Source organism: Nelumbo nucifera, chromosome 2 (assembly GCF_055504915.1).
Source record: "Nelumbo nucifera cultivar China Antique chromosome 2, China Antique-T2T, whole genome shotgun sequence".
In the NCBI taxonomy this organism is placed as follows: Eukaryota; Viridiplantae; Streptophyta; class Magnoliopsida; order Proteales; family Nelumbonaceae; genus Nelumbo; species Nelumbo nucifera.
The window spans coordinates 9,975,227-10,263,584 of NC_142650.1; the positions used below are offsets into that span (position 1 = coordinate 9,975,227).

At 38.4% G+C, this 288,358-nt stretch overlaps 9 protein-coding genes, 2 long non-coding RNA genes and 2 other non-coding genes across 24 annotated transcripts; 9 read left to right on the forward strand and 4 right to left on the reverse strand.

Moving 5' to 3' along the window:
* Positions 1-314: 314 nt before the first annotated feature.
* On the reverse strand, positions 315-1,484 carry LOC148801914 (uncharacterized). The gene is made up of 2 exons (XR_016082964.1): positions 621-1,484; positions 315-547 (listed from the first exon to the last, which is right to left on the reverse strand). It is a non-coding gene; the product is annotated as an uncharacterized LOC148801914 (long non-coding RNA).
* A 15,133-nt stretch (positions 1,485-16,617) lies between these two features.
* Positions 16,618-20,135, forward strand: LOC104594927 (xylan O-acetyltransferase 1-like). Its single transcript, XM_010255482.3, has 5 exons — positions 16,618-17,434; positions 17,548-17,719; positions 17,859-18,058; positions 18,178-18,336; positions 19,446-20,135. The coding sequence occupies exons 1-5, from the start codon at positions 16,836-16,838 to the stop codon at positions 19,801-19,803; spliced, it is 1,488 nt and encodes a 495-aa protein (XP_010253784.2). The 5' UTR covers positions 16,618-16,835; the 3' UTR covers positions 19,804-20,135.
* Positions 20,136-35,274: 15,139 nt separating this feature from the next.
* On the forward strand, positions 35,275-37,287 carry LOC104594928 (uncharacterized). The gene is made up of 2 exons (XR_734805.3): positions 35,275-35,677; positions 35,786-37,287. It is a non-coding gene; the product is annotated as an uncharacterized LOC104594928 (long non-coding RNA).
* Positions 36,319-36,400, forward strand: LOC148801915 (small nucleolar RNA SNORD25). The gene has a single exon (XR_016083200.1). It is a non-coding gene; the product is annotated as a small nucleolar RNA SNORD25 (small nucleolar RNA).
* LOC148801916 (small nucleolar RNA snoR136) lies at positions 36,615-36,760 on the forward strand. The gene has a single exon (XR_016083331.1). It is a non-coding gene; the product is annotated as a small nucleolar RNA snoR136 (small nucleolar RNA).
* A 10,048-nt stretch (positions 37,288-47,335) lies between the features above and the next one.
* EMB2771 (E3 ubiquitin ligase) lies at positions 47,336-120,531 on the reverse strand. Of its 3 annotated transcripts, none has more exons than XM_010255483.3 (37): positions 120,127-120,531; positions 118,504-118,567; positions 115,565-115,649; positions 114,955-115,241; positions 113,989-114,094; positions 113,740-113,900; positions 109,897-110,084; positions 109,738-109,807; positions 104,893-105,063; positions 100,183-100,673; positions 95,753-96,212; positions 94,663-95,001; positions 85,259-85,342; positions 83,238-83,330; positions 83,073-83,132; positions 81,207-81,305; positions 80,905-81,045; positions 79,915-79,995; positions 78,366-78,437; positions 77,273-77,344; positions 72,990-73,083; positions 72,827-72,909; positions 72,533-72,589; positions 72,354-72,431; positions 72,056-72,177; positions 71,805-71,965; positions 63,064-63,140; positions 62,879-62,992; positions 62,681-62,782; positions 55,377-55,517; positions 54,230-54,403; positions 53,546-53,609; positions 53,307-53,446; positions 53,069-53,226; positions 50,798-50,876; positions 49,790-49,888; positions 47,336-48,136 (listed from the first exon to the last, which is right to left on the reverse strand). In XM_010255483.3, the coding sequence occupies exons 1-37, from the start codon at positions 120,351-120,353 to the stop codon at positions 47,741-47,743; spliced, it is 5,490 nt and encodes a 1,829-aa protein (XP_010253785.1). In that variant the 5' UTR covers positions 120,354-120,531; the 3' UTR covers positions 47,336-47,740. The 3 variants fall into 3 exon arrangements, 2 of the variants coding, with proteins under 2 accessions (XP_010253785.1, XP_088753905.1); XM_088897779.1 differs by having other exon boundaries at positions 113,989-114,115; positions 120,127-120,527; XR_016082431.1 differs by lacking the exons at positions 47,336-48,136; positions 49,790-49,888; positions 50,798-50,876; ... (1 more) ...; positions 53,307-53,446; positions 53,546-53,609 and adding an exon at positions 54,722-54,973 and having other exon boundaries at positions 54,353-54,403; positions 113,989-114,115; positions 120,127-120,527.
* A 3,263-nt stretch (positions 120,532-123,794) lies between these two features.
* On the reverse strand, positions 123,795-180,004 carry LOC104594931 (AMP deaminase). 2 transcript variants are annotated; one of them, XR_016082344.1, is made up of 20 exons: positions 179,375-180,004; positions 176,936-177,117; positions 176,389-176,596; positions 168,921-169,105; positions 168,726-168,777; positions 168,479-168,606; positions 168,196-168,375; positions 167,683-167,750; positions 167,449-167,591; positions 163,681-163,742; positions 150,722-150,835; positions 129,670-129,810; positions 128,555-128,707; positions 127,167-127,220; positions 126,969-127,079; positions 126,705-126,878; positions 126,484-126,564; positions 124,785-124,883; positions 124,533-124,656; positions 123,795-124,321 (listed from the first exon to the last, which is right to left on the reverse strand). XR_016082344.1 is itself a non-coding variant. In XM_019197319.2 (19 exons), the coding sequence occupies exons 1-19, from the start codon at positions 179,763-179,765 to the stop codon at positions 124,588-124,590; spliced, it is 2,595 nt and encodes an 864-aa protein (XP_019052864.1). In that variant the 5' UTR covers positions 179,766-180,001; the 3' UTR covers positions 124,344-124,587. The 2 variants fall into 2 exon arrangements, 1 of the variants encoding a protein (XP_019052864.1); XM_019197319.2 differs by lacking the exon at positions 123,795-124,321 and having other exon boundaries at positions 124,344-124,656; positions 179,375-180,001.
* An 8,937-nt stretch (positions 180,005-188,941) lies between these two features.
* On the forward strand, positions 188,942-204,779 carry LOC104594932 (chlorophyll synthase, chloroplastic). 5 transcript variants are annotated; one of them, XR_016082751.1, is made up of 17 exons: positions 188,942-189,097; positions 189,206-189,260; positions 189,376-189,498; positions 189,577-189,621; positions 189,775-189,863; positions 190,920-191,007; positions 195,715-195,800; positions 195,919-196,005; positions 199,801-199,866; positions 199,947-200,030; positions 200,132-200,193; positions 200,667-200,742; positions 200,829-200,891; positions 200,994-201,075; positions 201,843-201,919; positions 203,743-203,816; positions 204,245-204,306. XR_016082751.1 is itself a non-coding variant. In XM_010255485.3 (17 exons), exons 1-17 carry the CDS (start codon positions 189,044-189,046, stop codon positions 204,305-204,307), a joined length of 1,188 nt encoding a protein of 395 aa, XP_010253787.1. In that variant the 5' UTR covers positions 188,958-189,043; the 3' UTR covers positions 204,308-204,779. The 5 variants fall into 5 exon arrangements, 4 of the variants coding, with proteins under 4 accessions (XP_010253787.1, XP_010253788.1, XP_088754870.1 ...); XM_010255485.3 differs by having other exon boundaries at positions 188,958-189,097; positions 189,376-189,438; positions 203,769-203,816; positions 204,245-204,779; XM_088898744.1 differs by lacking the exon at positions 188,942-189,097 and having other exon boundaries at positions 189,144-189,260; positions 203,769-203,816; positions 204,245-204,779.
* Positions 204,780-210,887: 6,108 nt separating this feature from the next.
* On the reverse strand, positions 210,888-211,528 carry LOC104594933 (protein EMB-1-like). The gene is made up of 2 exons (XM_010255488.3): positions 211,283-211,528; positions 210,888-211,175 (listed from the first exon to the last, which is right to left on the reverse strand). The coding sequence occupies exons 1-2, from the start codon at positions 211,497-211,499 to the stop codon at positions 211,012-211,014; spliced, it is 381 nt and encodes a 126-aa protein (XP_010253790.1). The 5' UTR covers positions 211,500-211,528; the 3' UTR covers positions 210,888-211,011.
* A 9,497-nt stretch (positions 211,529-221,025) lies between these two features.
* Positions 221,026-221,544, forward strand: LOC148801917 (uncharacterized). Its single transcript, XM_088897300.1, has 2 exons — positions 221,026-221,392; positions 221,504-221,544. Exons 1-2 carry the CDS (start codon positions 221,026-221,028, stop codon positions 221,542-221,544), a joined length of 408 nt encoding a protein of 135 aa, XP_088753426.1.
* Positions 221,545-224,392: 2,848 nt separating this feature from the next.
* On the forward strand, positions 224,393-226,306 carry LOC104594934 (putative protein phosphatase 2C 25). Its single transcript, XM_010255489.3, has 4 exons — positions 224,393-225,025; positions 225,152-225,490; positions 225,650-225,829; positions 225,939-226,306. Exons 1-4 carry the CDS (start codon positions 224,546-224,548, stop codon positions 226,098-226,100), a joined length of 1,161 nt encoding a protein of 386 aa, XP_010253791.1. The 5' UTR covers positions 224,393-224,545; the 3' UTR covers positions 226,101-226,306.
* A 13,504-nt stretch (positions 226,307-239,810) lies between these two features.
* Positions 239,811-270,944, forward strand: LOC104594935 (mitochondrial succinate-fumarate transporter 1-like). 5 transcript variants are annotated; one of them, XR_016082857.1, is made up of 4 exons: positions 239,811-240,612; positions 258,156-258,692; positions 260,642-261,058; positions 270,412-270,944. XR_016082857.1 is itself a non-coding variant. In XM_010255491.3 (3 exons), the coding sequence occupies exons 1-2, from the start codon at positions 240,211-240,213 to the stop codon at positions 258,690-258,692; spliced, it is 939 nt and encodes a 312-aa protein (XP_010253793.1). In that variant the 5' UTR covers positions 239,811-240,210; the 3' UTR covers positions 270,412-270,944. The 5 variants fall into 5 exon arrangements, 4 of the variants coding, with proteins under 4 accessions (XP_010253793.1, XP_088755035.1, XP_088755036.1 ...); XM_010255491.3 differs by lacking the exon at positions 260,642-261,058; XM_088898909.1 differs by lacking the exons at positions 239,811-240,612; positions 258,156-258,692; positions 270,412-270,944 and adding an exon at positions 261,136-268,337.
* A 12,843-nt stretch (positions 270,945-283,787) lies between these two features.
* Positions 283,788-286,520, forward strand: LOC104595008 (mitogen-activated protein kinase kinase kinase 17-like). Its single transcript, XM_019197260.2, has one exon. It carries the CDS (start codon positions 284,463-284,465, stop codon positions 286,143-286,145), a length of 1,683 nt encoding a protein of 560 aa, XP_019052805.1. The 5' UTR covers positions 283,788-284,462; the 3' UTR covers positions 286,146-286,520.
* Positions 286,521-288,358: the final 1,838 nt, after the last annotated feature.

Below are 288,358 nucleotides of genomic sequence, written 5' to 3' on the forward strand. Positions count from 1 at the left end.
AAGACATCAGATCGTCGCCATGTTTCACAGTATTTGGAAGGGAAAAGTTGCCGCCCAAAATAGATTCGGGAAACACCGCAGTAGATAGAGGCCAAATTCTCTCTGGGTTTTCTTCTACTTTTCCCTTGTTTCGGCATGTATTTGGAAAAAATAATCTATTGATAATAATGTTTTTGTGATTTTTTTTTTTTTGTATTTTGCATGCAACAGGCTCGACAGAGGCTAGATCTCACTCGTTCGTTCTTCTACCCAGTAAACAGTTGATTCTTAATACTCGAAGGTACATAGCCTGACTCTTACATGTTCTCCATATGTTGGTTTCATCTGTTCTTCTATTATGTGATTTAAAAGGAATGTAGCCTCTAACTCTGAATTTGCAATGTAAAAAACTTCTAAACACTTTCTTACAACCAAACAACCATGGATGCAAATGACCATAAAACTAGCCCAATTTTTACATTTACCTGAATCATGATTATTTACATTTACCCTCTTCCCTAACGGAGCCTTAATGGATGTACGTTTTGCAGCATCTGAACTATGAATACTGAAGAGAGAAAAGTAAACATTAATAGTGATGAATCAATTTTTGGTCATGTATCAATCTTTTGGCTAAATACCTCATCATTTGGTTTGCTTCCAAGTGGCCGATGATTCAGGCCGAAGTGGAGAACTTTGCCTGCAATGTGCCGAGCTGCCTATGAGGTGTCGAGCTGCTTGTGAGGTGTTGGGCTGACCAGGTGCCAAGCTGCCTGATGGCGAGCTGAATTGATGAACTTCGTTTTTCTTTAGAGACCTGCAAGGAACCAAATGTCAGAGGACCTGCGGTGGCTAACCCGGCGAGGTCGCTCCGATACTTAAGTCAGTACTCTCATAATAGACTATGAGCTAAAAATCACATAGTCTGAGAGCTAGAACTTGCTTACCCGCTTGCTTCTGGGTTGGTGCCTTTATATAGGCATTGTTTGGTGTGGGCTTCACGCACCATATCCGAGATTTCTGCGAAATCATTTAAGTGGTTCGAGATTCCTGGAAGTAACCGCCATGCACGTTGACCACTTCCGGATCGTTCGGCACGTAGGCCAACTTTCAAGGATCGTGAGAGTGTTAGGATATACATGCCAAATTTGTCGATGAACATGTCTTGTAAATCACTAGATCATGCCAGTGCCAGGCTGCCAGCTCGCTTTAAGGCCAAATTATTGAATCGGTGCCATGTGTCACAAGGAGGGCCAAATCCGCCCTCATCGAGGGGAATTAATAATACCCATCGTTAAGGGAGATAAGCAATACTCTATGTTCCCTTTTGCCCTTTTGGGTTCACCCTTATCCACCACCCCACACTTTTCACTCCATCCGACACATGTATTATGTCAGACCTGTCTTCTTGGCAGATGCTGCACATTGACAAAACAGTCCTGGCCAATCACGTACATGTACTGTGCTTTCAGTTGTCATCCTCTTCACATAAAACCATACTTCTTTCTTACTACCACGTGTCCCCAAATTAAAATTAAAAAAAAAAACAACTTTTTCAGTCAATCCTCATCCTCTGGACCTCTTCTACCAGCACTTAATAGTTTTTACTTCAATTTGGGTTTTGGGTTGGGTCAAACCCGAAAAAAATAGTAGGGTTCGTTTGGATTAAATTGTGCAATCGTGTATGTATGTTTATGATGATGAAGGGTGGGTTGTTGTTACATATTACATTATTACTATAATATCATATCTATGTATCATTATCGGAAGTTTCTGATCCCAACCCAATAACCAGAATCACTTGATTTTATGATTGAGTTAGGTTAGGGTTAATTGAGAGCCTTAGGTTGAAGATATATAGGGTTGGATTATAATCAGGACTGAAGTTTTAATACATGGGGTTGAGCCAACCTAGCTCGAGCGCCTTTTTGGGAGGTCTTCCATGCAGTAATTTTTAACATTTATGTGAGGTTCTGAGCAGAAAAAATCCGAATGATGTTTCATAAAAATCTGGAAAGCCTAAAAATAGATTTACATATATTAAATCAATTGACTTTTCAATGAAATTATGTTAAGTAGCTTCTCTGAAATGGATTTATTGATCAATGCAGTTCAATCAAGGTACATAGAAGCCCTCCCAAATGGACTGTGAGTTAATTAGGTGGCAGAGATAATAAAGAGTCATCCATCTTGTAGTGCACAATTACTTACAAGTAGGGCCTTTGACTGCGTGACATTTTGCATTTTGTTCAAGCTGAACAAAAGGAAGTTAGCTTTTCAATATATTGAAAATTTGCCCTTATATATCTAAAATCATCTCTTATATCTTATAATTCATTTAAAGCTCCATTAAATGAATAATTTTGTAGTTTTTTACTTATTTTATTTGCTCTAACCCTTTTTTTTTGTTGAAATACAGCAAATTTTCAGGCTGAAATTTGCTGATTTCAATTTCAAATTTCTGAACATGAAATCTTGTCAGAATTAGAAACCATGGCTACAAGACTAATCACATCAGATCAAAATTTTTTTAGGAAATTAATTTTTTAGGGCATTTGTACCAATGGAAGGAAGAGGAAATGTCCACATTAACAACCATCCCATCACTTTATAAAGATGTTGATTGATGGGCAAGTGTTTGGTCGCCCTTCAAAATCCAAAAACTAACAAAATAACACCAATAATTGACTATGTATTTTAATCATACACGCTGTTAATAAAACACAATGCTTTAGGAAAGGCTGATGCAAGGACAATTGGCATTTATAAAGCATCCACTTATGATTCACAGTAAAATTACAGCAAAACAAAAGAATCCAAAGTAAAAGATTAGAGAGAGAGAAGATTAAAACGGAAAAGAAAACACTTTGGGGGTAAAAAATATGAGTTTTTTATGCACTTTTTTCATGTAATTTTTCTTTTCAGAATAAGAAGAGAAAGAAAGGAAAAGAGAAGTTTTGAAAAGTGAATGCCTTTAAAGTGAAGGTTTGATCCAACGCCAGGGATGCTGAATGAGTATCTCAGCTATTGCTATTGGGTCATCGACCTAATAAGGTCACTTTCTTTTTCTTTATTTTTTTTTTTGTTTTTTTTTTCCCTCTTGAGAGAAACAATAAGGTTGCTTTCATTTGTAAGTATCGTATTTCATTTGGTAGCCATTGAGTGGTTGGTCAGAAGGTTCAAAATATCGATATGATCGAGTTGGCGTATTGGGCGAATCAATACAGGTTTTTAGTGTTTTTTATTTTTTTATTTTTTTTCGTAATTGGTTCAGGGGAGTCAATTTAGGCCTCCTCTACACCCTGAACCAGTCAGACCTCCGATACATCCACTGTAGGGGTGTATTGGGAGAATTGATACAGCTTTTTAGTGCTTTTTTTCATAACTGGTTTAGGGGAGCCGGTTTAGGCCTCCTCCACACCCTGAACCGGTCAGACCCCGATACACCCATTGTAGGGGCGTATCGGAGGGGTCCCAGAAAGATATGCATCACGGGCCGATACGTGTTGATACTTTGAACCTTGGTTGGTCATAGTTCCTTTGATGATCATTTTCCGCAGGCCCAGCCTAGAAAATTCAAGATTGGGCCTTAGTTTTGTATTATACATAAGGCTGTCGCTTGGGCTGGGTTGGCCCGAACCCAACCCAAAAAGGTCGGGTTGGGTCGTGTTGAAATTTATTAACCCAACTTTACTTCAGATTGGGTTAGGATTGACCCTCGAGCAACCCGAACCCGACTCTATAGTACATATTATATATAAATATATGTTATATATATGATACCATACATTGATTTGTTTATATGCACGATAGTTGTATAGTCCCTACTACATACTATCACTTATTTCTTTTAAGATAATCATTTCACTTAATCCTAATTAGAAATACCAAAACCTTAATAACATTTTTTATATTTTTTGAATATTTTATTCTTTATCTCCTCTTTATTGTTTGCCACCCATAACTTATTGCCCATAAAAGATCTATTATAAGTTATAACTCATAATAAGCTATAATCATTTCAAACATTGTTTTTTGAATTTTGTACTTAAAGAACCAATAAAAACATCAACAAATAAATACTAATAAAACACAAGATTAACATATGTAGTAAAAGTTGAGTTAAGGTCTGAAATTAAGAAGTTCTATGAGATTTTAAGGGATGGAAAAAATGTTGGATTGGGTTAGGGTTCAAGGAATTTAGTTAGGGTTAGGGTTGGGGTTTGGAACTTAAGGTTGGGTTAGGGTTTGCCTTAACCCGACCTAACCCAAACCAACTTACAGCCCTAATTATATATAACTCATTGGCCTGAAATCCAGGCCAGGATGGGCTTGGCACAGGCTATAGCTTTTATTATAGTTTCTATACCTGGCCCTGGCCCGGGCCCGGGCCATCATCACCTCTACTTCGATCAGTTTCAGGCGTGCACCGAGGTATTTCATATTTGATATTTGGGTTACTTATAGTGCTAAAAAGAAAGAGGGTTAATAAAATACTTGTATTATATATAGTTGAAATTCGAACTTGATGCAGTGTGGGTTTGATACTAAGTGGCTCTATTTATTTGGTGTTAATTAGCAGACTGAACTATCATGGATCCAAAATTCTTTGTAACAACTATTAGTGTTCTGAAACCAGAAGCAACCTTTGGAAAGCAACTGAGTAGCCGATTTCATGGCGTCATTCTGCGATGCATAGAGTTTGTCTTCTTCTGAGTTTACCCACACCCAGCTCTCTTTTCATTTGCGTCTTGGAAGAGAATGCTGCTGGTGTTTGCCTGGTTGAGTGGTGGATGTAAATTATTTCTTCCTTTGGCGCTTGCTTGCGGTTGCAGACCGCAGCAGTTAACAACCTCGGCTCTAGTATCTGGCTTCAAATGAAAAGGCTGTTGATTGGCTGTTAGGATTGTTTGGCCGAGAGCCTTCGGAATTGAGCTTTAGCCAAGAGGCAACTTAGAGAGAGAGAGAGAGAGGTAGCGTCAAAAGAAAGCCTTCACCATCAGACCTCTTTGGCTCTGGGACCCTTTTTTCTATATTCTATGTATGACATCAATGGTTTGCTTCAGGAACGGAATTAGAATTTAGAAATGAAAGCCTGAGATTGAACGTCTGCAGATGGGTTAATGAGCTTGGTACGACTTTTCTCATACTAGAGACGTGTTGGCAGAATATTAGAAAGTTGGCAAATGTATTCTCCATTGTTTTCAACTTTTCATAGACAGATTAAAATTCTCAGTAACGATCCTTCCTTCAAAACATCGTACGTACTGAGACATCAACATTGATGTAACCATTTTGATTTGGGCAAAATTATCTCAAAAGGATTTTCACTCTTCACAAATGAACCTAAGAAGGAATCTAGTGCTGGGGTCTGGCCCTATGGGTCGGGTTGTATGAATGGTAAGAGTGTTTTGGGGTTCACAAATTGCCATGTTTAGATGGGATCAGTTGGACCAAAATCAGCTTTGGGATAAGATCATGTAGTTATCAACTCTTTTTTCTCAGTCAGTCACGATGGATATTGGATAGGGAACTTTTTTTTTTCTTTTACAATCTCTGAAAATGTTGAAAATAATGCATCCATAAATCAAATGGATAATGTCTATTGAATTATATATGGATATGGTGTGGCCACTCTCTTACGTGTGGTCCTCAGGCCTGACCAAGACAGCCACACTCCGACAAGCCACATATATAGACTTCGATATATTCTGCATAAAAACCAGTTTTATCATCCCCTTTAAATACATGCATGTACTGAGATTACTTTGACCAAATCAACATTTTATGAATGTTTTGACTGTGGTCCAACCACCGAAGGATCAAATCGAAGTATGACCACACTGTCATCATATATACAAAATTACAATAATGCGGAATTTGGGCCATTTTAATCCTACATCTCAAGTCTATATATGTGGATGCATGGAACCCAGTTTGATTTCCTTGGGGGAACTAAACCATTAGTGGGTCTGTGGATATCTATGATTTGAGTTTAGAGCTGCTAATCCAAGTTGTTATTCATGAGGATGAGGAGATATTCCTGATGTGTGGTTGTCTTTGTGGGTAATAGATCCAAGCTGGTATGATATTGCAAATTTTGTTCTTTTCAAATAAAAATTAACTAGTATGTCAGCAAAACCAATATAAATTTGCTGATGTAGGTGTAGTTTCTAGCTAGTCGTTTTCTTTTATCTTCCTTCCCTTGCCTGTATTTGTCTGTGAGATGGTAAGCACTAGCAACTTGAAATCTTTTGTTGCAAGTTGCAAAGTGCAAATAACCAAAGAAAATTAGTCATTATAATGGGAAACCTTGACCTGATTATTGTAATGTAATGGTCCTTATTAATTAACTGTGCTTACCTTTCTAATCTCTTTAAATATTTTTTATTAAAACAAAATATATTTTTTATTTAAGAAATCATAATTATTAATAAACATTTTAAAATTAAAAAATTACAATGATTAAAAGTAAGAGCAATGGTTGTTATAATATGAGTAACCCTAAAAGGATAATAATTTACTTAAGTGATTTAAATACCTTTATTGGATGGAGAAAACATTGGCGTGCTGCAGAGAACAATACAGTGAGAGTGAGTTGCTGATGAAGCATGAAAACAATGGCTGTTGTGAGAGAACCAAATCCCTCTCATAACGGCATCAGTAGTGCATGGAAGCTTGAACCTATATATTATCCAACCATGTCATTGTCAAGACCTACATTGTGCTTTTGTTTTTGTTTTTTTTTTTTTTTTTTTTTTATAATCCGGGTTTCAATTAACCATTCGAAATCGTTGTGAAGTCATAATTTAGTCAATTATAACAGCTTGGGATTGAGTCGGATCTACGTGGATTCAGATATGAAACCAAGATGGGAAAATGGATCAATACCAAGAAAGATTTGAGGGAATTGGGCATGGTTTTCAAAACTGAACCGGAATGAAAAAACGGGAACCGATCAGGTGACCAATTCTATTTTACCCCAAAACCGTTATTTCTCCAAAAAATCATTGATTTGGTCAGTAAACCGTTGATTCAGACGGTCAAACCAGTTGAACCGGCAATGAGCAGCTCGTTTTTAATTTGTTCAATCCAGCAGGTGAACCACCCAGTCGATGGGTGGGTTCAGTTTTACTATATTTTGGCCCATAGAGTAGTCCTAGGATGTCAAAGGTCCAAACCCGACCCTAACCCCCCCCCCCCCCCCCCCCCATACATGATTGCCAAAGTAGGCCTTGTTTATAGAGTTAACATAGTAGGCATTTTGTTTTCTTCGTTGCTTTTCCTTTGATAATCCGCATTCATATGCACACTAATGAGACTAATGGTCGAAGGAATGATTATTTTATCTGATCCTTGAGCAAGGTGAATGGTGATTCTAATTTTCAATACTATTGGACCCTTTAGAGCTCATGTATGGGCCCAATATCCTGAGTTATGTTTGGGCCCATAATTATTATATTGGGGTGGGTCTTAATAACTTTATATCTGACCTCAGTATGTACTATACACCCTAATGAAGATTTTTTTCCTTTTCAATGAATTGTGTGATCACAAACTAATTTTTACGAAATATGCTCAATTTGTTTTGATCAAGGTTTAAAATGTCGATATTGATGGAAATGTCGTTCATCAAAATATAAGACATATATCGAAAATGTTAGAAATGTCGAGAGGAAATATTGTAAAAATTAGGGACATTGTGGAAATATTATGAAATATATGGAAATATGCAATGATATTTTGTAAAATGATAAAAGAAACATTAATACATATTTCTAAACTATTATCTTATTCACAACCATTATATAAAGCTAAGAAATTAAGATCAATAACAAATTAGTAAATGACGATTTACTGATTTATTATGCATTTTGATGTTTTTACAAGGTTATCTGATATTTTCTTTTCTTATTTTTAATTCTGATTTATTATAAATTCTAATATATTTATTTCACACTAGTAAATAGAAATACATTTATTCTAAATTTTAAATATTAAAGTTATAATACATTATGTTTTATTATAAATTTAATAAACTGATTCTCCTTTTTGTAGTATTAAGATTATGATAAATTCTGATTTCTTATAAAACTTAATGAATTTATTATGATTTTTAATATTATATTTATAATAAATTATGATTTAGTATAAAATTGAATAAATTTATTCTGATTTTTTATATTAAATGTAGAATATGATTTATTATAAAATTTAATAAACATTTTTTGATTTTAATAAATATTTTAAAAAATACTAACTAGTTAATATTTTATTACTTGAAAAATATTTTATGTTTTATATTATAAAGTAATTAATTTATTCTTTTGTTTTTATATTTTGTTAATTCTTTTTAATAAATACTTTATTTGAAAGATTAAATAGAAATTATTAATGGATATTAATATACTATATTATATTAATATAATATACTAATATATTATATTATTAATGTACATTAGTTGACATCCTGTCGACATAATAGGAAAAACTATCTTTTATTTGGTTATTAGGACCAATTTGGTCAACATTTCCAAAATATAGGAAATGTCGACCGAAATAATGTAATTTCTATATTACCATTCATTTTCATGTCGGTGAGCCTCGACATCGACTTATGCCAGGGGACATTAACCACATTTTGCGACATTTGAAACCATGGTTTTGACATTGTTAATTTGAATAAAAATCCAATCATCGAAAATGGATATAAGATATAATTCTCCACAACATTATCATCTTTACATTGTATTCTCATTTCTACAATCGTTGGATATCCATGGACTATGGCCCTATCGTTGGTTACCATCCTCTAATTTAGGTCCAAGGCCAGTCCACGGATAACGGATTACTTGCTTAGGGCCCATTTGGGAGGACTGAATTGAAGATTCAATTAAGTGCTCGTTTGAAAGGACTTCAGCTTTGATTGAACTGCTTCCACTGAACTTGTTTGAAGAAGCTATTAAAAATAGTTTCACCCGAGAGCCACTTTCTTGGTATATGGGTTTGCCATATTTTTCACCAAACATAACTTCTGTGCTTTCTGTGTGGGGCCGACATTGAAAGTCAGGAGATGTTGCATTAAAATTCTCCCTAATGGTTACTAAGCTGGTTTGGCTGTTTTGGAGTGCCTTGGATAAGCTATTAAAAGAGGCTGAAGTGGACAACTCTTCAAATGACTATTGACTTGCAGCCGATCGATTTAGGTTCTCCGAATTTTTTTTTACCAAACATAACTTACAGAAAGGCCACCTGACTTAAGTCAAAGCCTAACTAACTCACTTTGACCTATCAGATTGAATGGTTTAGACTGTGCCATGTCATCATATATATATGTATTAAGTATATATATTTATATACATATATTTGTGTATATGTGTGTGTAAATATATATTTTAGTAATAAATAATGTATAAATATGTTTTAGATATCTTACATGTATTATTTTATATTTTTAATTCAGTTTTTAAATTTTTTAATTTATAAAAATATAAAAAATTGTAATTTGAGACTAAAAATGGGGTTTTTTCGTGAAAATAGTGGGGCAAGACGCCTAATCGCCTATGGCCCCTTGGGATGCATAGATCTCGAAAAATTATCCAAAATAAAAAATAAATAAATAAATAAGTTACGGCCTCCGAAAGTTTGCATACATTGAATATGCAACCCACAACCTGATGAGCGGCTCGAATGGGTCAAAGGTTGAACTGTCTGGGTTAAGTGATTCTTAACCAAATCAACGATTTTTTACCATCTAACAGGTCTTAACTGAACCAAACATGGAATCTTGGCCAGATGAAAGTTCAACCAGCTGGGTCAACGGTGGGTTAAAAACATAGCTTTGATATATTCAGAATTAGTGGTCTGGCCCATTAAACATACCAAGATGAATTGGGGTACATAACTTACAGAAACGCCACCTGACTGAAGTCCAACTAACTCACTTTGACATATTCAAAATTAGTGGCCTGGCCCATTAAACATACCAAGATGAATTGGGGTACCAACTAAGAATTGGTAGTGGTTCAAGGAAAAATCTATGATGCCAGAAAGACATAATACCGGAAAGGCTTCGAAACACCCTGAATTTAGATAAATACCGCTCGATTAGTTACCATTGATTGATTACAAGTATTCTCGGTATCATAGTTGAACCCTTCATTCGAATTTACCTAGATTTCTCAATGGTTAAAGTTTTTCAGGTATCATACAAATTACTTATAACTGTAAAGGAGTAGGGGTGGCCACGAGTTGAGCCTTTCACGAGCTATTAGAGCTTGGCTCAGCTCGGCTTAAGCTGAGCTTTAAGCCTAATATTTAGGCTCGTTTGCTAACCTAGCCGAGCTCGAACTCAAACTTTTATAAATATTTTTCTTGTGTGTAAAATAAAAAAAAAATTATAATTATTTTTTGTATATATAATATTAAATCATTTTTATAATTCTTAATTTAAAAAAAATAATTTTATACATAATTTGTTTTTCCAAAAAAAAAAATGGTTTATAGTCGAACTCAAACTTAAGAGCTATGAACTGAGCCAAGCTTGAGCTTAAGTCTCTAGCTCGAATCGAGCTCGAGCCTGATACTATCCCTGTGAGCCAAGCTCAAATATCTAAGTATTTGGCTCAGCTTGGTTTGAATCCAAGTATTTAACGTCAGAAGCACGAAAGGACTTTTGAATTCGCTATAACCATGGTTAAACGCATCTCATGTAACCACACATCACAAGAAACAACTTGACAGGACTTTGGCTCCGTTTGTTTGTGATGTGGTAGGTGTTTGGCATTAATGTTGTTTTCTTAGAAAACAGTGTCACATCAGAAATTCATATTTTGGAAAAACGTCTGCTATTTGGTTAGTCGGTTTTTTCGAGAAACGTTTTATCAAATCATGTCTTGAAAATTGGGAAAGGTGTGGTCCGAGAAAACATCATTTTTTGTGTTTTTCCATTTTGTGCTGACATGGCATTGAAAAAATGCCTATGTGACAGCAACAGCAATGCTACCAAATAGAAAACTTGAGAAAACAGCATGCTAATGCAACACCATTTTCTGAAAAAAATGGCATTGGTTCCAAACACCGCTTGAAAGTGCAAGTGGACAGAGTGTAAATTCTAATTCAACTATGCTTAATATTTGATTTTGTTTTATTTACTTATATGAAAGGTAAAATGATGTCTTTTTTGTAAAAGAAATTGGGATGATATAGTCTCCACTTCATATATAGGAGAATGGAAGCAGGAACGAGGAGAAAATTAGGATGGTAATACATACACTTGGCAAATTAGGATGGTAGAAAATTAGTAAGGCTCAGTTTAGAAGGAGTACAAATACATACAAAGTAATATAAAATGTAAGGTTTTGTACTCTACAAATTAGGCTAAGTTTGGAAGGAGTACAAATACAAATATATACAGTACAAATGCATACAAAATAATATAAAATATAAGATTTTGCACTCTGCATATTTGTATTTGTACTCCTTCCAAATGGAGCCTAAGGCTCAATTTGGAAGGAGTACAAATACAAATATGCAGAGTGCAAAACCTTGTATTTTTTGTATTATTTTTTATATATTTATATTATATAAATTTTATTTATATTCCTTCCAAACTAAGCCTAAGGCTCCATTTGGAAGGAGTACAAATATAAATATGTAGAGTGCAAAACCTTGTATTTTGTATGAATTTGCACTATACATGTTTGTATTCGTACTCCTTCCAAACTAAGCCTAAGGAAAAACTAGGATGAAGCAAATTCTGCACCGGATAGTAATATATTATAGACTTGGCAATTGGGTTGGGCTGTCAGGACGAGGCATTTTTGGGTCATTTCAGGTTGGGTTAACAAAGGCTGGACTCTAACCTTAAATATTCAGGTTAGGTGTTAAACTATGGGCTGTGTGGGTCAATGGTTAAACCACCTGGGTTAATTTGTCTTTGGCCCAAGTTAATGATTTTTTACGAAAAATACGGGTTCAACTGCCTGGTTTGAATGGTTCCATCATCCAAGTCAACATCGATTTGAAAATAAGTGATATAGTGGTGGCCCATGACCCGAGGTCAGGTTGGAACATTTTCCGGTTCGAGTCACTGGATGGGGGACCCTAACCCTCTGTCGGGTTGGGTTGCCTTTTGCCTAGTATAGCAATACAAATCATAATTACAAATAAATGGATTCAATTCAGTTTTACACCTCAAACAGACCCTTTCGGGATTAAAAAGAAATGGACATGAGTCCGGATCTAAAACCAAGCATTTAGACACATTGTCGTGGCTGGAGAGGACATGGGCTGATTATTTATTTATTTATTTTGATAGAACAGGAAAGGGTGCTACATAAGACCAGGGGGATAGCACTTCCCCACAAATCCAAACAGCAAATAATACCTAAAGCTCTCGGGATAGAAGAACCAGAAACAACATTACAATGCGCAAAATTAACCAACCAATCTGCAGCTCTATTGCCCTCCGGAAGGTGTGACGATATTCCACTTGCTCCTCAATTCTCTCTCGCAATACCCTGCAATCCTCATCTCAATGATCTGTATAGAGACTCCACCTTTTTGTTTAAGCTGTCAACGACCAACTTCGAATCTTCCTCAATAATGATCTTCCTGCTTCAATCTCCATGTATGCTTCTAGTTGGATAAAGGAATCAGGCTGCTCACCAAGAGTTTTGGACCAAGCGGGTGGTGGGCCTTCTAAAAGCTAGAAAAACATTGGCCTAGGCCCATAATTGCGATCTACAAGGGGACACATGTCTGGGAGTCGAGGAATTTCTTTTCTTTTTTTCTTTTATTATTCTAAGAAGCTAGATAAAGGAGCGTCATTTCGTATTGGTATCATCACTTGCTTCGTCAGTAGGTCTATGGTTAGTTTATTTATAAAAGTAAGGTTATGTTTGATAAATTCTAGGATTTGTAAAAACATAATGCCCTAATTTGCTTCGTGCTTTGGGGCTTGAGTGCCCATTTGGGAGGATTTTCATGTAGTGGTTTTTGGCTTTGCAAGATGGACTCAATACAGAAGATCTAGAAACTATATTTAGTAAAAAGTCCGAATACATTTTACTTGAACTATTAAATAAATATTTTGGTGAAGCTATTTTCAGTAGCTTCTTTAATGTGACTAACTTAGTCAACACCAGAATACGCTTTAATTAAGCTATTAAATCAATTTTTGGAGAAGCTAGTTTCAATAACTTCTTTACTGTGACTCGGTCAATGCAGCACAATCAAAGCTGAAGCCCCTCCCAAAAAAGCTGTAAAAGTGTAGTGTTTTGGTTTTAGATTGTTATATAGCAATGGGTCAGGTCTGGGTTGTAATTAACTGGAATCGAAACAGACAACATATGAAATGTTAAGGATCCGGACCCGGACCTGTATGCGATAGGGTTTATAATTTCTAGACCCGGAATCGAATTGATCGGTTCTCGAGACAATCGAACCTGATTTGACATACCCGATTATAATAAATAAAAAATAAACATTTATGTTTAATATATATATATATTAAATATTCTATCTATCTATCTATCTAAATTATATTATATATATAATTTATTTATTTAATATATTATACATTATCTATATATATTGGGTTGAGTCTGAATCAGTTCAAGAATATATAGAACTGGTTCTAAACCAATAGTAATCAGGATCCAATATCAGAATCCAAAACCGGCCTGTCAATTCCAGCTCCCATAACCAAAACTGGCCCCAATCGGTTCGAATCCATTAGATCGGACCCAACCCACTAACAGCCCTTTATGTTTCCAAAAAATAAATCTTAGCAAATTCTCAAAACACTTCTCCACTCATTTTTTGTTTCCAACAGCCCAAAGCTCAAAGGTAGAAGCTTCTCTAAACAGAAGCTCAACTTATTACATAAATTATTTATCATAGGTCATACGTAAGTTGCATTTTCACTTGGTTTGAGTCAATTAAGCTTACTAATCCCACCTCCTTCTAAAGACTGTTGACACCTAGAATTAACTTGTACATTAGTAGATAAAATGTATTTTCTAGGTTGGTTAACATGTAACATAGTTATAACAGTGGATGCGGTAGATGTCTGTTGTAGCTTTTGCCAACATATGATACATCATTATATACCACCCTTCAGTTCCGCACCCTCGGTCCTACCATCACTCACCTCGTTTTTCACTTCTAAGAATTGGATTTCCTTCTTTATCAATAATAAAAAATATTAAGGAGGTGTGATTATGAAGCTAGAGAAAAAGAGAAAGAAACGGATGGATCCACCAACAAAATAAGCATAAAATCTAGGGAGAAAAAATGAAATATGATGAATGGGACATGGGTGCAATAAGGACATTGGATGGGTTTCAGAGGATTCACCAGCCTTGCCAACATGTCATTGCTTTAACTTGGAAACTAAGCGACGTTTCAACCTTTCTCTACTAACTCCGACTAAGTACACAAACAAAAGGGTGGTACTCTATACTGACTACCGACTACAAATGAAAGTTGCTTTGTCTTTACTTTTTTCTCAAATATTAAGTTTGGTAAGTTTTTAACATTGTTCTCTAACTACCACTGATAAACGTCACCAGAAAAATAAAATAATAAATAAATAAATAAAAACCTACTACTAATAAAGATGCACCAACAACTAAGCTAGGGTTGCCACCCTGAGCCATGACTTTAGTTTAATTATCTATAAAGTACCTCACCAGGTCAGTCCCACCATGAACTAATGAGCTTGTTGTGGTTAGCAAGCCCAAGCTCCACAAAGACTACAATTGCTACAATCTCCACAAAGACTACCATTGCTACAATCATGGTGTTACAGCATTTAGGGGTGTCAATTGGACTTGATTTACTTGGATCTAATTCGGTTTAATATGAGTCCATTATAGATGAATCCGGTCCAATTCAATCTAATGAATATTTTTGGACCATTTTGGATTGTCCCAATTTAATGCTTGGACTGTTCAATCTGTTCAAATTGATTTTAATTTAGATTGGTTCCAACCCAAACCTGGTCCATGGACACCAGCATTCTTACCTTCTATTAGTATGTAGAGGATATTAGTTCAATCCGACACAATCCAAAATAAATCCATTATGAATGAACCAGGGCCAATCCAATTCAATTAATACTTTGGACCATTAAATTTAGACTAGTCCAATTCAATATGTTTATTGCTCCGCCCAATCTATCCAAATTGATTTTGATTTGGATGGGGTTCAACCCAAAACCAGTCTATTGAAACCCTAGCAGCATTCCCTTGCTACCCCTCCCGAACAGAACAATAAAACTAAACAAATGAATGCATTAGGAAAAATTATAAAAATTACACTAATATAATGCTAAAACTGAATTTCTGGTTCAACTGACTATTTAAATGCATAAGAAACACATGTTTTAATTAACAAGTGCTCAACTATGATGCCATTAAAACTTATAATCAATCAACTAGCATCATAAAAATGATAATCAATTACGTGGATTTTCAAAATTCACAAGGGGTTTTGATTGGTCAAATCCTTCCGGTATCATGTCATGTTTTTTGGGAATGAATTTTCTTGTTAATAATTTATGCCATTTGTGGACTATGGGAATGCAATTGAGAATTAAGATATGCATAGATATGCTTGCAATTAGAAATGCTATTGATGTCTTAAACATTTTTTTTAAATGCAATTTATTTTAAACAATAAGAAAACAAATACCCTTCTTCACCATGAGAAGGTAGAAATAGGTGGATAAGTGCTTCAATCACCACTTTATTATATCATCATCATCATTTATTAATTAAATGAGACATGTAGATCAGATCCACATAGAATAAATGCGAACATTTATAGTGTAAATATAAGGTTTAAAAATATTATTTTTTGATAAAAAATTAAAAATATCATATAAAATGTCTTGCACCCAACATTTATATTTGCACGTACTCTTTTCCAAACTGAAACTAATGCTCTGTCCATCTGGGTTGGCAATGGATATGGAATAAGCTTCTGACCACTTCATGTAGAGGCTAGGAGAAGTTGTATGATTAATTGTGTCCTTTGACCTCCAATTTTTAAGGTGGGTAAGACATCGGGACAAATGGTTGATAACTTGATATTCGGTGTTTCAGGGGAGTTCACATCTCCGTCCCACAATGTCTCGCCCCACAGCACATTCTCGCCGTGTATTGAGAGCATCTCCGGATGATATCATCGATTCTGATACATCATCCAAAAATGTTCCAAATACAGGACGAGAGTGTGATGTAGGGCGCAGATGTGGTCTCGTTTCTCAGTACCCATCATATCATCCCTATTTCCTAATCAGTTCAGTCCCACCTCAAATGTCGACGTGATCAAATATTCAAATTCAAATGCTTTTCATAGCCTCTTGCTTCGTCTTTTCACGAAGTATATTCTTTCTATTGACGACCTCACAAGTTTTCTCTATCTAGATTCTAGTCCTAATCCTTCCATCTATAGGCAGTAATTTCCATCTGTAAACGGTGGAGCTTGCAGATGGGTCTATCATAGTAATATAGAACTGTTCCGAAAAGGACCCCTCGGAAAAGCTAGCTAGCTTTGATTTCACTCTTCTCTCTCTCTCTCTAACTAAAAGTATGAAGGGTTAAAGAACCTTCTTCATGGCTTGGAATTGGAATCAAGAGGTAGTTACCCAATTAGAATTTAGAAGAAAAGGTGAAAAAGACGATTCTCCCTTCAAAACCCAAACCAGTTTCTTAAAGAAAACCCATCCCACCAAACCCCATTAAACCTAATACATATTTCCAGCTCCTTTCCTTTCTCCTTCTCTCTCTCTCTGTCTCTATATCACCACTGCTATCTTCCCTCACTATTCACGCTTTCGTCATATCATGTGGCAACCTCGCCGGAAAACGCCTTCCTTTCTCTCAGACTCTGCACCGATGAAGTACAGCGGGAGTGGCCGGAAAAGCAACAACCTCTCCATCTTTGTCGTTGTCTTCTCCATCTTTCTCTTCGCGGGTTTCATGTACAATGAGGACGTCAAATCGATCGCAGAGTTTCCGTTCTCGAGGCCCAAAACCCAGGAACTCGAGCAAAACCACCCGCACTTAGACAAAACGGTCAAAGAAACCGGCAAGAGCCACAACCAGAGGTCAATTTCTATGACTTCAAGGACTAGTAAGCAAGCGGTGGTGGATAATCCTGAAGAATCTGCAGAAGCCATTAACCTGAAGATGATCATAACGAAGGAAAACGATCAAGAAACAGAATTGCCTGATGCTAAAGAAGAAGAAGAGGTGATTGATGTGCCTCCAGAAGACTGCGATCTCTTTACGGGTGAGTGGGTTTTCGACAACGTCTCTCATCCCCTCTACAAAGAAGATGAATGTGAGTTCCTCACTGCACAGGTAACGTGCATGAGGAATGGTAGAGAGGATTCTCTATACCAGAATTGGAGATGGCAACCCAGAGATTGTTCTTTGCCCAAGTAAGAGAGAATGACTTCTTCTCTGTTGATGTCCAAATTAACCAATTTCAGCTCTTCTTTAATTGTAAAAGAACCTCGCTGATCGTTGATTATTTGTTATTCGATCTGTTCAGATTTAGTGCAAGATTGTTGCTTGAGAAGCTCAGAGGAAAGCGACTTATGTTCGTTGGCGACTCGTTGAATCGAAACCAGTGGGAATCCATGGTTTGTCTGGTTCAATCCGTCATCCCTCCTGGCAAGAAGAGCTTGAACAAGTTTGGTTCGCTTTCTGTTTTCAGAGCTGAGGTCTCTCTCTCTCTCAAAGGAATAATGAACCGCCCGACTTGATTCGTGTCAAACGGATATTCGGGTTGTACATAGATTCAGTGGCTCTCTGCTTTCTTTGTTTCTTTAACCTGATCATCGTGTCATTTGTTACGTGAAGGAATATGGAACTACTGTGGAGTTCTACTGGGCCCCATTTTTGGTCCAATCGAACTCGGATGATCCAACCATGCACAGCATTTTGGACCGGATCATCATGCCCGAGTCAATCTCCAAGCACGGAGAGAATTGGAAAGAGGTAGATTATTTGATTTTCAATACATACATATGGTGGATGAACACCCTCCAGATGAAAGTTCTGTAAGTATTGACACCATTGCTAAACTCTTAGTCCTTACTGCTTTTATATTTAACTGTTGTATATATATATATGATCATGACTTCTCATTTTTTCCCCTCTTTAATATGCTGATTGAAAGGCGAGGGTCATTCGACGAGGGGGACACGGAATATGATGAGATCGAACGGCCAATAGCCTACGAGAGGGTCTTAAGAACATGGGCCAAGTGGGTAGATGAAAATGTGGATCCGAGACGTACCGCAGTTTTCTTCAGCAGCATGTCTCCTCTTCATATCAAGTAAAACTCAAAACCCAAGTTTATCTAATTTTTAACACTCCGCTTGCTTCTTATTTTCATTTTTTTTTTCAATTTGTGTTAATTACTCCCACCGTCCCACGCTGCCATCATTGGGCTGACTCCATTACAAAGCTGGATAGCCTGGATCATCAAAAATCACCATGCTCACCTAAAATAATAAGAATCGGTTGAGGGACCCAAACACTCCATTATGCTACTTATGCTTTACGTTTGATCATTAGCCAATTGCCAGCCCTCTTGTGTTGTTCGATCATCGAAGCTGAATCACGCTTAGGTAGAGATAGAGCGGTCCACTGAATGACTGAAATAATCCATCAAACAGATGGTTCACCCAATTTGGTTTGACTAGGGAATCGAGTCCAACCTTCCTTTTTTATAAGAGCAATGGTAGTTCCAACTTCCAACAACAAAATTGGGCCTAATAAAACTAAACCAGCCCACCAGGACTATGGGAATTAGGAGATATTTTAGAAATGTGATTATGGGATCTTAAGTTTTTTGGAATTTAGGCTGTGTTTGGTTGTAAAGCAAATAAATTTGTAGTGATACAAAACCATGTCAGTGCAAATGATCTGAATGTAAATTTTGACCAATTTTTATTTCAAAATTTAGCTTATTTTGTTTTATTATAATACCAACAAAGTAAATTAAGGACAAGAAACAGAATAAAGTAAAATCCAAAACAAAATTAAATAAGAATTTTCATTTTTTACAAATACAAATATTGTATTTATTTGAAAGGAATAAATATGTAGAGTGTAAAACATTGTATTTTGTATTAGTTTTTATGTATTTGTAGTATATGTATTCTTTTCAAACGGAGCCTTTTAAGAAATATTCAAGGGTATTTTAAAATTAATATTGAACATATGAATATTTTAATAATTTATCAACGGGTTTAGAATTAATTTGAGAATTATATTCAAATCCCATCTCTTATTCAGAGCAAAAATATTTTTCCATTCCCGTTTAATATCAGGAAAACCCACCCCATTCTGTTTTGTCTGTTTTTTTTTTCTTGCCTTTTTTGTAATGCATGAATGAATATTGAATAATTAATTGGTGTTTGGGGTGCATGAATGGAGTAGGAGCACGGACTGGGACAATCCGAATGGGATCAAGTGTGCAAAAGAGACCACCCCGGTGTTGAACAGAACGAGTCGTTTGGAAGTGGGGACGGATCGGCGGCTCTTTGGGGCGGGGAGGAACGTGTTTGAATCGATGAAGGTGCCAGTCTACTTTCTCAACATAACAACCCTATCCGAGTACCGGAAGGACGCACACACCTCAGTCTACACCATTCGTCAAGGCAAGATGCTTACACCGGAGCAAAAGGCCGACCCCGCCACATTCGCTGATTGTATCCACTGGTGCCTACCGGGCTTGCCCGACACATGGAACGAGTTCCTCTACACTCGTATCATCTCTCGCTCCTCCTCATCCTGAGTCCTGACGCACCACATGATTCACCCATCATCGATCCCTAGCTCTATTTGTAATTCAAATCGATCCTCCCTCATTTTTCTTCTTCTTTCTTTCCTTGTTTCTTTGAATTCTTGATCACTAGGTTTCAGAAGCTTTTGTTTAATTTCTCTAGTCAGCCTGATTGGCTGAAATATGATAGGCAGCCAAGAAGGTGTGCTATGTTTCAGGCAAGTCGCGAATCATGGACCCCTTGAAACTGGTCATCGCAATTTGCCTGCCTCAAAAAATGTATAATGGACATTCCACAGAAAAGAAATAAAAAAAAAATCAAGAACATACAAGAAAATCTCCAATTAATGATCTTACAAAAGTCATAATTTCTAATGATATGAATTGATGATTCTTCTCAGCATGGGTGATGAATGAGACCATGCACCTTTGATCGACTGAGTACGAGTGCCTACGTTGCAGTTGTAACAAAACCGCAAAGGCTTGCTTCAGTTGCTTGTGTAGTGAGAAAAATGTTCCGATTCAGAAAAAGAGAAGAAGCAGGTCAAACGTTGGGCCTACGTCAGTGTTGGGTGTTAAGAGATTCGTGTCAATGTTTTGGTATTAGGTCAAAAGTCTTTGTCGGGATCAGATTCACTGATTCAGGTGCACTGTAGAGGGTCCCAACTCCTGCTTTGATCTTTCAAGCCAACCGTGCTTAATTAATTAATTAATAAGAGTTTTTACTGTTCAATTCACTTCTAGAAATCTTACCTCCACCCTAGGGGTGGAATGAATCCTGACCGTGGGTTGGGCTTATCATTGGATTAGGTTAAACAAAATGATAATCCTAAGTTAAATTCAGGCTTAGGATTTGCCTTCAGGCTTAAAGAAAGATCAATTAGTATACCTATACATGTTGCTTATCCAGAAAATATATAAAATTAATAAAAATAATAAAATGTTGTATATGATTGTATTTCACCATTCTGTTTAAGGAAAAATATTTTTTGTAATTTTACCCTTTTAAGGAAAAAAAAAACTATATTGCTGAAAAGGCTCTTGTAAATTATTTATCTAACGAGTAAGTTGAATGAAATTTGCCGCTTAGGCTATGTTTGGTTTGAAACAAAAGGTAGAAAAAGGAAGGGAAAGACAAGAAAATCAATACAAGGGTTGTAAAGGTTTTCTTACCTTTCCCTACAATTTCCTTCAAACCAAACATAACCTTAAAGAAAAATCAATTAGTATACATAATACATGTTGCTTGTCCGAAAACATAAAAAACAATAATGATGAAGGGAAATTTGGCCCGACCTCGCGATCGCCCGACACGTGGCAAAGGCAAGCAGCTCGGGACAGTAGAGCGCCCAAAGCAAATATCGGAAGCAAGTCCAAACTCACTACCGAGCCCGAACTCCAGACCGCTGTACTTAGTCCGAGCTCCTTGTCAAGAGCGAGCTCCCTGTCAAAGGCCCGAGCTCCCTAAAAACCCGAGCTCCCTAAGTCCGAGCTCCCTACTAGGAGCCCGAGCTCCCTAAGAACCCGAGCTCCCTAAGCCTGAGCTCCCTACTAAGAGCCCGAGCTCCCTGTTAAGGGTCCGAGCTCCCCAAGAACCCGAGCTCCCTAAGTCCGAGCTCCCTACTAGGAGCCCGAGCTCCCTAAGAACCCAAGCTCCCTAAGTCCAAACTCCCTACTGGGAGTCCAAGCTCCTTGTTAAGAGCGAGCTCCCTACAGAGAACCCGAGCTCCCTACAAGGAGCACGAACTATACTGGGCCCCAAGCCTCACAAAGCTGACCCGAGCTGACCCGTGGCAGCTCGGAACACTCCAAACCGAACTCAAGGCACCTCGCTCGCCACTCCAACACTTCACTCCCAAAGCACCAAGCCAGCCAAACGTACCCGACACCAAGGACGTCCGTACCCAAGGGCGACGCACCTGACTGATTTGGGATCTGACGCCTGACAGCCGCATTTCAAACGGCTTCCTGCCACCGCCACCTGCAATCGTCGTCGCTTGCCGCAGAGACGGCTCCGACAAAAGGAACAGTGGCGGTTCTGTCCGACCAGAGGAAATGACACCCGAACTGGCAGGAGTTCAAAAGTAATCATGCCCGACCTGACGGAGGCCTGGAAGTGAGTGCGCGAGGTGGTTATAAAAGGCTTCTACCCCCCCAGGGACGAGGTATGCTAACTTTCGCGCTATCTGGTTATTCTTGCCTTTGAAGGATTCTAACTTGAGCTTCGGAGCCCTTACGCCGGGTTCTCCCCGGAGCTTCTCTTCTCCTTCCGTTTCAGGTTCCTATTACTCAGTTCAGAGGCAAGATCATCGACAGCTAAGACCGGCCAGATTGTGCATCATCAATTGGCGCCGTCTGTGGGATATGCTTCAAAAAACCTCCCTCCAAAACTTTCATACCCTTTCCTTCTTCTCTGAAAAACTCATTACTCATGGCCTCATCCAGCAACGCCGAACGCGGCACAGAGACAAACACCACCGGGGAACAGCTCCAAGTTCCCGTGGTGTGTGTTGGGCAGTTCACCATCCCCCTCACGGTGGATGGAATCCCCAATCTGACTACGTCACAAGCAGTGACACCTGTAAGCCTACCTTCCGCAAACATCCCCTTCCCTCTTCCCATCGAGACTACCTTCACTGAACCAACCGCCGTCCCCCTGGCAGCTAGCCAAAATCGGTTGGACGACTTAATGCAATGCATGCGGGCAATGCAAGCCCAGATGCAGCAGTTCCAGCAGCACCAGCTTCACCAGCACCAAGTGTTGCACAACCTCTCCCAATACCACTATTAGCAGCAGTTCCCCCAACTGACACCGAACCAACCACTACTTCCACCTCACCACCCTGCCCCGAAGCCAGTAAAGGCCTCTCTGCAGGATGGACGCCTCCACCAAGGAAAGGCCTCCAGGCCCCAGAATCCCCTAAACAGCCAGGCCTCGTCCCCAGGCCGGAGAGAAAGAAAAGTCATCCCCGCTTCTCGGCTCGCAGGCGGATCAGGAACCTCGCCCGCGAGGTCAGCACCTCGGGTCTCCAAACCGGAGTCCCCACTGGTGGGAAACCGATTCGGCGCACTGGCAGCAGCGGACTACCAGCACTCCGAGCCCATCGAGCTCGGCAACACGGAGGCCAGCAACGCCAGCACAAGGCCCACTCAGCAGCGAAGACGCCGTCGAAGTCGACGAACCGCCACCCGCGTCTTATCCGAGCTCAGAGGCAAAGGCGAGACGAGCTCGGACGAGGTAGGAGTCGCCCCGATTCTCTCAGTTCCTTCCCCCCTCGCCTCAGAACTCCTGGCAGTCCCCTTGCCTAGAGATTTCAAGCTCCCGCCCCTAGACAAGTACGACGGATCCTTCGACCCCAATGACCACGTGGACGCTTTCCAGTCCCAAATGCACCTCGCCAAGGCCAGCGAATCATGCATGTGCGTGGCCTTCACCACCACCCTCAAGGGGGTAGCCCGCACTTGGTACAGGAACCTGACCCCCGGATCGATAAAGTGTTGGGCTCAGTTTGTGCAGGTCTTCACTGCACACTTTGTCACCAGCAAACGGTGCCCCAGAGCAGAGGAAAGCATCTTCGGAGTAGTCCAAAGGGAAGGAGAACCCATACGGGGCTACATCAAACGATTCAACGAGGCATGCTTACAAATACCTCGGTTAGACCCCGCGATACAGCTCGCCGCAGCAAAAAGAGGGGTGACGCACAAGGAATTCAAGTGGCACATGGTAGCTAACTAGCCCGCGACCGTGGCCGAGTTCCTCAAGCTCGCAGACAAGTTCATGAGAACGGAGGAGGAAATCAACCAAAGAACCGAGGGCGGAAACGAGAAAAGAAAGAGGGACGGCGAGCCCTCTAGCTCGGCCGACCGAAAAAACCCGGCCTGGGACCCAAAACCGAACCAGTCGTTCCGAGCTCCCCTGCCAGCTCGGACGGATTACACGCCATTGAACACGAGGCGGACCGAGATCCTAATGACGATCAAGGACGCCCCCTTCGTGAAATGGCCACCTCGCCTAAAGGGAAATCCGAACGAAAGAAACAAGAATTTGTATTGTAGTTTCCATAGGGACCACGGTCACAATACCGAGCAATGTAATAACCTCCGAGACGAGATAGAGGGGCTCATCCGTATCGGATACTTAAGAAACTTTGTACAGCACAACAATAATAGCAATAAAGCGGATCAGCCGGGCGAACACTTAAAAGACGCCCCGGAGACTAGCAGCAGGCCTGCCGAACCGATGCAGCGACAGCCTCCGGCAGAAAGGCCAGTTCGGGGAACCATCCATGTAATTGTGGGAGGTTCAGTGGTGGCAGGGTGCACATCAGCGGCAGCTCGGACCTCAGTTCGCGAAGCGGTCCTCGAGGAGCGGAACCCCCCGAAGAGGCCGAAGACCGAGGAGCCGATCCTCTTCACAGAAGACGACGCGCGGGGAGTTCGCTACCCTCACGACGACACACTTGTCATTAAACTCAGGATCAGCGACTTCGAGGTTAGGCGCGTGCTCGTAGATTCAGGCAGCTCGGCGGACATCCTCTTCAAGTCGGCGTTTGATCAGCTACAGCTGCCAAGGAGTGAACTAAAACCTGCAAGCACTCCCCTGGTGGGCTTGAGCAGGGAGGAAGTCAGGCCCCTTGGAAAGATAACGGTGCCCGTGGAAGTCGGCACGTGGCCTTGTGCGGTCAGACTCAACCACGATTTTCTGGTGGTCGCGACCCCCTCCCCATACAACGCTATAATAGGACGGCCAATCACGCATATCCTGCGGGCGGTGGTCTCTACCTACTATTTGGCAATGAAGTTCCCTACGGACTTCGGTGTGGGGGTAGTGCGGGGCGACCAGCTCGAGTCCCGCAAGTGCTACGTCGCCGCCCTAAAGGGCAAGTCCAAGCCGGCCGGCGACCTCGATCTGGAGCGGCCTACGGAGCAAGGCGAAGAACGAGCCTCGCCAACAGAAGAAACAGTCGCGATCCCGACCTCACCTACGGACCCAGCTCGCGCACTCCAGATTGGTGCTTCTGTCAATGAACCCCTACGGACCGAACTGGTAAGTTTTTTACTCCAAAATTTAGATATTTTTGCATGGTCCACGGCCGATATGCCCGGTATTGACCCTAGTCTTATAACTCACAAACTTAACACTGACCCTTTAGTCAGACCCGTTAGACAAAAGAAACGGAACTTAGCCCCGGAGTGCTGGAAAGCGGTCGACGAGGAAGTTGAAAAGCTCCTCGCGGCAGACTTCATAAGGGAAGTCCATTACCTAAGCTGGGTGGCCAACCCTATGCTGGTGAAAAAGGCGAACGGCAAGTGGCGCATGTGCGTCGACTACACCGACCTGAACCGAGCTTGCCCGAAAGACTGCTTCCCCCTTCCTAGGATCGACCGCCTAGTGGATGCGACCTCGGGACATGAATTGCTAAGCTTCTTGGATGCCTACTCAGGCTACAACCAAATCCGGATGGACCAGTCCGACGAGGAAAAAACCAGCTTCATAACCGAGTTCGGTCTATATTGTTACAAGGTCATGCCCTTCGGGTTAAAAAACGCCGGGGCGACCTTCCAAAGACTTGTAAATAGGCTGTTTCGGCCCCTGATCGGCACAAAGATAGAGTGCTATGTAGACGACATGGTCGTCAAAACACAGTTTTCGCAAGAATTAATACAAGACTTAGATTCTGTCTTCCAAATCCTGCGTCAGTATAACATGAAATTAAACCCCAACAAATGTGTCTTTGGCGTCACCTCGGGCAAGTTCCTGGGCTACGTTGTCAATCGACGTGGCATCGAGGCCAACCCAGACAAAATACAAGCCATCCTAGATATGAGACCACCTCGGAAAATAAAAGAAGTCCAAAGGCTAAACGGCCGCATAGCCGCCCTAAGCCGCTTCATGTCCAAGTCGGCAGATCGCTGCCTACCCTTCTTCAAAGCGATCAAAGGCAAAGGGTTCGAATGGACCCAAGACTGTCAGCTCGCGTTTGACGAGCTAAAAGGCTACCTCGCCAATGTGCCAACCTTAGCTCGGCCCGAGGAAGGCGAAGTCTTAGAGCTGTACCTCTCGGCTAGCGACGAGGTTGTCAGTTCGGTACTAGTAAAGGAGGCAGACTGGGTCCAATGACCCATATATTATGTTAGTAAAATCTTGCAGGGAGCGGAGACAAGGTACCCGCAGATAGAAAAGCTAGCGTATGCCCTGGTGGTAGCAGCACGAAAACTCCGCCCGTACTTCCAGGCCCACACCGTCATCGTCCTGACCGACAAACCTCTGAGACAAGTTTTACTCAAACCCGAGGTTTTCGGCCGGCTGACGAAGTGGTCCATCGAACTCAGCGAGTACGATCTCCAGTACAAGCCAAGAACTGCCATCAAGGCCCAAGCCTTGGCAGATTTTAACGCAGAGTGCACGTTCAACCCCGAAGCCCCTGAGCTGGTCGAGCCCGAGGTCCCCAGTTCGGGCGAACTTGGAGCTCCCAAGCCAAACGAGTCCGAACCCCGTGAAGTAGCAGCCAGTGTGGCCTCCCTCCTGGTTAGACCAAGCGCGAACTGGGATGAGGAGCCCTGGATCCTTCACGTAGATGGCTCCTCGAACCAACAAGGCAGCAGGGCTAGAATAGTGCTACGCGGCCCGGGCGGAACAAAACTGGAATACGCACTACGCTTTGAGTTCGCGGCATCCAACAACGAGGCGGAGTACGAGGCACTGATAGCCGGGCTAAACCTAGCGCGCAAGGTCGGAGCAAAGCACATGGTTATCAGTAGTGATTCCCAGCTCGTGGTCAACCAAGTTACAGGCGAGTACGAAGCACGCGAACTCACTATGATTGCGTACTTAGCAAAAGTAAAGGAAGCTCTGCTCAACTTCCAATCACACTTCATCAAGCAAATCCCGAGGTCTGAGAACGCTGAGGCTGACGCCCTGTCCCGACTGGCTAGCACGAGCCACAACGCCAGGAGAACCGTGTACGTAGAGGACTTGCCTCGGCCCAGCATTCTCGGTGGGGCAGAAGAGGTCGCTCCCGTCACCGAAGCAGAGCCGAGCTGGATCGACCCACTCGCGAGCTTCCTGTTAGACGAAACCCTCCCCGCGGACCGCAACACAGCCAAGAGGGTGCAGCGCCAGGCAGCCAAATACATCATGATAGACGAACGGTTGTACCGACGATCCTACACGCTCCCCTATCTGTGATGCTTGCGCCCAGCCGAAGCCGAGCTGGTACTCCGCGACATCCATGAAGGCTTGTGTGGCGGACACCTGGGGGGCAGAGCCCTCGCCCAAAAGGCACTTCAACAAGGATACTACTGGCCAACGATGAAGACAGAGGCAATCGAGCTCGTCAGAAATTGCGGCAAGTGTCAGAAGCATGCCAGCATCCACCATCAGCCCGCTGCCGACCTCAAATACGTCACCAGTCCATGGCCCTTCGCCCAATGGGGCATCGACCTCCTGGGGCCATTCCCACCAGCGACAGGCGGGAGAAAATTCCTAGTGGTGGCAGTAGATTATTTCACAAAGTGGATAGAAGCCGAACCCCTGGCAATAGTTACAGCCCGAAACATTCAAAACTTCTTTTGGAAGAACATCGTATGTCGCTTCGGGCTACCTCGGGTACTGATCTCCGACAACGGCAAACAGTTCGAAGACATCAAGTTCCAAGAATGGTACCGAAGTATGGGAATTAGTCAGAACTTCACATCGGTCGCACACCCGCAGGCAAATGGCCAAACAGAAGTAATGAACAGAGCCATCCTCCACGGACTGAAATCGCAATTGGACCGAGCCAAAGGTTTGTGGGTAGACGAACTACCAAGTGTTTTATGGGCACACCGAACCACGGAAAAGACCGCCACGGGTGAGACCCCCTTTAACCTCACCTATGGCACCGAAGCAGTGATCCCGGCAGAAATCGAAGTGCCTACGTTGCGACTAGAAGCGTACGACGAACGGACAAACGAGGGCGAGTTACGCACCAACCTCGACCTACTGGACAAAGTGAGAGACCTCGCGCACATCCGAACTGCGGCTTACCAACAAAAGGTAGCTCGGTACTACAACGCGCGAGTAAAAAAGAGGAACTTCCGCGTCGGCGACCTGGTTCTCCGTAAGGTCATGGTGCCCGAACCCGGCGTAGGGAAACTTGGACCAAACTGGGAAGGACCCTACAGAGTAATGAAAACACTCGGTGGGGGAGCGTACGAGCTCGGAACCCTAGAAGGGAAACAAGTACCCCGAGCATGGAACGTTGTCAACTTGAGAAGGTACTATCTATAGGCCACCAAGGCAAGTACGCCGAAGTCATTTCATAAAACGAACTAAAGGACCGAAATGGTCAGTTCGGCAAAAAATATAGCTCGAAGACACCAGTACATGAACAAAAAAACATTTCATTTCAAAACAGATGTGTACATTTAAAAAAAAAAGGGTGTACATTCACAAGCCCGGGGCTACTTCATCGTTATCAGAAGCCTCTTCGACAACGCCCGAAGGACCTGCCTCCCCCTCGGAGTCTGGTTCGGCATCCGCAGCATTAGCCATCTCCGGAGTGATGCGCGAAGTGGATATGGCGCTGGTATCGAGGTCGGGTACGTATTCCGGATCATCCACCGACTTAGCTTGAAACCCCTCATGTAGGAGTCTACCATCAGGTCATCGAAATCCGGCGAAGCAATGTAATCGCTGACAGCCTTCTTCTTCGCATCTTCGATGCCTTGAGAGAAGATCTGAGTCCTCTCCCTGATATCCTCCTGAGGATACTCGACCTGGTGCTCCAGGTCCAGCTTCATTTCCGCCATACGCTGCACCACCACTCCCATGGCCTCGGCATCCCTCTGAGACCTTGCCTGCCTTGACCGCGCATGGCGAGCAGCAGCATCAGCAGCACGAGCATACTCCTCAGCAGCTCACGCCTGCCTCGAGCATTTCTCCACCTGGTTCGCTAAGGCGTGAATGGAGGAGTTCACCTATCAAAGGAAATAGGGATCAGTGAAACGAATAAAAGAATAAAAGCCGAGCTCTAAAGAAGGGATCACTTACCACCATGGCATGAGTAATGGCACGGCAGGCCACTTGGTGCAGAGGGAGCTCGGTCCACGCCGCAACTTCCTCGGGAAACATTGCCTCCTTACTCCATTGAAGAGCATGAATAGGCGACAGCACGCTCCTGAAGTCCCCCGGGGCCTCCGAGCCCGACAGCCCAGCTCGCATATGAGCGGACTTGGAATAGACGGGAGCCCCCGTGTGTGTGGTTTCGGCATAAGGAGCCCCCGTCGGCCCCTGCATAGGAGGAACCATCTCGGGCTCCTCTGCCGGATAATCTGGCACCTCGGGCTCCGCAGCTCGGGATGGCTCGGCGCGAGCTCGCTTGTACCTGCGAAAAGGAGTTCGGCTCGGGTCCCTCAAGAATCCATTGTACCTACGAAAAGGAGTTCGGCATCAGTAAGACGTAAAAGAAGAGCAAGACAAGATCACTAGGGAAAAAACCTACCCGAACTCAGGTCCGCAACAATAAGCTTGGCCTCCGTCAGATACCATTGGCAATCCAGCCCAAGCCGCGCCCATTGCCGGAGGCCCTTCGCCGTCTCCTCATCAAGTGTGATGCCGGAATTAGGAGCGGCCACCCCCCAGTCGGTCTGAAACGGCCACCCCATCGCACTTCGCACCCCGAAATAGTCCCGCTTCCACGCCGGGACCTTATTGGGGAGTCCGTGTAAGAGCTTGAAGCCCGGGCGAGGGGACAGGTAGTATGCCCGCCTACGCCCAGGAAGGGGACCCACTTGCTTTTTCAACATTAAGATAGAAGAAAAAATCTCCAGATCCAGAGGGAAGTTCTCGTCGCAAAATAAAGAGATCGTTCCCACTAAGTTCCTAATAGAGTTCGGGTGAAGCTGGCCAACCGTCACACCGAAGTGGTTTAGGACCTCGACAAGAAGAGGGTGAAAGGGCAGTCGCAGCCCCGCGGCGAGCTGTTCCCGGAAAATCACCATCTCATCAGGACAGTGTTCCCAAGGAAAGCTGCCCGTAGGGATAAAGTAACCGTACTCACTGGGCAAATTGTAGTAGTCTACGAGGGTTTGAAGTTCCTCAAGCGTCATAGTTGAAGGGCCGAACTGATCTACATCTGGCCACGACGGGAGGTGGATGCCGACCTACCCGAAGCACCTCGGGTGGTAGGCCCGACCCCTTCCTCAGGACCTACATCGGGCTCACTTGAACTACCGTGGGACGCAAACTGGTTCGTAGAACCCACATCAGACCCGCTTGAACAGTCTGAACCCTCCAAACCAGACATCGTGAAACCGAATGGGATTCCAAAAACACTCACCCGGGAAGAAGACTGAAGCAGACCGCGAGAACTCGAACAAGCAAGAAAACCTGGGACGCGAGCTGAAACTTAAGGCGCGAGCTCAAGGTGTACAACGGTAGCAAGGACGCCCCCCCCCCCCGCGCACTATTTATATCCACAGCGTACGGAAAGCGACGGCCCAGATCGAAGCCAATCCATTGGCCCACAGCCGCGCTATGCCGCACGTCTTCCAAGACCAATCAGCGCACGTCTTTCCGAAACTGGCGGAACGTCACGCACGTCTTGTCAGAGGATAGGTGTCGGCACGCGTCTTCCCGAAATTGACGGGGTAACGGCACACGTCTCCTCGCAATAAAAGCGTCTGCAGCGCAACTCCAGAACAACTGCCGTCACGACTCCCAAACGCGCTTCCTTTTTTGAAAATCAAATTAGAGCAAGCGCGCTCAGCACGACCAAAACCCTTCTGCTACCTTGCAAACTCCCCGCGCCAAGACGGGACCGTTGTCGCAGGGAGTGGGGGGCAATTGATGAAGGGAAATTTGGCCCGACCTCGTGATCGCCCGAGACGTGGCAAAGGCAAGCAGCTCAGGACAGTAGAGCGCCCAAAGCGAACATCGGAAGCAAGTCCAAACTCACTACCAAGCCCGAACTCCAGACCGCTGTACTTAGTCCGAGCTCCCTGTCAAAGGCCCGAGCTCCCTAAAAACCCGAGCTCCCTAAGTCCGAGACTCCTGTCAAAGGCCCGAGCTCCCTAAAAACCCGAGCTCACTAAGTCCGACTCCCTACTAGGAGCCCGAGCTCCCTAAGAACCTGAGCTCCCTAAGCCCGAGCTCCCTGTTAAGAGCGAGCTCCCTGTTAAGGGTCCGAGCTCCCCAAGAACCCGAGCTCCCTACTAGGAGCCCGAGCTCCCCAAGAACTCGAGCTCCCTAAGTCCGAGCTCCCTACTAGGAGCCCGAGCTCCCTAAGAACCCGAGCTCCCTAAGTCCAAACTCCCTACTGGGAGTCCGATCTCCCTAAGTCCAAACTCCCTACTGGGAGTCCGAGCTCCTTGTTAAGAGCGAGCTCCCTACTGAGAACCCGAGCTCCCTGCAAGGAGCACGAACTATACTGGGCCCCAAGCCTCACAAAGCTGACCCGAGCTGACCCGTGGCAGCTCGGAACACTCCAAACCGAACTCAAGGCACCTCGCTCGCCACTCCAACACTTCACTCCCAAAGAACCAGGCCAGCCAAACGTACCCGACACCAAGGACGTCCGTACCCAAGGGCGACGCACCTGAATGATTTGGGATCTGACGCCTGACAGCCGCATTTCAAACGGCTTCCTGCCACCGCCACCTACAATCGTCGTCGCTTGCCGCAGAGATGGCTCCGACAAAAGGAACAGTGGTGGTTCTATCCGACCAGAGGAAATGACACCCGAACTGGCAGGAGTTCAGAAGTAATCATGCCCGACCTGACGGAGGCCTAGAAGTGAGTGCGCGAGGTGATTATAAAAGGCTTCTACCCCCCCAGGGACGAGGTATGCTAACTTTCGCGCTATCTGGTTATTCTTGCCTTTGAAGGATTCTAACTTGAGCTTCGGAGCCCTTACGCCGGGTTCTCCCCGAAGCTTCTCTTCTCCTTCCGTTTCAGGTCCCTGTTACTCAGTTCAGAGGCAAGATCATCGACAGCTAAGACCGGCCAGATTGTGCATCATCAAATAAAAAAACAAAATGTTGTATATGCTTGTATTTCACCATATTGTTTAAGGAAATATATTTTTGCAATTTTACCCTTTTTATATTGCTGGAAAGGCATGATGTCATAAGAGTTTTGTGACCAATCAATTGGTTGATTGGAATGATGTGATATCTGAAAAATATCCTAAACAATTCAGCTTCAATCAGTGCAAGGCCCATTCCAAAAGCCTTTATGGCCTTGCATTGTGAATATCTCCCAATGAAATAAAGTACATAGGTACGGAGATATTCTCAATGCAAGGTTGTAAAGACTGTTCGAACAGTTTGAATGGGCCTTGCACTTGTTGATGCCAGTCTCATCATAAATTGTTAACCAATCAAGTGGAATTTATCAAAATTCATGGATGGGGTTTGATAGTGTATTATGTACACAGTACAGGGGAATCATAGGTGGGGCAGAGCAGGGTGCATGAAAGGCCAACTAAACATAGGAAGGAGAGCCTTCAGTTATGTGAATTTGATCCCATCCTATTTTATGTATGGTTAGGACTGGCAATCTTGACCCCAACCCATTTGGCCCACCCACCCATACCCAGCCATTATATTGGTGGGTCAATATGAGTCAAGTAATTCATTAGGGTTAGTGGAAAAGGGTCAAGGTGGGTTGGGTCGCGTGGGTCATGATGGGTTGAGTCAAAGTTAAGCTCTATCTATACTCGTCAATCTAAAAAAAACAACAATAGTTAATGTGACTCGAACTCAATACTCCTAACGAGTCTACATCTCATTACAAATCCAAACCACCATGCCACATTTCATTTTATAATGAAAAGTGAAATAAAATAGATTGTATTAACTTTCATGTTTACATGCAATTTTACATGAAAGCACTTTAATAAAAGCAATTTTATAAAATAATTTTATGAAAAGCATTCTTATGAAAGTAGTTTACAAAAGTACTTTTAAACAAAGGCACTTTTATAAAAGTACTTTTACGAAAGCACTTTTACAAAAGTACTTCATGAAAGTACTTTTATGAAAGCACAAAAGCACATTTATAAAAGTTCTTTTATGAAAGCACTTTTACAAGAGTACTTTTACACAAAAACACTTTTATAAAAGTATTTTTATGAAAGCATAAAATCACTTTTATAAAAGTACTTTTATGAAAGAACTTTTATAAAAGTTATGCATTTTGTTTGCATTTTCTGCTATTTTCTACATTTTCTAAAAAAATGTACTATTTTCTGCATTATTTGCAATTTTCTGGTATTTTTCTACATTTTTGAAAATTTTTGGTATTTTCTATATTTTCTACAATTTTTGGTGCTTTTTTTGCATAATTTCTGCACTTTTTTATGTTTTTCATGCATTTCCTGCAATTTTCTTTGCATTTTTATGATTTTTCTACAAAAGTTCTACATTTTTTGTAATTTTTGGTATTTTTCTATATTTTTCATAATTTTCTGTTATTTTTTTGTATTTTTATGAAATTTCTACAATTTTTTGGTATTTTTTGCATTTCCTACATTTATTTTTGCTATTGTCTACATTTATCTACAATTTTTGCATTTTTGGGTATACGGGTTGAAATGTTTTTTTTTTTCTCGGATATACAGGTTAACCCAACTTGTTTATGTCACGCGACAGTCTTAAGATAGATGATTTTCTCAAAAATGCTTTTTTTCTAGGTATACGGGTCGACTCGGCTCGATTCTTTCACGTGGCATCCTTGAGAGAGATTATTCTCTCAAAAATTGTTATTTTGGGGCATACGGGTTGCCCTAACCCATTTCTACCACGTGGTAGTCTTGAGAGATGTTCCTCTCAAAATTTTGTTATTTTGGGGTATATAGGTCGACCCAACCTGTTTTTGTCACGTGACAACCTTGAGAGAGAGAGATGTTCCTCTTAAAAATTATTATGTTGGGTATACAGGCCATCCCAACCCATTTTTGTATTTATAGGTGAGGATAAGTGGGTCAGTATGGGTGGAGGTGGTTAAGGATTAATATGGGTGGGTTATGACCCTTTAACAAGAATTGACAATGGGTTATGGTGGGTTGGTATTCAACCCTTACCCAACCCACCCATTTACCACCCTAGTCACATGGTCCCACTTGGTAGATGTTTGCGTTTTGTTGTTTTTTCTATTGCTGCTAACAACAATATGGTAATAAAACGTGGCATTGAAAAACACCTATGTGGCAGTAACAATAATGGTATCAAATAGAAAACCTAATAAAACGTTTTATGAAAAAACAACATACTTATGCAACACCGTTTTCTAAGAAAATATGAGCTGATTGGATTGATTATATCGATTATTGTTTGTCTTTATTGTTAGTTCTTGTTGTTATAAACTGATTATACAATTAAGTAATTAATAACATATAAAGGTCTCTTGGTTTTTTTAATAAATTTTATTATATTTTATGTCTAAAAGATAAACTATATAAATAGTATACAAGATAATTTGATTAAAAATTACTTGTTTTATTAACATATAAAAAATTACTATCTTAAGAGGTTATATTATCAAGAATGAAATTTTTAAAATTATAAGTAATTATAAATGTCTGGTATAATTAGTTTAAACCCGATTAATTCAGTTTTATCAGGTAGAATCAATTAATAATCAATTTGAGACTGGTACACCCTATCTCGAATCCCTTCCCATTGAGGGTGCAACTTGGGAGATCACATCAACACTCCATAGGACGCACCCCACTTTGCACATCTCAGCGTGTATTGGGAACATCACTGTGGGGCATCGATGTGAACTTGCAACTTGGACAAGTTTAGTTTGAAAACTTATAGGAATCTTGGGTTGATTAATGAAAATTTCTGGCATGTACTATCAAATTTGCATGCACATCCCATAGAGTGTGCCCCATAATACATCTTAACCATGAATTGAGAATATCTTCCAATGACAAGCATAGAAGATATTTTCAATACACATGCATTTAGGGCCTATGTAGAGTGCACTCTGTGAATTTGTATCTCCTACTCACAAAGATCTACTCACATCTACCCATAACCATTTGTCTGCAATGCAAACACAAATATGTATATTACATATTTATCCATTTTTCGGTTCATGAATGCAAATAAGATTCACATTTTAAACTATTTTTGCATTCATCTTGTTTGTTCCAAATCAATGAAAAATGTGGGCCCATCATTAAATGCTCCAATTATCTTATACTCCAATACTTTAACTTTAGTCAAAAAGTTAATTATCAAATGAATACAAAATTATATCCAAAAACATATGTACATTAAATAAATCGGAGTATCGCAAACAAAAGGAGCCTTTGTAACATTATTCCCCATTTACATGTTACTATTCATGGGAGTTGTTTGTTCCAAATGTATTTACAGGTCTGCCGTCTGTATACTATGTGAATTCTGCACTGCCTGTCAAGTGCCAACTATAACAAACGATATTATGCTTCCAAACCTACGATAAAAATTTGCTCTGTCATCCTGATGCCTGCATCACCATCGTCGGATCAAGCCAACCCTCGTATTCCAAACCTACGATAAAAATTTGCTCTGTCATCCTGATGCCTGCATCACCATCGTCGGATCAAGCCAACCCTCGTAAACTTCTTTGTATTAGGGTTTGTGTCTGAATGGCTGAATCCAAGACCTGGTAATAACATCTAACCCGTTAAATTTCTAAAACTGTTAGGTAACCGTTCGATCTGATTATTGTTCGCTTATAAAAGGTGACGCCACGGACAATCGACTTACCTCTGTGCACGTCGAGGCTTTTAGGGTTTTCTTTCTGGCCATTTTGCTAGGCGGTCTTCGGCTATCGTCTCGTCTCTGGATTAGGGTTTCTTTACTCTTTTCAATATACTTTTGCGTTCTTCCTTAGAGGGTTTTCCTTGTATGGCTTCTTCTAATCTCTTATTGTCTCATCGATCTCTGTTCCGAGGATCAATCCAACTTTTACCATTGTTTCTTCTAATCTTTCATTGGTTCTTCTTCTCACCAGGAGAGTAGAAATCGAGGTCATGGCGGGGGGAAATTTCATGCACAGAGATATCTCTTACGTCGTTAATGAGTTGCTCGTCGACAGTCTAGCGAACAGGTGCCGTCTTTTTTTTTTCAATTTCCAAGGTTTTTATTCTCTATTTTAAGCTTCTTTATCTGGTCGGCGCGATTAATCTGTTCCCGCCCGATTCGTTCCCTTGAAGCGATATGAAACTCAAATTTTCAATTTGTGATATCTTGTCCTGCTGTGTCATATCAATGGCGCTGCAATCTATGAAATTTGAGATATTGTTTATAGGAAAATTTACTATGTTTCTTCCTTTTTCATAAGAACTTGCTTCATTATCTGGTCATTGGGATCTCTATTCCCATTTGGCTCGTTCCCTTGAAGCGACAAGGAGTTGTTGTTCATTAAGCAATTTGCTTTTCTCCTTTGCACCATTGTTGATTTGGGGAACACTGGAGCAACTACATCCTCTCTTCTCTTATTTATTTTTTCTACGGATATTTCGTTTCCGATTTTAGTGTTTTTCGAGCAACAATGACGAGTATACAGACCTGTAATGATTTGCGAATATGATCGCAACTCTAAGAACATCTAAGGGACTGAGTTGTTCGACATTTGTTTCTTGTTTGAACGTGCCCTTATTTTCGCTGTTTTTTTATTGTCTAAATTTCTGAACATAGTCCATGATGACTCCATAGACCTGTACTGAAATGCGGACATGACCGCAACCTCTGAACATCTAAGGGGCTGAGGCACTTCCTTTTATTTTCTTCCCTTCCCAAAAGTAGAAATTTTACCGATATGCAATTTAATTTTTGGAATCATAGCTTCACTTTCTTGAGCTACTCAAGATAGTCTACTTGATACTTTGAGCCTTTAGTGGAACTATTTAAGTGAAGCCAGAAAGATGTTCCTCTCGCTATCCAGTGGGACGATTGTATTTCATTTGGACGTTGGGGAACGATATTTGACTTCTACTTGCATTCCTGAATGTTAAAACTTAATTTAAAATTCATAGTTCGATTAAACGCATTTAGGTTTTCACTCTTGATGTTTCTTTGGGTGGTCTTGCTTGATTCTTACCCCTGCATTCCAGAGGTTTGCTGTCAATCTGAGGACATCCAAGAGAATGGAGGACATTCCGTTAACGAATATGTACTTTTTCTGGTTCTCTATTGAATTCCATTAGCCTTTAATAGTGTTAACTGTTAACAATCATGCTTGATCGATTCATCTCTATGTTGTGTTTAGTGAAATGGGAGTGCCATGTTTGTATGCTTAAAAGAGCAGTTACAGGATTTGTCAAAGAATCTTGAGGTGATGATTATCTGCTTATAATTTGTTCTCTAAGTAGTGGTGTATCTGGGAAATGCTGTTAACAGGTTAATCTTAATGGTTTTGCAGTCTAAGAAAAACCATTTATGTGTAATGTGGATGGACATGCATTAATTATCTGGAAAATTATGTACAGACCCAAATCAGAATTCTGAATTCCAGTCCACATATAGCAGAATCTAAAAACACATATAATTTCACTTTGTGAAAAGTTGGGACAAATTCCCACACCATGTCAGGCTAACATTGCCTCAATGTCACTCTCATTTTCTTTTGAAAAGACATTCAAATACCCTTGTTACAAAATATGACTCGTTCAAAGAAAATGCAATATCAATATCATCCTGGTAAATGTTATCGCTGTCCTTAAATTAATTGGGATAAAACAATACTATATATTTGTGATAGATTTACTAAGTTGAGATGGTGCACACGATAACCAATGCTATTATGTCACTGACTTTGACTTGATTGCGATAATAAAAATACAACACTTCCAGACCTAATATGTCTTTTTTTCATTATCAAACAATATTTCATATTTATAATCGTTTTTGCATGTATTTAGATTTAAAATTAATATATGCTAATTCTATCTTGGTAAACTTTTACAAGTTGGTTAATATGGCATTTTATTGCCAAATGGTCATTAAGGAGAAGTGAACACGCAATAATTAATATTTTATGTCATTGTCTTTCAATTAATTGTAATTAAATGTATTATCCAAGTGATGATGATCATATCTTTCGCAATGAATTTAGCCAACATTTTGAATTCATATTAGTAAATTTTTACTAAGATAATATTGAATTCATATACAATTGTTTTGGGAGAGCACCACATGTCCGTTCACTTCTAATTAGTCCCATAGTTGCAACTTTGTAAAGTTTGATTAAGTAGGCAAATATAGTCTCATTTGAGGCTAATGTGAATAGACATAACAATCAATATTATAAAAACAAACTATTATGTTATAAATAGAAATTAAAATGAAAAAAAGAATTACTAATACCAATGGGCTTAGCTAATATCTTAGATTCATCTTTGTAAATGTCCATTTGGTTGGCAATTTGGGCATTCAATACTTCAATACTAATGTTATGAAGTAATCAATATGCAACATATAACATGAAAGTCATCCTATAATAAAAATCAAGTAAATCTCTTCTATTTTGCTAAATTTGGTAAATTCGTATTAAGAAAGAATACCGGGTTTGAGATAGCGGTGCAATTTTGGTGGGTTGGGCCAGGTTTATTGTCAACCTGGGCCTGGCCCTAAAATTTGGGCCTAAGGCTTGAACCTGATAGGGCTATAATCGGAATCTACATCTGATCCGATTACAGATAACATACATTTGAATCTGATCAGATTTAAAAGCTTGGATTTGAATCCTAATGGGCTTGGATTGGATTTGGATTTAATCTGACTTTGTTATAAATTTTATAAAATTTCAAAAAATGTAAAAAAATTATTTATCTTTGAACCATTATATATAATTTATTAATATAAATATAACACACTAAATTTATCTTATATATATATATATATAATATAATATATAGAACACATTTTTTATTTAAATATAATTATATAAAACTTAATACATTAAAATTAATAAATATTATATTACAAGTGAATTTAGTTTTTATTCGGATTAGGTGAGGTAAAATGTAACATCTGAGTCCAACCTGAGTACATATATACACCATTGGATCAGATGTTGGATTGGGCCTCCGGTTTTTGGGTATCGTTGATAGGCCTAGAACTTGAGGTCAAGCCCGATCTTTCCAACCCATGCCTAGCTTGCATGGGTTATACATAAACCCACTCTAACCCGATCTTTCTAATCCAGGTTGGGGTCGAGTTCGTCAATGAACCCACTTTAAAATTGTACATGTATATATGTATTTATAAAAATATGTATGTATATGTATATGTGTATGTATATATATATATGTATTTATGAAAATATGTATGTATGTATGCAAAATTGTATAGTTGAGTTGGGCTTAGGCTGCATTCAAGCTACCTTAAGGGCTAGGCCCGGGCCTGATCAGAAAAATAAATAAAAAAGTGACTTCTTGGGCCTGAACCCAGCCTGAGGATCGAAAATCCATACCTAACCCAGGTAAAATTTTTGGCTGGGCCCGCCTAAGTTGCACCCCTAGTTTGAGATAGCTTATGAGCTCATGTTGTAGAAACACAAGAGGGAGAGAATACAATGATTGGGAAAAAAGGGTGGAAGAGAGTGGAAAAGAGGGAGAGAGATTTGAATGAGTCATGTTTTGTACCAAGGGAATTTTAGCCTTTTGTCTTTTAAAGGGGAAATGGGGTTTTGAAAATTTTATTTTGAAGAATTCAAAATTTTTAATGGCCATTTGGCATATATGGACTATATGTGCCAACCTTGTAAACATTTACCCGAATGAGATTTCATTTTCATCAAACATTTTCTTCGAATGAATTATGTTTTGTAATAAGGGCATTTAGTCTTTGTCTTTTCAAAGAAAAATGCGAGAATTACTGAAGATTTTTTTATGTACTTTTCCCTTAATTATTTGACCTCTCTGTACTTTTCCCTTAATTATTTGCTTCCGAATGCAGGGATGCGGTATTTGCGAGCCGTATAAAGAATTACTGAAGATTTTTCTAAGAAAAAAGAGTTGGGTTGTCGAAGTATGAATCTGGGTCCGAAGATTTTATGACCTTCAGACCAACAAGTGAACATATTGAATCATTGTAAATTACTAATCCGCTTCTTTTTCTTGTAAATTGTGTTATAGTAGCGAAGTTCCCTGTTAATTTGTGTAGATATATTTTGGTTATAATTACAATCTCAGTGTATTTTAATTGGGTCCTTTCTTGATTTTATAACCCATTTAATTCAGTTATGACTTGTGATAACTTGAGGATTCTGGGTGAAGAGAAATTCGACATTTTTGCAGTGATTGGCTTTGCAATAATGATGCAAAAAGTGGAGAGCGCTATAGGATGGATCTATTTTATTCATTTAACACTTGTAAAAGAGCTTGCGTTCACTCTATCGGAGTGAACCCGACCAGAAATTTGAGTAGTGACCCGGTAGTGGCGTCAATTGGACCCGATTTGGTCCAATTCTATCCGGTCAAAGAATTTTTCAGATGCAACAGGTCCAATCCAATCCGTTAAATTCCTTTCTTTTTCCTTCGCACCTGTATTTTTATCTTTATCAATGGACTGGGTATTGTTTCAATATCCAATTCAATATAAATTCATTATAAATGGGTATCCGTTGACACTTTTATTCTTATCTTTATCAATGTAACAGATGAAAGAAACCCAATATTAAGAATAGAGCAAATTTCTTAAATTGTCCTTATAGTGTAGCTAATTGACCAAGTCTCTCTACTGCTTACATGTTTTAGAGTACCCTTGGCTTCTTTTGACAATTGTCTACCTCCTTGTTAACACTAATACGAAAAAACAATTTTACCCATTACTTTTTCAAATTTTTATAATGAAACAGGAAAATGGAGGAAGAGAGAACAGGTCGAGAGAGGGAGCGATTGTGCCGGTGGTGGATGGTGGAATAGGAGAGGGCAGAGGCAGAGAGATTATACTCGTCGCTGGTGGACGATGAACATGGGACGGCGCAACCGGCAAAACATTATCAGTCGAGTCCTTGCTCCGTGGCCAGGTTAAGGCCCTCCTCGACTCCTACAGAAGTGCAAGATGAAGTCGATCTCTCGAAACTTGCAGATTCTGGCAGAGCTAGGGCTAATGCAACAAACTTTGAAGGTTTCAGACAGGAAGCTACAAGAGTCCCAGACCAGGTCCAGTTGGGGATCCCTTCAAGAAATTTCTCAGTTTGTTCGATTAAATTTTGGGTTCCAGACATCTTTAGCCATTTTCATGAAATGGGCAATACTGTTTAATAGGACCAAGTTAGACGTAACAAGATTCAGTCAGAGTAAAGTCCATTCAAACAGCTATCATAACCTTGCATCGGGGAATATCTCCCCAATATAAAGGCTGTCACTGTTCGAACAGACTTTGCTCCGATTGAAGCCGATCTCAAGTTAGACAGAATTACCTCTATTCTGCTATTATCGTAGCAGAACCTAACCATGAGCTCAAAACCCTCTGCTCCTCCTGGAAAGTCATGGACTATGACCTTGTCATTCCTGCTCTTGCTCACAGATTTATCAAATAATTTGCTTAATCTACCCGAAAATGATGAAATAATTTTCTGCAATTTCCTGGTGAACGAATGGGCACTTAGTCACTTCAGCGGCAATTGTTCTCATCCATGGCGCGGACTCCTCCTATTCTCCTTCTCCAGGAGCAAAGACAGAACAGACGATTGCTGGTTGGGTATACTGATAATAACCGAATATTACCACTGTTACTGTCCTATCAACGACAAAATCGGGATGGGGCCTTGTAGATTGTTGTCGGAGAGCTCGAATCGGAAGAGACGTTTGAGGGAACCGATCTCAGCCGGGACCACGCTGGAGAAGGGAACTTATATGCTACTCCACACCTTAAAAGAAAGACAACTTGAAAACCTATCTATAACAATTGTTTGACCTGAATTTCAGAAGGAAGTTTGACTACGGAGAAAGAAATTTCTCCTTTGGCGTGAGGATGCTGAGAGGCGGAGTTTCTCCTAGGGGTGTTCACGGGTCGGTTTATTGAGATTTTTCCAATCGATCCGACCTAGTCGGGTTACTGAGTTGGAAATCGAAACCGACCCACTGATAGGCCAAACCGATTTGGTCGGTTTGAGTCGGGTTGGGTCGGTTTCTGTTTTGCTCCTATACAAAAGGACACCTAATTGAATTCTAATTGTAATTGTCTAATGGGTTGTCTATCTGACGTAAAAGATTATAGAAAGTTAGAAACTAGGATAAATTGCTTATTCTAATTGTAATTGTCTAATGGACCTTCTAGTTCTAGTAGAAGACTAGTTATAATTAAGTAGGAAACTACTCAAACTAGGAACTATTGAACTAGTAGATCTTCTACTAGTTCAGTTCGGGTCGGGTTGGTTTTGGTTTTCACACAAGAAAACCGAAACCGATCCGATATATTGGTTTATATATTTTTCCAACCCGAAACCGATCGATACTGATGAAAACCTGGCCGACTCGGGTTGGGTCGGTCTGGATTGGTCGGTTTGGTTGGGTTGGGCATTCTTATGAACAACCCTAGTTTCTCCCATTTGAAACTAAACCTCGGCCCTATTCTTAGACGGTGGAAAGGTGCATGTGAGGCCGGAATTTCTCCTTTGGAAGCTCAGGTTCAGTTCAGCTGTCACATGTGTGCAAATTGTACGGGTGCTAACAGAAAGGGATAAAACTAGTTGATTGTTAGAAAACTTAGAGGTACTAAATATATAATAAAGAGTAAGGGTAGAGTTAATCAATTAGTTAAATCATAAGGGTTGTTTAAGAAATTTGTCCTTAAAAATAGGGAAAATTTCCGATTAATACCACTTTGGCTCGAGTGATAATTTGGTCCCCAAACTTTAATATGTGACAAACTAGTACCTGAACTTTTAAAATGTGACAATCTAGTATCAAAACTTTCAAATGTGACAATCTAGTACTTGCTGTTAATTAGTCCGTTAATCAGCTGTTAAGTGACATTTGAAAAGTCAAAAATGCCCTTTGAATGGCATCTAATTCTCTTTATGAACCATCCAAATATTAACAAAAAACTAAACAGTCCTAAATCTTAGCCTCTTCTATTCAAAAAAGTTGGTGATTGTTCAGAAGAATCTAGAATTTGGGATTATTCATTTTATAGTCAATGTTTGGATGCTTGATAAAGAGAATTAGATTGCATTATTAGGGCATTTTTGACTTTTCAAATGTCACTTAACGACTGATTAATGGACTAATTAACGACAGTTATTGGATTGTCACATTTTGAAAGTTCGGGTACTGGATTGTTGCATTTTAAAGTTTGGGGACCAAATTATTACTCGAGCCAAAATACAAGGTACTGATCAGAAATTTTCCCTTAAAAATATCACCACCATTATCTAGGAATATTATTTTTTGTCATAAAAACATTTAATAAATATTGGTAGTTTGGCCATTATAAATTATTTGAATGAATATGTGAACAACTTCTTTCAAATGCTCAAGGGGTTTTAATGAAATGTGAGTTTTCTACGATAAAAACTCACCAACTTTGAAGGTAGTGATCAGTGATGAATTTTAAGAGATGCAAAAAAGTTATGATGAATTCTAAAATAATATCCCTAAAAAAGTTTATATTAACAAACTGATTTCTCTATTTATAATGGGATTTAAAAATTCACATGAATTTAAAAGAACTTCAGTTGATTGGTTTGTCTTTTTCTATGGATTGTTGTTTTTTTAAACTAAGTATCCTAGTGCAAGGTGCCAACCAGCTGGTTGGTAAGGTCTCTTGCTGGTCATAGCAGAGACTTGGGATAAAATCCCACCTGTACTAGGGTTGGGGGATGGGCTACATTAAAAAATAGGGTTCAATGCTTAAATTACCCTTATGGTTTAGCAAATGGACCCAAATATGCCCTACAAATTACTTAAAGTACTTCAGACATTTCTAACAATAGACAAAAAGATTACTTTAAGAGAAGAGACATTTCTAACAACGTTAGAAACCCATAACAGACAGATCAAAAAGATTACTTTACCCTTGGTTTTTCTTCAAATTTTCAAAATGTAACATTTCTTCTCCACCCAGATCTGCCCTAACAACTCTAGATCTGAAGTCCCAAAACCAGATAATATCTCTTGGACGCTCTCTCATCTCCTCTATTAAGAGAAGAGAAGGCTTGGGTGTCTTCGGCCGTCTCTTTATTTGAAGACGTCAGCCATAACTGATTAAACAGTGGGTCCAAAGGTGGAGTGTCCTGATTACACTGTTGGTTGGGCTCGATTGGTGGAAGATGTTAGCCATGCCATGATAAGTAACAAGGTTGTACTGACATGATTGGTTAGGCTCGAATTCTGCATTCTGTAGACAAGATATAAGAAACACCGTAGCACAATTTGATACCGTGTCTGTGGAGCCAATTTCTGAGTTCATGAATCGTTTTGGATACAATTTTTGAGTTCACTCCAAAGTGTAACATTCTGTATGAATGATTTGAGAGTAACAGGTTCATCCTAATCACTTTCATTCTCTTTTTCTTTACATCATTAAATTCGACCTCCTCAACTACTTTAGAAGCCTTCACCTTTGATCTTCTAAAGTCAACCATTGGAAGAATACAGAGAAACTTTTGTGAGGTGAACCAAAACACTCCACTCTCAATGAACAAACTTTTGTGAGGTGACACCAAAACACTCCACTCTCAATGAACAAACATTGAAGCTTTTCTGTTTTTCTTGGGAAAACCGGAAGAAGACCAGAAGATGCAGAAGCCTTGAAAATGCTGTCCTCTCTTACAATAGACAGAAAGCGCTGAAATCCCATTAAATCTTGCAGGGGCATAACTGAAATTCTGTCCAGTTGAGAAATCTTTTTTTTCTTCTTCGTTGTTTAAACCTTAGCTAAACTCCAGAGAGAGTACTACGCTCATTCCCCATCTTCTTTTTATCTTTCTTTCAAAACCTTAGATAAACAACTGAAAACCTTAGTCATGTGTGAAAGAAACTCCTGTTTGATTTTATTTTGAAAATTTGATTCAAGTAAAATTTTAAGATCAATTTGATTCTCAGGTTGATGAAAATTTAAAGAATAATAAAGGGCAAAATTGATCACAGAAGGGTAATTTTGGAATTAAAAAAATTATATATGTCAGGTAAGGGTGTCAATGGACCAGTTTTGGAAAATCAATTTGGATGGACCAACAAGACATATTGGATTAGACCAATCCAGTCCAAAATATTTATTAGATTGGATTGGACCTGGTCCGTCTATAATAAATTTATATTAGATTGGGTTGGATTAAGCCAATATCTAGTCTATTAATATAAGAATATAGGTGTCAATGGACCGGATTTGGGTTGAAACCAATCTAAATTAAAACGAATTTGAACAGATTAGATGGTCCAAACATTGAGCCAGTCCAAAATGTTCCAAAACATTCATTGGATTGGATTGGACTTGGTCCATTTGTAATGGACTTACATTGGACTGGATCGGATTGGACCAAATCCAGTTCAATTGACACCTCTAATGTCATGTGACATCACATGCGAACGGATTGTCACACTAACGGTAGGGGAGGATTTTGTCCATTATGAGAAATGTTCGAGATACTTTAAACAATTTCTTAAACAATAGGGTAAATTTGTGTTCATTTACTAAACCATAAGGGTAGTTTAAATATTTAAGCCCCCAAAAAATCAAATATCCTAGTTTTTCTGTATTATCCATAGATTTGGTGTAGCTCGACCTAGTAGGGCTGTAGGAGCACCTCCTAAGATTTGCCGCATTCACATCAGCGCCCCACAAGGGTAAAAACTTTGCTGTTTTGAAAAAACAGCCTGGGGCTGTCTTGGTTGCCCGTTGTGAATGACATCTAATCATGAGTGTGGATAAAACAGTATTTACACTCAACAAAGACCAATGAGGATGTGAATTAGTTAAGGTGTCATGTGCAAGAGCTCCCAAATCAGCCCAGGCTGTTTTTTCTAAACAGCCAAAGTGATCTCCCCACAAGGTGGCACCCCCCTGCACATCCCAACCATGTATTGGGAACATCTCCCAATGAGTACGGGATCATAATACTGCAACAGCCAGCAGCCTTAAAAGACTGGGCAGGTCCCTATTGTTCCAAAGAATGGCCTGTCTGTCACTGCTTAATTTCCAGCCTCCGCACAAGGCTCTAGTTCTGTCGGAGACTGGGGATCTGAATGTACGCTTTCTACCTGCAAGGCATTACAGGCTTACAACCATATATTGAGAACATCTCCCATTCAGATTAGCTGAATGCTTTGGCTATTCATCAGGCTGTGGAACCAATGATGAGGTTCTACGCCAGTAATAAATTCATGGGCACCACTGTAAAAGGTGCAGGCCCTATACATTTTATTACTGGCGTGAAACCTTATCATTGGTTGCACAGACCGCTGAATAGCCACAGCATTCAGCTAAACCATACTCATGCGGATGAATCTGAATTGGCACCAGCCACCACAGCACATTTTAGTGTGCATTGAGAACATCTTCCATGCTTGTCATGGGAAATCTTCCCAATACACAGTTGGGATGTGCTGTGGCGCAGGTGAGGTGTGCTGTAGGGAGCCAAGGCCAATGTTATCTAGCCTCCATCTGTTTTGTAATCTAGTTCACACAATCCAATCCACCTGTAAATTGAAGCACGGAAAGATATTCTCAATGCACGGGTGGATTGGATTGTGGGGAACCAATCCAATTTGATCTAACACCACACAACTCACCATGAGACTTGGGGCCATCATAAAATGGGACCAGCCATGTATAAGATGTGCGGTGCAAGATCAAGTTGGTATGAATTTGTTGGCAGGTGATCCGGACTCTTTCATATGAGGCACAACGTTAATCCAGAAGTCTAGCTAGAACCGTCCCGTTATGTCCCGACTCCTGAGCAGGGGTGATCATGGCCCGGGTTTGGCACCTGTATTGGTTCCTATTATTATAGCTGCCATTATAATACTTAAATTAAAATAAACATAAAAATAATCAGAATTTCTTAAGAGTCTGATCACTTACTCCTGAGCATTACAGGAATAACCTTTTTATTGTGAAGCAGGATAATGACATGGGAGCGTGAGAATGATACTCTAGATTTTCTTAAGAGTCTTGTATTAGCATTATGTAGACACTTTAGCGGAATCATGCTAATATTGCTCTAGATTTTCATGAATATCTTCTCCCTTCGATACCGAACCAAGATACTAGCTAGGAATCAGTACAAATATGTACAATGCAAAAATAGAATCATCATTGGTACCAAGCTTCATTAACAGATATACCCATGCAAATTATTCTCTTGGATCTAATACTTGATTTTCTAATTCAACAACATTAAAAATTTAAAACCCACATGGTAAGAATGAAACGAAGAATTTAATGACACAGCAGCCAGCTGCACCCTACTCTTGGAGGATTCTTGCTGTGCTTAAAACTAAAGAATAAACATGATCATTAATGTTAGCTGGTGTTTCACAAAAGGCATAATACTTCTTGGTGATGTGCTAAGATCTAAATGTACAATATCCATTGAAACAGCAGATAGAAGTGAGCATAGAAATTAGGATAACATTATCACAAAAAAATGCTAGGGATTGAATTCCATACTGTTTTGCTACCAAGAAAAAAATACGAAAAACAAAAAAGAATTCCATACTGTTTTTTGGCAAAAATTTCTGCGCTGTTTTTACATTCTTAAATTTTGGTAAGGTGCTTATCATTCATGTGGCAGAATACCCCATCTTTTGTAGGCTTAGAGTCCCAAAAGTTTCTCTTGGAATATGCTGTTTTATAATATAAACCTTGCTTCTACTAGAAGTAGAGTGGGTCAGATGATGATACAAAGGCAAGCACATTGTATTTCCTCCTAGCTAATCTCCTCAAAGCCATCTAACATCTTTGCCCTGAATTGTTAAGAAAGGAGACGCTGTTCCCTCATGAAGCTATTTGGAAATCAGTTATGAATACTGGAGGACAACCAAGACTTGTCTATTTCAACAATTGCATTTATGTGAGTTCTTGGAAATAATAACCGCAACAGAGGGACTAAAGAAGATGTATATTTGTGCTTGATCTTCTCCATAGCAGACTTTATGACAAAAGGAGGTGGCACCTCAAACCACCGAAGAAACCATGCAAGCAGCATAACATCCATCTCTCCTTGAGATTGCTTATGGGGCCACTTACCCAAAATCAAATAGGTAGAGAGTTCACTTTGCATTCTTTGTGAATAATTCAGAATGTCTTCTACACGTTTTCTGAGAGACGCAATAAAGGTCGACTGTACAATGCTTCCCCTTGAAGTTTTTAATCTTCCATTAATCAGGGCCTCACTGTAGGCTAATGCAAGCTGAAAGAAGAAAAGGATGGCTAGTTAATAGCATATAAAATAAGGGTCATAAATATTTTGGAGGTTCTTTGTTCCTTGGCAATGACAAAATAGTAAGCATATTATCATTGGCGTTAGGAACTTAATCAAGGCAAAGACACCAAGGTAGATTTGGATACTTAATGCAATTATGCAAACAGTAAGAAAAGGATGCTTTAAAGTGTACAGCTTAGGGAAATATGCTCCAAGGGGCCACTACTTGGTGTAACAGTACAATCTTGGGCTGGCATCCTAGATCCCAAATAGCTGGGACTGACATTGGGTAATGGCCTTTTTTAAGGAAGGTGCTCAAAAAAGGTAAGTTGATTAGATTTTTATCTGATATTACTTTTTCAGGAACTCCTATGTTCTCTCTATGATTATATTGAAAGATGTAATGTATCAGGTGGCAAAAAAATCAAAAGATATCAGTTTGTAACATATGCCATACTGTTGGCAGAAACCTTGCAATGATTGATACCTAATATTTCCTTCAAGAGCTAATGGAAAGAAAGACAAACACATAATTCCCATTTTTGAAAGTGGATAGCTTCAGCCTGTTAATCCATAGTGCTACTGTTACTTGGCAATGTTGTAAAAATTTGACTTGATTTCATCATTCTACATAATTTATAGTTCTATACTACTAGTAAAAGCTGCAGAGCTAAAATCTAAACAAAATAGAAAGAAGATTATAGAAAATAACACTGGATTTTCTGCCATCTTTCATTAACACAATCCGTGAAGAGTGAATAAGAATTGTAAACTAGGGATGATCAAATGTATTGGAAAAGGAAAAAGAAGCAATGTCAAGTATGCTTCCTAACATATGAATAGTAACATGCAGATTATTCAAAATAAAATAGGCATAAGTTTCTTGGCTCAAAGTGCAACTATGACCAGCACTGAACACAGTACCATGAATTACATCTACCATAGAATAATGAAACTATTTTGCACATCAATGAGTAAAGTTGGTACTATATAAAGTTTTACATAACTTTCAAGAACTCACATTGCCCATAAATTTTTACAATGTTCATATGAATGAATGAGCAAGGTAAAAGCATGGTAATGCATGTATCATCATGATGAGATAAACCAAAGTACAAGCTACTAGTCAGCAAGGATGAAATGTAGCACATAAAGCGGAAACTAATTTGCCTACTACTAACAGCCATTCTAGCGGAAACCATTTAGATACATCTCAGGAAAGCATTCTAACAAAACTAGGAGTTAAACAAGAAAAAATGAAAAAAAAGAAACATCTGCCTACTAATAACAGCCATTCTAGGGGAAACTAATTTTCTTAAGTATGTTGAATAGTTTTTTTTTTTTGGAGGGATAAATAATATAACTTCATTAACTGAAAGCAAATAAAGAATACAAAATCCACCACCACATTGCCCAAACTGGCAACACCAAACTAACAAATACAAGAACAGAGAAAGAAGACAGATTACAAATTAACCCTGGCCTACAACAACCCCAAATAAAATTGGGGAATATCCAGTGCTTATACTTTTAGTTTGTCTGAGTTCAAAGTGCCACAATAAGCAGTAGTGAGATGGAGACAACTTGTTGACTTTGAAAAGTTATTGTGAGATTGGAATGTATGGGGCAAAAGGAGATCACCTTTAAACTAGAGACAAAGAGTGTGTCATCAGGAACATAAATGCCATTAGTCACCTGTTCAGCCATTGCCCCTATCATTGTGAATAATGATATATAAACCTGCAAACATTCAGTCCAACCACATACTGGTGAAATATTCATAAATAAACCACATTGGTGAATGATGCAGGTGAAGAAATATCAAGATGGAAAAGTACAGCATATAACATAATTGTCATTTTAGTTAGCATGAATACTCCGGTGGCTGATAATGTAATTTCTAACACAGCTCAGAGTTCAGGTACTTTCAAAATAGGTTTTAATTTACACTTACATCTACTATTGTAAATGTAGTTAGAGCAGAATGGGGAAAATGGAGGGATACATCCATAGTCTTATATAATAGGTGAATACCACCAAGTAAAAGGAGAATTCTATAAAATGATTGTAAGGTCAGCAATGTTGTATGGAGCAGAGTGTTGGTCAGTCAAAGACCATGTCCAGGAAATGAGTATGGCAGAAATGTGAATGTTGAGATGAATGAGTAGAAAAAACTAGAAAGAACAGAGTTAGAAATGAAGTCATTCAAGAGGAACCTAGGAGTAGCTCAAATAGGTGATAAAATGAAAGAAAGTAAACTAATATGGTTTGGTCACATGCAGAGGAGACAATCTAGAGCACATGTAATAAGTGACCTGTTATGAGTTGATGGGGCTAGAAGAGATGGGGGCAGAAAGAAAGGGACATGGGTTGAATTAGTAAGAGATGACTTAAAAATGCTCATAATTTAACAATGAAAATGGCACTGAACAGAAAATAATGGTGAAACAGGATTCCTGTAGCTAGTCGTTGGGAACTGCTCTTGCTAATTCTTACACATGGTGCATATAAGTTAGGTAAACTCCCTATATGGAGAATACCAATTGGGCAACAGGAGAGATAAGTAGCAGGCTACATTAGATGCTACTCAACAGAGATTTCTTTGTACATGCTTCACTAATCAATATGATTCATAATTGATTAAATTACCTGTAAGAGAGCTGGTCTATCCTTGCTCACACACTCAAATAGCACTTGCAAGCAAAATTCTTGGAAGTCAACATCAGATCTGGAAAAAAGATACTTAACTAATCATCAATAGAGAACCATTACAATGATGGAACAAAAGAAAAGATGTGTTTCAAAACGCTTTCTCAATATAGCTGATGTTGCAGTATCTTCTCATATAAATTATCAATTATAACTAAACTGCATTCTGTGATTAATCATATATTCCCTTGGGATAAGGCTTAGATGATGATGCCCAACCCAAAAGGTGATTACTCTCTTTGCATGTCCCTATCCTAGAAAGGGACCTTCTATAGGTAAGAACAAATCCAGTCTTTGGAGAATCTATGACAAGGTGAGGTGTAACACCTTTAGCTCATAGAGACTTGTACTCGAGCTAGAATTAAATAAAAAAAAGCCATCGTATTTCATAATTTCAGCCATGTTTTGGCTAATCTCTGTTATCAATTAAGAGATTTAATAAATTCAAATTGATGGCTTAAGCATTCTAGAAAATATACAACTCAGCCACAATTAGAGAAGTCTGAAGATGAAGTTAAGAATGATGATGGGAATCAGGGAACCAAGGATGAATCAAAATTGGCTCAAAGAAGCTGAAAGTGACATACCTATAGATAAAGTTCATCTAGTTGACAAAAAGATGGGCATTTTTTTTTCAGAAAAGGTAAGTATTAATTAACGTGATATAAAGGGGCTCAAACAATCTGAGCATCCCCAAAAATCTATACAGTGATTGACTGTACACTCAATGATACCGAGTCTGAAGAAACAACAAAAAATGGACCCAAATGTGCTAGTAGATAAGAGGTTCGAATTGGTAGAAAACTGGAATTATTCCTTCTAGGAGAAGAATTTGGAAGAGTAGTGTTTATGGAATTAGAAGAAAGATAGAGGTATAGCTTAATCAATATAAAATGTTGGGAATGGTAAAAACTAAGTTTTGATTAGGGGCATAGGGAGTTCAGAGTTTCAATAAGATTTGTTGTTTGCTAGACAATAAATCTTTGAGATAGGGAGTTCGGAGTTCGGAGTTTCACTATCAAAGGCATATTGGTAAAATGAAGGGGTGCATCCAGAGTATTATGTGAAAGGCAAATATCATTCCGCTAAAAGGAAACTTCTATAAGACAGTTGCAAGGCCAGCTACATTGTATGAAACAGAGCGCTGGGCAATTAAGAAACAATATGTCTGAAACATTAGCGTGGCAGAAATGCATATGTACAGATGGATGAGTGGTAAAACTAGAAAGGATAGCGTCAGAAATGAAATCATATGAAGGAACCCAGGAGTAGCTCCGATATGTGATAAAATGAAAGAAAGTACACTGAGGTGGTTTAGTCATGCTCATTAGAAGATCATCTACAGCGCACACTAGAAGAAGTGATCCATTACAACTTGAAGGGTCTAGAAGAGCTAGGGTCAGACCTAAAACAACTTAGGTGGAAGTAGTAAGAAATGATTTAAGTGCTCATAATTGACAATGGATATGGTACTGAACAGAATGGAATGGCGAAATAGGATTTATGTAGCCAACCCCATATAGTTGGGACATGGCTTAGATGATGATGATTTGTTTCTGTACTAATTTTGTCTATTCAGTAAATAAACCTTAAACCATATTATTTTGTGGTCAAACAAGGTACAAGTTAATAAGTAAACTTGATGAGAGGTCTTAGTATTGGGGGGGGGGGCATAAATAACTTACCTAAAAAAATGATGGCTAGCATATGATCAAATCCAGCCACTGGTTACCTTGCTTCAGCTATGTTTGCTTGGTAAGGCATATCTGATCATATGGCTGTCATACATGGTGCTAAATATCTCACTTCCCATGAATATTGACAACATTGAGTTTTTTTTTGGTTGCCAACAAAATCGGATGTTTTTCTTTCATCAATTAGGAAAAAAAATGTTTAGTTGCTAACTTGTTATTGTTTTCCTTAAAGATTTCTTGAATCGGTAATTCCAAAAGCATGGATTTATTTAACCACTAGATAGCTAATAAGATTTTTTTCCAGGAGTCGAGCACTATTGTTGTAAAGCTCAGCTAGATTCCTATTATCCTGAGTGTTTAACTTCATGTATGTCCCCCTTTATTTTCTTTTCCCATTCCATCTTCTAAGTTTATCTTCTGACAACATCTTGATCATAAAACACAAAATGGTAGTAAAAAAAGTTAAAGATGTTCTCAGTAAGAACATAACATGAAAGTCAACAATGTCATACTTTACCTGCTATTCCATGAAGGGTCACAACAAAGTTGTGCAAATGCTATTAAGCTTGGATCAGATGAGAAAGTACTGACCAACTGATCAACCTTAAATGAACCAGGTTCATTGTTCCCATTGATACCAGCACTGCAAGCTCTCAGACTTGTCAGATCACACACCTGCCATCATAAAAAGGCATTAGAAGAGCGCTTTATTTGTGGGGGGGGGGGCTTGTAGTAAACGGCAACAGGATCACAACCTTGTGCATCGCTCTTGAAAGCAATGACTGACACCCAATTGGGTCATCCACATAGGAACAAGCTCCAACTTTTCTCTTGATATAGATAATACCACAATTAAATGGGTCATTCTTATCCCCAGAACTCCACCAAGGTTTATCTGTAAAAGTATGAAACATGTTTGTTTGTCTCCAAAGTGCAAAATTTTGGATTGAAATGTATCAATAATATGCAAAATCAGTTAAGTACATTTCAATACCTTCAGGAACAAGCTCTATGACTTGAGGCCAATATCTGGGTCCACAAACCCGTACAGTCTTCAGCTGCAAGCAGGATGGTTGTGTTTTTACCAGTTATTTATGTGTAAGAAATTGCACACAGCCCATCTTACTGTTTTACTGTTGCTCATATGGAGTGTTTCTGCAATTCTACATATCTTATGTGTGTGTGGCAAAATAAATAAAATTTTACATGTGTCAGAGATAAAGCTCTTTGGTGTGGGATATCTATCCTACACACCTCTTTAGCTTTTACCCACTTCTCTAGTTTCACATGTGTCAGAGAGTTTCAAATGTGGGTTCATAAGGAGTCTCAGTAAGTTAACTAGAAGCAAGTAAGCTTGCTTATGCTATTGACATGAAACTACAAAAGGACCCCCTCTTCTCTGAGATAACTCAGTCCCTTTAAGCATTTCTTTCACTGAGGTTTGGAAGATATTTCAGATCCAGGAGAACAAATTTTTTTGAACTTGGGTTACAATGAAACTTACACAAAAGAGCTTGACCATATGTTCCAAATCTTCATCATTGATTCCAGAATTAATGAAAGGTTTATATCATCTCATCCTCATGGCTTAGCCCATTTACTCAAGCTTATAGAGATTGGGAAGAAGGAATCCTAAAGAATACAACATCTTCTATATTGTAATGCAACTTAAACTTACAACAGCACGTTCTGGCAGAATGCATGGGGTGACTTCAAAAAAGCTTGTTTCTGCATAATGTTCTGTTTCTATGGTGGTCACCTCTAGAGGAGCATAAACCGGTAAACCTGTGTCAACATCAACTGTCTGAACCCAGCGAGCTTCTGTGGCAAGGACATACAAGTGCCTGAATGCCTGAAAATATGCATTTTGTGGAAAATTAGGTATTAACAAAATAGATGCTTTAGACAGTACAGGATAACTGATATACATTTTCCACAGATACCAGCTAGCTAGCTGGTAAAGTAGGGGCTAAATTCCCAAATCTGGGTTCAGCCTTTAACATCTGATTACTGACCAGTGCTGCATGGGCATGGACACAGGAATCAGAATCCGACGATTATCCAAGAGTTTTGACTCGGCAAGATGAGAACAAATGGATTCATGGACACATCTATGGAAAATTATATACTAGTAAAATAGTTTATATTTTTGAATTCTAACATTACATACCTGCAAATAGGGTCTAAAATGTTGCCTCTGTTACTAAGCAGTTTGATACAAAAAATGGCATTCATCTTGTACATTAGCTCTTCATTTATGTCAAATAAGCTAGGAGATATAACGGAAACATAAAATGAAGTGCCCTCAAGGTTCAAGAATCCATGGAGTGTCAGATTCTGATGTCTGTTCATCATGAAAACATCATCCACTTAGGAGAGTCCATGCAACACTGTCACTAATCCACTCATTGCTATCCCCCATCTAAAATCAAAACAACAAAAAAAAAAGTACATTGAATCCGCTGACACACTTGCAGAAAGCTTGGAGCCTACATTGATTACCTTCTAGCAAGATGCTGATATACATTAAGAGTCAACTAAATCAGATAATCCCAACCATCCATTTGCACATGTTCAAATGCCATTCAGGCTTCACACTATCCAAAATATTTAGCAGCATTAACGGTAAGGCCCATAATGGTATCCAACCAAACCAATTCAACCCTAGGAGACCTAAGTTGGAACATTTTAAAACTTGATAGCATATACACTGATTGTATGGAACAGGCAGCAAGAAAGACTTCATACTGCATCCCAGTGGACAAAGATTTCTCAGCAAAAAACTTTTGGATGAATTACCAGTTGGTATTTATATTATTAAATACCTGAAGATGGCAGCGGTTATCATTTGGTCCAGTAGGCAAGCGTGGATAAAGAGTAATTAGCAAAGCAGCAATAGCACTGTTGCTGGTTGAAAAAGTCCTCATACCTCCACCAAGAAATAAGAAACCAATAGCTAAGCTCACCTAAGGACAACATATAAAACTTGCTCAACATATTGAACAAATAAGACCAGCAAAGTAATATGAATGAGAACATTTATCTATTAATCCTTTTCCTTGTTCTCCATTTGTTCCATTTTACATGAGGACCATTAGCAATTAAAACCATTCAATGTAGTTCATGTTTCACTTTTGTGTGCATCTTGATATTGAAGGTAAATTTCGTTAAAAGGAAAAAAAGGGATTACAAGTATACAGTGACAATGTATCACCTTCAGCCATACAACTCACTTTATTAAAATAGTGGAAGCACTTGCAGAACATTGAATACATCTGATGCAAGATTGTCTCAATTGCATAAACAACACAAAAGCAGAATCTAAAGCCAGTGAGAAAGAGTGAATTGGTGCAAGAAGAATCTTCTAAAAGAGCAAAGGAAAAGCCAAAGAAAATGTGGTCTGAAGTGGTTAAGAAAGATCTATAAACTTCGTTTGACAGAAAACATGGCTCTTGATAAAGCACAGTGGCAGCAGAGGATCATGCAGCCAACCCCAAACAGCTGGGATTAAAGCTGAGTTGAGTTGATGAAATTTGAATATTTGTCAAGTTAAAATTCAAAAATACTGCCATATAATACTTTCTCCACCCAACTCAAAGCTGACAGCTGGTAAATTGTGCACTGACATGGAGAAGATTTTACCAAATGTAGCTAGCTTCTTGAAACACATTATTACTGAGAAAAATGGGTTGTGGATTTGGAAATTACAGTCATGGCAGTAACCAAAGTAAGGATCAGGCTCAAGTACCAGTGAATGGACCTTTGTGGTGTACCAACAAAACCTTATGATCTAATGGTCTGAAAAAATCTGCATGCTTGAGGACCCAAGCTATTGACATGAATTATTTTTGCATAAGACCATATAATTGCTGAATATCTGGTAAGAATATCCACAAAAATATTTCTAATGGACACAGAAACTTGCATTGTATCATTGATCTTGTAGAGAAGATGGGCCGAATGGCCCATAGGCTGTTTATCCTTTTTTTATCTTTTATGTTCTTTCTGTAATAGGCCTTATTCTGGGCCTATTCTTTCTATGTTATGTTCTTTTAATTTCTTGCCCAACTAAGGGCCTCTTTGTAAATTATCAAAGTTTAACTTAATAAAATAGTGTTAGGAGTGTAAGAGTAGAGATTAAGGTTCGAAACTCTCTTACTCTGAACCCTTATTGCCACCATCTTCTTCTTCATCTTCTCTTCCTTAGAAGAATGATTTCTATTATTTTATTTTGATTTCTGCATCTGTTCTAAACAGTCCTTTATTCTCAAAAGACTGTTTTTCTTCTTGGTATCAGAGTAGGCTCTCTTTTTCCCTTTTTTCACCCCCTTTTCCCATACACGGTGTGTATGGAGAACTGAATCGTACAGACTGTTAAAGAGACTCTGTTTAGCCCAGTTGTTAGTGGTTTCTAGAGAGAGGAGGACTGACTGTGTTGCCTCCTTGGCTGATTCAAGTGTATTGCCCGAAACCCTAATTTTTTGGAGAAATCTGTTTGCGGGCTCCGCAGGGTGTTTGGACTGGGTTCTCAGTGTTTGGAGCCTTCTGATTTTCTTTCTTGAAGACCGAACCAAGTTGGTTGGTGTTTTGTGTAGTCTACAAGGTGCGGCTCCTTTTTCTGTTTCTCCCAGCTTCCGGGTGTGACTCAGATTTTTGGTACTACTGCATAGAGGTAGGCTGAACACAGTCCTTGTTCCATCTTCATTCGGTGTTTTTTGAAGTTGGTTGAAATCTTTTTTGAAGTGTTTAAAGAGATGAACTCCTCAGAGATTGAAAACAAGAATGCTGCTGAATCTGGGCAGGTTCCAGGAGCCTTTGTTGACTCTTTACTGACTATGACCACAGTCAAGTTGGATGGAACTAATTATCTGGCATGGTCACAATCGATAAAGATTCATATCTGTAGTAGAGGAAAGTGGGGTTTTATCTCCGGAAGCAAAAAGGCTCCCTCAGAAGATGATCCATCTTATGAGAAGTGGATGCAAGAAAATTATACTGTTATTGGGTGGCTTGTAAACTCAATGCAGCCACAAATTAGTCAGCAATATTTGTGGATGAATTCAGCAAAGGAAATATGGGATAGTGTTGCTGAAACCTATTCCCAAAAATTAAATGTGGCTAGAGCTTACAAATTGAGAAGTGATGTGAAGAATTTAAGACAGGGGGAGAAACCTTTAGCTGTATACTTCTCAACACTGAAGTCTTTGTGGCATGAAATAGATTTGATAGAAGCTGTAACCTGGGACACCACTAATGATGCAGAGACCTACAGAAAACTGGTTAAGAGAAACAGGGTGTTTGAGTTCTTAACTGAACTAAACCCAGAGTATGATATTACAAAACAAAATATTTTATCCAAGGATAGTGTTTCACTGTCACAAGCATATGCCTTGGTAAGTAGTGAAGGGTTGTCCAGGTTCAAGGGGCTGGTCTAAATGATCACTTTGCTAATATGGGAGTGAAACCCAAAGGGGTTGCAGGGACTCCAAGTGGCTCAGGGAAGAAAGAGGTTGTCTGTGAGTATTGTAAAAGGCCAAAACACACTAAAGACAAGTGCTGGAAATTACATCCTGAGCTTCTACCTCTTCGGTTTCAGAAGAAGCATGATAATAAAAGGGCAGGGAATGCTAATGTTGTTGCTGGTCCAGATAGTGACAAGTACCAAACTGAAGAGATGACAACTAGTGCGCAGTTAGCAGCCATGAAAGCAGAATATGAGAAGTTTGGGAGGATGATCAGTCACCTAGAGGGTGTGACTTCTTCTTCCAACCCTTCAGAAAATTCAACCTCTTCTGCATTTGCTCATTTAGGTATACGAGCTTCTGCCAATCATGCAACCATTTCAGGTAATTGTAGGATCCCTTGGATTATTGATTCAGGTGCTTCTGATCATATGACCAACCTTTCTACCTTGTTTGTTTCATATGATTTACTTCCTAGACGTGACAAAATCACCCTAGCCGATGGTTCTCTTTCCTCTATCTCCGGCAAGGGAACCATCAAGGCTACAAATTCCTTGATCCTTCCTTCTGCTCTTCATGTACCTAGACTAAATACAAACTTGTTATCTGTAAGTAGTCTAACTAAGTCATTAAACTGTTGTGTAACCTTCTTCCCTTCCTACTATGTTTTTCAGGATCTGGAGTCTCAGAAGGTGATTGGGAGTGGCCGTGAGGCAAATGGAATATACCTGCTTGATACTCCGGGACAGTGCCCTGAACAACTTGGAAAAGCTGCTTTTGGGTCTATATCTATAGAGTCTATCAATCGAGTCATGTTATGTCATTTTCGTTTGGGTCATCTTTCTTTTTCTGCATTGAGTCATTTATTCCCTGAACTGTTTAAGGGAATTAGTTTGTCCAGTCTTCATTGTGAGTCTTGCGAGCTGTCAAAGCATTGTAGAAACAGTTATCTCTTGAGTAATAAAAGATCTTCTCCTTTTAATATTGTGCACTCTGATGTGTGGGGGCCTTACCACTTACCCTCTATGGGTGGCTACAAATATTTTATCTTGTTCATTGATGACTTTTCTCGGTTTACTTGGATATTCCTGATGAAATCTCGTGATGAAGTTCTCAGACTTGTGAGGCAATTCCATGAATTTGTCCTAACCCAGTTTGATACTAGGATTAAAATTTTCATATCTGACAATGCAAAAGAATATTTTGAGAAGAACTTGTCCTGCTATCTCACTTGGGGGTTATTCATCAAAGCACCTGTGTTAGGACCCCAGAACAGAATGGAGTTGCTGAAAGAAAAAATAGACATATTGTTGAAGTTGCAAGAAGTATCCTGTTTGCCTCACATGTTCCTACAAAGTTTTGAGGTGATGCTGTTCTCACTCCTTTCAGTCTCCTTCATCCGAACAATGAGCTTTTTTCTATTCCTCTTCGTGTCTTTGGCTGCACCTGTTATGTACATATCCCTAGTGTCCAAAGACATAAATTTGAACCAAAAGCCCACAAGTGTATCTTCCTTGGTTATTCCCCCACACAGAAGGGTTATTGTTGCTTTGATCCAAAGACTGGTACTCGATATGTCACAATGGATGTCACCTTTGATGAGCTTTCTTCCTTTTATGGTTCCTCTATGGAGGGACATTGTCCAAAGGGGGAGGGTTTGTCACAGGTCTTTGCTCTTCCTCTTCCTGTCCTAGTGTTCCTCCCCCTTTACCTCCTCGTCCTCTTTTTAATCCCAGGATGTATCAAAGGCAAAGATCCAGAAATGAGCAGGTTGTTTCCCCTACAACACATGAGCCTCATGCACTTCCAACTACAAATGAGACAACAGGTACTGTTTCAGCCCCTTTGGAGCCATCCTTCCCAAACCTTGATATTCCCATTGCTATTATAAAAGGAAAAAGGAAGTGTACTGCACATTACATTTCCAAACACCTTTCTTATAGTTTGCTTTCTCCTTCATATTTTGCCTACCTCTCTTCTATTGCCTCTAACCCAATTCCCAGGTCTGTGTCAGAAGCTCTTAATATTCCAGAATGGAGGGATGCTATGAGATCCAAAATTGATGCCCTAAACAAGAATGACACTTGGGAAGTGGTTGATTTGCCTGAAGGGAAGGATCCAGTTGGCTGTAAGTGGGTCTTTACTATCAAATATCATGCTGATGGCACCATTGAGAGGTACAAGGCTAGGCTGGTTGCAAAAGGTTATACACAGACATATGGGATTGATTATCTGGAGACATTTGCCCCTGTTGCCAAGATGACTTCTGTGAGAGCTTCTATCTTTTGCTGCTCACTCTAACTGGCCACTTTATCAACTGGATGTAAAGAATGCATTTCTGAATGGAGAATTACATGAGGTTTATATGTCTCTTCCTCCAGGGATGTATGAAACAAATATGAAAGGAAAGGTATGCAAGCTGAAGAGATCTCTTTATGGACTCAAACAGTCCCCTAGAGCATGGTTTGAGAGGTTTAGGGCTGCCCTTGTTAACTTTGACTATGTACAGACACAGTCTGATCATACTCTCTTTGTGAAGAGGAGAAGATTCCTGACAATTTACCTGATTGTGTATGTTGATGATATTGTTGTGACTGGTAATGATGTTTCAGGAATTAATGATCTCAAATCTTTTCTTCATACAGAGTTTGAGATCAAAGATATGAGGGAATTGAGATACTTCCTTGGCATAGAAGTTGCTAGATCCAAGGATGGGATTCTTATCTCTCAGAGGAAGTATGTTCTTGATTTTCTCTCTGAAACAGGGAAGATGGGTGCTAGACTAGTTGCTACTCCTATTGATATGAGTCATAAACTCTCTGCTTCAAATGGAATATTGTTAGAAGACAAAGGAGTCTTCCAGAGACTCCTTGGAAAACTTCTTTATCTATACATGACTCGGCCAGACATTGCATATGCTGTCAGTTGCATCAGCCAATTCATGCATGCTCCCCGAGATACTCATATGGCAACAGCAAAGCGAATTCTGTTATTTGAAGGGCTCCCCTGGAAAGGGAATTCTGTTTGCCAAGCATGACCATATGAAACTTGAAGCCTATACAGATGCTGACTGGGTTGGAAACATTTATGACAGAAGATCTACTTCTGGGTACTGCAGCTTGGTGGAGGTTAATATTGTCTCTTGGAGAAGCAAGAAACAATCTGGTGTTGCTCGATCTTCAGTAGAAGCAGAATACAGAGCCATGGCACATGGAGTTTCTGAACTATTGTGGTTAAAATCATTGATGGAGGAACTGGGATTGAGCATGATAAGCCAATGATGTTATACTGTGATAATCAGGCCACCATCAACATTGCTCACAACCCAGTACAACATGACAGAACTAAGCATATTGAAGTTGACAGACACTTCATTCGAGAAAAGGTGACTTTTGGTGAAGTATGTCTATCTTTCATCACCTCTGAAGAACATTTAGCAGATTTCCTCACCAAGGGCATTCCCAAGGCTAAACTTCAGCATGATACTGGCAAGCTTGGCATGATTGACATCTATGCTCAGCTTGAGGGGGAGTGTAGAGAAAATGGGCCGAATGGCCCATAGGCTGTTTATCCTTTTTTTTATCTTTTATGTTCTTTGCTGTAATGGGCCTTATTCTGGGCCTATTCTTTCTATGTTATGTTCTTTTAATTTCTTGCCCAACTATGGGCCTCTTTGTAAATTATCAAAGTTTAACTTAATAAAATAGTGTTAGGGGTGTAAGAGTAGAGATTAAGGTTCGAAACTCTCTTACTCTGAACCCTTATTGCCGCCATCTTCTTCATCTTCTCTTCCTTAGAAGAATGATTTCTGTTATTTTATTTTGATTTCAGCATCTGTTCTAAACAATCCTTTATTCTCAAAAGACTGTTTTTCTTCTGATCTCAACCATAAACTTAAAATAACCTAATAAAACTTACTTAACTAATTGTTTGTAACAGAACCACCTTTAATTTATGTATATTAGATCATGGTTCTAAGTATTGGAATCATGGTTTGCCATTTGCCATATTCTATAGTAACCTAGTTTAGTTCACATTGAGGTTAAGAGTTTTTAGAATTCCTAACCCTATATAGATGTATCAGCCAGTCAATTTCACTCTTCTAACCAAAGACAGACTTTCCCACCTCCACATCAAAACTTCCCCACAATTCTTTTATCTACTTTTCACAGTAAATGGAACTAAAGGTTACATTTCTATACCACCTCCTATTCCCACATCACCCTCTCTTCCTTTAGCACATGTACATTTACCCTTGTCCGTCCTTCCCCTCTCAAATGATCCCAGTCTCTCTCTCTAATCAATTGTTACATGCAAAGCTTTTAGTATGTTGAATTTCTTAAATATTTTAATGGTATTATTGTCTTTTTATAAGTATCCTGGTTGTAGCATACAAGTAGTGTCCTAATTTTTTTCTCCCAAACCTCTCTACAAATTCCTTTATTTATCATGTATTTATACATGCTAGGAATGATAGAATACACCACATTAAGTTGGGCTTGGAATGGGATGGCATGTCCTATTACAGTTCTGTTCAGAAATTTTATTCAAACAAAGGTTTTCAGTTTAATTAGGTATTTCTGGAAATGAATATATGAAAGTTCCTAAGCATGGATGGCTACAATTTAGTACATTTCATTTTCCTGAAAAGGGCATGCCAAACTTACAGCCATTTGGATACCATAACTAGCATTCCCATCAGCAGAGTTTCTACTGCGAAGATACCGCAACAACCGAAATGTTGGCAGATGCCCGGAGCCTGACATAACCTGGTCTTACAAAATATTAGCATCAGATAAATGATTGTAAACTGATAAGTCTTATTTGCAACTGGAATAGAACCAAAAATAATAAAGCCTCCTTACCACTGAAAGAGAAAGAACAATTAGGTGTAGACATAACTCCAGGGTCCCTCGATCTACATACTGGGACACTCCCTTTGGTAAGACGCACCCACTTGTAACAGATACAGGCTTGATCTGCAAGTGTTGAATGGGAACTACTTAGATTTCCAATCATCAGAGATATGCAAAGCAGCATCATGACATACCTCATTCAAAAAGTAGATAGCATAATCATATAGCAGTTCCTGTGCATTGCCATTTCTTGTGCCAGCATATCTCAGCCCTGCAAACATTTAATTACAGCTAACTAAATTATTTGTGAGTCATTTGGGCCTCAAATAGAAACTGGAGGGGAAACACACTATCAAGTCTATCACTCAACTTGTGTCTTAAATTTGAGAGGCCAAAACTTGCTTGTTTGGTTTGATAACTTATTGAATTACCTATCCAGCAGGCCCAGGATTATGATTTGGATATCAAATGAATGTGTTATAGTAGATTTACAAGCATCCAACAAATTTTAGATGGGATTTTTTTTGTCTTTGGGATATTTGAGGTTTAAATAAGAATTGTATTATTTTAGAACTTATTTTGGTATGTATTGTTTCAGCTAGCTAAGGAACAAGCTTATAGAAGCCCCACGTACCAAGCATCTTCACATTCTTACAACTCTCTGCCCCCTATAGCAGAACCCCAGTACAATTCATCTCTATTTGCCCCCTCTCTTGCTATGAATCAGTTTCTGTACCCATCTGAACTGAACAAAGTTTTCAAATTAAATGCTAGCTGCCAAGCATCTAGCCTCTTTTGGTGTTTGGTCAAGCATCTGTATATAGTCCTGCCATCCACTCAAGAACAAGGTGTTGAAATATATCTTGGTAGGTATTGGTTTTAGAAGCTATTTTTGTTCACAAAGTTGTTTCAAACCTGTAATTGGTCAAAACTTCTGATTTAGAAAGTAGTGTTTAAGGTTATTTAGAAAGTAATTCTTGTAGTGAGAATGGGCCAAATGGGCCTTAGTGTTTTTTATTTCTTTTAAGTAGTGTTTAAGGTTATGTTTGTTGGTTATGGGCCTTAGTTATGAGCTTTCTTTTGTTTTCTTTAATTATTTCTTTAGTGCTGGCTGCCCCATTAAGGCCATCCAAGTAATTGTACTTAATTTTAGAATTAAGTTAATAAAAGAGATCAAGGGGGCTAGAGAGAGAGGTTCGAACTCTTCGTTTCTCTCTTCCCTTCTCTTCTTCTTCCACAACTTACTGCTGAAGCCTCTTTCTTCTTCTTTCTCTTTCTTTCTTTCTTTTCCTATATTTTCTGAATTACTGCAGGTGTATTTCTCAACTTGGTATTAGAGCGGGTTCTCACTTTTGACTTCTTTCTCTTTTCTTTGCCCATACGTAATGTGTGTGGAGAACTGATCAGTTGATCAATCAGCAACTTATGCAGCCCAGTTAGGAGGGTTTTTGGAGAGCTTTTGTGGAGGTTTTCATCCTTAGTTGAAGCCCAAGGCAGGTTCTTGGAGATTTTTCCTAAAAACCCTAAATAAATGGCGAAATCCTGTTACAAGTCGTAGAGACAGTTTGAACCAAGCGCTTGGGGATCAGAGTTAAGCCTTTTGATTTCTATTGAGGGCAGTTTTGGTTGGACCGAGTTCTGAAACCTCTGGTAGGAGCGGTAAGTTTCTCTCTTTCTCCCCATCTCGTTAGGTCCTGTGAAACCCTATTTTTGGGAGGTTGAAGGGTTGTTCTTTGCTTAGAACAGTAAATCTAGCCTAGTAAAACCCTAATTTGATTTTCGTTTGCATCCGTTCGCTCAATGGAGTGAACTAGAGGAAAAACCAAATATTCCACGGATTCCGGATTTGGACATGGAGTGGAGAATCATTTTGGGGTTGTGACTACTGTGAAGTTAGATGGGACCAATTATTTAGCATGGTCTCAATCTATTACGATACATGTGTGTAGTAGAGGAAAATGGGGTTACATCACTAGGAGCAAGAAGAAATCGGAGGAGGATGATCCTACCTATGAAAGGTGGATGCAGGAAAACTACATAGTAGTGGGTTTGTTAGTGGATTCTATGCAACCACACATTAGTCAGCATCACCTGTGGATGGAAACTACAAAAGTGTGGGATAGTGTCACGAAGACCTATTACTAAAAGCTTAATGTTGCTAGGGCCTACAAATTGAAGCATGATGTCTAAGACAGGGGGAGAAGCCCTTAGCCATCTACTTCTCTATGCTGAAATCTCTTTGGCAAGAGATTGATCTGATGGAGACTGTTGTTTGGGGTTGCACAAAGGATGTAGAAACACATAGGAAGTTGGTGGAGAGAAATCAAGTCTTTGAGTTCCTCACTAAACTCAACTCGGAGTATGATATTGTGAGGTAGAATGTTTTAGCAAAGGATGAGGTGACTTTGTCTCAGGCGTATGCTATGGTGAGCAATGAGAAGAGCTGAAGACAAGTTCAGACTGTTGAGCCGCAGGTTGGTCACTATGCCAATGCCGAGATAAAGCCAAAGGTTAACACTGGGAAGACAAATGTCATCTGTGAATATTGCAAGAAGCCTAAACACACTAAAGACGCCAACTGGCTGCATCCAAAGCTCATTCCTGCTAGACTCAAGAAAGAAAATGGTGGAAAAAGGTTTGATACTGGAAAAGGTGAAAATGCAAATGTAGCCACCTCCTCACAAGGTGAACAAGGACAAGGTGGAGAGAAGTTAGTGGGAGAACAGCTTGCAGCTGCCAGGGCTGAGTATGGGAAGTATGGCCGAATAATCAGTCATTTGGAGTCCACTGCTACAACTCCTTCAAAGACCGTTCCTTCCTCTACATATGCTCACTCAGGTATTCGTGCCACTACACATCATGCTTCTGTCTCAGGTACACATAAAACCCCTTGGATAATTAATTCTAGTGCTTCTGACCATATGACCAGTGTTTCATAGTTATTCATCTCTTACCAACTCCTTTTTGGTTGGGATAAGATATCCCTTGCTGATGGCTCTCTTGCCCCTATCACAAGAAAGGGAGACATTAAGACCTCTAATGCTATTGATCAAAAAAAGACCTCTAATGCCCTGACCTTAGTCATCTGTTCTTCAAGTACCTAAACTTAATACCAATTTGCTTTCAACTAGTAATTTAACTAAATCCCTGAATTGTAGTGTGACCTTTTTTCCTTCATATTGTGTTTTTCAGGACATGAAATCTCAGAAGGTGATTGGGAGTGGCCATAAGGCGAATGGGATCTATCTGTTAGACATGCTTGGGCAAAGCCAAGTACAACCTAAGAGAACTAGTATTATGTTATGTCATAGACGCAGTGATTTAAAAGGCATGCTTGAGGCGCGCCTAGGCACATAGGTCCTAGGCACAACACTTTCAAAAGGCGCACGCTTGGTGCACACTCCCTATTTGCTAATGTTGTCCATTCATTCATCTTTATAAAACATCTTTTTAAAAGGCAATTAAAATTATAAAATCATTACTTTCCTGTGTGAGAATTAAGAATTTAAGACCTGAACATGGACTTGTTTGGACTTGCCTTGAGGGGCATGGCACAAAGGCGACTCACAAAATCAAGAATGCAATATGTTTTACATCACATTAGCTACTTGAAGTAATGCAATTGAGGAAAAAAGAGATTGTGGTCTTTACATGCTTGAAAATGTTTTATATGTTTGATTTTATTGTTAAATTTTCATTTGAATATGCTTTACATGTTATGTTTATGTATTTTAATTTTAGATAATAGTTTTTTTTAAACCATTAATTTTTAAAATTAAGTTTATATTTCTTATTAATATTTTGTTTAATATTTTTTTTATTTTTTGGCTTTTTTTTAATTTTCTAACATTTCTTTTTATATCTTAGCAATTTTTTTTTTGTATTTTTGCGCCTTGGTTCAAAAAGGCGCATGCATTGCCTTGCGCCTCTCACCTCAGGCGCAAATTGGCTCTTGCGCTTTGCGCTTTTAAAACATTGCATAGTCGTTTGGGTCATTTGTCTTTTTATTCATTGAGTCAATTGTTTCCAGAGTTATTTAAAGGAATTAGTCTATTGAGTCTACATTGTGAGTCTTGTGAGTTCTCATTGCTTGTAAGAACGCTTATCCTTCAAGTAATAAAAGATCAACTATTCCTTTTAATATTGTTCACTCTGATGTGTGGGGGCCTTACCATTTACCATGGGTGGCTATAAATATTTCATCATGTTTACTGATGATTTTTCACGATATACTTGGATTTACCTTATGCGCTCTCATGTTGAAGTGCCTAAACTTGTGCAACATTTCCATAAACACATACTCAATTTAACACCCGCATCAATGCTAAGGAATATTTTGAGAAGGACCTTACCTCCTATCTTGAGAAGTTTGAGGTTGTTCATTAGAGTTCTTGTGCCCGCACTCCACAACAAAATGGAGTAGCGGAGAGGAAAAACAGACATATTATGGAAGTTGCAAGGAGCACCCTTTTTGCTACCCACGTTCCTATAAAGTTTTGGGGTGATGCAGTTTTAACAGCTACTTACCTTATTAACTGCATGCCTTCTCAAGCCTTGGGGTTACAATCTCCTTTTGGAGTCACCGCATACCTTCTCAAGCCTTGGGGTTAAAATCTCCTTTTGGAGTCCTCTTTCTTGGTGTTGAGATTTTCTCCATTCCTCTGTGGGTCTTTGGTTGTGCTTGTTATGTCCACATTCCCAATTCTAAGAGACATAAGTTTGACCCCAAGGCTCAGAAGTGTATCTTCCTTGGTTATGCCTCCACACAAAAAGAGTATTGCTGTTTTGATCCCATTAGTGGCACTCGGTTTGTTTCCATGGATGTCACCTTTGCAGAGTCAGTTCCTTTTTATAATCGTCCTTCTGAGGGGGAGAGATCTCTTGCATTGTTTTCTTCATCCCTTCCCTTGCCAGCTCTAGTTGAGTCTCATGTCAAGCCCTCCATAGTTACCCCCATTCCATGGAGGAATCCTCTCCTTTGAGGTCTTCCATTCCTGCTCCTCCCCCTCCTCCTACTAGTCCTCCAATTTTTACCATTCATCCTATTCTCCAAAGGTGGTACTAGCAAAAAAGGCTAAGGCAAACACAAGTTGATCTCACACCTCCAATTGAGTCTTAGGCGCTTTCAATTACTGAAGAGAGGACATGTCCGTCACCTCCTCCACTAGCAACCTCGTTTCCCAACCTTGACCTACCCATTGCCTTGAGAAAAGGTAAGAGGAAATGTACAACTCATTATATTTCCAAACACCTTTCCTATAGCTTGTTGTCCCCATCCTACTATGCCTTTCTAGCCTCCATTTCCTCTCAACCCATCCCAAAGTCTGTTTCAAAAGCCTTAGCCACACCAAAATGGAGGAATGCTATGAGGACTGAGATAGAAGCCCTTGATAAAAACAATACCTGAGATATTGTTGACTTGCCAATGGGGAAAGAACCTGTTGGGTGCAAGTGGGTTTTCATTATCAAGTATCATGTAGATGGGTCAATTGAGAGGTATAAGGCCCGTCTTGTTGCTAAGAGATATACCCAGTTATATGGGATAGATTACATTGAAACCTTTTCTCCAGTTGCTAAAATGACTTCGGTGAGAGTCCTTTTATCCTTAGGAGTGAGCTATGATTGGCCTCTGTATCAATTTGATGTTAAGAATGCATTCCTGAATGGTGATCTCACTGAAGAGGTATACATGTCCCTTCCTCCTGGTATATATGGCAAGGAGATGCAAGGTAAGGTGAGCAGATTGAAGAAATCACTTTATGGCTTGAAACAATCTCCACGTGCTTAGTTTGACAGGTTTAGGGATGCTCTTGTTCAGTTTGGCTACACTCAGACTCAATCAAATCATACCCTCTTTGTTAAGAGAAGAAGCACATTGGTGACATTCCTTATTGTTTATGTAGATGATATTGTGGTTACTGGCAGTGATAAAGAAGAAGTTAGTGCTCTTAAGAAGTTTCTTAGTTCTGAATTTGAGATCAAAGACTTAGGGGAGTTACGGTATTTTCTTGGCATTGAACTTGCTAGGTCCAAGGAAGGAATCTTAATTTCTCAACCGAAGTATGTGCTGAATGCCTGAATCTTCTTACTGAGACTAGAAAACTTGGTGCTAAAACTGCCCCTGCCCTATTGATGTGAATCATAAATTCTCAGCTAATGATGGGGAACTTTTAGCTGACAATGGAGTATTTCAGAGATTACTAGGGAAATTTCTTTATCTATGTATGACTCGTCTAGACATTTCATATGTTGTAAGTGTCATCAGCCAGTTCATGCATGCTCCCAGAGACACACATACAATTGCTGCAGAAAGGGTGTTATGCTATCTAAGGGAACCCTCGAGAAGGGTATATTGTTTGCTAAACATGGCCACATGAAGGTAGAAGCATATACAGATGCTAATTGGGCAGGAAATGTAGATGACATGAGATCCACATCAGGTTATTGTGCTATGGTAGCCAGAAATATTATTTCCTAGAGAAGTAAATAGTCAGTGGTTGTTAGGTCTTCAGCTGAGGCAAAGTATAGGGCTATGGCCCATGGGGTTTTTGAGTTGTTATGGCTTAGATCTCTGCTTGATGAGATGGGTGTTTCATGTGACGAGCCATTGGTATTGTATTGTGATAACCAGGCTGCTATTTACATTGCTCACAACCCGGTTCAGCATGATAGAACTAAGCACATTGAGGTAGACAGACACTTTATACGGGAAAGAGTGGCTTCAAAGTGCCTTCCTTTCATTGCATTAGAAGAGCACCTAGAAGATTTTCTAACTAAGGGAGTTCCAAAGGCAAAGCTTCAACATTATGTAAGAAAGCTGGGCATGATTGACATCTATGCTTAGTTTGAGGGGGAGTGTAGTGAGAATGGGCTGAATGGGCCTTAGTGTTTTTTATTTCTTTTAAGTAGTGTTTAAGGTTATGTTTGTTGGTCATGGGTTTTCTTTTGTTTCTTTAATTATTTCTTTAGTGCTGGCCGCCCCATTAAGGGCATCCAAGTAATTGTACTTAATTTTAGAATTAAGTTAATAAAAGAGATCAAGGGGGCTAGAGAGAGAGGTTCAAACTCTTCTTTTCTCTCTTCCCTTCTCTTCTTCTTCCACAACCTATTGCTGAAGCCTCTTTCTTCTCATTTCTCTTCCTTTCTTTCTTTCTTTCTTTTCCTATATTTTCTGAATTACTGCAGGTGTTCAAATATATCTTGATAGGTATTGGTTTTATAAGCTATTTTTGTTCACAGAGCTGTTTCAAACCTGTAATTGGTCAAAACTTCTGGTTTAGAAAGTTGCTTAGGTGTTTTGAATTAGTTAAGAAATAATTCTATTTAGAGGTATGAGTTGGAGAGCATCTAGGAGTCTTTGGATTAGGAGAATAAGTCTACGTAAGGTACATAATATTGCTACAAAGGAAAACGAATACATTGAGAACAAAAGTTTGCCACTAGATTGGAGAGCATCTAGGAGTTTTAGCATTTTAACTTGGGAGTGATGCTTCAGAATTTTTCTTCTGTGGTGCAACTCCCTACCCAATTTGGGAAGAGAGGTCTGACTCCTCCAAAGAATCTCTCCCAACCCACCCCAAAAACATTTACAACTGTGCCCAGAACAAAGAATCTCTCCCCACCCCTTGTTTAGCTAATGCATCATCTATAGAATTTGCATCTCTCTTAACCCATCCAATTCTTAGACCCACGCCTCTGGTTAGCCACTAGATTCTTTTCTTTTCATTGTGAAGAGCCACATTTTCATCTCCTCTTCTTGTAACCAATTGATGACCAACTTTGAGTCACCCTCCACAATTAATTAGTAATTCCCATTGCCCTTGCCTTTGTTAAGCCTTCAACCACAGCCATCACCTCTGCTCTCAAAGAGTCCCCCTCCCCAACTGACCCAGAGTATAATGCAATGAATTTGCCCTCCCCCATCCCTAAATACACCTCCTATGCCTGAGCGTCCTGGATTACCCAAGCTGCTATCATCAAAATTTAATTTTACAAAACCTCTATCTGGTGGAGTCCATTGATGGCTAACAGATGTTTTATAAACAGAGGAGTCCGCCACTTCCTTCCAATTCCTCAGCAGGTCATTTGTTGATATACTTGAGAAGCTTTCCATGCACTTCAACCAATGTACTGCTCTTATTTTAATTGTTTCAATGACATCTTCTTTACTTCTTTCTTTTTCTAAGAATATCCTCGCATTTCTCTCCTCCCATACTGCCCAAAGGATGGCAACCCTTATACAACTCCACATCAGCCTCCCTCTCTTCTTTGGCCAACTCAAGGTATTTTTTGTGGTCAAAATGCTTTGTACATCCACTGGGGGATTCCACCTACACCAAACAAAGAAAAGCACCAATCCCAAATAGAAGTAGTGAAAGAGCAAGAAACAAAAAGGTGGAAGCAACTCTCACCATCAGCCTTGCAGAGCATACACAATAAGGGGATAAACACCAACTGAGAAATTGTAATCTCTTGTAACTATTTCTAATAATTCTCAAGGTAAAAGAGTAATAAATACATTAGAACAGCCATTACACAATGATGGTTCCAGCTATCTGGAAACTTGGAAGGATACGGACCTAAACTTAATCCCTTTTTCTTGCACAAAATCACTGTTCTCACACTTGAATGTTCATGCTTGTCACCCCAAGATTTTACTATGACACCAAGAAATGACCCCCAATAGTATAAATGCATTAGCATATGAAAATATCTAGCAGTCTTTAGTCAGACATCATAGTACTAGGAAAATAGTTCATCTTAATTGCTTCATAATCATACACATTTAGCAACCATTCACTTGAAAACAAAGACCATTAGTGTACATTATCCATGCACCAAAAAGTGGATCTGGTGACATATAAATACCTCCCATACTATTATAATCTACAAAATGCTGAAATTGATGGAGCTCAAAATAGTAATTAAAAATTACCAACAGATATGCATGCTCCAGCTACTATATTCACATAGGCCTGAACCAGTGCTTCTGCATCCATTTCATCATAGTCATCAGTTTCACTGCCCAGGCTCGTGATGCCTATTTTCACAATTTCAGGAATCTGGGACTGAATCCAATCTCTGGATGGCTCAACCCTGTATCACCAAAAAAAAGTAAAAATGTGAGAAGTCTAGTTCTTGGAATGTAGATTGACTAGACAGATAAGTTTATATTAATGCTTTTACCTGCTCCACATTATCAAATTCCGTGCAATGACACGAAGCATTATAAAATCAGGCCTTACGTATTGCAATTCAAAATGGGTATGAGGGATAGAAAGCCTAGATGCTGTAGCTTCTGATTCTGTCTGTAATACAGAGCTGGTTAAAACAGAAAATCTGGAAAATATCAAAAGCATGGCTCTTTTGGAAAATTATGGTGGATGGAGATGAGCATTTATGAAACAGAACATTGAGATATCAAGCATATAATGAAATTATTGTTGGAAACATACAATACAGTATTTCTTTAGAGAAAAAATACCTTTAAAAACATTAGAGCTAAAGCAATTATGGCACCAGGAGCAGTAACATCAATATTGACAGTTGTCCCATCCATCATCTAGGACCATAATACAGTGGAATGCATCCATCAGAAATGGTACCGACAGAAAAGCATTTCTTATGAAGGGAGTAAAAACAATTAAGCAAAAAGCTTAGTACCTGACCAGAACAGCGATTATGCTCATCTATTGATGGTGTCACAACAAGGGATCTTTCCTGATAAATGCAAAAAATCATATATTTTAAAAAATATATGAAAACCTATCTAAATGTACCATAAAATGGATAGATTAAGTTACAGAAAGTCATATTTCCTGCCACTGAAAACTTGCAACAGATTAATGGATTCAAAATTCATACCACATTAACCAGCATAGAAAGAGGAGAAAAGGAAAAGAAAAGAAACAAGGAAATTTTTTTCTGTCGGGGTGGAATGAGTCATGAAGAGCATACATTATGAAATTCTTTGACACCGGCATATTGGGAAAGCCTATCCACCATAGTCTCCATGAAGCCAAGTGCATCTTCGCCTCGACCTTCAATTAAAATTTAACTTAGCTGGTTATAGTTGTATATTTCAAATTCAAATAACTCAGTCACACATAGACCTTTGTACCTAAAGCTACAAGCCCCAATGCAGATCCTGCTGAAACAGCATAACCTTCTCTTTCCAGTACATTATCACCACCACTTCTTCGACCCATTTCACCCTGTAAAGAAATTTAAATATAATTTTCCAGCCAATATTTTCTGGATAAAAGGTAACTGTGGAAAGATCAAAGGTCAAAATACTAAGCCAAATAGAGCAATATCCTTTGTTAGAAAAATAGTAGATACCGAATTATGTAAATTTTACAAACAATTGGTTTATATTATCACTAGAATCCACTTACAATACTTCTTTAAGAACATACCAGTGTAATTAAGAACATAGATAAGTAAAAAAGAATTTAAAGTGATGAAAGAATTACCAATCAAAGATTGACTCCCTTTACTTATACCACATTATTCAGCCAAAGGAAATACCAAACTCAATTTCTTTTAATACATTAAAGATGGTAAAAAACCCTGTTTAAACATGCTATATATTGAATTAATTGGAAAGATTAGTAGAAATTTGCTGAAATAAAAAACTGTAGAAGAGGAAGAAAAGAAGAAGTTTTGTGAGAGGAGAAAAACAGAAAGAGTGAAGAAAGGAAGAGAAGACAATCAGATCTGGCCACCCTCTTCCATTAGTATTTATACTTAAAATAAAAACTGTGTACAATGACTGATAAGCCCTTATAGGGCGGCTGATACAAAAACACTCAATAAAACATAAAAAACACTACTCTAAAAGCTTCCAAATAGTGTGCTGTGGTCTCCACTTACTAATAAAACAAACAACAAATAAAATCAAGTAACAAAAACTGTAAAATCCTCAACAAGATTAAAGAAGATAAACAATGCAGAAAAACTCCACCAATTTAAGACAAGTTGAGATGAATTTAAATTTTAAAACTATGATTGATGGGAACGACTCACCATACAATACCAAGGACCATAGTGAAGTAACCTCCTGAAACTGACCACTGCAGTCCAGTCATTAACTATTAAGAGCAGGGTAAAAAGGTCTAAAGATACATAGTTAATCCCAACAGAGCCTTCTAGGTCTGTCAAGAGGTCAGACTTGGATATATCTAGGCATATCCAAATTCGATCCTATTATACAAATAGATGTCAAGATTCAATTCAGATAAAGTTCAGATATGATCCATTCTTAAATAAATAAAGTAAAATATCTTTGCTTGGGTTCAAAAGTCAAACCCACAGCTTTTTTTAGTCAAATAAAATTTTCAAACCAGATGCTAACAAATAATGGCTATTATGTGTATATGATTCAGATTGAATATTGATTGGAACAAACTGGGGGCAGGTCTGAATTAATCATACTATTATAATAAGATCTTGAAAGAATTCCTAGAGAAAGGGGGTGAAAACTGCTTTTCAAAATTGTTTCAAAGAAGGATGTCATTTACTCTTCCTGAGAATAAATCTCCTTACCCTAGAAATATCTTCTTTCGGACTAAAACATCTTTATGCAGTGAAATCCCTAATTACCCCGTTGAAATTCAATTGCAAGTTAGAAAGAATATCTCTTGTGAATCTCCACGGGTTTAGTGATCTTCAATGGTGTTTACACCCATTCTAGCTTCAAGAAATCACCTGAAAACATTGGTTGATGGTGTCTCAACACACAAGAAGGTCACCAAGCATCCTCCCTTCCTTCCTAAGCTTTAGAAGAATAAGACTTGTAAGAAGTCTTTATTACAGTGTTATACCCTTCCCTACAGTTACAGTGTCCACCTCTTGTCTAAATTGATACATCAATCTCAACCTAGAGAACAATTCTCTATATTTGAAGACTTGTACTAATCCAAAATTGAGATAGAGGATTACGAGGTTTCCTAAGTAGAATCAAATTTTTTTAAGAGAAATTTAGGAAAAACAAAAAAAATCCATGAAAAACTTCAAAGAAAATCATTCTTTGAGGTTGTTTGATTTGTGTAGGACACATAAGGCTCCCTAGTTGTGTTAGGGCTGCCTAACACAGGGTCCTTTTGAGGAACCACCCTCCTGAAACAGAGTAAGGGAAAGGGAAGAAAGAAGATGGGGAAGAAATGAGAAGAGAGAGAGTTTTCAGATCTGATTTTCCACAGTATCCCCTTACAACAGCCCACCCTTATAAAGATTTTATTACATTGAATCAATACAGTTTAAGCTGGCCTTGGGCCTCACCTCTGATGTCTTCTGGGCCTGACAAGTTGATTGCCAAAGAGGTTGTTTTGAACCATGGATCAAATTCATGGGATCCAAGGGATCTCTTTTCAACCAAGATTTGATAATGCTGTATGGGAGCATAATTTGACATAAAATTGTATTGTACAACCATACAGTTAAGGTGTCATACAGTTTTATGGATAACCATGCGATACTTGGACATATCCTAGTTTTAGAGGATTGTGATGTAGTTCAGATATGGGAGAGAAGTTAACACTTGGCACTCCAACTGTGGAAACATAATCAGGGCCTCAAAGGACACATGATCTTCACTTGGACCACTAGTGGCAGGGAGAAAGCCAAAGGACAAAGAGAAGACGTTACAAGGGAGAATGTGATGATGTAGGCTAAATATACTTTGTCAAACCTTTGGAAATCCTTGACTTATTTGGTATTCATTTCAGAACTGAGGGCCATGCTGGTATGTTAGCATAAACTTCAAGTTTGAAAGTTAATAAAATAGTGCTCGTATGGTTTTCTGGAAATATTTAAAGCATCTCAACTGCAGCTGACTTGAAAGCAGACGACAGATCAGCTGAGGTGGACCATTTGAGGATTGGAACCTTGGTTGGATGAAATAGGCAGGAGGTGAATGATGAGCTTGAGCCCCTATATGCTTCAAGAGGGCTAGTTCCCATTAACCTGGCATGGAGGCATTTGTTGGCTATCATTCGCCCAAAGGTATTAAAACCCCATAAGTTTAACTTGCAATTGCTTCAATGGTTGAGAGAAATACTAAAATTACCAATTTTGATAATTTACAGGAGACACATGAAGAAAAAGGATATCCTTCTCATTTCAGCTTTTAGAAAAGGATATCTTTCTCTTTTTAGCTTTTAGAAAAGGATATCTTTCTCATTCTTGTTGAATGGTGCGAGCAATATCTCTCCTGTTGATCCAACAGTTGCATTGACTGATTATTCTAATAACACTAAAGACAGGATTTACCCAGTGCTCAAGCTTGAAGATAGAGAGATGGTAGAGAGAGGCAATGCCAGTGCATTTCTCACTGAAATCTTCATACTCTTTGTCAAGTTGTGGAGGTAAACAGAATAACAGATCAGACTTAAGAAGAGGATGGCTCATTGTCAGGGTGGTTCAGTTGACCCTAGCTCTCCCCCTGGCATGGTGCACAGGACACAGCCAATGCCAATGTTGGAGGGCTAGGAGGTCGAGAGTGATGAGGTGGATCATGGTTAATGTGAGGGATTGGCAATTCTTGGTAGGAAGAAGGTTAGGGGAGAGAGTGAGCAGTTTCAATTAAATGAGGTTCATATGATAAAAATATTTATATGAAGATGGAATTGCCACATGAGACATAGGTGTCTTAAGGCACTTGGTTATTTTTCTTGGGCAGGGAAGGGAGGAATTCACTAAAGCCACCTTTAGGCATATAGAAGAAGGCAAGAGAAATAAGAACCCATTTAAATAGCACCAACCAAGATGGATTTTTCTTTATTATAAAAACAACCAAAAGAAACACTTATCAAAAAAAAAAAAAAAAACAACCAAAAGAAAGCCAACAACAAGATGCTTATAAAGTATAAACAAGACCTGGACAAGAGGCTAACTAAATGGAAATAAAAACATAAATAGAAACACCAACAGCAACTAAAATAACATAATTAGCAATTTAGCATGAAAACAACAACATGGTGAGAATTAAACAACTCCACCAGACTGCAGAAAGAAAATGTAATTCAGTTTGTCTGCATAAAAGCAGAATATTACAAGGCACATCAAAGAATTCAAATTGAAAGAAGGGATTTTTATTTTTACTTGATTGATTGTTTTCAGTGTAGAGAATGGTACATTGTAAAGCTGCTTGGACACTGTTGTCATTACCTTCTTTTCTAGTTTACATTTGTTTGTATAGATATACTTCAATAATTTTTTTGTTTACTGTAGAAAAAGTATGTTCAATTTTCATAAGACAAATAAATACCTTTAATAGATTCTTCAGAATTCTAATGATGATGGCATTAATTATATACAAGAACAAGATCTCTGATTTCATACAAAGGCATAAAAAATCTAACTCAATTAAAACAATGGTTAATGGTAAATGTGAAACAATACCAGAAGAATTTGCATGGTTAAGGGGTGTGCTGATCCTTCATAAAGAAGCCCGATGGACATGAGAGCTGCTGACTGGAAATCAACCAAAATATAAATTAAAGTAAAAAATCTTCTTTTTCCTGGCATCAGCAGATACACAAAATAGTATTTTTAGACCTGCCTAACTGGTAATTAATTTCTTTAACTTGAACTACTGCAGATGATATGGCAAACCATTTATAAAAAGCCAATAAAACATTGAAAGAAATGCTTTCACATTTACTAGTCTTGTGCTTGTACAAAGGCTGGCAGGAAGTTTCCAAAAGTTGAGTAACTACCCTAGTAAGTTAATTTTCCAGGAACAGAAAAAGAAAGACATCAGTTTGTGTTTCTATTTGAGAAAAAACAGAAATTGAGGACAAAAGAAATGTAATCTGCTAAATTCTGAATTAGTTAATTGGATTCATTATAGAGCCTTGCAGAAACCAGAAAGCAGAAAACCTTGCTATATTTTGTCCACCATTTTAGTGGACTTCCAAATCCACAGGAGGGCTAGCCATTCCGCAGTTTACCCATTTTCCAATTCCATCCAACATTTCCACTCCCCTAATCCAAATACACTCATTGAATCATAGGACACCATATCCTATGTGGGAACCAGATCCGGGTATTGATGTAAATTAAGCTGCAAATGAATATTGTAATGTTTTCTAGACAGCCTTGGAACTTATTGTATGTCTCACTAGTCCCTTCTATCCCTTAATCAGGATCGGAGGAAAGTTTTACTTTCATTAATATTTAATACAAAATGCCTTCATGGTTACTGATTAAAAGATCAAATGAGCAATAACCAAATGCTTCATTTTGTGAATATGTATTACTAGTAGGAACAGCATTCAAATGCCAGCCAAAAAAGGACTCTTGAGGCATCAATACCCAGAGACAAGCAAGAGTTGAAAAATACAATCATGCAGACGTTTCTTTTCTGAACTAGTCAGATACATGATGTAAAATCTGACTGGTCCAATAAAGGTTATAAAATAAATGCAAATCACAAAAGTATAAAAGACAAAGCAAAATTGGACTCTAGAAACATAAATACAATCTTTAGTACCTGAAGAAGTGTTGGTAACTCCAATTCTGGAAAGGAAGATGGATGGCGAGTGGGAATGTGAAAATAAAGAGACTGCAGAAATGTAGTACATTCTTTTCAGCATATCAAATTTGCAGGGGAATAAAAATTGATGTTATTGCAATAAGAAACAAAAAAAAAACACTTAAACAAGACAACAACTTTTGTGTTTAATATTTGATTTAATAAGTAATCTTTCCTAATAAGGAAGTTTGACGTCAACCGATCCCCCCCCCGGGAAAGTTAACACCCTAGATTACTTGCAAAAGAAGAGGCCTTTTTTGTGTCTTTCCCCAAACTAGTGCACTTTTTGTAAATCTGATGGTGAACCTTGTTATCACTCACTAATCTCCTATTCCTTTGATATATTAGGAATTGGATTTTCTCTTTGTTTGGGTGCAGATGGAACATAATGGAAATTAAGATGCTGTTTGATCTTTACCTTTGTGTGGCCAAAGAGAAGGTGAAGAATAATGTGGAGATACACTAGAGCAGCAAAGCAATAGTGATTCAGACCTTATGGGAAGAAAGAAATACTAGGATCTTCCAAGAGGAGAGAAGCAAACAACAAATTATGGATTGTGTAATGACCAAGGTTTATACATTGGCTTCTAACTTTGGATTTGTTTAGACAATTCTCCTTTGATGATATTTGGAGGAGTTGGTTTCCAATGGCTTCTAGTTCAGTACAGAAGGCTAAAACAAGGTTGATATGGGCACCTCCCATTGAAGGTTTTTTGTAATTAAATTTTGATGGGAGTAGTCAAGGCAACCCAGGCCCTTCTGGCTTCCGGAATTGGAGGGGTCATAAGAGATAAGGAAGGGAATATGGTAGCACTTTATTCAGGAACGGTGAGAATGGAGACTCTATGAAGGATGAACTGTATGCAGTCCTACAAGGTGTTCAGATAGCAAAAGATGAACTTGGAGGACCTGGTGATTAAAGGGACTCCAAGGAGGTGGTGGGCTGGCTAAAAGATCCGGATTGAGTGAATGGTGTTACCGAGATGAAATGAAAAAGTTCATATGGTTAACGCAACAGATGAGTTTGATTATACAATGGATGGGGAGGGAGGCTAATGCATTGGCTGATTCATTAGCTAACCAAGGGGTAATTAGGGATCGGTTGTATTGGGCTCATTTGTAATTCTTGTGCTGCTTTATTTGTTTATTAGTGAGGCTATACCTCATGCCTCCCTTGGGGAAGCTTGTTACAGTGCTTCATTTGGTAACACAATGCTTTTACAATCGTATGATTCAGGATTCAGGTCATACTATTCATATCAAATATGGTTCCTTTTCTTTTTTTTAAAAAAAAAAAAAAAAAAACTTGGGCATAAGGATAACTAAAGGAAAACCGTCCTTAATAATTTATTTTAAGTTTTTGAGAGGTTTACATTTTTTTTGGAAAAGATGTAATTTTCATTTTTTTTAAGAGATTTAGGCCTTTTTTAATTTTTGACAACTTTTAGAAAAGTCAGAAAAAAAAACCTTTATGATTTAATCATATTTCAGTACTACATGCATTTACCTTTGATATTGCAGGCTGCATAGTTCCCCTATATGATGCTGCTAGTCCAAGCATCAGTCCTACTGTTGTGCTCTCATGTTCCTACAAGGTAAGTGGAACATTTGAATTACTAGGAAAGTCTATTAACAAAAACAAAATAAAAGAAAAAGAAAACACATATTCTATGATATGCAAGCACATTGATTTACTGAGAAAGCCATAAACAATTGGTAATGAGGTACATTAACTGAGAAAAATCAGAAAAGGTCAGTACTAGTAAAGGATGAGTATCAGCTTTCCCATCCCTCTTCATCAATTTACTGAACATCAAGTGCACTTTTCTATCTTTTACAAACCTAGGCATGTCCTTTAGTGTCAAATACCATTAATTCGATAGACATGTCCAAGCATTTCTTTTTCATTTGAGAACTGGTTAAGTAACAAAGTGAATTTTCCAATGCTGCAAATAGATATGCTTGTAAGTGAACAACCTCAACAGTAAAAATACCATCAGAGGAGAAACTTTCTGTCAAACCATAGATTTTAGACAAGATAATTTTTTTCATCACTTTAAATTAAAAAGTGTGCTAATTTTGTTAGATGTTTCCAAATGATGGCATCCTTGTTAAATTGCATAGTTCCACTGTCCTCCAAAACTTGGTAGCAACTTTACCTGGACATTGTCTGAAAAATCTAACTCCTGACCAACCACTAAACCTCTCAGACATTACAAAGGATAGCAGCCCACTACATCTCCACATGATCTTCCCTCTCACACTGACGGGACAAGAGTGTTTGATTAAAATCTCAGATGTGTTGATCTTCAAACTCAACTTCAGTGACGTGCCCCAAATTTTGTAGGAGTTAGACTCACCGTATTTTTTGACCAGAAATTAGCTGGGGTTGTGGGATTTGATTGAGAATCTTTTTTTTTTTTTTTGGTGGGGGGGGGATTGAGAACCTTAGAGTACAATGAGCAAAAGAAAATTAATGATCAATGCAACACTATACCTGGGAATAATACTGATATATATCAGTGACTGTTAAAACACGTAAATGTCCATGCAATCCTAGTGCAAGGAGAAGTCCTGCATGAATAACATTTGGCTCTTCCGGTTTATTATATATTATCCATGTTCTTGACATTTTTCCCTGCAGATACAGATGAAAAATAAGATAACATAGTCCAGTATATACTAACCAAACATGAGAGGGAAAATAGTAGTCAAACATTAGTGCTAAAATGAATAAATATAGACATCTGCAGAGTTGCCAGAAAATTAATGCATGTCATTGGACAACTATGGATTAACCTGAAAAGGAGCCAGCCTTAACCCAGCAGCTACAGCATTGTGAAACTCTGGCCAGGATTTAAGTTCTTGTACATTTCTTATGTTAGGATCTAGATTGACCTGCTCAAAAGAACAAAAAAGTTGCAGCTATCACAATAATACAACTAGTTTTTCTCTGTATACAGGACATATTTTTTCTCTGCAGCCCAAGTAAAAAGAAATAAAAAACATTTTCTCTTTCTTTTTTCTATATTTTTTTCTTGTCCTTGTATTGTATATTAGAACACCAGGGGTGAGTAAATGTGAATTGAGGAAGATGTAACTTTCCCCAGGCCAGAAAGCACCCAAAAAAAAAAACCTTAAAGATTAAACCCTACCCCAAATCAGCAGGCGCTTTCTTATCCTACAGTTTAGCTTTTCTATTTATTTTTTTATTTTTTGAATCCATGCCTAGGCAAGGCCTAGGTGACTAGGCAGTGGGCACTCCCTTATTGCCTAGCTTTGCCTTGATACCTTGACAATTATGATTCAAAATTTGTTAAAATTAGTTGTATTGTTTAAGATTCAACAAGCAACAATTATTTAATCCAACAAAGTATTAGTGTTTATGTTCATCTCAACATCTGCCAATAAAATATTCAAAAATAATAATGGAGTTAACTGCAGATTCAATCAATGTTAAGCCCAAAAATATGCTACAGCATTAGAACCCCTTGGAGCCCATCTCAGATATACCAAGCAGGCTAGCATTAAAGACTTTATTCCATAAGCTGCGAACCAGCTTGGATGATGTAATGGCTTCTTCTTTGGCCCACCTAATGGTATTCCTTAAATAATCATTCATGTTAGAGAGTTGAGCCTCTTCTCTTGGACAATTCAAAAGGCACAACAGCAAGGACATGTATTCAGCTTTATGAGAGTATGCTATTCCAAATGGGTCACATAACATTCAGGATACACTGTCATCCTGAGGGTAATACATGCAAACTATCCACACCCAACCAGGATTTCGAAGAGATCTTCTATTAGAATTCAGTTTTATCTCTTAATTAAATGTTAAACCAACGGAATGCTAGAGGCTGCCAATGTCAGGACTGGAAGCTATATGATTTCTCTTCAATGTAAAAACTGCTAGAGCATGATTTTTCCTCCTAAAACAAAACCCTTGGTGGATGATCTTCCATAGGGTCACTATGCCTGCTGTTCTCCAAGAAAGAAGACAAAGCAAGGTTCTGTCTGCAGGATGTAGGTGACAGGCAGAGTAATCATTATTTATCATCCCAACCATTGTAGATCGGATGGATGATTTAACACCATTTCCTTGACATAGGAGAAATTGCATTAACCTTGCATAATTACATCTTGACATAAATTGCCGTATTGTGGTGCCATACATCCTCTAGAAGAACTTGGCACAAACAAGGTGGGGGTGATGGTCTTTATTTTTTCAAAGGATTCCAAGCCATAAGCCAAAACAATATTTGAAAAGCCATTATCCTTCAATGGTTTCTTTCCTATTTACTTCCAAAATGCTCAATTTACTTTCCAATAGAAGATACCAACTTCAGTCTCCAGATGCTGGAGGGTTGACTGACCAACAGGAAATAAACTTCAAGTCAAGAAAATAAAATCAAAATTCCCTGAGCTGAAAGCAACAACCAGATCCTTGCTATTTTCTTTTCTAAATTCAATTGTTAGAACCAACAGATGAATACCTGTAATAAATCAAGTTTAGCAGTAAGAAACCATCTTGAAACTAAATATAAGCATTAAACACTACAAATCATTATACAATGTAAAGGAATTGATAATCTGTACTTATTTTTTTATTTCAGAAAGAACTAATAGTCAATAATTAACAAGTGAAATGACAAAAATAAACCATACAGTTGCATTCTGTTGGGCAGGCAAGCGACCTGCCAAAACAAGCTTTGGTACTACAAGTGCCTACAAAAATTTCAGTAAGATATGTTAGAGAAAAAAAATGAAAACAAATGAATTGCAAATTCCTACAATGTATTAGATAAGTATGCCCACAAAAAGAATAAACACCTCTGTCAAAAGAGTACAGATGGTAGCAAGAGTAAATGCCCCACGGCCAAAAGGAAGAGCTGTGGTCCTTTGAGCAAGCTGCCAGAGCTGAGCCTGTAAGAGAGAGGAAAAAAAGAGGAAACAAAATAAGGCAAAAATGATACAAGGAACAACTGAACATGTTAGTGTACAGAAGGTAAAAAAAATAGATTATGCAAAAGGTATATTTTTATGGCTCTTGTTTATAGTAAAAATCAAATGCACTGACCTAAATTTTCATTGATTAGGCAATTATACTACGTTAACTGATTGCTGCATCTCTCTGGGAGATTCTTTCATCTCGTCTAAACTACTGGCAGATTTAAACTACTGGCAGACCTAGGAATCAAACTGAACAAGCAGTTCAAATTGGAGGATAAATCTGTTTGCTGGAATACAGTTGCCGAAGGAGAAGAGAAGAAGAAGAAGGATAGGAAGATTTGAGAATGGCGGCAATGAATCTCTCAGCCGGCCCTACTCTATTATATAAGTGTATTACATAATGTTACATAAATAGACTAGAATGCCCCTGATTAGTGATGGGACACCTAGACAAATAAAACACTAAATAAGATTAGGCCCAATAACTAAGGCCCAACAACTAATGACTTAAGACCCAACAAAGATAAGCATACATATTAAGACAGCCGAACCAACAAAAGCAATAGTCTGATTAGAGATCTTATAATTCAAGGTCTGAGAAAAACCACTCCTTTATTTATTTACTATTTTTTGAGAAAAAGTAAGGTATTGTATTCTTTCATTAACTTCAAACTGTAACATGTACAAGTATAGCCCTGTACAGTGAGCCACTATACAAATATTCATCTAAGCTGTACTTGCCTGCCCTGTTACAAAAACAAAGAAACAGGGTGAAAAAAAACAGTTATAAGAGGTATTACAAAACGACTCGGTTGTAACCACCCACGAATGAATAGTCCCTATCACTTTCCTGATGGCATCTTCTACCAACTGATATTTTGACTCAAACAATCTCTGGTTTCATTCTTTCCAAGTGCACCATGCCATGGCCACAGGAATAGAACTCCATAGCAATCTCCCTCTCTTATTAAGACCCCTAATTTTCCAAGATTTCAGGTGGTTCTCCAAACTATCCAGCACCAACTAAGGTTAAACATCTTGCAGAAGTGAATGCTATCATCTACGCATCATCCTCCAGAGGAATGCTATCATTGTAATAGTAGTATATCTTGCCTTTCTACCAGGAATTCACCTCATTTATTTTTTTTTTCCTGATTGGTTCCACCCGTTCTGTTTATTTGACAATTAATTAGAAAATTATTAAAATGCAAGTATATAAAAGAATGCAAAGCAACTTATGCTTTACAGTGTTCCTTCCACCACCTACACCCTAAACAGCACTTCAATTAAACAAAAAATCTCTTCTGTGAAAAGACTTAAACTGGTTAATAACTATAGCACAATCCATGACTAAACTACCAGCATCAGCACAGAGCTGTCAGAAGACCTTTACTTCAAAAATCCCATGCTTCCTTTTCTTTCCAAACACTTCATCAAATGATCGCTAGAACCATACCCATAAAACACCTCCTCTAGCTCCCAAGATAAAGGCCAAGTAAAAATGAGTTCCCTAAAGGAACTGGGAGTTATCCATTAGTAGTCAAACAGGAAAAGGAAAACTCTCGTAGTGGATTTATCCACCTGAATTTAGGAGAAATAGATGGCCCACTAATTCTTCATCCCTGTTCACATGCTACATATCTTAGGAATATGATATCCTCTATGAAACAGATAAAACCCGTTTATTGAAAACAAGACATGGCCAAATAAGTATCAATGAATTTCATACTTCCATCTCATTACAAAACATAGAAGATAAGGGGAAGGCCATAGCGACTATTTAAAAAAAGCAAGCACATTTTCCAACAACCGATTAAAAACAAGCCACAATTTGACAGTCATTAAGACGTTCACCACAAACAATGAATAAAGCATCAAGCCAAGGGGAAAATGGCTTGTACCTGTTGGTTGTCCTGATCAGAAGCACTAGGATTCACAGACGTTTGAACTACCACAGGTCTTGCAGAGCACAAAAGGCGCCTAACCTAGAATAAACAAAAGCATCCATTGATAAGAAAGATGTGTGTTGGTATTCACAATGAAACCAGTTAAGATAAATCAACACTGCAACAATGATTGTACTAAAACATTTATGCTCTCAAATTTGGGCTGTATGTTTATACTAAATCTTAATTACACCAAATAAGACACTAACAGGTTGAAGTCTTATTCACAGAACTACTACTAAAGCAATTAGAATCACATTCTAGAGTATGAACACTATGAAACCACTTAAAACAAATCAATACTGCAAAACTGATTGTACTGAATCATTTACGTTCTAAAACTTGGGCTGTTGGAATACTCCAACATGTTTGTACTAACTCTTAATTACATCATTTAATAAAATCTTTTCTTTACTGATCAAAAAAAGGACTGCCAAAATTGACAAATACAGTCTTTTTTGGAAAAAAGAAGCTAACAGGTTTAAGTGTTTCAAACAAAATAACATGTCCAGTGGTTCACCTACATAAGAGTATCAAGTGGGGCATTTTTGTAATTATTTATATATTGAAGCCCTTTAGCAGAGATAAGGTTTGCTGGGCTGGGGGAAGGTGGGGTGGGGATAGACACCCCATTAGTTCTTGTCTGTTTCTCTTGTTTCTTCCTTCTGTGTCTGTATGTGTGTGTGCGCACATCTATGTGTGAAGGTTTTATGCTTCAGGTTTGGACCTACAATTTCTGACTCCATGGGTTAACACAATACCAAAGCTAGCATGGGCTAATACTGCACCACTAATACAGTAAGCAACGATGTGTAAATAATGATAAATCATGGTAGCTTTGTATGTATCTTGCCTGCAAGATAATGATGAATTGGCAAAAGTGCTCAAACCAAGTTTTCTGGCCATAAGAAACTTCTTCAGCATTCCTTTTGATGTGGGCAAACAAGCAAGATATATTCAGTCCATCACGTGAACGACAATAAGCACAGCAAAAAAAAGCTAAAAACAACAAAAATAAACTGGATTTTTATATATTTTAGCACTGAACCTGGAGTAGAACTCCTCCTAGAACTGTTCTGCTACAGTTGCAATGGCATCAAGCTAGCCTCTCACGCAGACACACAGTGATAGAGGGATTGGAAGGCACAAAATGAGTTGACACCTCAAAACCCACAATCCCAATACTTGAAAACCCTAACAGGGGTTGAGCTACAGCTTAAATAAAAGCGAGAGAACAAAAATACACCACAAAGACAGCCCCCTTCTCTTTTATGAGATTTATATGGCTTGCTGAAGTCTGGAGAAGCCAACTAAAACATTTACACATAAGCCCCTAGAATGTCCCCTCTTCACAAGCAGCCCCTTAAGAACAAAAAGTAACTTGAAACAACCTCCAGTAAAAAACAACTTTAATTACAAAAACACCCAACAGACAAAAAACCAACAGAGGTGCACCCAACTGCCCCTAACCAGAATTTAAATTATAAAATGATGAAAATACCCCTACACCCAAACTGACTACAAAGTTACCCAAAACAACTATTTCGGATCCTACTACAAAAACAAATAAATTCAAAATATATTTAAGTTTCACTCTTTTTTTCCTTCTTTTTATTCTTCTTTCCTCTTTTTCTGGGTTCATCATTCCACCAGCTTAAAAAGAGCTCGATTCCATGTGAGCAATAGATTTAGTAGGTTACACATATCTTTGTCCATAATATGTTATGGATAGCTATCTGATCTTCAATAGATGTAGTATCATAGTCCTCAAAACCCAAACTCCCAATACTTGGAAACCCTAGTTGAGGTTGAGCTATAGCTCAAATGAAAGAGAAAGAACTAAAAGACCCCACCGAAACAGCCCCCATCTCTTTTATAAGACTCAATAACTTACGGAGAAGCCAAATAAATACCTTGAACATAATTCCCTAAAATCCCCCCGCCCTTCACGAGCAGACCTTTAAGAACAAAAGTAACTTAAAACACCCCCCCCCCCAACGGACTACAAAGCTACCCAAAACAACTGTTTCAAATGCACCTGACCAGAATTTAAACTATAAAATGACGAAAATATCCCTAGGCCCAAACTCACTACAAAGCTACCCAAAACTAGGGGTGGCCACAAGCCGAGCTCGAGCCCTGTGAAACTCGGCTCGTGAACCTGGTATAATAAATAAATATACATATACATATAAATATATATAGTAAATAATTTATATTCTATATAATAATATAGTATATATAATATTTTTATTTTTTATGTATAATAGTAAATAATTAAATAATTTTTATAATTCTTATTTTTTTGTATGTAAAATAAAAACATTTTTTATATGTATATTTTTATTTTTTATAATGTATAATAATAAATAACTTTTATAATTCTTAGATTTTTGTATGCAAAATAAAAAAAATACTTTTTATATGTATATTTTTTATTTTTTAGAAAAAAAACTTGGCTTGCAGTCGAGCTTGAGCCGAGCCAAGCTCAAACTTGCGAACTTTGAACCAAGCCAAGCTCAAACTCAAGTCTCTAGCTCGAACTTTGAACCGCATTCTCATACTTATCTTGAGATTTTACCACTAGAACAAGCAATGGCTCCATTATATATTGTAGGTTTTCAAGACTGCTATTCAGTCTTGATCACTAAGAGATTTTAGGTTCGATGAGAAGAGAAAGTGAAGAAGATGTAGAAGAAAGAGTGATGGAAGAGCAATAGAACACAGATTTTGAGGAGAAGAACAGAATGTCAATATTCTGCCGCCGCCACTTTAAGTTAATATATATAGGTTATGCTAGTTACATGAAAGGACATATCTGCCCTTGGTGTTTACATCATAACTGCTAACAAATAACAACCAATATAAAACTGAAACTAGAAATAACAGAACAACAAAATAACCACAGCTGTGACTAGATACATTCTACCCTACGGACAGAGTGGTACCACAGCTGTGGGGCCCACATCAATGTTCTCTACACTCCCCCTCAAATTGGGAGTATATGTTCATCATTCCCAACTTGGATAGATCCGCCTCTAGCTTCTTTCTTGATACGGCTTTAGTAAGAATGTCGGCTAGTTGCATACTGGATGTGATGTAAGGGAGGCATACTTCTTGAGATGAGACCCTCTCTCGCACAAAATGGCGGTCAACTTCAATGTGTTTGGTTCTGTCATGCTGTACTGGATTATGTGCTATAGTAATGGCGGCTTGATTATCACAGTACAGCATCAGGGGCTTCTCATACTCAACACCCAACTCCTCAAATAGAGATCTTAGCCATAGGATTTCAGCCACTCCATTGGCCATGGACCTGTATTCTGCTTCAGCACTTGACCGGGAGACCACACTTTGTTTCTTACTTCTCCAGGAGACAAGGTTTCCTCCCACAAGGGCACAATATCCCGAGGTAGACCTTCTGTCATCAACACTCCCAGACCAATCTGCATCAGTATAAACCTCCACCTTCATGTGATTGTTGTTCTTGAAAAGTATACCCCTACCCGGGCATCTCTTCAAGTAGGCTAAGATTCTTTCTGCCGCAAGAAGATGTGTGGTTCTAGGAGAATGCATGTACTGGCTGACAACACTAACAGCATAAGTAATATCTGGCCGAGTGAGGCAGAGATATAGGAGCTTTCCTACCAGTTGCTGGAACATAACTTTGTCTTCAAGAAGCTCCCCACTCGCGGCACTAATCCTGTGATTCTGTTCAATTGGTGTATCTATTGGCTTGACACCTAACTTTCCAGTTTCTGCCAACAGGTCTAGGACATATTTCCTCTGAGATATAAAGATCCCCTGTTTGGATCTAGCAACCTCAATACCCAAAAAATACCGGAGTACACCAAGGTCCTTCACCTCAAATTCTTGGTGAAGAAGCTGTTTAAGAGACTCAATCTCATGGCTATCATTCCCTGTGACCACAATATCATCAACATATACTGCCAATAGTGTCAAAGAGGACTCCACCCTCTTGATGAATAGGGTATGATCTGACTGGGCCTGTACATATCCAAACTTCACAAGTGCTAGTCTGAATCTATCGAACCAAGCCCTAGGTGACTGTTTCAAACCATACAAAGCCTTGTTGAGCCGGCAGACCTTCTTACCTACTTTTGCATCATAGAAGCCAGGAGGCAAATGCATGTAAACTTCTTCCTGTAGATCTCCATTCAAAAAGGCATTTTTCACGTCCATTTGGTATAAAGGCCAAGTGTGACTTGCTGCAAGGGACAAGAGAACTCGAATAGTAGTCATCTTGGCTACCGGTGCAAATGTCTCCAAGTAATCTATGCCATAAGTCTGTGTAAACCCTCTTGCAACTAACTGAGCTTTATACCTCTCAATAGATCCATCTGCATTATGCTTCACCGTAAATGCCCATCTGCACCCAACTGGTTTCTTTCCTTTTGGCAAATCAACTACCTCCCAGGTGTTGTTCTTCAACAGACAATCCATCTCAACTTGCATTGCATCTTTCCATTCAGGGACGGATAGGGCTTCTTGCACTGTTCTTGGAATAGGGACATTGGAAATGGAGCTAAGGTAGGACTTATAGGTAGGAGATAGGCAATCATAGGATAAAAAATGGGAAATACAGTGGGCTGTGGATGTGGTACAATGTTGTTTCCCTTTACGGACTGCAATTGGAAGGACAAGATCATCTGTAGGGGAAGTCTCTGTGGGCTTTAGGACTGAAGTATCTGGACCTGGAGCTGCAGATGAGATTGGAGCTGGTCTGGACTGCTGATGATCAGGATCAACCTGCCTGCACCGCCTGTGATAAACCCTCAACTCCTGATCCCTCTGACCACCCTCACCATTGCAGCTTTCCCTCAACTCCTGATCCCTCTGACCACCTTCACCATTGCAGTTCTAATCACCCAATGAAATAGGTAAAGGAACTGCCCCACTCTTACTGCTCTCCCCCTGAAGACAAGAACTCAAACCCCCACTCTCACTACTCTCCCCCTGAGGGGCAACCCGAGGATAATAGGGTGTCCCCTCAAAGAAAGTGACATCCATGGAGACAAACTTCCTCCCGGAGACAAGATCATAACAGCAATAACCCTTTTGATTTTGTGCATAACCAAGGAAGATGCATTTGGAGGTTTTGGGTTCGAACTTGGAGGGATGGGGTCCGAGAAGCTGAACAAAGCAAGTGCAACCGAATGTCTTAAGGGGAATAGAAAACAAGTCCTCACGTGGGTGTAGAAGCGAAAAAGGAGATCGCATATCAAGGACCCTGGAAGGGACCCGATTAACAAGGTATACCACCATGAGAATAGCGTCCCCCCAGAAGCGAATAGGGACATTGGAAGTAAACATGAGGCTTCTAGCCACTTCCAAAATGTGCCTATTCTTCCTCTCGGCAACTCCATTCTGCTGAGGTGTATGAGGGCAAGAGCTCTGGTGGATAACCCCATGATGAAGATAAGATGTCAATGATTTAGCAAAGTATTCCTTTGCGTTATCAGATCGGAGAACTTTGATCTTGGCATCAAACTGGGTTAAGATCATTTGGTGAAAATTTTGGGTCAGGGAAGGTACCTCATCTCGTGAACGCATGAGATAAACCCAAGAAAAGCGGGTATGGTCATCAACAAATAACAAAAAATATCTGTACCCACCCATGGAAGGGATATGATAAGGCCCCCAAACGTCAATATGCACAATATCAAAAGAATTATCACTCCTTTTATTACTCAATAAATAAAGCTTTCTACAATGCTTAGCAAACTCACAACTTTCACACTGTAGCTGAGACAACTCAATAGACTAAAATAAATTAGGAAACAGACTCTGTAAAGACCGAAAAGACAAATGACCTAATCAGTAATGCCAAAGCATAACCGGACTCACACTCTTAGAAACAAAAGACAACTTCTCTACTGACTCTCCCTAACGAAACCGCTCCCCGAGCAGATAGATCCCATTCGTCTCACGGCCAATCCCAATCACCTTCTGCGTCTCCAAGTCCTGAAAAACACATCGGTCAGGGAAGAAGGTTACTGAGTAGTTCATATGCTTGGTAATACTACTGACTAAAAGAAGGTTAGTATCAAGCTTAGGCAAATGCAAAACAGATGATAGGGACATAGTATCTGAAAGCTTGATGCCACCCTTCCCAGAAATAGGAACCAGGGAGCCATCAGCAATAGATACCTTATCCCTACCAGAAGACAAATGGTAAATAGTAAACAGTGAAGGCAAGCTAGTCATGTGATCAGATGCACCCGAGTCTATTACCCAACAAGGTTCAGTAGTACCTGGAGCTGAGGCATGATAGGCTAAAGCTCGAGTACCTGAATGGGCGAAGGCAGATGTGACAGGGGCTGATGGAGGCTGCGGTGGCTGAGCTGAATTTCCAACCTCCTTTTCTAGCTGTATTAGGGCAGCCCGAACTGCAGCTAAGGTCTCCAAAGATGTTCCTTTTGTGCCAGATGAGGATGTTGAATCAGTGTTCATGGCTACATGAGCAGTGCCCTTCTTGTTTCTTAACTTCGCAGGAACCAAGTGGGGATGCAGTTTCCAACATGTCTCTTTTGTATGTTTGGGTTTCTTACAATGTTCACATACTACATCCTTCTTGTCTTCCTTCCTCCTGTCCTTCTCTGAATCACCCCCTGATTTGGGTGTAGCCGCTACAAAGGCTGATATGGGTTGCAACATAACCTTCCTTCTGGTTTCTTCACTATGTACAAATGAGTAAGCCTGATAGAGAGTCACATTGTCTCTAGTCAAAATCCGCTGCCTCACAATATCATATTCTGAGTTCAATCCCACCAGGAACTCAAACACTCTGTTTGTCTTGATGTGCTTTCTATGGGTCTGAGCATCTTTGGGACTCTCCCACTCAAAAGTCTCTAAGTGATCAATCTCATGCCACAGGGACTTCAAGGAAGAGAAGTAGACCGATACTGATTTCTCTCCTTGTTTAAGGGTGTTCACTTCACATTTCAATTCATATGCTCTGGCAACATTAAGGGGTTGGGAGTAAGTTTCTTTCATAACATCCCATATCTCCTTAGCTGTTTTTGCCCACAAATAATTCCGGCTAATATGAGGCTGCATAGAGTTACACAGCCATGTCATAACCAAGTAGTTTTCTTGCATCCACTTGGTATATGTCGGGTCTCCCTTGGAAGGTTCTTTCATATCTCCCAGGAGGTACCCTAATTTACCTCTTCCACCAATAGCCATCATGGCTGATTGGGCCCATTCCAAATAGTTTGATCCATCAAACTTTACGGTCGTAATCTGACCACCCATCTCAGAAATACCACCATAACTGATGTTCCCAAGACTGCCTTCTGTCTGAATTTTAGACTCCATTTCTGTCAAGTCTCAAAACAGTACTTGAATCACCAATCACAATCAAAACAGTATAGGCCTGATCTGTATTCTCAGTGTATGTGCACAAAACCGAAGTAATTCTGATCTGAAACCAACTAGCCAACACAGCAGTAGCTGTCCGTAGATCTCTAACCCCCTTAGAACTCTGAGAACAGCTTTAAAACAAAACTGATATGCTAGGGAAAGTTAGGGTTTTAATCAGTCCTGAAAGGAAGCAATTCAGTCGCACAGTCCAAACTATATAGACGAGCATTCAGTAGGGTTTTAATCAGTCCTGAAAGGAAGCAATTCAGTCGCACAGTCCAAACTGTATAGATGAGCTTGCAGTAGGGTTAATAAGAAACCCTAGAATCTGATCGGATCTACCAATCAACTTAAGAGTAGCTCTAGGTAGATCACAGAGTTCAGTCAACCACTAGGGCTTGCCGCAGATCACTTTCAAACCCTAGAGTAGAGAGAAACACAGTTCGGCCCAGGGTTTGATGTAAAACCCTAGGAAATCGAAGGGAGAAAGAGCTAGAATGGTTCGGCCTTCCCCTCCAGATAAGTCCAACCTATCTTCTCTGAAAAAACTTCTATTAAAAAGTAACAACTTACAAGGAAAAAATAGTTCGTTGCCTTCTAGGGTTACCTGAACCCTAGTCTTCTCTGATCCTTCCTAACCACCAACACTCTGCAACCCTAGCAAGTTTCCAACAGCTGCTAGTACCTCTGGCGATCTCCAAGAATCAGTTTGCGAACTCCTCCTTTTCAGCTTTCAGTCCTAGGAGATTCTCATGTGGTCGGCTGGTATTAGACTCACATGAAAAACCCTAACTTGGCTCTGATACCATGTAGGTTTTCAAGACTGCTATTCAGTCTTGATCACTAAGAGATTTTAGGTTCGATGAGAAGAGAAAGTGAAGAAGATGTAGAAGAAAGAGTGATGGAAGAGCAATAGAACACAGATTTTGAGGAGAAGAACAGAATGTCAATATTCTGCAGCTGCCACTTTAAGTTAATATATATAGGTTATGCTAGTTACATGAAAGGACATATCTGCCCTTGGTGTTTACATCATAACTGCTAACAAATAACAACCAATATAAAACTGAAACTAGAAATAACAGAACAACAAAATAACCACAGCTGTGACTAGATACATTCTACCCTACGGACAGAGTGGTACCACAGCTGTGGAGCCCACATCAATGTTCTCTACATATATAAAACATAACATCACCATCATCATCAAAGTTTTGTCCTAACTATAAGGGATTGACTACATGAATCCTGTTTTCCATTCCATTCTGTTCAGTGCCATATCCATTGTTAAATTATGAGTGCTTAAATCATTTCTCACTACAACTCATGTCCCTTTGGTCGGCTCCTAGCGTTTTTAGCCCCTTCAATTTGCAATAAATATATTACATAACATAATAAATAATATATAATTTATGCATGTGATATTTCAGTTTGGGGTCTAACCCAATCTAGAAACCTGCTTGTCAATAGGCCTACCTATTAGGCATTTCCACCTACAAAGAGCTGAGGGACTAACAGTATTAACCTGTAAGAAAATGCCCAATGAACATTAGAATTCTCTGCTGGTATGAAAGCCTTCTACACCTTAACTCCCACAAATCAGCTTCCACTGTCACAGGTTATGTAGCTGATAATCAACCCTTTTCAGATAACCATTTGTTTCCCTCCAACAAGATCTCATTTATAACAGCCCAAGAATTCCAGCAGAGATACTGATCAAAAAACAGGATCCTAGCAGAGGCTTATGATTATATACCACAAAGTCAGAAAAAAAAAAGAAGAAGAAGAAGAAGAAGAAGAAACACCATCTTTATCTTTCTTTTTTCAGTTTGACAGGTCTGGATCAGTGAAAATAACAACTAGGATCTAGTAATGAACTGCATAAGCAAACATAAAATTAACAATTCAGATTTGGCAGATTAGGTTCACTTCTACTTTAAACTATCAGTTCAATAAAGAGAACAAATACCAACCTCATTTAATCTTAGATCACGACCATACCGTAACTGTGTGCTGGAATTAAAGATATGTTCCATGCCATCAGTTGTAGATCCATCTATGGAATCTGTATCTTCAATCTTAATGCCATCCAACCCCATTGTATCAGAAACTGAGGAAGGTATTGTCACTGGATGCAAATGTAGCATGTAAGGAGTAGATATAGAGATTAAATTTGAAGTTGTTTGGGATTCAATCCCCTTAGATTTGCTCAACTGTTCCAAACATGATAATGCCAAATCTTCTCGACCAATAAGAACATATGCAGCTGCAGGCCAATCTGTGGGAGGAGATTCTCTGCAGTTGTCCAATGCCTATATTTGGTGGAAGAAACACTGTTTTAATAACCAAATCATAGGATGCACCTAATGATAATGCTGTTGTTACCCATCTCATACACCCAAAAAATAAATCACCAATAATGGCATATCTAGTACACATATGATACCCAATACCTGTACATGCCCAGCAATAACAGTGTCAGATATTATGCACACCCAATCCCAATTATAGCACAAAACTTTTTTAAATCTGTAAAAGAAGTATTTTTTTTAATGATGATGTAAATCAGTTTACTTTAACAAAGAAAACTACTGAGAAATGACACAAACTTCAAAAACTGAATGGAAAAGCATAATGTAATTTATAAGCATTACAAATGGGATACCTCTAACAAGTACCAATATCTGTGTATAGGACCTTAGGAAATGGAGAAGCATATCCCTATTTTCTATAACCATGTCAGTGTTGGTGTCCATATCTGGGCATGATAGGTGCACATACACAAAGTATACAATGTTTCAACTTGTCCCTGAAACAGCCTAGAAAAAGATTGTTAAAGTATCTGATCCTCAACTTTTCAGCCTGCTAGATCTGGATGGGAAGAATTGAATGGTGGTAAAAAGTAAAATGTGCACTAGAATGCAACATGATATTGCTAAATTATACTAGGGGTAAACCAGAAAGCACATGGTGTTTCCTCACTTCTTGATATTGCTATATTATACTAGGGATCCTCAAAATGCTTTCTTACAAGCACTTCGATGTAGTGAGAAAATAACTTACATGTCGCAAAGGAAGAGATACACCAGCAGGCAGTAAATCTAATTGTTGGAGTCCAAACCCTTCTGCAACCATTGCTAAGACAGTAAGCTCTTCAGGAGAGCGGGATGATCCTGTGGCAATGTTACAATAGACACCTGAAGAAAGCTTCTTGCCTAGCCTTTCCGCACCTAATAATAGACTATAGAATGATATGATCTTTCGTGCCCAGCTCACCACATAACTTCCTTCTTTACAAATTAGAGATGGGAGGTCATTGATATTAGCCATATGACAACCATATCGCAAACATATATCCAGCCATTTAAATAAAGATGGTGGAGTTCTAGGAGAAGAACAGGTACTGCAGGTTCCAAAATTCTTTGAAAGATGGGGAAAATCCCGAAGGTAATAGTCAATATAGCTTTCCTCACCAAGAGAAGCAACAATATTACATAATAGAACCACCAGAAGTCCTAAGTCCCTGCAAGAAGGAATGAAGCAATATTGAGCTCATAATATGTCAAGCACCCAATGCAAATAAGCAAATTATGAGATATTATAGAAGAAAACAAGCAGCAATTGGTATTTCAATCAACAGAGAAGCAAATACATAAGAAGAGGTGCAATGACAAAATAGACAAGTTAATACTAAACAGTAGTACATGCCCCCAGAAACCATGCTGCAAGTAATGAGATACCATAAATTAATCATCAGAAACTAATCAAAAAAATAATTATGGAAGCATATTAACATTAAATAAAAATGTGCTTGAGCATTGAGAGAAGGTAAAGAAAGTAAAGAATATAAAGAAGGGGAAATTTTTAATAACTGAAATAAAAGCACAAAAAAGGTGACTCGTACAGGATAGCTATATACCTGTATGTAGAGAAAAGCTCAACAAAAGAAATCATTGCTACCCCTTATGCATACCATCTATTCATAGGCTAAATCCTCTGAAGAAAACCACTCTTTCGACTTACAGTTTGATATTATGATCAGGCCTAAAAGCAACAGCCGCCGGCGCCAGCAAGGTTGCAATTTCAGAGAAATTTCATTCATCCTTTAATCCACATAGAACAACAAGAAGAAGAGGGACAACAAGAGAGATTCAATGTGGTTCAGCTCATTAGTGAGCATCCAAGGGATGGAGCTGAAAACATGAACTATTTCAGAAAAGCGAAGATACAATGGAACTTTATATAGAATGGGATATGGCGCACCATCTTACAAACATTTGGTGGGTACTGAAATTAGTAAATGTTGTAAAAGAAAGGGAAAAATGAAGAGAATTATCTGGTGCATAGTCCAGCAAATCCTCTGTTCTGTTTCAGTCTTGAGATAGCTTTCTCTATCATTAGAATCCAAAAATGCCCCCTACCTATGCTACATCAGCAACATACATCTCTACATCACTCAAGCTCAAGTTGACCAATCTTGAGCTTACAAAGTAAAAGTTGAAACAAACAATGGGTACTGACTAACCAAAGATAGAGGAGCATGATCAATTTGATCAAGCCTACAACACAAACAAATGCACCAAGAGATGCCATGGATAGCCAGTCTTGCACTAAATGAACAACATGCCAAAGGCTAATGAAAAGGCCTTACCAATAGCAAATCATCATATGAAAATTGATGATACCATATGTAGAGGCATGGACTCAACTGAGGCAATGGTCAGACCTTTGAAGGTCTGAGAAAATGGTGTGGTGAGGAACTAGTGAGGAAAATGGAGAAAGGAGCAGAAGATGGCAGGACCCTTGGAGGGGCTGCACTATGTACTTTCTGGCAAAAGATCAAGCCACATGCCCACAGTAGTTAGTAGAGGAGAAGAGAGTTCGTGTACACCCTGTTGAGGTTCCTTTGTTATTTATTTTTATTTTCCTTTTCCTTTAAATGGGAGATTTTTTTTCTAGAAATTTCCAATAATTTGTCATGTCAGACAGGGGTGGGCAGTTGTTTGCCACTTGCACTTGTTTAACTTAAGGTCAGGATATGTTTGTTGTTTTGTGACCCTGGTCAGACCGGGCCAACTTGGTTTGGGTCCAAGTTGGGTTAACCGGATCTTTTCCCTTTTATATGCCTATGCCCATATACCAGAATCACCAGCTAGATCAGATCTAGAGATACCAAAGTAATCAGATCACAGGAAAGGCAGCAGAGGTTGTGTATCAAAACAAAAATTGTACCCTATAACCTATAACAAGGCCAATGAAAGTAACGAATAAAGGATAGACACTAAGGATGCCATTCCATGGAAAGAAAAAGCATCATATTTCAGAAAAATATGTAATATGAAAGCACAAATAGCTGATACAAAGTGCTTAGCAAACTATTTTATAACAATATCAATGAAATCTACACAAAATGACAAAAAAAACACATCATAGAAAGTACAAACAAAAAAGAATATGTTTTAACAAATTGAGGCACCAATTTTTTTCTCAGTAAAGGTAAACTATAGCATTGTATTGGTGATTCTACTGTGACCATATACAAGTATGGGTCATATATAGTGAGAACTTAGAAACTACACACAATCAACATATTCCCCAATGAAAGCTGACAGTGCTATGTTAAGTACAAGAGATAGTATTATAACAAAAGTTGGTGAGAACATTTTAGATATGTGGAGTAAGGGCAGCCCATTGAACAAGGTTCCCACCAATGTGGGATCTGGGGAGGGACAGACGCAGCCTTAGTGCCTTACCCCTGCAGACACAGAGAGGCTGTTTTCAAGATTTCAACCCTGATCACCTAGGTCGCAATGGAGCAACCCAACTGTTGCACCAAGGCCCACCCTCATTTTAGATACGGGTATTACCTTCAAAATAAATTATTTTTGATACATGGAGTAGCAGTTTTATTGCCCACCTAATGGACATGATTGCCACTTTGAGCTTGCTCAAAATTCTTTTCAAACATGAAGTTAAATCTTAATTTTTGTTGTATGATAAATTATTTGGTTCATCTATTAGAACCATTTGCACTTTCTATGAGTTTAAATTTTACTTGAATTCACTCTGCCATGCAGTTTTGATAATTTGGAACAAGATAAATAATTTAAAAGGGCCTACCTATGCATCTTTTATCATTGCATAAAATAGCAGTCTGTAGTGTATTTCACAATTGTTCCATCAGGTTTATAATTTCACAATATTTACATATGATGTTTCCAATATTTGGATGACCAATATTTCCACTGACACCAACATTTTAAACCTTGGCTATGATCAAAACAACCACGACGTGGAATCTCGTAGAACTTTTTATGGGCTGCCAAACAAGAGCGGAGGGTAGTAAAAGCACAAGGTTTCCAAGGCACCAAAATCAACCTAGGTAATGGATTTTTTCAATAATAAATTATAAATCCTAGGGCAGTTCCCTAGGATCTATGTAATTACCAGTAATCTTTGACTAATAATTACCATAATCTTCATGAAATTAGTATATACCTTATAGAAAAATAGAAAATCAACATATTTATAAGAAGAAAAAGAAGAAAAGAAAATATAGAAAACTAGGGGCTAAACATTGTTTTTGTCCTAGGAGGAGGAACAATGATAATGATAATAATAATATTAATTATTATTATTATTATTATTATTATTATTATTAACATAATAATGATAAATCTTAGTTGCACTTGTGTGCTGATTGGATAAATTCTTCAAGTTCTTTACTTATCAGTTCAGGTTTTCAAATCTTAAAGCATTCTAGACTACATCACCAACTTGTATGTCAATTGAACCTGAACAAATAAGAAATAAGAAAATAGAAAAAAGTGACTAGTATAAGAATTATAAAAATATGTAGGCCCTTGGGCAAGGCAACCCTCCAAGGGTGCCATGTCTCCTAGGTGTCACCATGACAACTATGCTGCAGCCCACTGAATCACTCCATCTTGTCACATCATCTTGTTTTCAAATATTCTTCAATTTATTTCCTTCCAGAACACCCACAATTACCACTAAGGATATTGAATGCCAAAGAACCTTTACTTTCAACTATAATTAGGATAAACTTTGGAAAGAACTAGTATATTTTTAACATCTAGAGTAAATAGGTATTTTAATTTGCATTTTCACTTTTAAGATTAGCTTTTCAAAATATCTAACGAAACATGCTTTTGGGCTTTTTGCTCCTGAAAGTAAGAATTGCCTCAAAAGGCATACATAATAATTAAAAAAAAAAAACTCAAAGTTTTCTTCTTCTAACAATAAGGCCCAGGTCCACCCTCTTTCCTTTTGTTAAGAAACTAAATTCTACCTATTTTGAAATCCTCATGAAACAGAGATCAGTATATTATGGTTTCCACAGAAGTATTTATCTTTAATGGTAGAATAAAAATAATACATTTCAACACAAGTTTGACAAGTAACATGAGAGTGCAAGAGAGGTGTCATGAATCAATGAAAACAAGATTTCAACACAGTGAACAGGAGCTCACCGTTTACGAAGATTATCAAGTTTCAAACATTCATATAGAGCATGCAAGGAATCCAAAGTGTCCATCAAAAATTGAACATTGTATGACATCTCTGAGCTCTGTCTGCCTCCGAAATATCTAGTGGAGTGTTCAAAATCACAAAAGTCAAGAGACGTTTTAAAAGGAATCCCAGTAATGGATGTAGATTTCATGTAACTTTCATGAAATTTGCTGTTAATAAGAAACTCCCATGATGAATAAGGTGGTGAATCTAAGCACTTTGTAGGAGTAACTCTAGGATTTGTACACATTTGCATTATAATACCACAAAAGGACTCCCATTCTGAGTCAACAGAAGCATCAGCCTCAGACAAGTAGGAAGAGTCACCACTTCCCCAGAGAAGACCAAGAAAATGATTATAAAAATTGGGCTGGAGTCCCTCAGCCATTGCTGTAATACAGTCATTTGCTAAAGACGAAGAGGGGCTTCTTCGTAATGCACATCTAAACATCTGCAGGAATAACAAAAAAACTTGTAATGATCACATTAATAAATAGTGAGAACATTATAAAAGATAAATTGACATAATATATCAAATCCTGGAGACAGAAGATGCAAACTACAATCATAAATCTCAATAGTGGGTCCTGATCAGTACTATTTGGAATAGCTACTGCCCATGTCCTTGACTGATCAAATGACTTTTTCTGTTTGTTTATTGGATAAATGATAAGACAAACGACTTTCCAAGGTGATGCTAGAGTTGCTCAAGAAGATAACCCCGCATCCCAACCATTAGTCCTCAAGTCATGTAGGCTACCCAGTACCCATCACCTTGTGCCAAAGTCTCTTTCGATAGGCTACTTCCCTGACAAAGTTGTATTCTTCTTCCCAACATCACTCATTCCCAAATCCCAACCCTCCCGACTCCCTCTCCTACAAACTACCTCCCACTTCACCAAATGATCCCCCTTCCTTTCTCTCGATTCCCAAAAGAAATCCCTCGAGTTTTTCAATCTTATTCACCTCGTTTTTTTGATAAATAACACAAACTTTTATTAATAAAGAGATTAAAAAGGAGGATACAACAGGAGGGAGGGGTAAAATCTCTTAACCCTCCCTGAAAGTTTACTTCATATTGCAAAGCTGCCCAGAAAAGAATAGCTCTTCCCACCCCTTGCTTAGCCAAAGAGTCTGCCAAGGAATTGGCACACCTTTTAGTCCACTAAAACTGAACTTCCATGTTTTGAGTCAGATGTTTAATTTTCTTTTTCTCATTCAAGTATTTCCACAAACTGAAATCTTCCTTCTGCAGCCACTTAATAACCAGCCTAGAGTCACCTTCTACCACCAGTTTTCTGATATTCAAACATTGTGCTCTTTTAATCCCTTCCAAGACTGCCATTATTTCAGCCCTCAGAGAATCCCCCATCCAATAGGCCATGAATACATGGCAATAATTTGACCTTCATCTCTGAAAGCTCCACCTATACCTGAAGGACTTGGGTTTCCTTCGCTGCTTCCATCAAAGTTCAATTTAGTGTAATCCAAGGGTGGAGGAGCCCAAACTGGAGAAGGGGTAGTTTTCAAGGGAGTTAACCAAGCCACTTCTTTCCAGTTCTTAATGATATCTCCTGCTGTGTAACCTTCAAAAAGCTTCAAGGTCTTAACACAATGAGACCCCCTAATAGAAATCACTTCAATGATGGCTTCCGTGTTTCTTTCTTTTTCAAGGAAGATTCTTTGATTTCTTTCCTCCCACACTGTCCAACAAATTGCTGCTCTTACACATCTCCACAGAAATTTACCTCTCTTTTTTAACCCTCACTAACGTAATGTTAAACAAGATCTGCACACTTGGAGGAGAGGACCACCTGCAACCAAAGCGAGAAAAAAACCAGCACCAAATTTCAGATACAAAAGGATAGGAAACCATTAAGTGATACCAGCTCTCACCATTCTCCTTACATAGGATGCACCAGTGCAGGGACAAACACCAATTTGGCCTTTTCCTTTGAAGTAAGTCGCAACTGTTAAACTTTTCTAGGAATGCTTCCCAGCAGAAAGCACCCACTCTGGGAGGAATTGGTCTACCCCAAATTTCCAAGAGTGGGAAAGGGTGTCCAAAAGCCGGTTGGGATTGGGTTAACTCTTTGAAAAACGAAGAGCAAGTAAAGATGCCCGAGGGGGAAGGAACGCAAATCCTACTATCCCTTCTAGAGGGATCAATAACAACAAGTTAGTGAGAGTGGACCTAATCAGCATAATTCTACCACCCAAGATATGACCCTCTGCATTTCGAAAAACTCCTCCAATTCCAAAAGGCCTAGGATTACCGAGACTGCTACCATCGAAGCTTAGCTTGATAAAACCTTCTTCAAGGGGATACCAAGCTATTAGAGGCTTGTCTTTAACCAAAGAAGATTTTGCAACAAATTCCTAATTTCTCCAAAGGTCGACAAAGGAGAATTGTAAGAAAAGATCCAAATCTTTAGCCCAATTGATAGCCCTGTTCATAATGCAATCCCAAGTGGTAGCCTCATCCCTCTCTTTATCATTAAAGATCCTAGCATTTCTTTCCTCCTAGATTACCCAAACCAAAGCAGCCCTAGCACACCTCCACAACACTGTCCTTCCTAGAGTCCTACAACAAAAGAGCAGGAGATTAGTAGATGATAACAGTTGTCTCCATGATCTTTGCAAAAGGAAACATCAGTTTAGTGAGATACTAAGATTAGGACTTCTCTTTTGCAGGTTATCTTAAGTGTTTAATTTCCCAAGAGAGACTTCCCAACAAAGGGTTCCCACTTTAGGGGGAATGGGTTTGGACCAAACTTCCTTGCAAAAGAAAGGATGAGGGTTAGGGACAAAGCACAACCAAGAGAAAAAAGAAGCATAGGAAAACAAACCCAAAGGGTTAGGATTCCAAATACAAGCATCAAGTTTAGACTGATCCAAATAAACAGGGCCAAGAGTTTTGAGAAGCACAACAGCCTGGTCAAGCTATGAGCCACTCAGATCTCTTCTAAAACCCAAATTCCAACTGAAACCAGAAGACTAGGTGAAGGGAAAAAAAACCTTTGACTGGGTTCATTTTTAAAGAGGGACAGGGAATACAAGGAGGGAAAAAGGTCCTTGATAGTGGAATTACCAATCCATATGTCCTCCCTAAAAGAACCCTATCTCTTGTAAATATATCACACTTGATAAGGCTTAGGAATTAGGGAAGAATGTCATTAATAGCCTTCCATGGAGAGCTCAAAGCAACCCGCATCCCAACTATTACCTGTGCACCCATTAATACTTCCTACTACCATATGCCAAAGTCTCTCACTCTCTAAAGGCCATCTCCACAACCATTTACCCAACAAACCTACATTCTTCTTCCCTAAATTGCCTAAGCCCAAACCCCCTTTCTCCTTACTTGTGTACACTAATTCCTATCTCACCAAGTGATGCTTTCTTCCTTCACCAGGTTCCCATAAGAAATCCCTCATATCTTCTCTACTTTCAACACCTCCCTTTGTGGTGACATCTTAAAGACTGAGGGAAAGTAAACCAGGTTTGCTAAGGTAGACTTTATCAAAGTACTTTTGATCCCTAAGAGACAACTAATTTCTCTTCCAAGCTGACAATTGCTTAACACAATTTTCAATAATTGGACTCCAAAAGCTTCCTTCTCGTGGGTTAGCTCTCTAAGGGCATACCTAGATATTTCAACAGCCAACTAGCAATAGGACACCCTAAGACCTCCACTACTCCAACCAGCTCCTCTCCCAGATTCAACCCCACCGTGCAACTCTTTTCAAAATTAATCTTCAAATTAGAGATAAATTCAAACAATTTTATCACCTGCTTCAATTTCCTTGGCTTCTGAGAATCACCACTCTCACAAAAATGATTTTATCATTAGCAAACTACAAGTGTATTCAACCATGCTCTCACTCCCTACCCTCCAACCTCTAAAGAGATCCAAACTATCAGCTCTCAATATAAGCATGTTAAACACCTCAACTACCAAGGCAAATAAGAAAGGATAGAGGGGATCCCCTTGCCTCAATCCTCTGGTGGTTGGAAAGAAATCTCTAACCACTCCATTAACTATAACCGAATAATGACAAGTTTTCAAACACCCTTCAATTCGGGCACACCACCTCTCTCCAAAACCCCAGTTTCTCAACAAACCCAGCAGAAAAGACCACTCAACCATGTCGTAGGCTTTCTCCAAGTCCAATTTACACACAAAACCTTTCTCTCCCCTTCTTTTGAAATTTTCCACACACTCATTAGCTATCAAAATTTGATCTGTAATATGTCCTTGAATAAACGCCCCTTGGGAATGGCTTATCAGGTCGGGAAAGACCATTTCTAACCTTTGGGACAATACTTTGGCCAATATCTTATAAATGATGGTCACTAGGCTGATGGATCTAAAATCTCTCAGTTGAATTGCATCTCCCTTCTTAGGAATCAAGGCTAAAAAAAGTATAACTAATTCCCAGACTAATAAAATGCTCCTCAACAAATTCTTCAAAGACTAGAATTAGATTACACATGCATTAAATACATTCACAACATTACAAAGGCCAGCAAGTTGACTAACAGCCAATAACTCCCACTCTAGACAAACATCATACATTTGGAGAGTAAATGGCCTAGAAAGGACTCATCCGAGTACATTATAAATGAAGTACTACTAAAACAATGAAATCGAGCAATGAAATACATACCTGCCCATTATTAACAACTACATTAATTCTTCCATCAACAGCATCAGTTAACCCCGTAATCTTTAAGTCATGGGAAACAGATGCTGATTCTGTAGACTCCACATGATGTGATATGAGGCCTTTAAATAACCGAGATGGCAATAAATACCTACATAGGCATTGCTTTCCTGACTGAAATTATAATGCAATATGTATTACAATCCTCATATAACCAACAACAATTTGTCAAATCATTATAGAAAACGATCAGAAGAAGGAAGGATACTTGAATGCATGCAATCCATGGCCACAAGTTTCCAACAATCAAAGTAAATGATAATTGTCCATAGTAAGCAATTTAAAATAGCAAACCATAACCAACAAATTACCAAGAGAACCAAAGTTTCAACTAGCAGGTTTCATTCATATTGAAGCAAAAAAGATTATTTTTAAGGTTTCACAATCAAGGGTATTTTGGCCATTTTGTTCAATGCCACAAAACTACATATAGTGAAAAGAACTGCAACTTAAAAGTTTTCTCCTTTCCTTAAAACAGGATGCTTTTTCTCTTCTCTTCTTCTCTTCTTCTCTTCTCTTCTATTCAAACCAAATCTAATCAGGTTTTACACACAGGTTGGTATCAATGTTTCCAACTTGCAATTAAACCAGCCAGTCAACCCATCACCTGGCCAAGTTACCAGGACAGTTTAGCCTCCAAGCCTCCAAACTGTTTCATCATTATCGTCGTCGTCGTCATCTAAGCCTTGTCCCAACTACATGGGGTCAGATACATGAATCCAATTTTGCCACTCCATTCTGTTTAGTGCAGCCCCCAAACTGTTTACTTGCAAAAATATTTGATTAACCATTTGAACCAGACAACAGTCACATGTTAGAACCTTTTTTTTGCATTTCTAGCCAATGCCATCATTAATAATAAATAAATCTTATCTATCACACTTATTTTTGTTTAATGTTATGAATACATAATATTAGAGACACGCCCAATTTTCAGCAAATCTGCTGTGTTTTTTTCTGCATTTTATATATTTTTATATTTTTATTATTTGATTTATGGCATAACCAAGGTTTTAAATATTAACATGAATACATGATATGCCCGACAATGGGGCATATCATATTGGTATCAGGTTGCACCAATATGAGATATGCTATAACTTAGTGTGTATTCACTAAGTCATGTGTATCAAACCAATATGGATACATATCGGCCAATACACACAAAAATGAATGGCATCTCTATTAAAAAAACGCAATTGGTGTGATTTAAACCCAAGTCACCCAAGACCCAAGCCTTAAATGCATCCTTAAACCACTTTGCCACCTTTCATCTTATGACAATAAATGAAATAAAATAACAATTATTAATTTTAATGTTCACATGTAGTCCAAACAAATAAAATATGTTTCAACAACTCCGACAACTAAAGATTAAAAAGAATAAAATTAATAATAGAATAATCACTTCGATACTTAAAATTTATAAACTAATTGAATAAATAATCTATTAAATCCACATTTATATCCAAAAGTGATTTCTAATCTAATGAAATTTATACAAATAAAAATATTAATAATAGAATAATACTTTAGTATTTAAAATTTATAAATTTGCACATAATATGTATCTTAAAATTTTTATAAATTATTAAGCAATATATTAATTTGCATTAAATAAAAACAATATATTTATTATTTACAAATTTTATGATCTATATGCATCCCGCTATATTAATTGTAACGTATTTCTTCATATATACCATTAAAATGTATATTTTTTATGTATTTAAGTACATAAATACATAAGAAAAACATTCATGTATGGAGATCTGCACTTAGGAAAAAGCAGTCATACAACCCTTAGGAAAAAACAGTCAATGTACTTATGTTTCCAGGTTAGTATTTAAAACATTGGTTGGTATAAGAGCAAGATCTTCCCTATGTTTACTCTCTTTCCGAGTTAAAGGCTATATGGGTTTTTGATGATATTATCAACAGCCTGTATGGAGATCTACACAGAACTATCACTAGATCTTGGTTTACCAATTTTTTAGATATTTTTGAAGAATTTCAAATTTGTTAGACCCCAAGGAGTGCTAGAGTTTTCATCCTAAAAATGAAGGAAAATCAGAGATTGACTAGATCTTGGTAAACATGGACAGTTTATTTTTTTTCTTTTGCTTCTTTCTATGCTCACTCAACAAACACAGTGGCAGAATGCAGAGCAATCCGGGATTCTATTTATTATGCCGAGGCCTTAGGAATCCTGAGACTTGTGGTAGAAAGTGATTCCTTGATGATGATTCAGGTCCTTGTGGGTAATTCAGATCCTCCCTGGAATATTCTCTCTTGGCTAGATGACATAGCAGATTTGACCGAGGGCATTGAGGTACACTATACTCACATTTATCGAGAGGGTAATACGGTGGCAGATGGTTTGGCTAACCTAGCTTGTGACAGCTTGGGGAACCTTCTCTTCGATTCCAGGAATACTCTCCCACGGCACATCCAGTTTTTAATTATTGACAATTCTTTGTTTCTTCCTAGAATTCATTGTAAATAGTGTTTGGGGCTGGGCTTTTGTTTATATTTTGAGAGCTTTGTGCATTGTTCTTGGGTCTAAGGCAAGGCGGGCTATGTCCTACCCTGTATCTTTAATTTTATTGATATTCTAATGAAATCCTAAGGTGCCCCCCCTCCACCTGGAGTAAACTTTGGGGTTAAAAAAACTAGTTTAATTGGTTGTGGCTATTAGCAACGAGTGATTTAAAAGGCATGCCTAGGTGCACAGGCGAGGCACATTTTAGGGTATGCGCCTTGCCTAGGTCCTAGGCGCAACCCTTTCAAAAGGCGCACGCCTGGTACGCCTAGGCGTGTGCCTGATGCACTTTGTGCCTCAGCACAGGTATGCGCCTTTAGAAAATTCCACACTTTTTTGCTTCTTTTTTAACCAAGCAACTGGGCCGAGGGCTCTGCCCCCGGACCCCCATATCACACCCCTCAAGACAACCCCAAACAAGCCCACGTTAGGGTCTTAAATTCTTACTTCTCACTCCGAAAACCCCCTATTTGCTAATGTTGTTCATTCATCCATCCTAATAAAATATCTTATTAAAAAGCAAGTAAAATTATAAAATCATTATTTTTGTATGAGAACCAAGAATTTAAGACCCTAATACGGACTTGTTTGGGCTTGCCTCGAGGGGTGTGGCACAAAGGCGGCTCGTAGAATCAGGAAACTGTAGGTTTTACATGCTTGAAAATGTTTTGTATGTTTGATTTTATTTCTAAATTTTCATTTGAATACGCTTTAGAGGTTATGTTTATGTATTTTAATTTTAGATAATAAGTTTATATTTTTATTAATATTATGTTTAATATTTTTTTGTTTTTTTTTTAATTTTCTGACATTTTTTTATTTTTTAGCTTTTTTTTGTACTTTTGCACCTTGCTTCAAAAAGACACGTGCCTTGTCTTGCACCTCTGGCGCAAATTGGCCCCTGCACCTTGCACTCTTAAAACACTGCAACCAAGTTACTGCTAAAGTATTGTTTAATCCTCTGCAAATTTATCAAGCTGTAAAAAGTAACAAAACAAGATTTTGTCATTCTGTGAAAAAGAGAGCAAGAGTCTATGTCTTCTCCCTCTCTATTTTAATGTCAATCCACCTTGGAGAGTTGGATCTAGTCTGCTAGTTATTGTTTTAGTAGTAATAACTCTGTTACTGAGCCTTTGTATAGAAAATGGCATCTTCTAATACTAAAACTCCAAACAGACCATGGATCCCAGAATCATCTCAGTAAGTGTCAAAGAGAATCAGAATGTCTAAAATAACAACTACAAGATAGATGGGAATAACTGTTTGGAGTAGCCATAGTATGCCCGCATGTATATTGGGGATCATGGAAAGATTGTTTATATTACCAGATCAAAAAAAAGCAACCAGATTCAGAAAATATGCTCAAGGGGAGAAGAAAAACCTTATCATGATTTCATGCTTGGTAGGTTCAATGCAACCTCACAACAGTAGGAACTACCAATAGATTAAAACCACTAAAGAGATCTAGGATAGTGTACTCAGCATGTAAGTGGCACAAACCTGTCAGTTGTGTACAGAAGTGACAATATTAAACAAGGGAGGAAATTATTATTTTATTTATTGGAAACGGTAACTTCATTAAAAAAATTAGGAAGTATCAAGTACAACCGTCAGCCCCAGAATAGGTGTTAATCCCAAAAGACCTTTTTTTTTTTACAATTCTGCCCAGAATAGCCTTTCCCTCAATATCCTCTGTTTAGCTAAAGTATCAGCAAGACCATTGGCTGATTTTATAGTCCATTTGAAAGAAGCCACAACCTCCTTTGTTATGTTGGTAATCTCCCTTTATAGCATGTCTATAAATCCAAGCTCCCAAGCTGCCCGACTTCAACCAAACAATGAGCATTCTAGAGTCTCCTACCTCTATTTACTTTTCTACATTCGAATCACTCTAAGAAGAGATAGTCCATCTTGACATAATGGAATGGGAATGTTCAAAGATGTTGAAATCCACCAAACAACTTCACTAGATAGCACACCTGAATCATGATATGGTAACTTTGTCTCAAGCATATAACTTAGTGCAAGTTGAGGAGACCTGTTGTTTGATCATTCTCCACAAACTTTCATATAACAATTATTTCATATGTTACACAACAGATATTTTCATATTTTCAATAATTGTTAGTGCAAGTAGGGTTTCAATAATTGTTATAAGCTATTGGAGAGAGATTTTCATTGAAACAGTTAAAATTTGGAAATTTTAAACACAAAAACTAAAGATATCCATGGCAATCATAACTTACATAAAGAACAAGACTGTTTTCTGAATTCAAGACAATGATGTCCGCAAATGGTAATGGTCCAATTTTCACTCTGCATAGAACACGAAATAATGACATGTTCAAATGACAGGTTAACAATTTAATGGAGTGGAATGGAAAACCAAAATAATGTAATTCTACCTTGGACGTGTCACAATCACAGGAGCAGCAGCTATTGCTGGAATGCTCCAGCTTGTATCAGGTTTAATATCAAACAGAACCTCGTTACTTATATCCACAGTCTGAAGCCTTACAGAAAGTAGTCCTTTTTGTTCTTGGAGGAGAAAACATATTACAGGCACTCCATCATCATCAGTTGCTAAAAATACCTGGCAAAGGGCAGTAGAATGAAAACTGGATTTCAACAATACCAGAGAACTAGTGAAACACAACCTTTTTTTGATAATTGAAATAATTTTATTCATCACAAAGGATAAGAAAGTACAAGCTTCCTAGGGAGAGGCACGAGATGCAGCCTCTCCTTTTTTTTGGTTGGACAATACGACCTTCCATACTAGTCAAAATACAGCTTTCCTATTCTCTAGAACAAGTTACAAGGTAGCACAAAAAAGATCTTCCCTGGAAACCCCAAGTTTGGCCAAAGAAGCAGCCATAGTATTTGCCGACCTGCTCACCCATTTAACATCCACTCTCATATTATTGGTTAGCCAGTTCACTTTTTTGAGGAGGTCTCTGTATTCCCAAATGACAGCATCAGGGTTAGAGAGCCAGCCTATTACTACCACCTGAGAATCCCCCTCTATCAGCAGATGTTCCACCCCAAGCTGGCTGGCAATTTGGATCCCTTGTACAGCAGCTAGTACTTCTGCCCTTGTAGAATCTCCCACTCCCACTGGTCCTGAGAAGAAGGAAATAATGTTGCTGTCCTTATTCCTCAGCACACCCCCTATACCTGAGGGCCCAGCCCCAGGGTTACCTTGGCTGCTTCCATCAAAGTTAACCGTTATTGACACCTTCCAGAGGAGGTTGCCATTCTATCACAATTCTATTGTTAACCGTTATTGAGCACCTATGAAGGATGTCCTTTTGAAGGCCAGTTTTGTCATTTGAAATTAGTGACCTTAATGACCTTCAAACAGAAAGCATTTTGGATTATTATTTTCCAAAATAACACGTGCAAAATAATGAAGTTCCTGCTGACTATTTAAATAATATTCTCAATTCCACTACAAAAATGATTTTAGTAGAGAAAGTGGCATATGTTGCATCAATCTCTTAAGATATCATTTCTTTGTTTTTTATCATTAACAATGATCAATAAAAAAACTATTAATATGCATATATACTTCTTTTTTTATCAATGTGCATGCATACTTCTTGTTAAGACAGTATTTTTAAACATGTACACATACTTCAACAAGGTTCAAGTACCATATGATACACAGATCATGTTACCATACCCATATAATTTAGTTCCCTTAGAAAGTAAGCAATTGATGCATGGTACTTTAAAATTTATCTTCAGAAAAAACAGAAGCTAACAGAAAAGTCTGGGTTAAAAAGTGGAGTTGATAGTAAGAAGAATAAAGGAACAAAAATATTTTAAAGTTGTAAAAGTTCAAACCAGAAAAAAAAAAGAAAAACATTAAATTCCCCACAAAACGTCTACATTTTTTTATACATAACTGATTAGGTTTTTTAATAAAAGAATGAAACCCAACTGCATTCAGTTTCAACAATTAAGAAGATATGAAATTAAGAGTCTGGATGTGATTCATTCTAAGGGCAGCTCACAACTATAGTTAGTACTAAATTTCTTGATTAAAGATCCTTTGCAGCCTTCACAGCATGTACTAAAGATGAAATGACTATAAGATGAAAAATGTACTATTAATTTTCATAATAAGGAATTCATTTAGGGAGTTGCGGGAAGAACCACCAAAATACATAAGCAAATTGGCTTATGTGTTTTGTAGCATTCAGTTAGTACCAGTGTTTAGAAACCAGGACCTTGGCCAGTTCAGTCTTTCCCCAATAACCGCTTTTACTAAAAACCCAATAAAAACCAGCTGACCGTCCGGTTTAGCCGGAAAACCAATGAACCGGTCCCAGTTTCATGAAACCACCCAATTCTTCAACCAATTGAAATTTTAATAAGATTTGAACCCATGACCTCTTATTTTCATATATTGCTTAATTACCATTAGTCCACCTCTTAACTTGTGTTAATTAATGACTATTTATTGTACATATTACTTTATCACGCATGTATTTTAAAGAAAATGTAAATTAAGATATTTGAACCCTAGTTATTTGCTTTAAAAAGTAAAGAACTTGCCATCCATACACCATATTTAAGTATATTAAAAGTTGTAAAATATATTATATATAGTATATATATGACCTGTAATATATACATATATATATATGTCACATCATCACGGTTTGACCCCAGTTGAACCTCTGACTCTCCGGTTCTAAGCCCGGTCCAGTTCTCTAAGCATTGGTTAGTACTAAATTTCTTCTATCCACAACATTTTCATTGCTTTTGTTAGATATAAGGTGGGAAACTGAAACAAGATAAAATTTTGGGCACATCTTTGGTGGGGTGAGAGTAGCCTAGCTAACACTTACCCTAGAATTTTCAACCTTTCCCAAACCCAAGAAGCCATGGTTTCCTCATGTCTTCTTTCTTCTCCCACGGAAACCAATTGGAACCTAAACCTCATAAGGCCCTTGAGAGAGGTAGAGATTGCTGAAATTGCAATCCTGTTAAACTCCCTTAGATGGGCCTACATCTCACCTGCTACCCCTGACTGATAGATCTAGAAACCTAGCCCAAGTTCTCAACTAAATCCTTTTTCAAGGCCCTAGTGTTGGATGATCAGGGGTCAACTTCCCGCTTAAGAAGGTTTGGTTTTCACACATCCTTCTTAGAGTCTCCTTTTTTGTGTCGGAGTGTCTAAAGAAAATAAACACTTGTGACCTGCTTCACAAGAAGAACAAAGGCAGATTGTGTATTTCCCCTCATGTTTGCACTCCTTGCCACAGTAATGGTGAGACGGTTGAGCACCTCCTTTTACGTTGTTCTGTAACTAGGAAGATTTGGTGTTATTTCCTCAACTTAGTTAGGTATAGCAGGGTATTTCCTGAGCAAGTTGTGGAGTTTCTACAACAATGGCAAGGCAGAGACTTAGGAAGAAGAGGGCTCATGCAGTATTGCGGGGCGTGTGGGAAGAAAGAAACAATAGGATTGATCAAAAAAAGAAAGAAACAATAGGATTTATGAAAATAAAACCAGGAACATTGAAGGCACGATCTCCTTCATTACCTTCTTATGCAATTTTTGGGCAGTTAATTCTGGAGAATTCAACACTATCTCCTTGAATGATCATCAAAGAAATGTAGTAGAAGTCCTCTACTCTTCCCCAAGGTGTGTTCTTAGCCACAAACATTATTCAAGGGAGGAGGGAGTGATGAGTCTAAACATTGATGGGAGTGCCCAAGGGACTACTGGTGCAGTGGGAATTGGTGGTGTAATCCAGGGGAGAGAGGGGAGTATCTGTTGAGCTTTCAGTGGTCCGATAGGGAATGCTGATTCTACAAAGGCTGAGATCTTGGCTGCACTCACAGGGTTTGTTTTGCTAAAATGTTAGCTCTGTCCTCCCTAACCATTGAAGGAAATTCTACCGATACTTTAAAATGGCTAGGGGAAAAAGATGGTTGGCCTTGGAGGTTGGCAATTGGCTCACTTTCTGGATGAGGCTAGAGATATCATGAACTCAATGACTGTGAAGCCAACTTGGATTCCCAAGGAACTAAATACTGTAGCCGACAGCCTAGATAAATCTGGCATTCACAGAGAATGTATGTTTAGTGATAGAACTTTGCCTATGTAATTTTGTCTCTGCCTTCTCTGACTCTTGATGTACATCTTCTCATGTACCACTTTTATGAATAAATCCTCGGTTACTTTTACTCAAAAAAAAATAAAAAAAATAAAAAACATAAGCAAATTAGCACCTTACTAGCAGCAGATTGGGCGCCTTTACCCTGCCATATCCTCCTGAAGGAGAACTGTTTTGATAACACCCCAGCAGGAACAACATCAAACAAACCATTGTTGGCAGATTCAAGGTTTGAATTAGCAATTTCAACTAACCACACGGAATGTTGCATCTTTCCTGCCAAGGAAATAATATGATGTTCATGTTACTGAAAAATGGAAAATAACCTAGTTTTTACTAAAACTGCAAAACAGAATGACGAAACCTTTGTTATATGATGCCATTAGAGGAATAACATCACTTGTCCAAATTGTCTTTTCATCAAAATCCTTCATGACAGTCAGTTTGCCCCTTTCTTCTGCAAGTGTTGCCTGTGTCATTGACATGTCAAACTACCATTTCATGTAAATCAGTTGTGACAAATATAGACATATAAAACCTCATCCTGTGAAGACATCAGAAAATACACAGTACACTAAAGTACCATACCAAGTTCAAAATTGTAACAGAAGCATAATGCACTTCAACAAGGATAAGGCAATAAGCAACCTCTAAAAAAAGACTCATGATCATAATCTTCCAAGTTGAATTCTTACACCTTTTTTTGTAACAGTAATGACAACTTTTGGATAATTGTAACGATAACTTTATTTGTATATAAAAGAACAATGATACCATCATAGGCCATGTCCATCAAGGAGATCTTAAATGACAACAGGACAAAACATAAGCATGGGCTTTCCAGCAAAGACAGTGGATAATGAAGGTGCTACATCTTGTCCTTTTGTGATTAATGAGCTCCATGACAACAAAGCTATATATCCATAGAAAGTACAGAAAAGAAAAAGAAGATGATGATGACAACAAAGAAGAAGAGGAGGAGGAGGAACAAGAACAAAAATGTAAGCCTCCATTAGTATCTCACAAGATCCTACCACTTTACATTAAAGCTTTTCTTGCTCATTTCTTTGAAATCCTTACGCACTAAAGCCCAACCCATGATAAATGAGTTGATGTTTTTTGCTTCTTGCATATTCCATGGGGTGGTTTTCATTTGTTTTCAAGACCACTCTTAAACAAGATTATAAAATTTGCCAAAACTATGACAATAAATAACCTAAGCATGTACTGCTTATACCATAGTAAGCAAACTCCACAACACATAGCACATATAAAAAAGGAAAATAACCAAATCAATGCAAGGGACATAAATCAGAACAAAGATAGTCACCTGGGGTTCTTCCAGTGGATCTCTCAAAATCAGGTGTGATGATATGGAAGACATATCCCCCTTGCTAATATGATCAAATGAACCAAGTAAGTTGATAGTATGTTGAGGACTGTAGCCAAATTCTCTTTTTGGGCGAGAAAAATCACGTGCATGCAGCAGCAGGCTTGAGGATTGAAAAGGCGGAAAGAGTGGACAGTTCCCATCAGTTGACTTTTGGAGGAGCAAACCAAAGGGAAGAGGCCAGATTGATGTCACAATATGAGGAAGAGGAAGGCATACCACTTCACCTGTAGAAAAATTACCCAATCGCTCAACCATCTTGCACCCAAAAAATGCTTTTGAACATTTAAGTGAATGATAGTAAACACTAATTACATTTCGGCATCAGCATAGCCAGTTAGCCACGTGCTTTTCCTGTATGAAGAATCTCCTAATGAAAATAAAGGAGCATGTACAATATTCTAGAGGAAAATACAGAACTTTTAAAAATGAAATAACTGCCAGTATAACAAAATGCAATAACCAATTTTAAATGAACAAAGAAATAGATAAACATTAAAATAAAGATAAAGAGAGATAAATAAGATTGATTAACCACAATTCCATTTACCTGATATGTTGTAGATTGTCAAAGTATCAACTTGTAAAACACAAAGAACAGATTCTGATGTGGCACCCAACCGACACCAGCATGCCTAAAATTACAATTGAAGCATCATTAGAATCCATATATGTGAAGATCCTGAGAGTTGGTAGATTAAATGATCACAAAACTGCATGGATGTTAAATGGGGCGGGCAATACAGACAAATATAACTAATATGCCAATATAAACTTATAAAGCAAAAAAGTCAATAAAGAAAAAGGAATAGCAAAAAGAAAAGAAAGAAACAACAACATAGCTCGCATGGTTTACAACTAAGGCAGGTAAAGGTGAACCCAAGAGCTCATAAGCCCTCCCTCCCTCTCTCTCTCTCTAGCTACATCCTACATGAATCTTGTTCCACCAGTCCACTCTGGCCAGCACCATTTCCATAGTTAAACTAAGGAGCCTCAAATCATTTCTCACTACTTCAACACATGTGATCACCAAATACACAACCTAAAACAGTCCAATAACAGACTGAGTGCTAGAGGATTTACAAGCCATATAAATAATTCTCTAAAAGAAAATAGTGTAGGCCATACAGCATATCTGCACAAAATTGTCCCAAGCAAGCACGTAATCCAAAAGGAAAAACAAAGAACTAAAATGTAAGAGCAAAAGACCCCCCCTCTTCCTACTGTTGTTCATTCATCTTTATTTACAAGGCATTTTTTAAAAAGATAGTAGGAATCTCCTGAATTAAAAAATATGAAAGAAAGTAGTTTCTTGGAGAGAGAAGGAAGAGAGAAGGAGAAGAAGAGAAGAAGAGAAGTTGAAAGAAAAGAGAACAATAATTCTGGCCACCCCCTTCACTTATTATTTATACTAAAATAATAGAACAGTACAAAGACAACTATGCCCTTATAGGGCAGCAAAACATAAAACAGCATATATAACACTCAAAAAACATAATAAAATTTGGACTCACATAACTACTGTGGTCCCCACCTCCTATCTAACAACTAACATAAACATCTACTCAGAAAAACATCATAAAACTAATTAATCTTCAACAAAGATAATGAACTATAATAAAAATAAACACCTATATTTTATGCATAACTTAAGAATTCAAGACCATAGCATGGGGGCTTGGTCAGGGGTTTAACAAAGGAATGCACCTAAGCTAAGGCACAAGGTGCACTCGGCACGAGTCTTTGTAACTTGTAGCGTCTCTCTCTCTCTCTCTCTCCCCTGCTGCAACATGCAGCAGCGGTGGGTCGATGAGTAATAATAATATTTTTATTAATTATTAAATATTTTAATATATTTTATTAAACATTAATTATTTTTTATTAAATTTACTTGTGTTATTTATTAATTATTAATTATTTTATTAACTAGTAATTTTTAGTTATTTCAATAATTTTTTAAAATTATTTTAATTTTTATTTGTGTAAATTATTAATTATTTTAATATTTTTATAGTCATTAATTATTTTTTAAAATTTTAATCATTTCATTTATTAATTAGTAATTATTAATTTATTATATTTTATTTGTATTGTTTCAATATTATTTTGAGGTTGAAAATTATTTTTTATGAGATAATGCAAAATGAACTCAACATTTCCAAATAGTATGTTCTAGGGGTAAAATAGTAAAATCAGTAAATTTCAGACGGTAAAGGGTTGATCCAACACAAACAAACTTATGGATTCAGATCCTCTAAAAAGTAGAAAAGCATCTATGCCTCTTTTCAGATTTCAGACACTTAATATCTTTTTAACTTTTCAGATCTGAATTTTCAGATTTATCAAACGCCACCTAAGTCATGATGTTAACTATTTCCTCTGACAACCAGTAGGACAAATTATGAGAACCAAACAAACAATGGAACACGCCACAAAAATAAAAGGCTGCCAAAAATTTTAGCATAAACCCTTGTCTTTATCTTTCCCCAAATTGGTGTTCCTTGTGTAAGGCCGAGAATGAGGACTGTTTCCATTTGCTAATCTCCTGTTCCTTTGCTACAGCTATATGGAGGTGGAACCTTTGTTTATTTGGAGGTAGGTGGTCTATGCCTTCTGATTTAAGCTCGTTATTCAACCCATCTATATTTGTCTGGCACACTAGAAGAGGTAAGGTCATGTGGAAATGTGTTAGGGCAGCCACTCTATGGACTCTTTGGAGGAAAGGATTGCAAGAATTTTCTTAGAGAAGGAAAGAGGGTTAGATGAAATGAAGGATTGTATCCTAACAAGAGCAATCCATTGGCTGAAAACTGTGGATATTTTTGATGGCTTCTCCTTTGATGACTTGTGGAGGAATTGGCTAGTAATAGGTAACACTTCAACAAAGAAGGATAGAATTCTGTCAGAATGGGTTCCGCCTTTGGAAGGTGTCATCAAACTGAACTTTGATGGAAGCAACCAAGGCAACCTCGGGCCTTCAGGTATAGGGGGTATCCTGAGAAATAAGGACAACAACATAATTTCCCTATTCTTAGGACCGGTGGGAGTGGGGAATTCCACAAGGGCAGAAATCCTTGCTGCAGTACAAGGAATTCAGATCGCCAACCAGCTTGGGGTGGAGCATCTCCTAGTTGAAGGGGACTCTCAGGTGGTAACAAGGTGGCTCCTAAACTTGGATACCACCATTTGGGGCTACAAAGATCTCATCAAAAAAAGTAAAGTGGTTAACCAGCAATATGAGAGTTGAGGTAAAACGGGTTAGTAGGTCTGCTAATTCTTTGGCTGATGCTTTAGCCAAACAGGGGGTTTCTAGGGAAGATCTTTGTTGTGCTTCTTTGTAAGTTGTTATTAATTTGGAAATCTGTACTTAACTAGCCCGGAGAGGTTGCAACTCGTGCCTTTCCTTAGGGACTTTGTACTATTGTCTATTGCTGATTAATAAAATTATTTCAATTATCAAAAAAAAAATAGCATAAACAAAAGTTTTACCATGATCACTAATGAAGGTAAAGTGTATCTCTTTTGCACTCGTGATCCTGAACTCCAAATTATCCTGTTACAAATAAATTGTAAAAGAAATTACAACATTTTTGTGCAGAAAAGACAAATAAAAGTGAAAACTGAAAAGATAATAACTATGCAATAAACTCCAATTGCAAGTGGGAAAATTTAACCACTGTAATGACAAAACATACTAAAAAAATAACACCAACAACAGCAATGAGACCAAAAAATAATAATAATGCAAGTAGACAATGGCATTAGCATAAGATCTAACAGAGTAGTGAAATGGAACAGAACATCACAAGGGCTCCACAAAAATGAATACTATCAGAGATTAAGCATTCAACCTAGAATTGCAATTAAAGGACATTAAATAAATGCCAGTGACCTCTTTCCAAAAGACTTCAGTGTCCACAGATGACACTGTGAAATATACATGATTCACTAGGCAAATAATCCAGTGTGTTAGAATGGATAGGAACCTATAGATTTTTGAGAAAAAAAGGCAAATCCTGTGGAGATGATAACAAGAAAGGTCAGAAGGTGTTTATGCTTTTGGCAGGCAACTCAGGAGGAATTTTTTGGATCATCACTTAGCACGTTTTTTGATATGGGAATTTTGTTCATAAGGCAAAGGTAACTTGCAAGTTCTTTTTGTATAGACCCACTGTACAGATCCTTGGTGTACATGGACATCTTGAACCAATTATTTGCAATTTTTATCAACAAAATAAAAATACTTCACTGTTCAAAAAAAATAAGGCTTAGGTATGTTTCACATACATGGCCCAACTATTTTTGGATTTTGCATGAACCAATCTGCTTGGCACCAAATTCCTAATTTTTAGGAGCACTGTTCTAAGGTAATTCCATTCCAAAGACAGAACTGACAGTTTATGTCTACAGCATGCCACCTTGACACAGTTCTGACTATTAAGGGACACCCTACCACCACCAGATTATATGAGAATAAGTTAAAATTGCAGGATTAATATAACTAAAATACTTCCAAACGCTGAAAAGAGGCATCTATTTGTAGGTCTGGCATCCCAAGCAGGTAAGCAAACCTTTTTTTCATTTTTTTATAGTCAGTAAGCAAGCTTATTTATTAAAAAACATATGTATTTCTTGTTAAATGTAATGATACAATATAATCAAACATAATATGCACATTCACAGCTAAATCCAAGTAATGTGGTAATGGTAAGGTCAACAACCGCTACTGAGCAGTGAAAAGGAATACATTTTTCAATTGGATGGACAATCAAGTTGTAAACCCCAGAAGCGTGAAACTAACAAAGGAACAAAGAATCAAAACCATTGGCCTTGCTTGCCGCCATATGCTGATTATGGAACCATAATGATGGCAAGAAATATCAAGATTGACTGATGTTAATGTACAGAAGAATCAAAATTCGTGAATTAAAACATGAAGGGACAGCTTGCCATGAATGCGTTGACACATTATCAAAATTAACAAAAAAATAAAGCATAAAAGGAACAAAGATGAAAAATTGAAAATGAGAAATAAAATAAATGCTTGAATAATAAGTTTTAACTTCCTGCCGCAGGAGAAGTGAGTTGGGAGTTACTGAAAAGAAAACATACCGATTTCCTCTAATGAAGAGCTCATGATCGCTTCTATCACATGAAGCAGACGCCGAAGAGTCGTAATCAGAGGTTTCGTTGCTTTCACGGGTAATTTGGGGATCAAAGAGGAAGTAATCGTATTTTTCAGTGGCATTTTCAACGGGCTTTCCGTCTAGAGCTTCTGCGATCAATCCGAACGGTTTGAACTCGCCCAGGACTGTTAGATGCCGAACACCAAGTGACATCTTGAAATTTTCCTTCCTCAGAATACAGTCGCGAGAAGCCACTTGTTCTTGTTGAGCAAAACGACGGAGAGAGAGAAATCAGAGACAGAGGCCTCTCTCTCTCCCGCCCTTTTTATGCAGTTTTGAGTGAGCAAAAAGGCGGGGAAACGTTAGTGCAAAACCCTAGTGACTACTGACTAGTGTTCTCCAGTCATCCAGTTTTAAGTTTTAACTGGGTCCACTGTAACGGATTAAAAATGAGATCGGATTAGCCGAACGCCTTACGCTGTTTTAGCAAGCTGTGGGAACAATCAAATGCATCCACGCTAGTTTACACGAGAAGAAGGATTCTCATGTGCGAATCCTTTTAACGGAGATCAGTCGATGACGGGAATGGTTTGAAATTTTCCATTTATCTTAGTGTAAAATACAAAAACCTCCAAGTTTTATTTTAACAAAAATGCCCCCTAAAGCTTTGAGAAATCCAACACACACCTCCCTTTCATCATCACTTATCCATGCGAAAAAATGTCAAGTTACGAAACTGCCCCTGACTAATGGTGAGGGCATGCGAAAAATTGTCATTTATCACCTTAAGCGAACATCTTTCGTCAATTCCTTTATTAAGGAGGAGATCAGCCACAATGATTTCCCTCTGGTGAGATATGGGTTCACATAATATTAATTTTTTGCACTAAGTTCTTAATCCTACACGAGATATAAACAAGATTCCAAGGATAACCCAATTTCTCAATTTGAATGTCAAAAATTATCATGTTATCACTTTCAATCTCGATCTCGTATAATCTCTTTGAAAACAAAGACTTAGACCATCATATAAAGCTAACAATTTTGCTTAAATAGAGGTGGACTCACCATAGTAATAGTGAAAAGCAAATATGAGAGAGTTACAAAAAGATTCTAAGTGAACCCCCATCACCTCCTTCATCGGGATTGTCGCGATGCAATTGCGTCCACTCACAAGGTCTAACATCTGCTCGTTGTTATCTATATCTATATATTAAAATGCAATGTGCCAAGTTGGTACTTTCTTGCTCTATGTTTATTTTGAAAATCACTTATCTCTTTCTTTTGTTTTTTCTCAAAGGCATTTATCTATTTTTTTTGTTTTTTAATTTTCTAAATTTAAAATTGAACAAAATAACTCATTTGACCAATCACCATTTAGATTTCTAACACTCCTCATTAAAACACCATTAACTCTCTCTCTCTCTCTCTCACACACACACACACACACATTAGCTCTTTTAATAATCTCTCATTAATTATGCCATTAACTATTTCCTTCAATATTTCATGCCTGTTAATTCTCTCTCATCTCCATTTCTCTCTCTCTCTCTCTATATATATATATCCATTTCAAACTATACATATAATAGACATATTTGCATTCAATTATAATTATCAATAAAGATTAATTACATTGAAATCGAGATATTCAATGATATATTATTGCACTAAATAGTATATTTCAATTTAAAATTATAAATCATTTATATTCCATTTGAAAACAATAACTTTTAATTAACCATAAAAAAAATATTTTAGTAAGTTACTTAAATAACCATAACAAAAAAAATTATTAATGTAATAAAAAGAATTTAATTAATAACAAATAAGATAAATTAAAAGCAAATATCATCTCACAATATCAAACTAATACAAAATTATTAACAATTATTAGTTTTATAATTAAATTTTATTAATTTAAAACCAACTTAAGTTCCATTAAAAATATAAATTATATAGTTAATTAAATTTTATACAAAATTTAAGATCAATAAAAACTTAATATACTTAAATGAATTCAATTTTCACTAATTTAAAAAATAATAATAAAAATACCAGTTTTAAACATAGTTTAATCATATTAAAATCAATATAAATTTCATTTAAAAATAAGGAAAATTATAAAAACCTCATTCACTTTTCTAACAATCCTATGAAACTGCCCAATGTTCTGGCCTTAACAAAATCCCTCTATTGTTTTGAAAAAAAGTGCAAATACCTTCCTTTAGTCAGCATTCCAAATAAAAAAATGTTGATGTAATGTAATGCATTAATTTTACTTCACTTCAGCCTTTTTACATTTGTCCAAGGAGAATAAGGAGAATTATTCTTTGAAAGTTGTCTAGCAAAATGGATTAGAGGAGGGTAAAGTTGAAACTTTAAATTGTGTATGATAACACATTAACAATGATAAGGGTATTTTGATAACTTTATTGTCTTTGTTACCGTAGAGCCAAGGGAAAGGAAGTATTTGCACTTTTTTTTTCTCAAAACTATAGGGGAGGCCTTTGTTAGGGTCAAAACAGAAATGTGGTTTATAGACTTGTTATAAAAGGAACTTTTTTAAAATTTTGCCTAAAAATAATAATAAATCTATAAAAAATCTTTTCCAAAAAATTAATAAAAATTACGATTAAGATACAAAGAAAATAATACAAATTTGTTTAGAGAATAGAAAATTGGCTACTCTCACTAAAGTGCAACTTAAATTGTGATGGAATAAACTAGTGATAACAAAAAAAATAATAATAATACTTGAAATGAACTTAGATGGACACCATTTAATTGGAAATGAATAGAGCTCCATCTTCAAATCTCTAGACTCTAATACACTGTGGCTCGGGAACCCCACATGCTCCAAAATCCAAATGAAACTTTAATTAGTTGAACTAATCCTGAACTATTTAACAATTGTTGAAAATCTCTCAAGTTTAAAACCCTACTTAGACTTTCATAAATTTGAGATTCCATAATGTAGCGCCATTAAGATGGTCAGAATGGACAAAAAGTCCATTTTATCCATTTGATTGAAGCTCGATTTTTGTTGGACCGGATCAATTACACGTCCCCCAATTGCAAAAAAGGAGAGGTTATTTATTTGGCCAATGTCTCGCACTCTCGCCTGCTATCACCGTATCACGGCAAATCAGTCGATACAGCAACGTCCGTCGGACCAACAACATATCCCTCCCCTAACGATTCCATCCAGCACTCCTTTACAGCGTATTTGAATTCTTGAAGAAGGCCCCCCCTACGTGAAGGCTTTGTCGTAGAGGACTGCATGAAGCTTCTTTTTTTTTTGGGAGGGGGGGAGGGGTGGTAAGGACTGTATGAAGCTGGTGCCTCCAAGAACGACAAACCGGTATTTATACTCTTTCCAAAATGAGCCTTATGCACATTTGTTCAAGCAAAGCATTTGAAGTTTTGAACATGGCCCATTGCCTACTTTATCTGTGTTAAATGGAAGGTTTACCCTCTTTATAGTTTATCCCCTCATTGCGCGTTTCTGCATTCAGTCCATTATAGATATCGAGACTCGTGGGGAAATGAATAGCCAATGAACAATGATCAGATAAATGAAAGATGGGAAACAAATGGATGTACATGACAGAAATAAGGTGTCATGGACATGGTACACTACGAGAAACATCATTTTCACCAACACTTGGGATTAAGGAGCTTACTACATTTTTTTTGGTTCCAAAAATATGACGTATAGTTGTATACTAAGGATCACACTAATTTCAACACGGTGTGAACTAAACTTCCCTCTTGTTTCATTACTAGGGATGACACTAATCCAGTAATCCTTGCCGGCGGCAGGGGTCAATGGTGCAGACGAGCAGGAGTCTTTTTTTCCGTTTCCTTTGTGCTGGAGCTTAAAGCAGCATTACAACTTATTACAATGGATTTAACGACTGAAAAAACTCATGAGCACAGGTAAGATCTCTTGTAATACCTGTATAATGTTTAATCAATTGCTCGGGGCCTCAACAAAAAAAAAAAAAAAAAAAAATCCAGCAACGTTTGGACCAGGATCGTGTTTGGTTTTAGGTCCAAATTCTGCACTCGTTGACTGTGTAATTCTCTTTATCATGTACACTAACAATGCTCCCTTAATAATGTGAACCGGAGGAATTTCCACCGTGCAATCAGATCAGATGCAACCAGATCAGGACCTGTCCATCGCACTAAGATTACTTGACCACAGCATCTAAACCATTGATTTATCATTGCTTGGAAAGCAGAAATACTATGGTTTATAGTCACAAATAAAATATGGATCTCATGATAATACGTCCAAAATCTTATACGCCCGAGTAACTCGGAGAACTTTGCAGAGAAGACACCAATGTGGTAACCGCCTTAAAACATCAAGCAAAAACTTACCAGGAAAACAAAACAATCAAATGACTGTGAATGGCAAAGTAAGTGGCATGCACTTTCATTTGTCCACTTCTTCAGGAATTTTAGCTTTCCCTAGATAAACCTGTTGCATCTCCTCCTTCCAGATCTGCAAAAACACTTGATTGCACTAGTTAACCTTTGTTTCCCTTTCATTCGTTTCTTAATTAACCAAAGTCCACCATCACAGCATGGAACATAAAAAAGTAGATAGGAAAACCACAACTGAGAACATACTGTATAACGGAACTCCACCCGGATATGAGGCACATTTGTTTTGTGAATATCATTACCATCTGGACCTCTCATGTAGTATGATTTCCCGATCCAATGCGACTAGAAAAAAGGTTTCAAAGGTTCAAATATATCAGTTATTGGCAAAGGAATTCCTCAAATCGAGAATCACAGTTTGACATGCATATCAACAATCATAGGTGGCACCATCTGAAAATTATTTATATGCTATGCCAATGTAATTTATAAAGCAATTTAAGTTGCCCCTAATCAAGAATCACAGTTTGACATGCATATCAACAAAACAGTCATCGAATTTCATGAACAATAGGAGTGACAGTTCCACATCCTCACTGATAATAGCACTGCGAATGAGTGGTTTAGTGCTGCATTGAAGAAAATATTCAAATTTTAGAAGATAACAAGTAGAAGACACGTTTCTGTAAATCTCTTTATGCATGCCCTTTCTACCCACATTGATGCTTATACAAGTTTGTAGTATCTCTCTCAAGTCTAATCAAGGAATTGTCCAACTTTTTTTTGATGGATAAGGAATTTCCCAACTTTCAATAGTAGGTGTTATGGTTGTCCAAGAAGGGAGGTGCTATTTAGGCCACCTTTTGGATTTGCTCATTAGATGTTCGTGTTCCACACAAAAAATCAACTAGACAGGGTCAGCTCTAATATATCCAATCATTTCTTTTTTTTTATAGTAAAATAAAAAAATATTAAAAGAAAAAAGAAGGCTACAAGAAAGGAGATAAGAAGTCACCCAATAAAGAAAAAATAAACCTTCACCCAACCAAATCCAACTCCAAACCTTCCACGACTCAAACCAAAAGAAACCCATCACAAAACACAACCACCATACTAAAAGGACCAAAAACATAAAACATACAAGCAACCCCATACAAACACCAATTCAAGCAACCACAATCTAAACTTCAACCCAAAACACATTTGACAGACCACCAGGCCACAAACATCAACCTCGCTGAGCCCCCAAACAAACAACAAAAGCTCACAACGATGAAAACTGGACTCTAACTTGACACCACTCAAAAAAACTTAATTACTCAGCTTCCTTAGAGGCCAGAACAAAAACCTCAGTACTCTTAAAAATTTTCTTTGATTTCTTCACCTTTTTGATAGGCCCAACCCCAAATAATCTTCCTTTCAATCTTGGCAGAAATCTTCAAAAGAGCAGGCAACATATGGATAATGCAAAGAAAAATAGACAACAGATGGACAACCTGGATGATTTGGTAGGTACAACCCATTGAATGGAATCTTGAGTCAAACACACAAAAGATCATCTTCCAATCTAGCTCTTAACCCAGATAAGTAATTCCAAGAAGTGTAAGATCAAATCATTTTGGTTGTGCCAAGCCTCCTAGGAGTGTATCAATAACTTTTCCTCTCTGGGAAAAAAACAGGAATGTAGAAAAAAATAATATAGTTTCCTGAAATCCATGTGATTATGTTCTCTTTTCATCTTAAGAGAAGAGCACCCAGACCCCAATCCCCATCTAAGAACTGATTGTTACAGGACCCTTTAACCATTGAGCAGCTTAGTGCTGTTTTTTGTCCTGGTCATTTATACCAATCATAGTAATGAGGTCTTATTTCTTATTCTCCACCTATTAATATAATCTCAGTAGTATTTTCAATAAATAAAAAACCTGAAGCAAATTTTGTGTACCTTCAAAGCATGTGAAAAACCTGACTGGTAAACTGAATTGCGGGCAATCTCACATAGATCACATGCACTTAACTTCCATACCTGTAAGCATATGGGTTAGTTCCTTCAGAGCTAAATTCGTACATATATGCATATTTGTATATATGCATGTAAAATATTACATCATATATGTATGCAGTGCCACATAATATGTATAAGAGAAGAGGAAAGAGAGCACTCACAGAAGCTGCTATACTATATTCTTCCACCAAGGGTTCTTTTGTTAAGTGGATTTGCAATGGATCATCCGTAGAAAGTGAGACATTAAGACCACGTAAGAAAAACATTGGAAAAGGATTGCGATGATAATCCAGAAATAAGGAGTTGTTGCTCAGAGGTGACATAGCCAGTCCAATCTGTAAATCAAAATGCCATCACAGACAGTTGAGGAACATTCAGATAAACCTAATTCAAACATCAACTGAAAATGAAGCTTTTATTTTTACCTGTGCAAGGTAATACAAGTATTGAAGAACAGGAGATTTTCTCAAATTTATCCCATGTGCAATGTTATGAGCTGTAAGAAAAGTTGCAGCTAGGTGATCAATGTCGCCAGCCTGGAAATAGCAGATCGTATGAGAAACCATCTAAAAACGTTGGATAATACATCAATATGATTGGTTGACAGGAGCATCCATTGATACCTCTCCAGAATGTGGACGGAATTTGATTGTTGTCATACCCTTTGATTCACGAAGCTGACAGATAAAATTGAACACATTAGCTATTCCTTTGAGCCATTTCTCAGAAAGTAGGAAGAAACTCCTTGTGCCTGTGAAGCAAAATGAAGCATGCATGTGCAACATGTACTGTGGGGGGTGAGTTGGAACTAGACAATTTCCTACAAGATTTGGTTGAACTTCCTATCTCATTATTATTTGTCAACAGCCTGAAAGCAATGTTACATGGACACAGAAACAGGAATGAGAACCCAACATGTGTCCGGGAGTCTGACTTGGCAAGACAAAGAAAAAATGACTAGAAACACATCTATAAAAGAGTATAAACCAAGGTTTTAAAAACCAACCAGGAAACCAAACCGCTTTGATCACCGGTTTCTGGGTTGAATGGTTCAACCCTTAGATTGGAATATTAGGGTAGATGTATACGGTTATATTCACATCCCTCTTCTTTTATGAGAAAAGAGAGATAGGTGGCTGTTGGCTGAAGAAAACAAGAAAAAAAAAGGAAAGAAAGGAAGAAAGGAAAGAAAAGAAAATGGAAAGGAAGGAAGAAAGGAAGGAAGGAAGGAAGGAAGGAGGGAAAGAAAGAAAGAAGGAAGAGGAGGAGGAGGAAGGAGGGAAATCTTGTCATCTTGCCTCTCTCTCTCTCTCTCTCTCACACACACACACACACAGATCTGAGATTCTCTCAGTCCATCCCCCATCTCTCAATCTCCATTTCTTTTTCTATTAATAATCTTTAAAAAAATTAAATAAATTTTTATTAAAACTGCAAACCGCTGCCCGGGTCGAACGGTTTAGCGGTTTGACCATCCGGGTCAGCAGTTTTTTGACCATTTCAATGTTTTTTAAAGCGATCCGGTCTAAAACCGGACCTGGAAAGATAACTGGTTCCCGGGTCAAATGGTTCGAGCATCCGGTCTGGTCCAGTTTTCAAAACAGTGGTATAAACCATTAAATTAGTCCATAAGTTTTAATATTATGCAAAACTATAGAAAAGTACAAATAAGTTTTTTAATGACATTTTATAGGAACACTTATAAAAAAATGACATTTTATGGGAAAAAATAGCATTCATTATTAGCCAGTCATTTATGTTGAATAAGCGGAACAAAAAAATGTCCCATAGAAGTGTTCTTCAAGAATAATGTGTTGGAGTCCAATGCGTGTCCAACACAAACACTTCATTTCATCCATTTAGGACAGTCCATAAAACACTGCCTGAAAGCTGCTGTTCTTGCTGTTACAAATGCTATTACCAGGAAACCATCCAAGCAGATGTGTTTGCTTTGTAAGCATGCATCAAGTAAAACAGGAAGAAAATGTTGTTCAGGAAATCTAATTCAGACCTTATTTAGCGTATAAAGGTTGGCATAACAGTAGTATACATAGTATGAGTATGCAGGGTTAAATATATTGGTCCACTGAGCAGGTGTTGGCATGTGTTTTGTTGGGCGTCTTTCAGGCTTACTTTCATCATCCACTAAATCGAGCCCCACAACCTGAAATAAAAATGATGGTAAAATTCAATTCTAGTTATGCTTCAGTATATCAATGTGATTACACCAAAAAATAAGGTAGGAAGCAAATCTCAATTCTATAAACAATCATCTTTGACTCTAAAGTTGCAAATTACAGAGTAGAACAAAAATATTGGTTTGAAGTAGAAGGAAGGGAAAAAAAATCTTTAATGAAACATCATAAATTGCAATTTGACCTACGTAGTGTGCGTGTGTTGTGTACAAGGGTGGAACCAGGATTTCTTGATGGGGGGGGGGCAAAAGTTAATAAATATGAATTAGGAGGGTAAATGTCAATAAACATAGATGGAGGGCCAAAATATAAGGTGGATATAAATGGGGGTGGGGGGATTTTTAAGGCATTAGGGACCATGGCTCTCCTCTGCCACACCCTGGCTCTACCTGTGTATGTATAATTCTCAATTCCCATAAAAATATGCCATCCTTGAAGGGGTATCAATGAACTACAGTTCCTAGAATACTACATTGGTAAACATAATAGAAACAACTGGCATGTAATCTGCACGTGTGATATACAAAGTGTACCCCAATCATTATTGTATCTGACCTAATTCATGCAGAATCAGATACATGCATGTGTGCACTCAGTATTAACTTCTTTTCTTAATCTGACTCGGTTCTTATTCTTCAAAAGATTGGAGATAAAAATAAAGCTTCATGAATCAAACTTCTCCCATGTAAAACCATACTAAAGCCAGCAAGCATGTAAGCAACCCATCATGCCATGCACAAAATTTCACCAACCAAAGCGACCATTAACTAGTGGATACCACTTTGCATTGAATAGGTTGAACTAAAGTTACAATCTTTTCTGGATGTGACACAGTATCAACATTCTTACTCACATTGACTGGTTTAGCATAACTCAAGTCCATACTAAAATGAAAAGTAATATCACAAAGTACAACAGGAACAAGCCAAACCTGTTTCAAGAAAATGTGCAACTGAGGGTGTGAATCTGGATTAACTGTAACCTCAAAAAGGGGAAGAAAAATATTGTCAAGTATGTTCTGGAATGATGTGACAATTCCCATCTCTTTGTACACATTGTACAGCCGTGGCAGCTGAGAAAACAAGGAAATTCTAAATAAGCACAGACATTGAATAAACATAATAAAAACCAATAATGTTCAGAAAATCCTTCTTCATTTTCTAATTTCTAATAAAACATTCTATTATCCACGAGGAAAAATCTATTAATAATATACAAGTTGCATTATATGCCATTCATGCAGGACACCCCAAAACTTAGGAAGCTTTCAACTGAAGAAACGATACAATGAATCAAAGTGTAGGTTGTCTTACAAATGAAAACATTAGCATACCTAAAACAATGTTATTAAGATTTAAAATACGATTCACGATTTGAATCATGAATCCCAAGGGTTTCAATTTGAATCTTATGTCCAAATCCTTTTCTGCAAACACCTTATCATCTTTATTTGAATCCTATGATTTAAATCATAAATCTTACTATTTATATGATTCTTGCAATTCAAATCAATTCAATGAAGAATTATTTCTCTACCTTTCCATCATATGTAGGATAAAGAGTCATTGTATGTGGATTATTTGACTTCTATTGTTAAATCAAACTTAGACTTAAATACATAATCTATTGTTAAACTTAAATGCATAATCTTAGACTTCTATTGTTAAGTGGTATAGAGGCACATGCATGGTAGATATGGATTAAAAATAACTTTTGACAAGTATTTTAAAAATATAAATAATCTTACAATTTACGATACAATTCACGATTCAATTTGATTTTCTCTACGAATTACGATGTGCTTACGGCTTTCAGAACATTGATATTGTAAAGAGACTGGGCCGAATGGGCCCTAACATCCTCTCTTGTAATATCTTTTATTTTATTGTTGATGGGCCACACTTAATGGGCCTGTTATTTATTCTTGTTTTATTCTCTTTATGTAACTGCCAAGCTGGCTGCCCACTTAAGGGCATTCTTGTCATCATCTAATTTTTAGATCTTAATAAAATAGGGTTAGAGGAGAATGGAGATTAATTCGACTCCTTCTTCTCTTACCTTCTCTCTTTGCCATCTTCTCCTGTATAGCTGTTCAGACCTGTTCTTTACTTCTTCTAATCCCTAAATTTGTTCTTGATATTTGAGGACTGATTTACATCTTGGTATCAGAGCGGGCTTAGTTCTTCTTTCTTTTTTCTTCGTTCCCATACACTCTAAAATCAAGAGAGTGTATGGAGAGATAGGTTCTCTATAGTATAGAGGATCACCTGCCTAGTTGGTAGAGGGTTTGGAGAGTTTAGATCTCGCTGGACTTTGCCAAGAAGCGGTGCTGTTCTGCTGCTGCCCGAAACCTTAGCCGACTAGAGATTTTCGAGGTTACCAGGAAAGGTGAAGCTTGGTTGTGGCGCTCTGTACTTGGAAGGTGTCTCGTGACTGTTAAAGGAGGGCGGTTCAGGTTTGGAAGAATTTGGGTTGGTCTGGTAGGTGCAGCTGCATCTTCTCTCTTCCTCCCAACAGTTGGACGGAGCAAAACCCTAGTTTTTCAAGCACCTAAGTTCTGGTTTGACTTCAAGTAAGTTTATATAGACAAAATTTCTGGTTCTTTGATTTTTGTTTGATTGATGGAGACATACGGAAGTGAGTTCAAGCAGGTGCCGGTTTCTGGCCTTGGCTCAGAAGATTCCGTTTTGACTGGTATAACCACAATCAAGCTAGATGGGACAAATTATCTTGCTTGGGCACAGTCTATAAGAATCTATGTTTGTAGTAGAGGAAAACTCGGGTATCTTACAGGCAGTAAGGTGAAACCCGAAGAGACAGACCCTGAATTTGAAAAATGGATGCAAGAAAACTATACTGTCATAGGGTGGTTGGTTAACTCTATGCAACCTCATATAAGCCAACACTATCTCTGGATGTCTTCGGCTAAGGAGATATGGGACAGTGTTACTGAGACCTATTCACAGAAATTGAATGTAGCCAGAGCTTATAAGTTGAAGAGTGATGTGAAGAACCTGAGACAGGGGGAGAAGAGTGTAGCAATCTACTACTCTATACTGAAATCCCTATGGCAGGAAATTGATGTTATGGAGACAATGGTATGGGAGAGTAAGAAGGATGCTGAAATGTATAGAAAGCTGGTGGAGAGAAATAGGGTGTTTGAATTTCTCACTGGACTCAACCCTAAGTTTGACATTATTAGACAAAATATCTTGGCCAGAGATGAGGTTACTCTTTCATAGGCATATGCTATGATAAGTAGTGAGGAGAGTAAGCGGCAGGTTCAGTTGCAGAGTCCACCTACAGAACATTTTGCACATGCAGGAATGAAGCCAAAGGGCCCTACTGAGAAAAGAGAGCAGATGTGTGAATATTGCAAGAAACCGAGGCATACAAAGGACACCTGCTGAAAGCTTCATCCTGAGCTTCTCCCTGATAGGTTTAAGAATAACAATAACTCTAAGAAGGGCAGTCAGGTAGGAAAACCTAAGACTACTAATGTTGCTACAGTACCTGAAGGGGGAAGTAAGGAGAGTGAAGAGAAATCAACCATTGAGTAGTTGGCTGCAATGAAGCTAGATTTTGAAAAGTATGGGAGGCTCCTAAATCACTTGGAAGCTACGGTTTCTTCAGCTCACCCTTCCAACAACACATCATCTTCATCGGCTTTTGCTCACTCAGGTATTCGTGCTTCTGGAAATCATGCTTCAGTTTCAGGTAATCATAAAATCCCTTGGATTATTGATTCCGGTGCATCAGACCATATGACCGGCCTGTCTAATCTTTTTTGCTCATATCACCTTCTTTCTGGAAAAGAGAAAATATCCCTTTCCGGTGGGTCCCTTGCCCCCATCTCTGGTAAAGGTGATATAAAGACCTCTGACACCCTTTTCTTATCCTCTGTCCTTCATGTCCCTATACTTAACACAAACCTTTTATCTGTTAGTAGCTTAACAAAATCCAAGAATTGCAGCAAAACCTTCTTTCCCACTCATTGTGTTTTTCAGGACCTACAGTCTCAGAGGATGATTGGGAGTGGCCATGAGGCGAACGGAATATACTTGTTGGACACACCAGATCAAGCTTTGGGACCACCTCATGGAGTTGCCTTAGAGTTAGTTGTGTCAGAGTCTGTTAACAAAATTTTATTATGTCACTTTCGGTTTGGTCACTTGTCTTTTTCTGCTTTGAGTCATCTGTTCCCAGATATGTTTAAAGGAGTGTCTTTATCGAGACTTCATTGTGAGTCATGTGAACTGGCAAAGCATTGTAGACATTCCTATTCAATTAGCAATAAAAGATCTCTTTCTCCTTTCCATATTGTTCACTCTGATGTGTGGGGGCCATATCCTATGCCAACCATGGGGGGTTACAGGTACTTTATCCTTTTTATTGATGATTATTCGTGTTACACTTGGATTAATCTCATGAAATCCAGGGATGAAGTACCAGCTATTGTGAAAAAATTTCATGAACTCATCCTCACCCAGTTTAATACTCGTATCAGAATATTCCGTTCTAACAATGCTAAGGAGTATTTTGAGAGAACCCTCACCACCTATCTTGAAGCTTTTGGGGTTATTCATCAAAGTTCTTGTTCCTACACTCCACAACAAAACGAGGTGGCGGAAAGAAAGAACAGATATGTGGTTGAGGTTGCTAGATCCCTCTTATTTGCATCCCATGTTCCTATAAAATTTTGGGGAGATGCTGTTTTTACTACTACTTTTCTGATCAACCGTATGCCCTCTCGGGTCCTTGGCTTTAAAACCCCTTTTAGTCTTCTCTTCCCGGATGAGGATATCTTTTCTCTTCCTCTCCGTGTTTTTGGGTGCACTTGCTATGTGCATATTCATAGTCATCAAAGGCACAAGTTTGAACCTAAGACTCAAAAATGTGTTTTTCTGGGATATGCTTCCACACAGAAGGGTTATTGCTGTTTTGATCCAGTTCGTGGCACCCGCTTTGTATCTCGGGATGTCACCTTTGCCGAGTTGACTCCCTTCTTTAGCATTCCTCCTGAGGGGGAGAAATCTGACGAGCCCTTTGCTATGTCTCCAGTTGTTCCTCTTCCTATTCCTTGTGAGTTCGATCATGGGGTGTCCACTTCTCCCACTGGACCTATCTCTGATATTCCTTGTGAGTCTGATATTCCTGCTCCTCCTCCTACTCCTGCTCTCCAAAGGTGGTACCAAAGGCAGAGATTCAGACATGCGCAGGTTGTTTCCACTCTTTCAGAAGAGCATCTCGCCACTCCCATCATTCCTGAGGTAACAGGTCAGCCCTCTACTAACCCATCTCTGACTGTCCCAGACATTGACTTTCCTATTGCTCTCCACAAGGGCAAGCGGAAGTGTACAACCCATTGTATCTCTAAACACTTGTCTTACAGCCTTCTCTCCCCTTCCTACTACTCCTTTCTTGCCTCTATTTCTTTCCATGTGATACCCAGGTCTGTACCGAAAGCATTATCTCAAGCTGAATGGAGGGATGCTATGATGGCCGAACTAGATGCATTGCATAAGAACCATACCTGGGATATTGTTGACTTGCCGGAAGGGAAGGAACTAGTGGGTTGTAAAAGGGTGATTATCATTAAATATCACTCTGATGGCTCTGTTGAGAGGTTTAAGGCTCGGTTGGTTGCTAAGGGCTACACTCAAATGTATGGCATTGACTATCTTGAGACATTTGCTCCTGTAGCTAAGATGACCTCAGTAAGGGTTTTACTATCTCTAGCTGCTACTTTTGACTGGCCCCTACACCAGTTTGATGTTAAAAATGTTTTCTTGAATGGAGACCTGCATGAAGAGGTCTATATGTCTCTACCTTCAGGAGTGTATGGGAAGGAATTGAAAGGTAAGGTGTGTAAACTACACAAATCTATTTATGGTCTCAAACAGTCTCCTCGGGCTTGGTTTGAGAGATTTCAGGCTGCTCTTGTCTCCTTTGGCTACACTCAAACTCAATCTGATCATACACTGTTCTTGAAGAGAAATGACTCTCTGGTGACCTTCTTGATTGTTTATGTTGATGATATTGTGGTCACTGGTAATGACACTGAGGAGGTTAGTAAACTAAAAGGATTTCTCAACTCTGAATTTGAAATCAAGGATTTAGGAGATCTTCGGTATTTCTTGGGTATTGAAGTTGCTCGATCTAAGGATGGTATCTTCATCTCTCAGTGTAAATATGTCCTTGATCTTCTTGCTGAAACTGGTAAACTTGGAGTTAAACCCATCTCCACTTCTATTGATCCTAATCATAAGCTTTCTGCTATAGATGGTGAGCTTTTGTCTAATAAGGGAGTGTTTCAGAGATTGCTTGGGAAGTTGTTATACCTTTGCATAACTGGGCCAGATATTTCCTATGTAGTAAGTGTTATTAGTCAATTTATGCATTCTCTCAGAGATACTCATTTAACTGCTGCAGAAAGGGTTTTGTGCTACTTGAAAGGTACCCCAGGGAAAGGTATTCTATTTGCTAAACATGGTCACATGAAGCTGGAAGCTTTTACTGATGCCGATTGGGCAGGATGTATTGATGATAGAAATCCACCTCTGGTTATTGTGCTCTGGTTACTGGGAATATTGTGTCATGGAGGAGTAAGAAACAATCTGTAGTTGCTAGATCCTCAGCTGAAGCAGAATACAGGGCAATGGCACATGGTGTGTCAGAATTACTGTGGCTACGTTCCCTTCTAGAAGAATTGGGGGTGGACTACGAGAAACCAATGATGCTCTATTGTGACAACCAAGCTACTATCAACATTGCACATAATCCTGTTCAACATGACAAAACTAAGCACATTGAGGTTGATAGGCATTTTATACGGGAAAGAGTTTCCTCAGGAGAAGTTTGTTTACCATTCATCACATCAGAAGAGCAACTGGCTGATATCTTGACCAAGGGAGTTCCAAGAGGGAAAATGACACACTATATAAGCAAGTTGGGCATGATTGACATCTATGCTCAGCTTGAGGGGGAGTGTAAAGAGACTGGGCCGAATGGGCCCTAACATCCTCTCTTGTAATATCTTTTATTTTATTGTTGATGGGCCACACTTAATGGGCCTGTTATTTATTCTTGTTTTATTCTCTTTATGTAACTGCCAAGCTGGTCGCCCAATTAAGGGCATTCTTGTCATCGTCTAATTTTTAGATCTTAATAAAATAGGGTTATGGGCCTGTTATTTATTCTTGTTTTATTCTCTTTATGTAACTGCCAAGCTGGCCACCCAATTAAGGGCATTCTTGTCATCATCTAATTTTTAGATCTTAATAAAATAGGGTTAGAGGAGAATGGAGAATGGAGATTAATTCAACTCCTTCTCTCTTCGCCATCTTCTTTTCCTGTATAGTTGTTCAGACCTGTTCTTTACTTCTTCTAATCCCTAAATTTGTTCTTGATATTTGAGGACTGATTTACATCTGATATAAAAGAAATTGATTCATCCACCATTAGTAAAAAGAAGAGGAAGTTCACATAATTAAGTATTACATGATTACAAAGTACATCCAGCGGAGGCGTGAGATGCAGCCCCAGCCATATAAACTGATTACAACTGAGCCCAGCATAGTTCAGACTTATGCAAAAAAAAAAAAAAAACAGCTATCCCATTAGCTGACTGCCTTTCCCATTGGACTGAAACTGTCATACCTCTGACCAGCCACTTAAATCTTCTTTTCATATATTCTTTGTATTTCCAAATTACAGTTTCAGGTTCCTTCAACCACCCTATTACCAGTTTAGAGTCCCCTTCAATTAACATTCTATCATAATTTAAATCTTTAGCAATCTGTACTCCCTGCAAGACAGCTTGGAACTCTGCAAAAACTGAGTCCCCTACTCCAACTGGACCTGAAAACACAGCAACAACATGACCTTCAAAGTTTCTAAAGACTCCCCCTATACCAGCCGGGCCTGGATTCCCTAGGCTGCTGTCATCAAAATTCAGTTTGATGAATCCTTCATCTGGTGGTTTCCAGCCCGCAACAGGTTTAACCCTTGTAGCAGAACTTCTAGCTACAACTTCGAAAATTCTCCACATATCACCAAAGGAGAATTCAGAAAATAACTTTAGGGACTTGGCCCACATTAAAGCTCTATATAAAATGCAATTCAGAACTGCTTCCTTATTCCTTTCTTTATCATTGAACACTCTGCCATTCCTTTCCTCCCACACCGTCCAAATCAATGCAGCCCAAATACATCTCCACAAAATTTTATCTCTTCTCTTTGGCCAACTGAAGGTCATTGGTTCAAAGAGACTTTTCATCTGAGTAGGCAAGCTCCACCTGTGACCAAGAAGTTCAAAATGCTTTTCCCAGAGACTAACAACAAAAGGGCAGGATATCAGAAGATGGTAGCAGTTTCTCCACTTGCTTTACACATGGTACACCAGTTAGGGGACAGGCACATAAAAGGCCTTCTCTTTTGCAAAACATTCAAAGTGTTTATTTTCCCATGGAAAACTTCCCAGCACAAGGCCCCAACCTTGGGAGGAATAGGTTTAGACCAGATTTCATCAGCAGGGCAAGGAAGAGAGTTCGGGTCTGAATACAAGAAAGCAAAGGAGGCACAAGAAAAAAACCTTGTCCACTTGCTTTACACAGTGGACAATGCTTTCTGACTCGGGGAAGCAGCAAGGGTGACAAGGAAGTTGAAAGAGAAATGGGAAAGTAACAGATGGACTGAAAAAGGATATGAGAGAATCAAGGTAGAGAGGGGTTGATAATAGAAGAGGACTTGATAATGTCATGTTGGGTAATTGAAGTTCTCATCTAATGAGTTCAGCAGGTTTAGTTTAAAGGGATGGAATAGGAAATGAAGGATCTGTTGATAGCCATAAAAAATAAAGCGGCACAAGCCCGAGGAAAAGAAAATGCAAAGGCTGGGAATGGTGGGGGGAAGAAGCAAAGGGGGGAGCATAGATGGGGGGTAAATATTCAGGTTGATGCAGGGTGGTCGCCAATTAAGCGACAGAGAAAGGAAGGCCATATATTAAACAAAGCCACAGACAGTTGACTCTTGCTCGGTAAGTATTTGGGGCACAAGAACTGTGATTGATACTACAAAGTGCTTGAAGTGATGTAAGGAAAAGTACTGCTCACATGGGGTAGCATGAAAGTGCAGAAATTGGATGATTGTGTGGGGGAATAATAAAGCTGGAAAATAAATTTGTGTGCATGGTAACTGGAGTTTACGGGCCAGATGTTGAAGCTGCAAGATGCAGACTAGGAGAGGATTTGGACGGAGTTAGAATCAATGTTTTAAGACGTAGAGGCGTGACACAAGGCGTTCCACTACCTAGAGGTGTCTGGCATAGTTCGGAACATAAGAGGCGTAAGCCTCCTGAACACAAGGAGGCATAAGCCTCCTTAAGAGGAGGGGGATGAGGAGGAGGAAGGAGGAAGAGGGGCGGAGCCCCTGGCCCACTTTCTTTCCCCTTCTCTTTCTTTCCCTTCCCTTCCCTTATCTTTTCTTTCGTTTCTCTTTTATATCTTCTCTTCTTTTTCATTCCCTTCCCACACCTTTTAGAACACTGGTTAGAAGCAAGTGCACTGGGTACATCCTTGATGCATTGGACATGATACACCTTTCCTATGGGGATCAAGAAAAACAGCATGTATGAAGAGCTTTACTAATTGGGTTAATAAGCACAACTTGATAGAACTTCTGTTGACTGGGAGTCCAGGGCGGAATTCACATGGACCAACAATCAAGAGGACCCTACTTTCGTGCTGTTGGATAGATTTCCGGTTTCTCCAAGTGTATAGGATAACTACCCAGATACTACTCAGGAAGTTCTGCCATGTCCTTATCTGATTACACACCATTTCTGCTAGTTGGTGGCAGTCAGGTCAGATGACTTGGTCCTTTTAGATTTGAAATTTCCTGGTTCACTGAACATGGTTCATGGAGAAGAAACAAATTTAATGGGATTCTTGTAAGGTGAAGGGGTTAGAACCTCACATTCTTGGAAAACAAGATTAAAAAGTTAAAAAGCAAAATAAAATAACGGAAGAAGAGTTGCTTGAGGGAATTATAAAAATCAGGAAATTTTATTGGTGATTGGGAATATTGATAAGAACAAAGAACCAATAATTGCTTCCAGTACATGCAAAACAATTTTATGAGAAGGTCGCTTTTCAACAAGGGATCAAATGGCAGCAAAGGGAAATGGCAAAATTGGCTGAATGTAGGGGATGGAAACACCAATTTTTTTCATAAAATGGCTAATGGAAGAATAAGGAGAACACCATAAGAAATCTTGTAGAAGAATGCAGTTTGAGAGGTTACTGCCTACTATCATATCCAAAGCCCAAGGTGTGCTTGTCCCTGGAAGGCAGTTTCTTGATAGTATATTGTTAGTATTTGATAAATGAAATAATAGATTACAGAACTAGAAGCAGACCTGATCTGATTTGTAAGGTAGATATGGAGAAGGCATACATCCATGTGAATTCAAAGATCCAGACTACATGCTAGAAAGAATGGACTTTAGGGGGAAATGGCCAATTGAATGAAAGTATGCATATTGACACCTAAATTTTCGACTTTTCTGAATGGTACACCGATGGGGATCCATAAAATCTCTAGATGATTGAGACAAGGGGACCCACTAACATCCCATTTATTCATTTGTGTCATGGAAGCACTGGCAAAATTGATAGGCAAGGCAGCAGAGGGTGGGTTATTTAAGGCTTTGAAATCAAGGGGCTAATAGGATGGAATTGCTAAAATTTGCAAATGATACGATATTCTTTCTTCACGTTTGTAAGAGTAGATCCACTACCTTATGGGAGATCTTTTGTTTTAAGTGTCCATATTAAAGATTAATCTAAGATAATCACATCATTCTAGTTGGGATATGTGAGGAGCTTGGAAGAGTTTGCAAGGAAGGTGAAATGCGATTTCTTTTTTTTTTTTAATATCTTTTGAAGAGCTACACAACGGGGGTAGCCCAGCCCATCCCCCAACCCAGGTGCAGGCGGGATTCAATCCCAAGTCTTCGCTACGACCAGCAGGAGGCCTCACCAACCAGCTGGTTGGCACCTTGCAAGGTGAAATGCGATATTGCAGGCTTGGCTATTAAATATCTTTGGTTACCAACAATATGGATCCTGTAATAGGAAAGGTGGAAAGGAGACTTTCCTCCTTGGGAAGTAAGGCATTTGCCTAAGGCTTAGTTTGGTAAGAGTACGAATACAAATATGTACAGTGCAAATACAAAATATAAGGTGTTGCACTCTACATATTTGTATTTGTACTCCTACCAAACTGAGCCTAAAGAAAGGGAAATTTACTTTAATCAAAAGTATGATTGCAAGTCTGCCAACCTTTTCACTTTTCTATGTTTCCCATTCCTACCGTGGTAGCATATAAGCATGGAAAAAACCAGAGGATTTAAAAAAAAATGGAAAAGATGAAAAAAAATCATCTAGTAGAGTGGGGTAAAATATTTTCTCTGAAAGCTGTGGGTGGTTTTGATTTCCAAAAGATTGAATAAAGCACTTATCAAGAAGTGGCATAGGAGATTGAATGCAGATATAGGGGGTTGGAGGTAGACATCATATTAAAGCAAAGCTTGGGCCCAGGAACGTTGGTTGCCATACTTGTGTAAGTACCACTTCTTACGGTTGTTCTGTATGAAAGGGAATAGGAAAAAAGTCTGATTCTTTCAGCAAAGGAATTACGTATAAAGTAGGGGATATTGATCTTTGGAAGGATCCATGGTGTGGCAGTGCACATGACAAAGACATTTTCCCAAACCTGTTTCAGAAGGCAGCAATATAGAATAGACAGTAGTCCAGATGCAGTCAAATCGTGTGGACTGCAATGTTTTGCAGAGATCTTTTCAATTGGAAATGGGAAGAAATCACTGCACTTCTGGTAAAGCTTCATAACCAGAAACCAAGTGCAGAAATAACAAATCAGCAAGTATGGAAGTGGTGTTGCATTCCCCAGACCCATAAAAGGATTCCTTTCTACTGTGGACTGTGGCATGAGTATATATGTTCTAAAGAATAAATTCATAAAGAGGAATGGAAATTTAGTCAACAAGCTACTGCTTCTGCATTCTGCAACCATGATGTGGAAACAGCTCATCACATTTTCAGCCACTGCCCCACAAGTAGGAAGATCTGAAATATTTCTTGAATATCATCAATATCAGATAGTGCTTTCCAATAACAGCGCTGAAACTGCTGTAAGGTCAATCCCTAAATGGACTGAAAAAGTGAGGAAAATAAGCATGGACAATCATACCAGCAGTCATCATCTGATGTGGATGTTTTAACTGTTATTAAAGGGTTTTTAATACCAAGACATCAGAGGAAGATCACTGAGAAAAGCAGTTCATTCTATAGGTTGACTGTTGTGAAGAAATATACAGGTATATTATCTAACAATTTCTTTACAATGGGGATATAGTTGTGGGTGGGCATTTGATCTTTATTTTGTAGCAAGGAGTAGGGAGCTTATGTAGATTCCTCTCAGTATAGCTCCTCACTGTACGAAACACAATCTCTTATGTAAATCTTCCTGGATATGATTTAACACCTTAACATTTTCAAAATAAAGCTCACCGCCAAAAAAACCAGTAATAGGAGGCATTTTTTCAATTCTCTTTTCTTTCTTCTTTTTCTTCTAATGAATATGTTGATTTTCTATACTTTAACATGAACTTTATACTTTTCTTATGAAAATTATGAATAATTGTTAAGGAAATATGGTTATGGTACCTAGGGAACTACCCTAGGATCTATGCTTTTTACATCACCTAGGTGACATCTAGGTGCTCGCCTAGGCGACTAGGCAACAAGGCCCCCCCTATCGCCTAGCCTCGTATTGGAACCTTGAAAACTATGTTTGATGGTGAGGAACATAGGAATTGGTTATCTATGCAAAATATATTTATAGATGATACACTTTCTGTTTCTTTTTTGAGGGTGGACTTTTTGCGGGTCCCTAGTTAGAAATATACATGTATAGCACCTCATTGTACAGAGGACCACTAAGTTTTTGATATTAATACAATACACTTTACCTTTTTTTTCCGAAAGAAGGAATAAAGTTGACACGTTTGAAAGACAGACTTGTGATATTTTTTCCAAGTAGGGGTAACTTATATATTAATTCAAGGTTAATGGGCATAAATGGGCGGTCAATTTAAAGTCAATTCATTTAGGGATCAAGCCCTACTATGCCTGTCCATTAATGCCATTCGAATAAGATTGTAAACCTATCAAAAAAATAGATTGAAAACTTTGAACCAATCCTTGAATATAGAGTCAAGGAAGTGAAGTTCGTCAAGGGTCTAGCTTAGGGAATTGAAACATTGAATAGGGAAGCTTTGGAAGATGTGCCATTAGAATGCAGCAATCCTTAACTATTAAGAAATGAACCAAGGTAAAGGAAAGCACAAGAGAGCTGACTGCACTTCCTGGGGATTATATAAGTTTAGAATGTTCCTAGATAGCTTAGGGAATAGAAACCTTGAAAAGGTTAGCCTCATAACATGTTTTTTTTTTTTATCAATAACAGTGAAATTTTATTAATGATAAAAATCAGGATTACAAAGGGATGGAGCTAAAAAGTCATAACTCCAGCAACCCAAGAAACTTTCTGACCATGCAGTGATTACAATACAGCCCAAAATAATGTCTCTATTTACCCCTTGCCTAGCTAGACCGTCAGCCAATGCATTTGCACTTCTCTTTATCCATGTACATTGAATTTCCATGTCCTTGGTTAACCACTTATACTTCCTCTTTTCATTGCTGTATTTCCACATCATAGCACTGTCCTCTTTTAGCCATTTCACCACCGTTTCAGAATCACCTTCTATAACCACCTTTTTGATATTCATTTCCTTGACCCTTTGTATCTCTTCAATAGCTCCTAAAATCTCAGCCCTCAAAGAGTTTCCCACCCCAATCGGCCCATAGTACATGGCTAACAAGTTCCCTGTTTCATCCCTTATCACACCCCCAATTCTGGAAGGCCCTGGATTGCCTATGCTGCTGCCATCAAAGTTCAGTTTGGTGAACCCAAGGGGTGGAGGAGTCCAGCAAGCTTTTAATATCTCTCTACGTAAGCCTGAATCTGCAATCTCCCTCCAATTCCTTAACAGCTCATCAACTGGGAACACTTTGAACAGCTCCAATGTTCTCAACCATTGTACCATCCTAATGTGGATGATCTCCATGATTTCTTCCATACTTCTCTCTTTATTTGAGAAGATCCTTGAGTTCCTCTCCTCCCACACTGTCCAACAGACTGCAGCTCTACCACACCTCCACATGATTTTAGCCCTTTTGGTTGGCCAATTAGGCATGAAAGAAAACAAGCTTGGAACATTCAAAGGGGGAGTCCACCTGCATCCAAACAGAGAAGTAAACCATACCCAAATAGCTTTAACAAACCGAAAAGATATTAGTAAATGATATCCAGACTCACCATCAGACTTACAGAGAACACACCAGCGAGGAGACAAGTAGTTGTTGGGTCTTTTCCTTTGGAGTAGATCCCCTGTATTAACTCTTCCCAGGAAGGCTTCCCAACAAAAACTCCCAACCTTAGAAGGTATAGGTCAACACCACACTTCTTTAATAGGGAAAGAAGAGCCAACAGGATGAGAGGGTAACAGTGCTTTGAAAAAGAAGGCACAAGTGTAGGAACCCGAGGAAGTGAGTGTCCAGATTCTGTTATCTGCTTTAGACGGCTCAATGAATACCCCTTTAAGGATAGATAGTAAGGCTATAGTACAGGCAAACTCTGTGTCCCTAACACCTCTTCTCAAACTTAATTCCAACCAAACCCAAAAGGTGAATCGGAAGGAACAAGAAAGGATGAAATTGGTTCATTCTTAAGGGAAGGCATAGCGAAAAGGCCTGGAAATTGATCTTTCAAAGGGGAATACCCAATCCAAACATGTTCCCAGAATTTGATAAGGTTACCAGAATGCAAGTCATACCAGATCCATGGAGAGAATAAAGGAGGCACAAGTGTAGGGACTCGAGGAAGTGAGTATCCAGATTTTGTTATTTGCTTTAGATGGCTCAATGAATACCCCTTCAAGGATAGATAGTAAGGCTATAGTACAGGCAAACTCTGTGTCCCTAACACCTTTTCTCAAATTTAATTCCAACCAAACCCAGAAGGTGAATCGAAAGGAACAAGAAAGGATGAAATTGGTTCATTCTTAGGGGAAGGCATAGCAAAAAGGCCTGGAAATTGATCTTTCAAAGGGGAATCCCCAATCCAAACATGTTCCCAGAATTTGATAAGGTTACCAGAATGCAAGTCATACCAGATCCATGGAGAGAATAAAGGCAAGATGGCTTGAATAGCTCTCCAAGGGGAAGCTCTTGTAACCCGTGCTAGAATTCCTTAATCCCATCCATTATCTGCCAGTCCATGTATACTTCTCACCACCTTAACCCACAACCTTTCTTTCTCCAATGAGAATCTCCACAATCATTTCCCTAGTAATGCAAGATTCTGAGTCCTAATATTACCAATACCCAACCCTCCCTCCTTTTTACCTCTACAGACCACCTCCACTTGACCCTATGGTCCCTCTTCTCCTCCCCCGGCTCCCACAGAAAATCCTTCATTAGCTTTTCCAACCTATTACCCACCTTCACCGGTATCCTGAAAACTGACAAAAAATATACAAGAAGGTTAACCAACGTAGACCTAATTAAGGTGATTCTCCCCCCAAGAGACAAATAATTTCTTTTCCAGTTGGCAAGTCTCTTTTCAAATCTCTCCACAACAAGGGCCTAGAAATCATCTCTCTTAGGATTATCCCCCAAAGGTAAGCCCAGGTAGTTTAATGGCCAATTAGACACTACACATCCCAAAATATTTGCATACTCCCCAATCTCCCCTTCCCCCAATATTAACTTCAACTATACAACATTTTTCAAAGTTCACCCTAAGATTTGACATATGTTCAAAGAGTTGTATAGAGAGTTTCAAATTTTTAATCCAATTGATATCCCCTCCTTCACAAAACAGAATTGTATCATCTGCAAATTGTAGATCTGTAAGTGGTACATTATCCCTTCCAACACTCCACCCTCTTATGAGCTCCTTGTCTAATCCCCCTCAAAGCTGGGAAATAGTCCACCACTGTCCCATTCACCAAGATAGAATAATGACAATCCCTAATGCATCCCATCACCCATTTGCACCAGATGTCTCCAAACCCAAAATTCATCATCACCTCAAATAAGAAGGACCAATCAACCATATCATAAGCCTTTTCCAGATCTAGTTTGCAAACCACACCTCTTCTCCTGGATCTCTTGTAGTCCTCTAAACTCTCACTTGCTACAAGTATCTGATCTATTATTTGTCTCCCCCTCACAAAAGCTCCTTGATTATTCGAGATGATAATTGGTAGCACCTTTTTGATTCTAATTGACAACACCTTAGTAATGATCTTATAGAGGTTGTTAACTAGATTGATCGGCATGTAGTCCTTTGGATGGCTTGCATCACTTTTCTTGGGAACTAAGCAATGAATGTGGAATTTAACCCAGGGTTAATCACTCCTCTGGTATGGAATTCATCGAATACCAACAATATATCCTCCTTTAGAATCTCCCAACAATCCTGGTAGAAAGCCATCGTAAAACCATCTGGGCCCAGTGCCTTTGATCTATCCATTAAAAATATTGCCTTTTTTATTTCTTCCGACTCAAATTTCTTCTCCAACCAATCCCTCTCTTCTCTCTTCGGTGTTGGCCAATAAAACCCCCTATTATTCAGTGACCATCTATATATATTCCTAAATGACCTGCAAATGCTTCCGCAATTTTTCTCTGACTTGTGACTGTTTCCCCTTCAATTTCCAATCTAGTAATAAAATTTTTCCTCCTTCTGCCACAAGCCAAAGCATGAAAGAATTTAGTGTTCCTGTCCCCCTCTTCTAACCACTTGCATCTTAACTTCTGCCTCTAGCTTATTTCCTCCTGAAAAATATAGTCCTCTAACTGTTTCCGCAATCTCCATCTTCATTCCTTATCCTCTTCAATTAGGCCTTCCCTCCCTTTTCTACTGTCCAAGTCCTCAATTTGTGTGATTACATTCTGTTTCCTTTCCTCCAATCTCCCAAATTCCAGTAGATTCCATTCCTTGATTCTACCTTTCAGATACTAGAGCTTCTTGTGAAACCTCATCCCATACCACTCCACTGCTGGATTGCTCTCTACCCACCACTCTTCAATCTTCTCAATGAACCCCGGGTGCTCTAACCACATGTTCTCAAATCTAAATGGAGCTGGACTCGCATTTCGCACCTCATCCTTACAAAGTACAATAGGCCAATGGTCAGAAGTCACCCTCGGGAGTGCTCTAGAGTTCAGATTTCCCCAATGTTCTTCCAGATCTTTTGAAAATAGGAATTTGTCCAACTTAGAGCAAATTGGATTTGTTTGGAGATTGGACCATGTATAACACCTTTGTGACAGTGGGATTTCTTTTAATTCAAAGGCCTCAATGAATTGGTTAAACCTCCTCATACTTGTGGTGCTCCTCTGCCTAGGACTATTAATTTCTGCCAAGAATCTTATTACATTGAAGTCACCTCCTAAGCACCATGGTCCTTCCCATAGACCCCTTAGGTCTGCTAGCTCTTCCCATAATAATCTTCTTTCTCTGTAATCATTTGGCCCGTACACATTGGTTAATACCCATTCAAATCCATCTTCCACTTGCCTAAATTTCAAGGAGACTGTGAATTGTCCTACCAATTCCTCTAAACCTTCCACTACCTCATTCTTCCACAATGCACACCCCCTACTGATCCCCATGAAGGTAGAACCGCCCAACTAATCCCCCTACTCCTCCACACACTCCTTGCCCATTTGATATCAAATTCTGCTCTTTTCATTTCCTGTAATAGTACCACATCGGGATCCATTTTCCTGATGACTCCTTTTATTACTGTTCTCTTCTTTGCACTATCGAGTCCCCTCACATTCCAACTTAAAATCCTCATTATTCTTTTTTTATATCCACCCCTCACACCATTGTCCCTCACTTACTTCCTCCCCTCCTAGCCCCTCTAGTTCTAATGCCTTTGTCACTTGCCACTTCCTTCACCTTGCTTCCAGCCTCACTCATTCTCCCCCTTCTGACCTTGACTTCTTCTCTCTTTTTTTGCAAGAACCCTTTCAGCTTATTTGGATCTTTCAGTTTACACCCCAGTTTTTGTTCAAATAATGCCACAGAATCCTCACTTGCCAGCTCTTTTTTCTCTGATTCTTTAGTTTTATCTTCCTGGCCTAACTCCCCACCTGTACCTTCTTCCTCCTTGCTGTACCCTAACCGAGCCTCTGCTGCCCCTTCTTTCAAACATTTATTCTCCTCCACCTCAGGTAACATATTCTCACTGTCTCCTAAAGACCTGATGCTACTATTTACTTCCTCCTCTCTTTCTAGCTCCCTCTCTAACTCCTCTCAACCTCTGCAACTAATACCTGGCCCTCCTCCTACACAGACTGCAGCCTCTGAAATGAGAATGGAATCTAGCACACAGGACACAGAGAAACCATTAGTACCAAAAACTGAAAGGACACTGTTACCTGGGTTTAGCCGGAATGGATTAGGGGAACTGGAATTAGAAGCAATCGAATCCTGGAAGAAGGTGTGGTTGTCGGCTAACTCCTTGGCTCGGGTCTGTGGAATTAACCTTCCTGTCTCTTTCGTCGTACAGTGGTCCCTCTCTACACCCAGCTATTTGTCCCTCATTAGTGTGTTTCTGCTTTGCTTCAGAGGAGTCATGGATACTTCCTTACTAAGCTCCCGCCCGTTATCAAGCTTTGGAACAGGAACTTCTAAAGCCAGATCATAGTCTTCTTCCCCACCCTTGTTCTCCTGGTGTAGAAGCCGATCCGAATTATATCCTTCCCATGTATCTTCTGAAAACAAAGTACCAAGGTTCAAGGTTGTTGCCAAACCAGCCTCTGATAGCTGGTCTACCTCAATACTGCCTATACTGGACTGGTCGTCCAAGTCCTCTTCAAGATCTGGATCTTCCAGTTGACAGTTTACCCAGCCCTCATCGACCCCTTCCTTTTCCTCGCCGCATTCTCTTACATATCTAGGATTTGGACGGTCTTTCTCTGAGTTGCTTCCTTTTGAGAGCCCAGGCACAGATCTAGGGACCCATTGCAGAGGTCTAGCTGTTTTCTCTTTCCGCCTAGTCGAAACAGAGCCTCCAACACAGTTCCTCTTCGAAAAGGAAGAAAATAGACATGTTTTAGCGTCTATAATCCCCTTCGGTCTGTCCTGGGCCACGTGCTCACTTAAACAGTCACGTGGCCCAAGACTGATACTTTGGTTGGCCCAACCCCACCTCCAACAGGTTCAGACACTTCGGCCTGCGACAACATATTATGTGGTCCAACCCTCTTCTTGACCACGTCAGCAAAAGAGGCTCGAGCCCCCCCACTTCGAGAAGCTTCAAAATTTTTAAAATTTTTTTCTCTAAATGGCTTACATGAGTCTTGGTTTTCCAGTTGCATCTTTTCAATTACCTCCTTAGGCCTCTGCCGCTCTGCCTTCAGGCCCGCCAACACCTGTCTGCCACGTGAGATTGAACCCGCCACGTCCCCTTCGTCTTCAACCTTGGTTCTTCGTCCCCAAAGTTCCACCTCCGGCTCTGAAACCAGCCATACTTTGTACCAGACATCACTACAAGGATTTTTTTTTATCGATAACAGAAATCTTTATTAATGAAAAATACCAGACATCATCTACAAGGATTTCGAACACCTTTGGGACCGATTCTGGTTCCACCCCTTTAACTCTCACCTCCACTGCTCGAAGATCCTGCAGATTGCATTCTTCCAACACTCCCCCCAGCATTTTTACCAGGTTTTCTAGGATTAATCTATTCCATAGATGAAACGGGAGTCCAAACATTTTCAGCGTGAAGCTCCCTCTGAACGGCTCCACCTCATTACACAAGGGTTTCCATTTCTGAACATAAATCAATCCCTCTTCCCACTTGAAAGCTGCAAATCCCCTGTCAACACCATCTCCGATGCTTAGTATTGCCTTCAGATTTGAAAATGGCTCCAAAGTAACCTCCGAGTCTATCTGCAAATTATTCACTACCACTTTCAACAGCTTCCTCCAGTCTTGAACATCCTTACTGGCGGAAACCACCATTTTCTTCTCCCATTTGTCCAGTTCAGCCTCAACCCAAACTTTTAGTCCTCTGTTTGGAAACACTACGGCCTTGCTGCAGCTGAAAGATCTTTGCTTCAGTGCCTGGAACGAGGACTCAGGGATATCCTTCTCGCTGCTCTGTTCTTGTTCTTGTTCTGTTTGCAGGTGATTAGCCGCAACAAGGAATCTCTGCAACTCCACCGCAAATAACAGCCAGCCTTGACTTTGCTTCCCTTCCGGTAGACAAACCATTTGCTTTCAGTCACCGAAGTGTTCTATGATGGTAATGAACCACCCTTTCTTATTCCATCTCAGTTCCACTTCATATTTTTTCTTCCAACTCCAGTACATTCCTCCACCCTACGGTTTTTATGGACTGGAGTACTCCATCTATGAAACCTTTCAACCAGTGAACAGCTTCCTCAAAAAGAATTAGTGTCGCCCTTCTACCTTCTCTTACCTTTAGCAGATTCTTACTTTTAGATTTTCCGCCTTCCAGAAGAAACCTTTTTGCTTCAATATCCAACCCAGTCCTCCATCTATTCACCACCTGAAACTCCTTTTCGTTTTCTCTTCCCATCACCGCTCCAACATACTCTCCCTCACAGTCCCTCTTCATGCCCATTCTATACTTTCCTCATAACATGTTTATCAGATGTGGCATTCCTTAACTTTCAAGAAATGTACAAAAGTCTAGGGAAGTACAACAGAGTGAATGCAAGTCTAGGAGATTGTATGTATAAGTTTAAAATGTTCCTAGATTCATTAATTATGTACCTGTCAACCATTAACATAATTGGTCAATAGAAACAATGAGAATTTAATCTGTTCTAGTGTGAAAACTAAATCTTCAATTCAGCTGAAGTTATTAGCCCCCAATTTATTACTTTGGTAGAAGCTCCCAGTTACTTTAGTTTTAGTTGTTAGCTTCTAATTTATCACTTTTACCATTTTAACCAAGGTGGTGTTTGATTGCGCTTTCTACAAAGATCATTTTTTTATCAATCTTTCTACAAAGATCATTTTTTTATCAATCTTTCTACAAAGATCTTTCAAAGGCCCCAAACACTCAAAAGATCTCCTAGGCTTCCAAAATGAAGATACAGCTTGGTAAACCCGTTGGTAACTTTGCTCTCCACACTCTTCTTTTTGATCTAACAACAATAGGAAATGATGGAAAGGTGTCTTCTAATTGACTAAAAAATAACAGTCAGCTCAGATGAGTTAAAAATATTCCCAGGTTTTAGAAATGAAGGCTTTTAAATAATAAAATAATAATAGCAATGCTATTGAGATGAAGGAACTGGAAGCACAATCCAAGAAACTGGAAAAAACTTCAATTTTAGTTTCCTGTTTTTGGTCTTTTTTGAGCTTCAGTTTCTAGTTGGTTGTGGCTTTCAAAGAAATCTAACCAAACCATAAAAGATATTTCTTACACTTTATGGCTTTCAAAACCCCAGCCACAGCCTAACCAAAAAGGTGCTACTCATTCTGCAACACTGCCCAAGATGTAAAACAATTACAAGCAGACTAATTAAAAGTTCTAGAAAATAAAACAAGATAATGTAATGATAATAAACCAATCAACAATTTACCATTGTAAGTTTGTAAGAGTATTTGCATGAACTATATAACAGGACATAGATTAATTGTTCAAACATAACATGTGATAAACATTCTTGAACCATAAAAGACCCAAGTCATTGGATATACAAGGGGTATAACAGCAAGCGTTGATCTACATTACGAACAAAGTATCTATAGCACAATTTCTCTGAGACAGAAAATACCTGAATTAACCAAACAACATTCTCACTGTAAAGCTCATTATTCACTATCCAACTAGCTAGTTGGTCCCATTCACTCTGTTTTCTACCATATATTGATATCCTGCATTCAGCCATCTGCAAAACAATGAAATCAACCATCATTAGTAAAAGGCATCATTGTTCAAATTGGAGCATCAAAAGCCTCACTAGCTTCAAAATAATTATCGAGATAAACCAAAAATTAAGTAAAGGAAATACAAGAGAGCAGAAATTCATTAAGGTCCAACCAATAGGTAGAAGTGGTGTTGCCTTGGCACGTGGCACAGGTTCCAAGTATTTAGGTGCCTACAGGTGCCCAAGAATCATGCTCTCTCTGTTTCATCCACCTCAAAGATCAACATTTCCTCCCACACTTTGATGTAGCAAGGTTTTGGAAAACCAAGAATCATGCTCTCTCTCTGTTTCTGGTTAGCATAAGAATGTCTTCAGAGCTTACGAAAACATCTTTGTAACCTCTAACAGGTTTGATCTGTCCCCCCAGTTCCGTATGTTTCCCAGCAAAATTTTTTAACTCTAACCTCATTGAGTCTGATGTTTCCTCCATCTTGTTGCCACCTTCTCAACTTCAGGGTCACCTGGAGAAAACTAGACCAGCCACTCCCTTGATCCCCCATAGGAATGCAAAGTCGTTTCTGTTGAAGATTAATCAGTTTTATGATGTTTTTCTGAGTAGATGTTTTATGTTAGTTGTTAGATAGAAGGTGAGTCCAAATTTTGCTGTTTTATGTTTTTGAGTCTTATATATGTTGTTTTATGTTTTGCCACCCTATAAGGGCATAGTTGTCTTTGTACTGCTCTATTATTTTTAATATAAATAAGAAGTGAAGGGACGGCCAGATTATTGCTCTCTTTTCTTTTCAACTTCTCTTCTTCTCCTCTCTTCCTTCTCTCTTCAAGAAACTACTTTTCTTTCATATTTTTTAATTCAGCAGATTTCTACTTGGTATCAGAGCATCGGCTAGGGTTTCTTGAAGCATTCTCAAGCAGCCCTAGATCAGCCAACTGCATGAAGTAATAAAGGGTTGATCGACCTGCTATAGATTGCCCAGTTCTTGGATTTTTTTGTGGGATCTAGTCATCAGGAAGGTGATCTACTGTTCGGCATCAAAATCAGGAAGAATTGGAGTACGGGGAAGAGTTCCAGAAAAGTTGGACTCTTTGTTTTTTATTTGATCTTGGGCGCCCAGGTATTGTTAGTTTTCTTTTGATTTTTTGAAGAGGGCTGTTTGGTTTCTGGAATTTTTTGAGCCTCCTGGAGTGATCGATTCACTCTTCTCTCTGTTGAAAGGCGTGGGGAGGAGAGAGATTTCTCTCCAATTAAGGTTTTCTTCTTCCGGAAGGGTTGGTTTCTGTGTGTGTGATATTAAATTGTTTTTGGAAGGTCTCCAATCTACTTTTTCTTACTGTTGAACTGTTTGAAGTAAGATGAAGAGTTGGAATACCGAGATGAAATCTACCAGTACTGTGGGACTAGGTGTTGGAGGTAGTAGTGATATTTTTGGGTTTGGGATCATTACTACAGTAAAACTTGATGGTACAAATTATTTGGAGTGGGCACAATCAACTAAGATGGCTACTGGTGCCCGTGGAAAATTAGGGTATCTCACTGGGGAGGAGAAGAAACCTAATGCAGACTCTTCCCAATGGGTGCAAGAGAATTACATGGTAATGTCCTGGCTGTGTAATTCTATGTTACCTCATATTGCGAAAAATTATCTATGGGCTAATACTGCATAAGGAGATTTGGGATGGAGTGACTGAAACCTACTCTCAGAAGCAAAATGAAGCCAGAGCCTATCAATTAAGGAATCAGGTGATAAGTATGAAACAGAGAGAAAAACCTCTTGTTGTGTATTTCACCATGCTGAAAACCATATGGCAAGAAATAGATCACTTAGAAACTGTGGTATGGGAAAGTGTAAATGATGTAGCAACCTATCACAGACTGGTAGAGAGGAATAGCGTTTTTGAGTTCTTGGCAAGGTTGAACCCTGAATTTGACATTACTAGGCAGCGTATTCTTTCTAGAGAGGGTGTGACACTCCCTCAAGCCTATGCCTTTGTCTTTGGAGAGGAGAGTAGGAGGAATGTAATGATGAGACAGCTTGGGGTTGACCAGTCAGCTATGGTTGGTACAACAAAACCTAAGCCGAATGGAGACAGGGAGAGTAGTGAGACTACAAGGGAAGATAAGGACTTGGTGTGTGATTATTGCAATCCAAATCTTATGCCTGCCCGGATAAGGAACAAGAAGAGAAATGCAAATGTAGCCACTACAAGAGACTCTTCGGCCCCTCTTTCCCAAACTGATTGAGAATCCATTGCAGTAGCAGCAGTGAGAACAAAATTGGAGAGGTTTGAACAGCTTATGAGTAAGAAAGATTCACCCAGCCCTAGCCTTCCAGATGGACAGCAAAATGCAGGAGCCAACTACACCACTTCCTTTGCACATACAGGTAGTCCATATGCAACTGCGAATCTTGCATCCACTTCAGGTAAGGAGTGACCTCCCTGGATTATAGACTTAGGAGCATCTGAGCATATGACTAATGCCCCTACCATTTTTAGTTCCTATCAGTTGTGCTCTGGTAGAGACAAAGTCTCTACAGCAGATGGTTCACATATACCTATTGCTGGGAAGGGGACAGTTAGAGTGACCAATGATATAACTCTGTCCTCTGTTTTACATGTCCCTAGACTTCATACCAACCTATTGTCTGTTAGTTCTTTGACAAAAAATTTGAATTGTTTTGTGACCTTTCTTCCTGGTAATTGTGTTTTGCAGGATCTGGAGTCAAAGAAGATGATTGGGAGTGGTCGTGAGGTGAATGGAGTCTACCTTCTGGATGAGATTCCGAGACATTAGGGCCATCATGTTAGCAGTAGCAATAGTAGTTGGTCAGAGTCAGTAAACCAAATTATGCTTTGGCACAATCGCTTGGGACATCTTTCTTTTAATTCTTTGAAATGTCTTTTCCCAAAGTTGTTTGAGTCTACTTTGGAGTGTGAGAGTTGTCAGTTAAGAAAGCATTGTAGACAGTCTTTTAAACCAAGTAATAAAAGTACTTTTGCTTTTAATATTGTTCACACTGATGTATGGGGGCCATATCATATCCCTTCCATGGGAGGATTCCGTTACTTTCTCTTGTTTGTGGATGATTATACACGATATTCTTGGATATATTTGATGAGATCACGTGATGAGGTTCCTAACTTGGTATGACAGTTCCACCAAATGATTCTCACGCAATTTGGAGTGAGAACTAAGGCTTTTAGATCAGATAATGCCAGAGAGTACTTTGAGAAGGACCTGACCACGTATCTCTTAGAACATGGTGTAATTCATCAGAGCAGTAGTGCATATACACCGCAACAGAATGGAGATGCTGAGAAGAAAAACAGACACTGTGGAGGTGGCAAGGAATCTTATGGTGTGTGCTTCAGTTCTTGTGCAGCTCTTACAGTCGTACATTTGATTAACCGTGTTCCTTCACGGACTTTGGGGTTTAAGGTGCCATTTAGTCTTCTTTTTCCAGATGGGGAGATATTTCATATACCTCTGAGGGTTTTTGGTTGTGTTTCCTTTGTTCACATTCTTGGCCCTCATCGCAAGAAATTGGATCCTAAGGCCAAGAAATGTGTTTTTCTTGGGTTTGCTCAAAACCAAAAGGGGTATTGCTGTAATCACCCAGTGTCGAGGAGTAGATTTGTCACTATGGATGTTACCTTCTTTGAATCCACCTTCTTCTCGAGTGGTTCTCCTCAGAGGGAGAGTTTGAGGAGGAGAACTCACAATTTGTTCCTCTTCCTGTTTCTTTGGTGCCTCCATCAGTTCAGCTAGCACCTGCACCTCTAGTTTCATTACCTAAGCCACTACGGGCAACCCTACAGAAATATCAGCGCTAGCAGATGATGGTTGACTCCACACATCCTCAACCCACACCACTCTCTATCAGTTCTTCTGAAACTCCAAATTCAGCAGATACAATTCCAGGTATTCCTCTTGAGCCTAAGCTTGTTATGTTTTCTGATGATAATGTTCTTGTCCCTAACACCATTGTTGCAGCTAATCGACCTTGATCTTCCCATTGCACTTCGTAAGGGGAAGAGAGTATACAACCCATTGCATTTCACACCATCTTTCCTGCAGTGCCTTATCACCCTCCTACCGTGCTTTTCTTTCTTCCCTGGATTTTGTGTCTATACCTAGAAAAGTTACTGAGGCTCTCTCCAAACCTGAGTGGAAAACAGCCATGCAAGATGAGATGGATGCTTTGGTTACCCAGGAATGTATTCACAGTGAAGTATGGGACCAATGGCAAGATAGAGAAGTACAATGCAAGGTTGGTAGCAAAAGGGTATACTCAGACCTATGGTGTTGATTATCTGGAAACCTTTGCACCAGTAGCTAAGATGAGTTCAACTCATATCCTTTTATCTCCAGCAGCCACCTATTCATGGCCCTTGTTCCAGCTTGATGTCAAAAATGCCTTCCTCAATGGTGATTTACAGGAGGAGGTATATATGGACATTCCAACAGGCTTTTATGAAAATGTTGGTAAAAGAAAAGTGTTCAGACTCAGAAAATCTCTGTATGGACTGAAATAGTTACCTAGAGCTTGGTTTGATAGGTTTAGAGGGGCACTCATCCGCTTTGGATACACACAGACACAGTCTGATCACACCCTCTTTGTGAAGAGGAGAGATGCTCTGGTGTCAATTCTGATTGTGTATGTGGATGATATAGTGGTGACAAGAAATGATCTGGAGGAGATTGATGATCTCAAAAAATCATTGCAGCAAGAATTTGAGATCAAAGATCTTGGTAATCTCAAATACTTCTTGGGGATTGAAGTTGCAAGATCCAAGCATGGGATCTTCATTTCACAGAGAAAGTATGTACTTGACCTACTGCGAGAGACTAGGAAGTTGGGGACCAAACCAGCAGACACTCCTATTGATCCAAATCACAGAACTAATAGTCTGGATGGTGAGTTGGTAAAGGATGTGGGGAGATATCAAAGAATGGTGGCCGACTGTTGTATTTGTGTATAACACGACCAGATATTTCTTATGTTGTCAGTATTGTGAGTTGGTACATGCATGCACCTCGGGTTCAGCATTGGGAATCTGAAAAAGCTAAGGCATTCTTTTCTCAAATCATGAGAATCTGAAGTTAGAATCCTATACAGATGCACACTGGGCAAGATGCTTAGATGACAGGAGGTATACATCAGGAGTGTGTACCTTTGTGGGTGGAAACTTGATCTCCTGGAAGAGTAAGAAACAAGCGGTTGTAGCAAGGTCAAGTGTAGAGGCTGAGTATAGATCCATGGCTCATGGTGTCTTAGAACTTCTTTGGATTAGATCTCTTTTGAGTGAGATTGGGGTGAAAGCAGAGGAACCCATGATGTTATACTGTGACAATCAGGCTGCAATCAATATTGTCCACAATCCAATTCAGCATGATAGGACAAAACACATCGAAGTTGATAGACACTTTATAAGAGAAAGGGTAACAACCGGAGAAGTTTGTTTGCCTTATGTCTCTTCAGAGTTGCAATTGGCTGGTCCTCACTAAAGGGGTGGCAAAGAACAAGCTTGAACATGATCTACACAAGTTGGGAATGTGTGACATTTACTCCCAACTTCAAGGGGAGTGTTAAAGATTAATCAATTTTATGATGTTTTTCTGAGTAGATGTTTTATGTTAGTTGTTAGATAGGAGGTGGGGACAACAGTAGTTATGCGAGTCCAAATTTTATTATGTTTTTGAGTCTTATATATGTTGTTTTATGTTTTGCCGCCCTATAAGAGCATAGTTGTCTTTGTACTGCTCTATTATTTTTAATATAAATAATAAGTGAAGGGGGCGGCCAGATTATTGCTCTCTTTTCTTTTCAACTTCTCTTCTTCTCCTTCTCTCTTCAAGAAACTACTTTTCTTTCATATTTTTTAATTCAGCAGATTTCTACTGTTTCGACTTTCCATTCCCAAAAAACCTCAATTAGAACAATGTAGAAACCTCTATTGTTCTATTTTAGCTGCGTGAAATAAGACAAACACCTATCCGAAAACTTGCTCCACGAGTTTGCTAAGAATTGCCTCGAGCACTTCTCCGAGAAGGAACAAAACCAACCAAGTCTCTAGTGACGTAAGCAAACCCTCTACATACGTCTGAGATTCTGAACATCTCATTGCCAACTGGTGACCAAAACTTGAAGAAGAATTTCTTGGATTTGATAGTTAAAGCCATCGGGGATGAAAACAGAGGACAAAACGGAAAGGCAAGCAAAAGGAAGACAAAGAGAGGCGAGGAGAATGAAGAAAAGAAAAAAGTCACCAAAAGATGATACTTTGTCTGGAGTTAAGGCAGAAGATAGTGATGGTATTTTCTACACAAGGGAGATTGAAGCTGTGACTTAGTCCAGTGAAGTCAATGCAGTGATGTGGAGAGAAGGAGAGCTGGAAATTAGAATAAGAGGACATCCTTTTCATCTTTGGAACCTGTCGATGATGAAATCTATTGGAGATTGCTATGGGGAGTTTATTACAGTGTCTCATGAAACGCCAACACTTAAAAATTTGAGATGGGTTGCAGTGAAAGTGAGAAATGCTTCCCCTCACAATATACCAAGAACAATGGAAGTTAGGGAAGGACTGCTTACAGTTATGGCTGCCATCAAAATTTTTAGTCGATTGGTCGCAGATGAGTTATCTTCTCCGGTGTCAGCAGCAACTGTGCAGTTGGCAATGGTTCCATGGGTGTAGTTGATGGAGTCAGTCAAACAAAGCTGTACAACTAAGCGTGGGTTTGTACGAAGAGAATGAGGGAAGAGTATTTGAGGGGAGCAATTCTGCAGGGGTTGTGGTGTGAAAGAAATGCAAGAGTATTTGAGGAGAAATACAAGTCAATTGAGGAGGTGCTAGAGTTGACACTGATTAAGGTGGCACATTGGGCACTACTGCACTAGTGAAGCAGCAATTTAAGGGAGTACGTATCCTTTAATGATTTGCTAAGGGGATGGCAAACTGTGCCTGGATTCCAATTTATAGAACAACAAAGAATGCCGGATTGGTATCCTCCTGAAGCAGGTTTGGTTATGTTCAACTTTGATGGGTGTTATCTTGGGAACCCAGGTCCGTCTGGGGTGGGGGTGTTGTAAGAGACCAGAGCAAGACATCATTATCCTCAGCTTTACAAGTCCAGCAGGACAGGGTATCTCTCTGAGGGCAGAGTTGTTAGCATTGATACAAGGTTTATAACTGATACAGCAGCAGGGTTGGAAAGATGTGTTAGTAGAGGGGGACCATCAAATTGTGATCTCTTGGATGAAAGCACAAGAACATCAACTGTGGAAGTTTAGGCAGCTGGTGAGGAAGGCAATGGCTATTGGACTTCATTGAATGCCTCATTCAATTGGGTTCCCAGAAGTGCAAATATGTTGGCAGATGCTTTAGCAAGTGTTGGCAGATTCTTTGTTTCCTTCTCCTTTGTACTATTTAGGCCTGCTACACTTCGAGCAGTTAGGTTTTTTCTCTAATGAAAGGTTCCTGCTAATTATCAAAAAAAAAAATTACATATATAATTTAAAAAATATATAGTTCTTGTACGATGTGTCCTTTATTGTGATATATAAATGCTAAATGTCAACACCCAAAATGTCACTGGCTGTTTTTGAATACTTTTTTGCTATTAGGAAACTTGAACTATGTAAAGTTTATGTATATAAGTAGGAAAGCTAACTTAACAGCCCATGCGGTATCCCAAGCTTCCAAAACTCATCCTTCTCCCTTTTTTGTCTGTAACGATTACTTTAATGGGATACCCAGGGTTGAAGATTGTATATCTATCTCTTTCTGCTAATATATCTTAATTTTACCCGTCAAAAAAAAAAAAAACTCAACTACAAATCTCCCATATAGACACTTCTTCTAATTAATTAGAAACCACCAAAAGACTCCAGATACCCTAAAACCCTTGCCTAAATAATTTCACCTGGAAACCCTTGTTTATCCTTTGATCAAGTCAAGATACTATTTCACCTCCTCTCATTGACCAAACCCAAGATCTTTGAATCCCCTAAATCCAAACTTCTTCGGACCAATCAGACCTCACCATTAGGACCGGACCCTTAAAAACCCCACCCTACCAAATTTCACCTAAAAATACCTTCTCTAGCTTCCAAACTAGATAAGATTCCATTTTGTGAACTATCATTGGTTGCTAGTTAACACTTTCCTTTGACCTAGTCATATACCTTGTCTCCTCTAGGAACAATCCCAACCATCCAAATTAGTTAACCCTTAGATCAGAACACTCCTCCCAAACCAAGGACTTTACTTAAATACCCCAAAAAACTCTAAGATATCCAAAACACCTCTCACTATTCCTTTCACCAAACTGTAAGTGTTCTCAGTCTTTCCTAGACACTTCTACCCCTAGAAAACTGCCAAAATACTCTTCACCTTCTCACTCACCATAATACCCTTGTTTTCACCTTTTTAGACATTTCTACCTGTAAGAGCTCTCAAAATTCCCAAACTACCCCTACTTGAACATTATAAATAGGGGCAGGAAGGAGCCCAAAAGACCATCGAAGAAGCGTTAGGACGGGAGCCCCTTTCCCCTCAACTTAAGACACATTAACCCACTCTTGTTGCATCAACTATTTTTTCTTTCTTTTTTTTTCTTCATCCTTTCGTTCTCTACATTTTCTATTTTTAATTTTCCGTTTCCGAAGAGGAGTCTGAGAGTTCAAAGTTTAGACACCCATGCTAAAATATCCGCCATTGCTGGTGTTTCTCTAGCTCTGAATGAAGACACAACCTCCCCTCCTCTCCACCTTTGCATTTCTTAGCTCACCCTCCGCATTTCCTCCTCTTGCCTTTTCATCCTTGGTCACATTTTCATAGAAGGGATAGGGCTCCAAGTTGCATAACACCTCACTTGGTCAGCATTGTCATACGCTCCTCACCATTACTTCCAAACAACTCCGGTAATACCACCCTCATTAGGCTCCAATTAGAAGAAGGGAGGGATGCATTGAGCACATTGGCGAGACTCAAACCCCCTTTTTTTATAGATAATAGTGACTAATCAAAGAGCACAATATACATCACACAACTCCTCACAAAGAGGTGTGAGGTGCAACCTCTGAACTCCATCATAAACCTTACAAGTGAGCCCAAAAGAGCTGATTTCTACGTACTCCTTGTTTGGCTAGAAAATCTGCCAACCCATTTGCCGATCTTCTTTGCCATTGAACTGTAACTGAGATATTTGATGTTAGTCACTTAAATCTTCTCAAGGCCCTCCTGTAGGGCCAGGCTGTCATTTCCAGCTCTTTTAGCCATCCAATAACCAATTTGGAGTACCTTCAATCAATAAATGCTCCACCGCCTATCTCTTTTGCAATTTCTCCTCCTTGTAGTACAGCTTGGACTTCTGCATTAACTGAATCTCCCATCCCAATAGGACCAGAAAATAGAACTACAATCTGGCCCTCATCATTTCTGAAGACTCCCCTATTCCAAATGGCCCAGGGTTACCCAAGCTGTTGCCATCAAAATTTAATTTAATAACACCTAGCATTAGGAGGCTTCTATTCCACCAAAGGCATGATTCTGACTTCAGAATTTTTTGAAACTTGCTCCCAATTCCTCCTTATATCATCAAAAGAGTAGGGTGAGAATAGGTCCAAGGATTTTACCCAACTTATGGCCCTACTTAAAATACTTTCCAGCACACAAGCCTGATCCCTCTCCTTATCATTAAAATTTCTGGCATTTTGTTCCTCCCAAACAGTCCACACCAAAGAAGCTCTAGCACACCTCCACAAGACTTCCTCTTCTGGGGAGGAAGAAGGAAGCACAAGAAAAGAAGCCCAAGGATAAAGGCTTCCAAATGCGAGTATCTGGGGAGGAAAGGTCCATGCAAACATGATCAAGAGTTTTAAGGAGCAAAGCAACCTGGTCAAGCTCAGAATCTCTTATAAAACCCAAATTCCAGTTGAGGCCAAAGGAATTGGAGGCCACAAACCTTTGAATTTGCTCATTTTTACAACATAAAAGGGAATACAAGGAGGGGAAAAGGGTCCTTGAGGGTGAAGTCACCAATTCAAACATCCTCCCAGAACAAAACCCTATCTCCAGTGCAAGCATCATAATCGATCAGGTTTAAAAAAACAAGAATACTATGAATAGCCTTCCATGGAGAAATTAGCATAGCCCACCGAGATACACCAGCATCCCAACCATTACCTACGTCACCATGCACACTTCTTACAACTTTGTACCAAAGTCATTCCCTTTCTAGAGGCCACCTTCACAGCCATTTGCCTAGCAAAGTTGTATTCTTCTTCCTTAGATTGCCTAAGCCCAAGCCACCCTGCTCTTTCCTTCTACACAATATTTCCCACCTAACCGCATGATCCTTCCTTCCCCAGCCTCCCACAAGAAATCCCTCATAATTTTCTCTGCCTTCAGTATCACCCTTTGCGGCATTCTAAACACCGAGAGAAAGTAAGTTGGCAGGTTTGCTAGAGTAGCTTTTATTAAGGTGATACGACCCCTGAGGAACCCCCTTATCACCCAAATCATTGAACTTGTGCTCGGATGTGAGAAGCCAGAGGTTTATCATAGTCTACGACTCTACGCCTTTTTTTCATTTTCAATAATAATTGGGTCCCAAGAGAGATTAGAAGGGGGGACCCCGGAACCACCACCCTCGTTTGACTCCAATCCGAAGCATTTATAGAAATTATGAATCATGCAAAATTCTTGACTATGAAGTGTTTGTTGAACTGGGTGTAAGTTCTCAAGGAGATTCAGTTGTGCTCGTTCTCCCATCTAATTCTTGTGCAAGAGGAGCAACTCGTATCATTGGGGGTTCATCCGACACGAGAGAGGGGTACCTCACCCCTTCCCTCTCTCAATCCAAAATCTTTTTTTTTTCAAAATCAGGACTCACCACCCTGGTTTCGTGGTGAGTGGTCACTCTAAGAGGCTTCAAGTCAAATTTCCCTAATATTTGTCAGTGCTGTCATGGTTTAAAATGTCACTAATTTCCCTAATATTTCCATGACATATTTCCATTTCCATGGGTAGCGACATGAAATTTTACTAGAATCAACACTTCCCCAATGAAGACTACCCAGCACCATGTGAAGTACAAGAGATAGTTTCCATGACATATTTCCATTTCCACTTCCATGGGTAGCAACATGAAATTCTACTAGAATTGACATGTTCCCCAGTGAACACTACCAATACTATGTGGAGTACAAAAGATAGTATTATAACATAAGTTGGTAACAATTCTTGTAGGTATGTGAAGTAACAAGTTATTGTCCACCAAACATACATGATTACCACTTTGAACTACCTCAATATTCATTTCAAACATGAAGTCAAATATTAGTTTTTGTTTGTGTAATAGATTATTTGGTTAATCTATTACAACCATTTGCATTTTTTATAAGTTTAAATTTTGCTTTAACTCATTCTATCATGGAGTCTAAATCTTAAGGTTTAGAGGGAAACTTCATAACGTATTCTTTTGTCTATAATCTTAGTTTCTTAGCTTTGTTTAATGATTTGGAACAAGATAATAATTTAAAAAGGTGTGTCTATGCTTTTTCTATCATTTCATAAAATATCATTCTATATTCTGCATATTTTACAATGTTTCCACCATGTCTGTAATTTTTACAATATTTCCATACGATATTTCCAACATTTCCAACATGTTTCTTATAATTGGATGACTGACATTCCATCGACATCGACATTTTAAACCTTGGTGCTGTCTCCAATTTCTGGCATGATTACACCCTGTGTTTCAATTTTTCCTGGTAACACTGGCCAGAAACATAGGAAATGCCAATAAGGAGTCAACTTCTACCATGTGACAACTTTTACCAAATATTAAAAGAGAGATAAGGTGCATGCATCCAATAGAAAAGGAAAGGTGAAATGGCAGGGAAAAAAAAAAAACATAAAAGCCCAATTCCAAGGGCTGAAGTATATTTAGCATAGCACATTAACCTGGAACGATCCTTGACATTTATCTGAATGCTATTTGATTCTGGAAGCAAAATATCTGGGTTTTACCGCTCTAATTAAATATCTTAGGCCCCAAAGCCTCTTAGATCTTCACATCCCTTTATTACCAATTTGAGAATACTCCCGCAGCCATTATTAACTCAACACCCGTAGGGAAAATAAATCCTTAACCATATATGCATGTCATTATTCCTTTATGAATTGGGGCCTTAGCAGTACAAATTTGCAAAAGGAGGTGAACCCATGAAATGCTGTCAAAAAAACCTACATTTTGAAACACTGACCTGCACCCAGAAGAATGATGGAAATACCCTACAAGGCTCCAACCGTCTACCAGCCTCACAGCCTTCATCATATTGAAGTATTTAGTTTGTACGAGGAAGGGTTATTTTAGGAAGATAAATTATTGTCAAGGACTATTTTGTGAGAGAAGATAGTAAAGTATGAATTGCATTGATATCCAAAAAACAGAGAAAAATCAGCCTTATAAAGTGAGCATCTGTACAGCAGAAAATCTCCTCAGATTTCTGCCCAATTGGGGATTTCTTATAATTTTGGATAATTTTAATATTATATAAGTATTTTCTATTAGACAGACAAAATTGGCATGTCCCATTAATTATTTAAGAAACTTTGGTTGCAACTGTTAATCCGCTTCCATACAGGAGGAAATTTTCAATACTTGCAAGACTCAGAAAATAAATACCATAAGTAAAATTATCAAAGCAATTATACTTTTACAGTCTGACACTGGGCAAAAGATACAAACCTGTGACATAATCACAATAACACAAGCATATTAATAAAAATTGAAGTAAAAGGATAAATCTATGAGAAAAAGATTTATGAAGAACCTGGTATTTACTTGCAGTAAGATCAGAAAATACTTGTTTAGTCAGCTCAGCCAAGAAACGACCTGTTGGAGAGGAGAGTACATACAAATTACTTCAAAATAACAATCATGACCAAAATAAAACGGATTAGCAGGTAAAGATTATTAATATACTTTCAGACTAATCCAAAGTAGAGATAATCATTTGATTTTTTTCTTTCAAAATGTTCTACCATAGAATAAGCACATGAACCCCAAAGTTAAGGAGAACTCAAAGAAAAACATTGGCTCCATAAAGTAAACTTGCAAAAAAAATACCAAAAATATGTATCAATTCCATTGAGTAATCCATGCTTCATCTATTCAGAGTTTCAGACCTACTCTATGTTCACATCTAAGCTAGTTTGATAGCATACAAAAACCATTTCACATTTCAATGACTGGATAAAGAAAGCAATCTCTTGTTATCCTAGTTTGAATTGCACTAATAATAGATCAGCTGGCTGAATCTAAGGGACCTAATAACCATCTTCAAAGGTTAACGAGAGGAACCACCATTTGCTTCTGTTTAAATAGTAAGACATGCAAAAAATTCTCCGTATACTACTAACCTTTTAATTTCCCTTTCATAGTATTAAACTGTTTAGTTAGTAGCTTGCCATTTTATAAGGGAAACATTTTTCCCCCCCCCCCATATTGGTATACCAAAATTACATTTTCCTCCCCTATAATATTGCTTGGTGCACTGGAAAAATCCATGCTAACAAGTGTGAGAAAGGACAAAAAGTCTGGGAGTGGCCACTTTGTTCAGAAGGATGCCAAAACTTAGGTCAATATCCAATCTATCCCTCCCAAGACCCAAGACAAGGACCATTTTGCATAATAGCCCTTATCCATGAAGGTAAGGTTTAATTCCAAAAGTTCCCTGATAATTATAGTTATGCTTCTACTCTTCCAGACTTGAGAGTTAACTAATCAAATATTTTCAAATGAATGTTAGCTACAAAACGATGGAGATGTTCCATTTTCACTCATAAAATTTTACCTAAAAGCCAATTACACTTGCTAAGTGATTATATCCCTGCCTACATTCTTAATCTAAGAATAATTAAATTTCATAAACTTCTCTTAAGAAAGTGTATTATATATTTATATGTATATTTTATTAAAGAAAGCAAATCTTTCCTAAAACTACATTGGGCCATAATTTTCAATAATTTTTATATTGAAACTAATGTTTAAAGTATCAATACACCCAAATGTATCAGCAAGGGTGTATTGGTACTTTAAACCATTCACATTTTATTTTTTTAGTTTTTTCAAAATTTCATTTCATTTTTATAGATATTTTATATTATTTAATAAATAAAATAAAGAGTTTCCTGAAAACACCTTTAAACAGGCGGTACGGTACGATATACAGGGTGTATTGCATCAATACTTCGAACCTTGGTTGAAACATTTTGCTATTATGTTACTTAATTTTTAATAGCTTTATACTTTTCAGTAGATGGGGTTATCTTTTTAATTAGTAAAGCTCTATTTTGATAATTTGGGCATGGGGACTCTAACTGAACTGGTTGGAACACATACAGGGATTCAAGAGCATTGAGATGGAAAGAGATTCTCAGACTGTAATCAAGTAGATGCAATATGATAGTTTGGGCCCTTGGTACTTGGCAGGGCTAGATATTTGTCCATCACTATAAATTTGACATTAAAATTGACTGAAAAATAAGCAAATTTCATGGCTGATAATCTGAACAGGGGTGGTTTCAATAGATCTGAGCCTTTTTTGGGAATCTGCATTATTAGGGCAGGGCGTGTAAACGTAATCTATGCGATGCACCTATTGTTTGAGGTAAGTTCTGGGGCTAGAAAATTTTTAGGGGTCCACATTACAGGTGATCCACCCCTGGCTACTAGAGGAAATTTGTATGCCAATCATAGTCACTATTGGGAAGTATATATAAATGAAGAAAAAGCAATCAAATATTCTCGGAACATCAGAAAAATTCATGACCAACTGCAACCAATTAATAGATATTACACGGATTGAACATAATGGGTTTTATATGCATATCTTTTGACACTGGTCCATAGAAGATAGAAAACCAAATCTGTTTCTTTCAAATTTTCACCATAAAATCAATAAAAGATTCAAAACTGTGTAAAATCACTATGGAATAATCATGCAAATAGACCTAAGTTCATCCCCCACCAGAATCTAGGGTTTCTCAGAATTGACTGAAGGATGACTGATCAAACCATCTCAATGGCTAGTGACATCAAAAAGTTCTGGAAGCTCTGTCAAGGCCTGTGGATCCTCAACAATGTTCTAGTACCAACTAGTAAATATATGAAGAAGAAGAAGAAGAACATCAGGGAGCATACCCCACTACATTATCTTATATATGAATTGAACTAGAGTAAATAATAAGGCAATAATACCACAAATTATGAGAACTGATTATAAAGATAATATTGCCCCAGAATTTCTCACACCACTCTCAACAATGGGAAGTGCTAAGAATAGATGCAATTCTCTGAAAAAATATTGAATTAGAATATTATGATAGTAACTATTTATAATAAAGTAACATATATGTTGAAAATAAAATATCTATTTGAATTAAAATAATAAACTTTTTTTAAGTTAGGTTTTCAAGTATTCTAATATACTTTAAAAGGGTAAGTTTCTTCGTTGTAAAACAAAATAAAGTTTTATCAAAGAAAAAAATTATTACAGCTGTACAGTAGAAGGTGAATTGTTTAACCATGACAAAGAAAAACTTTGGGAAGCAAATTCCATGCATGTAAAATCCTTTGTGCTTTGGAGATCCTTAACCACCTAGAAAGAACATCTCTTGACATTGTTGGTTTTGACTTCCAGATACCTGTGGTTCCTTCTTTTGGGTTGTCTATTCCTCCTCTCTCTCCTGTATAACTCTATGGCATTTCCATTGAAAGCAGTTTGGTCAGGCCCTATTCCAATCAAAATTAAGACTTTTTTTGTTCGCTTGAAAATTACACTTTTTTTGTGTAATGCAAATTATGAAGCTAGTTTCCTCTGGTGTCCTTTTAGAAGGAATTTTAATGACTGGAGCTAGGAATGATTTCAGATTTGTTGGCCTTGCTCCAGAATCATCACCCAAATCTGGAGTCCTAGGTTTTAAGAGTTTGGAGCTGGAAGCACTCTGGTGTTTTCAATGTTAAATCCTTCTATCTGGGCCTAGTGGGTGAACCCTGGGAGTCTTTTCCTAGCAAAACAATCTGGAGGTATGCAGCTCCATCAAAGGTAAAGTTTTTTTGCTTGGATTACTCCCCTAGAGAAGTGTCTCACTAAAGATTTGCTTCAGAGGAAGGGTTTCAACATTACCCCTGCATGGTGTTTCCCCAATTCAGTGGTGAAGGCATTGTTATCTGAATGGCAGGTTGTCGGTATGACAAAGAAAAGGGAAAGTTTGTTGGTCAGCTATCCCCTTGGCAATTTTATGAGGAATCTGGTTCAAGAGAAACTGCAGAATTTATTAGCAAAAAAACTCACCAGAAGCAGGATGACACTTTGGATGTTTCTTTTTTGAGGGTGAATTTCTTTTGAGGTCCTTTTGCCTCTTGCATCAACAGAAATGAAGTCTCCCTCCCTCCCCCCCCCCCTCTCTTCTCTCTTGTTCTTTGTGGATGACATCTTTAGAGGGTGCTTTCATATACTTCTATGCACATTCATTGCCCTTTGTTGTCAAGATTTACAAATTAAGAAAAGAAAATTAAACAAATTAACAGGATTTGCCTTGGATAAGATTATCTTGTTTAAGGAAAATCTCCCTGAGTCTGCTTTGACCACATGGGTTGTACTTGAGATTGAACTTATCGAAACGATGAAATGTACTCTTGTCAGCATGAACATCTAAAAGATCCACATTAAGGTCATACCTGTTACAAGGAAACATGCAAATTATCTCAAGTCTTCGAATATATTAAAAACAAGGAAATCTTAAAAGAATAAAACTGGATGTCATGATACCCAGTTAAATCCAAGCTCTCAAAAACTTCTTTCAATGTCAGATATGTCCCATCTCGGAATATTACAACCTGCATAGGAGTATATGAAAGCATAAGGTTTCTGGGTTTTTTCTAGACAAGTGAAAGCATAATGCTTCATCTTGCACCTTGCCTTTGGAAGGACATATTACTAATTTCCAGAAAAACAAGTATGGGATTACCACTAAGCTTCAGTTCTGTTTGCTTGTGAAAGACACTAGGCAGTACTGAAGAGATGATATATTCAAAGCTACTCTTAAAAGGTTTAAGTGTAATAAAAATGCAACTTGTCTTCAAAGAAAAAGATACTGAACATAACAGTTCCATGTGAACAAGTCTAGGACTTTGTGAGGCAGGCTTGAATTCTGCTATATGCCCACGTGATAATCCTAGCTGGTCCCAACAAGGTAATGGTTTCGAAGCTAGGTTGTCCTTAATTGAATCAACCAAGAAATAAAAGTATTTCTACAGAAGAAGGGAGTATCCACATCTTTACCTCATCAGGCTCTTTTCTCAACTTTGATTTTATAAATCTCAATAGATGTTTCTGGTTCATGCATGCTGAGTGATGGACATGTGTATCAACTTTCCTGACGTTATAAAAATCACGATGTGGTGCACTTTTCTGAGCAAGAAATTCTCTATCGGCATTTAGCATCAAATGTAGATTGAACTTCTAAATGGAGATAAAGGTGAAAAATAAATCAGCATCTGATCATGGAATCTGTAAATTTAATTATTGCAGTGAACATTATCAACAGTGAAAAGAAAAGAAAAACCTGTTCCAGAAGAACAAGTCGACGATAACATAAAGTCCGAATATTTCCTGCAGCAATTACTTTAAGGATGCGATGCAAATCAGTGAAGAATGTTGTAGCATCAGCTACAGGAAAAAGCTTTTCTTTCGCTGAAACACGACAGAGTAAACAATGCATAAATTTCAGGTAGGATAGAGATTTACTCCTGCGTCAAGATTAGGAGGCAAATCGACTCAAGGCAAAAGAAATGAACAATTTTATATCTTACACTCTTTATTTGCATAAACTTGAACCACTCCATCCTCCATCTCAAAATAATGCTGAGAAGAGAAGGTAATAAAAAGAATTAATGGCATGAGAAGAAAATGAACTTGTAGAAATTACATGCTCGAATACTAATGTAGATGGAAATGATAAAACAATAGAATATCCCAATTATAAAAAGTAATAAGCATAAACTCACATCACTTTTCCCCTCGGGAGAATATGAAAATGGGTTTTCAATAGGCTTTGGAGTACTGGGATCAGTAATGACTTCTTTCTCCCATGGAGCAACTCGCTCTCTGAAAACATAACTTTCTCGCAGCTCAAGGCATTCCTGAAGTACCCGATAAGCCTCCACTTCGTCTGCAGATGGTACCTCTACAACTACAGATAAAATCATAATAATCACATATTAGCCTCAATAGTTAACCTTCATGCAAGAATAAGTACATGATACTTGGATATTTAGGTTGTTTGACTGGTAGACCAAAAAATAACAATGTTTGAATAAGCAACCTAATTGCAAGATCAAGGAATAAAAAACAGACTTCTACATTACATTAAACATTTATAATCAGTGTTGAAGTCCATAGAGGTAACATGATGAAAGAAGCATTACATGTACTCATGTGTGGATATAAACTGGGGAGTATATTGTGGATGGAATCTCATGGCGGTGTGAGAAGAGAGAAACAATCAGGTTTTTGAGGTAAGATAGCATCTTTTGAAGCACTGAGAGGAAGAGATCTTCATCTGGTTAGTTCATGGACTATCACCACCAGGAACTACAAAGGCATCACACTTAGTACTGTCAAAAAAATCTGACTGAAATTCCCCCATTCATCAAACCATTTCCACTTCCAGGTGGCCAGTTCCCACTTACTTCAATGGAAGCTCTCTTTGAAACCCAGGGTAGTTAGGAATGGGAGTTTCATTGACTCAAATAAATCATCCATCTGATTCTGCAGTAGTCCTTTTTGGTGATGTCGATGCCATTAAAGCAGTTTTGGCCTTGCTGACCACGAACAGGATAGTAAAAAATGCAACTGGCACAACTATTAGTTTGTGGAGACTCTACAAATTCTATTAGATGGGGCAAAAAAGTATGTTCGGGGCAGTGGAGACTAGCACATTACCTTAACAGAGATTACAGATAAGTAGATAACATTAAGCTCTTTCCCTTCTACACTGAGATGGATCCCAAGAGAGCAAAATTCTGTGGCAGACAACCACCCATTAGGGGAATGGGAGTTTTTCTTTTCTTCTTTTTTTTGGAGGGGGGTATAGTGACAGCTCTAGTCCTTCCTATTTTTGCACAGGAATGGGGTTGTTATTGTTTTAGTATGTGCACCTTGTACATCTTTTATCCTTCCTTCAAGCTCAATGAAATCTCTGTTAGTTCCTTTAAAATGGGGGTACAACCATACAACAGGTCTTGGGTTTTTAAAAGCATCAGGAGTTAAATGTCAACTCCAAAAAGCCCTATCAGAAGTTGGAACAACATACATCTCACTTATAGGAGAAACTACACTCAGAAATCAGCTCAATGAAACAGACATAGAATTATGTACCACCCATAGTAAGTAATGCCACACCGATTCTTAGTTCCAACTTATACCCAGTAGGCCTGCTTTGGTAATCACTAAGACACTAACTAATTAATCAAACAAAATTATAGCCCTTGATAACCACTACCTCTAGCATCATTCTCAGGGAAGTTGGATTAAGTGCTATAGATCACAAGGAAAATCACTATTTTGTTTTAGAAAATAGGAAATACAGTATCTGAAAGGTTGTTAGCTTCTTGTCAAATCCGCATTCCTTGCCCTCTAAAGAGTTGAGTGTAATGCTGGTCAAGTGACCAAATTCTTCTTGCACCAGAAGCTCTACGTAATGGAGATTGTAGGAAAGTGTGGGCCCCACATTAGTGTACTCGTGTGACAGCCTAAGTTGTACTTAGATTTAATTAAGTCATTGATTCGGATCAGCTTTCCTAGTAGGATTAGTTTTAATCCTATTCTATCTTATCTAGGATTAGTTTTTCATTTTCTTACCTTGCCATGTAAGCATTAAAGTTCTTTTACAATTAGGAGACTATGTATATAAATTCAAAGGGTGAGGCGGCTGTTTTAACACAACCAACCACTCTCTTCTCCTAAAACCCCTCCACGAGTTCCTCTTCTCCATCTCTCTTCTTCTCTTCTCTTCTCTTCTAATTTTCTTTTATTTACTGTTCAAATCTGTAGTCTTGTACGACTACTTGGTATGAGAGCCAGGTTAGGGAGTTTCATGTGAGTTTGATCCAGCCGATCACATGAGAGTTGCCTAGGGCTGGAAGAATAGAGAAAGCTCTCTTCGGCTGATTCTTGGAGGTTATCTACAGCAACAGTCCAAAGATTGGATTGTATCATTGATAACCAGGAAGAATCAGAGGAAGAGAAAAGGATCAAGATCAACCCTTGATCAGTACTGGAGGTGGCGATCAGAATTTCAAAGGATTTCTGTTCGATCGGTACTAGAGGTTGCAGTCAGAATTTCAGAAGATTTCTGGTTCAAGATCAGAGCGTTTCAGAATTTTCTGGTAAGTTTTTCAATCTTTCTTAAGATCGAAAGTAAGAATACCTTGGTAAGTTTTTCAATCTTTCAGGGCTGTTATTGCTTCAGGACTTGTCTCCCTCAACTTCTTTGCTCTCTGGAAGAGCTGTTTCAGCAGGACTGTTACAACAGAACTGCTACAGTAATTAGGAAGTCTTTTTACTGATTATTAATGGAGTTTAAAAGCCAAGGGGAGGGTGTTTTTGGGACTGGTTCAGTAAGCATGTCCGAAAACACCTTCCAAATTACAACTATAAAGTTTGATGGTTCAAACTACTTAGAATGGTCCCAATCAGCCATGATGGCCATTGGGGGGGGAGGAAAGCTGAACTACTTGTTGGGGGATGTGAAGGAACCAACTAAAGAGGATCACACTTGTTAGGTGGATTCATGAAAATTATTTGGTGATGATATGGCTGTGCAACTCCATGCATCCACACATCAGCTGAAATTACTTATGGGCAAAAACAACTAAAGAAATATGGGATATTGTAAAAGAAACTTATTCTCAGCCCCTTAATGTTGCTAGGGCTTATGAGCTGAAATTGAAAGTTAGAAATCTCAGACTAGGAGAGAAACAGGCCTCTGTTTATTTTTCAACCCTAAAATCTCTATGGCATGAAATTGACCCTCTTGAGACAATAGAATGGGAAAGTCAGAGAGATGCACAAACTTACATAAGACAAGTTGAACTAACCGAGTATTTGAGTTCCTAGCTGGTCTAAATTCTGAGTATGATATTATAAGACAGCAGTTGTTAACAAGAGAGGGTGTGATTCTGTCTCAAGCCTATTCCCTATTGCACAGTGAGGAGACTAGGAGAAAGGTTATGTTGCAGCAGCAGCCTTTTGAATCTGCCCTGGCAGCAGTTAAACCCAAGTCTAGGGGAGATAAGGAAAAGGATATGAAGAAATAGGCTAAGAAAGACCTAGTGTGTGAACATTGCAAGAAACCTAAACACACTAAAGACACTTGTTGGAAGTTATATCCACATCTAGTTCCAGCAAAACTCAGAAACAAAAAGGGGAATGCCAATATGGCTGTTAACACTGATAGTGCAGCCTCAAGAGGCACTCCTCTAGACACCCTAGTTGCTGTCGAGTTGCTCTGATACAATTGGAAAGTGAAGATAGTTACTCAGTCTCATCTCCTTAGCCACCATCAGCTCCTTCAACCTCATCCTTTGCTCAATCAGGTAATCGGGCCTCAGCTTATCATGCTTCAGCTCCAAGAAATACAGAACATTCTTGTATAATAGATTCAGAAGCATCTGATCATATGACTGGCTTGCCATCACTTTTCTCTACCTATCATTTATCTTCTAGTAAAGACAAAGTGTCCATTGGTGATGGATCCCTTGTTCCTTTTTTTTGCGAAAGAGACATCAAGTTGTCTGATGTCATTTCCCTATCCTCCATCTTGCATGTTCCTAAGCTTAATACTAACTTGCTCTCAGTTAGTAGCATTACAAAAAAACAGAATTGTTCAGTCACCTTTTTTCCGGATCGATGTGTCTTTCAGGATCTGGAGACAAGGAAGGTGATTGGGACTGGCTGTGAGACAAATGGAATCTACCTACTTGGAGGAAGTGTTCATCAGGAAGATAGTGAAACTAAGAAATCCTTTGTTTCTCAGTCTTTTGATCAGGTGATGCTTTGGCATAATAGGCTGGGTCATTTATCCTTTCAGGTCTTGAAGAGTTTGTTTCCTAGTTTATTTGAATCTATTCAGATGTCTAGTTTGAAGTATGAAAGTTGTGAGCTTGCAAAACATTGCAAGACAACTTATTCATTAAGTAATAGCAGAAGCAATATTCCTTTTGAAATTGTGCATATTGATGTTTGGGGACCCTATCATACCTCAGCCATGGGAGGGTACAAATATTTCCTGTTATTTGTTGATGATTATACTCGGTTTTCTTGGGTTTATCTAATGCGTTCTCAAGATGAGGTTTCTGCATTAACCCGGATTTTTCATCAAATGATTTTTACCCAATTTGGGGTTAAAATTAAAATTTTTAGATCCGATAATGCAAAAGAATAAATTGCAAACCCATTAGCCTCCTACATGCTTGAACATGGGATTATCCATCAGAGTACCTGTCCACATACACCACAACAGAATGGGGGTGCTGAAAGAAAGAATAGACACGTATTAGAGGTAGCCAAAGGCATTATGTTTACCTCAAATGTGCCTATACGTTTATGGGGGGATGTTGTTCTTACAACAGTTTATCTCATCAATCGGATTCCCTCACGGGTTCTTAATATGAAACCTCCATTTACCCTTTTATACCCTGATAAAGAATTGTTTACCATTCCACTCAAAACCTTTGGGTGCACTTGCTTCGTTCAAATCCTTGGCCCCCATCGTTCCAACTTTGATCCTAAGGCCTCCAAATGTATTTTCCTTGGTTATGCCCAAACTCGAAAGGGATATTATTGTTATGAACCCACTTCTGGAAAAAAGATTTGTTTCAATGGATGTCACCTTCTTTGAGGATAAACCCTATTATCCAAGGGTTTCTCCTCAATGGGAGAATAGTGAGGTGGGAGCAGCTCATCAGAAGTTCCTTTACCAATCCCATTAAGTGAAGAAGGGTGTAATGGGGAAGGTTGTCAAAGGTGCAAGGATGTGAGAGTCTATCACAGACGATGGAGACGGGTTGGTTTCGGACATCAACAGTGCAAACCAGTCCCAATCTCCTCTGCAGATCCAGATCCCAGTACCATAGTAGCCCCAGATCCTTCTGCAGATCCAAATCCAGGTACCATAGATACTACAGATGAGAGACATCCCACCATGGAGCCTTCACCTTCATTAGATGATCTTGATCTTCCCATAGCAGTTCGTAAGGACAAGCGTCGTTGTACCACATCCACAGCTCACAGCATTTCTCAGTTCTTGTCCTATGATCATTTGTCTCCCTCCTATAAGTCTTTTCTCGCATCCATTGCCGATATTCCCATTCCCAGAACAATACAGGAAGCATTGGAAGTACCTGAATGGAAGGATGCAATAAAAGCAGAGATAGATGCTCTCATCAGAAATAATACTTGGGAGATAGTTGATCAGCCTAAAAGTAAGAAACCGGTTGGATGTAGATGGGTATTCACTATGAAACATAATGCTGATGGTTCTGTTGAAAGGTATAAGGCCCGGTTAGTTGCAAAAGAATTTACTCAGACATATGGTATTGACTACTTAGAAACTTTTGCACCAATAGCAAAGATGACCACTATCAGAGTCCTATTATCTCTTGCAGCCAGTTACTCTTGGTTGTTGTATCAGATGGATGTTAAAAACGTCTTTCTCAATGGAGACTTGCAGGAAGAAGTTTACATGCAGTTGCCTCCTAGATTTTATGATACGGAGACAGAAAAAAAAAATGTTTGCCGGTTGAACAAAGCTTTATATGGACTAAAACAGTCCCCCAGAGCTTGGTTTGACAGATTCAGACGAGCCCTTGATAGGTTCAGATATGTGCAGGCCCAATCAAACCACACCTTGTTTATTAAGAGAGTGGATTCTTCCGTAACTTTGCTTGTTGTGCATGTGGACGATATTGTAGTAATAGGGAGTGATACTGGTGAAATTGAGTCTCTTAAGCAACTTCTTCATCAATAGTTTGAGGTGAAAGATCTGGGGGAACTACGATACCTCTTGGGCATTGAGGTAGCTAGATCCAAGCATGGGATTTTTGTCTCTCAACGAAAGTATGTTCTTGATCTGCTAGAAGAAACAGGAAAGTTGGGAGTTAAGCCTGCGGACACACCTATTGAACAAAACCACAGGATTAGTGCAAAGGGTGGAGAACCTCTTGAAGATAAAGCTATGTTCCAACGGTTAGTTGGAAAACTTCTCTATCTTTGCCTCACACGACCTGACATCAGTTATGCAGTCAATGTAGTAAGTCAGTATATGCACTCTCCCAGAACTACTCATCTCCTTGCAATTGAGAGGATATTAACATATTTGAAGAGGTCCCCAGGCAGAGGCATTTTGTTCAAGAAAAATGACCACATGAAGATAGAAGTCTACATAAATGCTGATTGGGTTGGGTGTGTTGATGATCGAAGATCTACCTCTGAATATTGTGCCTTTGTAGGGGGTAATCTGGTCTCCTGGAAGAGTAAGAAACAAAGTGTTGTCTCTCATTCCAGAGCTGAAGCTGAATATAGGTCCATGACAAATGGTGTGACTGAGATTCTATGGTTAAGATCATTATTTGAGGAATTGGGTATTGCTTATGAGAAACTCCTAATGTTGTACTGTGACAACCAGGTTGCCATTAATATAGTCCATAATCCAGTACAGCATGACAGAACTAAGCATATTGAAGTGGACCGGCATTTTATTAGAGAAAGGGTTACATCTCAAGAAATATGCCTCCCCTACATCACCTCCAACATGCAGCTTGCAGACCTTCTCACCAAGGCTGTTTCAAGAAAGAAGTTAGAAGAAGACCCATGCAAGTTGGGAATGACAAACATCTACTCCCAACTTGAGGGGGAGTGTAGGAAAGTGTGGGCCCCACATTAGTGTACTCGTGTGAAAGCCTAAGTTGTACTTAGATTTAATTAAGTCATTTATTAGGATCAGCTTTCCTAGTAGGATTATTTTTAATCCTTTTCTATCTTATCTAGGATTAATTTTTAATTATCTTATCTTGCCATGTAAGCATTAAAGTTCTTTTTATTTACTGTTCAAATCTGTAGTCTTGTACGACTACTGAGATATACTGTGTTAAGATCTTAGAAAATAAATAAGATATAGTTGGCTTCAGAACTTTTTTTCACTCTATTAGGGTGATTTGCTTCCTTTGCTTAATGGCATGTATAGAAGAATCTGACAAACTATTGCAAGTACTTATTTCAGGAAAAAGGTGAGAAAACAGGTCAAACCTTTTTAGTTGTTGCTTTCTACATACTTTGCTACTGGGATTCCTGTACTACAGGCTAAATAAGGCAAGGTGTAATACATACATATATGTATATATTGATAATAAAGAGAAATTTCATTAAGTACATGAAAAAGCAATTACAACCTGAGAATATCATTAGATGTAATACCATTAGGAGTAATTTTTAGCCGAACAAAAGTTTCTTGCTCTGGTTCTTTCCTGAGAATATCAGCTGCTACAGGGTCAGGCTGAACACCATGCAGGTCACCAGATACACTATGTGACCGAATCATGCTGGGTGCTGCTATTGGCTTCTCCTCTGTGTTGCCATTAATGTTATTTGGCAAATTCTCAATTAGACCTTTACACTCTGGTCCCTGTTCATTAGAGGTTCATTTTTTTCAGATTCTGTAACTGCCACAACACTGTATAAACACAACATGGATGAGCCGGGTGAAATTGAATAACATAATGACACACTTATCAAGAATATAAAATATCAACTACCATGAACTACAGGAACCTATAACTCAGGCATATAAAGAGAAGAACGTAGAGGTACACAGAACCGCATACACATGCATATGATGATTTACACACATATAATCACACACACACATAGGGTATCCACCACAGGCATAATGGAATGAGGGAATTAGCATCATTTGCAAAGCTGGTTACATTGCAAGTGCATGTACAGAATTGCATGTGCTTACAACATTTCCATTAGCATGAAAATATGTAGTATCTAGTTTGGCAGTGTCTGTCAAATTATCTTCTTCATCGGATCCTTCAACACTTTCAAAGGCACTAGCACTAGCCACAGGAGATTTGGGAGAAGTAGGTCTGATAATATGTCCAGCTCTCTTGGTTGAAGTTGCTCGTCCTGCAGATTGCCCTGAAATGACAGAATTCATAAATAAGTCAACAAAGTGCATACTGAATAGAGATTAACATATAATATACATCTCTAATAAAGACTACAAATAATGGTTTATGATTTACACCTCCATCCAATGGTTTTATCAAATTGAATTTTGATGGTAGTAGAGAGGGTAACCCTGGACCTTCTAGCATTTGGTGGGGGGGGGGGGGTGTTCAGAGATGAGGGAGGCACTATTAGGGCTATATTTTCTGGCCCTAATGGCATAGGTGACTCACTGAGAGCTGAAATCCTTGCTGTGATGGAAGGAATTCAGAAAGCCAAGGAGTTAAATGTTTCTAAACTGATAATTGAAGGGGACTCAAAGCTCATTATTGGTTGGCTCCAAAAGGAGGATGAGATGGACTGGTGGGAGTATATAAATGAAAAAAAGAAAGTTCAGAGACTTGGCTCAAGGAATGGAAGTTCAGTTTAAATGGATTAAGAGAGATGCCAATAGCTTGGAGTCTTGGCTGATGTTTTGGCTAAGCAAGGGGTGGTAATAAACGACTTATTCTGGGCTATGCTGTAATTTTTCTTCTCTTTTGGGGAGTGGGAGCTAAGAGAGTTTGGCTCCCCTCCCCTCATTGTACCCGCTTATTTATTTCTTAATGAAATTCTTTCAGTTATTGATCAAAAAAATGGCTTACAATTTGCGACAATATGAAGAAATTGACATCTATACAAAGATATCAGATAGCAACTTCAACTATCGGCACCTGATGCCTACTTAACATTGCGCTTGATAGTCTTATGAGATAACCAAAAGTTGCAAGCAGATTCCAGTAAATGAAAGTCAATGTTTCAAGTTAACCTGCTAGAATATTTGATAACATGTAGCTTAGAACCATGTTTTACCAAGTTGAGTAGCACAGATAGTCTAGTCAACCTATTACATGCTGCTTTCGATTGGCAATTACAAATGAGGCAAGATAAAAATGCCTCACGCGTTACTGGTACGTATGAAATGAAATAGCAGCAATTGAAATCCCGAATCTTCAAATTCAATTCAGATCTCCTACCCACAAGAATCCCACCCATACCTACCCACAGGGCATTACAGTCGCACATTGGGAACATCTCCTGTACTTGCTTAGAAAGGTAACTAGGTAAGCAAGTACCTTTCAGGGGGAGATGTTCCCAATGTACAGAATGGTCTGGCGTGTGCTTTCTTAGAAAGGTAATATGTAATTTTTTTAAAGGTAAAGAAGAATTTTTTATTAAAAGGAAAGAAAGTGAATACAACCTAAAGGCAGGTGTTAAGATAACACCCCCCCCAACCCAACAACTACAGTAATATGTAATGTCTAGAATGGTGTGGCAAGTACTTTCTTATTCTTTGTTGCACTATTTTCTGTGTTTTTCTTAATTTCTTGTCCCTTTTTTTATCAGAAATTTCTTGTCCCTTATTTATTGTTTCTCATTACTACTCCCTCATTCATCAGCAAATTTGAGTTTGTGTTCCCCTTCAGTTTGTTACTTTTACCACGAGAAGAAAGAAGGAAGGGTAGTTTAGGAAAATCATATTGAACGCCAGGAGTTGCTCCACTCAATCATTCTGTAAGGATCAGTGTAGTGATTTCTTGGCAACATTTTCTCGCCTTACATGGAGATTCAAATTGCTGCTATGGAACGTTCTAAACGAGAGAAAGGGATTCAGAAGAAGAGACATTCCTTTTCAGAATCAGTGCAGTGAGCTCCAGATAAACGATTGTTACTAGAAAAAGAAAAGGATAGTTTATGCTGAGACTATTTAACTACTTGTACACGATACATTCTCCAATATTAAGTACCAAAAGAAAATCCCCAACTATTTTATTAAGTTAAACTAAATTTCTCTTAGTCTTGTGTATTTACACTAACATCAATGACCATAACTTTTTCCTTTCCGAGGCGTGTATTCAGAGTGTTATTACACCATCCATGGATAACATCTCCAACACTTCTGCCTGCTCATGGTCTGCAATAGTGACTCATCTTAGCGAATGACGAGAATCGGCACTTCAAGTCGTAGACCATTTTTTCGTAACATAATTCAACTTATAAGAATACAAAGAAGAGTTTAGACTCTGGTAAACTACCAATGCTTGATCGTCTCTGTTGGCATAACGAGTGACAATTAAAACGTTGAAGTAAAAAATACACTCAAATACCTGATTCACAGCCGAAAGGCGTCAATTACGTTCACTTTCTTTTCACTCCGGAGAGAAACAGAAGTCCGACAAATGCATACCTTCAGGAAGCGTGTGTAACCGAGGCAACCCAACCGGGATAGAAAGGTTACGGTCCTCCGCTGAGAGTGGACCGCTCCGCTTCTCCTCTCCATCAGCAATAGTGTCAATGACCGTAACATCCGGCAACGAAGCCGATGTTCGTCGGTAATACCCCGTCGCCTTACGCCTCCCATGGTTTCGCCGCTTATCGGCATACTTCTTGAAATGCTGCGGCGAATCACCTCTATCCAACTCTTCATCTCCATCTCCACGCTCTCGCTCGCGTTCAAGTGTCTTCGCGAACTCCAGTAACTGAGTTAGGGTTTTACGATGTATATAGTAAGCTGAAACGGCCACAAACGAAGCCCCAAACAAAGCAGCCATGGCAAGATGTAGAGCATACGAATCCATTGTAAACTCACTATTTATACTTTATCTCTTCAGACTGTCCTTTTAGGAGCAGAAACCCTACTTAGTTGCAGAACAATGCAGATGGATAGATGCAGAGAGGGAAGTAATTGTCTCCATTTGGGAGAAGTTGTGCGATTTGTTTGAGTATTTATAAGATAAGATAAGAAGAAGGATTTTTTCAGTCTTTTTTCGATCCAGACAGGCTAATTTGATAATCTCTATATTTGAGATTAATACCTTCGCCGCCTTTTGCATAATTGCATTTCATTTTTAAGAGATCGTTTTTTACTTTTTGGGTAAAATACAAAAACTTCCCCGATGGTTTTACTTGAAAAAATTCTCCCTTCTATTTTTTAAAAAATAGGCAAATACCTCTCTCCCATCAATGACCAAGACGAAAAACTTTAAACCGATGACCTTTTTTACAAAATATCTATTTTACTCTTTTACGATTTAATATGCACTTGTGTTTATTAAAATACCCTTATTTACATATTATACTCTTTGCCTTTTTTTTGTTATCCTAGTTTTAACTTTTTCTATCTAAATATGGGCAACTCAAGAGAGACGAACCTAAGAAGAGCAGGCCTACGAAGAACGAATGCACATGGGGTTTTACTAGTATCTCAATAGTATTCTTTATTTTAATTTTAACGCATAAGGACTTTACCAATAATATCACCGAAAAACTAAACTAGTTTCTTCATTTAACTAATCAAAAGATAAATGATGTTTACTGTCATCAACGTCCCAAAGCACTATAGCAATGGAACCTACTCCAATCTCCACCATCGGCCTCTTTCTTTCTTCTATCATCATCATCTTCTTCTTCCACCCAATTCACTATTCTTCATTCCTACTTATTACGTGAACATAGCTGTGGGTGACCGAAACTTTCTTTCTCAACAGATCCCTCTCATTCCTCTCACCCTCTCTCTATTCTCCATTATTTTCTTTTCATTTATCCCTCGTCTTTTCCTAATTCATTGTCGGCCCATTGTTCATCGTCTCTGTCGACGATAACAAGGGAGTTGCAACGACTATTCTCCCCCAATCATCCTTTAAAATTGACAAACAAGGTAGTTGAGAGCATTTTATTTCCACGATCAGTAGACCATACTCCTTCAAATGTTGCTATTCACATACACCTAAAGCCGAAGAGAATCACCCTTGTTTGATTGCTAATAATCCAAATCTGTTGATGTGAGATTGACCTATGTATGAAATTCAATTTAAATAGTTTATTTGGCTTTCCCATTGAGATGAGATATTCAAATTTGGTATTACCAGTAATATTGTAAGAAAACATATAGAATATTTTAGGAAGTAGAATATTTCGAATAATATCATCATTGCAACTATTAGAATTTGCCTTATTTTGTCAAAGAGAACAGGAATTGTAAATTGCTGGATTAAGGGCAAATACAGTATTTTGCAAATTGATCAGATGATGTCTAAAGGTAAAAATGTAACTATACACATTTTTTATCTTGGTCATTGAAGGATGAAAAGTATTTGCTGATTTTTTAAAAATAGATAAATTTGTATTTTACCCTTACTAGGGTTACTAACTTACTATTTGAATGTTACACAGCAACCCTGTATTACGGGGGTTATGATACTTAACCCCCAACTATATTTTTTGACAAAATGACCCCTGAATTTCTGGATTTTACTACTTTATCCCTACCGTTGGTATTCTAACGATTATTTTCATGAAATATTCATTTAAATATTTCTAATTCCAAAGTCCAAATTTATCCTTATATTATTTTATAAGACCATTTTGTCTTTTTAACCAAGTTTCGCTGAAATCCCAACTCCCAACTCTTGGCATGTTTCTTTAACACCTTGAAAACTGATTGATCCATCAACCCTTAAGAATATACGTGCTTTAAAGTGATTATTTTCATCAATATTGATACTTGTCACTATTTTAATCCATATAATCTCAACCAAATAGTTTATCATCGACATTAACACCTTGTGAATGATTGGTTCATCGATTGGTTTATAATGGTCATTTTTATCAACTTAATATTTATGCTATTGATTCATAGAATATCTAATGCACAATTTTGATGATTTTATTTATCACTTTCAACATTGTTAATGAATTAGGGCAAAATTAGGTCTGCAAGTCAGACCGGGCTAGTTTGTGTTGAGGCCAACCTTAGCTCAACTCTAAGTTCTAAACCCCCAACCTAACATATTCAATCCTAACCCTAATGAAATTCCTTCAACCATAACCCAATCCAATCAACTTCGGGTTGGGCCCAACCCAACTTTCTTCCCATCCCTTAACATCATGTATAACTTATTAATCTTATATATTAACTTTCATTACATATATTAGTCATATGTTTTATTAGTATTTATTCGTTGATGTTTTTATTGGTTCTTTAAGTACAAAATTTCAGAAAAATAAGTGTTTGAAATGACTATAGTTTATTATAATGACTTATGATAGATACAACCGAGAGGAGATAAAGAATAAAGTATTCATAAAACATAAAATATGTTATTAAGGTTTTAGTATTTTCAATTACGATTAAGTGAAGTAATTATCTTAAATGAAATAAATGATAGTGTATGGTGGTGACTATACAACTATCATACATCTAAACAAATCAATATATGATATAATCATATATAAATAACATATATTTATATATGATATGTATTATATAGTCGGGTTCGAGTTAAATCAAATTGTCCGATGAATTAATTCTAATCCAATACAAAGTAAAATCGAATTTATAAATTTCAACCCTAACTCTAACCCAAACATCAATCCAACCCAATCGAATTGGATTGATGTTGGGTTCGGACTAATCCAGCCCAAGTTGCAGTGTTAGGCAAAATGTTTTTGAAAAACAATGTTTGAGAGCTATATTGTTATTACCCTTTTAACTACCGCATAGTTATCTATTATTTACCATATTTTTTTATTTTTTGGTAATTTAATATATTTCACCTCACATCATCCCACTTTTTTTTTCTTTTTTGTCTCTCCACTACATATATTTTTGTCTTTTACGTCTTCCGATCCGCCCAGTGCACATGTCTTCCAACCTTAATCTGCCTAATGCATATTTCATCAAACCTTTATAAACTATATACAGGTTTTCCTACTTTCCCTACCAAATATAACGTAAATTAAAAGAGAGGCAAGTGGGTTGGACTTAAGAAGGCAATGTGTAATGCAGGTCTCAACGAGTCGAGGTCTATATTATATTTAATATTTGGTCAATTTTGCCGGATATGATGGTTTTTATTTTGTTTTATTTATTTTCAAAAACCAAAATTATGTACTTATATATGTTTTTATCCATGTATATATGCATATAGATGTAACAATTTCAAGTTGGTCAAGTTTTATCTACCGCATGGCAACCCTTTAGTATATGAAATAAAACCATGTATTGGCAACCCAAAACTTCAGGTTGGGTAAGGATTGACCCCAGCCTACCTATTTCCATCTGACATGCATCCCTACTTTATATCCACCAAGCCACCACATTTGATTCTTCACAATCAATACCTCATTGATTCCTTAGGTCCTAACTTTGGTGAGTGGTGACAACGGGATTTGAACCCAAGTCTCCACTACAACAATCAGTCGAAGAACTTACCAATTGAGTCATCATCAATTGGTCATAGATCCAAATTTAACATCTAAAATTAAAGGGCAAATTATAGATTGTATTTTGGGGGAAGTGGCATTTTGCTTCTCAAACTTTCATTTATGACTAGAAAAGAAAATGCCCATAATCCTAACATAATCTTTTATTTTCCTCATTTTTATAGGGTAAATTGCTGAAATATTCCCTAAAGTTTGGTAATTGCAATCAATGTTTAGAAAATTGGACCAGACCAGCCGGTTGAACCAGTTGAACAGTAACACAGGGCATTGACCGGTTTGGTTACACCCCAATAATCAGATTTGCTCAAAACTCGATGAAAACCAGCCGATCGACCGGTTTAACTATAAAACCGTTGAACCAGTCCCAGTTTCATGAAGCCGCCTAAGTCTATACATAAGTGACATTTTAAAATGTTATTAACAATATTTGAACCCAATACCTCTTATTTTAATTACCACTAGCCCACCTCTTTACCTATGCTATTTAATGGCGTTTTAATGTACACATTGCTATGCACATATTTTCAAGTAAGTGTAAATTAAAAGGCTTGAACCTAGTCATTTGTTTTGAAAATTAAGAAATGTACCATCAATCCACCATATTTAAGTATATTAAAAGTTATAAATATATTATATATAGTATTTATATGACCCATAGTGTGTGTGTGTATATATATATTTGCCACATTATCATGGTCGAACCTCTAACCTGTGAACCTCTCCCTTATCCGATTCTATGCCCGATCCAATTCTTTGAACATTGATTGCAATCACCTCCCCTAAATGCTCTCACATAGTTGTTAAGGAATTTCTCGCAACTGGGAGAATGATTTCAAATGCCGAGAGGATTCTTTTTGGGGTTCTAATTGTACAGTTGAAAATTCATGCTTCATTGACCTAATTTTTCTTAGGCCTCTCTCCATCTTTACGGGAGAATAAAAAAAAATTAGTCGTGACAGGTAAGCATATGCGCATCATTTTCTTTTTCCCCATTTGTTTTGGTGTTCCTTTAATTGTCTCGTGCCTAAAATTGTTGATAATTAATGGGTGTGTGAAGATAAGATGCTTCGCGAGGCACATGAATACATCATCAGCGTTTGGATTCGATTGTGAAATTGGAAAGAATTCCCTTAGGAAATTCCCCTTTACAACTCAAAATTGGATGTTATTTTAACATGTTTGAGATTTTTAATATATTTTTAGAACAGTTCTATGCTACGGGAAAGAATGATAATGGAAGGGTTTCATTTATCAAACCCTGTTAATTTTGAAGACCCACCCAATTGATCGCCACATCAGTTGATTGGTTACAAGTTTTTCAGGTATAATATCTTTTTGCTATCACAGTTCAATCTTTTTTATTAATTTCTTTCTTTACGGACATTGTTCTTCCTTGCAAATTAAAGCCTTAGTAGTATACTTGCAGGAGGCTGCGGAACCAATTGGCACAAAATTATTCCATCTTTCTAACTCTCTTTTCTTGGGTGATACAGTGATACATTTTTCTTTGGCGAATAATTCCATCTCTATTGAGTATTGCTCATGTTTGAGCCACAGATATACTTCATTCAATTGGATTTTAGTTTATCTCTCACACACTCTCTCTCTATCAATTTATTGCATTCTCTCTCTACCTATCATTCTCCTTCAATTTCTATCATTCTCTTTCTCGGTCAATCTCTCATTCTCTCGTAATTTCTATTGTTCTCTCTCAGTTTCTCTCCCACTCATTCTCTTGTTCTTTTTTTTTTCTTACACACCTATATGGTATTAATCAGACCATATAAAAGAACACGAGACCAACTTGGTATAATTCAGAAATCATTACACCAATTCGATATAAGTTCACAATAAACTCTTGGCTATGAAATTTACACCAACTCGATATAAATTTATAACTTGATTGTACAAATGGTTGGTCCCTTTGGTTCTTTTATACAATCTAATTAATACTATAAAGGTTTGCAAGAAAAAAAAAAAGAATGAGAGAGGTAACGGGAGAAAGACTAAGTGAGAACAATAGAGATTGAGGGGAAATGAAATATTATAGTGGTGAAGAAAAATGAAAGTGATTGTGTGTATGTGTGTGTGAGAGAGAGAGGGGGGGAGATAAATCGATGTTTTGATTTGGCTACATACCGAAGCTGGGAGAGTGGGAGATAAAGAGATGTCTGTGAGAGAAGGGAAGGAGATTGAGAGATAGAGAGAGCGGGAGAGAATGGAAGGGTTTTTATAATTTGAAATGTAAAGTTAGTTGTTAAAGTTTTTTTGGTTTCTAGACCAACCTACAACCTAATTTTAAATTTATAACCTGCTTTAACTATAATTTTTCATTTAAATTATATATTTCATTTACATTATATAAATAATTTTACTTATCCCACTTAATTTTTGTTTGTCTATGATATCATTTGACCCAAACCACTAACCCACCATCTAAAAAAATGGTTTGATTTATAGGTTGACATTAAATTTTGTATTACATTTTCATCATTGAAAGAATTTTTTCTTATGTATAATACTTATTTTTGTTCAATATAATGAATGCACAATATTAGAGATACACCTAATATCATATTTTTTATAAATGTATAACATTAGATATGTGCCCAAAATTTTATCTATTTTTTAAAATTTTTGTTATTCTTTGTATTTCTATTTTTACAAATTTCAGTATTTGTATGACATCATTTCATTTCTATGTATATTTTATATTTGGCATTCCATTTTTATCATTAATAAAAATACTTATTACATTTCATACCTATTTATTTTAAAATTTTCTATTGTTTAATTATGAAATTATTTGTTAATCCACTTGATCCGAAGTGATCGAATTGCTTGCCCACCACTAGGAGGGAAGAAAATGGTTTTGTTTTCAAATTATTTTTCAAAATATTTATTCTTATACTATTAAATTTAATATTGTGAATTTAATTGCAAGAATTTGATGATGAGAAAAATATATCTTAAATATATGATTTAATGAAATAGAATAGGAAAATATTTTTTCCAATTAGTTTTAAATTTTACATTCAATTTCCGTCATTAATAAAAACAATTATCATTTGTCATACTTATTATTGTTTAACATGTATGTTAAAAATGTTCCATTTTTTTTCTAATTTCTATTTTTTTTCATTTTATCCTTTAATTATGGCAGCATGGATTGATCCATTTGACCCAAAATGGTTTAATTTCTTACCACCACCTAGATGAAAACTCTATTTTTCTTCTAGGTAGATTTTAAAAGTATAAGCTTTTATGTTATTGAAATTACTAATTTATTAAATATGGATTAAATTAATTGAACTTAATGATGAGAAGAAACAAAAATGACTTAAATATAAGATTCATTGAACATGAATGCAAGTTAATAAATTATAATGATGGATTTAATGATAGGGAATTGAAGGCATTGAATATCATAAAATTACCTATTTTCAACTCATTTAATATTAATAACCGATTATCCTATTTGCCCTCACTTTTTTATCAATAAATTTAAATGTAGATAGGTAAATTTTGTCATAAAAAAAATCCAAAAATATTAATGAGGCTATTCGTGCCTTTTAAAGTAGTATAGATAGTTACAAATAGGTACTATGAACTTTTGATTATTACATTTAAGTACCCTGAACTTTCAAAAATAGACACTTTCGTCCATCAATCATAATCCATCAGTTAAACATTACATATTGTCAAAAATACCCTTCTTGTGTATTTTTTTAGATCATTCTACATAGTAAAATCATCACCAGAGAATGCCATCCTCAAAAAATTTGAATATGTTATTTATTGTCCATGTCAAAACGTCATCATGGGGAGACATTCATTTACTTGAGAATAATCTTAAAAATACACGAAAATGGTATTTTTAGCATTATGTAATATTTAATTGAAGGAATACTAACAGATTGAGCTAAGTGTCTATTTTTGATAGTTCAGGGTGCTCAAGTATTGAATTAAAAGTTTCAGGTACCTATCTATTACTACCCCCAAAATATAAGGTACCTATTTGTAATTTAACCAATATAAAAAGACAAATATGTCATTTTTCTTTAATTTTTCTTATCATCATGATCATGATCATCATCTTCTTCTTCTCAGGAAAATTTTATGTGTTGAGGGTTGAACGGTAGGGTAGTTGGCCAAAAGGCTACTCAGGCACTAACTTCTAGTATTTTCACCTTTTCTTGAGTTATAGCGCAATTGATGAGAAGTTGCAACGTCTTGATTCCGAGACAGCAATGAGCGGTTCAAAGGTAGAGATGATCTCAAGACTTGCTCAATGAAAGATAGAGAACTTTGGCCCTTGTTTTCACAGAAGGTTCAACATTTTTTCGAAGGTCCAACTTTGGCCCTTGTTTTTACAGAAGGTCCAACATTCTTATCGGTAGATAAGAATCGATATCTTTACATTTGTTTGTTCCCAAAGCTTTGTCGGGTTTCCAAAAAATTATGATATTGCTTTTTAATGAGGAATCACATGGGTCTAATAAAAAAATTTTGGGGCTAGTTCGAAAGGGTTTGATATTAAAAACTAAAAAAGCAATATTATGAATTTGGGCTAGTTTGTTTAGAAAGGGTTTGATATTAAAAACTAAAAAAGCAATATTAAAAATTATGTTGCCTCATTCGTTTATTCTCATAGCTTTTGTTTGCATGACTCAGTTTCAAAAGAGCATAAATACAAATATATACAATATAGATACATATAAAATAATATAAAAAATTTAAGGTTTTACACTCTACATATCTATATTTGTACTCCTTCCAAATGAAGCTTATATTTCCTTCTTGCGACCCAAACCACCCTACGTTGCTTCTCTTGCAACCAACCAAATAGATTAGAAATGGTGCACTTCAGTGGGGAAGAAAATAGGATGGAGGGAGGGAGAGAGAGAAAATAAGGGTTGCCGAATTGGTTTATTTGGGGACGATGAAGGGAGAGGAAATGATTTGCCCATTGTTTTGAACATTTAGGTGCAACCGTGCAACTTTGGTATTACAAAAGTTTTTTGCAGCGAGATGTTAACAATTCTAAACGGTGCAATGATAGGATCCTATTTATGTTATGTGGGGCTGATCAACAATGTATGTATAAATTGATTTTAAGTTCAGGGTATATATAAGTAATTAATCCAGCAATTCATTTTATAGCGTTTTTTTAATACATTTTATAATGGTTTAAGCCTAAACCCATGATGGGTTGATCATATTTATCATTACATTTTACAGAAGGGTGTCTCTTTTTTATCATGTTTGGAGGAATTCACTAAATTTCAAGAAGGCAAATTATTGATTCATACAAGGAGGTTATTGTATGATTGTATCATAAGTGGGTGTTTTATAAAATAAATTAAAAAATAAATAAAAATTTGTGAGGTGGATAATTCACAATTTTTGCAAAAATAAATTTTTTGGCCATTTGTAAGCTGATAAAATATAGCGCATCCCAACATACTGTGCTAAATATGCCACCGGATTCAGCCACGAGCAGCATAACCCAATTTAAGGCTCTACCAACGTACCGTGGTGCCAGACCACAAGCAGCACAACTCAATTTATAACTCTACTCACCTGTAAGATTCTCAATGCCAGAAGGCCCAGAACCAATAAGATCTAGGACATGGAGGGTCTCATCAGATGGGAATATGGGATCCATCTCGTCCATCTTGTTTTGGTAAATTCATTTCACCCATCGAATTGCATTTATTAAGACAAATCTCTCAATTATGTTTCTCTATTGTTTTCTATCAAATCAAACGTGGCCAAATTTTCAATCCAATAGCGCGGTGTTTTGTGTCAGACCGGATCTGGTCCTATCTATCCAACACATTCCGCAGGTAACTGCTTAATATTTTACGCTAACACACCGCTCCACCAAAAACCAGGAGCCTCCCTCTTGCCTCTCCCCCCCGTACTCTCTTCCTCACTTCTCTAGGAAAATCTCAACTACAGCTTCGCTTTTATCGGAAATGGCGATCGTGGTGGGCACTGTATCTTCAATGAGACTATCATACAGTAAGGCTGACCGTCTTCGTACCTCTAGGCTCGTCTCACCGACTACTGTTTCTTTCCCAAGTGACTCCTACCAAATTTCATTTCGTAGCATTTTCCTTCCTTTTCGCTCACTAGCTTATGTACAAATATCTTTCTCAGGGCAGAGACTTACAGTAAGAGCAGCAGAAATTGAGACCAACAAAGGTTCTGTAAACTTTTCTCTTACTATTATTTTATCTAATTTTGTTTTGATATGCACTCGAATTTCATTTTTTTCCTTCCCTGGTTTCTCATTTAAAGCTTAAAGGTAGCATAGAATCGTGGGGTTTAAATTTTTGGTGTTCCGATGCACGGCAGTGAAACCTCAGGCGCCGGATAAGGCGCCGGCGGGTAATGGTTCGAGCATCAACCAGCTCCTTGGCATTAAGGGAGCAGCACAAGAAACAGTGAGTCTTTGGCGTCACTTTCCTTATAATTTCGTATTTTATAAATTTCAGTAGGACTGGTTGATGTTTCCAATTGAACTTCTATATCTATAATGTATTTGTATGATAAAAGTCAAAAGGCTAAAAAACAATTGAATGGTACATTGCTGAGCTAAAGGATAATTCTTATATCCCCAAGAAAAGCGTGATAATGAGAATTATGGATGAGGAAAGCTAAAAGTGATCCTAAAAACTAAATGTTTTTGTTTATTTTACACGACCCTCTTGTGTCCTGCTGTTTTATAGCGAGAAAACAATCTCTTTGTTAGTTTCTATAATAGAGACCATATTTTTTATCAATATTATGTGATGAGTCTTATGCTCACAGTTATGTGGAGCGCTCAACAGCCATATGAATTAAATTATTCTCTTCAGGATTTGAAAGCATAAAAGTAATAGTAGAATAGAGCCATGCATGCGAGAAAGCACATTCATGGAGACAAGCTTTAAAACGGTTCAGCAATGGCTGTCTATGTCCATGGATGAACACCTCTGAAAATTCACTACGATCTCATCTGGAATTACAACTATACTCTCCAACAAGTTCATGAAGAAAGAATAAAGATTTTCTTTCATAAACCCTAATTCAAACACACACACACACAAAATACCCCAAATACCCATGTATGAACTTTTTTGCCTTTGTCTCTGTCCCATCAGTACCTAGATTGAGTGTTTCTTGGCTGCAACTGCAAGTAGAACTCCAACTAGTCTCCTTAACAGTGTATATTTCACTCTTAAAATACGATACATCTACATAACAGAAAGCACTAATTCATAATCCAAAATGAAATTGTTCAAGTAACTTCTAGGCTGAAAACAATTTGTTTGTTTCAGTTCTACCTTGCTTCTGATACAACTAAGTCCCTAACTTGCTATGGCATGTATGTCCGAGTTTCTTCTTGTAATGCCATCTCCCTTGTGAAATGCATTTCTTTGTTTCCTTGCAAACTTACCGACAAATTACTTGCAATCGGAGGCTAGACTGGTTGTGATTTTGTGGTTCCTAATGTGCAGAATAAATGGAAGATCCGACTTCAACTCACAAAGCCTGTCACTTGGGCTCCATTGATTTGGGGGGTGGTCTGTGGAGCTGCTGCCTCTGGTATCCTCCTTTCTTTCTTGTGAAATGAGGGGTTTATACACCTTGGTTTTTTTACCCTTGCTTGTCAGTACATTGGTATTATAGGAAGGGAATGCCCTCAACCAGTGTTCTTGAAGACAAAAAATTGGTCTTTAGGCACAAAATGTGGACATGACATTTGGAGCAATTGGCTTGGGCACTCATTTACTGTTTGTATAGATTTTCTCTGCTACATAAACATTTATGTTTTTCTTTCTCCCCCAAAGTAACAGAGTAAAAGTAAATGGAAAACGATTCCTTCTTTGTCCTTCTAGATCTTTTAGGTTGGTTTTATTAAATGTTGGATCCTGACCTCTGTCTGCATGACATGCACCATGCTTCTGGAGTCCAGATACTCAGACTGTGGAGTTCTCCTTGCATAAACCATGGATGATAACCTGCTTTCTCCTTGTCTTGAATTGGTAACCTGAAAAAGAATAATGTTAGAAAGGGGCAGATGCCATTTCTATACAACACTAGTTGTTCTTATGTCACTATTCATGGTTTAATACCCCCCAAGAGAAAGAAAAGAAAGAGAAAGGACAATAAATAATTCTGTTGACGTGGGTGAAAAGGAGAATGAGATCATCATCATCCATGATTATGAGATATTGACAGAAATATTGGTTTTACTTTTCAGCTTTGTGGTTAATATTGTTGCTGCTATTATTGTCACCAATAAGAAGTTCATATCTCGTGCGTGTGTTTCTTTCTTTGTGGTGCATTTCTCCTGAAGTATCTAAGAAAACATGATAAGTAATCACAGATTCACTTGTTAATCATCACTTTTTTTTTTTGATGGACCTGAATTTCCAGATGAGTTAAAGCAGTGTTCAGAGAGGTACAAAGCTAAAGCTTCCATAATGAACTCTTATAAATACTATAAACTACAGATTTGAACTCCACCAAGGTAAAATCCTAATGGTGAATAATATATTTAGTTCCCCATTAATATGCAATGTGCCAGAACAATCTATTGTCTATTTCCCATGTACTCCATAAGATGGAGAACAAGATTCTATGTCATTGTGGAACCAATTAATCATTTGTTGGCCATATTTTACACAAATGATGCAAATACAATTATAATAAACTGTACTAAATTATGGAGCAAATGAGGTATTAAATTATTAATCTTCTGAGTTCTGACTGTTGCTGTAGATTTGAAATTTTGAAACTTGGGGGGAGAAATTGTATTTGGATACCCATGTTGTAAAACCAAGGGAATAGGGAATAACATAGATTTTCCAGGGGAAGAACTGTGAACTAATCTGAAGTGTCCTCTTTCCATTTCCTTACATTGGGTTGATTCACATTGGGAGGGTGGCCCTCAAATTTCTTCCACATCACATCCATGTCCTCACAATCTTGCAATTATACAATACTGGTGTAGTCTTGGATTTTAAACAATTTGTTGGCTGTTTATCTCAAAGAATTCCTGTACAGCTGTACTAAGGTGATTGTATCTTCATCATCCCCAAGTAGAGTCCGTAAGAGGTCTCTTCTTGCACTATATGTCCATCCAAAATTGTTTTTGGCACTATCACCTATAGTTCTTAAGACAAAAGATGTATAGGATTTTTCTGTTTCCTTTGAAAGGCTGCACATGTAGGAGGTAAGAACTTCACTAGCATCCCATCCTAAATTTGTGATTCTGTAGTTAGAGGCAATAATTAGGGGTGCAAGTTGGGCCGGGTTTATGGTCAACCCAGGCCCGACCCAAAAATTTGGGCTTAAGGCCCGAGCCCGAGGTCAAGCCCGATTTTCCCAACCCGAGCCCAGCCTGCCCTGTAACTTGATGCACTTGGGTTGGGTTCGGGCCCGGGCTGGGCTCAGGTTGGTCAATGAACCCACTCTAAAATTATACATATATAAATGTATTTATGTAAATATATATACATATATTTATGTATGTATGTATGTAAATATTTATGCAAAATATATATACAAATATGTATGTATATATATGTAAATATGTATGCAACATTTATATATATATACACACATGTATGTATAAATGTATATAATAGGGCCGGGCTTGGGCTGGTTGGGGCTACCTAAGGGCTAGGCCCGAGCCTGGCCCAAAAAATAAAAAAACCCGACTTCTTGGGCCCGAGCCCAGCCCGAAGACCAAAAATCCAAGCCCAGCCCGTGTAAAATTCCGGGTTGGGCCGGTTTGGACTCGGGCTGGGCCCGCCCAAGTTGCACCCCTAGCAAGAATTATCCCCTGCAAACTCTCCAGCTCCTTGCTGAATTGACATGTCTATCTCAAGGAACTATTAACTACCTTCAGATGTCTTAAAACCTAGCCACCATAAGCTTTAGGGGGATGTTTTCTCCTACTCCACTAAATGAGATTTAAATTCGTCTCTCTAACCTTGCCATGAGAAATCTATTTGGATCTTCTTCAATTTGTTAGCCACCTCTACTGGTGTTTGGAAAAGAGATATTATTAAATAAGTTTGTAGATTTGCCAAAGTGCTGTGGATTACTGTAACTTTACCTCCTTCTGGCAGATACTTTTTTCCATATGATGATACAAATTTAGAAATGCACCAGATTCCAAGAGAAATACTAGAGTACTTAGATGGTATAGAGCTAGCACTACACCCGAGGGCCAATCTGAGATCTCAGATTGTGCCATCCCTATCTTCTCACATTTGTCAGTGTGAGATTCCACCATTACATGAAGCAATAGCCTCTTTCTAGTTGATATTGATGGGAAAAGAAATCTAGCAAAAATAGGATAGGGTGGACACAATTGAAGTGAGTTCTCTCCTGTCCTGAAAGATTCTTCCTGGGTTGAAAGCCCATCATGGTCATACACTTACCTAACTGCCTTTCTAATACCATGTTCAAAGATCTGCTTTAGAAGGCCATAAGTAGGTTATTTGTCTTGCCAGTATCTTATGTAATGCTATTGATTACTTTTTTTATTCTCTTTTTGGATGTCATTCCTAGAGCTTCTTGATGGCCAAAGTATGTTACAGCTGTCAAATGACTCATGACTGATGAGGGTTCAAGAAAGGGCTACTGAATCTGTGACTGGATTAAATCCTTCATTCTCTTTGATTTTAACTGTCTTTTGAGTTTTTCCTTGACATCTCATCTGTCTCTTTGTAATACATAGCTTTCATTCTTTACATTTAACTGGATACCTGGAGCAGCTTGCTACTTCCTTCCTCCCCTCTCTCTTGTTTGTATGTGCTTCTGACCAATTGCTCACCTTCTTAGCTCCTACTTTTATGCTTAGATACTCTAGTTCTTGGGAAAGCCCTGCCTACTATCTTGAATATTAAAACTTGCATTGAAGGGGTCATCCTTCATTATTCTTAGGGAAATGGATGTCATTGTTATCTAATCTTTATTTTAATAACATCACAAAGTCCCAAAAGATACTAATTCTCTTTTAGTACACAATAAGTGGTGTTATTTAAGCTGTATGTTATTTTCATTAATTTTTTGTAATTTTAGTGCTTTAAAGGTACATCTGGCGCCCCCAGTGAGAGAGATAATATTTATACATTAACCCAAAGTAAGGATCTCTAAGACCAAAACATAAATAACTTTCTTTATCAGCATTAATTCGTTTTCTTTTTTAAAAGGTTAACTCCTTGTTTATCATATTTGATAAACTTGTTTCTTTAAGACTGTCGAGGTTCTATTTCACATTAGTAATTTTTCTAATAAGGCCTGACAGATTTATGGGGTCTGGCGGTTTGCAATATTGATTCTTTATCTTTCTTTTTTGTTTTAACAATTTTCTTTTGCAAACATTTGTTGGCAGTGGAGTTCACAACCTTCTTCATTTAAAGAATAAACATTTTTGGGAAAATACCTGTTAAATAATTCTTTTTATTCTACAGTAATTATAAGAGTTGTGTCATAAATACTATGATGCTATATCCTTATTTTCTATTTCTTTTAATGCACCAATGCCCAGCATTCATCAACTTTAAGCTGATTAATGCCAACCATTAAATAACACGATTAATCAACTCTAACGTACACCTTCTAAAACATGATCACACTTATCTACTATTACCAGGTTTTATTGAAGAAAGTTATAAAGTTGCACCTGGAAAAACAAAAACACATACATACAGCATAAACATACATACACATACCCAAAATGCTGACATGAGAATCTTAATTAATGCTTTTCTGATTGACATGTTGTCATGTTGACATCATCACTACATGGTCAAGGTTGATGCTCTTATGGTGCTTTTCTTTGCAGGATGTCTTTTGAAAATCCAATATTATATTCCTACTGCTACCTTATGAATTTGAGAGCAAATTGGGCACACTGCATTCTTTTTACATGTTAAAAGTGGAACCTGGGACATCTGCAGCAGAGTTCATTTGCATTTTCTTTCTGCTGCATGTAGAAAGTGCTCAAGCAGTGTAATAAAGTTTTTTGGACCAAAACAACATTAAATTCTACATCTAATATTATCCAAAAATTTCCATGCATACTAATCTGGTTTCAGCATTAATGGATGATTTGACATCAAGATGTATGCTGTTGAATATAGGATTGCAGATCAAGTGAATTAACTGCATGAGTCATGACATATTTATTGGATCTTATTTTGTTGTCCTCCTGATACATATTTAAAAGAAATAATTCTAATGCCTTTTGAGTTCATCAGACATTTGTGGTACACATATTTTTTAACATCACAGGAAACTTCCACTGGAACTTGGAAGATGTTTCTAAGTCAATTGTTTGCATGATAATGTCTGCTCCATGTCTCACTGGATACACACAGGTAGCTTTTCTCATGAATGCAAATTTTGTTTTTTTTTTTTCTTGACTGGTTCATAAATCCAAATCAAGGCTAAGCTTACCAATAGCACTAGTTCATGTTTGCTTTTTCACTTCTGTAGACAATTAATGATTGGTATGATCGAGAGATTGATGCAATTAATGAACCTTATCGTCCAATTCCTTCTGGAGCAATTTCTGAGAGTGAGGTTGGTATTTAATTGATTAATTAGTTGTTATAAGACTTATGCCTTCCGACTTGTTTGACTTGTTTTTGTAAGGAGGCAAGAACTTTGCTTGTTTGCAAATGTTTCAATTTTCATACTTATGACCTGTTTCATGTGTGTTATAATGCTAATGTACACGCACACGCACACACACACACACTAAAACACAGCAGTCTAGAAATTTTATCCTTTTTTTGAATTTTTTATTTTTTTTATTCCATGTCATTTTTTAAACAACCAATGAGATGCTCTCCTTCCCCATCAAAAATTACCTAAAATCTCTCTCTCTCTCTCTCTCTCTCTCTCTCTCTCCCTACCACACGTTCCCAATAACCTAAATAGTATCCTCTCTTAAAATTTCTCCTAAACTACCTCCCCCACTTTCTCCTAAATTATCTTTAATTCCTATTTATCCTCTCCCCCACTTCTTATCTATTTCTATCTAAATTTTGAATTAAAAATTATAAAAATTATTTAAATATTCTAACAGAATTATATAATAACTTTAAAATATTTATTAAAAACACAAAAAAATAATTATAATAGATTTAATAATATTCATATTATTAATAATTTTATATTTTTACAAAATTCATCGTGAAATTATGTACTAACAATATAGATTATGGTTTTCCGGATTATTCAATTTAAGTGTTATTTAAATAATAAAAATTTAACATTAAAAAGTAAAATATTATTTAAATATCACAATAAATAAATATCTTAAATAACAAAATATCAAAAATAGATAAATAATTATATAACAAAACATTTAATATTATGTAATAACTTTAAAATAAATAAATTTCAAATAAAAAATTTAAATATTTTATAAATTATTTAAATAACTAAATATTTTAACTAACAAAATATTTAAAATAACTAGATTTAAATAGTTAAAATAATGAAATTATGTAATAAATTAAAAAATCTTAAAACTAGAAAAATAATGATAACATAATATTCAAATTAATAAAATTTAATATTTTAAAAAATTAATAACGAAATTATGTAATAATATCATAAATTATAATTTTCCAGATTAATAAATTCAATAAATAATTTATATTTTAATATTTAAATAATGATATTATTTAAATAACTAAATAATATAATAAATAACTAATTTCACTTATATCAATTAATAATTCTAGAAAATAAATTTCAAAAAAATTAATATTTATTAAAAATAATTTAAATCTTAATCTATATTTATTACATGTATTTTAATATACTAAAAAAATTAATATTTATTGTATTTTCAATAATTAGTTTTTGTTTTTTTGTGATAAATATAATTTTATCAATTATGTATAAATCTATTTTTTGTTTTGTTATTTAACAAAAAAATTTCAATAGTTATTAGAGATTAAACTATTGTTATTTAACTTTCTAAATTTAATTTATTGTAGTTATTGTATCTTTGTAATAATTTATTAATTAATATTCATTAAAGATTAAACTATTATTTGATATTACACTATTTATTGATTAATTTAATATATTTTTAGTATTTATTTTAATTTTGTAACTATTGTATTTATTATTTTCATTATTCATTTATTGTATTTTCATTATCAATACATTTTCAATAATTATGTATTTTTGCTATAAATTTTCAATAATTATTGGACATTAAGCTATTGTTATTTATTAGAGATTAGACTATTAATTTAGTTGAAATTAGGAGTGTTCATGGGTTGGTTCGGTTTGGTTGTAGGCTGTTTGACCAACCAAAGCAACCTGGTTGGGTTGGGGAGTTGGTCACTCGAAACCGACTGACCATTAGTGAAAATCACCAACTCGGGTTGTACCTGTTTGGGCCAATTTTTGGTTTGGTTGGTCAGTTCAAAAGATTTAAACTTAAAAAATTAAATTTAAATTAAAAAAAATTACAATGGCATTATTAAAAAATAAACTTAAAAATTAAATTTATGATATAAAATATTTTAGACTAAGAAATATGGAAACTTTTCCACTTTCCCATATTTAAAAATTATATAAAAAATAAAAATATTAATATATATATATATATATATTTCTATGGTCAGGCCATTCGATTTTGGTCGATTTACAAATGGCCAAAGTGAAACTGATCCAACCTGGTTGGGTTTGGAAATTGATTAACCAAAGCCGATCGAAAATACTAGAAACCGACCAACTCGGGTTGAGCTGGTCGGGTTCATTAGTTTGATGAACAACCCTAGCTGAAATTAATTATTGTAATTTTTGTATTATAAAAAAAATATTAAAAGTAGCATATAAAATATAAGGGAAAATCTATGATGTGGGAAAGATATGGTATCGGAAGAGTTCTGACCAATCAAAATCCACCCATGAATTTTGATAAATAACACCTGATTGGCTACCATGTTTATGATACCAATTGATTGGTCAAAAAATTTCAGATATCATATCTTTTCCATATCATAGTTGAACCCAAAATATAAGTAATTAGTAATTATTTAAAAAATTGAAAATATAAGACAATTGTATAATCTTATGTGTTTCTATTGCTTAGCTTTCCCTTAACAAATCCCGTGCATCGCACGTGTCCCTGCTAGTATGATATAATCTCCAGTTGTAAGACCATGTGATTAGTCATTGCATACCGCAAACAATGTGATGAGACGACATAGCAGCACGAATGTGATCAATTACAACATGCAGATCACGACGCGATGAAAACTGTGCACATAACACCGCATTAACATGTTAAACCATTTAACGGAATATATACCCATCACGCTCATCACACGTATATAAATCGATATCCAACTACATTGTACATTTGCACTCAACCCTCATCACGCCCCCATTAAGGACTTAGGTAGAGCTGTAGCAACTCACATCCTCACATGCGCACGTCAGGAAAAGGTGGGAGCCCAAGTACTGGGGTAACCACGTGGACACGTGGTGAAACTCAGATGGCGTGAACTGAACAACTTTGTAACAAGCTCAAAAAGGAACTTTCTAGAAAAGGAAAGTTTCTCCAAAAGATCTATAAATAAGGATCTCCTGAGGAGATCCACACCTTTTGCCTCTTAGTCTTTGTGAGTCCTTGTGAGGACTTCCTTCATTCTCTATAGACTCCCTTGCCCTTTCAGATTTCAGATGAGATCTGAAACCCCTTTGGCAACCCCTCTCAGCATTCCTTAACCTCCCTTGTGCCATCTGTCGTCTTTTAGGCAGATCACCACAGTGCCTAACCCCACAGACTTACACCAGTCACTGTCACTAAACTCAAAGTTGCACGTTCCACACTTTCTTTTCCCTAGTGCCTATAGCTGCATTTGCTTTTGCCTCCTTCCTGTATATCTTTTTTCCCTAAAGATCATACCTAGCATCAATTAGCACCGTTCTTCTTTGGTGATAAATAGGAGTGTAGTAGATCTATACCAATTTTTTGGGAAATATGAAAAGCAATGCAGGACTTTATTTTATTTCTTCTTTTCTCTGATAAGTTAAATAAGCTTAAGAAGTCCAAAAATGACAAAAACCCAAAGGGAAGATGTGTAGTTATGGTATTAGTCAATTGAATCTGCTGCAATGTTGACATTGAGGATTAAAGGTGCAACTTGGGTTGGGAATTTGTTAAATTTTCCATGGGTCCAAACCGTAACCTAAACTTGATGCAGTTGAAATTCTTCAAGTTGGGCAACCTGACCTGCAGCCCTATTGAAGATATCAAATAAGAATATGGAATAAACGTTTCAGACTCATCATAAAATAAAATAAAATAAAAGACTTTGTTTCTTACAGATGTTGTTGTTTCAGGTTATTACCCAGATCTGGGTGCTGCTCTTAGGAGGGCTTGGCTTGGCTGGTCTATTAGATGTGTGGGTAGGTTTACTAAATACGTGGTACTTATCCCAATAGTTATTAAGATGAATTTCAACTCCTAATTTTTCATCTCCATTTAGGCAGGGCATAACTTTCCTGTAGTCTTTTACCTTGCTCTGGGTGGATCCTTGTTGTCATATATATATTCTGCTCCACCTCTAAAGGTAATGCAATTCTGTCCATGTTATTGTTATAAGACCATTCTAGTTTGTTAGTAGTTCGAGAGAGCTGCTGCATGCATAACTTCTTTTCTAATGTATTGCAGCTGAAACAGAATGGATGGATAGGAAACTTTGCTCTTGGAGCAAGCTATATCAGTTTGCCATGGTATGATATCTTTTCTATCATCTGGAAAAATTGATAGTGAAGAATTTTGAAAAGCCACTGGTTGTATAATCCAGTACTTTACTTGGTGACTCCATATTATTTATTTGTACATAACCTTGTAAGAGGAAATCCTGGCTACAATCAGCTAAGTTGTGATGGCTGTCTGGTGTCAAGGGACATACAAAGGGCCCTGATCTACTATCCTGTTTCCCATCTAAAAGCTCCATTATTACGTAACTTCTAAATTTCATGGTTATCACGAGTTAGGATTTGTGGAATAAGAGATCTATACTATATGGATGGAGGTAGGAACCTCATCTGATGAAATAGATCCTCTTGCAATTGGTTTTCCATTATGTCATTAACAAGCTATTTTTATGGTCAACCTGCTAGGTACTGTGTGTTCCTCCCTTCTGATTCATTTTTCCTTAAAATATTTTTGTTTTTATTTTTTTTAATTCATGAATCCACAGGTGGGCCGGTCAAGCTTTATTTGGGACACTTACACCTGACATAATTGTGCTTACGCTCTTGTACAGCATAGCTGGAGTATGCTCTTATCTTAGACATATATGTTGTCTAGCATCAAACCTCCTGTGATCTGACATGTTTTAACTTTCTTCTTCATATACCAGCTGGGTATTGCCATTGTAAATGATTTTAAAAGTATTGAAGGAGATAGGGTACTGGGTCTACAGGTATCTTTTTTTTTTTTTTGTAACTGAAAATCTTTCTTTGGGTCACCAATTTTTCCAAAAGCATTTGGTGCAAGCTTTATCTGCTCATGCTGTTTGAAGCAGTCGCTTCCGGTGGCCTTTGGTGTTGATACTGCTAAATGGATCTGTGTTGGTGCCATTGATATTACTCAGATATCTGTTGCTGGTATGTTAGATTTATTCCTCTTGAAAGATTTCATAAAGGAATATATTCTCTGTTGATGTTGGCTACAGCCCACTTAAATATTCTGCTGTTGAGAGATGTCTTTCTTTTTCAAAAAGTAGCATGCAAGTGCCACGTTAGGCATAAATCCTTTTATGGTTGAACACGTGTTTGATGTAGCAGGTAAACATATTTAACTATGGATTTGTATCCCCAAATATTTTGGTATTGGGAATGCTATGTGTACGTGTGTGTGATGAGATGGAGATAACTACTCGCAGCTAGCACACCAGATACCTTCTTAGGAACACGTAATGGTGTAGAGATGTCTTTAACTAACACTGCCAAAACTTGACCAACCCAATGGTGCTTCTTGATGTCTTCTTCCACTTTCTAATAAATGTACTCTCATAATTGTTATTTTTTTGACATGATAAACTGCCAGAACCCTTTCTGGATCATATATTCTGTTATCTGTATTATACACCTTGTACGTATGCTTAAATTTACACTTACTGATATTGTCATGATAGGATTCTAGCACTCATTAGAGTTAATGGTACCCAATAGAAGATCAGATATTTACTGTTGCAATTTATTATTTACATCTTCAGTATATTCTGTCTTTTCTGCTTTGAGCATTAGATAGATATGCATATATGGCTGGGAAATATTGAGAGAGTTGTAAGATTCATGGAATAAGTGATTGCTTCTTCCATTTTTATCATAGCATGCGTACTGGTACAATAATGGATCGATGGTTTCTGCAGGTTATCTGCTAGGGTCTGGAAAATCATATTATGCACTTGCATTGCTTGCTTTGGTAATTCCACAAGTGGTTTTTCAGGTAAGGCTGTAAAGGATGTTCGCATAAGTTTATATGGTTCCATTACTTGAATATAATTGCTGAGAGACAATTTTGCATAATCTTTGTTTATGATAAGAGATATCTTTTTGGCTAGGCAATACAATGTTCAATTGAGTGCCTCAGGCTGTTTTTGTGGATATGCAGCTTTTTAGGTGGTTAACAAATAGCCTATTATGTTCTTCAACTTTCAATCTTTGTTATTATCTAGCTGAGTATTTACTTTCAACAGCATAGGCCTATTTTGAAAACTGAAATGATCATATACATGGATCGTTTTGAAAGATAGACATTCATCCTAAGATCAGCTGGTAATATGTTATGAATGTGTTCCAAACTTGTCAAGAAAAACGGTCATGTGTTAGGAATGATCCTGAACCTTCTTTTTTATGTAATAACCAAATTCTTTAAATAGAGCATGGCAAACAGATTATTATTTTTTTTTCTCTTTTGGCAAAGTGGTGTAAATTTTTTCAAACTGCAAAATTTTAGTTGCATTTTTGCTCTTTTATTGCCAAAACTTAATTTTCTTTCCCATAGAAATAGTCAAATAGGAGAGTGGGCCTTGGTGTAATGGTTGGGTTCCTCCATTACGACCTGGGTGATCAGGGTTCAAATCTTGGAAATAGCCTCTCTGTATGTGCAGGATAAGGCTGCGTACACCTGTCCCTCCCCAGACCCCACAATGGTGGGAGCCTCGTGCACTGGGCTGCCTTTTTTTTTTTTATATAGAAATAGCCAAGTAGAGACAGCTTTGGAAAATTTATGCAAATTAATGTTATTGGAAAAAGAGAAGAGTATAATGCCTAGCACTGAACATCATAGGTTTCTTTGTCCTTGTAGAAGATTTTCCCTAATAATTTCTTGTTTTCTGTTTGTTGAGGAAACTTACTCATCAACCAAAGCGTATGTATGTATATAAAATTAAATAGGAAAAGCTGTACTTTGGTGGGGATTTGGAGTAATCGTATCGAAGTCCAATTCATAGTTTTCAAGGTGCCTAGATGATTCTGGACAACACTGGGGTGCCTAGTCGCCTAGGCGATAAAAATTTATAATATAAAAAACTAACTTTTGGCTAGTTCCCTAGTTTTATATACCATTCAGCATTATATTAATTGAAAAAACGGAAATTCTCTTCAATAAGAACATTAAATTCCCTCTGAAAATGTGGCAAATCATCACATCTAAAAGATAAAAATCTTTTACATAAACTAATTTCATTATTTTCAAAAATATTATTACTATAATAAGTATTTAAAAGAGCAGTTTCATATCAATTAGCAGCTAAATAAGGTTATTAACTTTATATGATAAATATTCAAGATGGAAAGTAAAATAGAAAAACAAGGATGGAGTTTCTGTTTTATTTAATTAGAGAGGGAGAGAATAGAAAAAAAAAACCTCTTTATAGTTATATTCTTTCTTTCTTTCTTTTTCTCTCCTCAAATCCCTTTGATCTTTTAAATTTCAATAATAAAACATTAATAAGATACAACAATATAAATGATATTATAAAAGGCGTCCACCTTGTCATTTTTGTTGCCTAGGCGGGCGCCTAGTCACCTAAAAGGGCATCTAGTTGCTAAAAGTCAAGGCGTTTGAGCGAGGCACCCAGCTAAGGGCGCTAGTCACCTAGGCGATGCCTTGACAACTATGTTCCACATTGTGTTTCTTTGTGAGAATAACTGAATAAGTAATATACTGTTGCTGATCACATTTAAGGATAACAGTGGCACAATGCATTTATTTTTATTTCTTTTTCACTTTTCTTCTCTTGATACGCAATGTGGCTCTCTTTGCAGTAATGCTTCTATTAATGCTTTTGCAGTTTCAATATTTTCTGAAGGATCCAATCAAGTACGATGTCAAATATCAGGTGAAATCTTACTTCCACTTACTTGTCAGTCCAGGATGCATTCAATTTTGTGATTGAAATCTCTTTATACGCATAGTGTCTGAAAATCCATTGATTGCAATCGTTTGAGTGCACTTCTGAGAAGAGTTTGAATTGGTTATATGTGTCTTGTGTAACTATCGCTATAGCCATGATTACAGGCATCTCCTGTAAGCACCAAGCACATGTCAACCTAGCAGGAGATCCCTGTAATTAATTACAGGGGAGTTCGACGATTTGGACAAAACCTCATTAGTTATTTATGACTTTAATAACAGCTACAGTTTAAAGCTGGCAGACAGTAAACTGGTTCAAGATGGGTACTCTTGAGCCATGTTAAACTGTAACTTGGAAGTCTCAAAGTAGAATTTGTAGAGTGCTTAAGTTCGATTCTGGGTTGGATTTTGCAGGCTAGTGCACAACCATTTCTGGTGCTCGGCCTCTTGGTGACGGCTTTGGCAACAAGCCACTGATTTACACCCACATTAGTAAAGAAACTACTGTGCACGTGAAGGGACGAAGAACGCCTGTTTGTTTTGATGGCACCATACGGTACAGATCAGCGGAGCTCGTGTGGTAGAGTGAAGGTGGGGGAGGAAAATATAAACAAATGAGCAATGCCTGCGTTTTAGCAGCGAAGGAATTAGCAACATCTGCCTGGTCCCCCCCCCATTAGATTGCGTCCATTATATGAGAAAATCCACTAGACTGCGTCTGTCATGACTCATAGTGTTGTATGAAAAATCCGCGTCAAAGATTTGTACTCTTTGTTCCAGAATAAATGCCTATGTCACGGGGATAATCGTTGAAGCCCCGTGCGGCACTCAAATGGGGCGAGTAAGCCTAAGCAACAAAGCAAATACACACAAAAAGGCAACAAGATGGCATGCGAATTAGCAAAAGGCTATTTGTATTGCATTAATAGATGACAAGTACAAACACAAATCTTGTGCTTAACTTTTACATGCTATTGATTCACTCGACTATTTACCTCCTCTCAAAGAGTACGTTAAACTTTTGGAGAAATGATATAAGGACACATAAAAAAATGTGAAAAATCATACTATGGAATTACAATAATGTCATTGGCAATCCCCCCATACAAAATACATGCAATGTCCCATCCAAGACACACACTTGGACACTTGGATGGTAGGTTGTGGGTGTGGTGATGGCACTTGAAGGCGCGGCAAAATGGTCACTTGTGACATTATCTCTCACTCAATTCTGTCTTTGTCCTCGAAGACCAACTTCGGCTTGCGGCTTGAACTTCTTGTTGGTGAAGGAAGGTTTTTCAACTGCTCCATGAACAGGGTTTCTTCCAAGGCCCGGATAGGAGGCTGGGTGGATGGTTTTTAGATGATCATGATGGTAGTAAAACCTATGGCTAGTTATTAAGTTGAGTCCCTGCTTGGCTGCGTCAAGGTAGGAATTTAGATGTTCCACTTTGGTGGTAGGAAAAGTTATGGCCAAGGATGGGTCAAAATGATATTTTGGATTGTTGGGATATTGGTTTCCATGAATTTTTCCCCAAGGGTGATTACTCACAGGGCTACTACGTGGTTTGGTCTGAGGAATGGTGAGAAAATGGTACCTAAATGGCTTGGGTGGGACTTGCTCTCTCCGGTGGTTGTGGTAGTAGATGTGGGCGAAGTTGGATACAACACTTGCTCTCCCCGTGCTGCAGAGACGACTTCTGCTGCTGTTGTTGGTGCTGTGGCAGTACTGGCATTGACTTCTTCTTGGAGTTGTCACGATCACTTCTAGTTGCAATGGTGGTGGCTGTTGTAGATCTCTTTGCCAACGCTTGTTGTTGAGGTTGGTGTTGGAGTTGCAAGGCTGATACTTGCTTCTTCTTAGTACGGGCTGTGGCGATCATGTTGACTATGCAGGGTGACTGCTCGTCCAAGATCATGAAAGTATCAAGGTGAGGCACCGGTGTCGCTTTTGCCTGTATCATGAAGTCCATTCCAAGGACAACGTCGGAATTATCCATGTGAACAACGGAGAGGTCAATATTCCCATCCTAGGTGCCAAGTTGTAGTCTGACTTGGCGAGCCATGTCTTCAGTAGGTTTGGCCTGTGTTAACTGCTTTGAGCCAGCTTGGCTCTCTGGAGATGGCCAAATTAAGTCTGTTGGCCTCTGCAATGGATATGAAGTTGTGAGTGACCCCTATGTCAACTAGGGCCCTAGTCGGCCTCCCGCCGAGGCTTATATCAACGTACCTCAGTCCTCTCTTGACTGAGGCGGGCTGCTTCGAGGTAGCCCCCTTCTTCATCACTTCGAGGTAGTCCACTCTTGGCGCCTGGCTACTCTGTTCCCCATCACTTTGCTTGTCATCATTTAGTTTGGTGATGAGGGCATTCAACTTCTCCCGCTTTGGGCAATCCCTGGTCAAGTGCTCCTCCCCACAAATGTAACAAGTGGGAGGACGACTTGGTCTCCCTTGATATTTGTTGTTGTAGTAGCTTCGACTTCCTTGTGGCTGCTTCCCTTTGTGGTACTCGACTGGTTTGTGGTTGAAGGTCGGCTTCTCCTTTGGGGGACTTAGTTGTCTATCTCCCCCACTCGAATGCGTGGCACACAGACTGGCTGTTTTGCTTCCTTCATCATCTGATAGTCTCAGTTCACCAAGTTGTTCGGCCACGTCCATGGCAGAGGCAAGGTCCTGAACATTACGTCGTTGGAGCTCGAGCTCGGCCCAAGACTTTAGGCCATCCATGAAGTTGAACAATAAGTCATTGTCGGACATATCGATGACTTCCAATGTGAGGGCTGAAAATTCTTTGACATATTCATGGAGCGAGTCACCATGCTTGAGAGTTTTCATCTTGTGACGAGCGAGGTACTCCACGTTCTCCAGGTAGAACTGTCTCTTCAGCTCTTGCTTAAAGTCAGCCCAGGTACGAATAGCACATGTACCACGTTCTATGTCAACACAAGTTCTGCGCCACCACAACATAGCGACATCAGTCAAATACATAGTAGCAGTACACACCTGAGTCGTTTCATCAGTCACATTGGCTGCAACAAGGTTCTGTTCCATTTGCCATAAGAAGTTGTCAAACTCTCATGCATTGCGGGCACCCGAATAAGGAGTTGGCTCCCTAATCTTGATGTGGGAGGGAGTATGTGCAAATGAGGTGTTGGTTGGATTGGCGATGGTCCTCTTCAGGATTGCACATTCAGCTTTGAGTTCCTTTAGTTGAGCTTGGACATCGGAGGAGGCACACGCGGCTGACTTCATTGAGGCCCACTCCGCTTTCATTTCATCTAACTAGGCCTGGATGGCCATTGATGTGGAGATGGTTCTTCTCCACGTTGCCCCTTCTTTCTTCATCTCATCGAGCTAGGCTTGAAAACTGTCAAGCTTGTCTTGGACCTGCGAGTTGGATGAGCTTGCTTCTTGTTGGCGCGCAGTGCTGCAAATTTCCTTGAGCGTGCCATTGATTATGTCATGGACCTCATTCACGACTCTACTTAGGCGGCCTTCCATTTCGACTAGTGTATAGTCCATGGTTTCCATGTTTTGATGTAGCTCGTCTATCGAGTCTCGCATCTCACCTACGGTGGCTTTGCAACGTAGCATGCGCAAGTCAATGGCTGCATGCTTGTTGTTAGATTTCTCACGTTTGTTGGGCTTCGGTGCCTTGTCATTGCCGATGTTGTCGGCGGGTGCATCGTCAGGCTCATGGGATGTGGAGAGTCCATGTTCAATCTCCTCCATGATGTCCATGTTGTGCTTCATGCTGTCACTCACGTCGCGGGTCGAATAGCTAGGAAGGAGCTCCTGTTCTGATACCAACTGTCATGAAGGTAATCGTTGAGGCCCCGTGCGGCACTCGAATGGGGCGAATAAATCCTAAGCAACAAAGCAAACACACACAAAAAGGCAACAAGATGACACACGAATTAGCAAAATGCTATTTATATTGCATTAATAGATGGCAAGTACAAGCACATAGTTTAGTGTCAAGGGGATCTCGTGCTTAACGTTTACATGGTATTGATTCACTTGACTACCTACCTACCCTCAAAGAGTACGTTAAGCTTTTGGGGAAGTGACATACGAACAAATAAAAAAGGTGAAAAATCATACTATAGAATTACAATAATACCATTGACAATTCCCCCATACAAAATACATGCAATGTCCCACCCGAGACACAAACTTGGAGACTTGGATGGCAGGCTATGGGCGTGGTAATGGCACTTGAAAGCGCGACAAAATGGTCACTTGTGACATCTAGGCTCTAAGGTGAATCTAGAGTCCAGACTTCCAGATTTGAAAGATTGCTGCTCAACTATGTAGGCTGTAGCCACCAACTAGGAAGTATCCTACACTCAATTTGGGAGTATAAATACAAATATGTATAGTGCAAAGTTTTGTATTTTGTTTTATTTTGTATGCATTTATATTGTATATATTTGTATTTATTCCCTTTCCAAACTAAGCCTGAGATAAATCCATGTAATTCGTAAGGCCTTTAATCTACCATAGACAAATCCAATCTGATGGACAACAATATTGTCTTGAACTCTTGTTTTTATCAAATCACTTTTTCTTTTTAATATATCATAGAAATGTGTATAGTACAAACACATACAAAATGCATAATTTTACGCTTTATATATATTTCCAAATTAAGCCTAAGAGTTACTTATATGGGTAAATGTGATTATTGCCTGAGATACGCTTGGTGAGGTAAGTGTCCATGTTTTTTGTTTTTTGTTTTTCTATTTTTCATAAAAACAAGGATCATTTTAATCATAAAAAAAGAGTATTTTTGTCCCATCCAACTACTGACAACTTTCTTGATATAAGAGTTATTTATCCACTGGAAGATGAGTATCACTTTACTAAATAATATTAATTTTCCCTAATTCCACATAAAAAAACATGTGATTCTCGGTCACAATCCCTTTATCCAACTTCCCCCTCTCAATATCCAAAAAAACGAACACTCCCTTGAAATCCATTGACACCCCTTATCACATTCCCCAGTCGACCCTCTGATCCATGCTTGGCTATGGGATGCTCCCCTCACTCGGTCGCCCCACGAATGGGTGCAGTTCCCAATCGCTTGTCAAGTTATGACATTCAAAGCACATAAAAATAAGATGTTAAGGAAAGTTGAAAATTGTGTATCTTTGTCTGGGACCGAGTCAGAATCATTAGCAACCACCAAACAAGACTTACAACTCCCAAGTCCCAAGAGAAGTGGTCCCATGAGAGTGCACTAAACCACACGAATGAATTTACGAAGTCGGAGAGCATCTCCCTCTACTACCATTCAGTTGAATAGTGAGGAATCTATCTTCAATCCCTCTAAAAATGAGGATGACGCTTTGGATATTCATTGGCGGCGCCCATCATTTCAGTGTATCAAAATTAACTTTGATTGATGAACCCTTTCTAGTTTCTACTACTTGTTCGGGGGTTGGATTAGTGGCAAGAGACCATAACAGATATCTCATATAGTTGCACAATCCTTAGCATTTCCCTTCTACTCCAAATTCTCCAAAATAGTTATGACGTAGAACTAAAGTCCCTCCCTCTTGCATGTTTTTGTTCTTTCTCAGAATCGGGGTTGGAGAAAAGGGAAGGGATCATTGTATACCATGGTCTATTCCCAATTTCCCATAGTTGGAATGGAAATTGAATTCAACTGCAATGGGATTTCATTCCGAAGGAACGGTTGATTTTGGTCAACAAACCACTGAACCGGTTAATTAACTATTCGAACCATTTTCTAATTTTCTAATTTTTTATTTTTTTGTCAGAACAAGCCAACCATCCGAACGGTCAGACCATTCAAACCAATAACCAAACCCTGACCGATTCAATCACCGGTTCATTTTTTTAAACCATGATTTATAATAATATTTTTTGTTGAGTTATCATATATATATATATATATATATAATATATATAAAAAAAGATATGATAACAAGGTTTAAAATTTCCGCTACGTGAAAACCCCCAAAGTTCAAAATTTCATCACGTATGTGCCGTATCTATAGAGGCCGTATCGTACCCATTTCGTACCGATACAATACAATTTTAATATGGCATAAAAAGATAGTTTCTAAACCCATTTTAAAAACTTTTTAAAGATTCAAGTCTTATAAAAATTTGCCAAAACTCTATAAATTTAGAAAAACAAAAAAGGATGCTTTCACACGCCTAATAAATATATTTATATAATAAATATATAACAAAGACCATTATTAAAATATTTATAGCATTTCTATGTTTCCATACGTATCTTAATCCGTATCAATATCCATGCGTTTCGGATACTTTGAAACATGGGGTAGCCAATTATAGATTTTCGCTATACGCCTACTAGCCCCAAATATAAGGCCTAAATTTCAGAGAAGACCTATTCAGCTGATCAGACAACGGTAACGGGTGACATCCCCGACCCAATCACTAATTCACCACAGATCTTATGTTCATCCCCCGTTGGCCGACCCAGTCACTAATTCGCCTACTAGCTGACTCTTTCGGCAGCACTGCATGAAATCCCTCTAAAAGAACCCGTTTGGAAGAGATTCAACTTTGACCGAATTCTCAACCGATGAAGTAGCTGAAACTAGCTTTACCCGACTTCGGAACACGTTAGACCCGCTTTGAATTAGATTATCCGGAACAGCTGAAATAGCTGAATCTTCAGCAGACAGCAGACCGCCGCTGCGTGAAAAGTGAAAACCCTCTAAAACGGATACTGAGTCCGTTTGGAACGGATTCAACCTTGATTGAATTGCATTGACTGAACCACGTTGTAGAAGTTAATTGGCCCACCTCGCAACTCTCCCAAACGGGCAAACGGACACTACTGCAGGGGCTTCTGGTGAAAGCCGTGAAAGGGCTTTTTTGTGAAACTCTCAGGCAGCTTCTCCGCTCAGCCAACGACTCAACGCTTAAGCCCTCCCAAACGGGCTCTGCATTGTGTGCGATGGGCGAACAGCTGTATGAGAGAGGGAGATAGAGATTTCATGCTAAACAATCCACTACGACATGAGAAAGGATATAAAAGCCAAAAAAATGGAAGAAAGAAATCAGAAAGCAAAACCTATATATTTAAATATCCTACTTTAGTAATATTTCTTCAACTAGCCAGTCATGTTACTATTACCAGACAACAGAACTAATAACTAATAAAGGAAACACTAACGCCTTGTGGTAAACTTGGATTCGTCGATGTCAATCCCCTCTTGTGCTGCACTCTCCCCGCCGGACTGGTCCATGGTGCTAAGTCCACCCTTCCACCCCATCTCCTGGTATCCTTCCGTGCCTAGCTGGTCCTTCCTCGACTGCCCTCCACGGCTCCTCCCTGTGAACCAGTTCAATTGCACGCAGTAACACAGAGGGAGACCAAACTACAAACACAAGAGTCCAACCAAAATTAGAGAAAAAGAACGCAAAGAAAGAATGATAAACCTTCGGCGAGATGCTCCTGTGCTTCGAGGCTCTTCCCTCCAGTTCCACCAGGGACTACAGTCTCTCCCTGCCTGGCTCTGGCGTCAAGTTCGGTTCTCTGCTGCCCGGATGCCATTCTTCTCACTATCTTCTTTCCTTCACTTAAGAAATCCTCTCTATATAACAAACTACAGCCAAACAACCACGACGTCCTTCTGTTTATTAGTAGGAGATTCATTGCGTTGCTGTAGGAAAGCGAGGAAGAGTAGTACTTAGAAGATATATCCTGCTAATTAAGCTGCTCCTGATCAATGAAGCACAAGTGGGACACGCAGTGGCAGACGTGGCGAAGGAAGAATGAAGCAACATTACAACCGACACGCAAGAAGCTGAGATGAACGACACGTTTTCAGTTGTTTATAGAAAAGCAACTGTAGGTTGTGGCCAGCTCGCTGCCTGACACGCATCATTCAACCTGCTAACTTGCTGTTTTCTGAGCAACGTGACTGTGCTGCATCCTGCATGCCCAATGGAAGAGCCAGGCAAACCTAATCCATGTAGTGATGAACCCATATCGAATATCCCTACCTGCTGTAATCAAACGGTGGACAAATGGAGTCCCATTTGGGTAGAATTCTCTTTGGACTTTGGAGAGATGGAGACCAACCAATGCGGTGACCTTTCTTTTGGACTTTGGCCTTATCTGGACGAGTCTCATGTGCCATGGTCCATGGATGTGTCCCCTGAGTCTCGCTTTGTCTACAAACAAACAAAATCTCAGATACTAAGGAATGTTACTTTCAATCTACAACTAGGTTTCAGTGATTTCATTGAGCAAATATCGCTCCAAAACAACATGTATATATATCAGCAGAGATCCGTGCGATTTATAGGATTTATTAAGCGACAGTTATATAATAAAAAGGGTTATTTACTAAAATATCTTCTATAATTTTATGGATTTATTAAAATCTACTTTATAATTAGTATTTTATTAAAACATCACTTATCTTTCATTAAATGACAGTAGAAAATGATAGCGTTAATGCTGATATTCATTTAAATAAATTTAATCAAAAGAAAATAAAAATAAAAATATCATTTTTACCCTTAATAAGACACAAACAACCATTCTATTGGCTATATTTGGTCAATTTTGTTTTCTATACAAAAAAAGTATAAAGGGTATTTTTAGAATAAAAATTCATGGGTCTAATGGCAAAACAAACACTCCTTAATGAAAGGTTGATTAAGTAAATAAGTTGTAAAATATATGGGATGTTTTAGTAAAATGAAAACTATAAGGTAGGTTTAAGTAAATATGAAAAGCTATAACGTGTGTAGGATTGGCAACGGGGCGGGGATCATATTCCCTGTCCCCGACCCCAATTATGAAATTAACCCCATTCCCTGATCCCCGATGGGGATGGGTTCCTCATAGGGACCCGAATCATATCCCCAAAGTGTTTTTAGATAATAGTATTTTTTTAATAAATTTATTTAAAATAAATAAAAGTTTAAATTATAAATAATGTTTTAAATATATATTGATATATATAATATAAATAATATAATAATATATTTAATATAAATAACATTTAATATGTATGTATATAATCGGGGTCGGGGCAAGGCGGGGACCTCAATCCCCATCCCCGACCCTGATTGGGAATTCCTATTAATCCCCGTCCCTACCCCCGCCCCGTCAAAACAATCCCCATCCCCGACCCCATTGGGTTGGGGAAGTCAGGCCCCCGTCGGGGATGGGGAAAATTGCCATCCCTAAAGGTTTATTTTAGTAAATGACCCTAATAGAAACACATAGGAGTATACAATTGTTTTATATTTTTAACTTTTTTAAATAATTAATAATTATTCATATTTTATATACTATTTTTAATAAATTTTTTATAATACAAAAATAATAATAACTAATTTTAGTTAGGTTTATTAAACTTATGAAACCGACCAACCCGATCAACTCGACCCGAGTTGGTCAGTTTTCTAATATTTTATGTCGACTTTGGTTAAAAAAAAAATCCCAATTCTACCAGGTTGGATCAGTTCTAGTACTTTGGCCATTTGAAAACTAACCAAAACCGAATGACCTAACAATGGATATATATTAATATTTTATATTTTAAATATAATTTTCAATATGAAAAAGTGAGAAATTTCCCATATTTCCTAGTCTAAAATGTTTTATTTCATAAATCTAATTTTTTAATAATTGTACTGTAATTTTTAAAATTAAATTCAATTTTTAAGTTTAAATCTTTTGTGGGTTGGTTTTCACAAAAGGTCAATCTATTCCAGCTGACCAAATCCCCAACCTAACCAGGTCAATTTGGTTGGCCAAATAGCCTATGGCTGGACTAAACCAACTCACGAGCACTCATAATTTTAGCGAAATTAATAGTCTTATCTCCAATAAATAATAATAGTTTAATCTCCAATAATTATTGAAAATTTATATAAAAATATATTGATAATAAAAAAATACAATAATTACAAAAATGCAATAAGTACTACAAATTTATAGCAAAAATGTACAATAACTGAAAATATATTGATAATAAAAAAAATAACTAATAAAAATAAAACAATTACAATAATTACAAAAATACTAAAAAACATATTAAGTTAGTCAATAAATATTGTAATCTAAAAAATACAATAAATACAATAAGTATACCAAATTAAATTTAAAAAGTTAAATAACGGTAGTTTAATTTCCAATAATTATTTAAAATTTTCTATTAAATAACAAAAAAATATAGATTTATATATAATTATTGAAAATATATTTAATTTTAGTATATTAAATAGTATATAAAATATTTAAAAATACTTATTATTTGAATTTAAGATATTTAATTATTGAAATATTTAAATAATATTTCATTTTTAATGTTAAATTTCTATTATTTGAATAAATTTAATTTGAATAATCTGAAAAATCATAGTTTATATTGTTAGTTCATAATTTCATGATGAATTTTGTAGAAATATAAATATTATTAAATCTATTATAATTATTTTTTATATTTTTAATAAATATTTTAAAGATTATATAATTTGTTAAATATTTAAATAATGTTTAATTTTTCAATTTAAACTTTCTTTAGATAGAAATATATAAAATGTGGCAAAGAGGATAAATAGGAATTAGAGATCATTTGGAGAGAAATTCTCTAGTAAATTAGAGATAAGTTAGGAGATAAATAGGAATTGGAGATGATTTAGGAGAAAGTGGGGGAGGTTGTTTAGAATAAATTTTAGGATAAGAGATTGTTGGGGAAGGAGAGCATCTCATTGGTTCTTTAAAAAATGACATTGAATATAAAAATAAAAAATTGAAAAAAGGAGAAAATATCTTGACCGCTTCGTTTTAATATATATATATATATATATATTAAAACAAAAACTCAAGAAAAAATTTTCCTTTTTTTTGAATTTTGAATATTTTAATTCATGTCATTTTTGAAATTATCAATTAGAAACTCTACTTTATTCAAAAAAAAATCTTCTTAAAATCTCTCTCTCTCTCTCTGGTTCTAATAGTTCACATCTCCACCCCACAAGGGGCCGCCCTATAATGCCCCATAGCACATCTCCGTCGTGTATTTGGAATATCTCCCGATGAGTGTACCGGCTGATGGTGTCTTTATCGGGAGATGTTCCCAATACATGGCAGGGATGTGCTATGGGGAGTTGTGGGGCAGAGATGTGATCTCAACCAAAATAATCTAATATCCTAAAATTTCTCAACAACCTCCCCCACCATCCCCAACTTTCTCCTAAGTTATCTTCAATTTAGTAGAGAGTTTCTCTCCTAAATTATCTGAAATTCTCATTTATCTTCTCCCCCACTTTGTATCTACAACTATCTAAAGAAAAATTGAATTAAAAAAATTAAGAATTATTTAAATATTCTAATATAATAATATAAGAACATTAAAATATTTATTAAAAAGACAAAAATTAATTATAGTCAACTTAATAATATTAATATTATTAATAATTATATATTTTTACAAAACTCATCACGAAATTATGTACAAACAAAATAAATTTTGATTTTCTGGATTATTCAATCTTAATGTTATTCAAATAATAAAAATCTAACATTAAAAAATGAAATATTATTTAAATATTTCAATAACTAAATATCTTAAATAAAAAAATAGTAAAATTAATATTTTAATCAATTAATAATATATTTTAAATAGTTACTGAATAACTTTCAATTATAGTAAATATATTAATATTTTAAGTATTTAGTTAAATAACTAAATATGTTAAACAACGAAATAATTAACATCACTAGGTTTTAAATAGTTAAAATAACAAAATTATGTATTAATAGTATTATAATTTTTATGGATTATTAAATTCAACTAGTAATTAATATTTTGAAATTTAAATAATGATATTATTTCAATAAATAAATAATATTGTAAATAACTAATTTTATTCATACCAATTAATAATTCTAGAAAATAACTTTCAAAATAATTAATATTTAATCATAATAATTTTAAAAACTTAATCTATATTTATTATATATTTATATATACTAAAATTAATATTTATTGTATTTTAGTAGTTATTTATTGTTTCTGTGATAAATATATTTTCAATAATTATGTATAAATCTATTTTTGTTTTGTTATTTAATAGAAAATTTTCAACAATTATTGAAGTTTAAACTACTGTTATTTAGCTTTTTAGATTTAATTTATTATGTATTTTTTCTATAAATTTTTAATAATTATTGGAGATTAAATTGTTGTTTCACAATTTGGTTCGGCTCAGTTGTAGGTTGTTTGGCCAACCAAATCGACCTGGTTGGATTGGGGAATTGGTCACTCAAGTTATATTGGTTTGGGTCAATTTTCGGTTTGGTTGGTTGGTTCAAAAGATTTGAACTTAAAAAATTAAGTTTAAATTTAAAAAAGAATTACAATAGCATTATTAAAAAATAAATTTATGGTATAAAATATTTTAGACTAAGAAATAATGGAATTTTCCCACTTTCACATATTAAAAAAATATTATATATAAATATATATATATATATAGTCAGGTCGTTCGATTTTTGTTAGTTTACAAATGACCAAAGCGAAACTGATCCAACCCATTCAGGTTGGAAAATTGTTGAGCCAAAGCCGACTTAAAATACTAGAAATCGGGTTGGTCAGTTTCATTAGTTTGATTAGGAATGGCAATGGGGCGGGGCGGGGATGAGGAGCCTCTCCCCATCTCCATCCCCATGAAAATCCCCATCCCCGCTAATGGGGACAAAAGTAATCCCCATCCCCATCTCCACGGGGATCCCTACTCCTCGTGATTCTTTATAATGTCAACCATTATGTTTTTGTTTTTTATTTTATTTAAAAAAATAAAAATAAAATAATTAAAATTTACATTCCTATTAGAAAAGATTCAAACATATTCACCATATTTTTAAAAATATTAACATATAGACTTATGTGTACTTATATACATATATAAACGTATGCGTATATATATACATATATATTAGCGGGGATCCCATGGGACAGGGTCCTCGCGGGGCAGAGAGTTCTCTTCCCGCCCCTACACCGTCCTTGCAAACAGGGATGAAAATTTCCCTATCTCCGTTCCTGCCCTATTCGGGGTGGATCCCAATGGAGATTTGGGAAATGGTGAAAATTGCCATCCCTAAATTTCATAAACAACCACATGTAAAATTAATTATTGTTATTTTTGTATTGTAAAAAAATTATTAAAATTAGTATATAAAATATAAATAATTATTAATTATTATATAAAATAATTGTATAGTCTTACATATTTCTATTGTTTATCTTTAACTTAACAAATCCGTACATCGCATAGGTCCCGCTAATTGTAATTAAACTCGAGATGGTTCCTCCTTTAGAGCTTTCAACTCGGCCCCGTACTTTCCGGAATGGAATGAACGAGTCATCTGGCCTCTCTCTCGTAAAATCTCATTGCCAACCCATAAGGAAAAAGACTATATATTAGAGACACACTTACAAATATGATTTTCAACCAATACTCAAACCTCCCATATGTTTTTGGGACGAGCATTGTTCATCTACATCTAGCAATTGATATTGTTTGTCCAAGAGAATGACTAAGAGATCTTCAGATATTTTCTCATTATTTTATATTTTCTTACCCATTTATAAAAAAGAAGAAATGGATGAATCGTTCGCTCAGCACCTTGATTTTATATTTCCAGTCTTACCTCCTTCCTAATTTTATATTTCCAATTGTATCCCCTGAAGAGAATGTGACAAGTAAACACTCTGATTTTATATTTCCAGTCCTACCCTCTCCTTGATTTCATATTTTCAATCGTATCCCCTGAAGAGAATGGGACAAGGAGATTTTCATATTTACAATGGTATCCTTTGAAGAGAATGGGACAAGTAGATTTTGAGCAAACACCTTAGACTCCAACACCCTGATTTTATATTTGCACTATTGCCCCTATACCATATAAAAAAATAGAATGGTAGATAGGATATTTTTATTTATTTCTATTACCATATAAAAAATAGAATGGTAGATGGGTAATCCCATTATCTATTTCCATTATTACTCTTCTTTAGTTGTTATTATTCAAATTACATATCTATTTCTATTATTGCTCCCTTTAGTCATTGTCATTCCAATTGTATTTTATAATATTATATATAGTATTTTATATTTCCATTATTGTTCCTCCTTAGTCATTGTATCCTAATTTCTCTATAACCATTATATATTTCTATAATCTATAATAAAAATGAGGATGGTAACAATGTTTCATCAAAAAGCTTGATTACACTTTCCCTTTTTATAGGGATGCAAATGGATTAGATCGGATTCAAATCAGGGAATATCCGAATCCGATCTGATAAATTATAGGTCCAATCTAATCCGATCGGATCTCACAAATATTGATTTAGATTTGAATTTGATAAGGATGTTGGATATTCGAATTTGATCCAATCAGATTTAATTTTTTTAAATAATAAATTATTAAAAAAATAAAATATAGTAATTTAAATAAAGAAAAACAAAAAATGAAAGTATTTTTCAACTATTTTCATCACATATAATGTTTTTTTATAAAAAATAAATAATATAAAAAATTATAAAAATATAAATAACATATTGGATCCTTTTGAATCGGATAGGGGTGATCCGAATCCGATTCAGTTTTTAATCGAATCCGATCCAAAAATCCGTAATGGAGATATCCAAATATGATAAAATAGGATCAGACTTTGGATCAGATAGAATCATGATTCCTCTTTACCCTCTATGTTTTTTTGTTATTCCAATATTTGTTTAACCTATCATTAAATGGGATGTACACTGAAACAAAGCCTTTTCCAATAAAAATGAATGGTAACCATTAACATACTACTATCAACCAAACTTGCATCCTTTAATTTTTACCTTCATCATTTTTTGATGTTCCAATGTTTGATCCCTCATAAATGTGAAACTATAAAGTGGGTTATACCCAACACAACCCAGTCACTATAGCAATTGGGCTAGCCCATACCCCCGAGTTGTGTTGGGCTTGGATTTTGAGGCTCGTGCATTAGCACGATATAGAACAAAAAAGTGGACCCTGCTGGTTTAGGCCCATAGCCCATGGGCCATGCTGGTTTATTCAAATTATATTGTATTTTTTTTTAATTTCATGTATAAACAATTGTATACATCAAAATTCATAAGAATAAAATTTTAAGATTTTTTCAATTTCTTGTCTATTTTGTTAATTTATTTAACTGTTCATTATTTTTTTTAAATTTTTTAATAAAAAATCATGTGTCTCACACCTCGGCCTATGGTTGAGCCCGACTGGGCTTGTGCTACAGGTCTAATCTTTGAAGAATTTTAGACTAGGTAGGGCACGACCCACCTAGGACCATGTGTTGGCATGACACGACCTGTTAAAGCATAGACAACCCACAAAATCGTGTTGTATCGACACGACACAACCCATTTTATATTTTATGATAAAATAGTAAAAAGTGCAAATTAGAGACAATACAAAAAAAAAATAAAGTGCAAATTAAAGCATAGACAGGCCGCAAAAAATTCTCAATGCAAAATTGTAAAAGGTTGTTAGAATGGTATGGCATAGATTTGCCTGATAGAAGCTGGTCTCATTTTCTTTTTTTTTTTAATTTTATTACAAATTTCGAATTCTCACGCGCCACCTTTCATTAGGCATTATTTCTTAAAAAAATCTGTTTCGTGGCATAATTGTTAATTAACATATTATGGATTTCTATGTTTTCAAAGCATGTGCAGAATTTTTGATCGTAGGGAGTCTCCTTGCTTTTTTTATAACAGCTAATTGGTTACAAGTTTTTTTTTTTTTTTTAATCTCATGTATTTCCATCATCATTTTCTACCCAAAAATGTCTTTCCAGCATCATAGAATCCTTGACCTTATTGTTAAAATAAATTTTTATTATGATAAAGGCTTGACATTTTTGAAAAGTTATTACTTGTTTGCCTTTTCAGCCTCTGATTTGCTTAAATATGTTTCCATGTTTCAAGAAGCACTCTATTTGTCTAAAAAGTATTATTTTTTGGCTGTGTTTGGTTTTACAGAAAATAAAAAATAAACAGAAAATTGAGATAACTTATTGAGAAATAATCTCTCACAAATTTTGTTATGAACTTTTTTTTTTTTTGTTTCTCTTACCTTTGGTTGTTAAGAAAATGAATAATCTCATAAATTTGGATGCTAAGAACTTTCTCTCACTTTCCTGTTTCTCTTATTTTTTATCAAATCAAAGTCTTAGTACCACCATTATGATTATATTGGGAGCAAGTTAAAGAGGTCAAGCTCGCCAAAGAAGGAATAATACGTATAACCCTAAAGTCAATTGAAGAGGGTTGATGTTTTTAATTAATTGAAAATTGCATCTTAAAATATACAAACTTAAATCTTTTATTATAAGTAAATTGCATGGGCTATAGGGTAGAAAATTACCAACATGCATTTGGATATTATAGATGTCCTTCAAAAGTCTTTGCTCCTTTGACTGTGACAACACTTTTACTTGAATTCGTCTACGTTCTTTTTTCTTTAATTTTTTAGCAGAGAGAAGAATTCGTCACTCTTTTACTTGAATTCGTCTATTTTTTCCCCCTTCAAAAGCAGAATTCGTCTACGTTGTATCACTTAAATGTTCGCTCAATGAAAAACCGATCTTGAAAGAGTAACTGAGTTGAAAGAGAGGGGAAAAGAGGGGTCACAGATTCACAGCCTTTGACGCCGTATCATAAATAACTGGCCAATAAATTGGAACATAAAACTGAACGCGAATCAAGTGTCATTTATCAAAATTTATGGGTGGGCTTTAATTCATCAAAATTCTTTCCATGTCATATCTTTCCCGTATCCAATTAGATACTTCCTGTCATCTTTGTAATACTAATGTTGAAAGTCTTATCCATGTCTTGTTATCATGTCCATATGCTCAAGTTTGTTGGTCTAAGGCTGACATCAACGTAAATGTGTCGAATTACACCTCTTTTGCTGATTATCTTTTTGAGTTTTTAGCATAAACTGATTATGACAAGTCTGAACGTGCTTGCATGGTTTTGTGAAGCATCTGATCTCAACGTAACTCCAAGCTGTGGAGAAACAATTTTAAGCTGCCTATCATGCTGTTACTGGGAGTTTGCGACTTCTCCATGATTGGAAGCAAGCTCAAATACATAAGCAGTTGGGCATGGTTATTAATCTTAACCACCAAGGTGACGGTAATTGGTGTGCTCCCCCTCCTGGTTCCTTCAAGTGTAATGTTGATGCTGCCTCTTTCACAAGCAGTAACCTCACTCGGTTTGGGATAGTTATATGTGATGAACTTGGTGCTTTCGTGAAAGGTTGCACGTCCACAGTTACTGGTCTATTCGTTTCGAAAGAAGGGGAAGTAATGGCCCTTATAGCAGCAATTAAATGGGTGACCAGCATGGATATTCAGAATGTGGTATTTGAAACTGATGCCTTAGTAGTATGGAAAGCCCTTCGTGCTCCAGCTTCGGACCTATCCGAATTTGGCTCCCTCGTTCATGAGTGTTCTTCGTTGTTACAGCAAGGTATAAATTTCTCGGTGGCTTGTGTCAAAAGGCAAACTAACACTGTGACCCACAGCTTAGCTAGGACTTCTTATTGTTCCGTTAATCCTTGTATCTGACATGAGCCTCCAGCATTTGTGAAAGACTTACTTGTTTATGATATTTCTGATTGATTAATGCATTGTAGTTTATTCTCAAAAAAAAAAAAGAAAAAGGTCATTGGAGTGAAAAATCGGGCGGGACCGGCTTAAACTTTAGAAATGCATAGAACTACGTTGTTGCTATCGTCACCGTGCCCATGTGGGAGTGATTTCATTAAGGCTGCGTTTCTTTGCAGTGTAAATATGGACCAGTATAATTACATACTCTGATCCAATTTGTGGTGTTTGGATAGAGCATAGTTAAATATTGAAAATCGATGTAAAATTTTATTGACATTGAGTTTATATCGATGATAATCGACGAAAATACAACTTAGATAAAATGATGTAAATATTTAAATCGATAATCCTACTTTCTATTTACAATGGTCCATAACTTTAAACCAGTCGGTGTACAATTCCATTATTTTTACACCACATTCAGGTTTAGGTAATTCATATTTGCGCCCCATAGTACATCTCAACCATATATTGGAAACATCTCCCAATGATAAGTATGAGATATGTTCTCAATATATGTTCCCAATATACGTTGAGATGTGCATGTGGGCCGGGTGCTAATGTGAACTCTCATTTAGGGGTGTCAATTAGACCAGATTTGGTTCAACTTAATCCGGTCTAATGTGAATTCATTACAGATGGACCAAGTCCAATCCAATCTGATGAATACTTTAGAGTATTTTGAACCGATCCAGTTCAATGTCTAGACTTCCCAATCTGTTCAAATTGGGTTTAATTTAGATTGGTTCCAATCCACACCCGACGCATTAACACTGTATTCTTATATTCTATTAATGGACTAGATATTGATTCAAATTGACCCAATCTAATATAAATCTATTATGAGTGGACTAGGCCCAGTCCAATCTAATAAATACTTTGGACCATTATATTTGGACTGGTCCAATTCAATATGTCTTATTGGTTCCTCCAATCCGTCCAAATTGATTTTTATTTAGATGCGCCCAATACTGGTCTATTGACACCCCTAATGTCATGCATCAGCTAGGGAATTCATCTGATATGCACAATTGCAAAATGATGTGACTTTAGGGGTGTCAATGGATTAGTTTTGAATTGGACCCTGTCCAAACCAAAATCAATTTGGATAGACCAACAAGACATATTGACTTGGACCAGTCTAGACTTAGTGGTCCAAAGTATTTATTGGATTGGATTGGATCTGGTCCATTCATAAGGAATTTGTATTGGACTCGGTTGAATTGAGCCAATATTTGGTCCATTGATAGAATATAAGAATATAAGTGTCAATAGACCAGGTTTGAATTAGAACTAATCTAAATTAAAACAAATTTGAACAAATTAGACGGTCCAGACATTGAATTGGACCGGTTCAAAATATTCATTGGATTGGATTGGACATGATGAATGGACTCACATTAGACTGGATCGGATTGAACCAAATCTAATCCAATTGACACTCCTAAATCCCTAATTGTGAGGTGGGTGTGACGTGTGAGAAGGAAATTAGTATTTGTTGCAAGGTAAGTTCACCATGCAACTGCATTTGATGAAAAATCTGGAAAACAATATTACACTTATATGAGCAAAAAATTGGCTTTTCAATAAAATTATTTTTAATAACTTATTCAAAATGGCTCGGTCAATGCAGTTCAATCAACTCTTAAACCCTCTCAAACGGGCTCTTTAAAGGATGGGCACCACTACACCGGCTTTGAACTGTTCCAATGTAAAAAGATACCATTCAAAATAAGGAATAGTTTGGTGGAAACAAACCATGTGAAGAAGAAAAGAATAAATCAAATGCAAAATATTTTATTTAGGTTGTATTTGGTTGCAATGCAAATTAATTTATATTAATGTGAAACTGTAGCGTGTAAATTCTGACTTATTTTTATTTTAAATTTTAGGTTATTTTGTTTGGTTACATGTAAGTTAAGACATGAAACAAAATAAAGCAAAACCCAAAACAAAATTAAATGAAAAATTTGCATGTTTCTCATTTGCACTCCCGTACACTTGTAATAGTGCAAATGCACTGCAACCTATCACAGCATTAGGCCTACGGGGAATCACTCAGCCTGGGGCCCGGATGCGCTGTCAATATCTTCGACTCTTCTATACTACAAGAAAATAATAGGGACTTTTCAACCGCTTGATTGACATCCAAGAGGGACCCTTGGTGAAGCCTGATTGGATATCATGTCAGGAGGATTCCAGTCTGTCGTTCGAAATTTAAGAAGACTCTGATCAACCGTTACATGTTGCTTGCTGATATCCAATGGTTGAGTGTTTTGAGCATTGAAACAATGGGACAAGTGGCAAGTTAGGGGGCGGCTCTCAATGAGTTCTGGCTCATAATAAGACTAGGTTGACTTAGAAAAGATCAATCTCAGAAATTTCTGTGGTTGGTTGGCTAAGCTTAGTCAACCATTTTAACGGCCGTGATGAGGGAAATGTGGTGAGAAGCGGCAACCGTCAACCTATCTATAATAGACTTAATCAAATCGTTTTATGTTGCACTGGCTCGAATCGTCTTCCGGAAGGTTTCGCTATTGTATATTGACGGAACCTGGGCAAACGATGTCCACACATGTGCTAGCCACGTGCTCTATTAACGGTCACAAGTCACAACTCACAAAGTCACAATATATCCTAGAAAGTGACGAAGCATGCATGAAGTAATGTAAATATGAAATCGATCTTATCAAAATGCTCCAACGGTAACTTCTGGCGACCTTCACTGACCCGTTATAGCTCGCCAGGTGTCCGTCAGGAAATTTTTCGAAACAAAAAAAATAGGCACAAATAACGCAGTTGACCATTGAATGGCTTAATTCCCTAATTAATTAATACATAAGAGAGAAAGGTTCTAGCTACTACGCTGGTAACACGGACACTGGTTTGACTCTGCTAAGTGCTAAGGGTTTTCCCTTAAATACCTGGCTCCTCGGCGAGCCAGGAAGAAAAAGGAAACAGGAAGAATCATCAATCGAGAAAGAAAATAGAGCAGAAGGAAACGACGAGAAGAATGTCTTGTGCTGTTGCTGTGGCCAGCTCTCCTGTGTTCTCGCCCTCTAGGGTTACTCTTTTCTGCAAGAACCAAGCTTCGTCACCTGAAGCCTTAAATCTGAGCTTGAATCACCATGGACTATCGTCATCGTCATCTGGCTCTCCTTCTTCGTCGTCATCTCCGTCATCGCCTTTCACACTTCGGTTTCAGAAACCACTTAGTGGTTTGAGGGCTTGTAAGGAGGGTCTTATTAGTGTTGATTCGGTTCCCTCTTCTTCTGCTTCTCTTTTGAAACGGAAGAGACCGGCCAAGCTCGATATTCCAGTTTCTTCGTTGAGTTTCTCTGCGGCAACGGCAACGCCGGCTGCGCCCGTGGATGACAGAAAGGAAATTGAGGCTGAAAGAGATGGGTTTTCCGTTTATTGCAAGAAAGGGCGGAGAGCAGCCATGGAGGACAGGTATTCAGCGGTCGTTAATCTTCAAGGAGATGCCAAGCAGGTAGCTTCAAATTATTCTTTTTTTTTTTGAATTTCCCTTCAATATTGTTCTTGCCAGTTTTTTCTGAGTTCTGGGTTATAATCTAATAGATGCATACCTTACGTGGTTTTGGGTTTATATATTCAGGCTTTCTTTGGTGTTTTTGATGGACATGGAGGTACAAAAGCAGCTGTATTTGCAGCAGAAAATATTGATAAGAACATTACAGATGAATTGATGAAGAGGGGAGAAGACAAAATTGAGGACGCAGTGAAACATGGGTACCTGACCACGGACTCTGAATTTCTGAAAGAGGATGTCCACGGTGGGGCTTGTTGCGTGACGGCTTTCATCAGGAAAGGCGATCTGGTTGTGTCTAACGCCGGAGACTGTCGTGCTGTTATGAGCAGAGGAGGAATTGCACAAGCCCTCACATGCGACCACCGACCTAACAGGGAAGATGAAATGGACAGGATTGAATCCCTGGTAAGCCTTTCATCTTTTTTTTTTTATATATCCAAAATTTCTGAAGCCACCAGAATAGCAAAAAAAAAAAAAAAAGAAAAACTTTTTGATTTTTCTCCACAGAAATCTTAAGCTTGCTTAAGATCGGAACTGATTAGTTGTAACAAAATATCTTTTCAGGGTGGTTATGTAGATTGCTGCCATGGTGTTTGGAGATTACAGGGTTCCTTGGCTGTATCAAGAGGAATCGGAGATCGACACCTCAAACAATGGGTCACAGCAGAGCCAGAAACTAAAATTCTAAAAATCAGACCCGAATGCGAGTTCTTAATTCTAGCCTCCGATGGGCTATGGGATAAGGTAACTATACTAAGCTGAACAAATTTCTAACTGTCCATTTCAGAGTTATCAACTAATAGCTTTGACCAACTTCAAATTTCTTACTGTTTTGTTCTTCCTCTTTTTCCAGGTTAGTAATCAGGAAGCTGTAGATGTCATTCGTCCATCGTGCATAGGCACTGATAAGCCAGAGCTTCTGTCTGCATGTAGAAAGCTTGCAGAGTTGTCTGTTAGAAGAGGATCCACTGATGATATTAGTGTGATGGTCATTCCATTGGGGCGTTTTATTTGACGGATTCATTGTCAGGGAAGAGGAAGGGAAAACTTACCAAACAATTAGGTTTTTACAAACCTACACTGCAAGTTTTTTTTTTTTAGAATGAACTTGCAGCGGTAGATTGTACCAGTATGGAGAAGAAATTAACAGGCTCCAATTGATCTGACATATTGTTTAATTATTTTTTGGTTCATAAATAATGAAATTCTTTATTATTGTTATTCTGTCTGTTTTTCATTGGTTTATGTTTACACTTTTAAGTAAGGCCTCGTTTGATTGTGTACAGGGGTGCACTTCCAAATTCCAATCAAAATCGAACACAAATTTACTTAAGCACCCCATGCACATGTGCGGAGAAAATTAAAGGATAATTTATTTTCCTTCTAGTTTTTCATAATATAATTTTTGAAACAAGCTAAAAAGAAAAGGTGAAAAATATGCAAGCCAAAACCCAGTTCAAACGAAGGAGGAATCTCAACCAAAGAGACCGGAAAGACGCCATTAACGATTGCAGGAAACTCTTGCTTTTGCAAGAAATTATTCTGTTTTTCACCATTTCTTCTTCTTTGGATGACATTAATGCAGACCTCATTCTTATTGTTTTCCCCTCCCATCTTTCACACACCTCGCCTCTAGCTCTCAAACCCAACAAGATGACAGAATTTTTGGATCATTCGTTTCATATCCGACCTCATTCTACCTCAATGAATCTTTTCTAGACAAATCCCTATCTGAGACCGGAAAAAATCTACTTTGAGTCATTAAGCTAGACAAAAATTCCATTTCAAAGGTTCTAAAACTGATCAGTGGAATAGGTTGCTTCCAGATCATAAATCATAGAATATCGGCAGACTTTTCAAGCTCTATTTATATATTTAAAAAAATAATTTATTGTAAATGGTTTTCTCCCTTTGTCGAAGCTTAAAAAAAGAAAGAGTTTCCTGCAATCGCTAATGGTATTTGTAGGGTTTTTCTTCAATTTTTTTAGTTTAAAAAATTGTATGTTAAAATGTACCGTTTAGTTTTCTATACATGGTATTAGGGGGGTGCCTACCCGAACCTTGGGCCTTTTTTGTGAACGGAATCGGTAGTACCGGTTTTTAGAAAACTGGTATCTGGAATCGAATCGAAACCAGTCAGTTAACCGTCATTTTGGTTTGTCGGTTTTTTAGTTTTATAATATTTATTATAAAAATATATATTTATATATAATACATATTTATTAATTTATAATATAATATATATATATAAAATATATAGAAAAACATATATATCGGTTGGTTCGGTTAACCACCGGTTTTTTATATTGGTTAACCAAAACTAAACCAATAGCTTCAGTTTTTTAAAAATACCGAACTGAAATCGAACCGATCGGTTTGATTAATCAATTTTTTAGTTTAGTTTTGATCAGTTTTTTCGATCAATTCACTTTTTTTTTTTTTGCTCACCCCCTATATACTATTGGGGTCCACACATGTGAACTATTATGTGTTTGATTTTGATTGGAAGTACACAGGAAATCGGTCTCCGTTTGATTTGGTAGCTAGTTAATGCATTTCCTCGTGCAAGTGATTTGAGGGAAACATGTTAGATTAACCATGTACTCACGTAGGTTGGTCACGTTGTTGCCAAATAAATGCATTCATTGGGCTGTTAGAGAGCTGAATAGTTTAGAGGCATAAGGTCCTTGATGGGTGGACCTTTTGATTGCCTCAGGAGAGCTGAATCGTTTAGAGGCATCAAGGTCCCTGATCGGTGGACTGACCTTTTGATTGCCTCAAGAACATCTATAAATAGAGACGGTTAGCATTCGGTCAAGTGCTCATCTTGATCTGTTTCCCATTTCCTTGGAGGCTCGTCTGATAAACCGGATTCTGGCGGAGTCAAAGTTTGCAAGTTGGAAAGATGGAATGTATGCTTTTTTCTTCCTTTCGATATTTGAATATATATTTGTTCAACACTGTCTTTAGAGCTGATTTCCATTGATAAATCTTCAAAACATTGCCTGTGTACTAGGCTTTGTTCGTGGTAAATGACTTACCTGAGTAAATATATTTATCTCGGAAAATGTTTCCTAACCCAGTAATTTTTTATTCCCTAATTAAAAGTGTATAATGGCCAATTTGTCTAAAAAAATGTCATTATTGAAGAAATAATATTGTCTTATCATGTATTAGTAATTTTAGTTGCGCATAGGTAGGAGATTGGAAAACAAACATGAGCTTATTTATTTTTTGTGAGACCAACCAATTTATCCACCCATACTTTCTAGAAAACGAATGAGGCCTTAAAAAGACAATGTTTGTCGGGCGATAAATTACCCGAATAGGGTTTTGAGTTTTAGATGGTGGGTAAGTAACTTATCCACACTACGGGTTTGGAGAAATTGTGTTTTGCCCATTATAACGATTGTGTGGGTTTCTGTGGAACTCACCAGTTCATCTTTACCAAAAAACAAACGATACCTAAAGAGTAAGGTGGCGTTTGATAAACCTGAAATGTTAAAAAGATATTAAAAGTGTCTGAAATCTGAAAAGAGACATAGTTGCTTTTTGATTTTTTAGAGGTTCTGAATAAAGAAGGTTGTTTGTATATTGTGTTGGATCAAACCGTCAACATCTAAAAATCATTGATTTTACTATTTTACCCCTAAAACAGACTATTTGGTAATTTTGAGTTCAATTTGCATTATTTCATAAAAAACAATTTATTAAATTCAAAATAATATTGAAAATATGAGTAAATTATAAAAAAAATAATTTATTAAAATAAGAATAAAATTGAAAAGACATATCAATTTATAAATTAAAAATAAATTATTAAGAGTTAAAATAATAATGAAAATAGTAATAAAGACCATAAAGCAATAAAAAATATTTAATAATTATCAAATTAATATCTTAAAACTATTAAAATAATTAATAATTAATACAAATATAATTTATAAAAAATAAAAACATAATTTATTAAAATAAGAATAAAATTGGAAAGAATCATCGCTACTGCTAGGAGTTGTAACGACGGTGGCTAGAAGATAGAGGAGAGAGAAATCGAAGACATGCCACTACTGGGAGTTGTAGCGGCGGTTGTAGGAAGACAGAAGAGAGAGAGAGAGAGAGAGAGAGAGAGAGAGAGAGAGAGAGAGAGAAGATGGTTGATAAAGAAAATTAGATAATACTTGAAGGGCATTTGTGTTTTTTTTTTTTTTTTTTTTCAGATGCCCCTTAACAGCTAGTTAACGACAGATACTTGATCGTCATGTTTTAAAAGTTCGGATACTGAATTATTGCATTTTAAAGTTCGGGGACTAAAATGACACTAAGCCCAAAATACAGGATACTAATCAAGAATTTTTACTAAAGATAATAATGATGTAACATAATGAACCACATCAATTGGAAAAATGGGAAACCAATGTAGCTTAAATAAATTGACAAACACGTCTGCACTATATGAAGAAAGAGAGTTGGAGTGACTAATAATATAAATGAAAAGAATAAATAAAGAGCTATTCAATTTTTTAGCAGATGTAGTTCAGCAAAGGGACTTGAGAATTTGCGTCATACTTTCTTAGTATCATCATCAAAATCAACTGTGGAATCGTAAAGTAGGCAGGTCACTTTTACTGGGACTATGAAGAGTTGAAGACCAGGCCCACGTTTCCTTGGTCACTCGACCCACGATGATATGCATTCACCACGAGAGTCAAAAGGCTTTCCTCCCTGTTGACCCAATAAAACCACATGGAAACGGAACCTTTCGGGTCAAAAATCTACACCACTACGTAACACACTACCATTTGTTATTTTGTCTCTTTAGAATATGTCTAAACAATCTTGGGGCCCAGGGTGTATATTCTGGTTCACGTTTTCCACTCCACTTATTAGTGCTAGGTGGTAGGGTTGCAAACTAATCGGATATGCTTAGATCGATCCAAATTCGACTTATTATTTCTTTACAATCGATACAATCGTTTGTTAACTTGTTCAGCAAATATGTTACTAACAGCTTGAGTCAAGTTATGGTTGAGGGGTCTTGGCAGCAAATTAAGTGGGAAATACGGCCTCAAGGATGGATTAAAATCAATAAGGATGGGGCTAAAGAAGACTAACCCATAATTGGGAGTCACCATTACGGGTGTAAATGAATCGGATCGGATCTGATCTGGGATCCGATTCTATTTTGGTCAAACTTGGATAATTCTTATTTGGATCTTTGGATTGGATCAGATAAGATTGGTTCCGAATTTAGATTGGATGGATCATTCTTATATTATATGCTTATAAATATATACATATATATATAAATATATAATACATATATATGTTATTTTCTATTTATAAATATATTTTTTATATTATATTTTTATAAATTTGTTATATTATTTATTTAAAAAAACATGTATATATATGATAGAAATAATTAAAAATACTTGTATTTTTTGTTTTTGCTTTGTATAAATTAGTATATTTTATTTTCTTTTAATAATTTATTATTGTTTAAACAAAACAAGTCGGACCAGATCAGATCCAAAGATCCGACTTACTAATAGGATTCAAATTCAAATTGAGTCCTATCAGATCTGATCCAATCCAAAGTTGAATTCGAATATATCCTAATTTGAATTCGATCCTATCTGTTTGCATCCATAGTCACCACAATTGATATTGTTGATGAGTCATTCGTGAAAGTATTGAGCTGTCTCATGAACATGGCTTCAAAAAAAGGTAAAATATAAAAACCTCCCCTATAATATTGAAAAAAACTTGCAATTATAGTTATTGTCTTAGGTGGAAAAGGTTGCTAAATGCATTAGTTTTTTGGAAGCACTCATTTTACCCTTACATCTATCAATTCAGATGGAAATTTCTAGGCTGCATTTGTCCTTATTTTAAGGATTTGTCTCCTTTTTGCAATTAAAAATTCATTGTTCATAGGCAAGGGTGGAGCCAGAAATTTTTTATGAAGGGGTGGAAACCTAAAATGGATTGGGGGTGGGGGAAAATAAATATTAATGAGCCATCAGGGGACCAACCATTGAGGTGGGGACTGGGGGAAGGAGGAAATTTACATGAAATTGTGTATTACAAGTAAGGTTTTCCGAACCATAGGGGGGGGGGGCATGACTCCCCTAGATCCCCCTATTAAGAGGAGATAAGTCCTTAAAATAAGGAATGTCAAGTGCAACCTAAAATACCCTGACAGAATTGTTCACTTTTAATTAAAAAAAAGTTCCCTGAGTTAGATTTAAAAGAATAAAGTATTTTCACTCCATAAAAATGTTAGGTCTAGTGAAATCTAGAAATTTTAATTATATTGAAAGTGCCCTAATAAGTTGTATGGATAATTTTATGACGTTGAAGTCTTCATTAGTGGGGCAAAGATGGAAGAGAGGTAACAAAAGTTTTTGTGAAACTATAGGGGGAGTTATTACGATTGTAAAGCAAAATTTGCACGACCTTCATGCTACCTTAATTCTCTCTTTTAAGGTGGGGACAAATCATCTTGCATCTAGTCTCCCTTCAAGTAGACCTGGCAAAAAGTTGACCCAACCCAATCCGATAAAACAGGGTTAGGGTCTCATATTTAGCTACCTGAATGTGAGAATGACCCAATCCGATCCGAAAAAAATGGGTTGGGTCATGGGTCAACCCGCTGACCCAATTGTCAAATCTAATTGGGACTATTTATGCATTGTTAGAAGTTTCCATTCTTTAATTTTTTCTATTTAGTCTTTACCCTTTATTGTTTACTCTTTAAATTGTTAAATGTTCGAGTTTTTTTTTTATTTTATATTTAGAATTTTAATATTAGTTCCTTTAATTTTGGCATTTTTCATGTAGTTTTTCTTTATTTTTTTAAATTTTAGTTATTTTTTAGGATGACCCAAATTGACCCATGGGTCAACCCTAACCCGAACATTTAGGGTTAGGACTTAGCATTTGATAACCCAACTCGAAATTCAACCTGACCCAAAATCAACCTGAAGTGTCTTGACTCAACCCGAACCCGAACCCAACCCACCCAACCCAATTGCTAGGTCTACCTTCAAGACAAATAACCCTCCTCCGATGGTCCTTCCATTAATCTCTATGATATAAGGTGGGAACTTACAATTTTCTTCCTTTTAATTTCTTTTTTCTCACAAACAAATAAGACAAAGTCAAACATGAAGCAACAATAAATCAGAATTTACACTCTTGCCTATTTACATTATCATACATTTTACACCAACCCAAACGAAATTTGACCTACAAAGTGCAAACAAACTAAACCTATATGGCTATTGTCAAATTTGGGTCTAATTTGATCCGAATAAAGATATAGTGATCATTATTCATTAATAAACTAATTTTTATTAGATATTAAATAGTATTAATAAAACAAGCTGAAAATAACTTTGCATTGTATATTTCAAATGACTTACAAATAACTTCTATGACATAACCTTTTTTTTTTGGAAGTCTTAAAATATTTCATTCATTCAAGAGATTGATACAAAGAGATGCTAACAAGGCCAATTAAAGTGCAAAGACAAATTTAAAGAAGAACAAAATAAAAAGATGGATATAGGAGAATCAAAAGAACTTTTGCAACCTGCAATCGAAGTAAGGTGACTTAAAATCACCAACAGAAGTGGATAAATACATCTCCAAACCACCATAACTGGTGAGCATAACTAACAAGGCAGGTTTCCAAAGCCATAAGCCAAGATCTATAACTTCCACCCACTTCGAACCAATCCGCAAAGAAGCCAGAATTATAACTGTCAACCAGCACACCGGAAGAACTACTATTGCCGTCCTGGATGCCGGAGAACTAAAGCTACCTTCGAAAACGCTGGGAATGGCAATGTAAGTGGCAGCTTCCACTGGTGGTTAATGCAGAAAGGATTCTAGAGAAGAAACTCCCAATTAAAACGCTCATAGAAAGATCGAACAGATTGAAAGGTGGGAACCTAGGGAGAACAGAAGGGAATAGGGAAGAACTAAAAGGAGAGCAAACAGAGAACAAAACGAACAGAATGAACAGAGGGCAAATGAACAACCAGAGGGCAAAACAAACAGAGGGCAAACGAACAAAACGAAGAAAGAAACAGAAGGAAATTAAACAGAGAGCAAACGAACATAATGAACAGAGGGCAAATGAACAACCAGAGGGCAAACGAAACAAATAGAGGGCAAACAAACAGAACAAAGAGAAAAACAGAAAGAAATTAAACAGAGAGCAAACGAACATAATGAAAAGAGAAACTCAACCGAGAACAAACGAAACAAAGCAACAAAAAAAATTAAACAGAAAGAAAAGGAACAAAAAACCTCGAGAGTTCTCGAGAGAGAGCCTCCCTGGAAACAAAGAGAGAAAAAAAATTTGATAGATACATGTTGGTTTTATGTAGCTAAATTGATAGAAGCATGTATGTTTAAAAATGGATGAAGATATATAGGTGTCAATGGACAGTTTTGGATTGGATCCCATTCAAACCAAAATCAATTTGGACGGATTGGGTGGATCAACAAGATATATTGAATTGGATCAGTCCAGACTTAATGGTCTAAAGTATTTATTGAATTAGATTGGACCTGATCCATTCATAATGAATTTATGTTGGATTGAGCCAATATCTAGTCCATTGATAAAAGAAAAGAATATAGGTGTCAATGGATTAGGTTTGAGTTAGAATTAATCTAAATTAAAACAAATTTGAACAGATTGAACGGTCTAGACATTGAATTGAACCAGTCCAAAATATTCATTGAATCGGATTGAACCTGGTCCATTTGTAATTGACTCACATTGGATTTGAATTCTTCATTAAAAAAAAAATGTTTACAGCCTTAATACCAGGAGATGGCGATGCATGTTGTGGGTATTGTTTGCAATGGTTTGTCTATGAACTAGGTCATTGTAAAACTGACCCAAACAGGGCCACAACAAATCCAAGTTGACGGTTGTGGTGTAAATCAAGCTGGCTTTACTGGTTTTTGTGTCAAAACCTCGACCCGAATCTTAATCTCAACCCGATTTTTTATCCCCGAGATTCTCAACCCTACCCCAACCCAATTACAAAATTGGAATGGTCAAGTGTGGTTAGGGTTGGAGCCAATCAAGTTGCATCCCTACTGCTACCACTGGGACCAGGTTGGCCATGTATTATCACTGCCTAAATGCATGTGCTTCCACAAGGGTTTGTCCATCTGTTTGCCTCAATGGGGAGGGTTAATCGGGTAACCCACCTCACACTACCAGAACAGGATTAGAATGTAGGGCTTCTTTGTTAACTAGAGCTGCTAATGGATTAGGTCTGGTTTTGGACAGGATGGATCTGGATCAGTCCCAACTCGATTACTAACTGATTCTATAAAATAGTCTTTGAAGTGAACCAATTATTAATTGGAATATTCAGGTCTGACCTAATTTTGGAAACTTTTTTATTTCTGATAATTTAATCTTAACAAAAATGGCAGTAAATAATAAACTGTTTATATTTTGATAAAACTCTAAAAAAACATTCAATCTAAAAGCTTAAGTCATTCGATAAGGCACCTGATTAGGATTTTATTCTTTAGCACACCCCCTCACTAGACCAACTTGATCACACAGGCTTTGATATCATCTCAAGAGTTCAACCTAAAAACTTTAAACCATTAGACAAGGTCCTTGAATAGGTTTTTACTCTATAATAAAAGCAAGCATTTTTAAGCAAAATGATCTTATATATTATCTATAAAATTTGTCCTTCACATAGAATATAACAAAAATTATAAGAAACCCGCAAGAACTTCATATATATAATTATCTACATAATTGGCTCGGGTCTTAATTGGTTCAAAACAGTAAAAATGGATCCCAATCTAATTATTAATCAGCATACAACCCATGTAAGATCAGTCTGGTTCCGTCCAATAGACTTATCCATTGACAACTCTATTATTAACTGTATTGTCAACTGATCACCAATCTAAGAGTGACTGCTTCTTAAAAAAAGAACAGCCAAAGGTTACACTTTGGCAATATTTGGAACTGATGATGTTTCTCTACCATGGTACTGTATTGGTATTGGAATGTTTTTTTTTTCCTCAAAAAAAAAGAAAAGAAAAAAAAGACATTTTTTGGGACCGTTGCTGCCACATGGGAGTTTTTCAATACCACATCATTAAAGTATTACTATTAATAATAATATAAAAATGAGAAAATATCAATATTTTTTAACGATTTCCATGATGTGGTTTAAAAAACGTTTTTTTTTTTTAAAAAAAGAAAACACCAAACTGAACAGGCATCACTTTCCCAGCACTAAGTCTCTTACGTGGCACCATTTTATAGGAAAACGGCATTGATACAAAAAAATTCTTTTTGCATCTAATCTACCTTTGTAATCGCTTGTTTAGGGATAGCAAATTTTCCCATTTTCCCGATCTTCGTGGGGATCCATCCCGAATGGAGCAAGGATGGGGATGATTTTCCTCCCGTGGGGTCGAGGATGGGAAAATTTTCATCCCTGTTAGCATTAGGGGTGCAACTTGGGCAAATCCAGCCCAAGCTCGAACTAGCCCAATCCGGAATTTTACACAGGCTGGGCTTGGATTTTCAGTCTTTGGGCTGGGCTTGGACCCAAGAAGTTGGGCCTACCCTTAGGTAGCCCAAACCCGGCCCAATTGTATACATTTATACATATATATGTGTATAGATGTAAATGTTGTATACATACATACATACATACATACATACATACATACATACATACATACATACATACATACATACATACATACATACATACATACATACATACATACATACATACATACATACATGTATGATTTTAGAGTGGGTTCATTGACCAATCCGAATGCATCAAATTACAGGGCGGGCTGGGCTTAGGTTGGGAAATCGGGTTTGACCTCGGGTTTGGGCCTTAAGCTCAAATTTTAGGGTCGGGCCTGGGTTGACCATAAACCTGACCCAACCTGCCCGACTTGCACCCCTAGATAGTGGGGACGGGGAGAGAACTCCTCGCTCTACAAGGGCCCCGATCCCCGCCCCGTGGGATCCCCACTAGTATATATGTATACATATATCTACATATTAATATTTTTAAAAGTATAATTGAATATGTTTGAATATTTTTTAGTGGAATTGTAAATTTTAATTATTTTATTTTTATTTTTTTAAATAAAATAAAAAATAAAAACAAAATAATTAACATTATAAAAAATCATAGGAATGGATATCCTTGTGGGGACAAAGATAGTGATAACCTTGTCCCATTAACAGAAACAGGGATAGGAACGGGGATGGAGATTTTTGCAGGGACGGCCGTTGCCATTCTTACGCTTGTTTGATCTTTGTATGAGAAAACGGCATTGATACCAAAACAGATGAAATTGTTGATATAACAGAGTAAAATTCTTGGTTCCCAATGAATCATTACTTTCTTCCTGTCTAATTGAATTATAGGTATTAATGTATTATCAGCCATATTTAGAACCCAACAGTAAGATCTATCAGAGTTAGAATTCTTTCATTCCTAACCATCCAAACATAATATCAAACCATTGAAAGCCAAACAAAAGGTTATTAACATCTTCATTGGAAACATTACTAGCAAAACAAAGCATCAAAAGCAAAAGGACAAGCCAAAAAGTAAATAATGAGAATTGCTTTCTGGTTCTCTTTGGCATGATAGACAACCATCATTAGTAACCTCCTTTCAAATAAATTCACCTTAGTTAACACATATCCTCTAATAGTTGTGGGGCACATATGTTATTATTTTTTTTAAGCCAATCTTGGCTGATTCATTTAAGATAACTCAGTGAAACATCCGAAGAATCAGAAAGAAAATCAGGACAAACAGACCATGTGTGTACCTTTGGGTTTTTAAACCATACTTGGCTAGGAGATGCCCAGCATTGTTGGCACTCCTTGGAATGTAGCACACTGAAAACAGGTTGAAGGAGCTGAGAATGGCTCTGCAATCGGCAATTACATGTTGGATTTGCCACGGAGGAGAAATGGTATTCTCCAACAGAGTCTGAATTACGTTCTTTGCGTCTCCTTCAATTACAACTGAAGTGATGTCCAACTCTAGGCAACTTCAAGTCTCCAAGAAGACTGGTGCCCAGACACTGCTCTGACCTGGTCTATTCATAGGATAGGGTGAGCGTGAGAGTTCACTTGTGATCTGTTGCTCCTTTGTTGTAAATGCATCAGATCCATCTACATCCAATCCCATTACAAAAACCTTTTGGATCAAAATTCAATCTGAAATCTGATTCGTTGGAGTTGGATTGGATTCAGATACATCAGATTTATTGCGTTTAAAATAACAAAAAAAGAGTCTTAACATATATATATATATATATATATATATATATATATGTCTGTAATAGAGCAAACGTAGAGGGCCTGAGGTGATATCCTGGACTGGTTGCTTCAACAGGTGTCCAAGGTGTTTAGGTGTCTGGGTACAGTAAATGTGATAAATAAATTGTGTAAATGTTACCTTTATATAAGTGGGGTCACTCGTTTCCTGAGGTGTAGGGTTGCAAGTCGGGTCGGGTTAAATCGGGTTGAGGCCAGTCCTAGCCCAACCCTAAGTTATAAACCCTTAACCCTAACCCTAACTAAATTCCTTCAATCCTAACCCAATCCAACTCAATCCAACCTTCTTCCCATTCCTTAAAATCTTATAAAACTATTTAATCTCAAATCTTAACTAACTTTTCACTACATATATTAATCCTATGTTTTATTAGTATTTGTTTGTTGATATTTTTATCGATTCTTTTAGTACAAAATCAAAAAAATAAGTGTATGAAATGACTATACTTTACTATGAGTTATGACTTATGATAGATCTTTTATAGGCATCAAACATTAGAGAGGAGATGAAGAATAAAATATTCAAAGAACATAAAATATGTTATTAAGGTTTTAATCTTTTCATATAGGATCAAGTGAAATGATTATCTTAAAAGAAAGACATTATAGTATATAGTGAGGGCTATACAACTATCATACATATAAAAAAATCAATGTATAATATAATTTATAACATATATTATAGAGTCAGGTTCAAATTGGATCCAATTGTTAAAGGGGTCAAACCTAACCGAATCCAAAATAAAGTCAAATCTATGAATCTCAACCCTAGTTTTAATTCGAATATCAACCCAACCCAACCCATTAGACTAGGCCGGCCCAAGTTGCAGCCTTACTGAGGTAAATGACCCAAGACATGGCTGAGATCTCGGGACAATTGTTGTGGTCTTTACACGTCTGACGTACATGGTGCAACTCCGGGCCTCACTTTCTGGTTAACCACGTGAGGCTGTATGGCGCCATGTGGTTCTCCTATTGGCTCCACTTGTCCTCCCTTGGCTTAGTGCGTTTTTGGCCGGATTGCATTATTGTGGATGGCACTAAGGTGGCCGAGTCTCTGAAAGGAGATGAGGTCATTCAGGGGCTGTTCGAACTGAGATGCTGAATTGGGTGTTGGATTCTGGGAGTTCGTTGATAGTCTTATTATGTTTGCATGGGGCTCACATGTGAATGTATGGAACACTTGCGTGCTTATTTGTGATTACTTTCAAACCGGTTAGATTAAAAATAGTGTATATTTGCATTCTAGTCGTCAAATTAGAATATAGGTTAAAGTAAAACATATAGAGACATTATTATTATTACGAAAGGGGAGAGCGAGAGACCTTGAGAACTGCGTCTGCTTAAAGAAAGAAAGAGAGGGACGAGGATGAAGTGTGGGCGGTGGTTGTCCGCTATGTTCACTATTCGTTGATATATAACACCATTTGCCCGAAGAAAAGAAGAAAGAAGTGCAAACTGTGGTTATCGCTATGTGCATTATCACTACAATATCGTTTCACTTTGTCCTCTTTTTTTAGATCTTTCTCATCTTTCTAAATTTTTCTTATATCATAAATCATATTAGTTTCATTTGTGTATTTTAAATTTCAAATCCTAGATCGATGTCTTATCTCTCATCTACTCTTGAATCGATTTTCAATCTCTTCAGGACTTGCAATTTTTTCCATGTTACAACATAGGAAGAATCACAAAAAATTCAAAATCAAAATGAAAAAAAAACTAAAAATCTAATTAATTTTAGCCATTGAAAATAATCAAATAAAATTATGAGATATGAAAGTTCTTTTTTGATTTTTGATTTTTATTTTAAAATAAATAAATAATTTAGAAATAATTTGAAAACAACCCGAGAACCATTAACCAAACCGAATAATTTAATGATTAAACTATTGAGATCAGTGGTTCTTGACAATTTTAACAATTCTTTTGTAAAATAACGGTTCAAGGTCAAAATGAAACTACTGACTTGACTGTTTCCTGAATCAAACGGCTCGACCGTCTGATCCGGTTTGATCTTCAAGACAGTGGCACGAATGTGCTATTGTAGGATGTTTAGCGGGCCACGTCTTTAAGTTAGAGATTGAATAGTTGTGGGCCTTGTGCCCCATGTCTTTATGACTCGGGTGGGCCGGTGGGGCACTGGGGCGTTATCATTGGTTCAACAGCCTGCTGAACAGCGATTGCGTTCAGCCAATCCGTTATCGTTACGGATAGCTGGCGCCTGGCGTGCTCATTCTTGAACTTGATTGGTTGGGTAATAGCTGTTGTACAGTTGTACCCGCCTTCGTTTGTAGTGTATATTACTACTACGTAGGGTCCCGTTCACGATGTGTATCAGCGTATTACCGCAAGACCGCTAAGGCGCTGACCATCGACCACTCACACGCAATGACGCAAATACGCAATACAGTAAATTTCCATTGAGAAATAAAAGATTCTCAGATTCGCGGTACCTCATACCTGCGAGCTGCGAAAGGAAGACTGCATGTTCCAGAAGTAGCGCTCTATAGAAGACAGACGTCTCCACCGCACATATCAGTTGTCAGCCATCCCTGTCGTAGGCCGTTGCCAGTAGCCACCTCCAAATCAAGGAGAAGAAGAAAGGAGAGGGAGGACTAAAGCACCTACGAGCATCGAGAAACTGAAAACATTCTCTTGCTCGTTATCCTCCTCCTCTTCTTTTCATTCTATTTTTAGCACCTCTTGAAACATTCCTGTTTGTAGAAAAGCCCTAATGGGAGAAAAACAGAAGTCTCAACAGAATCGGAAGACGACGATTCCACCGTATATGAAGGCAGTATCCGGTTCCATCGGAGGGATCGTTGAGGCTTGTTGTCTTCAACCCATCGACGTTATTAAGACGAGGTTGCAGCTCGACAGGTCTGGAACTTACAAGGGAATTTTTCACTGTGGCTCTACGGTATCGAGGACCGAAGGCGTGCGGGCTCTCTGGAAGGGATTGACCCCATTCGCCACCCATCTCACCCTCAAGTATGCTCTTCGAATGGGGTCCAATGCCGTACTTCAGACGGCGTTCAAGGACTCGGAGACCGGAAAGCTCAGCAATCAAGGAAGGATGATTGCTGGATTCGGAGCCGGCGTTCTCGAAGCGCTTGTTATCGTTACACCATTTGAGGTTAGTGTAGCGTGTATTGGTACCATCTGTTGCCACCTAACTAGCTTAGTTCTTGCTGGAAGTTGTATCTTTATTTTTTCCTTAAATAAATTTCTACAACGAGCTCCGTTCTCACTAACTGACATCCGAACCTTTCTTAATCTTGTTGCTTGATGCTTCTGGGGTGTATTTGAGTTGTATAAGTTTCTTTCATTGTATTCTTTGTTATTTTTTCATGCTTTTCGTAGTTGGGGAATTGCGTTCTTCTGAGTAAACCTTGTTGAATTGGGGACTTTGTTTAACTTTTAAACTATCACACTGTATGGGCCTTGTCCATGTTGAAAGTTTGAATTATATATTTATTGTACAATTTAAGGCAAACTAGGCAATGTCGGGAAAAATAGTATCGTCACTCTCGCACCCGTCTTTTATTGTTGATGTGGAATTCATTGGCTTAGAGTTTCTCGGTTGATTGGTTGCTATTGTTTAAATTATCCAGGTAAAGTGGATCCACTAGTTCAAAGTCCCTAACAACTATTCCAAAATCCTTACTCGGCAGTAATTTTTTGTTGATAAAATTTCATAAAAGGGGTAAAAGAAATGGTGATAAGAAATCTCTGAGAAGTTCTCAAATTACAAAATGAATCACCCTGTCCTAAAGAGACATTCAAAGAACATTCCCACCAAATATAATCTTACATCCCCCCAAACTAAATCAATTCACCATTACAATGAGACTCCCCTCATTCTTTGTACAATCAAAGAGAACAATGCACAAAGGTGACCCCTAAAGCCATGACTATGACAAGCCACAGCTTCCAATAAATGCATCAAACACTTATGCATATTAATCTTCTACAAGAGACAATAGACAGAAACCATAACATCTTATATCTTGGCTCAAGTCTTCCATAACAGTACCAAACAATTGCCTCAAAACTTCTCCAGATTCTACCTCCCCCTTCATTAATTTGTGATTTGAAATCTCAATTGAATTTTCAACAATGACCTTTCCTATTCCTCTCCCCCCTCCCCCCTAATTTCATGACCTTTTATTGCATTTCCTTAACCACCTAAGAAAAACAAACCCAAACTTTTCCCACTTGATTTTTTCTGTCATCAGCTTTCTCATTCTCAATACCTATCCTTTTATCATGATTACCTACTTATCCAAAAAAAAAGAAAAGAAAAACATGATTACCTACTTCATCCGGCAGAATAACATTGTCCAAGTCACCTCAGTCTGATTCTGTCTTTCCAATTGATTCCGAACAACCTTTAACGTTCTTCAACAAATTAATGAAACATTGTCTCATTTATGAACATCCTTCATCTACCCCTTCAGCCCTTCCCTATTTGGACCAGAGATGATCTTTCCATCCAAAAAATGAACTATTCAAACACAATCTGCTGGTCAGAAAACTGTCCTGCTTTACAAACATGATTCTTGATCTCTTGGTCAAATCACACATAAACTACTCTTTAGTCTAGAGAAAACCTTTTAACATGTACCAGGGTTTTTTATCTTTTATTTGATTACAAATGCCAGCATACTTCTTCATAGAAAAATCTTGGTCATTCCTTTTTGCAGCGTTACCATTAATAAGGTCCGCTTCATTATCCACAGAAATCTTCTTAATACCGACCAAATCCTCCCTTAATTTCCCAATAACAACCTCAGACCAATCTTCTTTTCTGCTTTTCTAATCCCAAGCTAGACAACCAGGGAGTGCCTAGATGCCGAGATGCCTATGCATTGCCTACGATATGGTTTTTGAAAATAAAATAAACCTCAAATCTTAGGTTAAATTCCTATTTTGCATGTTAACTAGCAATCATCAAACTAACAATTAGCAATAGTACTCATAATAATACCTGGCTGTGGTGTGGAGGGTTGTTCTGTTCATGTGTTTTGGGCAATTTGGAATGAGAGAAATACTAGGTTATTCAAAAACAAAGCTCAAGTGGAAGAATTGGTTATGAAGATACAAGGGATGGAGATTTCTTGGTTGGGAGTTCAGAAGCTATGTAGGAGAATACCTTATTTGTCTTTTTTACAGGGAGATACACTTTTTTTCTAAACCCATACTTTACCTAATTCAACCAAAAATTAAAACTCATCAAAATAACTACAAATTTTGTATCGAAGCATATAACATCACCATATTCATATCAAGAATTCCTTTTCAATATATTAATTTTAATATTTCAAACATAACAAATATCACAAGAAGAAGAACTAAATGAATTGATTGGAGCAATGGATAATGCTTCATTAGACTATGAATCCTACTTCATTAAAGAGTTAAACAGAATTATATATCTCAGGGTTCAACCAAGAGGATGAATCATGCATACAGAAACAGATTCATACTTTCGCTGTTATAAAGGATGAAATATATATTTCATGGATCACGTCTGTGCTACCACATCCCACAAGCAATATTGCCAAGGAAAAGATTCAATTGTTTAAGTTGGCATTATTGATGGGAAATCTTTAACTAGATGGAAGAAAGGAGGGCAGATGGTTATTTGTTAACAGTCATCCATTTCAGGTTTGAATACAAGTGCAAAGTAAGCAACAAGCACATTATAATGTGATAAGAATATAGATAGTATGCAACATCACCCCAAGAACAAAAGTATATATATATATGAAATAATATAAATGATTTGATCTAATGGTGCCTATATTAATTGTGTAAACCACCTTATATAAATTATAAAAAACATAAAATATTAAGTGCCTACTTTGTTGCCTGGGCATGATTTGATCTAATTTTTTTCTTTATATATTTTCAAATTCTGAATTATGTAATGAATTTTTCCTAATTTAGTCAAGTTTTTTTTTCTGCACTTATTCTATTTAATATTGTTTACATACTTTGGAGCTGGTGAAGGCTGTATAGATATTTTTTAATTTTTTAATGCTTATAATGAAGCCATTACACTGATAGCTAATCCAATAAAAAATTACACTGATAGCTAAATTGAAATTCCACTTTCTCCATGCCTCTGACTTCTCTTGTATTTTTTAGAAGTCTTAGAAGAATCTCCTTAGCATATATAATTTAATATTCTCTTATTTTAATTTTTAGTTCCCTGTACAGCCTGAAAGCTTTAATTTTTACTTATTTATTTTCTTTCTTTTTTATTTTTTTGTGGGATTATCTTGGTTAAGATATAAGGGTTCTTAATAGCGTTACAATGTTAAATGCACAGCAACTAATCCTAGTTTTTAAACAAAACTTTAGTGCTTATTCTTCACAAATTTGAAGTTGATATATCTTTAATCCAGATTTCTACAAATTGTACAAGGCTTATGTCTTCAGGTTCCACTCGAGGCAGGGCTTAAGAAAATGCCTCAAAACCTTGAAGTTTATGGCTGAAAGTATAAAACAAATTGCTCACACTTGGAGATGCCTTTTATGTGTGGTGTTTGTATATTTGTGCTTATATCCAGGTTTAAGCTTCCTGCATCAAGGCTTACACCCATGCATAGTTTCTTGCCTCATGCGTCCATGCTTTTATTATTATTTTTTTATTATTCTCCATTCTTTTAAACTTTGGTTTAACCTTTTTCTTTTCTTTTTGTTCCTTTTTTATCGCAACCATTTTTTTGTTGAGAATGATAAGGTAAAATTTCATTACTATCAGCTAAAAACAGCCCAAAAAACATGTAAAATCTCTGTATTTCTCTATACATTGAGAGACTGTGCAGCATACACAGATCTGTTGCCTTTACCAAAAAGTTAAAAGAAAGCAATGCAATTAACTCTTCGAAGTTTGTTCTCAAACAATCATTTTATAACGAGTCTCCCTGATTGCTTTTAGACTGGCAGTCATGATGAACTAGAAAAACAGTAGACCCTCCTCTTCAAGATGTCATCCTGTTCATTCTTGTTGTGAAATACCTTCTGGTTCCTCTCTTTCCATATATTCAAAACAACAGCCACTGGGATGGAGAACCAGGCCAGCTTTCTTTCTTTAAGAGCACTCTAATGAACCAACTGCTAAGCACCTCTATAATTGAGTCTGAAAAGACCCAGCTTAGAGAAATGTGGGATGAGGATATTGTCAGACAAGAGAGTAGAAATCACTGATTGCAGTTTTAGATAAATTCCTTGTGAAGAGAAAGAAGAAGAAGATGAAGATTTCAGCAGTAGAGAAGAAAAGGGGTAGGTTGTCAACCAGAATTGAATTAGTTCTGGCCGCCAACCTCTCTTTGTATTATATACTCAACTTAAAAGAATAAGAGATTACAAGAATGCCCTTAGTAGGGCGGCTACTTAAGTAGCTGAACAGTTACAGCTTAAAAACATAAACTAATGTGCCTAAAGCCCAACAACTTCCTAACTTAACAACTTAAAAATAATAAATAAATAACTGGGCCCAATAACTAGAAATCGGTCCAACTCAACAAAGAGGAAGAAGCATTTGAAGGGGAGGATTAGGAGTTGGTTGCCTGTCCTGTGGGGTCTCGGAGCTCGGGGGGGGGGGGAGGGTTAGAAATGGTGCTTCTGGGCCTTTGTTTTGCTGATTGTCTTTAGTCTTGTGTTGTTGGTTGTAAGCTTGTTTTAATGTCTTATCTTTCTAGGGTGATCTGTTGCTGATTGTCTTTAGTCTTGTGTCGTTGGTTGTAAGCTTATTTTTCTTTTAATGAATTTCTCTTTATCTTAAAAAACAATTCTCCAACTGCTGGGACAATAGAGGAATAGGTGATCTGTTGTCTCTTGTGAGACATTTTCCCAAAGCTGATAAAAGTAATTTTGCATCCATTAGAAGAAGTGATTTGTTACAACTTACAAGTTGAAGGGGGATAAAAGAACTAGGGGCACACTGAAAAGGACTTGGATGGAAGTAGAAAGAAATGAATTACATGCCCATAATTTGACAATAATAGATATGGCACTGAACAGAATGGAATGGTGAAACAGGACTCGTGTAGCTGACCCCATATTGTTGGGGAACGTAATATTGCCTATCTGGTTTAGTCTACTCACAAGGGATTGGACCAATAACCTTCAAGTTGCATCCCACCACCAAACCGACTTGTTTTGGTTGCCCAGAATCAGCTGCTGTCCCTGAAGGAATTAAGCAAAGCAATTACCTCCTCAACTTTCCAATCATTGAGGCTTCAACGAAATCTTTTGGTTTGCACCCATACTAGGTTATCCCTTCGTAAACCTGATATACCCATCTTTTTTTTTATTTGAAACAGCGACTTCATTAAAGAACTTTCAAAGTACAATTGTCAACCTCTAGTATAGGGTGTTGAATCAAAACACAAGTTGAATAACAGCACTGCCGAAAACATAATCTCCCTAACAGTCCCTTGTTTTGCTAAGATATAACATATCTTCTTTATCTATTGAAACTGCAAACAATGTGGGAAAGGTGTCTGTCAAGGAACTTTTCTCATTCCAGTTGTTCTACCAGAAATAAACTCACACTTCAACTTTAAAGGCCAACCCTTCAACAAACAAATTATAAACTTCTCTATTCCCTTCCATGCTGAACAGCCATAGGGTACAATAGCTGTTCTGGGTTCCCAAGCCTCTTAACCTGATCTAAGCTTTGCTTCCACTAATTGACTCCACCAGCTTTCTGGTTATACACTATACCACCAATACTAGGCAAATTGAGCTCTGTTCACTAGCTGAATTCTCCTTATTACCCAAACCTCCGTATGCTTTGAGGGAGCAAGCTTTTGTCCAATTGACCAAATTGAAATTTCTCTCCTTTGAACCACTCCAAATGACATCCCTTTTGAGTTCTTTCTTTTCTGTTGGCTACTTTTAATGGGGTCACGTAGTCTAGTTGCAAGTGGAATGCAAAACATTATCTACCTCTATGAAAGATATTATACTTTCTTGTTTCCCATTTAAGGAAGAAGATTAGAAACTCCTAAGTTCCTTTGTGACCTTTTTACTTGCATAAGAAATAGGATAATCTATTTTGGATTAAAACTCAATTGTTTTTCTTTCATATGGTTTTGTAAGTCTGCAATTTGGTCACTGGAATAAATAACAAGATATTAATTTTTCTTCTCTCTCATCTTTCCTGCTCTCTCTTCTTTCTTCATTAATCTCTTACAAATCTCCATGATAAGCAGTCCAACATATTTAGAAAAAAAAATGCATATTTAGTATTTCCCGTTTCTTTTTGGCTTGTATTGCATCATCATGGTATTGGATTAGTTCTCTTGCTTCTCTAACCAGAAAGCCAGAAACCTATGTGTCTGAGGTACCTCTTCTGCTGACCTTAGCCAGTTGATGACTACTAGGCAATTCCCTACAACAAGTATATTTGTCCAGTCAGCTATTAAGGAAAGTTTGAAGCTTAAACTTAAGCTATCAGTTCTGCTTTTAAGGGATTTCCAGAACCAATTTGCACTGGGCATAGTTGTCAAGGCGACGCCTAGGCAATCACCAAGCAGTTTTCTATAGTGTGTTATAACAAACTTTTATATTCTTAATTTTTTGAGGTTATAATTATAAAATAGACAGTTTTAAACTAAAATATTCATTTTGTGTGTTTATATACTAATTTATTTTTGTTATTTTCTTATTTGTTAGGTTTTAATCAACACAAACATTGCTAAATGTTGTATTGAACCCTCAAAGACTTCAAAACCTGAACCATAAGTAAGAAAGAACATAAAATGTTGTCCAGCCAACACATTTTCTTCTTTTTCTCTACTAATTTTGTGTTTTTGTATACTACTTTCTTCTTCTTCTTCTTCTTCTTCCACCTTTTCTTTTCTTCTTTTCCTATAACAGAAATAAGGGTTCAGCCCTATAATTTTCGAATTTTCTTTTTTTTTTCTTCTTTTTCTTATGAATATGTTGGAATATATTGATTTTCTATACTTTAACATGAAGTTTATACTTATGAAAATTATGGATTTTTTTAAGGGAATATGATTATGGAACCTAGGGAACTACCCTAGGATACATGTTTTTACTTAAAAAAAATCCATCGCCTAGGCGCCCCCTGTTGCCTAGCCTCGCCTTGGCGCCTTGAAAACTATGGCACTGGGAAGCTTAGTAAAATGTTTCCCTGCCATATCTAACAACCTCCTTTCCTCCAAAAGGCTGAACTTCCAAGGTAGCTTGCAGTGCAATCATTAAAATCTAATAGCCCCATTGAGTTCTGCTTGAACCAATACCCAATAAATGATACTTTCCGTGATGAGGTCAATTAGGGTCTCAATAGGACCGGATTTGGTCCAATCCGGTCTGGTCCAATATGTCCATTATAGATGGACCAGGTCCAATCCAATCCAATGAATGCTTTGGACCATTTTGAACCAATTCAATTCAATGTCTGGACCATCCAATCTGTTCAAATTGGTTTTAATTTAGATTGGTTCCAATGCAAACCTGGTTCTTTGACACTTGTATTCTTATGTTCTATCAATGGACTGGATCACTGGATATTGGTTCAATCTGACCCAATCCAATATAAATCCATTATGTATGGACCAGGTTCAATCCAATCCAATAAATACTTTGGACCATTAAGTCTGGACAGGTCCAATTCAATGTCTTATTTGATCTGTCCGATCCATCCAAATTGATTTTGATTTGGATGGGGTCCAACCCAAAACCAGTCCATTGACACCCCTAAGGTCAATGAATATGTTCTTTGTTCCTTATTCTAAAAAGTGCTTTTAGAAAGGTTAGAAATCGGGTTTTACATGTCCGAACCAGGTTTGGTGGCTGGTTAAATTTAAAAAATTTTTCTACCCAAGAACCAATTTCTCAGTGATTTTGAAATCTGAAATTTCGGGATCGATCTTGCACTGAACTGGACCATATTTGAAACCCAAATTAAAACTAATCATACCTAATACGGAGACCATAGTGTGTAGCTCCTAGAGTGGTAGTTTACATCCAATATCAGCCCCAAAATCAGCCTCCAATTGAAGATGGTGTAGTGTACGTGAAGCCGACTCAGCAACACTATTTCGACAAAACTGGTTCCAAACTTGCTTGGATTGATGTGGGTATGTGAATCTGATATCCTTTGATGTTTTTCTTGAAAAAACACAGTAGAGAACTGATGGAAATCAGTCCCTATCACAGCTGGGTCGAATTAGGGTTTCTGGAAGGCAAGGGAGAAGAGAAGAGAGCAAGAGATTGGAGAGAACTAGTGAATTTGCCCCTCCCCTCTTAGTCCCTTATATAGAGCAGTCTCCTAATCTAATTAGGAGTTGATCCAAATCCAATTTAGATTAGGACTTTATTTTTAATTGACAAGCATTATCTTCTTAAGAGAATGGGTGCTCCATACTATCCATGCCCATTTTCAACCCAAATCACATGACAACATAAACTATCATGTGATATCTTAACTAGCCATATTAGCAATGGGCCTTATGTCCATTTTCTTTAATAGTTCATGTCCCAAGGTGTTGCATGGCCACTTTGGGCTTGAACATTGTATGGCTTAGGACCCACAAAGGTCTCACACAAGTCCATAAGGGTTTGGCCCTACCTTTCGAAGAGGTTAGGCCGAATTCTCTCACCCTATGACCCAAGGATAATGGACTTATGTAAGATAAATCCTATCAGGTAATCAGCACTGCAATTGTCTCTTACACCTAACTTCTTGGCCCATAATCATCAAAACACTGCCCACAGGGAATGGCCTCTTCCCTGACTACAAAATGCAGTCTGACACTCTCTGCTTGGATGGATCCTAGGATTAAAACCTTTTGCAAACATTTTTCATAAAATAGTAATATAGCAGTTAAATACATTTTGCAAATTAGATTTCAAATACAGTTGAAATCTACTGTTGGTAGTTTAGGTTTCCATCAAAGAGAGTGTAAACCCTGATATTCACTTTGTCTGACAAAGGGGTCGATCCTATAACTATGATCACCCACTTAAGTAATTTCCTAAACTACCCCAACATACCCAAATATTTGACCCTTGATGGATCTCACTAGTTGGCATTATCAAAGACAACTCAGTCCAAAATCTAGTGCAGAATCATAATCAAGTCTGGGGTTAAGTGCAACTTTCTAGTTTTTTCCATCTATCTCCAAGGTCCAGGGCATAACTAGAAATTGGTCTAGGTTCAATGTTTCTTCTAAACACCCATTGGTTGTGCTTGGGGTCTAACCCTAGCAACTGAGACAAGTTGCTCCACCAGTTTGGTCACACACTAGTGTCAGTCTTGTCAAGATAAATTCCCCAAGTCTATCCAATGGTTGAGAGCATTCTAAACTAACATGAATCTCATAAGTGTCTAGTTTAAGGAGTAATTCATAAAAACACACCAATAAGAACATGAAACAATAATGTACTTTATTCATTTATTGTCTAACAGTGCTAGTGTCCCTCTCACCTCATAAGCTCCACAAATAGCTGTTTTAATGCTCTTCCACAAAACTTACGCCTTTTAGTGTGAAATTTGGTCAACTGGTCAAAAAGTAACTCAGATATATTTGATGGTGGCATCTGAGATGCCTCAAAAAAGAGAATAAAGTGGTTCCATGCATGAGATGCAAACTGGCAAAGCGAGAGGAGGTGATTTGTTCTCTTCTCACTCTTGAAACAGAAAAATGCAAAGATGTGGGGACAAATGTCAGGTCTTCCGCCTTCATTAGAGAATCTCACAACTGTTGATAATCTTGATCCTCAAATGCTGCTCCCCTGCAACGAGCCTTTATCTTTGGGGGAGAGGGGCCTCCAAACAGCTTTAACTGGAAAATGATGGAACCATGTAATAATTTCATAAAGTGTTTCAGAAAAGGAAGTATTAGAAAGAACCACTAGGGTTTGGAGACTGAATTCTATTTCTAATCCAGATGGATGGAGAAAAACCAATTTTAATTATTCTAAAAGGTCCATGACTTCTGTGGTTTCAGAATACCTCAGCCCCCATCTAAGACCTAAATTCTTGGGGACACTTGTTGGTCATTAGTGAAGGAAACCATCTCAGAAATGGTTTTATTTTTATTGGTGGACAAAGCAAATGCTCTAGGATAGGCTTGGCTCAGAGATGAGTTTTCCCCATCAAGATCTTCCCAAAATCTCACCCTTGACCTCATGATGGGATTATACTTGATATGTTGTGCAAAAGCAGGAAGTATAGTTCCAATGGTACCAAAATATCCAAAATGAATAAGTTTGGCCCTCAAAAATCGGATGAGATAAAACTGACATGGTTACATCTTCATGTTTTTGGAATTCTAAAATGCCTTAATATGACCCTTTAAACCAAAATCCAGTCCCTAAGAAACCAACAAACTTGAAATAAACTCGAAAAAATAAAAAAAACCAAAATCCCAAGCACAGAAGTTATGGTATTTCTACTAGTTGAAGAATATGAAAAAAGAGATTTGATTTTTTCTTCCATGGTTTTTTCCTTGCTTAAATGACTTAATCAAACATATTCCTCTACGTGGCAAAGCACACATGTTTTTAAAGTCCTACATGAGGTCAAGTGGTTGGTTGCAAGGATTTTATCTAGAGTTGCAGTCTACATGAAAAACAAGACCTGGTGTATCCTGTAGAGCTGTTAATGGATTGGGTGTGGACAGGGACAGGGTAGACATGGTCCCAACCTGATAAGAAAATACACAGGCCCATTGCCAACCTAGAACCTATAGGATCCACAAATGGTAGACCCAGAACTGACCCTATTCTTAGTCGCATTTATTGAGTCTGATCAGATAAGACCTAATTATACTTGACAAGCCTTTAGCTTGGTAATTTAACAATGAATCTGCAAAACCTCTTACTCTGTCTTCTAAAAATATCTTATTTATCCCCTTTAAAATGATAGTTTTAGATATCTTATATGTGTGTTCATGATCAGATTGGGCCTTAATTGGGTTGGAACAGGTAAAACCAATGTCAGCCTTATTATAATTGGGACTCAAAATGCACAGACCCGGGGTCTGGTTGGGTTGGGTTTGTCTGTTTGTCCCAGAACATTGACAGCTTAGGGTCCTGTGCTAGGACAAAAGTAAGGGATCATAGGATTTGGCTGTAAGAGCACCACTTCTGTAGGCTTCCCAGAACCTGGAGTCCTTTTTCTCCCAACAATTGACACGCTTTCTAAGATGGGGACTTCACACCAACTCCAGACGGACCAGACCACATTACCACCAACTATCTCATATGCCTTGCGAGTCGTAAACTGTGGCATTTCTTTCTACGGTCAAGGAAAAAGTACTTGAATCCGTACACACTTTTTTTTATTAAGGTTTTATAGTTGGTCCTCTTTCTCCTGCAAAAATCACATGGGAAACCAGTTTTAGATTTTGGTGGCAAGCATTTCTATGTTGGGTTGTCCAACATTTCAAAATGATAGGGTAGATAGATTTATTGTGTGCGTATGTGAGAGAGAGAGGAAGGGATGGAGAAATTTCATTATCTGTAGTTGATTTTCATAGCTGAAACACTCATTTACTAGTGTGGGCTGTGCAGTAATATAGTTCACACTAGGGGTCAGTTTCAAAGTGAATAAAAATCAAGATAACTTCTTGGGAGGCAATAGGATTGTGGATGATAAGACTACCCTACTTTCAAGGCAATGTGCCCATGGAAAGTCACCCTTGCCTGAACACCTTGTGTCATATTATATAGAATGGGCAGCCTAGTGCACGGGGCTCTTGCTAATGCAGGGTTTGGAGAGGGGCAGATGTAAGCAGCCTTACCCTTGCACATACAGAGAGGCTGTTTCCAAGATTTGAACCCTGGTTACCCAGGTCGCAATGGAGAAACCAACCAAGGTTCAAAGTATCGGAAATGCAAGGTGTATCGGAAAGGTAATTTTAAGAGACGTATCCAGATACGCTTTGGAAACGCATAGATACGGATGAAAAATCAAGATATGCATTAATACACTAGAAAATCCAAAATAAAATCCTTAAAAATATGAACAACAGTAAAAATGAGTTTTATGTGATTATAACTAATTTATCTAAACATAAAAACCATTCTTTAATGATTTATATAAAGTATCGAGATATAATTAGTAATCGTTGAAAAATAATAGAAGAACTAAAATGTATATGTGTGTATATATACTAATATTTATTAGTTAATATTATTTTAAGTTATTTATTAGTTAATATTTATTATATATAGATTTAGATAATATTTATTATGTATACAAGTTAATATATACCTTAATTTTTAATAAATAAATATAATTTGTATTCATCTTATTATTATATAAATATTAATAACCAAATTTTAGCATTTGTTGGGAAACATCCACCAAGGCAAGAAAGATTACTTTAAGTATAAAAAAACATGTTTTAATAAGCAATTAAGGTCGGCATAATGGTTAATTAATTATTGTTGTAAGAAAATGACTTGGGTTCGAAACTTGTTACCTTCAGTTTGTGCTTTTTAACAAGTTATTTGACTTAAATAACATTTAGTGACATATTAATTGCCATAACTAAAGGTAACTCAAATGAACATTTAATTAAATAATATTAGCCTTTAGTGACGTCTCAAACTTTAAGGCTTAATTAAAATTGATATTAATGAGAGAGAGAAGAGAAATTAAATTTAAGTTTAAAAAGGAGAGGGAAATTAAATTCGGTTGATACATAGTGCGTATCGGACCATTTTGAGTTGTATCGGCCGATACATACCCGAAACGGTCCGATATGAGGTCGATACGTATGAAAAAATATGAAACCATCTAATTATACATGTTCCGTGTATCGGAACTCTTCCAAAACGATACGTATCGGTCGATACGTTGCGAAATTTAAAACCTTGCTGTTGCGCCAAGGCCCACCCTCATATATATATTTCTGTGTGTGTGTGTGTGTGGTTGCGGTATTACAATAGACATTTTTATACCAAACTGTTAATTTTTTTTGTGGGTTATAATATTTTCATAATTCATATACTAGTTTCTTATTATTTTCTTATTTGTTTGTATTCGATTTACACACAACTTGAGTTCACCATTTAATAAAATTTGAACAGGCATGGACTGATGGTCTGGGCAAAATGCTGTGTAAATTCTTTTAGTCAGGTACCCCTTGCACCCCAAGTCTTGAACCCTTTAAGACTTCAAAACCTGAACTGATAAACAGGAAAAAACTTGTAAAACTATCCTTTCTAGTTTTTTTCACACATCTATCTCAGCATACACAGCTCATGGACTAGTGGCAAGCAAATGTGAGAGCAAAAAAATGATGATCGCTGGTTGATAAGAAACCTAGGGAATTATCCTCAGATTTATTTTTCTATTTTAAAAAATCCTTCTCCTAGGCGGGCCCCTATGTGACCAAGTGCTCTCCTGTTGTCTAGCTTCACCTCAGTGCCTTGACAACTATGAAGACTATATTCCTAGCAGTTTGCAGTTTTACCTTTTTAACCGTAACACTTTCCAATTAATCATTCCACTATCATTGTATTTAAGGGTGCAATTGAATCAAGCTTTAACAGTTCAGGCTCCTGATCAACTGGGCTTGATTTGAGTTTAATGCTAATTGGGTTCAAATCTCAGGGCAAGTTCGATTAGTTATTCGAACAATTTTGACCAACAACATTTTCAACTTGAAAGATCACACTGAAGTTCAGATTGGCTCAACTCAATTTGATTGCACCCCTAGTTGTATTTTTATGTGCTCTATAAGGCGGTGGAAAAATTGAACCAACTCCAAAGAAATTTAAATTTGTTGAAGTGGTATGAAAAACCACAACTTGATAAATTGGAAGCATCAAACAACATGGTTAATTAAAATTGAGAATAATTAAGGAGAGAAATAGTGTCTTTGTTACATAACCAAGTGTTGTATTTTAGTCATATTGGTATAAGTGCCAATGCCATTTTTATTGCAGTGGTCTGACTAGAAGTGGCATAGCTCCTTGTATTTTGAATGTAGGTCATACTGACATAGCTTCATTTTTCACCAGGTGAAGGTGCCTTTGTGCAAGCAATGTTCTAAATATCGATACAGACTGATACGCCGAGTGGGGCATATCGGTCTGTAAGGCCTGTCTACCCCCTGAAATAGGTCAACCCCAAAACACTTTGTATTCCGTATATCGGTGGGTCACCAATACAATACGTATCGGCTGATACGTTGTGAAATTTTGATCCTTGTGTGAAAGGAAGACAAATTCTTTGTAATTGCTAGTGAATGCTTGGACTCAATGGTTCGGACATGTAATGTCTGGGGTATTGGGAGGGGTGGATGGGATATTGACATAACCTTTGGCCCAGTTTGCACAAAGTGGCTGCTTGCAGACTTGAACCCATGTTACCACACTTGCCAGCCAAAATTTTACAATTACATCAAACAATGGATTTTTATGATAGTTGGTTATTTTTGCACCCAAAGCTGTTGAAAATAGCTTCACAATGGGGATTAACTTCCAAACATGCCATTACTCTTACGTGTGGATGATGACTGATAATGCCTGAGAGAAGCACTGGAATGTAACTCTTCTTGTATGCTCACATTTGCTTGCTATTTGGAGTTTATTACATTTAAGTGGAATTTTTATTGGAGTTTACTTCATCTCTTCAAGAGCAACAGGGGTTTCCTTAGTTCATAATCATGCCACTAGTCCATGAGCTGTGTATGCTGAGATGGATGAGTGAAAAATCTAGAAAGGATAGGATCAGAAATGAAGTCATTGGAAGGGACCTCGGAGTAGCTCCAATAGGTGATAAAATGAGAGAAAGTAGATTAAAATGGTTAGGTAGGGGTGATCATGGGCCGGGCCTGGGCCGGGTGTAGCACCAATGATAAGGGCTTTAACCTTGGCCTGAGCCTGGCTCACACCCTAGGCCTAGATTGCAAGCCCAAGCCCTACCCTACACAGGCCCAGGCTGGGCTTACAGGCTTTCCAGGCCTAATGAGAAATGAGTTTGGGCTTATGACATTCAATAATAAAAATTTAATGTATTTAAAAATTTTTAATTAAATAACATGTAATACATGCAAAAAGTATGGCACAAGCCCAAGTTAAATAGGGCTTAGCCAAGCTTTGGGCCTACAAACAAGAAAAAGGCATGGGCTTCATTTAATTCCTAGAGTCGGTTTGGCTTGTCCTACTTATCCTTTTATAGATGAAGTCAAGGTCTTCATTCCCATTATTGAGCAATGTGGGACTTGGAGCAACACTAATTAGTGAATGCTACCATTGAATGTTTTTCCAAGTCCCACATTGCTTAGGCAATGAGAATGAAGGCCTTGCCTAAGAGGGCAATCCACATATTTAAGTTGGTTCAAGTGTTAACAACGTGTTGACATGTGTCAATTTATTAGTATTAATATTTATTTATTATTTATATTTATATGTTAAAACTTAATTTTATATTTTATATAAAATAATAAACATTTAATATAAAATAAAATATAATATATTATATTGCAGGTCAAGCTTGGGCCGGGTCGGGTTTCCGTGCTGGGCCAAGAATGATAACCCCTATGGTTTGGTCACATGCATAGAAGACCAACATCACCCATAAGAAGTGAGTTATTGCAAGCTGAAGGGGCTAGAAGGGCTAGGCGTAGACCAAAAAGGACATGGGTGGAAGTAGTAAGAAATGATTTAAGTGCCAATAATTTAACGATGATATGGAATTAAACAGAACGGAATGGCGAAATAGGATACATGTACCCCATATAGTTGAGATAAGGCTTGGTTAGCGATCATAATGGTGCTAATGACACTATTTCATGAGTGTTCTGTCTCTCACTTTTTCACACTCACTTGGATGGTAGAGTGAATTGAAAAGTTGGAATCAGATTTATTCTGTGTGTGATCTCACAAGGAGACATCATCTTTGGTGCAGAGTTATTGTTTGGTGCATAGTGTTAGCATTGGTGTCAGTATGGCTTAAATAAGATGTTTTAATTTTTTTTCCTGTCAAAATATGAACCAATTTAAGTGCATTAATCTGATTATCTGATGTCTCCTTCTTAATAAAACTCATGTGGAGCACAGAAAAGGTTAACAAGTTGAATCTTTGGAAAGTGAAATTTGACTTTTTAGTGGAATGGTCCTTCTAGTACGCCTTTATTTCTTTGAGAGGAAGAAAACAAAATCTTAAGTTGAAGGCAAGCTTTTTGGCTGTAGTACAAGTAATTGAAGGGAGACATGTAACCATCCCAATATTTCTCTTTTCAAATTCTCTAAACCCATGTTGCTCCATTTTATCCGGGATGTTTTGCTCTTCTAGGCAATGTTATTGGAGACCTTAAGCATAATCGGTCTAGCTGTAGTGAAAGCACTTGTCAGAACACTTCTAGCACTTATTGTAACAAGCTGGTGATGCTTCAAGCTGAATTTAGGGAAGAAAAAACTGTTTCAGCAGTTGGATATCCAATAAGGTGTTGAAATTTCACTTCCAGCTTTTGTTTTAATTTCCTTTTTTCTTTTTACTATTATGTAGTTTAATATTGGTATGACTGTATCCCTCTGCTGTGATTTCTCCGGTTGACTTTTGCAACATTTGCCACTTAAGTATTTGGTGCTCATGTTGCATGCCAAGGTAATACTCCATGTTATTTCCAAATCTCTCAGAGCACATTCAAAACTGACAAGCAATGGCATTTGCAAAGAGGCATGGGATGCCTTGTAGAATGGCCATTTTCTATTTCTTGGTACCTTTGGAAAGCTAGAAAGAGTCAAGGTTTTGAAAAGATACTTCATTTGGCTGGCTCACATAAAAGCTGTATTTTCTCAAATGGACCTTTATACAGGGAATTTAGGTGGGTTAGTTTCAGTTTAGCCATAGCGTGGTGTGATGGTAATATCTCGGTTCTCGGGATGATAATCTTGAGAGCATTTGTTCAAGTCTGAGAGCAGCCATTTTGTGCAAAAATGCCAAAGGCTAGGTCCATATCCATTACTGCTATGTTATACAAAACATGGCAGTAACTAGTTATGTCATTTTTCTGTCATTTCTTTTAAAATTTGATTGTTGTGGTTGCAATCAAATTGCTTATCCCACTTGGCAAATTTTAGAAATGATATTATAACTGATCAACATGGTGCTCACAAACCTATATCCATTTTGATGGGCAGCAATTGCAAGCTAACATTTATGGTTGGTATGCAGTCATGATCTGCATGTCCTATTGGGAGTTGACAATTTCTGTTTTTTATTTTTATTTTTGATATATAAAAAGAAAATAAGTGGGTACTGTTACAAAGTTTGAGCTTGCATGCTCATTTCTTCCACCTATACCTGCCTGTAACAAGGTAAACAACTGATTCTTATCTGTCCCATGTTTCAATATATGGGGTTCAGAATCCTTGCAACTCTGAGGACAGCCTATTATTTGATAATCTGGATCTATGACCTGATCTGTGGTCTTTGAAAAATGTGTGAAGTTGGCAGCCTGGTTTTTCTGGCTGTCAATCTCATGGGTCTTAAACGTGTTCAGGTTTTTCTGGTTGATCCTCAGATTTAATTTTTTCTATTTAAATTCATCTTAGCCACCAATTGTGAACTGACACAAGAGTATATCATTTTCTCTTCTATTTGACTGTTTCCAAATATAAAAGAAAAAGAAAATTACTGTAAGCTGAAATTGCCTCTGATATCTGCAGGTAGTGAAGATTCGATTGCAGCAACAGAAAGGACTAAGTCCTGAGCTTTTAAGATACAAGGGTCCTGTACATTGTGCTCGCATGATAGTCCGTGAGGAAGGACTTCTTGGGCTCTGGGCAGGGGCAGCACCAACTGTTATGCGCAATGGGACAAACCAGGCTGCCATGTTCACAGCCAAGAATGCATTTGATGTTATCCTGTGGAAGAAACATGAAGAAGATGGTAAGGTCCTTCAACCATGGCAGTCTATGATATCAGGTTTCCTGGCAGGGATTGCAGGTCCTGTATGCACAGGCCCCTTTGATGTTGTGAAGACAAGGTTGATGGCTCAGAGCCGATCTGGGGGTGATCTGAAGTACAAGGGCATGTTTCATGCCATCAGAACCATATTTGCGGAGGAGGGATTGCATGCTTTGTGGAAAGGTCTGCTGCCTAGGCTCATGAGGATCCCCCCTGGCCAGGCCATCATGTGGGCTGTGGCTGACCAAGTGACCGGCCTGTACGAGAGGAGGCATATACATAATGCAACGTTGTAGGTACGTCACTATATTTCTTTGCTTGCCTCTAGTCTTAATTGAATTGCAAGCCTAAAGCCATGTATCCATTGCTTAGTTCCTCTTCAGTATCCGTTCGTTTCCTTTTAAATCGTTTTGGATCTTTTGATTCTTGATTTTAATTTTTGAAATTCTCAATGAAGTTTTCTAGTGCAAATGCGTTTCTCAATAAGTTTTAACCGTATAGTTATGATGTAGAGTTGGTACCGTGAAGCTTCCAACGCAAAGTGAGGAACTAACCAATATCCTACACTTAGGCGGAAGAAAGAAATCATTGATTTGACCCCCTCTGTATTATCATAGGTTCTATAAAAATTTATGAAGGGAAGGAATCAGTAAAAACCCTTTACTTTTTCCTAGGTTAAAAATGCAACTTAGACAAAAGATTTGGAATATTGTCATACTTTATATACGCCTCCCAAATGTTGGTAGCTAGGGGTGTTCATTCTTTGGTTCAAACCGCAACTGAACCAAATCAAATCAAATTTGTGGTTTGGTTCGGTTTGTACCTGAAAACAGTTTGGTTCGGTTTCATATTTTGTTAAATTGTGATTTGTTGTTTTGGTTTGCTTTTTTGGATTTTATAAACCATATGTATAAATATTATGTATATAACATAATATATCTAAATCAAATGTATAAAATTATAAATATATAATAAACTCTTATATTTTATAATAAAATTTTTAATTTTAATATTTAGGGGTGCTATTTGCCTGTTTGGGTTTTCTAATTGGGTTAAGCGCAATAAAATAAAAGAATGGTCTAAAGTTCTCCAAACTGTTTTAGAAACCACATCAAATTGTAATAAAACAATTTGATCTGGTTTGATTTTCATGTCAACACGGTTTTGTTTGGGTTAGAAATTTCTCAAATCATAATTTATTGGTTTGGTCTGATATATTTAAACCACACTGAACCAGAACACCCCTATTTGTAGGTGGGGGATCTACCTAGAGTTGTAAAGTGGGTTGGATTGCCTATGAGACAGGCTATGCTGTCCAGACACTGTAGCAAGTGATCATGCCAGGCCCCACTCGAACCCCTATCATGCTGGGCTGAGAATTTTGTGATGCACGGGTTGGCACCGTATGATGCACAGGCTTTGTTAAACAAAACCTAAATTAAATGAAGTTTATGACATTTTAAATTGAACAAAACCAAACTAATCCCAACCCATCACCTATTACTCACCCAGTGACATCTTAAAAGTTCTAATTGTGCCATGCATCGGAATTATGGCTGATGAGGGTGGATTTGGCCCTCGTATGACATTGTGACACATGGTACCTCAGAATATCTAGGTGATACCCGGAACCATTTTGCCAACAACTTACCTTAACCAAGTTGATGGTGTCTCACCACAGGCGTGACCTGGCCCTGGCGGGACCTGGCAGCCTAGCACAAGCATGAGCTGGCAACCTAGCCCTGGCGCGAGCTGGCAGCCTGGCATAGGCACGAGCTGGCAGCCTAGCCCAGGCGTGACCTGGCGGCCTGGCCCAGGCACCGACCTGGCGACCTGCGAGACGTGCTCACTGACAAATTCAGCATGCATATCCTAACACTCCCACGATTTTTGGAAGTTGGCCCACGTGTCGAACAATCCAGAGGGTGGTCAACGTGCATGGCAGTTACCTCCAGGAATCTCGAACCACTTAGACGACCTCGCAGAAATCTCAGATATGGTGCGTGAAGCCCACGCCAAACAAAATCTTAGATTTTGTGATTTTTAACTCGCAGTCTACTATGAGAGTACTGACTTAAGAATCCCATGCCAAACAATGCCTATATAAAGGCACCAACACCACGCCAAACAAAATCTCAGATTTTGTGATTTTTAGCTCGTAGTCAACTGAGAGTACTGACTTAAGCATCGGAGCGACCTCGCTGGGTTAGCCACCTCGGGTCCTCTGACATTTGGTTCCTTGCAGGTTTCTAAAGAGCAACGAAGCTCATCAATTCAGCTCTCCACCAGGCAATTTGACACCTAGGCAGCTTGGCACCTCACAGGCAACTCGGTACCTTCTCAGCCCGGCACCTCACAGGCAGTTTGGCACCTGCTCAACCCGGCACCTCACAGGCAGCTCGCCACTTGCTCAACTCAGCACCTCACAGGCAGCTCGCCACTTGGTCAGCTCGGCACCACATAGGCAATTCGATACTGTAGTCAGCTCACCACCTAGCCTGCCCAGCTTGACTCAACTCGGTAGCCAAAGTTCTCCACTTCTGCCTGAGTCATCGGCCACTTGGAAGCAAACCAAATGACGAGGTACTTAGCCCAAAAAGTTGGCCATCACCCAAAAATCGATTCATCAATTGGCGTCGTCTGTGGGAAACGCTACAAAAAGGTAAGTTCTCATCCTCTGAAACACTAAGTCCTCTTCTTCCAGAAAGCTAAGTTCTACTAAAAGCTCTCACTTTTTAGTTTCCATTTTTTATGAACTCAAAGAATATGCAGGAAGTTGATGGCCAACAGACTAAGCAGTTCTACCAATTTTATTTCAACTCAGATAAAGCCTCATCAGTCCTCTTTGCGAGGTACCCTATACAAAGATGAGCTCTTCGTGGCTTCCGTGGGAGTTGGCGGCCAACAAACTGCGTGGACGCCCCTGCCGGTCGAGCCTTCCAAGGCTCTCGTGCGAACTGGTGACCTAAAGTCAGTAGTGTTGCCCCCGTAGGTCGACCTCCTAGTAGCTTCTTGTAGGAGTGGGTAATCGACGTCACTAACGAGGCTGATGCAGCACAGCCGTAGCTCTAAGACGCCGACCTGGCGTCCTGGCCCAGTGCGACCTGGCGGCCTGGCAAAAGCGCGACTTGGCGACCTGTTCCAGGCGCGAACGGGCGAGCTGAAAAAAGACCTCGGCACCACATAAGTCCCAGTCGCCTCCTCGGCATGGGCATACAAGACCCAGTCGCCTCTTCGGTATGGAAAAATCAAAGATCAAGGAGAGTGGACTACGAGTCGCTCCCAGAGCCTAAGGGCCAAAATATCGAACTAGCGAAGACCTCCTCACCATATAAGACCAGTCGCCTCTTCGGCATGGGCAAAATCAAGGAGCGGACTACGAGTCTCTCGCAGAGCCTAAGGAATTGAATTGACGCTTACGAGCTCATTGAATTATTCATTCTGGGCCAAAAGGAGAAATCTACTCCCTTCGCCGAGTTACTTTCAGCTCGGGAGTGGGGGGGCAAATGATGAGGGTGGATTTGGCCCTCCTATGACATTGTGACACATGGCACCTCAGAACAAATAGGTGACACCCGGAACCACTTTGGCAACAACTTGCCTTAGACAAGTTGATGGTGTCCCACCACAGGCGCGGCTCGGCACAGGCACTGCCTGGCACAGGAGCGGCCTGGCACTGGCGCGACCAGGCGACCTGCGAGACGTGCTCACTGACAAATTCGGCATGCATATCCTAACACTCCCACGATTTTTGGAAGTTGGCCCATGTGCCGAACGATCCGAAGAGTGGTCAACGTGCATGGCGGTTACCTCCAGGAATCTTGAACCACTTAGACAACCTCGTAGAAATCTCGGATATGGTGCATGAAGCCCACACCAAACATTGCCTATATAAAGGCACCAACCCCAATGGTAGGCAGGGAAGCAAGCAAGCAAGTTATAGCTCTCAGACTTTGTGATTTTTAGCTCGCAGTCTACTATGAGAGTACTGACTTAAGCATCAGAGCGACCTCGTCGAGTTAGCCACCTCAGGTCCTCTGACATTTGGTTCCTTGCAGGTCTCTAAAGAGCAACGAAACTCGTCAATTCAGCTCGCCACCAAGCTGCTCGACACCTGCTCAGCCCGACACCTCATAGGCAACTCGACACTTGGGCAGCCCAGCACCTCACAAGCAGCTCGCCACTTGCTCAGCCCGGCACCTCACAGGTAGCTCGCCACCTAGCCTGCCCAGCTCGACTCAGCTCGACAGCTAAAGTTCTCCACTTTTGTCTGAGTCATCGGCCACTTGGAAGCAGACCAAATGATGACGTACTTAGCCCAAAAAGTTGGCCATCACCGAAAAATCGATTCATCAAAGGCCAAAGAACAAAAATGGTTTCTATTGTGTCAGTTAATCAATCTACATGTCCCAATGCTCTTGTTATGGACACGACACCCGGCAACACGTTGCGTCGCAATCACAGGCAGTGGCGCGCCTAGTGGCACGCACTGCCCGGTAGCGCGCCTAGTGGCACGCACTGCCCGGTAGCGCGCCGCGGTACAAGCTGCCTGGCAGCGCGCCGCGGTACAGTCTGCCAGCCGCACGCCTAGCGGCACGCACCGCCCGATAGCAACACGCACCGCAACTCGCCAGCAGCATGCGCCACACGGCAGCGGCACACACCACATGGCAGCAGCATGTGCCTCACAGCAGCAGCAAGGAGAGACGCTCGCGCCAGCGGTAGAGCGGGGCCCACACGACAGCTCATCCGGGTGGACCCACTCTTATCCGGCCACAGCAGCCCTGCTCGCCAATGCTAGTTGTACCTTTCCCTTATCCCCTATTTTTGTGTTTCCCTTAGAAGTAGGAGTTTGAGTTTCGATAGAAGTTTAAGTTGCGATAAGAGAGGGACTACCTTAGCCGAATACAAGAAGGAAACCCTCTTGTAATCTCCTATTTAAGGAGCTGATTTTATTCAATAAAGGGATCGAATTTTCAGTCAAGAAAAAGAGCAAGGAGAGTTAGGTGATCTCTTGAACAAATCACCCCTTAGTCCGCCACCATAGGGTCAACTCGCAAAGGGAAGGGCAAGGGAAGGCAAGGAGTTTTCCCCACAAACCGCCCCGTGATAAGATCCTACGCTCGGGCCCATAACATTTTGGTATCAGAGCCAAGTGTCATGGGCAACATGGAGCAGCTATCGTCCAAGGTTCACGAGCTGGAACATCGTCTCGTGGAAAATCACGCGGAGGTAAGAGAAGTTAAAGAGGACGTCAGGGAACTTCGGCGTCTACTGGAGTTATACTTCTCCACCAGAGAAGGGAGCCCTGAAGGGGCAGCCACTAACCACAGCCGCCGCCCAGATCAGACAGAGGGCTCCGGTGAGCGACAGAACGACACACCAACAGTAGCAATCATACCCAAATACAGTCGTTTGGAGTTCCCCTCATACAGTGGCAGCGGTGACCCACTCGGATGGCTGTACCGTTGTGAGCAATTCTTCTGCAATCAGCGCACGGAAGATAAGGACAAGGTCAGCCTGGCAGCATTCCACTTGACCGATGAACAGGAAGAACCAGGCCTTAGTTGGGGCCAGTTCAAGTCGTGTTGCCTCCTCCGGTTCGGGCCCCCATTAACGAGCAACCCTTTGGGGGAGCTCATTAACCTCAAGCAGACCGGGACCGTCGCGGAGTATCAACGGCAGTTTCAGACCCTTCTCGCTAGAGCCTCTTCAGTTCGGCCAGACCAGCAGGTGAATATGTTCACAACCGGCCTATCTGAACCTCTGAGAGTTGATGTGGAGATGCAGAGCCCACCCAACTTGGTCACAACAATGAATCTGGCCCGAGCCTTCGAGCGCAAGCTGCAGATCAGCCGAGGGCCGTCCAGCATGGGGCATCCCGCAACGACTTGGGCGAACCCAAGGTCTATAGCAGGAGGGCGTTCAATGGCTGCCAACAGGGAACAATGCCCTTTCACCAGCAACACTACCCGATCTGCAACTAACATGGGTAGCAGCACGACAGCACCTCCCATCAGGCGTTTATCCAGGGCCGAGATGGCGGAGTGCCGAGCCAAGGGCCAATGCTTCAACTATGACGAGTTGTACTCAGCCGGTCACCGTTGCAAGCGGTTATTCTGCCTTCTGGTGGACGAGCTGGAGGATGAAGAAGAGGAACATGCGGCACTAGAACTCGAGATCTCCCTCCATGCCATCACTAGAGTCCAAAACTCCCAAACCATGCAGCTGCAGGCCCAGGTGGCAGGACAACAGGTAAGGATTCTGGTTGACTAAGGGAGCACCCACAACTTCATCAGCAAGCAGGCTGCGCTCCAACTGAAGCTACCAATGGAAGACAGACCGCGGCTCCAGTTGGCGGTAGCAAATGGGGAGAGAGTTCACAGTCCAGGGATCTGCCGAAGCATCCAAATCCATGTGGATTCTGAACCATTCCTCGCAGATCTATTTGTACTGACCCTAGACGAGTTCGACATAGTGTTGGGAATTAAGTGGCTCATCACCCTCGGCCCCATCCTATGGAATTTCAGTGCCTTGACCATGACGTTTGACTTACATGGGAAATGGGTCACCTAGAAAGAGACCAAGATGAGAGCAAGAAAATCACATGTGCGTACTCTCCATGGCGACACCTTGCACACCGCAGAGATGGAGAGGCTTCTTGCCGATTTTTCAGACGTATTCTCAGAGCCTAAGGGCCTTCCACCTGGCCGGTCGTGTGACCGTCGGATTCCCTTAATACCAGGGACAGGACCCGTTGTCGTGAGGTCGTACCGCTACTCGCACCTACAGAAGGACAAGATAGAGAGGCAGTGTACAAAGATGCTGGAACAGGGAATCATATGCCCCAGCCGCTCTCCATTCTCTTCACCAGTCTTGTTGGTGCCAAAGCAAGACGGCACCTGGAGATTTTGTGTGGACTACAGGGAGCTCAACAGTAGAACCATCAAGGACAAGTTCCCGATCCCGGTGGTAGACGAACTGCTAGATGAGCTCCACGGGTCTCAGTACTTTTCTAAGCTGGATCTCAGGTCATGTTACTTCCAGGTCCGAATGGCCCCTAAAGATGTGGAGAAAACAGCCTTCTGAACGCATCACGACCACTTTGAATTCCTGGTCATGCCTTTTGGTCTCACCAATGCCCCATCTACATTCCAGGCCCTGATGAACAAGGTATTTCGGCCCCTCCTCCGCAGGTTCGTCCTAGTATTTTTCGACGACATCTTAATTTATAGTACTTCGTGGGTGGAGCACGTTTGTCACCTAAGGATAGTTCTGGAGCTGCTACGACAGCACAAGCTCTTCCTAAAACGAACCAAGTGCTCCTTCGGAGAACCGCAGGTCCTTTACCTGGGCCATATAGTCAACAGGGAAGGAGTCTCGGTAGATAATTCCAAGATTCAAGCCATTCGGGAGTGGCCCAAGCCTCAGACCATTAGGGCTCTCCGCGGGTTCTTGGGGCTCACGGGATACTACCGCAAGTTTGTAAGGGACTATGGACTCCTGGCGGCCCCATTAACCAAGATGTTGAAGAAGAATGCATTTCAATGGGATGAGGCAGCTAACACCGCCTTCACAAACCTAAGGGACACACTCTCCACTACCCCCGTGCTGCAACTACCAAACTTTGACCAAGAATTTACGGAGGAGTGTGATGCGTCTGGCATAGGCATCGGTGCAGTACTGCAACAGCAAGAGCACCCCATAGCCTTCTTCAGCCACAAACTAGCAGATCGGCACCTCAAGCTACCGACCTACGAGCGCGAATTGATCGGACTGGCCAAGGCCGTCCAGCACTGGAGGCCGTATTTGTGGGGCAGGCCCTTCATTGTCAGGATAGATCACTACAGCCTCAAATACCTTCTAGAGCAACGGCTTGCTACTCCACCCCAACAGCACTGGGCAAGCAAACTGCTAGAGTTTGACTTCCGCGTAGACCACAAGGCGGGAGCCTCTAACCGGGCCGCTGATGCGCTGTCCAGGCGTGAAGAGGACACGGCACACCTCTACGCGGTCTCCTAGCCCTGCGTGACCCTACTGGAGGACCTAAGGAGCGTGTTGCCCCAATCACCAACGTGGAGAAACCTGGTGCAAGAATTGCAGTCTGGCACGACCAAACCAAACTGGACCATCCACGAGGGACTTGTGCTGTACAAAGGAAGGGTGTATCTCCCAACAGATTGCCCCTTGATTCCAGCTATCATCGCCAACATCCACAACGCCACCCATGAAGGGGTTCAGAAGACGTTACACCGCGTCCGTGCAGACTTTCATTGGCATGGTATGCGAGGCTCGGTTAGGGATTTCATCCAGAACTGCTCCGTATGTCAGCAACAAAAGTGGGAGAACTTACACCCAGCAGGACTCCTGTAGCCTCTTTCACTCCCAACGCAGATCTGGGCCGATATCTCTATGGACTTCGTTGAAGGCTTGCCTAAAGTCGGTGGGAAATCCATCTTATTCGTAGTGGTGGACCGCTTCTCCAAATATGCTCATTTCATTCCATTGTCCCACCCCTACAGCATAGTTTCTGTGGCCCATGCCTTTTTCACACACATCTTCCGCCTACATGAGCTGCCCGAGTCCATCGTCAGTGACAGGGATGCAGTCTTCACCAGCACCTTCTGGAAGGAGCTATTCAGATTACAGGGCACGACCCTAGCCTTTTCCTCCGCCTATCATCCACAGACGGACAGGCAAGCGGAGGTTGTCAATCGCACCATAGAAATGTACCTCCGTTGCTTCGTAGGGGACCAACCACGACGTTGGGTGGACTGCCATCCTTGGGCCGAATACTGCTATAACACATCCTACCACTCGCCCTTGGCATGACTCCCTTCCGCGTGGTGTATGGGCGAGACCCTCCTCGTCTTCTCTCCTACGAACCGGGTTCAACACGGTTGGAAGAAGTGGACCGCAGCCTCCAAGACTGTGATGCCCTACTGGCTGAAGTCTCCTTACGTTTGTAGGCACAGGCACGTATGAAGATAGCCTACGATCAGCACCGCCGCGAGGTCACCTTCCAGCCAGGACAGTTCGTTTGGCTAAAGCTCCAGCCCTACCGGCAGCTCTTCCTCAGGCGACGGGGCCCCCAAAAGCTGACCCCAAGGTTTTACGGGCCCTTCAAGGTTCTTCGACAGATCGGGAAGGTTGCCTATCAACTTGAACTGCCAGAGCACAGTAAAATCCATGACGTCTTCCATGTGTCCCTACTAAAGCCTTTTATAGGGACTCCCCCAACGCAAGTGCCTCCTCTACCCCCTCTCAAGGACGGCAGACCCATCCTCCAACCTAGAGCTCTGGTTCGGACGCGCATCAATCAGGGCACCTTCGAAGTTCTAGTAGACTGGGACGGACTACCATCAGCGGAGGCCACTTAGATCCCCTGGACCGACCTGCACAATGCCTACCCCAACCTCGAGCTTGAAGACAAGCTCGTTGTCCAGGAGGGGTGTAATGTTATGGACACGACACTCGGCAACACGCTGCGTCGCAATCATAGGCAGCAGCGCGCACAGCTACGCACCTAGCGGCACGCACCGCCCGTCAATGCGCCGCGGTACAGTCTGCCAGCCGCACGCCTAGCGGCACGCACCGCCTGGCAGCAGCACGCACCACACGGCAGCAACACACGCCTCATAGCAGCAGCAAGGAGAGACGCTCGCGCCAACGATAGAGCGTGGCCCACACGACAACTCATCCGGGTGGGCCCACTCTTATCCAGCCACAGCAGCCCTGCTCGCCAACGCCAGTTGTACCTTTCCCTTATCCCCTATTTTTGTGTTTCCCTTAGAAGTAGGAGTTTGAGTTTTGATAGAAGTTTAAGTTGCGATAAGAGAGGGACTACCTTGGCCGAATACAAGAAGGAAACCCTCTTGTAATCTCCTATTTAAGGAGCTGATTTTATTCAATAAAGGGATCGAATTTTCAGTCAAAAAAAAGAGCAAGGAGAGTTAGGTGATCTCTTAAACAAATCACCCCTCAGTCCGCCATCATAGGGTCAACTCACAAAGGGAAAGGCAAGGAGTTTTCCCCACAAACCGCCCCGTGACGAGATCCTACGTCCGGGCCCATAACAGAAGGTCGGTCTTTTGACTGCTCTCTTTGGCCAAGAAGGATTGAGGCGTCTGTTGTCTCCGGTGGAAAACTTCTCTTGAAAAATCTCCTCCCTTATAACACCCATATGATATGAAAAAACCTCGATCATGACAATTTTAGTTAGCTACTTTTTCTTGGTAAAACAATTAATCAGCTACTTTATATGCATAATTTTTATTCAAAAACACTATATCACATGCGACATCTCGAAGTACAAAGCAACCAGAAGGTTAATAATTAGAACTTGTTTTAGGTTATTACACAAAAATAAATGGCCGAGTACATGTAGCAAGTGGAATGTAAAAGTTGACTACTAATAGCAGAATTTTTTTAAGAGTACTATCAAGTTTATAGGAAGCATGTAGCAAGTGGAAATGGCTGCAAACTGATCTCTGGTCACCGGCGGCCAATTATATGCCGGTAAGGATACCAGAAACCGATGATAGCATAAAAAAGAGGAAGAATTTAAAACTATTGTCCCTGGATACAGTGTTATGGTTGGATACAAAGGGCAATCCAATCAAAACAAAAATAACTGTAAATCATCTGGGTGCTTCGTGGGTAGTCTAGGTATTTTCTCAGTGCAATGTCTTTCATTACGTCTGTATCTATGCTGGTAGCTTCACTTGACAATGGCATGCCTGTTAGCCAAAAAATGACAATGGTATAAGGAATTTCTATGAATGATTATTCCAAAGAGAAAAAAAAAAAAGAAGAATTTATTTGAAATCTCCAACTTCTTGGTTCTTGCACATATAATTCATTCACTCCGGATCCCCTGCCTACAAACCCTTCCCATAAAGCACTACAACCATTCTATGGGAACATCTCCCCATGAATGACGGGAGATATTCAATGCGTGGCTGTAGCATCCATTGCACATAACACCAACAGAAAAAACTATCCCAGCATGTTCCAACCTGATCTGTGCACATCTCATGCATGATGGATCTCAGCCTTATGGTGAGATGTGCGGACACAGGTCATGTTGGAACGTGTTGGGATGTTTTTTTTGTTTGAAGGAAGCCCGGCTCCAATCAAATTTGTTTCAAATTTGTTTCCGTTGTCATACAAATACACGGTGAACCACACATCTAGACCATTGTCATTCCATGTGGATCAATAAATGACTACAGGTAGATATAGAGGTGGTGCAATGTGGGCTGGGCCGTGCTGAGCTGTGGGTGGCACAATTCCAAGTGGATCAATCAATCCCCTTTTCTTGCTTCCTCCTTAACTCTCTCTCTCCATTACTCGTTACTCTTTCCCAGCCCTCTCATCAAGTCATCAGGTCTCTTAGCCTCTCCTATTGGGCCTAAGGTTTAAAGTATCGATACATATCAGCCTGTATTGGCCGATACATATCATATCGGGAACTTCCTGATACACTCCTACAGAGGATATATTGGGGTTTACTGGTTCAGAGGATGGATGGACCCTTAAACCGGCCCCTCTAAACCGGATTCGAAAAAAACTAAAAAAACTACTGATATACCTCTACCAATATATTGGATATATCGATATTTTGAACCTTGATTGGGATTTACAGGGAACCCAGTCATGATACACAAGAGAATGGCCAAAAGAAAAGTAAAACAAAGAATAATTCCTTTTCACTTTTTAAATTCTGGTTCAAAATCAAGTTCAATGTTTAAATTTGATTTAGCTGGCTCGCAATGATTTTCTATTCAACAATGTATTGCGCTCTTGTGAGTGGGTTTTGAATCATGTTTTCTCAAATTGCTTTTCCAAGCTTAGGAGTGCTGTCTCCTGAGTTAGGTAATAAATCTAGATCCATGTGTAAGGCAAGTGAGGCTCCAAGGCACTTAATCATTCAATGTGATGTAGGTATTGTTAATGATGTGCATGGAACATTTGGCTTTGCATTTAATAATGATAAATTTGTCGTGGCTGCAGGTGGCTTTTTGTGTATGGTTAAAGGAATCCAAATTTGCTCCTCACAGAGCACGTCTCACACAAACCTCATACCACTTTCAGCTGTACATTGAGAACATCTTCTATACTTGATTTTGTCATTCATGCAAAGATGTTCTCAATTCATGGCTGCAATGTGCTCGAAGTTGGCATGAGGTGTGGCCTATGAGGAGCAAATTCAACACTCTCCTTTGCTAGAAGCAAGATTGGAAGTTGTTAGCATTGAAGTCAGATTCGCGTAATTGTTGTCTTCGCTAGTGGGAATGATCATTTGCTTCCTTGGTGTTGTGTAACTCGGCTACATCTGATTAAGTCTGTTATTTCTTTCTTTGGTTTTGTTTCCTTTGGTTGTAACTGTGAACAGGGTTGTTCACTTGATTGTCAAAGGGCTAAGCTTTAGTCAAATTCTGAAGTTTGGTGGGATATACCACCGGAATGACTGGAAAATATTGTAATTTTTTGGTAAAAACTTCAAAGTGAAGGTTAAAAAAAAGGAAAGCAATAACGACTCCAAATCTCTTGCCCACAATAAGTCTGTTCACATCTATCCACAACACACTACTCCTGTGCATTGGGAACATCTCCCCATGCATAAATACTATGTAGGAGTTATTATTGGTAGACGTGGGGAGAGTTACTGTTGGTAAAATAGATTTATAGAAACTTGGAGGAGAAGCGCTTTGAGGCATGTCTATCTAAAGACGTTATCTTTAGAACATTATTTGCCTTCACTTAATTTTATTGAATTTGTTATTGAGTTAGAAGCAAATTCGTTCCCAAGTTATAATAGAGCCTTGGGCGAGAATCTACAACCAACAAAGTTGAAAAGTCTATGAATAAACATTTTGTGAGACGGTAGTATATTGAACTAAGAGAGACAAGAGTGATTTTTTGAAAACCTGTGTTCAATTACTTGATTCACACTCCTTAAATTGTTTTTGAGGAGTCATAGAGTAGAGAAGGTGATCGTTGAAATCATCAACGGTCAGCCTCTTATCAAAAGTCAAAGCCGCCCTAGGCGGACTATGTGGGTGCGAGCAAAGTGCGCCTCTAAAGCGCCTCATTGTACCGCATACGTGCATTGCACTATAGCAAGCCTCCATACTCTATTCTTATATTTCTTAGCAGTGTAAATAAGCTCTTATTTAAAATTTTAAAAACAAGTTTAATAATTTTTCAATGTGGGACAAATTGAAAACTGATTTTAATAAGAGAAAACACTATTTTCCAATATATGTGTGCAGGTGTGTTTCTTCGTGTAATTGATAAATCAAACCCCATTAGATTTGATTTCTAATGAAATTAAAATCCAACAGTTATTGTGGAGAGGAGATCCAAACTCAGCAATAACAAAAAAATAAAAGATTTGAATTTTGGTTTTTTGGGTAAATTACAGAGACCCTCAATAGTATGAGGTCATTGACAATTACCCCCTAAACTTTTATTTGTGATGAAGACCCACATGAACTTTTCACTCTGCGATAAATACTTCCTGGCCGTTAAATCAAATGATGAAATGCATTAAATTATCAAAATACCTACCTGAATTATTTTCTTTTCCTACCGTTAGTTGAAATATTAAAGAATAAAACCCTCAAATTACAGGTTGTATTTTTGGCCTTGTCGTATTCTTCTTTTTTCTTATTTTATCAAAAAAATAAGTAAATTAAATTGTAATATCTCTTGTCCTCCTCCCTAATTCAGGAGTCAGGACCCCTTCTATGTCCTCGAAACCCGCATCACCCTTCATCTCCCTCCAACGATCAGTTACGATCTTCATTTTATAGAACTCACTTCTCTGTTATCTTCCCCCCTCGCTCGGATGAAGATGCCTTTTGATCAATTTGTTTGTCTCCAAAGCCAACACGTTAATGGTGAACTTAACAGATCATAACTTAGCCCTTTTGGGGTTAGGATTTATATGACTTGGAATGAGGATTGATTTCATATCCACAAATACTCATATTGACCAATAGGTCCATTACGGACTAATCTGTGTGAAATTGCAAAATGGTACCACTATTCTGGTAATGTCAATGGGCCTGGTTCGATAAGAGTTTGTCTCTATCCAAACCAAACCCAAAGTCACTACAACCCACATCAAATTAATTGGAATATTATCAAACCCGCCCTTACCTATCCCATGAACAGTATCGCTATTCTTTGAGAAGGTTATGGTTACAATTTCTAAACGCCACCATGTCAACCTGTTGGATTCAATGATGTTCAGCTTCTAACCCTAATCCAACACAAAACCCAATTGAGAATGACCAGAATGCAACCTATAGGATCGGATTCAAAGGTGGAGAGAGGGGGACCCTAAGGAGCTTGGGTCCTTCCTATGTCTCAAAGTTTCCCACTTGTATCATATTAGCGTATGTAGATATTTAGATTTAACTTTTATAATTATTAAATATGGTGGGAGGCAAGTATCCCTTAGTATAGAATATAACCAATGCTAATTGTAAGGGAAGTATTAGTCATTTGTCAGAAATAATAAGGATAATTTTAGTCAATTTTTAAACAGTATACTTAGTGAATTAATTAAACCGTAAGAATAGTTTAAGAACAAAAAAGACTATTTTACCCTTAATGTTTCTTCAAATTTTCAAAATAAAACAACTTAAACATGCAAAAGAATCTCGTACGGTGTTTCGATGGAGTCCAATCAAAACTGAAATTACAGAATAATTTATTGAAAGACCGGAGAGCGGAGAGGGAGGTCCGAGAACGGAGGTTGAGAGAGACTGGAGAGCGGAGGTTGGGAGAGAGAGAGAGAGACAGAGGCGGAGGATGAGGTCTAAGAACGGAGAAAAGAGAGAGAGACCAGAGGCAGAGGGAGAAGTCTGACATGAAGGCTTGAAAGCGTGACTTTTGATGACGCTCTAGGGAGGACGATTGAAGTGGGTGACCGTGGGAAGGTACGCCTGTTCACTGTGCGGATTTAACGATTGAAGTGCCACTTGCCGCACTAAAGCTCTCATCTACTCTATTATATACGGCAGCTACTGGAATGTTGCTGGTGATGAACAAGATTCAGCCATCGCAACTATATGGTTATTTAATTTTTAGTTTCAACCTTCAAATGAACAAACTTGTTCGCTGTTTGAGAACGAGCATCAATGGAGTTGAAGGACCTTCCCTTGTTGATGTTTTGCTACAATCTTCTTTGTTTCCTGTCAAATATCTCGTTAGAAGTCGACACCGTAGCTCTAAACCAAACTATTACAGGTGATCAAACCCTTGTTTCCGCAGGCGACACCTATGAACTTGGATTCTTCGGTCCTGGCAATTCCAGGAACCGTTACTTGGGGATATGGTACAAGAACATCCCTCTTCCTACAATAGTTTGGGTTGCAAACAGAGACAATCCACCACTTACAGATTCCTCCTGAGTTCTAAAGATCGGAGATGATGGAAATCTTGTACTCCTCAACAAGGCAGGGAGCATTGTATGGTCCTCGATTTCGTCCAGAGCAGCCAAGATCTCAATTGCACATCTCTTAGACTCGTGGAAATCTTGTTCTAAGAGATGAGAGTGGTGATGATTCAGAAAGCTATCTATGGCAGAGCTTTGATTATTCGTCCGATACATTTGATGAGGGCGGATTTGGCCCTCCAATGATATTGTGACACATGGCACTTAAGAAAAACTAGATGACATCCGAAACCACTTTGGCAACAATTTGCCTTAGCCAAGTTGATGGTGTCACACCTGGCGGCCTGGCGGCCTGGCACAGGCGCAACCTAGCGGCCTAGCCCTGGCGCGACCTAGCACAGGCATGAGTTGGTAGCCTGGCACAGGCACGAGGTGGCAGCCTGGCACAAGCACGATCTAACAGCCTGGCCCTGGAGCAACCTAGCTCTGTCGCGAGCTAGCGGCCTGGCCCTGTTGCGAACTGGCAGCCTGGCACAAGCATGAGCTAGCAGCCTGGCACATGCACGAGTTGGCAGCCTAGCACAGGCGCGAGCTGGATGCCTGGCACAGGCACGACCTAGCACAGGTACGAGCTGGCACATGCACGACCTGGCACAAGCACGAGCTGGCACAGGCGCGACCTGGCACAGGCACGAGTTAGCAACCTGGCCCAGGCACCAACCTAGCGACTTACAAGACGTGCTTGCCGACAAATTCAGCATGCATATCCTAACTCTCCCACGATCCTTGAAAGTTGTCCCACGTACCGAATGATCCGGAGGGTGGTCAACGTGCATGGCGGTTACCTCCAGGAATCTCGAACCACTTAGACGACCTCGCAGAAATCTCGGATATGGTGCGTGAAGCCTACGCCAAACAATGCCTATATAAAGGCACCAACCCCAATGGCAAGGGGCAAACGAGCAAGTAGGCAAGTAGGCATATTCTAGCTCTCATACTTTATGATTTTCAATCTCACAATCTACTATGAGAGTATTGACTTAAGCATCAGCGACCTCGCCGGGTTAGCCACCCCGGGTCCTCTGACATTTGGTTCCATGCAGGTCTCTAAAGAGCAAGGAAGATCGTCAATCTAGCTCACCACTAGGCACCTCGACACCATGCAACTCGCCACTAGGCAGCTCGCCACCAGGCAGCTCGCCACTAGGCAGCTCGCCCCTAGGCAGCTCACCACCAAGCAGCTCATCATGGTAACTCACCACCAGGCAGTTCGCCACCAAATAGCTCACCACCAAGCAATTCGCCACCGAATAGCTCACCACCAAGCAACTCATCAAGGTAGTTCGCCACCAGGCAGTTTGACACTAGGTAGCTCGCCACTAGGGAGCTCCACTTCAGCCTAAGTCACAGGCCACTTGGGAGCATACGTCACTAACGAAGTACTTAGCTAAAAAATTTGATACATCACGAAAAATTGATACGTGACCAGAAACGGTTACATCATTTGGCGTCGTCTGTTGGAAATCGCTACAAAAAGCTAAGTTCTCCTCCTCTAAAAGGCCAAGTCCTCTTCTTCCAGAAATCTAAGTCCTCATTTCTTAGAAACAAAAGCTCTCACTTTATCCTTTCCATTTTTTATGAACTCAAAGACTATGCAAGGAGCTAACAGACTAAGCAACTCTACCAACTTTACTTTCAATTCAGATAAAACCTCATCAGTCCTCTTCATGAGGTCCCCTCTACAAAGATGAGCTCTTTGTGGCTTCCGTGGGAGTTGGCTGCCAACAGACTACATGGGTGCCCTTGTTGGTCGAGCCTTCCAAGGCTCCCGTGTGAGCTGGCGACCCAAAGTTAGTAGTGCTGCCCCCAAAGGTCGAGCTCCTAGTAGCTTCTTGTAAGAGTGGGCGACCGGCATTACGAGACTGATGCAGCACAATCATAGCTCTAAGGCGCCCATCCGGCGGCCAACGCGCGGCCTGGCAGCCTGGCACATGCGCTGACCTGGCGCAGGCGCCGACCTAGCAGTTTGGCTAGGCGCGAACTAACGAGTGGACAAAGTCAAGGAGAGTGGACTACGAGTCACTCCCAAAGCCTAAGGGCTAAAATATCACATAAGACCCAATCGCCTCTTCGGCATGGGCAAAATCAAATACCAAGGAGAGTGGACTACGAGTCGCTCCCAGAGCCCAAGGGCCAAAATACCAAACTAGCGAAGAACTCCTCACCATATAAGACTAGTTGCCTCTTCGGCATGGGCAAAATCAAGGAGTGGACTGCGAGTCACTCCTAGAGCCTAAAGAATTGAATCGACGCTTACGAGCTCATTGAATTATTCATTCTGAGCCAAAAAGAGAAATCTACTCCCTTCGCCGAGTTACTTTCGGCTTGGGAGTGGGGGCCAAATGATGAGGGCGGATTTGGCCCTCCAATGATATTATGACACATGGCACCTCAGAACAAATAGGTTGCACCCGAAACCACTTTGGCAACAACTTGCCTTAGCCAAGTTGATGGTGTCCCACCTGGCGACTTGGCACAGGCGCGACCTAGCGGCTTGGCCCTGGTAGCCTGGCACGAGCTGGTAGCCTGGCACAGGCACGAGATAGCAGCCTGGCATAGGCATGACCTGGCGGCCTGGCCCTGGCACAACATGGCCCTGGCGCGAGCTAGCAATCTAGCACAGGCACGAGTTGGCAACCTAGCACATGCACGAGCTGGCAGCCTAGCACAGGCGCGACCTAGCACAGGCACGAGCTGGCATAGGCACGAGCTGGCACAGGCACAAGCTGGCACAAGCACGAGCTGGCAAAGGCATGAACTAGCACAGACGCGACCTGGCACAAGCACGAGCTGGCAACCTGGCCCAGGCACCGACCTGGCGACTTACAAGACGTGCTCGTCGACGAATTCAGCATGCATATCCTAACTCTCCCACGATCCTTGAAAGTTGGATCACGTGTCGAACGATCCGGAGGGTGGTCAACGTGCATGGCGGTTACCTCCAGGAATCTTGAACCACTTAGACGACCTCGTGGAAATCTCGGATATGGTGCATGAAGCCTACGCCAAACAATGCCTATATAAAGGCACCAACCCCAATGGCAAGGGGCAAGCAAGCAAGTAAGCAAGTAGGCATATTCTAGCTCTCATACTTTATGATTTTTTAACTCGTAGTCTACTATGAGAGTACTGACTTAAGCATTGGAGCGACCTCGCCGAGTTAGCCACCCCGGGTCCTCTGACATTTGGTTCCTTGCAAGTCTCTAAAGAGCAAGGAAGCTCGTCAATCTAGCTCGCCACCAGGTAACTCAGCACCATGCAGCTCGCCACTAGGCAGCTCATCAAGGTAGCTCATCACCAGGCAGTTCACCACCAGATAGCTTACCACCAAACAGCTCATCAAGGTAGTTCGCCACTAGGGAGCTCACCACCAGGCAGTTCGCCACTAGGTAGCTCGCCACTAGGGAGCTCCACTTCAGCCTCTGAGTCACAGGCCACTTGGGAGCATACGTCACTGACGAGGTACTTAGCCAAAAAATTTGATATATCACGAAAAAATTGATAGGTGACCAGAAACGGTTACATCAACATTGATGCCAGGAATGAAGTTTGGATTGAACTTTAAAACTGGCAATAACTGGTACTTAACATCCTGGAAGACTGTAGAGGACCCTTTCATGGGAGATTTCACTTACAAACTAGATATTTGTGGTCTTCCTCAGCTACTCCTACGCAAGGGTGGAGAGTCGGGAGATGTTCAATATCGAAGTAGGCCATGGGATAGGGTTGGATTTGGTGGTGGCTTTATGAGGAAAAACTCAGTTTTCAATTCCATCTTCGTCTTTGATGCGGAGGAAGTGTATTATCCGTTCGAGAACAATGACAAATCATCTATAACGAGGTTTGTGGTGAATCAGTCTGGGTTGGTGGTGGTGGTTATGGCGGTGGCGGCAACTACAGTAGTTGCTGTGATAGTGGTGAAATACTGTAACAGGCGGCAGGGCTTCCGCAAGAGCCTCCCCCTCTTCCTGATCAAGATAGATGGGAAAGAGATTGACTGTTTCAGGGTGGTTCCGCCCTCCCTCCTGCGATTCCCAGCCCATGGTGGTGGTGGTTATGGCGGTGGCGGCAGCTACCGTGGTTGCTGTAATAGACGAAGGGGAAGAGAGAGAGAGCACTACCTCGTCTCTGAAATTTGGATAGAACCTCCTTGCCCGCCCTTCTCTATTTTGAGAGATCCTTCATATTGATTGATTTCTTTTTTATTTTCTAGAAGAAATCCAAATTTGCTCCTCCCACCCTAGGTAAGAGAGATAAGAGAGAAGATAACGGAGGCCTGAGAAGGGGTTGTTGGAGGAAGGGGACAAGGGAGGGGTAGTATTAGGTTTTAAAAGAAGTTTAAAAATTACATGATCTTACGTGTATGCCGTTTTGATGGATTATTAATAGATGTTAACAGTGAAGAGTTGGTCAATTATCAAAAACAGATAAGATCAATCAATTTTCAGACAGTAAAAATACACTTAATGAATTAGTTAAACTATAAAAATAGTTTAAGAAATTTACCTAAATTTGATGATTCCCCATCTGAAAGTATAGCTTGACGAATAATCCCTCCAGTGTCAAAGCGTGCTGTCAAAATCATCGACCTCGTGGAGAGAATATTAGCCGAGCTTGATATAGCTGTTTAAAGGGCTATGAGATCAATTATTTGCTCCATACCAGCCCTAATTGCAAATAAGAAATTGAGTGAAACGATTGGTCAAACTGCCTGTAAAGGAGCTATCAAGTTCATTTATACCGCTTTCCTGATAAATAGGATCGGCTACTCCGGCCAATCAAAGGCTAAGAGCTTGAATTTTACCCATAACCGGTCTTTGGGCCAATAGCTCGCCGTGTTAACAACATCAGTATCAAATCATGGTTTTGAAAACTGAATTGGATCGGATGGTTGAACTGGTTAAGTTTAGGTCAGGTTTTGGAATCCAAAACTAACCGACCCAAAGTTTGACCAAATGATGAAATTATTTGATTCAAAAGCCGGTGGTCAAAATAGTTTCAAAATATATTTTTGAAATAAATATTTAGATGACATCCAGAAGTTATTACTCTTTAAAAGCTTTTAAAATTATGCAAATGATCACCCCTATATTTCGTGTAGGCACTTTCTTAAATAAGACCCAAAAACTGATGAGTAACAATCTTCTTACTGTCTGCCATGTGGTTGGTTACGAAAGCTCCACACAGCAATTAGTGGGTTACTATGAACAGATTATGTATTTCGCCTGAAATTTTAAATTTCATCTGAAATTAGTAAATTTGTTTTGTCTGAATAGTATAATATAAAATTAATAATTGTGAAATATATAAAATACTGATAGAATAATTTAATTTTATCAAAGAAAGCAACATCATCAAAAATTTGGAAAATCTTATCTCGGAGCAAGAGAGCGAAATGGCCGAGATATCCGAATTTTGGAACTATGTTCGCAGTGGCGGAGACTGCGGGAATTCGTCCAGAGCATGGTGGCCTGGTGGGTGTGATCTTAGTGTCAGGCGGATTCTGATTTGATCTGAAGTTTTCAACTTTATTATAATTTCCATTCTCACCATGATTGACTGGTTTCTCCACTTCCTCATTCCATGGCGTCTCTCCAATATTTACTCCGTCGAGTCGCCTTCCCAGCTTGGTTGAATAAAATATCGTCTGGTACCTTCACAATATCACATTTCATGCTGTGTGAGAGTCCGTCTTGCATGATCTTAGGAGCATACTGCGAGGTTCCAAAATAAAAATATGAACCCAGCCAAACTAAACTTAATCTCGGCTGGATTCGTCGTACTTTATTTGATTTATCAGTATTTGGTCTAGGTGAGATGAGTTCCGGCTGATGGGTCCGGTCCCTGCCGCCCTCATGTTCATCCAAGTGTTTGTGAATTTAACTAAGAGGAAATATGACAAGAAGAAGACATGATCAGTTGGCAAGTGGAATCATATCTTGAACCTAATTTGGACTCTATAAGCCTGCTTGGGGAACATAATTCTATTAAAAACTGATCCTATATATAGAAAAATATACACTATACTAACTAAAGAGTGAAAAGAAAATAAAACATGAATACACAGACACAGCCTTTGGATGCAATGTGGACGTCAGTGTCGCCTATCCACTTGTTTTTTTCCTCTCAAGAGACAGACATCTTGTTGGCTTACTGTTGTTTTATCATGGTGAAAGTTCACTTATCAAGACAATTAGTACATGCATGAAAATAAAACGAATTAGTTTGAATATGCAAAAGGCGGAATTGATCTCTCTTTACAGTCATCCTTTCAGTTGTCCATGTCGTTCAGAGCTCTAAATACAACCCCTCTTCTATGAAGAGAGAAGATGAATTCACCAATCGCTTGAGTCTTCTTTTTTTTTCCTTTGTGTGTGTGTCTGTGTTTTTCCTATTTTTGGGTAAATTAGGATTGACTTGAGCTACCATGACTTCGAGTAAGTTGTCATATGTGCGTCCCTTTGAACAAGAAACTACCGAGCCAACTGTTAAACCAACTGGATGATATTTGCAAGCAGGGGTGTCAATTGTACCGGATTTGGTCCAATGGAAATCCATTACAGATGGGTTAGGTCCAATCCAATATTTCATGATTTCTGAACCATTTTGGACCAGTCCAATTTAATGACTGGACCATCCAATCTTTTCAAATTGGTTTTAATTTAAATTGATTCCAACTCAAACTTGGCCCATTGACACCTATATTCTTATCTTATATCAATGGATCGGATATTGGTTCAATCCAATCCAAAACCGGTCTATTGACGCCTTATATATAAGTAATTTTATTACCACCAGTGTTCCCCCATAAATTAAGTCCAAAGTCAGATATAAATGAGGATTTCCCGGTTAAAAATGAGAGTGCTGACTTGCTCATTTACGAGAGGTTCTACAATATGGTTGGTTTTATTTTTGAAAATAAAAATCACTATTGCATCAGTAAAATACTAAACTACATACTTTGGGTAAGTCTAAACAGAGATTTGTGGTCCAGCCTCCACCATTACCAACCATTGACCGTTCATTAAACTGGTGTTCAACAATATAATTTTTTTTTTGAAAATAAAAACAATTGCTACATGAGTAAAAACCATATATGTGTGTATATGTATGTATAGAATTTTGCAATCAATTTTGTTCCCAAAAACAAAACCAACAACCATGTTGTTGAACATCCTCTAAAGCTGTATTTGATTTGAAGGAAAAGATTAAAAAAAGGTAAAAAACCTTTACAAACTTAAACCTTATAGATTTTTCTATATTTCCCTTTCTTTTCATATCTTTTCTTTCAAATCAAACATAGCCTAAATGTACTGATAGAATTAAATATATATTATGTATGTTCATGTGCCTCATAGATTTTTCCACACGGCTAAAGACAATCTGGTTTGATAGAAATAGAAGCTATAACCACAAGTAGAGGACAAGGAAGTCTCATGGAGATATTTGATACAGATACGATAGACCCGATATTTTGGTCCTGGATTTGCACAAGGCAGAAAGAAATCCTCACATGCATGCAAGCTATTTGGTGCCGAACGTGATGATGACTGCAATATCTGCTCTGGCGCCAACCATGCAATATATAATGTGGGTTGTAGGGTCTTTGACTGGTGCAGCACTAAGGAATTAAATGTTATTCATCCAATCTTTACTCTTTCCCCCATCCAACATAATCACGGATCTGAATTTTAGAAAGGGCCCCTCATGTCACGTGAGGGGAGCACATGCTAGAACTATGTGGGTCATGGATGTTAGTCACTCACGTTCCAATTGGATCAAAATGCAAAAGGCCGGATTAGTCACAAACAAGCCGTGACAGAATTAAGGACGACCCGGTTGTTCTTACCAAGTCTTAAAATTGTTGAATGAATCCAGATCTTTTTTTTTGTCAATTGCAAAATGGACAGAATCCTTTAGAAGTTCAAAGTTTGGATGGTAGGCCCAGATACATGCAAAGGCATTGCTCGATATATATTAAGCAAGGTTCAAAGTATCAACATGTATTGGCCTGAATTGGAGTTTTGACCGATTTAAAGAACAGGGGAGACCTAAACCAACCCCTTGAATCAGTTGCAAAAAAAAAAAAAAAAAAAACTTGAAACACTATCAAATCGCCCAATACACTCATACCAAGTGTATCGATATTTTGAACCTTGATTTTAATTTTAAGCACTATAATTAACAGGTAGCACTTAATATATATTACATCCTCATGAATTAAAAGTCCGGGTTCAATGGATAATGGGTTTGCACCGATCACGAAAACATGTATTGTGTTTTGACCTTCAGAAGAAAACGACCTCACCATTGTGGTCACGTGGATTAAAGATGGATGACCGACCAAAGTCCAAAACTGGGTGGCGCTAGCGGCTAGCTTCACCAATCACCACTGATGCAATCATCATTCATCCCCATCCCCAGTTTCAAAAACCGGCTGGCCTTGTGGGCTGTGGGTGTGGTGTGGCCTTTTGTCATCTCCGTCTCGCGCTGTGGGCCTGTGGCGGAGACCTTTCGGCTTAAGTTTCGTGAACACTTGATAACTGACTAAACATGAGAAAGGTGGGGATCGGACCGGGCGATCTTAAGAAGGTCATGGTTTGCTATTTGCATGTCCGGAGAGAAACGTGGGTTTCGTTGGTAGGCCCCGACTTGTATGCTTGTTTGATTGTCGGCCGTTCGATTTATGTTCGTTGTCTTGCTCTCCCGGGACAACGGCCCGCTCCACCTGGACAAAATCTTTCCATGTGTGTATGGGCGTTCGTTCAAACTTCAAAGCTGCCCTTCTTGTTTTAGTGGACATGCATGCGCCACAGAGCTGTGGCGTGGATTCCTTTCTTTCACTTTTTTGTGGGACCCACCCGCTTGATTAAAATATGTGATCCATGAATCGCGGCCATCTATCTGATCTGGGCCTATAAGCGGAAGAAGGAAGATCCATGATTCCGTGGGTTGATATTGATTTTCATCAACCTTCTTGCGTGCCACATACGCCAACGTCACCATGTACTTTGCCCCCCCCCCCCCCTCTCTCTCATGGATGGTGTCGTTTTGCGGTTTCATTCACTAACCGCTAAAAAAACCGATACGGTTACGGTTACTTGTTCAATGGAGAAGGAGAACTGATGAACTATCACTCTATCAGTCTCTTTTCCCTTCCATGTTCGGTTCGGGTTGCGCACAAGAACTTGTTCTAACTTATCCATTTCAGACCTCTCGTTTCGGTAGGTAGGGACCACCGAACAGTCGAACACCAACACCATACCAGATTACCACCATGAAATCACAAAAGATTGTGATAGTAGTATGGATAAACTTTTTGCGGACGTGGCACCACTGAGAGAATGCTGGGACCCACCGTATCGAAGTACTCAGCTTTTAATTTTGAAGTCCACCTAATCAACTGTTGCTATTTGCTATCCATCTATGATGTAAAAACTTCGCTGTTAGCATTAATGTCATCTTTGGCAGATTATGATTATTCGCTCATCCATATAAAGTGGAAATGGAATTTCTTTGATCACCCAATTTAATTGGCTATGATGAATCTGAAGGATCTTCCAAGTGGACCCCAGTTTTATATTTTCTCGTGGAGGACGACTGCACACGTCTCCCACTCCGACTTAGAAAAAAAATAAAAATATAGCAAAATTAAATAAAAGAACCAGAAACAAGCATCGTGTGCTTCGCGACATCCAGGGGAATCAACCAGTTCACTACCAGCCACTACTTGTCTGAAAAATTGTTACATTGCATGGACCTAACTTTTTTTGCCACGTCAATAATTTCGTTGGGTCCCACTCACAACAGAACCATACCTCCCATCAAGGCATGAACCCATCCCACGAATAGCCGCACCCGTTTAGTCGCCGCTCGCCAGCTTGGGCTTCTGGGTTTCCCACCGAACAAATGCAGATATTCACTAATTTAAAATAAAATATATAAAAACAATATTTGGCTGTAATTTGTAAACCAAGAAGCATCACGTGGATCGAAGTTGGTCCAAAGCTAGCCGCGCTTCTATCACATGCTTTGGTAGTTTATGGGAAAAGTCGATGCATCAAATGGAGCGACAATCAAGTGGATCATATCATCCGATGCTCTAATGTGACATGTAATCACTGTTTAGAAAGTGCCTCCTTTCCTTGGCTGGGGCGTCACGGCTATTAGCCTAGTATGCCTAGAGCCACAGAACCAAAAAAATGCCTGCTGGCACCAGATTCTCATCCTCCAAATTCAATTTCTGATTGACCACCCAAATGTTCGTGCATGAAATTCTCATCTCATCTCATCTACTCACTTTCAAGTTTCAACGGTGGAGATATGATCTGGTGCAAGGATAAGGATAACTCACCGAAAGCTTGTACGTCACCACCAATCTCAGAAATTTCGTTACGTCAGAAACCGTTTTCTTTGGGGTTATTTTACAACTGAAAAGCGAAAAAGAACCCCCTCCCGTCCCCAACCGGCCAATCAATATAAATACTTTCGCGGTCTCCATTCAAATTCCCAAAGCTCTCTCCTTATATTTCTTAAGTGCTAAGGCGTTCCAAGTTACGGCTTCTCTCTGAAGGTGGTGGTTCTTACTTCTGAGATGGAAAAGCAGCAGCTCCGATGGAGTCGTGGGAATTACATAGGGAAAGGTTCATTTGGAATCGTTAGCCTCGCCACCGATGAGTCTGACGGCCGAATTTTCGCGGTGAAGTCCGTCGATCCCAATTCGTCTGTCCCTTCTCACCTCGAATCATTAGAGAACGAGATTCGGGTTCTGAAATCACTGTCCTCGCCTTACGTGGTGGAGTACCTCGGTGACGACCTGACGCAGGAGACTGCGACAACATGGTACCGGAATTTACACATGGAGTATTTGCCCGGAGGTACCGTTGCTGACTTGTCCACGCAATTTGGCGGGAAGGGTACTGATGTGGACGAGCGCATTGTACAGTCCTACACTTGGTGCATCGTCTCTGCTTTGTGGTACGTACACGCCAGGGGCATCGTCCACTGCGACGTCAAGGGTAGGAATGTTCTGGTGGGTTCGACGCCCGGTGTCGCAAAGCTTGCCGATTTTGGGTCCGCCAAGCGAATCTTCGGCGGAGGAGCAAATAACGAGGAAGAAGGGATGATCTTGCCTCGTGGGACGCCACTCTGGATGGCGCCAGAGGTAATCCGACGGGACCGGCAGGGGCCAGAAGCTGATGTCTGGTCGTTGGGTTGCACGGTAATCGAGATGATCACTGGCAAGCCAGCGTGGCAAGATTGCGGTGGTGCCACTGCAACGATGTGTCGGATCGGTTTCTCCAATGAACTACCGGATTTTCCAGCTAAATTGTCGGCATTGGGTCGTGATTTCCTCGATAAGTGCCTGAGAAGGGAGCCGAGCGAGAGGTGGACTTGCGAGCAGCTTCTACGACATCCTTTCGTATCGGCAGGTGCTATTACGGAACCATCTCCAAGGTGCGTACTAGATTGGCCTAATTCGGAATTCTACGACGACGAAGAGGAGGAAGAAGAAATTCAAGTCCGTAATGGTTCAAGTTCTCACAATTCCGAAGTTCCTGCTAGGGAAAGGCTTAGGGGATTAACTACTGGTAGGAGGCTGCTTTGGGAGTCCGATGGTTGGGAGGTAGTAAGGCAGCCGGGTTTAGTCTGTGACAGGGGAGAAGGTACGTGTGGTGGCGGAGTGGGAAGAGATGGCACAAGTTCGGAATATTCGAATTTGGTTGGGAATAAAGAGGAAGAGGCAGGGATAAGTTCGGAATCTCGGGATTTTCTTAGTGGCGGAGAAGAAAGTGAAGGGACATCCCCGGAATTTTTTAATTCTGTTGTTTGTCTCCCTTGTGGTGAGTGGTTGAATTGCGTAATAATCTGTAGTGGTAGTGGTGGTGGCAGTGGAGGTGATGACAGAGCTGATTCTGATTGTCAGCATGAGCAAAAAATGGGCTTTTACGGTTGGTGTAAATTGTTATTGTTAATTCATTTAATGAAAACTCAGATTTCATTTATTATTTTTATTCTTGGCTTCAGTTCATCATATACAAAGATGCATGTGAGCACCGTCTCTATCTCTCTCTCCATCCAGAAATCCAGTTGGGTTGGCTTTCCACCACGTGAAATACAGTCTGTCCCTCTCTTTGAGCCTAAAGTCCTAGAAGATTCAGTTCAGTGGTCAGTCCTGCAACAAAGACAAACAACCCAATATATAATTGCGTCTGTCGTATGGCAGAGAATGGAACGCAAATTAATGAACAACGGACAAGTCTATGTAAGATGTTGAGAAGATTAGCTTAATTACTCGAACAGGGGGGAGGGGTCAGGTGGGGGAATCGGGAAAGGTCTGTCTCTCTGCACCCTGTTGGACAGGCCCCGGCCAAACCAGGGCGAGTGACAGATCATGTTCATGTCAACTGGATCCAAACTTGGGTTGGATCCGAAGGGTTCGTTCATTAATTTACATGGACCTGCTTTGGTTGGTTTGGAAAGTCAGGCTCAAGTTGGACACGTAAGACTGAAGCCCTCCAAGCGCAATTACTTTGATACATTAGCTGGCAAAGGCATAAAACATTAGAACCAATTGATAATACGAGATTATGAGCAGCACTTGACCCAAATCACCCTCAATAATTCTTCTGCTTTAACTCTTCAAGTTGTTTCTTGTCCTCCTTCTCTTTCGGTTCTACTTTTCCTTTCAAACGAAACAACGAGAAAATTATGAAATAAATTAAGCTTACTTGGTTGATTCAAGTTTGGAACCTATGTAGATTCTCTTTGTGTGGATGGCAACACGAGATTTGACAAATCAGCCATATAGACAAATGATTTTCACACAGGTCTGTTCTGATTTACATGTTATTGTTACCTAATGCTGATTGTTTCTAAGGGTATGCTTGGTTCGTGGTGGGATAGATAGATAGATATAGAAAGAGAGTGAATGAGTGAGAGTGAGAGAAATATGTTTTGGGGTGTAAGGAGATAGACCAATATAAGACCACGATGTTATCACTAGGGATGCAAACAGATCGAATTGAATCTGTTCAGGGTATATTCGAATCCGGTTCAAAATAGCATAGATCTGATTGAATTTCATAAATATTGGTCCACATATGATCCGATCTGATTTCATTTAAAAAATTAATAAATTATTAACAGTAAAAGAAAATATAACAATTTAAATAAAAAAATACAGATACTTTTTCAACTATTTTTATTATATATACATGTTTTTTATAAAAAAAATAATATAAAATATTACAAAGAATATAATATAAATAGCATATTTATAAATTATATATATATTCAAATCAGATAGGGGCGCTCTAAATCTGAATACTGTTTCTAATCAGATCCAATTTTTCAATCTAATCCAAAGATTCAAAATAGAGATATCCCAATTCAATAAAATAAAATTAGACTTCAAATCAAATCAAATCATGATCCAATCCATTTACACCCCTTATCACCACAACCTAACCATTAGACATGTTTATGGGTCTGGTCAGGCCGGGTTCGGGCCGGGCTTTTATTCTTCATGTATGGAAATTTGTTAGGCCTGAGCCCGAGCCCGGCCCGACCAACGGGCCTACAACTTGGGCCCGAGCCTAGCCCTGATAAAAAGCCCGAAGCCCTAGCCCAAGCCTGAGCCCGAAGCCCGAGTTCGCGGTGATTGTAAGCTACGATTTCAACAGTGATTAATTCGCGTCTGAGAGAAAGAGAGAGAGAAAACTCATCGCCACCGTCGGTGCCTATATTCGTCACTTCGCCGGTGACTATAAGTTGAGTTCGTGGTGTCTGAGATTTGTAAGCTGCGATTTCAGCAGTGATCAGTTCGCATCTGAGAGAGAGAGAGAGAGAAAGTGAGAAGAGGAACGGTGAATGTGCGTCGCCTCGCCGGTTGTGTGGCTGCCTAAGAGTGTGAGGACTGAGGAATGAGGAGGATGTGAAGACTGAAGAGAAGAGAGGTTCGGCTGGAAAGAGGTGAAAGAGAAGAGGGATTCGACTAAGGTTTTTTAACTTTAATCTATAGGTCGGACTCGGGTCAAGCTATTTTGACAAATACCGAGCCCGGTTTGAATTTATTGTGGGTCGGGCTTTTTGGCCCGAGGTTAAGCCCACTGGCTTTTTTGTGTGTTCAAGCCCGTCCGGGGACCAGGCCAGGCCGGGCCGGCCCATGAATAGGTCTACTAACCGCATAGAAAACGTGCGGACACCTCTTGAAAAAATACACAACCGACTTCCAAGCTTGTCCCTCGGTGTGACACGTGATGAGTTCATATGAGAGTGGTGGTAAGTTCAAATCAACTTGGGGACATGAGGTAGTAAATACCAAAAAAAAATTGATCTAAAATTTTCTCTCAAACCAGAATCCTTCCTTCGTCTATAACATATCATGACTTGTGATGGAGGAGGAGATCAAACCTTATTTATCCTATCATTCTTGGGGGCACTCTATTCTCTAACAATATCAACTCTGCTCACCAAACCCTTGTCATC

Excerpts from the sequence above, each read along its gene's own strand:
- LOC104594927 (XM_010255482.3), top strand. The coding sequence starts at position 16,836 with ATGTGGCAACCTCGCCGGAAAACGCCTTCCTTTCTCTCAGACTCTGCA. Across the intron at positions 17,435-17,547 it reads AGAGATTGTTCTTTGCCCAA|ATTTAGTGCAAGATTGTTGC; the intron begins GTAAGAGAGAAT and ends CGATCTGTTCAG. Across the intron at positions 18,337-19,445 it reads ATGTCTCCTCTTCATATCAA|GAGCACGGACTGGGACAATC; the intron begins GTAAAACTCAAA and ends TGAATGGAGTAG.
- EMB2771 (XM_088897779.1), bottom strand. The coding sequence starts at position 120,353 with ATGTCACTTGGTGTTCGGCATCTAACAGTCCTGGGCGAGTTCAAACCG. Across the intron at positions 72,590-72,826 it reads GTGTCAAAGAATTTCATAAT|GAAAGATCCCTTGTTGTGAC; the intron begins GTATGCTCTTCA and ends TGCATTTATCAG. Across the intron at positions 53,610-54,229 it reads TTCTGCCAGAACGTGCTGTT|CTGAAGACTGTACGGGTTTG; the intron begins GTAAGTTTAAGT and ends TCCTGCTTGCAG.
- LOC104594931 (XM_019197319.2), bottom strand. The coding sequence starts at position 179,765 with ATGGATTCGTATGCTCTACATCTTGCCATGGCTGCTTTGTTTGGGGCT. Across the intron at positions 128,708-129,669 it reads TGCACATTTTCTTGAAACAG|GTTGTGGGGCTCGATTTAGT; the intron begins GTTTGGCTTGTT and ends TTTTTATTTCAG. Across the intron at positions 126,879-126,968 it reads ACTTGTATTACCTTGCACAG|ATTGGACTGGCTATGTCACC; the intron begins GTAAAAATAAAA and ends TTTGATTTACAG.
- LOC104594932 (XM_010255485.3), top strand. The coding sequence starts at position 189,044 with ATGGAGGGTCTCATCAGATGGGAATATGGGATCCATCTCGTCCATCTT. Across the intron at positions 189,622-189,774 it reads AGAAATTGAGACCAACAAAG|TGAAACCTCAGGCGCCGGAT; the intron begins GTTCTGTAAACT and ends GATGCACGGCAG. Across the intron at positions 200,031-200,131 it reads ATTCTGCTCCACCTCTAAAG|CTGAAACAGAATGGATGGAT; the intron begins GTAATGCAATTC and ends AATGTATTGCAG.
- LOC104594933 (XM_010255488.3), bottom strand. The coding sequence starts at position 211,499 with ATGAATCTCCTACTAATAAACAGAAGGACGTCGTGGTTGTTTGGCTGT. Across the intron at positions 211,176-211,282 it reads ACAGGAGCATCTCGCCGAAG|GGAGGAGCCGTGGAGGGCAG; the intron begins GTTTATCATTCT and ends ACTGGTTCACAG.
- LOC148801917 (XM_088897300.1), top strand. The coding sequence starts at position 221,026 with ATGGTTATTAATCTTAACCACCAAGGTGACGGTAATTGGTGTGCTCCC. Across the intron at positions 221,393-221,503 it reads TTCTTCGTTGTTACAGCAAG|CATTTGTGAAAGACTTACTT; the intron begins GTATAAATTTCT and ends ATGAGCCTCCAG.
- LOC104594934 (XM_010255489.3), top strand. The coding sequence starts at position 224,546 with ATGTCTTGTGCTGTTGCTGTGGCCAGCTCTCCTGTGTTCTCGCCCTCT. Across the intron at positions 225,491-225,649 it reads TGGACAGGATTGAATCCCTG|GGTGGTTATGTAGATTGCTG; the intron begins GTAAGCCTTTCA and ends ATATCTTTTCAG. Across the intron at positions 225,830-225,938 it reads CCGATGGGCTATGGGATAAG|GTTAGTAATCAGGAAGCTGT; the intron begins GTAACTATACTA and ends CTCTTTTTCCAG.
- LOC104594935 (XM_088898909.1), top strand. The coding sequence starts at position 263,557 with ATGGGCAACATGGAGCAGCTATCGTCCAAGGTTCACGAGCTGGAACAT.
- LOC104595008 (XM_019197260.2), top strand. The coding sequence starts at position 284,463 with ATGGAAAAGCAGCAGCTCCGATGGAGTCGTGGGAATTACATAGGGAAA.